The following is a 283,053-nucleotide window of genomic DNA, read 5'->3' on the forward strand; positions in this document are numbered from 1 at the left end:
GTGGCTGCTATCTCACTGCAAGTCCTCTCTTTAAAAAAAAGTACCTTACATAGCATAGTTTCTATTTTAACATGATGTTATAACCTCAAACTATATTTATCACACTAATTAATAAAATGAATACAGCATAACTTTCTAACATAACACATATGATATTAATTTTAATATTTGCAAAAAGCCAATCATAAAATATGTATTTTTCACAAGCGACGTGTGTGGAAAGGAAGAAGGCAAAGGGCATCTTCTGCTCTTTCTTACTGGCACAAAAGCAATAAAAATTGCACAGGACTGCTGTCATCAGAGGTAAGGAGCACTCAGTAGAAACTCCTTCCTCTGCCGAGCTCACAGCTCCCAGTAACCAGGGCCTCAGGCCACACTCCTTGCTCTGATCCTGAAATCCCCTCCAGCTGCTCAAATCGCAGATAAACTCCCATCCCGGGAGAGCCGATTACCTGTACATCTCACCACTAAACCCAAATGTATAGTCTGATACCTCTAAACAAACAATGGATTAAAAAAATAAGCCAGTCAGGTAAGTAAAAGGAGAAATAGTTTACACTACGCTGAGAAATACAATGGGATTTAATATTTTAGAATGAATGAATTTGTTCAGTTCTCATTTATGTTAGTGCTTGACAAGATTAGAGGATTAAACCAATTGTATGCTAAATACTTTGTGCTGAAGAGAGTTTCTGCCAGGATTTACTGCATGTTGGCATGCACAGAAACCACAGCAGCATTACCCAGAGACCCTGGGACTCTCAGGAGGACCTGTTCAAACTTCAGAAATAAAAATCACAGCTTATCCAGATTTTCAATATGCACCCGGGTATGAGCTTCTATCCCACTCCAGTTTCACTCAAGCTTATTTATTAAGTACTCCTACCCAACAGGCAAGTCTTTGTATAAGCAGCACTTATCTTGGAGCACTGGCATCACAAGAGGATTACAGATGTGCTGTGGCTTTTTTGGATGTAAAATGTGCATACCCTCTCCCTGTGCCACACTGAAATGCACCCATCCTATCACTCTCATGTGATTTGATTACATAAATCACAGCCACCCCATAAACTCCTGCAAAATATAGCTTGTCAACAACACTTCATTTGCAGTTCAGAAATTACAGATACAGAAGGGGTCAGAGTTTTCCTGTAACTTAACTGCTTCTTCTGTTGGTGTGACAAAGGCATTTGTGATGTTTAATTCATTAATGCTGAAAAAATACAAGATCTTGGGAGGCACAGCCAAGGACACAGTAGATATTGAAAGAATTTTTAGCACCTAGCAAACACATTTCTCCCAGACATCTAAAGACTAACAGCAGTTTCAACAGTGTGAAATCCCTCACTTATGTGCCCCCAAATTACAAAGAGCCAGTCAGATATTGCCACCTTGACTCCCTGTAAGTGCCCTGTTCTGTGGTAAGGAACAACATGCACAACAAGGTTGTTTGTCAGTACAGCTAAAAACACTACACTACAGCCAGTGAGGGAAAATTGGACAGAGTATAAGTGACTTCAGCTCGTGTTTAGGGTTGTGGTTTGGGGGTTTTTCCTACCCCTGAGGATGAATTTGCCCTGCGCATTGCAGAAACTGAATCACAGTCATCACCACTGTGGGCACTTGGAGATTGGATAATGCTGATGCTTCTTCCCAAATGCCAGTCCAGTTCTCACACATTACACTGTTACACACTGCTCTGGGCCACTGGCCCCTTAGCTTTCCCCTTGTGCCTCGAGGTGAAAGGGACACAAACACAGATGGGTTGTTTCCCCTTAAATAATTTTCCTATTAGCCAAGCATTCTCTCTCTGCAGAGGAGTATCTTCCCCATGGGAATACTGCAGGTATTCACAGGGGCAGCAGGAAGAAAGGAAGAATGGATCTTTTATCATATTAAGCATTTCCATTCCATCTTTGTTGTCTTTTTCACTAGCTCAGTTCTGTTTTATTCCAGGCTTAGGGAATCAAGCTGTAAGACTCCAAGGGATAAAGAGACTACCTTGATGAGTCTAACCTCTAAAGATGCATCCAGGGTGATAAAAGAAGTGAAACATCTTCCTTCAATACAGTTGTTATGTTGCTAGGTTCCCATCTAGATACACAGTCTAAAAGAGCAATTAAAAGAAGCTGGTTCTGTGGATTCTATCTTTATCAACACTTCACGAGGTTACTGGTGAGAAAGAAGGAAAAATATTGTCCCCAAGCAAAGTTGTTCTGATGAGAACAGACAGCTAGTTTGAAAAGCTTACACAAATTTTCATGGGGAAATTGTTCTTCAAAGCCTGAGTTTCTAAGGCAGCAATTTTTATGTACATCAGGATGTGGCTTTTTAGAGCAAAAGGTCTGTGTGTTTATTTGTCATTTGAATTGCTCTTCCAAAGCACAAGTCCTCACCCCACTTAACGAGGACATGCACCAGCCTTGTTTTAAAGGAACTTATTTGTTTGTGTATTACATTAAACAGCAGCAGACTCTGCACAGCTGTCGAAACACTGTTCTAATAATTGCATAAATGAAGGTTGTTAAGCAGCATGCTGCTCTGCATGCTGTGCACAAAACAAAGGTGCAAGTGACACAGGATGCATCAACGAGGCAGCTGCAAGGTCCCACACATGCCTGAGGGACCGGCCACTTCCAGCTCACTCTGTCTGGCCTGGAATTTTTCAGTTACACTCAGCTCCCAGTCTCTCAAGTGCTCTGAAATACTTCTGCAGCAGCAAGCTCGTTTGGCTTGGTCATCACATCACCAGGGAAGAAACAGAAGAGATTCTTTCCTCCAGGACAGTGGCTGTTTTACTGGCACATCCTTGGAGACCACCTGAATGGCAAGAGCCATAAGGACCGAGCTAAGTTGGGACTGTTGCTAAGCAATGAAATGTCCTTATTAAGTGGTGCAGTGTTTATAGACAGGAAAAGTCCATTTCTGCGCAAGCTGGTATAAAACAGGAAGGTTACCTTACATGTACGAGTTACATGATGCTCTTCATATCTTTTAGACACACAGCAGATGTGGATCCTGCCTGGCTGGATCCTAACACCACTGAGCACGGCCAATACCCCCCTGACTCTGCTCCTCCTCAGGGAGGCCGGCCAAGCCTCGGTGGAGCCAGGGACACAAAGCTCCTCAGTTCTGGCACCCAACTTTTCCCCCAGGAGAACAGCCCTGCTGCAGGCGCAGCTCAATCAGCTCATTACAGAGGCAGCCTCCCGGGAAACGATCTCCCTGTGCATATTCATGAACCATCCACAGCTTCCAGGGACAGTTGGCTAAACACACAGCTGAGGGTTTTAGCTGCTGGATTCCCAGGGGGAAGAAAAAAGGGAAAGGGGAAGGGGAGTAAAAAAAAAAAAAAAAAAAAAAAAAAAGGAAAAAAAAAAAGAGGAAAAAAAAAGGTAAAAAGGCATGATTGCAAGCGGTTATCTCTAAGCATTGCGGGACACCCCAGGCCACCCCCCGGGCAGAACCGAACGCTGAGGGCCGCCGGCGGGGAGAGCAGCCCGACAGACGGCTGTGCTCGCAGGCTGCCAAGCCCTGGCGGAGCGCGGGGCCGCGGAACGCAGCACTCACCTGCTTGCGATGCCGCTCCGCCGAGCGCCGCGGCCGCCGTGGGCGGAAGGGCGAGCGGCAGCGCCCGGCGCTGTGCCGCGGAGCGGTGCGGAGCGGAGCGGTGCCGAGCGGATCAGTGTGGTGCCGTGCGGCGCGGAACAGATCCGTGCGGAGCCGTGCCGTGCCGTGCCGTACGGCGGGGCAGAGATCGGTGCGGTGCCGTGCCGTGCGGAGCGGATCGCTGCGGAGCCGTGCGGAGCGGAGCGGTGCGTGCGGAGCTGCGGGGCTGCCGCGCCCCGCCGGGCTGCGGGCGGCGCTGTGGCCGCGCTACAGACCGCGGACACGAACCGAGAAACCGAGAAACCCAGACAGCGTGCCCCGTGCGCCGCCCCGCTGCGGTGCAGCCGGACGGACAGCAAGGCAGGAAGGCAGCGATGCCCGAAGTGAGGAGCTGCGGGTGCCTGTGTCCCTCCTGCCCGCAGACAGCCCTTGGTTTACCGGCTGCTTTAGGGGGATGCTGATGCCTCCTGTGGCTGATCGCGGACCGGGGATGGGAGTCCGGCTCTGTTGGGTGGGCACTGCCACCACGCCGAGACCGGGCCCGTCTTGGGATGGAAACGACCCAGAAACTTTTGCAGCACCTGGCCGGTGCTGCAGGTCCAGCCCGTCTCAGAGCCAGAGCTTGGGGAAGGACTCATCATCAGCACTCGCTGGTGCCTCACTGCTAGATAAATGCTCTATACAGGAGATAGATATGTGTGTTAAGTGGCAGAAATAAGCAGCAACAATCCCCGAATTAAGCAGAAGTCATTAAATGTGAGCCAGCAAGTCTTGTTAATTAAGGTGGTAGAGAAAATATTTTATACACTCATACTTGCCTCTCATGGAGCCAGGCTTTCTGCACAGCTGGTCATCCAGCTTGCTCTGCCCTTGCCTTGGCTTTCAGGAGATGGACTCCATTGGGATAGATGAGTAATGCAATGATTAACTCTCATAATTAACAGACAAATATAATCTATATAAATTAAGAAAAGTTTTATAGACTTATAGTTATGCTGGGGTTGGAACATCTGGGAGGGCTGGCTGTCACTGTGGTGACATCTGGTGACACTGGGCTGTCACTGTGGTGACATCTGACCTCCAACCAGGATTTGAGGAAGAGATCTCCACCAGTCGTCAGCAAAGAAGGAGTCGATGAACAGAACTCTGGGAGGGGTTAAAGGGTTAAAAGGCAAAACCTCGATTGTGTGAGTGAGCCCATGGTGTCGAAAATCCTTTGCTCCTGGTGCTATAACCTTTTTCCCTATTCAGTCTTCTGCTGTATTTTTGATAAGGTTTAATAAACCTTTCTAAAATGATAAAAAGGAAGTAGCTATTTCTCACACCATCTATGATAAAGACATCTTTGAGTACAGGGGCTTTGCGTAACATTGATGGACAGTCTCTAACCACTGTGCTGGATACAGTGGTTTTGCATTTATTTATTTTGTGCTCTTCTGGCTTTGGAGGCAGAGAGAACATCCGTCCCCCCATCCTTGTCCTGTTTACCAGAGTGACCTGTTACTGTAGTGTGGACTCCTGCAAGAGCAGGATTATGTTAGTAAATTGCTGAACAACTACCAAGAGTAATGGCCCTTAATGATTACCCCTGTAATGTAGCCTAAGCTTGTTTTGCCCTGTATTCTCACTTATTTGAGTATTGATGGTGCTTAGGGAAAATATCTATTTTCAGACAGATTTGTTAAGTCAATAAGAAATAGAAAGCAGCACAATAAAACAAACCCATCACCTGAGTCTGTGTCCAAGCAGGCTGTGTCAAAAGCTCTTTCTGGTGCACCACCCGAAGTGAACAGGAAGTGAGGCAGGCAAACCCAGACCATCATCTTCCTTGTGGGGCTCCAAGGAACGTAAATTTAATGAGGCTTCTAAAGTAAAAATGCATTCCACCAGCTTTGTACACTTCTGCCAGTGATAAAGATGTCTGCAGAGAAGGTGACAGTGTGGGGTTAGCAATTTTCTTGAAAACTGCAAGTGTACAATAAAGGGGAAATTTGGTTTTTCTGCCTTTGCTGGTGTTGCAAGTGCAGCCCACGCTGATGTGAGGGACAGTGCTCAGTCAATCACCCAGCAGAGCCCAGCAGACTGCAGGAGTTATCAGCCAGCACTGCTTCTGAGCACTCAGTGTGAAAAACACCAATCACTTGTTTTTAAAACTTTAAAAGTTTATTAGTAACAAAATGGTTATAAAAAGAGTAATATAACTAGAGTAATAAAAATTTGGACAATTAGGATTAGGACAATACAAGACAATAAAAACAAAGAGTTAGGGACACTCTGGGTACCTCTTTGTGGGCAAAATAAGTCCGAAAAAGGAGCCATGTTAAAAGAGGGTTAACCCATAAAAGCAACAGCCTGTTGCATATTTATACAGCTCATCCATGATGCATAAATTCTATTCAAACACAGGATTCTGTCTGGTCACTGTCAACTTCTTCCTCTGAATCCTAACAGCATCTCCAGGGTTGAGTGAGGTGGGAAGAAGTTAGTTTCTTCTGATAATGGAGCAATAAATTCTTTTTCTCTGAAAGATTTAGGTGTCCTGTGGCTGCTATCTGTTGCAAGTACCTAATTCCTCTCTTTAAAAAAATATCCCACATACTTAGTTTCTATTTTAACATTGTTATAACCTAAAACTATAATTAACACATGACTTAAGAAAAGGAATACAGCATAACTTTCTAACATAACACATATAATATTCACATTAATATTTGTGAAAAGCCAATCATAAAATATGCATTTTTCACACTGCACAAATCGACTGCTTCAGCTTTTAAAACTTGTACATGGTTTTCTGCGATCGTGGAACCATGACACCTTCCTTCACATGCACACCACAGAGCTACACTAGCCTTAGCTGAACTAGACTTTTTCTTGCTGTGCTAGCACCTATAGTATGTACATGAAGAATATGCCTTTCCATGTCAATATAGAGACACTCCAACTGCCACATTCAACATTAAGTATTATTCACATTAATGTTTGTGAAAAGCAAATCATAAAATATGCATTTTTCACACTGCACAAATCAACTTGACTGCTTCAGCTTTTAAAACTTGTACATGGTTTTCTGCGATCGTGAAACCATGACACCTTCCTTCACATGCACACCACAGAGCTACACGAGCCTTAGCTGAACTAGACTTTTTCTTGCTGTGCTAGCACCTATAGTATGTACATGAAGAATATGCCTTTCCATGTCAATATAGAGACACTCCAACTGCCACATTCAACATTAAGTATCACTATACGAACAACTGTGGCATTCACATTCTCTGGAAAAATCCCTTTGCCCAGGATTTTTCTCTTGGAAAACTGAGAAGCCTCTGAGAAAAGGAAAACAATTCTCATCTCATTTGCTTCTCCTGTGTTGTGCTCATGTGGAATGTGTTTGGAGATTGTTCACCCACAGGTGATTGTTTCATTGGACTTTGCTGTGAGTTGTTTTGGCTCTTTGGCCAATCAGGGCCAAGCTGTGTCAGACTGGAAAGAGTCACGAGTTTTCACTATTATCTTTTCAGCATTGAGTGAGTATCCTTTCTGTATTCTTTAGTACAGTATAATATTCTTTACTATAATATAGTATTATAAAATAATAAATTGGCCTTCTGAGAACATGGAGTCAGATGCATCATTCCTGCCTTCGTTGGGGCATTTCCCTGCAATACAGTAGAACTCCAGTGCACAGCACTCAAAAAGCCCTGTCTGTAATGGAATGCTCAGCTGGGCTGAAGGACTGACAGTCCTGCACTATGGCAACTTCTATGATTTCAATCTCTTCTCATTCTGCATTGGAAAGAAATAAAACATTTCAAATATTTTGGGGTGAAAGAGCCAATACCATGCCCAGGAGAAATCTTCATGCCTGGTTTAACACTTCCTTCCATGTCCCTCTGTGTTCATAGAGGTTTTTTTTCATCAGCTGCCAGCCAAGTGTCCCAGGAGAATCCACAGGTGCATCCAACAGCCCCACCTGTCCCCTCAGCTCCTCGGGGCAATCCCTGAAGGATGCTGAGCTGCAGATAAAGTATTTTTTCCTATTAAAAAATGGAGAGTGGGGAAAAATGCTCTTTTTAGAAACTTCTCTCAGCTGTTTTTTCCTATGTCTTCCTTTCATAGAACTGAGACCTTTTCTTCTTGTCTTTCCTAACCCAAACATCCTGCTAGACAGAGCATCAAGGAAAGGGACATTTTCTATCTGTCCATAAAAATAGCAAAGCCACATTACTATATATTCCTAAGTTGTGTATTTTTATAAACCTCAGCCCTGACGTGACCAAGCAAAATATCTTCTAGTTACACTGATCCAGCCCTGAATTCTAATTGCCAGCCTATTATTTCTTACTCAAGCAACATTAGTACTCAAAGATTCCGTTAAACATTTCCCAGATGCAGGAACAATCACTTCCCCAAAGAGCAGAGGTGAAGGCACATAGCCAGCCGGCCCCCTCATTTATTGGATAACATTTCTCATATATTTAGTGAGAGCCAGATGGCACCATGTGAACAGCAGTGAGCTCAGGAGCCTCCAGCCACATCAGGAGAAGGGAAGCACATCCCAGCCCTGCAAGCAGCTGCAGCCCACGCTGCTGCAGGAAGCTGCCTCTGCTCTTGAATGCATGACAGCAGGGCTCTTTGGCACCAATTCACGTGTGGAAGATAAATCACCACTGCTGACAGGTAAAACACTACAATTTTGAGGGTGGGAAGAGTATCCCCAGTCCTGAAGCTTGCTGGGAAAGAGATCCTTCTGCAGATTCCCACAGAGAAAGAAACAGATGTAAAGAGCGACAGTGTGTCCTAAACCCCTGCTGTGTGTGGAGCTTTTTCCTTGCAATTAAGAGAAGCTAATGGTTTTATGGAAGTTATTTGCTGAAAAGGCCTTCAGTGCACTATTTAATGGAGTTTCACCAGTGTTCCCCAAAGGCTTCCAGACTGCATTAGTATTCCACAGCTCACACCCTAGCCAAACAAGCCTTCTCACTGTGATGCCTCTACCCTGTGTCTGTGGAGTGTAGGAGTATTGGGACAGTGGTGCCTCCTGTGCTCTCCTTCCCACTGGAGCCTTGAAGCCCCAGGATGTAATGAATATTCACAACACAAACATTAGCTATAAGTATTGTGCTATTAGGACAAAAAATATATTACAGGCAAAAAACCTGGGAGAGAAAATCTGAGAGATAATCTTTACTCCTGAGCTCCCAGAGCTACTGAATAGCATTTTCCTGAGCTGCAACTGGTGGTTTTTTTAAATGCAAATCAGTCTTGGGTTTTTGAGAGACATTGTAAAAAACCCCCCAAAACCAAACCCGTGGAGCACAGCTTGATTGTTTTGTAATGAATGTGAGATTTGCAGAGCTGCCTCTATGCCAGTGATGTACAGTGGATGCAGGCCAGGGACTTGGGAAGCTCTTGTCCCCAGCTGGCTGCTGCCACTGACTCATTGTGTGACCTTGAACAAGACATCCCTTCCTCTGTGGCAGTGTGGCCCTCAGAGGACATTGGGGTATCTTGTATTTGCGGGGTTCCCAGACAAAGGAAGGAAATGAGAATCTGACTCCGTGTTCTCAGAAGGCTAATTTATTATTTTATGATTGTGTGATATATATTACATTAAATACTAAGTTACTACACTATACTAAAGAATACAGAAAGGATACTTACTGAATGCTAAAAAGATAATAATGAAAACTTGTGACTCTTTCCAGAGTCTGACACAGCTTGGCCCTGACTGGCCACAGAGTGAAAACAATTCACATGAAACCAATGAAATAATCACCTGTGGGTAAACAATGTTCAAACCACATTCCAAACCAGCAAAACACAGGAGAATCAAATCAGATAATTATTTTTTCATTTTTCTCCGAGGCTTCTCAGCTTCCCAGGAGAAAATCCTGGCAAAGTGATTTTTCCAGAAAATATGACAGTGACAGGGGAAGGGGGAGAGATGAGGCATTTCTGCACCTCCTGGTAAGGTTATCCACCACAGGCCACTGTGAGGTAGAAGACAGCAGAACTAATATAGCAACTGCAGGGCTCCACAGGGTAGTGTTGCCTTGTTCTTCATGGTCTTTCTGTGGCAGACAGTGCTCAACCTTTCTTACTCTTCTTCCTAGCCCTATTCCATAGTTTATCTTTGGACCTGTGTCTCCCTTGTGTCTTTCTACAGAGCTGGTTCCCTCCTGGAGCCCCAGCATCTGTAGAAACCCCTCTGTAATCAATCATTCAACTGTTCTTCATGTCCACCTGTAGAGCACCTAACTCCATTTTTCCTGCCCTCCAGTTAAAGAGCTGTCCCTAAACAGAATTTACCAAACAGATCATAGCAGAGTTGAACATAGAAGGGGAGACATAATAAGTGAAGTGTTGATATAGATAGATTTACTTCAAATTATTAATGGTATAAAAATAAATAATAAGCATCTATAGAGGGGGGACAGTCTGAGGCACATCACAGTCTGGTGGATACCTCTGTTCTTCTGTTCCTGGACCTCCAGGATCCACTTTGGGTTCTTGAATACGTTACTCTGGTTATTTCCACCTCCAGCCTTCTCCTTCCTTCAGCTGGGTACAGCTGGTGGTGGGAGGCATTTGAGGTGCCATTTATTTGTTCATTGTTGCCTCTTCTTATCATCTGCTTTACCACACTCAGCCCGCAGTGTTAGTGAGCTCAGAAGGGTTAATTGGTGATTTCTAAACTTGATCCTTCAAGGATCTATTCTGCTACTCACAGCCTGCACATCCCTCCTCCCACATCCAGCCACCCTTGCTCCCAAGTATTGCACTGAAGGAAGGCTGCTAATCTGCCATTTAGAAACTAAGTTCACTCCATAAGGTCACATCAAGGAGGCCAAAAATCACAGCCAGCCAGAACTGACCTTCACTTACTGCTCACCAGAGGCAATACTGACTGGTGGAGCAGAGGCAAAGAGTGCCATATTCCCTTACCTGAGCTCCCAGGAACACCATGGAGTGAGAGCTGTTAACTGAGCTCCTTGACTGTGTTGTCATGAGCAGAAATGCCCCAGCAGCTACCAACCTTCGTGCAGAAGTCTCAGGTCCCCTCAGCTGGTGTGTGTCACAGATAGAAATCACTCAGAGTCTTCTGATACATTTCAGAAGTTATTTCTCTGAAATGACTTGATGAATACAAAATTCTCTGAAATAACTTGATGTTATTACTTGATGTAATTCTCTGAAATAACTTGATGAATACAAGATGCTAAAGGGGGAACACATCTTGAAGCAGTCACACTGGGGAAAAGTCAGGGCAATCCAACATAAAAAACCCAAAAAGCTTATTTCCTAAAGCCAGAAGGTAGGTTTTAAAATCAATATTTAAACCTCTAAGCATCAACGTGAATTTGGTCATTTATTTCCAGATATGAAAATATTCCTATTTACATCAAAACTTCTCTGAAAATGTTGCACATTACCAGCAAAATATTTCAGCTCTTCACTGGAAACACACATTTTTAAAAAGCACTGATTGGAACAAAAACATATTAGTTTAAACAGAAATATTTAGAGCTTAGATATTCCTTTTTGAAGCAATTAAAATGTACTTAAGCAAAGCATCATTTTTGGGTCCTTCTCCACCAGACATGCAGTGCAGACAATCAGAAGATTTTGCATATTGGTATTAGCAGCAGTAACAAAGTGCTTCTGAAAATCAGGTGGGAGAAATGCCTGCTGCAGGAAGGCAGAGCAGAATAAGGAAAATAAGGAGGAGGACAGGAACTCAAAGTAACCTATTCACACAGTGAAGGGTGAGCACATACCCACTGCCACTTTGCAAACGTTACCAATCTTTTGAACTGTTGCAGAACCAAATCAGGAGAGCTTGCAGAAGTGATCTAAGGTCAGAAAATTACCATAAAGTAAACAATTTCTATAAAAAACCAAAATTCCTAAGAAAGTTCTAAGCCAGAAAGTGCTTACAAGCAAAATAATTCCTCAAAATCAAACCTTTAACTCCACTGGTGTAGATTGCCCTGAAAAATTTGTGGGAAATGTTCCAGTGTGCACATAGCAGACACAGGGCACATAACAGCCTAATGATTAATGCAAAAGAAGTTGCCTTTCAAATGCCACACATTTATATCAGGTATTTTTCCTGTTGATGTTATCTCTGTGGACAAAAAATTAACTGTGGGGAGAAATTATCTTTGCCTTTTTCACAGCCTGGAAATGAAAATCAAGATAATTTTAGTAAGGAGGTAACACAAGAGCAGATCTTTATTTGAAAGCCTTCAGGGGCAGTTATGGAAAGATGTCCACAAAAGCCCACACCCACAGGGGTGAATACATTTTATAGGTTTTAGAAAATTAGCATACTTGATAAAAAGCACCAATGAGGAGGACAAGGGGTGATGCAGTTCCCCCCAGGTCAAGCCCCCTCTCTGGAGTCCCCCCTTCAGCACCAGCTGTACTTTGTCCATTAAATGTGTCTTGAAGAATTGCTCTTGGCCTGGGTTCCCAGGAAGAACCAAGACAGCACAGGGGCTGTGTACCCCCAGGAGCTCTGGAATTTGTTTTGTCTTTCTGCCTAGGGAAAGGACATGGAAAAGTACTGGGAAAACTGGCTACTAATACAACAGGCTACAAAGCTACAAATATATGTGTGAAGAATACAGAGAACATAGAAAAAGGCAAAAACGAAATGGCATCATTATAAGCAAATTTTGTAGCTCTTGCAAATCAATCCTGTTCCATTTTGGCCTCAGAAAGGTTGGCCTGTTCCTAGCAATGGAGCATGACTCATTACCTGTCTGTTCAAACACAGGAAGGTCTATATGGTACATACTTGGAAAATTAGTCTTCTGTCCCTCCACACCCAGAGCTATCTCCAAACAGCTATGGGGAAGCTAAGCAGATAAATATTCCTTAATCTCCAGGTCCTTCCACTGAGACAAGAAATGCATTCTGCCTTAGATGATGAAACAGAATAAAAGCTATTTTCACACCCCAAGCAAATGGAGCACAATTGAAACCCTCCATCTATTCTCAGGCTTTGTGTTTTCCCTGGTGCAGGCTTTTTCACCTGAACATCAACCTGCTTGAACTGCTGCTGTGGGAGAAAGGCTGGTTTCCTCACCTGTGTGTGAGGAAGCCATCAAAAGGTGTGATTCTTTCTGAGGGAGCAATATCAAGGGCCATGTGTGTGCCTGAGCAGCCCAGGCAGGCACGAGGTGTAGTTGCCTTTTGACAAAGCCAGTGGCTTCATGCTCTGACAGTGTTAAAAAATAGGTTAGAAACTGTTGTCAAATAGTTGATAGATCGTTAAGCATGTGCTGTTAGTTAGGTTGTTATATTGTAAAATGGGTTAAAAGGGTAGTTATAAGAAATAAGGTATTCAAGGTATTACACCTGAACAAGTGCACCAGGAGCCAGCCTGGGCAGAATTGTAATGGCCAATCAAGTGCCTAAAACCTTCATGCAATGAAGGATCCAAAAAGAAACCAATCCAGAAGGACAAAAAACAGGATAAAAAGAGGCTTCTGAGCCAGTGAATTTCTGCTTCTCCACCTGGAACCTCGGGCACATCTCTGCTGAAGCAGCCCCAGTGCAGCGCTGCAGCATCCTCAATGGGATCACTCCTGCTCAGCCCCCCAGGCCCCCTTGCTTTTTAGGCCTTTCATTTTCTTATAATAAATGTTGAAATCGCTTTTAGTACCGGGAGTCTGGTCCTGTTTTTAACAAGAGGGCAGCTCTCCCTGATGTGGCTCTGCTACTTCAGCAGAGCCCTTCATGCCAGTCATGGTTTGTGTTCCTGTGGGAAGCTGCAGACTGCAGCCACTGCAGGCAGTCCCAGCCAGGCTGCTGATAGTAAAAGATTTTAAAATCATAGAAAATATGGGGAGTTAGAAGGCAAGCTAGGCTTAGTAGGCCCTGGGAAAATGTTAAAAGTAGGCCCTGGGAAGTGTTAGGCCTTGAGTTTGGTGAATAATGTGAAACTGCACCTGTGCAACCAGTGTATGATAAATGATATAACTGTTAGATGTGATGATTGTTTAGAAATTAAATATAATTATTGTTTAATCGTAAGAAAGAATAATGAGAAACTATGTTCAAGCTATGTTCATCACCAGAAACCCATGCTTGGATGAAATCAATGCATACAATAGAACAATGTAAGTTTAATAATTAATATGTAAGTTATATAACGATAGAATATAAAACATGTCCAGCTCAAAACCATGGCAGAGTCAGATCTGGATCTGTACCCCTGACGCCCAGAGCTCTCCAATAAAAGCACCTGCATATAATTCTGTGATTATGTGTTCCTGAATGCTAACACTGCCTCCAGTGTGGAAGTGGGGACAGTACAGGCTGTGGGTGAGAATTAAAAACATATCTCTAAAAGAGCCCCTGGTGCCTCAGGATGGGTAAAAGTGTCCCCTGAGAGATGGGGCTGGAGAAATACTTTTGCAGTTGCTTTTGGAGGTGTGCCCTTATTTACCAACACAGTGTTATTAGAATAAAGGCAAAATGAGAAGTATAAGCAGGGAAGCAGACAGAAAATACACGGCCAGGAAAAAGCTAAACAGTACATAAAGCTAGACTGGCAGATTGATAAAATATTCTTAGGTAAGAAACAGTCTGAAAGACAGGAAGATGGGGAGAGAGACATTAAGAGCTGAACATAATACTTCTGTGATTTATTTGCATTAAGCTCAAGCAGCGTGTGGCTTGGGGTTTGCTTGTTTGTTTTTCTTCCCTGACTGCCTCAGGTGCTGGCAGAGAATTGTTTTGCTGAAGTTGTAGTCAATGGGATGTTTTGTAAATTCGTTGTCCCTGGGAAAAAATTAGGACCATTTCACAAAATTCTGGAAAACTTCTTCAAGTTCTGAAACTCCAAAGAAAATGAGTTACATGGGAATTGGTCTGGCCTCTTCCCTGTAGTGAAAGTCCAGATTTGTCTCCTCAAAGCCTCAGATAAGATGAGAGACTACCAGCAGCTTTCCCACTGTGCTTCTCATGAGGAAATCGTGCAAATTATGGAAATTTTGTTCATCCAGCCATCCTGCAACAGATGGCAAAGCAGCGAGAATGGCCAGAGCTGGTGGGTGGCATGGATGTGTTTACTCTAATATGCCCTAAGATTAAAGTGCCCATCAGCAGTCTGCTACATTCATTTATTTATAATTATTTCCTGGTTTTCCCTGCAGTTATATTTTAGAATTGCTGTTATTTAGATATCTGTAAGAACACAGTATACCTCACATGACCCTGACTCAAAGTAGGGCATTCAAGATTCCTTCCAGGATTCCCCTCGTAATCCAAGCCCAAGGTTCTGGGACATTGAACCCCTTGCAGCCAGAGGCAGAATTTTGGTATTGCAGAACCTCTTCTGCCATGATCAGGGTGTCCAAAAGAACAGGTAGGAAAGTGAGAAAGCAAGGAAATATGTGGTTATAGGAAGGAGAATACTCAGAAGAGAATAAGTGTGAAGGAGACTGTGTGTGTATGTGTGTTGGGACTGTCAGCTGACAATTCTCTTACAGTTCCATCCAGGCTGGCTCCTTTTTGCTTGGGGAGGTGCACTTTACTGAAGTGTAATACAGTAAGTTAAATACCGTATTTCTTATAACTACCCTTTAACCCCTTTTAAATGATTTTTTAAACCTCTAAGCATCAACGTGAAGCTCCCATTACATATAACATAATTTGTGAGTACTCAAGGCTTTTAAAATTTGGTCATTTATTTCCAGATATGAAAATATTCTTATTTACATCAAAACTTCTCTGAAAATGTTGCACATTACCAGCAAAATATTTCAGCTCTTCACTGGAAACACACATTTTTAAAAAGCACTGATTGGAACAAAAACATATTAGTTTAAACAGAAATATTTAGAGCTTAGATATTCCTTTTTGAAGCAATTAAAATGTACTTAAGCAAAGCATCATTTTTGGGTCCTTCTCCACCAGACATGCAGTGCAGACAATCAGAAGATTTTGCATATTGGTATTAGCAGCAGTAACAAAGTGCTTCTGAAAATCAGGTGGGAGAAATGCCTGCTGCAGGAAGGCAGAGCAGAATAAGGAAAATAAGGAGGAGGACAGGAACTCAAAGTAACCTATTCACACAGTGAAGGGTGAGCACATACCCACTGCCACTTTGCAAATGTTACCAACCTCTTTTACAACTCCTTTTACAATATAATAACCAAACCTTTCAACAGTATATGATTAACAATTATTAACTATTTTACAACAGTTTCTAACCTATTTTTGACAGAAGTTTTAGGAAACCAGTTCCACAGCATAGGACTGGTACCTATAATCTCTGCTACAGAACTTCTGCAAGACGGATAGAAAAGTTGCAGAGAAGGAACTTCCCTACATTTAATGTTAAATACCAGGAAAAGTATTAATAGAAAGAAAAAGGAGAAAGTTAAAATAGTAAAAGAAAACAGTCCCTGAAGTTGTTCAGTTACAACCCCTGCAAGCCCAAGTACCTGAGTGCTGGAGGAAGGGGAAGGGACATGTAGCTAATAGAGGAGCTTGTTGGAACTCCATAAAAAAATCAGTTGCTTCTAGATGTAATGTGATCCATGCTGCCTTCAAAATCTTGGCTTGGAGCACCATCCATTTTTTGGGTGCTCAAGTACCAGGGAGCTGTACTCTCTCAGGTGCTGTTCCCTTCTGATGGATGCTGCTGTGACAAGTGCATTAAACCCAGCAAAAGTGAGCTGCATTAGGCTCTGAAAACCAGGATCCATCACTTCTCAGAATACTTATGAAACACTCTGGCTCGAGAGAGATTCCCACATTCCCAGCATGCAGCTCATGGCTGATGGCAGCACAAACTCTGTCCCTATCTATCAAGGCCCTGCAGCACAGAGCAAAGTGGGCAGCTGCCACATCCCCTCCTGAAAGTGTTTCCTCTCAAGGAGACTTGTGGTTAGTGGCAGGTTATCATGAAAGCCTCAGATGGGATTCAGGAAGTCGCATCTCTAGTTATCCAGTTTGCAGAATGTATCTGTGGATGGGACACAAATTATGGTTTTGACTTATGGGATTCATGTTATCACAAAGAAAAATCTATATGTAAGCTGGGTCACAGGACAAAGATGTGGTTTGTTGGGTGTCGTTCTGTTCCTCTAAGCCTTCTGATGGTTACATTCTTGTAATGAACTTTTTCATGCACTTTTATGTAAATAATTATTGTCTTACATTCTTCTCTGGAGGAGGAGAAATTTGATGGACTGTTCTCTTGTCCAGTGTCATTGGAGAGGTGGCACTTTCATCTCCTAATCCACTGTCACTTTTGAAAGTCTATAAATGTTGGAGTTGGAAAATAAACTTCCCTTCTTTTTACCTTGGAGGTTCCAGCATGTGTGTTGTTTTATTTCATGTCCTACACTGACAGTTAGGCTTTACTAAACCCACAGACTCACTACCCAGCTCCTGCTTCCAGGGAGGAGCAAGTGGGTGAGGGCTCTGCCTGAAGTGACTCCAGACCTCAGCCAAAGGCTGACAGACTGTCTCTGTCTCCTGCTGTGCCCTCTGAGCCAACAGCAGTGCCAGCCCAGCTGGGACCTTCTCTGCCCTAAGCCTGGATCCCCCAGCACTCCCTATCTGCAAGCAGCTTTAGCAGAGAATCTCACTCTCTGGTCCTGTAATGAGCTGCCCAGCTCGATAAGGAATTAGCAGAATCTGAGTTATTAATTGTCTACAACAATTAGCTGGGACACCTGGGTCTTCTGGCAGCTTGGTTACTCTGTGGGAGCCAATTACAGTCTCGTACATATTCATGCCATTTCACCCACAAGCCATAAAAGCTGCTTTCCCAGCTCTCTTCCCATCTCCTTTGCTCTGATGCACATCCAGTCCACTCTGAGACAAGGAGAAGTAGTTTCCTTTCTTTTCACGTTTCTGTGAAATCAAATATTTGCAATTTACATAATTGATGTAATGGAAATGCAGAAATAGCACATTTGACAAGGAAGAACAGAAAAGGCCTTCCCAAAGCTCGCTCATGCCTTAAAATAAAAGATGCAGAGATCTTGCTGGACTTCTTCCCCTGCAGCCACTTGCTCAGTCAACAGACCCCATGATCCAGATGAGCTAAATGAAAGATATTTCTCAGGGTCTACTATGGCAGTCATATTTTCTGGAAAAATCCCCTCTCCCAGGATTCTGCTGGGAAGCTGAGAAGCCTCAGACAAAAAGGAAAACAATATTATCTCATTTGCTTCTCCTGTGTTTTGCTGCTTTGGAATGTGTTGGGAGATTATTTATCCAATAGGTGGTTGTTTCATTGGTTTAATGTGAATTGTTTTGACTTAATGGCCAATCAGGGTCAAGCTGTGTCGAGGCTCTGGAAAGAGTCACGAGTTTTTCATTATTTTTTTTTAGCCTTCTGTCTGTATCCATATAATGCAATGTAATAATATAGTGTAATGTAATGTAATGTAATGTAATATAATATAATATAATATAATATAATATAATATATAATTAATATGCCTTCTAAGAACATGAAGTCAGATTCCTCATTCCTTTCTTCATCTGGGAACCCTGCAAATACAAGAGTCTACAACTCCCCAACTCCATCTGAGACCAGCTCTCGTGGTGTAGATCAGTCCCTGTAGTGGGAGTGAATCTGATGGATTTGGACCAGTTTATCCCCACTAAGGACCTTGACAGTAAGTGCTGAGTGAGACACTGGGCTGCGCCAGGTTTGTCACTTAATGCCCATGTGTGTGGTGATCCTTCACTGCTTCCCAAGGTTTCACTGAGGTTACCCTACCAATATCCACGTGCTATGCTCTAGGAAAATAGCAGCCCTGTGAGTACATCACTGAAACCATGCTGCTGTCCCAACAGGAGCTGGAGCTGGTGCTGGCATGAGTGCAGGCAGCTGCATGAAGTGTTCTGAGCGCCTTCAGCACAGCAGGCTCAGAGCCCAGCCAAGCAGGGACCTGCATGTCACTCTGTTTTTCTAAGTTCTTCTGAGCTTTCTGATGTTTGCATTTTTGTAATGGAGTTTCTCACCCACTTTTCATGTAAATAATGATTGGTTTGCATTCCTTTCTGGAGGAAGAGAGAATTGATGGACTGTTGGTTTGACCAGTATGGTTAAAGAGGTGGCAATTTCATCCTCCAATCCATGGTCACCTTTAGAATTCTATAGATATCAAAGTTGGGAAATAAACACACTCTTTTTTGCCTTGAACATCTCAATGTGTGTTGTTCATTTTGTGTCATATTGTGACTCCTGCATTTCTCAGGAATCCACTGATGGTTTAATATCTCTCCCACAGCAGCTATCTGGGATCTAAAATGTTAAATCCATAACCTGCTCTCTAAATTTATTGTCCTGCAGGCTGTTAAGATTTCTGTGAACTTTGGAATGCAAAACTATGTTAGAAACTCACATTATTTATCTGACACACTAGAGTGGCTCCTCCTCAGCCACCACTGCTGAGGAAATAAATCCCTGTTCTGTGTTCAGGAAACAAAACTATTTCTGTCACACAGAAGACCATCTGAAGCTTTTGAAAGAATCTGGTTTTAATATTACTAATCTTTGCTTTTTGTTTTTGTACATCAATCAGGCCCCTTCACAAACAACTTTTTGAAGGGGCCTGATTGATTTTGTCTTTCCAGTCATTTTTAATCATCATCTTTGCAGGCTGGTAAGAAGCTGGTCACAATTTTCATTAGTGATTTGTGATTTGGGTTGTTCCATTTCTGTTATGAACACCACCTCAGTAAAAATCAATAACAAATTAAATCACAGTGTGCAGTGTGACCAGTGAAGAGTGGCCCTATGCTGTCAGAAGGAAAAGGGTTTGTATTTTTTAAAATTAGAGAGAAATTGAAAAGAGATAACTTTGTGGCTTCATCAGAAGTAGCCATGCTAGAAAGGTACTGGTTAGACACCGACTGTACTTTAGATCCTACATCATATTAACTCATGACTAGAACGTGGTTTTGGCCACTGCTGGGAAGCGTTTCCTGTGTAGTGAACTACATAGCCTGGCTCTCCCCATTACTCCTGGTTTATTCCATCCAACACCATTAACTTGAAGCAGGTTCCTTCTGACTTAATACCAGTATGAGACCAAAACAAGATTCCTCATTCTGAAGCACTGAAAAAGAGAGTGTAATGCATTCTTCTACTCAAATATTTTCCAATTCTCCTGAGTTCTTGTGAAGAATGAACCTTTCTGCTTTAAATTCACAACCCAGGGCAGTGGGAGAGACACCATAAACACCATAAACTGTGGCATTCACATTCTCTGAAAAAATCCCTTCGCCCAGGGCTTTTCTCCTGGGAAGCTGAGAGGCCTCAGAGAAAAGGAAAACAATTCTGATCTCATTTGCTTCTCCTGTGTTGTGCTCATGTGGAATGTGTTTGGGGATTGTTTACCCACAGGTGATTGTTTCATTGCATTCTGCTGTGAGTTGTTTTCACTCTTTGGCCAATCAGGGCCAAGCTGTGTCAGGACTCTGGAAAGAGTCAGGAGTTTTCATTATTATCTTTTTAGCATTCAGTATCTTTTCTGTATTCTTTAGTATAGCATAGTATTCTTTAATATAACATAGTATAACAAAGTAATAAATTAGCCTTCTGAGAACATGGAGTCAGATGCATCATTCCTGCCTTGTCGGAGCATCCCTGCAAATACAATAATAAACAGATTTTAGGTCTCCCCCATGTGCTTTTCAGTGTCTGTTTTGTTTTTCTATATCACTACAACTTCCTTGAAAAGCAGCACTGTGACTGAATTGCTCACTCTAAGTCACAGACTTGCTAGTCTCAGGATCTCACCTTACTGCCTGGTTTTACACCAAAGCTCCTGGGCATGTGGCGACCTGGTTCTGGTAAGTGCAAACATTTTCTCTCTGAACAACTTCATTTAACATCTCAGTGATCTGTTGCTTCTTTTTTCTCTTTTTTCTGTTTCATAGTTTATATTTTTTCTTTGTAGTGGGGATTTTGCCCATTAGAGGAACATTACAGAAAGGAAAATAAACAGAGCAGTATTTCATGTTATGCTTTCTATTTAGAAGTTTCTCTTTCTTTATATCAATATTACCATGTTGATCCACAAGAAAAATAAAGTATAAAAATATACTCTTTTTTTCATTTTGAATAATAAAACTTGAAGTTATAGTTCCCACAGCAACAGTAACTCAACCTTAATATGCACATAAATTAGAGGCAGGGAAATTAACACCTAACACAGCAATAGAATATGTGAGGGAATTATGCTACTGGTTGAAATCCCGTAGATGTGAAACATTCCATGTCTGTCTGTGACAAGATGTCACCAAAGAAAAAGAAGCTGTCTCAAAGATCTCAATCTTTCTGAACATAAATGGAATTCAACCCCCAATGTGCAGAATGACTTCACTGAGGTGGTGTTACCTTTATTGTTGAACTCCACTCATTTAAAGATGTCAAGGCTCAAGAGAGCTCAGGAGAGTGCCCTGAGCTCACGTGTGTGAGCTTCTCTGTTGTGCAGAGAGCTGGGGTGACCCAGAACCACACGGGAAGGGTCTGACATGTCCCCAGACCAGGGCATGCACCATGTACCAGACCACCAAGCTGGAAGAATCATTAGAGATCTACTGCACTCATGTACTGTCATCCATCCATATGTCATCCATCTCACCTCTTCCAGGCCTGTATGTCACTCCTCTTTTCAGGGGATCTCTGGAAGAGATACAGTTCTGAAACACAGGAAAGGATTAGAGGGTTTGGATTAGAAAGGATTGGAGTCCACAGGGATACAGATGAAAGGCTGGAAGTGTCCAGAGGCAAGAGGTCTCAGCCCCTCCAGCTGTTCTATATTGGCTGCCAGTCACTGCAGGAAAGTGTTTCTAACACAAACTGCATCCCAGGGGACTTTGGCTCAGTTATTCTAATTATTTGTACAATAGGATGAAAGAGTAATATGTTCCCATTTCATAAGAGCTTCAGCAAATAGAGTCTACCAGGTGCTGATGCTCCTTTATGAGGCCTGAGAGCTGAGAACTAATTAGTCTCAAATTATACCCCTGACAAAGACACAGGAAGGAGGCAGGAAAGACATTCACATGCCAAACCACTACAAAATGCACTTTCAAATGGCAGATCAAATAGGGATCACCACTTCAGAGGGCCAAGGATGCCTCCAGCAACCTCATGTGTTTACCTTAAACAGCAAGGAGAAAGGCAGAGGAGGAGAGGGAAACATTAAAGGGCTGGCAAACCTGGCTCTCCTGAATCCTCTCCATGCTGTTCCCATGGGAAAGGGGTTTCCCTTAAACTGAGACCTTTGGGACCTGCACAATTGTTTTCAGCACATTTGCTGTCAGTTTCTACTGGATGTACTTTTGAACAGGTTTCACAGACCACTCTTTTAAATAACTATGAAGGCAGTAACTCATGAGAATACTGCTGGAGTTTGAAGTCATGCTGTTTGTTGTATTACATGATGCAAGTTCTGTGCGATCCTACAATTAAAGGCTCATCACAGTCCAGCCCACAAGGGTTAACACAACTTTTCCTTTCATGTTTTCTGCCTGTGCAAGGTAGTGCTGGGTACTCCTTTCAGTCCTGCACAGCCTTTTTAAAATCTCTCACCAGTATTTGCAGAGAAGACTCTCACCCCCTTCCAAACCTTCAAAATTAAATAACCCTACCAATAACCTGCTGTAGGGCAGAGATGCATCTGTGCCTCTTTATCAGCCAGGTAATGGCATGCACAGAGACAATGCCAGCCTAGGGAATGCCTGAGAGGAGACACAGGCATTAGTCAAAGCAATTTCACACTGAGAGTGTTCTGCAAACAGTCCTCAGCATTCTACTGCCATGCTTCATGTGATGAATGCTGTGTGGTGTACACTTTTTGTTTCCCATTATCTTTGTCCTTTTCTAGAGGAACCATCCTGGACTAGACAAACCATCAGCCTGTTACATCCTGGTATTCCCACAGCTCATCTCAGACCCCTTAGTGCACATTCAGACCAACTGCTCTGCTTGGATTGGAGTGGTTCTAATTCAGGAATGATGTGCACAATGCCACCTTCAGCCACAAAGTCCTAAAGCTTATCCTAGAGCATAAGGCCTCAAAATGAACACAATGAACCCTTAGTCCATTAATTCCACTCTGAAAAATGGCATTTCATAAGGGAGATCAAAGCTGTGTTAGAGCTCAGCCCATTTCTGGCCTGGGGAATCCCACAGAAATCCCTGGGGAGCACCCAGCTGTCCAGGGGAAGCAGAGTTGAGGCCAGGAATCAGCCAAACACCCAATATGCTCCTTCACACCAGCTCCTCTCTCCTTCCTTCGGATTTCATTAATGATGGAACATTGGTAGCAGCTCTCTGGCCGCAGAGAGCAGGAGACAACTTTCCCAGGCCTTTATGGGAAAAGTCTGTGAGAAGATCAGAGAAAATAATGAGAAACAATTCTTCTCTTAACTTGCTGCACCTGTTGTTGTGAACATGTGAAATGTGTTATGGAACTTTGTTTACTACAGGGTGGTTTCTTAATTGACCAGTGGTGAATGGGTTTTAATTAAAGGACCATTCAAGTCCAACTGTATCATAACTATCTATAAAAACAATTACTTTCTTAATAATAATAATATAATAAATAGATTAATCAACCTTCTACAAATGATAGAGTCAATACTAATTATTACCCAGCTGGGGGTCTGTTACAATGACATGGCATGATCTGCTGATCACATCTGGACCATTCTCTGCTAAGAGGGAAGTTTTAAGTGCCAGGGCACCATTAATACCATCCAGGACTCTGTTCACCCTCCCAAAGCTGTCTGAGGGAATGTACATCCTGTGTTTTTCACTTGGAGCAATAAGGTGGTGTTCAGTGCAGGCAGATACGTGGTACCAGCACTCAGGCAGCACCACAGGCTCCTGCATTCACCTGCCAGAACTAAAATACATGCCAGAGTTATGGGGGCTGTTGGCTCCTAATGATGCAGGCACTCAGGCAGGAAGACCCCAAAAGCATCCAAAGAGCTCAGCAACCATTCCTATTCACAGTCAAACACCCAAACTGCTTGGGTGCTTTGAACTTCTTGCTGGATGTGTTTCTCTTCCTACAGATACCTCCATACCTTTGAACATTTCTTCCAAAGCAGAGCTAGTGAGGAATGCTAGAGGCTTTCTCACTGGAGGGTAGTTATTAAGTTAATAATATATTAATAACCTGTGAGATGTTAGATTGAAACAAGCCCAGCACCTTTACTGGCCCTTCCCTTTGAGATTTAACTCACCCATCTTGGCACAGCTCTGTTCTCCTTCCTGACCAGCACCTCATCCCTGGGGAAAAACAGGTCAAGCACAAGTTGCTAAATCCCCTGAACTGGGCTGCCTTGCCCTTTGCCATTCCCCTGATGTAAAGAAGAGCTTCAAAGGCTGAATGCCCTTGTGCCATGAATTGTTTACCATAATACAAAACAAAGAAAGAAGAGAACAAAGGAAAACGGAAAGAGAAGAAAAAACAATAAAGGGAAAGACAAACAGAAGAGTGAAAGGGAGGGATATAGATAGACCCATTAATTTCCCTCTGTTTGTTCTGGGGTTTAAACAACAAGCCTGTGTGTCTCTGGTTTATCTTGGTTCCTCAGCTGTGAAACGTGCTGTGCTCCAGTGTTTTCTGAGCTTTAGAGATTTGCTGGGGAGCTGGGGATGAAGCAAGAGGCTCAGCAAACAGAGATAGCAGAGGCAGCCTCATACATCACACCCAGAGGAAATTCATTCCTCTCAGCACTGCCCATGGGTGAAATTACATTATATTCTGTTTGGATAATTGGATGTCACATACCACCCAACCTGTTATGGGATGGCATTCCCTTCCATAATGATGCTGTTAGCTGCACCCCAGAACACAGAGCACGAGCATGGGTTCCATGAAGTGCAGAGGAAAAAGTAAGGACACAGAGGAGCTGTGGAGGAAGATCCAAGAAGTTCTCCCTTCAAACTGGACCTCTCAGGGTCAGGTTCATAAGGAGAGGGTGAAAGACAGAGCATACAGGACAAGAATGAGATGAAGAAATGAAAGGGAAAGAAGCAAATCTTACAGGAGAGAAATGGAGGAGAAGAAGGGAAAGCTGATTAATTTGGGGATATTTTTTTTTTTCCCAGCAAACACAAAGCAATTTATTCCTAAATTGTAAGATGGGCTGCACAGGTCTTTTAGCTAGAAATTCACTGTGGGGACAAGCCTGTCCCACTGGGCAGGGGCAGGTCACATAACATCTGCCTGGGAATCCTGCAAGAATACAGCATTTTTCTTTGATCTCAGTCCCTGAGGATCACAGAGGTACCCCAAGACTCCCAGCCATGCCTTGCTACCCTTTATATTCACCATTTACCTACATTTTGTCTAAAACATCCTCAAGTCCCCCTCATTGTGTCCTTTTTTGTCCATCACCTCACTCCAGCTTATTGATGGCTTTTTAATAGCACAGTTAGAGCTGTCACACAAGTCAGAGGACAATTTCATGTGTCACATTGTCTCTGTGCATCCTGGGAACTCCATCTGGCTCAAGCAAACTTATTTTATTGAAATAATCTCTCCTCCCTGCTAGTTATTGAACTGTCTTGGCTCAATGACCTCGCTCAATATCAATTTTTCATGCTTAATAATTAGTGCAAAGAATAGAGTTTCATTGAATAAGTGTTTAATGTCACACATGATTAGGAGACACAAAGATGACCTAACTAGGAATTCAATTTGGAGCCTACAAAAAGATGTCAGCCTTTATTTTTCCACCTAAGGTGTGCTGCTCCCCTCTGCAATGAACTTCTTCAGAAACCTATGCTACTATTAGTTGATTGCAACAATTGCTGCAATTCTCCTCTTGAGAAGAGTCGCCCAGTTTGGAAGGAAGCACAAACAGGCAAATACCCAGTTTCATTGCTGCCTTTAAATCTCAGTCAGTGTGATGATGTCTTGGTCCCAAACCACAGGCTCATTTCCCAAAGAGAGCAAAAATCAAGAAATTGCTTGCCAGGGTGAGTCTCAGATAAGCTATAGAAGCAAACCAGGCAGCAGAGAGTCATTTGTTTGCCTGGCCGCTTGTCTCTATTTGTCTCCCCATGTAGTTAATTCTACCTACTCACCTATTTGTGCACCCAGTGCTCTCAGCCCTTCCTATCAGGGTGTTTGTGGACTTGGTGGATGCCTGACAGATTTAGTCTCCAAAGGCTCTCTGCTAATACCCCCTTTTAAATGTATGGGAAATGAAATTTATATTAAAAAGTCAAGCCAACAAATATATTTAGGAATGAAGATGAGAGACAGCACCTAACTGTTCTGGAGGTCTTCTAAGTGATTTTTCCATGGCATGTTAAATTGAGGGCTTCCAGTTCTGGGATTACCATCCTGACCAACTTTCCTTCCTCTGCATATTTAACTGGTTACAAGTGCTCTGCAAATGGTTGTGCTCTTCATGTTCACAGTGACTGGAATCTTGTCTTAAAATATTTCCTACAAAAGTGATTCTTCCCACTTAAAATTCACTAAAGCACCAGTCTGTGGCATCTTCATATATATCACACACTGCTCTGAGGAGTGATAATAAGAAAATCTGCTCAATGAAACCTACTTTCCTCCCTTCCTCTGGTTCCCTCATCCCTTTTTGGACAGAGCATTTCTCAGAAACTCTTCCTTTAATAGGATTTGGAGAACATTTGATAGCAGCTGTCAGCCCCTTACACCTGTACACAGTCCACACTGCTCTTCCCCATAAACCTGCACACCAATCTATCCTCTCAAGATGTATTTAATTCTCCAGGAACTTCTGAGCAGCCAGCTTGTCCCAGAAAAAAGAGTGACTAGATGAGAAATATGTTTCCTGTTCATAGTGATATTTTATGTGCAAGAAATTGATTTGCTATGATGGCCACTGTCTTGGTTTGAAAAGAAAGGTGTCTGCTAAGGAAGGCACACACTAAAATGGAAAATGTAAACCTCCTCCCTCTGAATTGTTATACATTTTCAATTAAGGGGCTGTCAGGCAAGAAAATATGGGAGCAGGAATTACAATTCTTTAATAGGGAAGAAAATAAAAGATAAAATAAACAATGCAGTAAACTAAAACAACACTGACAGAGTCAGAACACAGCCTGGCACCCTGTGGGTCAGGGTGTTGGTAGCAGTCCCATTGGAATTGTGGCTCAGCCCTCCTGCAGTGTCAGGTGTGGTTCTGCTGGAGCAGGGATCCTGTAGAAGGGTGCAGTCTTCCTCTTTAGGTCCAGTGGAAGAGGCAGCTGCTCCCCTGGGAATCCAGTGGAAAGGCTGTGCTGGTGTTCCAGAATCTCAGATTATATCCAGGTAGGAATGCTTGGCTCCTCCCTCTGGGCTCACATCTCCCAGTGGATGCTGTAGTTCTTATCAGCCTTGCAGGGACATTCCATGGCCTGTTATCAGCAGATGTCTCCCCAGAGGGAGGAGTGGGTGTGGAAGAGATAAGGAAAACTGTCCACTGAACAGGAGACAGCTGCCATACAGATGGCAAATAGAATACAATTTGCTTGGCAATCCAGGACAGCCACCAACTTCCATATCTGGAAACCTGGCAGAGCCTTGAACAGCCTCATATACCGACTCAAAAGATGCCTGTAAATACAGAGCACTGTTCCTCAGCCTGGGGAATAAAGCAGCAGAAACCTCAGCTCACCTCTGTGCCTGTTAGCTGTGTATGTGGGTGTTTCTGTCAGTGAGCTAGAGGAGATCTAGACACTCAGCACCTTCCTCCAGGCCACAAAATACTAAATTTTTAATAAAACAACTGGGACCCTTTTTATTTTGACAATTTCTTCTCAGCTCCTATGCTGCTGCATCAGCAGGAGGGAAGTAAGGGGTAGCAGAACACATCAGGGCTAGCCCAGATTATCAAAGTGAGATTCAGCTTCAGAAGAAACCCAGGCAGTAGAGAAGTCTGTAGGAAAAAAGAAACCTTCATTTCTCAGCTGCTTTAGGGTCCCTGGCCAGAACTTCAGCTAATAGCAGTCTGCATCCTGAACAGGATCATTTCAGAAGGCTTTTGTCAGCTGTTTCTTCTCCACTTCCTTTCTGTACTCTGTGTTATTCCTGCTGGGATATCTACAGAACAGCAAGATGGCTTCTTCCTTTCTAACCTGAGAGATGCAGTGAGGAACTATGCATGCAGGCACTAAAAAGAAAAATCACTTGGATGAATTAGGGACTTTATTTCATTATTTATTTGTGGGAGTGAGAAACTTACTGCAAACGTATTTCATGGTAATGAAACACAATTACCTATCCTTCTCCATCTCAGATGAGAACAAAGAAGCCTGAAAGTCTTTGGAAGGTGAAGGTGAATTAAAATCAGATTCAAATAAAAAGGAGGAAAAGAGCTTTGAAAATTGTGGAGGGACTGTAAGCTTGTTTTTGATTTCTCTATTAAAACCAGACATTATTTCAGAGGCTTCCAGCCCTAGCAGATAATTAATGAAATTAGGGTGAGGACTTGGTGCTCAATATTTGCTCATGCTACAAGGGAAAGAAGCAGTGCCAAAACCACCTGGAATTTTATGGGCAAATAAATCAGGAAAGAGAGGTGTCTCAATTACTCAGACTACAGAGGGGAAATGAACCTCTCTTTACAACAGAGGCTTCTCAGTAAAGGTAAAAAATCATTGGTTTTCAAAGCCACCCACTGCCAGTGCCCAGCTTTGCAGTGGTTAAAATACTGGGAAAGTCTTTAAAGCACACTGGGACTGCAGATAACATAATCAGGGTATAGCCAAAAGGCTGACATTTTCAGAGCTGCAAGTGGATTTGTATGCTGCAGCTGGGAAGAAAATGGGAACCTTAAACAACCTCTCTCCAAATCTCACAGAGGTATGAGAGGCAGGTGGAGGATTGTGGCAATGGATTGCAGGCAGGATTCTCTCAGCCTCTCCCTCATGCCATGACTAGGGGTGTGCAAGGCATGGAGCTCCCACACTCTGCTGAGCTCCTGGGCAATTTATTTCTCTGATAATTAGATTAATTTCAACTTTTACAAAAGACACAGATTTTCCAGTTTTGACAGTTTCTAAAACCAAAATTAATAAGTCAGTCCAAACTGAGGGTGCAGGAGGCCTGGCTTGGAGCCTTGACCTTGGGTAAGGAAGAAAGTCAGAGTGGGTGATCAAAATGGTGTTTCCAGCTTTAATGTTCATATCTGTGTGCTTCACTGTGCTTTTGGGGGTCAGTAATCACTGAAGCAAAGCTGTGCAGAGCCATAAAAGTGTATCAGCCTTGCCCACCAACATAGACATCTACAAAACTAGTGACACCAACCACTCTGGATCCACAGGGTGCTTACAAGTAACCTTAGCCTTTAGAAAGGACTTGAATCCAATACTATAGGAGGGTTGAGCTTATCCCTTTTTTTTAGAGAGAGTCAGGCCAGCCTTCAGGTTCTTTGACACTTCATTCCAACAGGGAAATGCTCTAAGCTGTTTGCACAGTGACCAACTATAAAACCTCCTTCTGCCCTGGGGAATAGCCTAACTGAGATTATCCCAGGGCCTGAGGCAGCTTTGAGCTGGAAATGGAAATGCCAGGAATGGCAAGTGCAGTTAAACCAATCATCAACGGGGATCTGGGAGGGTCTGGATTCCTCAGGCCATCCTTTACCATGCCACAGGATTTCCAGCACAGGTATGGTGTAGTATTCACATTTTCTGAAAAAATGTTTTTGCTCAGGATTTTTCTCCTAAGAAGCTGAGAAGCTTCAGAGAAAAGGGAAAAAATTCTTATTTTATTTGTTTTTCTTGTGTTGTGCTTACATGTAAAATGTGTTTAGAAATTGTTTACCCACAGGTGATTGTTTAGTTGGATTCTGGTGTAAGTTGTTTTGGCTCTTTGGCCAATCAGAGCCAAACTGTGTCGGGACTCTGGAAGGAGTCAAGAGTCAAGAGTTTTCATCATTATCTTTTTAGCATTGAGTAAGTATCCTTTCTATATTATTTAGTATAGTTTAGTATAGTATTCTTTAATAAAATATGGTATAGTAAAGTAATAAATTAACCTTCTGAAAACATAGAATCAAATTCATTATTCCTACCTTCACTGGGCAGTTCCCAACAAATGCAATAGTATGGTACATTTTTGTGATGCACATAGGCTGTGAGAGGGCAAGAAGACAAAGCAGGATTCCAGTCTAGTCTTCCATGGCAACCCCCAGGTATGTGGAGATGAATAACATCCAGTAATAGCAGGTCATTACATCTGCACTGACAGTGATAAAATAGGGGGTCAGCAGAGAATCCAGAGGTTTTCCAGGGATCTTGCACTCAGCAAGCAATTGCAGGTTAGTGTGTGATAGACTGAGAGGCCACGTTGAGGAGACAGTTAATAAAAGCAGGACTGGAAGAATCAATGTATTCTGACACACCAGTGACAGATTGGAGAGAGGGACAGATTTAATATCCCAGAGTTATCCTTTCCCAGCCTAAGGGCCCTGCAATTGATTGAATAAATTAAAGCATTGCTGTGGATGACACTTGAGGTAAGGTCATATCAGAACTTCCATCTTAACTCCCCATTTCCTTCCCTCTGAGGTTTTCTTTTTCAAGTCTTTGCACAGAGAGCTTACTGCTGGGCTAAAATTTGGCAAAAAAGATCTCAGCTCCCATTCAATTTTGCTATTACAATTTTCAAGAAAAGGGGAAAAAACAAGAAAAGGAGGGAATTACAGGAGGATGAGATAGATCTGTCTGGTGTGCTTTTGAAATGAAAGGATAAACAGGCCATATCAGGCTACTCATAAAACTACCATGCTTATTCTATGTCATGGTCAATGTCTCTTTGCAAATAGTGAGCAGAAAAATAGACTTTGAAAAGAAAAATGTACAGAGGACTGACAAAAAAATATAGCTGTAGGCCAAATTGATCTCTGTGTAGCTCCTCTGCCATGCAAAATTTATTCTTTTGTTACAAAAAGCATCTAATGTAATTGCAGATGAATGCTCTTTTATTCTTTATTATCTCGACAAGTGTCTCTCAGAATCATCAATAGGATTTTATGTCACAACAAATCTAACTGTTCAAATAGAGTCAGCTGCTATGACAGAATTGGGACCTTCGTGGAGCTGGTCTGATCATCAGGACACCTCTCACCCACATACAGAAATAAGTCCTGGAAAATGCTCAGTATTTTCTTTAAAGCACTAGGCACCCTCATGCGAGGGAAAAATCTAACCTCTCCCCCTCAGAAATGTGCCATGTCTCTTACAAATCAAGCTTTAAAATCATTCTGTATAATTTTAATTTTTATAGGCTGTGCCATTGTTGAGACTCCTGCACCAGCCACCATTGGGTCAGTACCATCCCAAATATTACCAAAATGCTACCCAGACATCTGTTGACTACCAGTTGGTTAGCAAATAATGGGCCAGTAGACCATGCTCAGAAAGTTGTGTGTCACAGATAATAAAGATTGTGCAGGGCAAGTTGCCTCTGCTGTGTGGTTCTTTGCACTAGTTCTTGGCATCACCCTCTACAACCACACCAGCTCCAGCAACAACAGCAACAGGACCTCACTTTCTCTCACTTTTTAATTTCATCCCACTCACTATGCATAAAGCTCCACCACTAAAAAGTATATTTCTCATTTTAGCAACTGCCCATCTGACCCCAACTCCTTCCTTATCTTTTTGGCAGCATTGATAGGGCACCAGGGAGCAGCTTCAACCTTCTCCCTGTGTGAAGAAGCAGATGCTCAACAATTCATAGAAAACATTTCACCAGACAAAGCAACAGGAAAACTCACCACTCTTCCCTGATTGGCAAAAGCCAAAAAGCAGAATGGTTCCTGGTAGCTGCATCCCAGGGTGCTTCAGGATTGATGTGCACACAAGAACGTAGCATGAGTGCTGTTGTCTTCAATGGGAGTCACATGGCTACAGCCCCAAAGATCTACTTAGAAAATTGTGAGGCTTGGTGTTTTAAAATGAGAAAAACAATGAACAGAATGGTTCGGAGCAGTATTCAGCTGAGACACAAGGCAAAGCCAGTTGGACATCCAGCACAGACACAGCAGTGTGCACCTCACCTCTCCACCAGCTGCATGGGCTAAAGTCAAAGTAACAGAGTCACCCCTATATAAAGTGCATTTAAACCATAAATTTATGGGATAAACACACCAATGATTCAGGCTCTTGGTGTCAGCCTCTGTGGGGACTTCAGTGACTCTGTCAGCATGGATGAGTCCACAGGCTGTTTGCCTGTGAATGTAAATACAGATTGAACATCAGTGCTTTCCACAAATCAAGGTTCTCATTTAAAACATTGGACTCGCATGTTAAGTAGAGAGCAGTTTGACACTCAAAGGGAGGACAAATCTAATTTGACTAGAAGGATATTCTGAAATCAGTGCATTGCTGTGGCAGTATGGAGGACCTTTGACCTCTGCTCCTGCTTCTGGTACTCACTTGTGTGAGCCTTTAAATCCTCCCAGTTTCACTGCTCCTTGGGTCATCATTTACACCAATATGCAAATAGCCACTAGTGCTCCAGCATCCTACACACATCACATTTGTGCAGGCTGACACAGACCTCACATCTACTGTGCTTATATTTTTTTTGTTTTTTAAATCATCTGTCAGAGCAGTCAGAGTGAGCTTAGCAGTCGTGCTTCCTGAGCAGTGTAAATGATGGATTTAATCTACTATACCACAGCCATCACCCCTGGAAAAACCACACACCTTTTTGTGAATAATGGGAACCTTCCCATGGATTTTTCTAAATGAAATGAGCGTAGCTGGCTAAAGCAATCTCTAGAGGCTACTCTTTAAACATCCTTGGGCAGTGAAAGTTCATTAATCTCCCTCTGAAGTTAATGCACTCATTAGTTTTAGGCTGAGGGAGCTGATGGCAGCAGACTTGCCCTTCCTTGAGCACAAGTGGTAGAGCTTGCACCACCCTTTGTTAAAGGCTCTGAGACATTAAAGAAATTAGGAATTAATCTAAAGATGCATGTCAAAACATTTCTTCCCTTCCATGAAGTCTGGGATTCCCACCACATATGACATCATTACTAAGTAGACAGCAAAGCACAGAAATTGAGAAAAAGGGGGAGGGAGGCAGAAGGAAAAACAGAATTCACCTTTCTGGCTCTGATTTTTATCTGAACAATTCAAAATGTCACTAATGACATCTTGAAATATGAATTCACATACTTAGAGCATCAGATTTGAAATTCACCCCAGGCTGAGCTAGAGGCTTGAAAAGATTTGTAAAATTGTGTAGTAAGCTTGGGTCCAGTGCAACATTGTCCAAGGTTCTGCCACCAAACAGAAGGTGTCAAATTTAAACCTGGCTTCAGTTCTCATCAGACCTTTGTAAATCCATTATTTCTTTTCAGAAGTTTTATGTTGATAAGTCCACGTGTTCTGTAGGGTCAGTAGTTGGAGACGGGGACAACACACACACACCCCAAAGCTCCATGTGACAAACAGAGTGTTTAATTGTTGAGAGCCTTCTTTTAGAGGGAGTTCAAAACTCCTGGGTTTCAACTGCTGATTGATCTGATCTCCACAGAGCCCAGCTCCTGACCAGCAAGGTCTCTGCAGCCCAGGATGGAACATGACAGGTGAAGATCCCTGTCTGTCAACCCAGGGACTCCAATGCCACACAGAAGACTGGAAGAAAGACATTTTGCAGCTGTTGTTAAACCAGGTGGAATTGGTGATTTTTGCTGATTAGCTGTTTCCATTCAAAAATTGGGAGATCCTCAGCAAAGTGTGGCTGGAGGAAAACTGAAGCAGAGTCACCCCTGTACACATGGCCTGATCCTGATACACTCCAGCTGTGAACCAGTATAACCATAATGAACCAGTATAACCACAATGAACCAGTATAAGCATAGCACCCCCTTGTTTGAGTTCATGTCCCTGTGATGAGCCTGGCAACAGCAGCCTGGCTCCTCCACAAGAGTTGGCATCCACTGCTGGGTGGCTTCTGCCAGGGATTCCTGTCATTGTAGGGACACGCAAAGGATTCCTCCTCCCTGCTCCAGCTCACTGTTCTCTCTCCCAGGGTGCAGCTGCTGCCCTCAGAGAGGAGGGTAATTGAACAGACTGGGGTTTTTGACTGAGGATCAGACCCAGTGGTGTTTAGCTAAACTCCCTTCACATCTCAGTTTCTTGATGCTTCTGGAGTTACACCAGCAGAAAAGCTAACTTTATTATTAGTGCTTCTGTAACAGATTTTTCTATTGTGTTGCACACAACAAAGTGTGTTTCAGAATGTCACAAAACATCTGAAATGCCTGGCTAGCTCTTCATATCCTGGAAGCATCACTGCACTTGCACAAATTGATTTGAAAATGTGTGATCCCAGGGTTCTTTCTCATAAAAGGCCTATAAAGAGGTTAGTTTGGAGAAATAGCCTGAAGAATATTTCAGCAGCAGACTTGCAGCATTAGAGATACTTGCCACTCCCACCACCTCAGACTAAGGAGCCCTGACACTCCCTCAGGTCAGGCCTTAGAACATCGCTGTGTCTCCATCTGTACAACAGGTAACAACAGCTCAGTTTTGCAAAGTTATTCTTTGGCTAAACTAACTGAATACTGAGATGTCTGTATAATTGTAATTGCAAATAAATCTCAGTGGCTATTTAAAATTAGAATTAAAAAACTCAGTGGATTTTAGTAGCAGTATTAGTGTTACCACTATAGCCAAGGCCCTTTGCACAGTCTGTGCCCAAATCCTGTAGCTCTAATAATCAAGGGAATGTTTAGTCTTTGAGCTGTAATATTTCTTGCCTTTTAGGATTCATCTCTGACAATAATTAAGTCTCATAAGGATGAAACTGAAATGAGCAGTAGCCTTTGGGGATGGTATTAGTGTGCTAACTGTTTGTGGTTTAAATATTAATGTCAAAGTGTAATTACCATCCGCTGCATTTCAGGCTTGTGTTTGAAAACACATTGAGCTAAGCAGGAAGAATGAGCTGTACCAGTTGGAAGCTTTAGAGCTGGAATAATTCTCAACCAGCAAAGAGCAGAAGAAGACACACTTACTGGGTATTCTGGGAGACACCCTTAGTGGGTATTCTTGCTACAATCCCAATGTGCTGGCTTCCCACTGCTGGCTGACTCCAGGCAGAGCTCCTACCTCCTTCACCAGCAGAAGCCTCAACAGCAGCAACACTCTAATTAATCTCCTCTTAGGGGAGGTCAGAGATGCTGTGTGTCTACTTTACCATTGCAATGCAAGCTACAGCTGCGTCCCAGGGTGTGGCATTCATATTTTCTGAAAAATCCCTTTGCCCAGGATTTTTCTCCTAGGAAGCTGAGAAGCCTCAGAGAAAAGGAAAACAGTTCTTATCTCATTTGTTTCTCCTGTGTTTTGCTGCTTTGGAATGTGTTTGGAGATTGTTTACCAATAGGTGGTTATTTCATTGGTTTCATGTGAATTGTTTTCCTCATTGGCCAATCAGTGCCAGGCTGTGTCAGGACTCTGGAAAGAGTCACGAGTTTTCATTATTATCTTTTTAGCCTTCTGTAAGTATCCTTTCAGTATTCTTTAGTATAGTATAGTATAGTATTCTTCAATATAATATAGTATCATAAAATAATAAATTAGCCTTCTGAGAACATGGAGTCAGATTCATCATTCCTTCCTGCCACAAGGGTCCCTGCAAATACAATACCAGGGGGAAAAGCCTCATCAAATTGAATGCCACTGTCCTTTTCTCTTTGTAACCTATTTTCTGATTCCCTGGAGGCTGAGCAAGGATCCTGCTAGGTTCCCAAGATCCCTCTGGGTATGAGTGAGACAGCATATAACTGTTAGTTCACTTATCACATTTGGGCTCCCTGTGTGAAGTCTTGCACACTGCTGGAATTCTCAGGGAACATTCAACATCTGGCAGATTGGAGCTTGTAGAAGAAGAGTGTACAAAGTGTAGGGATAGTGAGAACAGGAAAGCTGGGTGGTGGTGAATGCCTGCTAGGTTTGGAATGGGAGAGAAGGATTCTGGACATGTTTGCACTTGAAAGGGAAAGGCTGCACAGCAGTGGGTCACAAATTGTAAGCACAACACAATAACTCTACTCCCCCTCTGGATCTTGAGCTTGAAACAGAAAGAGGCTGTAAGTCACTCCCACTTCACATCTGTTCATTTCAGACCAACAGAACAGAAAAGTCAAGGCACAGAAAGTGAAAAGAGGGCATGAAACAGAGCTGACTTCATAAGGCTGGTTTAGCTTGGCCACTTGTTATAAGTATTAATAACATATAAACTATTCCCACCACTCCCAAACTTTTGTGTGATGTCAAAAGTATGGAAAGGAGGAGAAAAAACAAAGTAATTCAAACAATTCTCACTGAGTGTGATCTAGACTTAATTCCTTTTTCCTATATACAGCTACCCTGATCCTCTAGGGAAGACCTCTCTCCAAAGAAGGCTGTCCCTGTTCAAGGCCTCTTTTCATTAGAAATTGTCCTTGTGCCCTGGGTAGGATCAGGTGATCCCTACACCTTCTCAGACCTCTGCACAATAGATGACAGATTAAAGATTATTCTTCTGATGCTGCCCTTTGCCTCTGGGGAAAGCAGAGCTCTGAATGGCCATGGAGGCCTGTGGGCCACAGATAAATCTTTCATTCAACATCTGTTGTAAATCCCAAGGAATCTAAAGGGATTTGGCAATTTATTCTAACCAAGGCTTAGATGATCAGAAGAATTTCCTCAAGTCAGCAGCACTTCAGATGAAAACTAGCCAAAATCTCTAAATATAGTCCCTATAGCAAGATGAAGCCATTATTCTTTCTTTTTGAGTTTTTATGTCTTTATTTCTATAATCTCTCTGAGAGAAGGGAGAGGACAGAAACAAAAGTTTAAGAGCATTGGCTAAGTTTTGCCTTGCTCAGTTTCTGCCCTGAGACACACCTATCTCCAACCTCCTAGTGACATCACCCTTCAGGGACTGATCAATTGCTGGAAAATACTCATTGCCAGTGCCCTAATGACCAAAAACCTGCCAGAGAAAGTGCAAAATTAACTCTGGTTCTAAATAACTAAGGATTAGGTGAATATTTTCTTCCATGAACTATTTCAGCTGGCACTCCAGCTGCAGGTTTCTCTCTGCCTTCAGTGGAGGGATCACACCTTCAGCTGCTTTGGGGTGGGACACTGCACCCATGTTCAGGCAATTTAGTCTTCATTTCTGGCTTTCTTCAGGTAACATTTAGGATCTCACAGAAACCTGGTGCATGTTTTAGGAGGAAACACATTATTCCAAAATGTTCATTTGGAATACAAAGTCTTCCTCTCTTCCTGTCTCTGTTTCCTCTTCCGTAAAATGGCTTTCTGCTCTTTGGAGATATGAAGGGATTTTTGCTGATGTTTGGTAAGAGGTCATGGAACAGGACTGATAAATATTGATAAATCTAGTGATAAATAGAATTCCTGTCTGTCTGCAGGTCCTGACTCTTCACAAACCTTGAGCTGCGCCCTTACACCAACAGTCAGGTCCAGCATGGTAATGAGCATTTCTGGCCTCCATCCTAGTTCTGTCTGTAACTGTGGAGTGAAAATAATAAATACTGCTGTCACTCAGAGCAGCTGTTGCTTCTTAAAGAGAACTCAGTAAAGTACAGGATTAAGTCCTGCTTACTTTTTTGTCTTTAGTTCTTTCTGCCATTTTTTAACTTAGTCTCCTTCTCCCTTTCCAGGTGTCTTCTGCAATGTCCCTTCTGTTCAAATTCTGTGTTATCCCAGCTGGGAGGACAATCCTGGAAAAAACATCCCGAGGAATGTGTACACTATCTATCCACCCTGCTCTGACTTTATGGATCTGGTATTGCTTGTCCTCCCCTGGCCAGTGTGTAAGCTGCCATAAAAGTGTAAACTGGCTTAAAGTCTGAGCTTCAGGCATTGGCTAATCCAACTGAAATGCAGCTATCTATAACAGAGAGCAAAAATCAAATTTGTCCTGCCAGAAGGATGTACTGATCTTTTACAATGCTTTTGGAATGACAGCTGCAGATAGTACCTCGAGATGCTTGCTAAATGGGGAATGGGCCAGGTATAAATCCTAAATCCTGCTACAGAACATCTTTCCAGGACAGAGCCAAAACCTAGAGGAGATGCTATCTATTGTAAATTGACTCTGCAGGTCTGCTGAAATATTTGCTGGTACTTCTTGAGGGCTAAATTAATACACGAAAAGAAACATACTAGAACAACTGAGTGAACTTAGAATAATGAAACAAGAATGAAATGTGGCTCCAATCCCTTCCTAACTGGGACAGAACTAAAATCACCAGGCCCTCCCTTGCTATAATTTCTCTGGCAAGGAAAAAAGACACAAGATCAACATGACACTGATTTCCCTATGATCTGCTGGGGACAGGAGGTGTCTCACTGCCTGGCCTGAGTGGCAATGGCAGAGACCTTCCCAAGGCTCTTTGCTCATGCCTGTCAGGCATGTTTTGGCAGGGAGATTTTTTTTAATTCTTGTGCAAACTGAATGGTTTAACAAAGCAGAGGTATAGATAATGTGTTCTAGATTAGTGATCAGCCTTGCAGTTAAACCTCTCCTCAACTCCACAGAGAAGAAAGAACAAAAGAGAGAAGAAAAATTAATGCGTTCTCCAAACTGCTATGTTACTCTAACTTAAGGCTGCATGAGTGCTATACCCAGGTTCTGTGAGCACTCCCTGGTCCTGCATGCATTTGTGCCTACAGAATTCTTCCAACTCCAGTCAGAGAGGAGCAGCTGCAGTGAGAGCAGTGGAGTTAGTGCCAAATTGTGCTTCTGATGAGATGCAAGAGGAATTTCAATTTCAGTGGAAACTGCTAACAGCATCTAACAGAGACCTGAATGTTGACCAGCTCTCTCTGACTCTGGAAAACAGGAAAAAAGCAGCACACCATTAAAACAAAATCTCACATAATAAGCAGAGCTCATTTGGGTGTCAGTGCAGGTATCAATCTATCAGCTGTCACCTATTTTGACAAGTGTCACCTGGGACTGACACACTGAGAGAGCACAGTGCTTTCTGTGCTTCTCTCTCTTGTTCTGCTCTCCCATGCCCATGTCCTAGTCCCACAGTTTAAAGCCTTTTTCCACCTCCTATGTGCATTTGATATTCACATCTATTGATTTAGGTCTTTTGACATTATCCTACAACGTGCCTTTTGCTGACAGTATTCACTTGAGAATGATTAGCCAGACATATTTTTAATGCAACAGCCCCTGAGGTGGGAGTTCTGGGACAGGGCCTTTTCTGATGTGATTTGGATGGAACGCCCACCTGTATAAATCTGTATAATTCTGTATAAATCACTTAATGTCCCATCCTGCCACTTCAATTTTTCATTGCATTTCTCTGCTGTCCTTCTTTCTGCTTCTTCCATACAACTTCCAACCCTCTCTCCACACTTTTACTTGATTATTCATTTTATAACATCTTTCTTTCAAATACAAGTGGCTAAATACTACTGACCCCAGCAGGAAATAAGGATATGAGGTCAGGTATAAAAGAAGTTGACTCCAGTACTTGTGGTGAAGTTGCTCCTGTACTCCTACCACAGAACATGAAATCAAGAATTCCAATCAGGAAAGTGGACACCATCTCTTATGGGAAGGAGAGAGTGTTTATCATTGGGCCAAGAAATGAAATCTCCAAACCTTGTTCTAAAGAAAAGAGGAGCATCTTTAAGCCTGCAAAAATTGAAGCTGCAATACAGGGCTGTTTCAGTCACTACAGTAAAGAAGGTTCTTGATATAAATCAGATGTATTTTGTTTTCTTTGATACTGGTACAAATCCAGGATAAATACCACAATTTCACTAGAATTACTTCACATTCATGCTGATGCAAATATTATTAAAATGCCATTTCTCACCATTAAGATGAGAATCCTGCAGCAGAACATCCACCATGCACCTGCTGCTGCTGCAGTTCCTCATTAGAAATAGGCTTATTGAACAAAGATCAGTACAGCATTTTAGCAATTCGTTTTCTTGTTCTCTCTGTCTCTATCTCCAGATCTCATTTATAGCCAAAGGAAGGGGAAAGAAACAGCATCAGTAATTTCTGTCTACAATGAAATACAATCTCTTCTTCCCGAGATTCCTTGTGGAATCAGCCCTGGCTAACTGGCTGCTTTCTCCTTTTTTTATGAGAGTGACAAAACTCCAGGAATGGGAAATGCATCAGAGAAAATGCTGCTGAAGTTGATGAGCTGGTGTATTATTTTGGTGCTCCCAGAGCACAGTGGCTTGTGACTGTGACAGAATCCCTGGTCCTACTGGGGACTCTGGAGAGAGTCCAGAATTATCTTTGCACTGCAGAACATTCCAGCTTCCTGCTGAAATAAATGTGTTTGCTGCATTCTGCAGGTACTTTCTGTATAAATCACAGAGTAAAATCCAGAGTCCCAAGCCTTTCAGTACAAAAATACAGCATCTGCAGCTAATGCTTAAGCAAAATTCCTTGAGACACTGCCATAGTAATTCCTTAATCTTGCCTAATTTGGTAGGAACAGATGGATGGAAGTGTAGACACGTACATATTGCTTTTCAGGTTTCTGCTTGTGACTCCCAAGCATCCCTATTGCTATAGCAGATGTATCACAGGGAAGACCAAGATTTTCCTTATAAGTTTCATATTATAACCATTTTCTCCTGTTTTAGATGATTTGACACTCCTTCCTACTCTGTAGGATTCCCTGATAGAATCTTCTAAGTACAAGTAGCTACAGCTGCAATGTTAATTGGAATTTACTGCAAATGCTACCTAACTATGTGGTCTTTTGCAAGTTCCCTTACATCAGTCATTAATGATATTTAACACTGTCAACTAACTACATCAAATTCAGAGTGTTTGGGTCCCCTGACAAAAAAGTAACCCAGAAAACTGAAATAGTCCTGCCTATGCCTTGGCATTATTCCCACAGGATGTGATCACTGCAGGATTCCAGATTCCCTTATCCTATAAAAGTTAGTACTAGCAACTGACTTATCCCTTACCTTCACCTGCCATGCAGCTGGAGTCTGCCTGTAGTATGAGTACCTCAGCCAGCTTCAAACAACCTCAGAGTCACAACAGAGGCACAGACTTTAGTCTGGGCTGCACGAGCTTCCCAGGTGTCCCAGGGCCTTACATCCATCCCACTGCACTTCCCTGTGGCTGCACCCCCATTGCCTCCCACCTGCTGCTGTTACCCAGGAAAGCTCAATGAAAGATGCAAGTGCCAAGTTCACTGTGACATAATGGCAATCCAAGACTTCAGATTTGACAAGCCCTTTATCCTGCCCAAAGTCCTTTGTATGAAGAGCCCTTTCATCAACATGATTCTCCTTTGTTCTGTTTAAATTTTTATGGAACTGGACTTCACAAATTGTTTCAATGGTAGAAAGGAGAACTGATGGGTTTCAGGCCCAGTCCCTGCCACAGACAGAAGCACATTACTTCTTCAGCTCCTTGCATGCAATATACTTGGCTACCAGGATGTTCTTGACAGGATTATCTAGTGACCTCCTATTGTATTTGCAGGGAATGCCCGGGAGGAATGATGCATCTGACTCCATGTTGTCAGAAGGCTATTTATGACTTTATTATACTATATTATATTAAAGAATACTATACTAAAGAATGCAGAAACGACACTTACAGAAGGCTAAAAAGATAATAATGAAAACTCGTGACTCTTTCCAGAGCCCTGACACAGCTTGGCCCTGATTGGCCAAAGAGTGAAAACAACTCACAGCAGAATGCAATGAAACAATCACCTGTGGGTGAACAATCTCCAAACACATTCCACATGAGCACAACACAGGAGAAGCAAATGAGATAAGAATTGTTTTCCTTTTCACTGAGGCCTCTCAGCTTCCCAGGAGAAAAGCCCTGGGCAAAGGGATTTTTTCAGAGAATGTGAATGCCACAACCTCCCTAATTGTGTCTTTGGAATATCTTTTAAAGATGCTTCTAGAAGATGCAGCAGTTGAGGATGGCAGTATTGCATCTTCCCCACCAGCTCACCATATTTGTCTGCACTGTGAAAACACACGAGTACACCCCTCACCTGGTCATGCTGTGCCTGCTACCATCACTTTGGGGACAATGAGAATAGTACATCCCCAGCCTGAAAAGTGCATATTACATGGCTCTATGCAGATATTTTCCATATGTATTATGTTGTATTATTGGTAGTGCTGTATTATCATCTTAATAGTATGGTAAATGTAGTTTTGTAGGTAAAAATGTAACTTTTGTAGTTAAAATAGAAACTATGTATGTGAGATATTTTTTTAAAGAAAGGAATGAGGTACTTGCACCAGATAGCAGCCACAGGACACCTAAATCTTTCAGAGAAAAAGAATTTATTGCTCCATTATCAGAAGAAACAAACTTCTTCTCACCTCGCTCAGCCCCGAAGATGCTGTTAGGATTCAGAGAAAGAAGTTGACACTGACCAGACAGAATCCTTTCTTTGAATGGAATTTATGTATCATGGGTGAGCTGTATGAATATGCAACAGGCTATTGCTTTTATGGGTTAATCCTCTGTTAACATGGGTCCTTTTTCGGGCTTATTTTGCCCACAAAGAGGTACCCAGAGTGTCCCTAACTCTTTGTTTTTATTGTCTCATATTGTTCTAATCCTAATTGTCCAATTTTTTTTTATTCTAATTATATTACTATTTTTATAACTATTTTATTACTATAAACTTTTAAAATTTTAAAAACAAGTGATTGGTGTTTTTCACACCCAGGGATATGGGAAAAGCAAAACTTTATTAGGACTCAGCAGAATGTGTTTTCTGTTGTTGCTTCTGACTCTTCTGCATTTCTGAATTAGGAAAATGTATTCATGGAGTCTTTTATCCATTTTTCAGTCCTGCAGTGAATTTTTACATTCCCACCAGAGACTCACATGCCATTGTCAGTAACCAAGGGACACAGCTTAATACCGCAGAGATCTCAGTGTGGCACATGGAACCACTCTGGCTGTTGGCCACAGCTCTGGAAGAATAATAATGGAAAAAAATGTGCTTGCTACAGGACTGTAGACCTAAGAGAGTCAAAATTCTATTGATCCCAGCCCATCTTGTTCTCATTACAATCTGCTCTGCTGCTAGCATCAGGAGTTTTGACAAGATCCATTGATATTAGTGGGGTAAATACATCCTTAGGTGGCATAAATCAGCAGCACTTGCTATGCCAATTTATAGCAACTGCAAATATAGACCATTCTGATATGTGTTATGTGCAGAGAAATAGTATGCAGGGTCAATATGGAAAGCTCCAGAACAGCTGAGTCTTGAAGAGCATTTGTTTAACTAATCAGCTACACTATGCAATCAGTGTCTATTTTTCCTCTCATAAATAGGCATGCATGAGGGAAGAAATGATTGTTAAATACTCACACAGCAGGTTTTAACAATTGCAGATTTGAGACCAAAAAAACCAAAAAACCTCAAGCACAAATAAAGCTTCCCAGCTGCTTTTTTTTTCCCCTTACAGTTGAATAAATAATTGCCTTTGGCTCATAGAATAAATATAAAACTCCTCAGAAATGGCTACTCAACAAAGGACCAAAGAAGCCTTGCATTTTCAGAAGGAATTCCTCAAGAAACAGCATATGTAGGAGACAATGAATTATATATTTTTCTCATTTTCTCTGTGTTAGAGACAACTAAAAATCTGGAATAGCAAAGTAAAGAAAGAAATATTTAATTAATAAACTGAATGAAGAGACCAGAGCATGGTAGAAGAAATAGCAGATTCTTCACTCTGGAGTGCTGAATAAAAGATAAAATACAGCAAGACATTTCCCAATCATCTCCACTGTACTTCAACTCCTAAAACAAGTCTGCATGCTACAGCTTTACTGAGTGCACTGAATAAAACACCACAAACACTTGAGAGAAGGGATTACCATGAGAGAAGGAAGTAAAAAGCAATATGACAGTGTCACACAGAAAAATAAAAACACAGACACTGCGTGGTTGGAAGCTGAGCTGGTGCAAGCGTTGGTGCCAACTTCACCATGAAAGCACAGGTAGCTCTAATACCTGAGTTACCTGTGTTGCTCAGGAACACCAAGCTTAAACCATTGCCAGACTGGGAGTTGAGCTTATGACTCAAAGAAAGAATATGACTGTATAATCTTTTTCAACCCATCTTCTTGTAAGCTGGTTTTTATTCATTTAACATCCTTTCATGGGATGCCTTTACTAGCAAACAAAGTGTGAGGTATTTCACACGATCTGTGTGAATTTTTATGAAGGAGGAGAAGAGAGTCATAAGATGGATGTGTCAGCTGGGAGGTCTGGGAGATTGGCTGTAAAAATTTTAAGGAGATAATTTAAATAAAACAGTAATCAAAGGAAGTTGAAAGAGTGAAAGAATGTCACAAAAGGAAACAAGCTGCTTTTCTCAGCTGAAGGAACTGGGGTGATATGATTCTCTGAGCCCAGACTGGCTGCACCGATTATAAACTTTATTCTATAAGCTCCCACGAAGCTGCATTTTTAGAGATTATGATTTACTCCAGATTAAGTAGCCCCATAAATCCTGCCAGCTGGAAAATGGTTTGATTGTTTTAAGAGAAAATTATGTAATCAAGAAAATCCAATCTTTTCCTTTCACCCTTTTTTCTCCCAGTTAAAACATTTTAACAGCAAAGCTGAGTTTTACAAGAAGTGTAACAGGCCAAAATTAGTAACATTAAAGCTGTAAAGGGATCAAATGATCCCCAAAGAACCACTTCTCCATTACAGTAAAATCCAGCCTTCTCTATATCAACCATCCCAGGATAGCAGAGCATTAGATAACACCTGGCACTCACATGAGCTCTCAGAATGTTTGTGTTCATGGCAAGGTTTGTTTGTGTCATAGCTCCTGTGCACTCATTATTTGACTCCTGTGCAGGCACCAAATCCCACAGTTATTGTGGTGTTAGTAGCTCAAACTGATTAACAGAGAAAATAGGCACAGCTTGTATTACATAAAGGTAAGAAAGTTGAACAGTGTAATTCAGTTCTGTTGACCTCCCTGGAAAAGGAGGGAAATTGTGAGGGTTTTTTCGTAAAAAAATGAGGCTCTCAACATGTTCTGCCATCCAGCCACATCAAGATGTAAAATAGACAGGGACAGTGAGAGAGGGAAGAAAATCATGGGGTCCAGCTCATGTGGCAATGAGATTCACACTGCACATTCAAATTGACTGGCACAGATACTTGCAATAATAAGGTGGCATTTTCATAAATAGGAAGAAAGTATGGACTGGGCTGTTTTGACATTCTGTCAGATCTAAAATCCTGAAATAATCTAACATGAGTAGGGCAGTGTGCAGCATTTCAGCATTCATATCCTCTGAAAAAATTCCTTCACCTGGGGTTTTTCTCCTGGGAAGCTGAAAGGCAGCTAGAGAGGCCTCAGAGAAAAGGAAAACAATTCTCCTCTCATTTGCTTCTCCTGTGTTGTGCTCATGTGGAATGTGTTTGGAGATTGTTTACCCACAGGTAATTTTTTCATTGGATGCTGGTGTGAGTTGTTTTCACTCTTTGGCCAATCAGGGCCAAGCTGTGTTGGGTTTTCATTATCATCTTTTTAGCATTCAGTAAGTATCTTTTCTGTATTCTTTAGTATAGTATAGTATTCTTTAATATAATATAGTAAATAAAGTAATAAATTAGCCTTCTGAGAACATGGAGTCAGATGCATCATTCTCTCCCCATGTTGGTGAACCTACATTTACAACATTGTCCCTTCTAACACCCTTCTAAAATTTTGGCTCAAAAGAAGGGAGACAGAGATGTGTGGTACTCCAGGAGCACTGGAGAGTACGTGTCACTCTCTCAAGGCAGGTAGCTGCAGTGGCACCTGATCAAAGGCTACACACACACACAGAATCTGGCAATCAAACTAAGTCAGCAATTGCTGACTTAACCAAATTAATATTGTGAGGCTGAATTAGCCACATGCTGGCACTGTAATTCTAATTGTTTTCAAATACACAGTGTAATAAAAGTCTAATTAGCACACATCTCCAAATGGAGCTGATGGTACCTAGGGTGGTTTTGCATTGGTGACAAGTAATGAAGGATTATACACATTCACTTGCTGCCTCTGGGATGCTTTTCTTCTCATCTTTTTTGGGGGTTTTGTGGTAGAGGTTTTAAATAAACACAGGAGAACAAGAAGGAAAGATCAGGCTGACAAACTGCATGAGATAAAATACATAGATCAGAACTTCAGGAATGCTGTTCAGCAGAGAACATTTAAATAACCTGACTACAGAGATCTGAATCTAATGCCCATGTGCTGAGCAGGGTGGCTGAATGACCAGCTGGCATGCAGGTAGGCACACAGGTCTCTATGCAAGCACATCAAGACACACACTCACTGAATGTGAACCCAACACCTCCCAAGTCCTGCAGGCAGTGATCCAACAGCACACAGCCCCAAACCCCAGCACACACCTTCAACAAAGACACATTTGCTGTACCACTGCATCAGGTGTCACATCCACACTTCAGCTGCACGAGGCAGTGGTGAGGAGTGTGACTGGCACCACTGAACACCTCTGGAAAGGCTGCAGGGAACACCAGCCTTCTCCCAGCACAGGAAACGCTGCCCAAAGGGAGGCAGAGCAGCAGCATGATGAGGGATGCCTGGAATCATGGATGTGTTGCTTTTCCTTCCAGTCCCGCTCAGTACAAAGCACAGCAAGCCCTGAACTCTTGAGCTGGTGTGATGACCTGTAGAGTTTGCAGCAGCCACTGCATGCATTAATAATGGCACTGTCAGTGCCAAGGGCTGACCCTGCTCCCAGCCAGGGTCAAGCTCCATTGACTACATGCTCTGGAATAGTCCAAACTGCATGAACACAGAACCAGAACAGCTTGCCATTGGGCCAGTGATCAGAAGATGGAGTAACTTATGGAAACACGAGCATATTGTACCCTCATGCTGCACAGCACATGAATAAATGGTGAAGCATTTTCCAGCCCAGCTGTCTCCGTCTCACCCTGGCAGGTGACATTATCCTGAAGGCAAACAGAAGCACAGGCTATGAAAGGGAATGCAGTCCCTTCCCAAACCTACCTGCCATTCCATTGCCACATTTTTCTGAGACAGACAGGCCTAGGTAAACAGAAGGGAGCCAATTAGGTGCTGATCTGAGTGGTTCCATGGAAAGTTATTACTTAAAAGCTAATTAAAATAATTAGGGGACATTTTAATTAAAACATCAACTTAAAATGAATGCAGTAGATATCAAGCCCAGCAGGATGCACAGCTAGCAGATTCCCCTTGGAGGCTGCTAATTAGTGTTTGAAGTGACTGCTAACAATAAATAAAATAATAATATTCCTTTAGGCCTTAGAAACTTTAAGAATCTGGTTCCTTTTTGTCCAATGCATGCCCAAGGCTCAATCCCCACTGCATGCCCAAATAGTTTGAAACAATATTTCAGGCTATTAGAAGATTAGAAAGCTGTAGTAACTTAGACTAAATCTTTTTAATGTCACTGTATTCCTTTAATCTAACAGTCCCTTGCAGCAGAGAGAAAACCACTGGAATTCCCAGGAACCACACCACCCACTGGGCCACACTGCAGGGCTGCTGTTTTATGTGGCTCATCTGTTCTCAGGTCAGGACCACTTCCATGAGCAGGTTGTTTATGATGAAAAATTGAAGGGAAAGCTTATTTTTCCTTACTCTGATACCAGAAGTGTTACAGCCTGGAAAAAGTTGTTCCTGGGTGCACATCTGAAGAGTCCTGATGGTCCACTAAAAGATACAGAAACCCACACAGAGCTCAAGCCCACCTCTGATACTGTGCCTCCCTCTCCAAAGGGGGACACACCAGCCTTTGTTACCTTTGAAAGTTCTGCAAAGCATTTGCTGTAACACTGCAAAGGATCTAATTCTGATCTCAGTGGCACTGGTGGTGATCTGAAGCATCTCTTGTTCAAGAAGATTACTGGCCAAGCCAGAGAGAAATTCAAGTGTCTCAAGTCTTGCTTTGATGCCCCAGATGACAGCAGGTGAAGACCAGCTCATTCACTGCTGTCCAGCTGGAACTGATCACTGCATATCAATGTTACAGGGCAATTCAGGACAACTGTGACTTAGATGTTGTCTATCTCTGATGTCTTAGATGTCTCTAATCTCTGTTATCTAATTCAATATCCTATTCCACAGTGCAACTGAACAGGACAATAACACTTTCCGACTGATGGTAAAGCCAGTTGCTGACATTTCTAGTTCACTTCCATCCATCCATCCATCCATCCATCCATCCATCCATCCATCCATCCATCCATCCATCCAGGCTCCCAGCCAGGCAGGGACAGCTGCAGTCAAGGACAGAGTTACACAGATCAGCTGTGCCTTTAGTCCAGGGACGTGCTGCAGCAGCACCCAGTCAGCATGAAGATGGACTGGGACAAAGGCTGGGAATGGCTTTGGGCAAAGACAGAAGACACAGTGCTGGTGGCAAGAAGTGAATAGAAAGGGCTGGCCTTGATCTCTGTGCTCTCTGAAGTGCTCCTGGAGGAAAGCTCCAGAATTAGAGGGCAATAAAAGTGCTTGTGCCTTTTGGCCACCAGCTGCTGCCTGAATTGATCCAGCTCTGCCCAGGGTGACTTGCTGTGCAGGCTCAAGGCACATGTGAAACATCAGTTCAACACTGCCCTAGAGGACAACACATCAATAATTGTACCCAGTGACAGCCACAGCAGCAGCTCTTGCTCTAGAGGAGCAATGGCTGAAGGGGAAGCAAAGAACTCATCACTGCAGATCTAAACAAATCTGGATTGCATTTGCATTTCATTCCAATTTAATAAGATAGTTATTGTTTGTTAAGTATGTGCCAATTGATTACTGCAGCAACATATTTATTAAAGAGGAATAATTCAGCTGAAGATGCATATTCTATTCATCTAAATTGAATCAAGCAGATTGAAAGCAATGAAGTGTCATCGAGCATTCATCCCCAGTTTACATGCACTTTGGAAAAAATTCTACAATCTGGAAGACAAGCTGCTGTGTTCCACAGCAACCTGTGACTAGGAGGAAGTATCATCCATGAAGGACTTGAGTGTAAGATGCTGGAAGCCAATTATGAGCCTGCAGACCCTGAAAGCCACAAAACCTTGCCCTGCCAGGAGTCCTTGTAGTGCTGTACAGAAGCTTCTGCCAAGAAGAGCTGTACTCACAGAGTAAACATAGAAATAAATGAAAAGACACAAAAAACTCCCTCCCAAAACTGGAAGCAGAAATGACAAGAGCCATTGCTCCCATCCATCTTTCCAGTAAAAAGCAAGTTCTTGTTTCCACTAAACTCCACAGAGAGCTGAAAAATCAGGAGGTGTGGCAAAGACCACCCCTACAAAAGGTGAAGAAAAGGCAGAGTTCAGAGCTTGTGCCAGTTCTGGGAAGGAGATGTGGGGTATGTGGGGATGGGGGAAAATTAAATCCCATTTGATGAATATGAAAAACTAATGATCCTCTTCATGGTGGTCTCTGCACACGAGCAGCTGCAAATTAGAAGACTGCTCCAGCCAGGAAATGTCAATTGTGTGGAAATGTCATCTTCATTGCAGAGCTCTCCTGGGGATGCTGGAAACTGCAACTCAACTGCATTAATTTCCATCCCTCTTTCTCTGTCTCATTTTCTTTTATTTTTCAATCTTTTAACCTTTATTAAATTTTTTTTAAACAACCACCTTTTCTGCATTCAGTAAAAATTTGTATCTATAACTGTGCAGAAAGGTTAAAGATTTCAATTAGAAAGGTCACTCCAGGGTGATTGTGCAGCTGGATTCATATGCTGCCTGCTCTTTGGAAAGTTGAAGATAGCACTGAGTAGCTTCCTGTGCCAGGGCTGACATCTCCAGCTTTTTTAGTCCCAACAAAAATAAACTTTCAGACCTTACTCTTCAAATAGTGCAAAGTTTTACAGATCTCAGGAGGCTTACAACAGAGGAAACTGAAATTTGAGTTCAAATTGAAGGCCAGATTGAGAGGAAAACAAGATGTATACAGTCAGATGATTCCCAGTGGGAGCCCACTACGCTCTCAGAGGTGAGTGTCTCTAACTGAGGACACGGGCTCTTGACATCTCCAAAGCACCCTCAGCATGAGACAAAGCTCACTGGTAGGCATATATAGCATTGCTGTCTAAACTCCCACTTCCCATATTCCACAATTCTTTCCCCTACCCTAAACTACACCTTGCTTAATAGAAAAAATAGATGAATGTATTCCCTGGTGTTGAAATAAGGGAGAAACAACAAAGTGCACTGGAGTGACAAGCATATGGCTGGTCAGGAGAGAGGGATTAGGTGAATTACAATTGATTTTCCACTGTTAATAAACCATGAAGTGCTTGTGATTGCATCTTGAGGAGATTTATAATTATTCACTGAATCTCAGAAGATAATTAAACTTCATTAAACACAGACATGACAAGCTTGCATAGTAAAGAATAAACCCCAGAGCAGGTTCCTTATCAGAGAGAGAGATACCATGTGGGAAATGACAAGGAGAACCAGGGGAAATAAAAGGATTTTTAACTAAAACCAGTTTTGGGCCAAACAAGAAAATACTGCCCTCAATGTGGCCTTTTCACCTCTTTTCCTTTGTTTTTAAGGGTTCTTTGCTTTGTCTTTCCCACACTGCCTTTGACTGGCAGTGAATGCTTTATGTGAATGCCACTTCCCTGTTCTGCAGCAGTTGCTGCATTAAAATGTTAGGAATGTTTTAGAGCCAATGGGGACTGGTCTTGTTGCATGTTTACCAAAGACTCTGTGATCTCCAAAGCACAGACTGAGGAAGGAAGCAAGGGGACACGGTAGTGGGGAGATGCAGTTCATCACCACATGGATCAGAATTCCCAAACAGCAGCATTTGTGGTACCAAGGGAGTGCATATCTCTTTCAAATAGTTTGCTCTTAGCTTGTGACCATGTGCAAATTTAGCCCATATAGTCCATATTCTAGAAATTTATTAGGACATAATGGGATATGTACAGGCTGTATGGTATGTTCAATACTGATATAAATAATGACCTAGTTAGATACAAAACATTTGACACTGGATAAGCAGAATCTAAGAGTATTTCATTAAAATAAGGTATTCATCAAAGAAGGAACCCACTGGAAAAAGAAAAAGCTAACAATAATGTGCACTACTGAGGAGCAAAGGAATCTTGGCCAGCTAGTGTTGGTAACCAAAGCCCCTAACCCTGAATAACAATTGTAAAAATTTGATTATTTTGCTATTAGAAGTTGTCAGTGATTACAGTGCCCCAAACCAAGTAAACATCTTCATCTACTAATACAGGCAAAGGAGCCACTCACTGGAATGTCCTCTCCTGCTCATACAAGGTAAGCCAAGGTAAATGTCTTAGGTTGGAAATGGGGTGTATATTCTATTCCTGTCTGTTGGAGGTGTGGCAGTTATCTTCTGTTCATTGGGCAGTCTACTTTATCTCTCCCACAGCCAATCCTCCCTCCAGGAGATCTCTGCTGTTAATTGGCTAATGAATGTCTCTGCATGGCTGACAAGAACTACAGCATCACGCTGGGAGATGCTCTGCCCAGGGGGAGGAGCCAAGCATTCCCACCTGGATACAATCTGAGATTTGGAACAGCACAGCAGCCTTTGCCCACTGCATTCCCAGAGGAAAACCAGGCCTATCTACACCACCACTGGATCTTCAGAGGAAGACTGTGCCCTGTTCTACAGGATCCCTGCTCCAGCAAAACCACACCTGGCACTCCAGGAGGGCTGAGCCACAATTCCAATGGGACTGCTACCAGCAGCCTGACCCACAGCGTGTCAGGCTGTGTTCTGGCTCTGTCAGTGTTGTTTTATATTACTGCATTGTCTATTTTATTTTTTATTTTCTTCTCTAATAAAGAATTGTTATTCCTGCTCCCATATCTTTGCCTGAGAGCCCCCCCTTAATTTCAAAATTATAGCAATTTGGAGAGAGGGTGTTTACATTTTTCATTTCAGGGGAGGATCCTGCCTTCCTTAGCAGACACCTTTTCAAACCAAGACAGTAAGATAAAAGCCTTTTACACTGAATTTCCTGAAACAGAGAGAATGAAGAGTTTTCAGTCCTGACGCAATCTTATTTTATTACGAAATCTGATTTTATTAAGAATTCCAAATGTTGACATGAAAGATGTTGATGAATAACGTCAACATTAAAAGATGCTTCCCCCAGTGGACTGACACGATTTTGCTAAGCACATATGCTCTGTGAGCACACCACACAGGGGAGGAGAAATGCACTTTGCACTTTGTGTTTCTGGTATGAACACCTTTTCACCCACCTCTGACACCCAGGGGAATGACTGGCTCTGTCAGTGTTGTTTTATATTACTGCATTGTCTATTTTATTTTTTATTTTCTTCTCTAATAAAGAATTGTTATTCCTGCTCCCATATCTTTGCCTGAGAGCCCCCCCTTAATTTCAAAATTATAGCAATTTGGAGAGAGGGTGTTTACATTTTTCATTTCAGGGGAGGATCCTGCCTTCCTTAGCAGACACCTGTCTTTTCAAACCAAGACAGTAAGATAAAATCCGCCCTGTCTTGGCCTAAGGTGATCTCACTGCCTTTTACACTGAATTTCCTGAAACAGAGAGAATGAAGAGTTTTCAGTCCTGACGCAATCTTATTTTATTACGAAATCTGATTTTATTAAGAATTCCAAATGTTGACATGAAAGATGTTGATGAATAACGTTAACATTAAAAGATGCTTCCCCCAGTGGACTGACACAATTTGGCTAAGCACATATGCTCTGTGAGCACACCACACAGGGGAGGAGAAATGCACTTTGCACTTTGTGTTTCTGGTATGAACACCTTTTCACCCACCTCTGACACCCAGGGGAATGACTGAGCCCTACATCTCTCCTTCATTTTCTATTCCTGCTTGACACAACACCTCCTCTTTCCCTTTTCTAAAATAGATTTTGGAAATACAGGTCTTCCCTAGCAGAGTGTAAATTAAATCAAAATCTTGTAGCTAGCTTTTCACTATGGTAACATTGCCAGAGATGCACAGTGTACACAGACCAGAAAATTATTGGTATAGACAAACAGAAGGATAAACAGGCAGGCACATAAGGGGCAAATGATCATCTGAGAGCTGTTACTTGTTTTCTCCCTTAGACAATCTGTGTACAAAGCCCAGAGTCTCTGGCACAAAGAGGATTCAGGTTTATCAGGCCTGATTTCTAATTGGTGCAATTGAAATAGTGAAAAGTCCTTCACCAGGTTAAACATTCGGTGAGACAATTAACCTAAATTAATTTAATAAAGGAGCAAACCAGTCTTGCTGTATGTACCCATAGTACTTGCTCCAATTCAGTTGAATGAATTTAAAATCAGTGTCAGAAAATCTTTGCAAATCTTGTACAGGGATTTCCAGTTCTTTCAGAGATGAGAAAGGCTGAAGGGACACTGTCTACACCCAAGGTCCTTTCTCTCTTATTTTGCAATGACTCACACATCCCAGCTTTGCAATGAAGATTTCTAAAGGCAGCCTTTACTCTGGTTCCCACCCCCATCCTGTAGCACCATGTGTTTTACAGCATTGTCAAACGTAATGATTCTTACCCTGGAGAGAAATTGGGTCCCATTTTATGTTTTACTACCCAAGAAAGGAGATTTTTTACTTTCTACAGTACACAGTTGGCAGCAACAGCCCCATAAATCTTGTCAAATGCTTTTTGTTGAAATATTGTCCAGCAAGATATCTGTGAGGCTGGGCCCTGCATAGAGTAATGTGAAAAATGCATATTTTATGATTGGCTTTTCGCAAATATTAAAATTAATATCATATGTGTTATGTTGGAAAGTTATGCTGTGTTAATTTTCTTAAGTAGCGTGTAAATATAGTTTCAGGTTATAACATAATGTTAAAATAGAAACTATGCTACGTAAGTTGTTTTTTTTTTAAGAGAGGAATGAGGTACTCCCACAGAGATAGCAGCCACAGGACACCTACATCTTCAGAGAAAAAAAATTTACTGCTCCCTTAACAGAACAAATTAATTTCTTCTGAAAAATGCATATTTTATGATTGGCTTTTCGCAAATATTAAAATTAATATCATATGTGTTATGTTAGAAAGTTATGCTGTGTTAATTTTCTTAAGTAGCGTGTAAATATAGTTTCAGGTTACAACATAATGTTAAAATAGAAACTATGCTACATAAGTTGTTTTTTTTTTAAAGAGAGGAATGAGGTACTCCCACAGAGATAGCAGCCACAGGACACCTACATCTTCAGAGAAAAAAAATTTACTGCTCCCTTAACAGAACAAATTAATTTCTTCCCACCTTGCTCAGTCCTGAAGATGCTGTCAGGATTCAGAGGAAGAAGTTGACACTGACCAGACAGAATCCTTTCTTTGAATGGAGTTTATGCATCATGGGTGAGCTGTATGAATATGCAACAGGCTATTGCTTTTATGGGTTAATCCTCTGTTAACATGTGTCCTTTTTTGGGCTTATTTTGCCCACAAAGAGGTACCTGGACTGTCCCCAACTCTTTGTATTTATTGTCTCATATTGTCCTAAATCCTAATTATCCAAATTTTTATTGCTGTAATTATATTATTATGTTTTGTAACAATTTTATAACTATTAAACTTTTAAAATTTTAAAAACAAGGGATTGGTGTTTTTCACAGTAAACAAGTTAATGGCTTCCTGATCCCTGTCCAAGAAGGAAGGACAGCAGCGATAAAGAGTGCTGCAAAGTCCAGCAGCTGGTGGGTGAGCTGAGAGACCACTGGGAGTTTGTTTCCCATGTTTCATCCAGAATAACATGTAAGCTGCAAAGTTTCCTGGCTCCCAAGAAAGAGATCTTATCCAAGAAATGTCACCCAGCCCTGGTGTCAGCACACTCTGTAATACTCGTGTTGCTGCAAGGGCCTGGTTCTTGCCAGAAACCATGATGGGGGAAACCTTCAGGAACCACAGTGTGTGCCAGCAGAACTCATGGAAACCAGGAAAAAGGATAATTGGAAGGAAGGGAAAGGCAAGAACCTGCTTGTGAATGCTTGTGCATAAAAGCAGATCACACAGCTGAGGGGACAGAAGGCACTGGAAGGCATAGTGTCAGCACAGAGGAATGCACAGGGGAGACACTGCTCTCTGTCCATAGGAGCAACTGCTGTGCCTGCTTTCTGCCAGGAGGGTGGCATTGCCAGATGTAACTGAGCTGGATGTGGCTGCAAACAGTGCCTGCAGAGCAGGTGAACTGGTCTGCAGATACAGAGCATGTTTTGGTGTATGTGTTTCTAACTTTAAGTGATGGAAGGAAAGATGATTGTTCTTGCACTGTGGGAGCATTCAAGATGTGCACTGCATATGTGTTAGTTGGTGCAGGTCTGTGTCCTTTTTGGGTGCTGACAGAGCCTCTCCTAAGAGAAAGAGATAATCAGCTTAATTCCTTTGGGCAGTTAATGAGCCATTTCCCTCCTCTCTGTCTTTCTCCTGTGCTCCTCCCCACCCAACAACAGCACTTTGTAGGTAATGAAGAGATAATGTCATAATGACTCAGGATGTTATGCTCAGCCCTGTTGGGATGCCTTGGGACAACTAAGTGCCCCTGTGAGAGCTCTGTCAACTCAGCTGGTGGTGGTCATGGTCCCCATCTGCCTCTCTGGGCTCAGGGATGTTTCAATGAACCTTCATCCTGCAAAACCAAACAAAACCTTGCAAGGCCAGATGTCCACAACTTTACTGCCCCGCACTTTTCCTGCAACCACGTGGCAGGAATGCAGTCCTACACACGCAGCCCTTACCAGTTACTGTCTTATGAGTTGGAAATTCTCCGGAGGCCTCAAAAATAAAAATACTGCTAATCTTGGCTGGAAGCATAAGGAACAGGAAGAAAGATTGATTGCTGGATAATTAAGTGAGAGCTTTGATAGCCTCATAAGCTGTAAGAGCCAAACTGGAGTCATGTGGAATTACAGTGGCACGGACTCCCTCCCTGCATCCTGCCACCCTCTCCTTTTAGGAACAGCACCTTATGATTCTGAGCACGCAGCTGTCCTGCTTCAGCCTTTATAGGCTACAAGTCATTTTAAGGGGAAATGGAAGAAATGAGCTTTCCACAGATGAGTGTGATAGGAGACTCAGGGGCTGACTACAGTGGGAGGGAGCAGGAATTGGCAAGCTGCCTCCCACCTGTGCCTCCCCTCCCACTCTCTGCCTCACCTGTTTATAAGGTGTCTCCCCACACTGAGCATCATTCATTTATACTCTGTGAAACATGTCTCATGCACAGGGCAGGAGGGCATGGGGAGAGCAGACAGAAAAAGGAGGGAATAATTAGCCACCAAGGACTTGAATCCAATGAGATTTACACCCTTCCTCAGCCATAAACATCTCTGTGAGCTCTGTAGATAAACACACTTGCTCAGCAGAAGCAAATGCTGCCTGCCAGCCTCCAGCTGCTCAGCCTCCCTGCACTCACAGAGGATAACCCAATTATCCCAGGGGATGCAGCTTTCTCCACCCCACTCCTCTCCCATTTGCACACAGCAGTGGTATCTTCATTACATATCTCATTCACAGTATGTGTGGTGTCCCAAGAAGGACAAAGATAGATTTTCCTCTTAGTTGGGGCTCATGGTCTGCCTGCCAGTCTTTCTTTTTGCAGCACACCAGTATATTCCCACACAATGGAAAACCATCACACCATCCCTCTCCCTCAGCTCCTCCTCCCAGTCCAGCTTGCCACGGGTAGTGCTTGTGCTGGAGTGGCTTCTGTGACAACACAAAGGCTGCTCACATACATGACAAAAGCAGACATTTCCATGTAGCTGCATATCAGCTGTGTATAGTGCACATACACTGCCATGACACACGTGTGCATGCATGTGGGGCACCAGGTCTATGGATGCACATGGGATACTCACCAGAGCGTTGTAGATACATATTATAATATTGGCTTTTCACAAATATTAAAATGAATTTATATGTGTAGTGTGAAAGTAACTTTGATGTCGTTTTTATTTCTGATGTTAATTAAGCTTAGACATAGTAGTAAAACAGCTGATATAAGTATGCTTGTGTTAAAATGCCTGGGATAACACCCAGTGAACACAGGATGAAGACACCTTTACAGATCTGCCAGCTAGCAGCACTCACCATCTGAAGACAGTGTGGACCAAGGCCCAAAAACTGAAGGTGATAAAAAAGGACTAAAACCACAACCAAGGAATCTGCTTGCTCTAAAAAGGCAGACCCAAGAAGGAGCCAGGGTAAACAGTTTTTGGAATATGCAACCTAGTTTGGAAAAAAAGTTTTCTGTGCATAAGGGTCCATGAATATGCAACAGGCTGATGTAAGGAAAAAGTTATTTAAGTTATTCAAGGGGTATCCCTGGAGGTAACAGTGTGGTCTTGGCTGAGTGCCAAGATGCACCTGGCATAATAACCTTTTACTCCATGGTCTTTGTCTCCTATTTTTCTTTAATAACTTTTTAAATGTTCACAGGAGAGTGAACGTGTTTTTCACAAGAGCATAGACACAATGCTTGGGGAAGGAGATTACAGTGCAGTCACCCATCAGAAGGTTTTGTCAAGTCTGATTTCCTATGCTGTTTCCCCCATGAAATTACTTTGCATGTCCAAGCTCATGTTCCCAATTGCATTGACCCTTTTGCCTCTTATGAAACATCAGATATTTAGGTGAGGCTGCTGCTGTAGGAGCCTGGTAATGACCACCACGAGCTTCCTGAGCTTTTAAAGTCCCAGACACCTTGACGAGCCAAACAAAGGCCACGTGTCCAGAGCTGTTTAAAGAGGTAGGGGATATGGAAGAAAAGCTCTGGCAAGCAATTCTTTGTGACATTATCCTACATTCAGCCCTCTGGGAGTGGCTAGTTGTTCAAGAAGCTGTGATAATAAGCTCTCTAAAGATGCTGGCTTTGTGATGTCCAAAGCACAGACACATGACAGCACTGCAACCACTGCTTAATTGCACTGTCAATACCACCCTGACCAACAGGGGCCAGGCTGTACTCTGACTTTGTGGTTTTAAACTAGTTTTTTTCAGTATTGTTGCCTTTACTATAATCTCTCTAATTGATTGTAACTCCAGCTGGAAATTTCTTGAAAGGTATTTGTGTGGGGTTATTTTCTCCCACTGGTTTACTTTCAAACCAGCACAATATGTTTCTTTATATTTTTTTGTAAACTAATTTCTTTTATGACAGCATAAATTCTAAATGTAAAAAGAAAATGTATTTTTAACAATTTATAACGTTATTTATTAAGAAATCCTATTTACTCATTTTACTGCAAATCAGGGCTCCTTTTCTGCACATTAACACACTGCTACAGGAAGGGACCTGGAGATTCAAACCTCCATGCAATCCCTCCTGCAGTTCTCAGAGGATGTGAATCTGCCCAGATGCTTTGCAGGCAGGGCACAATCTCACCCTTCCCACAAAGAGTGCCCCAGCTCACAGTCTGGGCTGAGCTCCACAAAGGGCTCTGCAGTCTTTCCCAGCACTGCAGATAAACTCACACAAGCAGCTTCTCTGTCCTGACCTTCCTGCTAATATCCCAAACTCCAATCCAAACACCTGCTCCTCAATGAAATTGAATCACGATTGCCATGAACTCATCTCCAGCCTCATTTTCCTTTTCCTCTGCCTGATTGTGAGCCTTGCCTCTATGACAGCTTCATTACAGGCGACCTTCAGCACTGGCTTTTGTGGGGAAGTGATTTAGAACCAAATTACTGATCTATTTCTTTCATCTCCTCCCTCTTACTGAAAGAGGCAGAAGCAGCCCTGGAGAGGCTGCCTGAGACAGCATACTTTTAACACATTACAGAAGGGGAGAAAGAGAGCAGAAAGCCATCCCCCATCACAGGCCAACATGAAGGGGCTAAACTGTTCTTGGAGAAGAGCCAAAACAATTGTACAATTTATTCTAGGAGTACAGAAGTGTCTGGTTTAGACCAGCCAGGAGACAACTCTTGAGGAATTGGGGACTCTACTGAGAACAGGCAGAGGCAGCTGGAAAAAACAGGGGCCAGGTGGAAGACAGGATCCCTGTGGCACATGGGCAAAGCAGAAGGGAGATGGCAATATGGGCTTCATTGTTGTGGGCTGGTTTAAATCTCACTGGAAGCAGTGGGAAGAGCAGCTGTCTCTGAGTCAGGCTGAATCAAGGAACACTTAAACGTGTCTTTGTTTGGTACAAACAAAGCAATGTAGGCTGCTCGAATTACAAGACAAGGGTTGATTTGCATTGAGCTTTATTGTATTTGAAAACAGCTTTACTGTAGACCAATGGCTGTGTGTCTGTGAAAGAGAAGAGGTGGAATAAAAGGAATTAAAAAATAACCACAGCTAGAGCAGATTATCAAGAACAGTCAGAATAAGCAGGGGAAACTTGAAAAAATGTCAGAGAGATGGTAATGGAGAATAGAGTTGTTAAAGAGACCTCTGCCTCATACAGGGCAGTGACAGCCAGGGGGACTTAAAAGCAGAGGATGTGGGGAAGCAGGGGTGGGGAGGGAGCCCCTGCTCCCACTGACTGAAGTGTTTTCCACCATTACAGCCTAACAGGTAACAGAATGCACCAGCAGATTCTTCAGTGTCCAGATCATAGACTTGAAAACCTTGATCCACCCATGAGGCACTCATTCTTCTTTTCAGCAGCAGCATCCCCAGCTAGCCAACAGCTCCTGAGCAAGACTGCTGAATGGTGAACCACATAAAAGAGAATGTCTGTGATTCTTCACTCATGTGGGCTCAGGAACAGAGGGCAGAGACACACTGAACCATTCATGGAACAAAACCAGTAGCAGACTGTTTCAGCACAACCATTTCAGTAGAGTGACTGACCAGATGAGAAGAGCTTAATTTACAAAGAGAAAACATAAAAGTCAAGATTGCAAGCAAAGCAAAAACAGAACAGCCAGCAATGAGAGGTTCACACAAGAGGAGATTGGCTGATCTATGTGGTAAAGAGCAGCACACAGGGACATAGCAGGAGGAGATTAACTGCTAACACTGAAGTGCTATTTCCACCTGACATTTATTTCTGCCTTGAAATTCCCAGTTGGAGAAGTGAATACAAACAGAAGAAATTTACACTGGCCCCTTTATGCAAATCTAACCTTTCTGCACCTGCCAGGTAGGGAGCATTTATTTACATTCTGGCTGCCTGGCTACACTGGGAGAGGGAATGAATCCAAACAGAACACTGAGAAGACAAAAAAGAATATGGCCCATGGCTGTAATTTCAGGACTTATTACAGGCATTACAATTTTAATGTGGCAGTTGAGAGATATACACCCCAGGCAAATGGACTGGCAGAAGACCTGTGCATGTGCCAGTGCATTGCTCCACGTGAGAATTTCATTGCTCCCTGACAGGCAGATTCAGAGATGTTAATCAATGACACAGTCTGTACCTGTGCCTTGCTCATAAAGGACCTCAGCAAATTCCTTTAGCATTATGTATGAAGAGAGATGAATTCTACACCAGACACATCTGAGTCAAATCTCCTTTGCCACAATGATTTTTTAAGATGGAAAGATGTTGAGCAGTAACTGTCAGATGTCTGGGGGTGAATTTGTCACAATTTAAAATAGAGAGATAGCACTCATAAACACTATCAAATTAACAAGTTCATATTGCACTTTTAACAAGTGAAAATAAACTACCATCACCCTAGACATAAAACTGCCTTCTTTTTGGCATGTCAAATATCTCCCTGCAAAATAAATTCATTTTAAGCTTTTTACATTAAAAAGTCTCTTTTTGTCCATGTAAACACAATGCAGCTGTCTCTTCAGCAGAAAATAGCACAAGAGCCCTTTGTACAAAAGACCAGGAAAAGTAAATGTCATCACAGAGATGGACAAAGACACCTGTTTCTTGGTGCCCCATGCTGAATCTTTATTGCACAGTTGTGTGGTTATCAAAAGGCACCGTGTTTAATTCCAACTGGTCAGCAATTTATTGTAACTCTGTTCACTGGTTGGTAATGACTAGTGTCCATCACTTTTCTCTCTAATGATGTTTACGTATTTGTCTCCTAGGTAAAAAACAATTTCTCATGGGTAAGAGTCTTTCTCCTCACAGCAGCAATCAGTTCCGTAGGAATAAATTGATATGCAAGCTCATTCTCACTGTTACCATTCTTTTCTCACAGGAACTTATCAGGCTAGCTGTTAGCTATACTTAGCCAAAATAACAAGACCTGAACCATGATTTTACAAGGCCTTTCTTTTGTAAGGTTTTACCTATATGTGACAAGTAAACACCCACATATTCAGCTAAAAGGAGAAAATTTCAGAAAGAGTGCTAGTGCCTTCACACCATACTGAACTGTGGTCACAACACAAGAAATTAAAAACAGTGCCCTAAAAGTAAAAATGCCCTGAGATGTCTGGCTGGCAATGTCAAAAATGAAGTTGCACAGCCCTGCTAGGTGTGCTCCAGCTGCATATTCCAGGAGGCTGCCAGGGCACTGCTTCAGTCAGGCCCAACTGATTATTCACATTTTCCAGCTCATGAAGCATCCTCCAAAATACTACTGACACTAGCACTTGTACAGTCAGTAGAAACCCTGATCTTTCAAACGTGTTCAGCAGTTCAGGATCCTACTGACAAATGCCCTGGAGGGATTCATTTCTAGAAAGTCCTCAGATCTCCCTGTCTCTGTGGTATCAGTGTCTGGGCACCAAGGTCACTCAATACATACAGGCACGGGGAATGTTGGCAGCCAAGTTTTTTTAGAACTGCTTTAAGTGTCTTGAATTCAACTCTCAGTCAAACACTTTATAACTCATGAAATTGGCTTAGAAAACAAGAAACGTTTTACCTGCTTTAAATGTCAAATGTTCAAGCTTTTCACTGCAACTGTGAGACTGGAATTGACTTCTCAGCACAGCAAAATATCTTGTGGCTTGTTGTTCCTCTAGGGTCTCCAGAAGATGAAATCATGCAAAGTTTGCAGTGGATACTGTAGAAAAGGGCAACCTTTGAGCAAAATCACTGGTTCCTCAGCTGATCTCCCATACCTCATGGCAACAAAGGACCAAGCTAATTGGTGTCACGCTTAAGAGCCTTGTGCACACAAAGCTCCCAGGTTTCCAACATTGCCTCCTGTAAAATCAGGTTTCTTTCAGCATCTACCATCCAGCCCAATTTTGCTTAGTACACAAGAACTGACAGCAGCTTGAGGTGATGGGGCTGCAGGACACTGAACCAGGGACAGCCTCACCTTACCCCTGCCCTGCATCTCTGCCTGTCTGGTTTTGTGCAAGAAGGAGGAAAAAAGGATTTATGAAGGGTCAGAGAAAAAAGGCAGAGAAAGAGAATTCTCATGGAATAAAAGAGATGAGAAATTCAAGGTAGTTTTAAAGCAGTTAGTGAAGTCAAGAGACCAAGCTGACCTGAAGTCAGGGCAGTGAGAAAGTAATTGGATGTTTAAAGGCTTAGACTGAGGTTTTCAAAGCCTTTTCAACAACTTGAATGTTCATTTTCATTTTACTGGATTGTAGCCAAGAAAATCCTGTGGGCTGCTCAGATACTGGAGGTCTGAATTTGGAAAAAAGAAGCTAGACTTTGCTTTATTTTTCATCTTTATATATATATAGAGATTATTATAAAGAATCAGCAAAATGAGCCAATAATTTCCTCATCAGAGCACCTGAAGGAAGGGTCAGGAATTGCAGGCTACAGACTTCTCCCATTCCAGTTCAAGATATTAGAAAAAGCCCACCCTTATGAGCCATGGGGTTGTCTTTCCAGTAGGAAACAGCAGTAGTGGAAATTACTTTTTCTGTTTTCCAGCTCTCATGAGCTCTAGGTTGAGAAGACTTGGGGTTTCAGTTCTGTCAGACCATCAACTGCCCAGCAGTTAAAGAAGACAGTAAGCAAAAAGAAACTGAGAGCAGCAGGTAGCTCAAATAAGTTTCTGAATCAATACCATTTATAGCAGACACAGCTCCTAACACTGAAGCAGAGAAACCCAGCTTAATATGTTTCCAATATTTCTCACTTTGCTCATTTTCCCTTCCCTACTTCTTTCAGCCATGATTTTTTAAGAAGTAATTTCTCCATGGACGTAAGAGGTTCATGTTTCATTCACCATTTCCTTACAAACTCTTCATAAATTGAACTACCTGTGGCAAAGGGGATCTGCCCTAGTTCTGCGGGCTCCTGAGTGGAACTCAGACACGAGGCCTTTCTCTTAGCAGAAAGAAATTATTTTTCCTATTATTGGATTTAAAGGGGAGATAAATGAGTGGAAAGCAGACAAAAAATAGCCACTCCCCAAAAAGAATGAACAGCACAAGCCAAACCATGATGAAATCCCAGAAACACCTGGGCTCTGTGCTGTATCTCCTGCCTGAAAGCCACTGAATATATGGAGATTCTTTTTCTCTTCCTGATCCAAGTAATAATGATACAGAATCTTTCTCCTTCCCAGCAGCTTCTGGTTCCTAATATAATTCCTCTGGAAAAAGATGCATATCAAATCAGTTACATGGAGAATGTGGATTTCTCTCTCTACAAGGAGCATTTTTCTTCTTCCTTGCTAGCTGAGAAAGTAAAATGAAAAATCGAATCTACAGTTCTTTCAAAAGTTTGCACAGAATCACAATCAATATTTTTCAATACACAAACAAGCAAAACCATGTTTTACTCTGACAAGTTCTGTTTTGGTAAATATAAAAAGCTGGTTATTACTCCAAACAACCAGATGGAGAATCATGAAAAGTCCGTATTTGTCAATTATCAACATTTTTTAGCAAGTTTTTAACTAAAAGGCATTTTCCGGTGGGTAAAAAACTCCATACTTTTCATCAAAATGCTGAAAATATTGAGAAAGAGTCTAGGGTAAAATTTTTGGCAAGGCAAGTAAACCTCAGTAGAAAAACTGGTCCATGGGAGATGTATGGTTCCTCTCCAGAAACTTAGCAGCATCAGACATGCTTCCAAGCTGCTAGCTGTTCTTCCAGGGATATTTTAGAAACCTTTCCTTCTTCAAGAAACCTTTTACCATATAAGATGATTTAGGGATAAAATAGCCAAAGCTTTGGTTGGTTCCAACTGAGGAGCCCAAAACAAGGGCATTAAAATTCAAGGTATCAGAAACTATCCCTGGTCCTCATATACAAAATAGGAAGCAGCTAGAAGACAATCCCTGAAAAGCCATACTCCCTGCAGTACAGAGGCACAGCCATGGTTAAACAATTGCTCCTGAGGCTCTCTTGTGGTTTGACACTGACCAAACACCCACAACAGCCACTCACCCTCCCCTGCCACAGCTGAGCAGAGGAGAGAAAAATTAAACAAAGTGTTCATGAGTTAAGGACCAGGAGAAAACACTCCAAGGGCAAAACAGGCCCAGCTCAGAGATACAGACTGAGCTTGCCACTAACAAAAACAGAGGAGGATAATGGGAAGGAAAATAAGCCCTTAAAAATATGTTTTCTTCCTCCAGCCCCTCCCTCCTTCCCACAGGGAGACAGGGCAGGGGGGTCTTGGTCAGTTCATCACCAGAGGTTTTCTCTGGTTGGTCAGGGAGAGAGGCTGTACCCTTGTGAGACCCTGGGGTCCCTTCCTGCCAGCACAACAGGCCCCCAGCCGGGAATTAAGTGACACAGACTGCATGCATCACAGAAGGCTAATAATAATCATTATTAAGAAACCCATACTTTTATACCCTAATTTGCTGCAGGTGGACATAATTGGTCCTTCAAACAAAACACCATCACCAGTGGCTAATTAAGAAACCACTCTTTGGTAATCTGCATCCCTTGAGGAGTCCCACGGGCTGTGGGTGAATCTCTGCATCCCCCAGGGATCCCCATGGGCTGGATCTCTGCATTTCCTGAGAAATCCCACGGGCTGTGGGTGGATCTCTGGATCCCTCAGGGATCCCACAGGCTGGGGGTGGATCTCTGGATCCCCCAGGGATCCCACAGGCTGGGGGTAGATCTCTGCATGCCCCAGGGATCCCATGGCTGCAGGGGCACAGCTGCTTCACCATGGGCATCACCATGGCCTGCAGAGGAACCTTGGCACTGGCACCTGGAGCACCTCCTCCCCCTCCTTCTCCACTCACCTTGGTGTCTCCATGTTGTTTCCCTCACGTGTTCTCACCTCCTCCTCTTCTCTGGCTAGAATTAAAACTGTGCCACTACTTTTGATTTTCTTCTTAAATCTGTTATCACAGAGGCATTCCCATCATCTCTAACTGGCTCAGCCTTGGCCAGCAGCCTGTCCCTCTTCAGAGCCAACAAGGACTGGCTCTGCTGGACATGGTGGAAGCTTCCAGCAGCTTCTCACAGAAGCCACCTCTGTGGCCCTCCACTACCAAAAAACAGGCCATGCAAAACCAAAACAGGCTACCTCAGGCTACCTTTCCAGTCTTTTTCCTCAGAGAACCGTGGCTTTCTTGAGCTACTGTAGGAAGTTTTCTTTGTGGAGGGGACAGTTTTCATGGGACAGGTCTTCCCATGGAGATAATCAACGAGGACCCTAAACCTCCTTCTCCACTCACCTTGGTGTCTCCATGTTGTTTCCCTCACGTGTTCTCACCTCCTCCTCTTCTCTGGCTAGAATTAAAACTGTGCCACTACTTTTGATTTTCTTCTTAAATCTGTTATCACAGAGGCATTCCCATCATCTCTAACTGGCTCAGCCTTGGCCAGCAGCCTGTCCCTCTTCAGAGCCAACAAGGACTGGCTCTGCTGGACAGGGTGGAAGCTTCCAGCAGCTTCTCACAGAAGCCACCTCTGTGGCCCTCCACTACCAAAAAACAGGCCATGCAAAACCAAAACAGGCTACCTCAGGCTACCTTTCCAGTCTTTTTCCTCAGAGAACCGTGGCTTTCTTGAGCTACTGTAGGAAGTTTTCTTTGTGGAGGGGACAGTTTTCATGGGACAGGTCTTCCCATGGAGATAATCAACAAGGACCCTAAAGAGGAGAGAAAATTCTCCCATGTGCAATGATCCAGACCAGATGTTCTCCAAGCCCCCTGAACAAGCCCTCAGGAGGATGCTGAGAAACATTTAAATCTGTTCCCAAACCCCAAGCAGGGGGATTCACCTTTGTCCCAGGGAACAGTGGAGAAGTGCTGTGTCAGCCATCAGAGAGCTGCAGAAGGTCCTGGGACCTGGGGAAACTCTCCATACCCCATGCTGAGCATCAGACTCCTCACCCAAAGCCCAACTGCAGCAATGCCAGGAAAAGATACTGCGAGAGGGGGATGGTTTCCCTCTCTTTTAAGGACATTTTGAGGGAATGAATAATTCATCCTGAATTACTTTCAGCTGAGGCAACGCTCCATGTTACCACCTGATTATATGTCCCATAAAAAGAGATGACAGGAATTTATCTCTTTTTTTTGCTGGGTGGGCTGGTGGGGGGATAAATATGCTGCCACCAAATGAGAGTGATGAATCATCCCTCAGTGATTTGGCAGCTCGTCCTTCCTAGTGGGAGCAATAGGAAGAAGGACTTCAGCATAAACCTTCAGGAAAGGGGAGAAGAACATCAGGAATGCAGGGATCAGTTCTCTTCATTCCCATAGGATTGGGGAGTACCCAGTAAAGGTGTCTGGGCAGAAGAACCTTTCTTCTGAGAGCAGTGGAGTCTGCAAAGATCAGGTGCTCATGTTGCTGCCTGGTGATAAGGAAATTATTGTTATTCTGCTTTATTATTGACTGAACAGTGGGGCTGGGCTGGAGAAGAGGAGCTCCAATGTACATAACCCAGAATCATGCTTCTTTCTGGTATAACAAGCTGTGCAGCACATGCCCATTGTCCTTCTGGAAAATGGGAGTGAGAGATTTGTCCTCGGAATTAAAGCACAGCTTTACTTAAATAAGACAAGTGTGCAAGTGGGTGCTGCTCTGGCTAGAGGGATGTCCTGTCCTTTACCCATTCCCACTTAGGACAACACGAGCCTTTCCCAAGAGGAGATCATTGGCTCTGCCAACATGGAGCTTTTGGGATGATTTGAAACCATTGAGCATGGATCAGTTAGGGCCTAGTCCAAGAAATGAGGGCTTCCTTTCCTTAAAGCACTTGATATGCTGCTAGTGCTAGCAGTCCGATTTGAGATATTGTCAGAGATCAGACAGCTACAGAAGCTGGGCTGAGCAGCACTGCAGACCTTTTGGCCCTGGCAGAGTGAAAGCTGAGGGAGAAAGAAACTCAAGGCAAGAACAGAAGTGAAGGCACCGTGTCTTGTCACTCTGACCCTCTGACACTGATTGCTCTGACGAGGGGAGATGCAACAAGGACTTTACTGGTGAAAGAGGTAACAAAGGACATTACTGGCATAAGAAGAACAATCAGAAGATTGTGTTTCTAATGAGACTGCGACAAAGGGTTGGAGTGGAAAATTTGTTACAGATGTAGTACAAATACAGGTAAACTGTGTAATAAACTGGCTTGGCTTTGCTGGCATAAACAGAGTCCATGTCAGTCAGTCCTCACAGATATCCCATAGGTTTATGGCCATGCAACCAAGCTACACCAAGCCAAAGGCAGCCAGATGCTTGATCTGCTTCCCCACGAGCAACATGTCCTGGATGAAAGTTTTCTCCCTCTGCACATGCTCCCACCTTTGCCCTTAAAACCAGTTATGTTTCATGCTCTACCATAAATTCTCTGCAGCCAGGGGCACCCACAAGCACTGGAGCAAAGGAAACATTTCCTTGTACACATTGACACCTCCAGTGCCTTCACCTGCACACTTTGTTCTGCTGCCTCTCTCCTCCCAGCTGTGCCCAGCCTGCAAGGGGCTGAAGGAGCATGTAAATCTGCTAGAAAGACACGTCCTTCCCACCCCCATGCTGGATAAGGGGAACATAAAACACAGTGGAGACTGCTGCTTCTCTATTATTTATGAAGCTTTGGTTATTTCATATATAAATAATCCATTACTGCAAAATGTTGCTGGCACTGTAATTGAATATTCATGAGGTATTTTTGTGGAGAATTTTCACCATCATTTCAAATCCAGCCATAAAAATAAAAAATTCAGCTGTTATTTCACAGTTTCAAGTCCTGAGAAACTAAATCTCCCTCCTGCCCTGAGGGCTTTCTGTGCAGGGTGGAACAAAGTAAGGTTAATGTGGAAGGCAAGTTCATGCTGCATTGGAAAGAAGTGGGAACATCCTTCATTGTAGCTCTGTCTGCTGTCTTTTAACGCTGCCAGGATGCTTCATCTGGGGATGCATGCTGCCTGCATGGAGTATGTGCAAATTCCTTCTCTCCCTTCTAGAAACATTTCTCTTTTCAGGTTTAATCCCAGCCAGCACCTTGAAAGCGAAGCACCCGAGTGGGATCCCTCAGCATGGAAACTGAAAGCATGCTACTGCCACCCTGTGGAAAATGGTCCTGAATTGTTGGGGACCACTCCAGATGTTCACAGGACCACAGGTGGTTAAAGAGGTATATGAGGTTCATCAGCCTGATGAGACCCAGAGGTAGAGAAACCAGGGATTTTCCATTAAAATAACTCCAGGATTTGGAAGAAAGATGTTTGGATGCTTTATAGGAACAATTGGTGGTATCTGTGTCATCCCCATGGGGTACCAGGAGGATTAAGTACCTCTGCTGCAGATGCTTTCAAGCACATCCTTGGCAAATTCCTGGCACTGGCAATGATCGAGCATCTCTTGCATTCTGGGATAGTCAAATGTGCAGCTTCACCTGCCTGCCTTGCTAGGATTCCCTTGTTCTTTCCCCCAAGGGTCCTTCTTATTATGCTTTTCAGCTCCTTGCATTCCACACACACCCAAAAAAAAAAAAAAAAAAAAAAAAAAAAAAAAAAAAAAAAAGGAGGACTAAGAAAAAGGTAGCAGCACTATCCAAATTCTTCTCTTTCCCTGCTTTCCATCCACATCTTCTGTGAAAAGGTTCCACAGCTTCCTGCATGACACATAAGCCACTGGCCCAATTCTCCTCTACAATTTCTTCAGATCACAGTTCCTTCTTTTCAGTTCTATGCACAGAAAGGAAACAGCAGAAGGAGAAACAGCAAGTTCCCTTCTAACCCAGCCTCTCAAAAGCAAACTGGGGCATATGGGAGCCTGGCAGCCAGATCTGAGATCCACACAGATCCTCTACTGTCCATGTGCCAGGGGTATATGTGAGTCTGTGTCACCTGAGCATATCCCAAACAGGGCCAGAGCTCTCGGAGCCTCTCCTTCCAAGAATGATTTATGGACCCTGTCAGTCCAGCAGACTGAACTGCAGAGACAACTGGAGCATGCAGCAAAGAGCACAGCAATCCATCAGCACCAGCTGAGAATCACTCAGGAATCCATCAAGAGCTTCATCATGGTGACATCTTTGCAGAGGCAGAAGGAGAAACAAAGGGAAAAGATGGAGGCAGAGTGAGCAGGGAGTGGACAATCCACACAGGATTTCTCAGAGTTTCAAAGCCATGGAAGTAAGGCAAGATGACAGACATTTTTTGGGTCTTCAGTGATTGAGGTGGTCCTGTTTCAAAGCCACAGATTGCAATGCCTCACACAGCTGAGCAGCACTTTTCAGTGCCAGCAGTATTCAGGAATTGCTTTCCCTTTGGCTAGCTTTGTGATAGGTGTCACTCACTTCCAGGTAGGAAAACTGCGTGGTTTTGAAGGCAAGAATATTGTAGTGTTCAGAAGCTGCCGCTGGCAGAAGGAATCAAGCCTAGCTCCACTACAGAGGAAAAAGGTGATGCCCTGTAGTTCAAGAAATATAAAACAAGCTGCAGCATGTCACTATACAGCACTGGAGTTTGTACTCTGACCTAAAGCTGACACCTCAGCAAGAGCCAAACTGAGCCATTTTTCACTGAAAAAATGCAGGCACATAGATACAAGTACCCCAGACCAACAAGGACACAAGGACAACTCCTAATTGTGTCACCTGTTAAAACCAGGTGAGGCAGCTTTACCTCTTCCACAAACCAATCCTCTCCCAGAAAATATCTTCTGTTAATGGGCCATTGAATGTCACTGCATGACTGATAAAATTCCATCATCCCATTGGGAGATGCTCCGCCCCAGAGGAGGAGTCAAGCATTCCTACCTGGATATAATCTGAAATTTGGAACACCATGGTCAGCCTTTTCCTACTGGATTCTCTGAAGAAGACCAGGCCCTCTACACCACCACTGGACCTTCAGATGAAAACTCTACCATTCTACAAGATCACAGCTTTAACAGAACCACATTTGTCACTCCAGGAGGACTGTAGCCACCATTTAATCAGACTTCTACTAACACCCTGACCAAGGGGGTGTCAGGTCATATTCTGACTCTTTCAGTGTTGTTTTGTATTACTGCGTTCTTATGTTTTCTTTTAATTCCTTTTTTTCTTCATAAAGAACTGTTATTCCTACTCCCATATCTTTACATGAGAGCCCCTTAATTTCAAAATTATAACAATTCAGAGGGAGGGGGTTTGCATTTTCTGTTTCAAGGGATGCTCCTGCGTTCCTTAGTGGACACCTGTCTGTTCAAACCAAGACACCAGAGTAACAGGAACTGTTTTCACAGCACAAGACAGGCTGAGCTATATCCAGTTAGTGCCAGCACATTCTCTGGTGCCATCTGAGTCACACAGACTATCTGGAGCCATTTCCATTTATGATCCTTTTATCTGTCTAACCAAGGGATCATACACTGCTTGTCCCAAGAAGAATAATGAAGACTCATACATTACACATCCCCCCAAGGGATTTAATGTCCCTTAACCTAAGGGGAGGATTTGCCTTCAGTCTCCAGCCTTTTTATTATCCAATTTTTGCTCCATCTACAGCACAGATCACAAAGAAAATCTTTAAGTCAACCTTTGCTTGGGCATCATTAAGGCCTTACACAGAGTCCCATGCTGCTCACAGCTTAGAGAAATAGAATGAGACAGTGGCACTGAAGGCTGCATGGCCTTGTTCTGCCTCTTAACAGTGCACTGCAAGGACAAGGGGATGTCTGGCTCATAACCACAAAGATTAAATGATGGGTCAAGAGAAATGAAGCACTGACACTTACCCTTCCCTTAGACCCAAGCTTGCTTTAAAATAGGCTGTTCAGACAAACAATAACAGCTCTGGCTTGGTGAAATACTGCTATTCACACAGTGGGAGCAGCAGCAGCATTAACAGCAAGCCAAGACTCCTCTGGGCTACACAAGCTGCAAAGATACACCAAGACAATTGCCCCATCACAGAGAACATATCCAGTGTTCTCAGCTGTTCTAAACATGCACATGCAGGTGAGCTGGGGCTACTGAATTCTGCTGCTGGCTCTTCCAGTGATCCACAAATTATTTCTTCATATTTCATATATGAGGATATTTCTTCAACTGTCTTTGCTTCTCTTCCCATGTCTGCAAACTGGAGTCTTACAGTTGAATAAAGTAGATTATTTTTAAGAGTCTGGATGTCAGAGTGGTACAACTCAGCATGTAAGAGAGGCTCTGCAGGGTTAAACAAGGCACCCCATTCTCTGTTTTAACAGCTTTCTGTTCTGGCTGACTCTAATGATGGCTGCCTGGGGCTGCTGAGCACCCTCCCACACACAGCACCCTAATTTACCTACCAGTCTGCAGCATGGCCTACTGAAAACAAACAGCTCTCCTACACACAAAATTTAAACACAAGGAAACAATAAAATAAAAAGTGGCCTTACTGTGCATTATAAAATAATGAAACTGGTTTTTTTTCAATTTGTTTCTACCTCAGATAGTGGCAGTGATCAGCACTTTACAAAATATGCTTCTTCCACATCCTGGCATATGTTATTACTGTTATTAATAGCCAGCTATTCCCGAGGGCAGCACGATGTACAAGTACATTTATTTCCTTGCCAGCCCTGTCACCCCCTTGCTGGTGCTCCAGCTCCCTAGAGCACATGGCACTATGAGGCAAGGGAGGCAAATGGAAAGTTAGGTACCATTCTGCCACACTCCAGGCACAGTTGAGCCTCATTCTGTCAATCAGGATGTGCTTCTTGTTAGTTTTATATCATCATAATGGCATTACCTGTGTCTCACACTACTGTTATTTCCTGCTCCTTCCTCCTAAATCAAAACTGGCCACATGTCTTGGAATGAAAAGACAGGTGTGTGTTAAGGAAGGCAGGAGCCTCCCCTGAAATGGAAAAATATAACCCCCCTCCCTCCAAATTGTTATAAATTTGAAATTATGGGGCTCTCAGAGAAAGATATGGAAGCAGGAATAACAGTTCTTTATTGGGGAAGAAAATAAAAATAAAAGAAACAATGCAGTAATATAAAACAACACTGACAGAGTCAGAACACAACCTGCCACGCTGTGGGTCAGGCTGTTGGTAGCAGTCCCATTGGAATTGTGGCTGCACTCCTCCTGCAGTGTCGGGGTGGTTCTGCTGGAGCAGGGATCCTGTAGAAGGGTGCAGTCTTCCTCTGAAGATCCAGTGGAAGAGGCAGCTTCTCCTCTGGGAATGCAGTGGAAAGGCTGTGCTGGTGTCCCAAAAATCTCAGATTCTATCCAGGTAGGAATGCTTGGCTCCTCCCCCTTCATGGAGCATCACACAATGGGATTATGTAATTTTTATCAGCCATGCAGGGACATTCAATGGCCCATTAACAGCAGATGTCACCTGGAGGGAGATTGGCTGTGGAAGAGATAAAGAAAATTGCCCAATGAACAGAAGACAACTGCCCCATCTCTAACAGATGGCAAATAGCCATCTCTAATAGATGGCAAATAGAATACACATTGTCTTGCAATCTAAGACACCATAGAAGAGGGAAATACTTGAACACTGCCTCCTTCCCTCAGAGCCACCAGGAATGGGAATTATCAAAAATCTGCTACTCAGTAACAAGGCCAACTCTGTTTATTTTTCTGTTTCCAAGTGCTGATTCATACCTTTTGCCCCTGAGCAGGATCTGACACGTCCCTTTCATGGCTAGTTCTCCTCAGGAGGGCTGCAATAATCAGGTATGTGCTTGGATGTTACCATGAGCACCTCATCAGCCTCAGGTTCCCAGTCACTGCCTCGCAGCACGCCCTGGCGTTCAGACATGCAATGAATTGCAGCTTAAGAGTACAACATGCAACAGCTGAGCTGGAATGACCACCCTCCAGCCACCCAGGGTGAGATAAAATGGACAAACAAGTCGGTGTGCAGCTTTGTTTCTCCACCTCTCTGTGGATGTGACAGCCTGCTCAGAGAGAGACAAAGCTAGATAAGTTTTCCCAGACTGGTCTGGGAAGCTTGAAGGGAGCTGGAGATAAACAATGATAGCCAATTATTAAAAACAAATTGCAGGTGTTGTTTATTATCTGTTTGCCTGTTATTCTCATAACATTGTTTACAAATGGGGGTCTTGTTAATTAGCCAGTAAGGTGAAATGCACTGATTAAATGACCAGTCAGGTCTGCCTGTATTGGACCAGTGGAAGAAAGAAGCAGTTTCAGAAAAGTCAGGGTGCTTATGCCACTGAGCCTTCTGGCTGACTCTGTGTCATTTCTGACTCAGTGCTGACACTCCTCTGCTGTCCATTTTCCCTACCTGAACCACACACTCTGGGAAGCAAGTCTCTTAGTGTCCAACAGAGCAGGAACCTGGCCTGAGCAAGGGGAGCATCTCCAGAGAAATTCACCACCTCAGGGAGTTCTTAGGCTGGATTCAAAGCACACAGAATACATTATCTCTAAGGCAGATGTGGTGAGCTCCTTCCTTTGCCTAGTTAGAAGCAACCTTTGCAGTCACATTTGCTTTCCCTGGATGAGATGAGGCTCTGGGCAGCCACTAAAGTGCTAAACCAACACCCTGTCAGCAATGCAATCCAGATTTGTGAGCAGGGAAGAAATCAATACCACTGGGAAGTTTAGCTCTTCTTTGTCCAGTGATCTTGTTCATCACCAGCACAAGGTAACAATCTAGAGTTGTTTAATAACACAGCTCATTAGGCTTCTGACAACAGGAGATGCAATTAAGGCCTCAAACATACAGCCTTGTGATTTTATTTGCATATGCAGTTTTAGGTTGGGTATGCTATACTTCCCAGCATGTGAGGAACACAGGTCTGGCATAAGATTCAGAGGGAAATTTCCTATGACAATCATGTAGGAATCCCCCTGAGGGAGCAAGAGAGAATGCTCAGAAACCTGGAAAATAGTTTACATTACAGCTATTCAGTTTCCAGGCACTGGATCTCGCTGTGGCCATTGTCTGCTAGATTAATGAGTTTTTTATTATCAGAAATCTTTTCCTTGTACTTACAGACTGTGATCAAGTCACCTCTGTAGCTTTCTTTGTATAAACCAGATGCAATTTCTTGGCACTGCCACATTTCACAGAGTTGTATAAGAATAAATATACACAAGTTTAGACCCTACCATGATGGAAAACAGAGTTTCCAGAAATAGAGTAATTATTCAGAGCTGTTTACTGAGTTTATCTGTACTGGACATAAAATTTTGATAAAAATTCACAGGCTTGAGCAGTTATTACTTTGCTGTTGGCCACATAAGTCAAATAGAACAGTTTCAATTGAAGGGCACAGAAGTGTGTAGCTATTCATGTTGACTCCTCTGAGTGCTTGTGCATGAAGCTTCAAATTACTCCAAGAAACCTCTGAATCAGCAAAATGCACCTACTTAAATATTTGTGAGAAGAAGTATCGGGGCAAACTGAGAGTCAGGTTTTCCCTAACATTCTTCTGCTTCTAACAGAAGGGGAAGTATGATTTTGGCAGAACATGCAAACAGACTCAGTGCCCACAACAAGCTTCAGATTCTGAACACAGCTCAGAATCCAGCCAAGTGGATTCTTTTCTTTGGAAAGCCATACCTTAGCAAGTTAGCTGAAATCATGCAGTTCAATCACAGTGGCTGGTTTATAATATGCAGCTTGCTATGCTATCCTCATTCCAGCTCTTTGGCTATTGTTCAGTTTTTATTCCACTCTTCTCGTTATGTCCCCTGACATCCTTTAGGAAAGTTGAGTCTTATTTCTCTTTCCCCTCCACCACATGAGAGCTCATAAAGTAGCAATGGGCAAAAATCTGAAATACTTTAACAAAGCAATGTAGCCAAACCAGAAGAACCAGAATTAACTCAGTTCACTTCTTATCTGGTCAGTCCTGGCTTTCTTATTCTCTAAACAAACATATTTCTCTCAGCTTGAAATCAGCATTCCTTTTAAATGTTTTCACGCTCTAAAATTGTTTCTAAATTTACATATTAGCTAGTGAAAGAACTTAGTTAATCTACACAAGGTAACATTTCATCTCAGCAAAAGCCTATTATTCTTTATTTGCCTTTGCCTTCATTTCTCAGGATCGTAATACTCAGAAACACTAATGAAACCTGCATACTGACTCTTCACCTGAACTAGAGAGAGTAGCGTGCCAAGACCAGAAAAAAACATACATTTTAGTTTTATAAGCACATTCATACAAAAGACATTTGTGCAGTTCAGCAAAGATGGAGAGACATGGCTTCCATACAGCTTTCCACATCAAACAATGTTTGGAGGGAGAACTGTGAAAACAACAGTTGCTTGATCTGAAAAACCAAGATGAAAAAAAATGGTGGTTTGGGGAGTTTTTAAATGTAACTGCACCCCAAAAAGGCCAAGGCTGTTATGTTCTTGCCTCCCTCAAGGATCAGTCTGAGATTCTAACACACCTTGCTGTCAGCCATAGGGTTTAATAGGACAGCACCCTGTGTGTCCAGGACACTTCTGATGGTGACACAGCAGGTCACTGTCCATGTGCAAGGAAGACAACAGTGCTCCAATCTTTGCCAAAGCTCTTGGAAGGTACAGTGCTTCTCTGACAATTAGGAGGAATTCAGTGCTGCCACAGTTAAACCATCTGCAAAAGCCACACAAGCTGCACTAGCAAAAGACCTTGTTGCAGGTGTCAGGAGTGTCTGTACAAAAGAAAATCCCAGGACTTCTCTGTGATTTTTCCCCCCTCTTGCTGGTAAGGCTATCTGGTAGGCACTTTAGATATGGGCAGAATACAAAGTGACTTTTAACTGCATATCTGTCAAGGATACAGAACTATGATAGACAGGAGTTTGAAAGCACTCAGCTGCAAAATGGGAATGGAGGTGATTCTTGGCATTAGTTTAATCCATATCTGAGACAGAATTGGGTCACACTCCTGGGAAGATGCACATAAAGCATTGGCCAGGGAGGAGAGAGACAGGAGCCCTTGTCTTGCCCATTTTCCAACATACTTACAACAGTGAAAGGACTTGCTCAAGCTATGTAATGTGTAAAGTCCCATCAGGAGATTTCTGGCAGATTTAAATAAGTTCTTGCATTGTTCCTGGGTTGTAACCTCTAAGCAAGGAATAAAGAGATTTTGGCAATTTACTTTGGGCAGAGAAGGGAGAGGGCAAGTTTCAGAAGTGTTTGGACAGCTGAGAGGTATGTAGGTGTGCTTGGGACACTTTTGGGATGCTATGGATTGGGTTGGGGAATGTGCCAGGCTGCATGTGCACATATTTGGGACTGGCAAGTGCTGCTGGGATGCTGCCTTTGTGGGGACAACGAGACAGTCTGCATAGTGGAGGAGCCCAGTCTCCATCAGAGAGGGGAGCACAAGATGCTCCCTGTGGGACAGACAGCTCTAGAACTGTGTGGATCCTACTCAAATCATTGCTGCACCCCACAGGAGATAAGTGTTTTGGGGAAAGCTTCAGTCCATGCTTCTGCAGTGCAGGACATTTGCAAAGCCCCAGCATCTGGCAGAAGGGGAAGGGAAGAATGTGTCTAGCATCACTCCAGTCCCATCCAGCTTCCCCAAAACCACAGCTCAGAAATCCAGTCTAGCTTGCAAGTCTCTCCCTTCTTCCTCTCCTCTTTCTACCTACATGTTTGCTAGTGATGGTGTAACAGGGACAGAGAGTAAATCAAGTGGTATATCAGAGTGTTCTATCCCTGACTGTGTAAAGAGCTGCTATTGTGACTTCCTGATATGATTTACCATACAGTGACAACGTTTAATGTCCACTGGTGTTATTATCTACTTTATCTTAACACAATCTTCCCCTGCTGAACCCTCCAGAGTCTTAACATCTATTTTCATGGAGTTTTTTTTTATTTTTATGACTTGATACTGTGATTACTGTTGCACTCCTGCTCTTTGTTGAAGGAGAAATTAATAAGTTTTTTTCTTAAGCACTTTGCACCAGAACAGAATACCAATCAGCCTTCAAGCTGGGTTCCTGCCCCTTCTGGATTCATTTATGAGCCTTTGCTGTAACTTTCCAAGACACAGCACTTTTCAGATCAATAGCAAGTCAGCACATAAGGCCTTGTTCCCTTTCCATGGGCTCTCATTGTGGGAAGGGAAGGAGGCAGCCACTGAGGGAGGGAATATATGACTTTTCATAGTTATTTCCACAGATGTGTTCCTGTATCAGGGCATCAGCCTCATCACACCTTGGAGAGGAGAGTTAAATCACTGCCATTTCTATGAATTATCCTCTTCCTTTGTCATCCTTGCTTGGTCTCCCCACCTCCTTTCAGAGGTCACTGCATCTTCCTTTCTCTCCAGGAAATCATTGTTATTACGCTGTACCACATCTCTCTGCTCAAACAGTGATGGCACTGTGCTCTCCTGTAATGAACACATTCCAGCTGAGGGTCAGGCTGCACAATCCAAGACCTGCCAGTTAAACTCTAACACAGATGGAAGAGGTTCTGTTTCTGCACAAAGTTGTTGATTTCTGCCATAGAAACCACTTAGTTCAATGTCTAGTCCTTCCTTTCCCTTTCTGCACTCACTAGAAAGGAGTCAGAACCTTCTGCTGTCCCTAACCTCCTGAACAGTCCAGTCTCCACAACCCAGCAGTCACCCACTCTGGGTAAGAACAAGCCATGAAGGGAGTGCACACACACCAGATGCCACCTCTACCAGGATGATGTCTGTCTCTTCCACTCCTAAGGATGCATTTGGTCTGCCATTGAAGTATTTCACAGCTAAAGAGGGATGGCTGGCACAAATCCCCAGCAATGCACTGCAAGGATTGAAAATAGAGTGGCATTGTGTCCATGCCTTGGATCAGGCTGTTCCCACTTGGCACCTTATTGCTACTACAATACAAAAACCTTCCCTTCTGCTGGGCAGCGTTTCACACCTGATTTGGACAAGTATAATTGAGCATGTGAAGCTGAGGAGATGAAGGGGAATACACTTGGGCTCTCATTTTTCAGGGTTTTTTTCTAAACATAGACCTGAAAGGCAGGAGCTGGGTGAGGGGACCTGGCCTCCTCTAATGGGGGACACACATGAAACAGGTTCACATGAAACACCCAAGAGGCTACACTGAATAGATACCCACAGATATCAATAAACACAACCAGACAAAGGCACCTCCCAGCTCCCTGTGGTACAAAAGACTAGATTCCATGAGCTGTAAAATCCTACAGGAGGAGATCAGGGCACAGTCTGGGAATTCATTGCCTGTGCCTAGGCTCTTGGGGATGATCTATAGCATTTACCTCTCCTGCTCCTGTTTTTTCAGGATGATCAAACCCTCATCATCTCCCAAATAGCTGACTGCTAAGACAGCAGGATATACTGGCTGCATGAGCAGCCAGGCTTGGAGCCCAGTCTGCAGAGACAGTGCCAGTATTGATTAGGAAACCTGTAAAAAATAAACAAACTCTCTGTAATTACTCAGCCTGATGGATGCCAGTAGGTTTGTTTGCTTCCTGCAAAGGTGCCAATAGCCTAACGGAGCAAATATCACCATTATGTAATAAAAGAATGCAGGTAATTAAAAACATCCTGGCAGGACTATAAACATGAGCATTATCTATTAACTCTTTCAGTGGAACATGAGGGAAAGGATGAAGATTCTGCTTCATTTGAGGGGAGACAGATTCAATGGATACTTGAATACGGGCTGAGCCAGTAGGCAATCACATAGAGTTCAACATTGCCCTCTTTTCTGCCACGAAATATCCCCTTGAATATTACAGCATTCTTAAAGATCTCAAATTAAACAAGGACCCTGCTGCACTGTGTTTCTTCTGTATCAAAACCTCAGAGACCTTAAACCAAAGGAAAAAAATGTAGAGGTGCCCTCCAGAGGACATCAGGCACCTGACACACAGCGTTCACCTCAACAAGCCTCTGGTACTGGTCCATCAATGGGCAGGAAGCAGGGAGAAATGTAACCTATTTAAATTAAATTAAACCTCTCACTGTGAGATCTCATCCTCCTGGGGTTCCTTACAGAAGCTTTTACAGAAGGTTTTGACCTCAAACCATGGCAGGCAGAGCACTGAGGGGAGGGGACACTAGACCTGGCCACAGTGGGAACCATGGGGACAGGGAATTAGCAGTGTGCTAATAGAACATTCCTGTGTTTGGTCAAGTTTCCAGTTTCCCTTCACCATTGGTCAAGGCCTTTTTCTTATAAGGTCATAACTGAGTTCACCTTTTGGATATTGTTGTGTTATACCTGGCTGTGTTGGCCCCACCCAAAGGGTCTTTGGTTCTAGCCTCAGTACTCTGCAGTTTCCACATTTGCTATTTTCATTATTAAAGTTTTTATTTTCTGGGCTAGACCATCGTTTTCTCTTCCTCTTATTTAGCCAGCTCCTCCCAGCCAAGCTATACAGGGGAGTGCAGTGGGCTCCTAAGCTCATACCACAACACAGCTGGCAGCATAACCACTTCATACAACTCCTGTTGAAGCCAGAAAAATCTAAATATAGGCTTCAGTTAGACTTGAGCTTCACTGGAAACTCAGAGATTTCTGACAACTCCTTGCTGAATATTTTAAATAACTCTGTTTTCCTTCCTCAAGCGTACCTGAAAAATATCATCTTCCTATCAAGGACCATGATCAAGCAACTGTGACCTTCATGTGCACTAGTATTAAACAGCAACGGCTCTGGACAGCAGTTCATGAGGAGATTTTGGAAGAAAGGTCAAACACCTATGTCATGTGCAGCACAGATTAGACAAGGTTTAAGCTAGAAAGCTGCATTCAATGCCTAAAGGGGCCATGCTGCTATTCCTGCAAACAATCAGCTGGGAAGCTTTGAATAACATTTCCCTGCCTTAATTTCCCCTCAGTCACAGAACAGTTAATTTGTTGGTGCTTCAGCATCATTAAGGCTTAACAGACAGTGCTGTGGACATGTGAGCTAGTTCTTTGCCAGACCTTGATGCAAAGTACTGACATGAGCATAGATCACAAAATGTGATCCTGGAGAAGCAGAGATACACAGATTAAGCTGTGTTCACTTGTACTCCCTAGATCACAACAGTCCCTAGGTACAGCTTATTTATAACTGCTCTGAGCACAGAGTCCCTGGATCTCAGAATGACAGCTGGGAAAGGAAATGTAGATTTTTTTTTAATTATTATTTTACCTCTTGAATGTTGACTGGTTTTTTGCTCACAAGAAGACATAATTAAATCAACAAAGACATAAAGATTCCTGAACCACAGACAATGCTCATTGTATCTGACCTCTTCTGCCTTGCTTACTGAGCAAAGACCTGATCTTGCTGATCTAAGAAACTTAACTGGTGCATGGAAATCACAGCCAGCCAAATCTAGGTAGTGAGAAGAAACTGGAAAAGCAGCCAGGTTGTCTTAGAGAAATGTGAGGTGTACAGGGACTATACCACCTTTGAGATAGCTCAACTGGAGCCCAAACCATCTTTGAAGACTTTGAGACTGCAAGAAATTGTAATGTTTTTTTTTTCAAACTGCCTATCAACAGGGATAGCATGAAACTGTGCTGATGTAATAATTCCTTCCAATATTGCTCCTTCAAGCTTAGGAGACAGACAGATCTGCATTATGCAGTGCCAGGCAGCCTGGGAGCCAGCATTGCAGGGCCTGTCCAGACTCAAATGAACCAATACCATTCATATTCTATACCACCAAGAGCTGTCTCTCACCTACCACTACAAAAAAACTCCAGCAGACTCCTTTACTTCCACACAACCTATAATAAATATTTCTTACTGTTTCTAAAAGCATAATTAGAGAAAAATCTAAGCACAGTGAAGAAAAAGTAAGGCAGGATTTTCCTAAAAGATTTTTAATGGCAAAACAGATTTATCAGTGGAAAGGAAAATTCCCAAGGTAGCTTATATTCTAAAACATATGGGAAATAAAATCTCTGAATTACTTTTGCCTAGTACAAAAGGGTTTATAACAACAGTTCTGACCAGGATCTGAAGCTGGAACTCCAGATTTTCAGCTTTGACAATGGAATTATTGCACATTATTCTTTCTAAGTAAATTAAACCCATTAATCATCATAATTAGTAACACTCTATGTCAGTGTTATGGTAACAGAGCTAGTGATTATATTCTGCTAAAGAAACTAAAGAATGATTCTACAGCCACTACATGCTGCTCGCTGTCACTGTCTGGCTGTGAAGGAGGATGTTAATGCCCAAGGCTTAAGAAAGATGCCAACTTCAAAGAGATATGAGGGAAGCAAGAGATACCATCTCTCCCATGTTGGCTTTAAAGCCCCAGGAATGCTGAGAGTTAGCAGAAAAGAACAAATTCATCCTTCATATGATTCTGCCAAGCAGGACTAACCACACAGAGCTTCACAACTATATAAGGAGAAGAGCACTCAATAAAAGTTGGCTGTTGTGACATGAATCTTGGTGTGTTCTGTCGCGTGCCTGCCTCCAACATCAGGGACACCAGTCTGTTGAAATGCTGAACCCATCAGGCCTCACCTAGAGAAACAATGCCCTGGAAAGAAACTTCAGTTCTCTTCCCCTGGGGCAAAAGTGAACAAACCTGGCTAAAATTATATTTAAAAAATTTAAATTCGTGTGTTTTCTAACAGGACCTGTAGACTATTGAGGTAGCTATATAGAAGCAGTCCAGGCAGCTGAGAAACCTGCAGAGTTCAGCTCTGGGGGCATTTGAGGTCTGGCTTATTCCTCTGACTCTAAACCTTGTAATTATCCACCTGTCAGAAGGAGAAACTTTTAAACATGCTCTTCCAAAACTTTCCAACACAACTAAAACCTAGACATGTTGAGATGGAAAGAAAAGAACCTGCACTAAATCTTTAGAGATCTCTTCCAAAACTTTCCAACACAAGTAAAACCTAGACATGTTGAGATGGAAAGACATGTTGAGATGGAAAGAAAAGAACCTGCACCAAATCTTTAGAGAGAAAACACTAAACAAATTTAGTGTCACTATCTATACAGCATCTCCTTTTACTCCATTTCTGACAGCCCTGGGAGCTTCTGGGATTTTAAGCACTCAGCATACTTCAGTGTAGATTGGAGAATGGGAGGGTATATGAAGTACACCAGCAAGGACGGGGAGGTTGACCAGAAAAGCAAAGAGGCATGCAGGTGCTCTGAGTACACAAGGTTTATGGATGACTTATCCAGTAGCACACCATCAATTACACTGCTGCTGTCCCAGCTGGATGAACTCCTGGCAGGCAGGAGGCAGCTGTGGAGATGGATCCGCTTTTCTGTCATGATCAGGCGATGTCATGATCAGTCATGATCAGACCAGCACGCCCCTCTCATCCAAGTAGGTACACGTGAGCTCAGTTCTGCAGAGGAGTTACTGAGAGCACCACAAATTGCTCCTGAGGTCCACTGGCCATCTGCTGCTTCCCCACCTGGCTGGTTTGGAAGGTCAGTGCAGGGAAGCTGGCACCGCTGGCTCACCCTCTGTGCCATAACACTGTTGCTGGTCTGGCACAAACTTCATGCTCAGTGGGCCCAGAGGAAGATGGGGACTAAAACCTTTGAAGTATTTTCAGCAGCTTTCTAGAAAACCCTGCACTGTGAGCAGCCTCCCTGCTGCAGGGAAGGATTCCCATAGGACACAGTGTTTATCAGTAGCACAGCCCCACTCACAATATGAATCATCACACACCAAAGCCACAGCCCCTACAACACCTTCCTAAATGCACAGTACAAGCAGCAAAAGATGATGTCTCTGTTTTCTCTTCAGCTCTCTTAGGTGGTCTGTCTTCACTTGCTGGCTGTTGGTGAAAGGAGTTTTTGTGCTTGTGGATTTCTGTTCCTGCCTCTAGATCTACTATAATGCCACAATTGTGATGCCAAGCAGTGCCTGAAGACCATTTCATCACAGGCTGTATAATGTGCACTTTCTCATTAATTCTCCATCCCAGTGACAAGCCAGAAATTAACACAATTGATTTTCCCTGCTCATTATCAATCATCCAAGAACTTCCTCACATCTCATCTGTCCCACCTGGCTCTCAGCATATATTTGCCAACTTCACCATATATTAAACTAATAAAAAACAACAGTCATGGCAACACCTGGACTCAAACCCCAAACCAGTGTAAGTTCCTAACTCCTTTGGTGGTAAATTTCCCACTATGTACCGGTATCCCACAGAGAACCAGTACTGCCCAAATCAAGGAACAACTGATTATGTACTGCCTGTTGTGTTAATATTTCCTGTCTTTTAAACAAAAAAACAAAACAAAAAACCCACACCTCTGTGTTGCTTAAAAAACTTAATTCATAGGGTGTTTGCTTCCTGGAAGAAGCAAATTCAGGCATCTGAAATGCAGTTAGTCCCACAAGCTCTCTGTGTCACCCTGGAGAACCTGTAAAAAAGTGTAATCTTTTTAAATTGTCACTTCTCTTTGGCTCATCTGGAACCAGAAAGTTCTCAAAAGAGACTTAGAGATAGAATTATCACTAGATAATAATAACCTGCATGGAAGCTGTGTAAGGGTAATTCCAACCTTTTTTATTAGGTGACTTTTGAAATTTCCAGTACAGATTTGGAAAACTAAGCAATAAGAGGTTAGAAGGGCATTTCAATCTGGAACTGTTTCTCCAGATAATTGGATTCCTAATCCCTGAAAGGTCATGATCTCAGTTTACTGTGCTGGGAAGAAGGTGCCCAATTAGTCTTTTATTACATAATCCAGCACAGGCATTGCCTGCAAGGTAACAACTTTTAAATCATCACAGGGAAAAAAATAAAGATTTTGCTGGTACAAGGAAGTCAGGCTCTGATAGACCAGCTCTGTCTTGTGTTCCCACTGGAATAAGAGAGGGATAAACCTTTCTCCCAGACACTGTAAAACAACAGCTCACAACATCCACAAGCATAAAGGACAACAAAGTCAATTTTCCAAAGGGTGCTGGTAGGCTAGCTCGTATGGAAGAGCCTGCTCCTGTCTAAGCAGGGCTGGATACAAACTTCTGTAGCCAGAGCTGGCAGCCCACCTTGGCTGGGTACTATTGCTCTGTGCTGGCAGCTTTTCCTCAGGTTATGGCAGTAAGAGACAGTAGCATTAGCAGAAAAGCATGGAGGAATGGGAGGTGTTCTCTTCTTTATAGAGAACCCATATTAAATAAAAAAATAATCTCTCAAGGACTGTGAAGTGTTTGACGACAGCACAGAGGAGCTCATAAATACAGTGGAACCAACTTCTTGTAAAATGTCTTCACAAATGCAGAACAAAACACGAAGTCAAACACACTGTCCCCATCTCTGTAGGGTGTTTACAGGAACTACCAATGGGCTTAAATCTAGTCCTAAACAACACCACCACCCAAAAAGAAACCAAACCAAAAAATCAGGAGCTAAGATCAGCAATGGTGTGCAAGCATCACCTCACAGAAGCTCATGAAGGTCATACTCCACATCATACCTGGTGTGTTCATAGTACTATTAGTGCTAACAACACCCACTGAATGTTTCATGCAAAGACTCTACCAATGATAAGGACAAGGAATGTGTCTCTGAAAAAGAAAGCATGCTCAAGGAACTGCTCCTTTCTCAATGAGACACTAGACAAAGTCTGGGGCCAAGACAGGAATAAAGATCACTGACAATCAGACAAAATGATGTCACCTTCCAGGTACCTAAAGTGGCTGTGTCAGCAGATGGAGCATTGCAGAAAGAAAATTCAGCCCTTGTAGTTTCAGGAGATAAATCAAACCTATTAATTTGTTAATATGGATAAGACTTATTGTAACCAGATGATTTTTTAATTTCTTAATTAGACCTCTTGAGCAGCCAAATATCTCATCTAAATCCTCTCCATACTAGTGCTGTCTCAGGGATGACATTTTGTTGTATTTTTTTTTTCACTGCAGACCACAGAGGTGTGCACTTTTTCCTAAATATGCTGACAGCTTGTAAAAGGAAATTGTGGAAATTTTTAAGGCTATACTGGGAACTAAAACATATCAAAAAAACTGTCAGAAACCAAGACTTTCTCCTTCTTCAAGGGCTGAGCTTAATTCCCTATGCAGCCTGGTAAATACATCCATTCGTGTGTAACAAGTTTTATGGCAGAATTCAGACTTGAACAGATTTTTACAGCCCAAGCACAAACTCCCAATCGGTGAGGCAATAAGTCAACCTGCAACATCTCTACAGACAAAGGACAAAGCTCAGAGCCACCAGAGATGCTGAGAGGTACCAGGGATCAGAGGTGAGCACAGCAGGCTGCTGACAGCCAGCCCCCTCTTCAGCAGGACTCCAACACATCCCAGCCAGTGCTTGGCAGCTCTGCCAGACTGCACAGAGCTCTGCCAGATCCCCTCAGCCATATTCCACGTCCAGTCTTGGTTCCTCACATACAGCTCTTCCAGCTCATTTCAGTCCTGCCTTGTATCCACATGCCCAGGCTGTTCTGCCCATGCAGGATGGGTGTGACTGGTAAGCACTGACTGAAACTATATTCACCAGCTGGGCATCAAGCCTGGGGACTCTCTTCACTGTCACTCACTTGGCAGTGACTGAACAATTTACAGCAAATTGAAGGGTAAGGACTTGATAATGAAACTATTTAATTTCCACCTCTGATTCAGCTGCCACCTGTAAAACTGCAGACAAGGAATGGGCTCTGGAAATGCACTGAAAGACCATGAGATTTTCTGCCTTCATCTTTATGCCTGTGCCCACCCTCATCAGCTTTGTTAAATGACTCCTCCCGATTCATTACCACAAGAGCACAGCTGCTTGCATCCTTTAGAGACAGGTACCACATGCAGAGCCCAAAGCTCCCAGCAGTCAAATGTCCTTTTCTGTCCAAGTGGGCTGTCACCTCAGGAAAGGGGAAGCAGTGCCTGCTGAAACTCTGGAACACTGTAGTCTCTTTGGACAACTGCCTCGTGTCAAGGACAAAAAATGGAGCACAGGCTATGCTTGGCTGCTGACATTTTACAAATGCTTGTGCTAGTATTATGAACAGCCTCCCTGCCACAGAAGCCAGTTTCTGACATTCAGACCTAGATTGGCACCATTTGATCACCCTTTGCATTTTCCATCAATGTCAGCCCCAGCCCCAAGGTGTTTCATGACAATTATTTCAGACAAACCGCTAAAAGCTACACAAGTTCCAAATGCCACATTTCGGTATGCACCTCCTTAGCCTGGGAGAGTGGGTCAATTTTACTGTTAAAGCTCTTGTTTGGCAGATGAAAATTGAAGTCTATTTCCACTATTCCCATTGCAGCACAGACATTTCCACTGCAATACCTCCCTGTGGCTCAAACTGTTCCTGTCCCTTCCCCCATACACAGACAGGGGTTCACAGGATTTCAGTTTTCCCCCCCAAAGAAGTGTCAGCAGGAGAATGGTGACGAGGATGGTGAGATGTTGAGTAAGAAAAAGAATCTACATCAAATCCCATTTTCCCTAGAAAGTACAAAGCCTTACTTTAGTAAATGAGGAAAACATTTCTTCCCTTAAACTCTTCCTCCAGAAGATGCTTTTTAGACAAGTCAGAATGCAGCACATATTCTCTCACATGCAAAACCATACAGACTTCTAGAAAACAACCATTTTTTCCCCTTCTGTGAGTTAGCCTGCTAGAGAGATTGATATTCTTCTTTTTATGTCTCAATTCTCAGGAGACATGCAGGGCTTCTAAATTACTTGGATTTGTTTCTTCACCATCTGGAGATGAGTTAACTCTTAGTAGGTGTATGCATCAGTCATGTATGTACTTGCACTCAACCCTTCCTAGCCCAGCACTCTTCTGTGATAAAAATTTAGGGCATGGCTGTTTCTAACCACGTACATTCTTCTCTTAACATACACATCCCTTAATTGTGAGAGCCACCCATCACATTGCCCATCTATAACAAAATAAAAATAATCTACCCATGACCAGACACAGCAAAGTGTGAGGGGAAAGGCCCAGTTGTTAAGATTTCAGACTGGAAAGCAGAACTGTCAAGCGCTCTCCTCCAAGGAGCATCACCTCGAGTAAGCAGCAGTGATTCAGTCTACTCACCCAAGTGACAGGGAGAATAGAGTCCAAGCTACTAAAAACACTATAAAAGTATTAAGATTTTTCACTGGGGATTCAAGATGTGTTAAAAGCAATTGACTGAACAGAAGTACATCTCATAGAGTGTGCAAACATAGCATTCTTTGCCCCACAAGTATACTGTGCCTCACGCATAGCTTACCCACACTCTTTTGAAAACCCTCAGCATCTGACCAGAAAGAGCTTGTTAAGCCATCAGCAAAGGCTTTAAAATTTAAGAGCTGACTGGCTTTCTTCAAATGCCCATTTCTGCCAGTACCTGCCTAGGCCAGGAGCATCTGTTCAGTCATAATCTGCACAATAGAAATTCATCTGCAGCCACTTATCTTTCAAGTTCCCCTACACCAGAGGAAATCCGATGAGATTCAACCAAACACTAAAAAAATCCTTTGCAAACACAGCTCATGGGTTCCTGTAGAGAAAAGCCACTGCAGCAGCAATGGAAGAGCAACACTGCCATCTGCTGCCACTCAGAACTGAAGCTTCCTTTTTTGGAAAGATCAGCCATCTATTGATGTCATGCTATCCTGCATTTTATCCTTTATATCTCTAAATGTGTTTGTGAAGCACACTGTGCCACTGTCCAAGGCAGGAAAATTTCAAACCATGCTTTAGGCTCATTGATGGCACACATGGGGGAGGCATTATGCTGTCACAGTCGAATGGAGCAGTGACCATAGCACTGGAAAACTGGCAGAACATAGTGGTGAGGATGAAAAAGTTCATCTTTATTAAAGGTATTAAAGTTCAGCTGAAACCTCCTTACAAATACTGAACAGTACACGGCACAGAAAACTGCAGCAGAGAAAATTCTGCACATTGATTAATATACCAGAACTATTCTAAGCCTGCCATTAGTAGGAAATGACTGCTACAGAACTGTTTGCCTTGTCATAGGGGAGGACAGGACTTTGTGATTCATAAAAGGACTTTTACACCAAAAAAAAGTATGATTTTTCAGGCACTTACACTATAAACATGGCAGATTGTCCTAGATTGCAAGGCAATGTGTATTCTATTTGCCATCTGTTAGAGATGGGGCAGTTATCTTCTGTTAATTGGGCAGTTTTTTTATCTCTTCCACAAACCAATCCTCCCTGCAAGAAATACCTTCTGTTCGTGGGCCATTTGAGCGTCCCTGCATGGCTGATAAAATTCCATCTTCCCACTGGGGGATGCTCACCCAGAGGGAGGAGCCAAGCATTCCTACCTGGATAGAATCTGAGATTTTTGGGACACCAGCACAGCCTTTCCACTGGATTCCCAGGGGAGCAGCTGCCTCTTCCACTGATCTTCAGAGGAGGACTGCACCCTTCTACAGGATCCCTGCTCCAACAGAACCACACCTGGCAGTGCAGGAGGGCTGAGCCACAATTCCAATTGGACTGGTACCAACAGCCTGACCCACAGGGTGTCAGGCTGTGTTCTGACACTGTCAGTTTTATTTTGTATTACAGCATTGTTTCTTTTATTTTTATTTTCTTCCCTAGTAAAAACTGTTATTCCTGCTTCCATATCTTTGCCTGAGAGCCCCCCTTAATTTCAAATTTATAACAATTTGGAGGGAGGGTGTTTACATTTGCCATTTCAGGAGAGGCTCCAGCCTTCCTTAGCAGACACCCGTCTTTTCAAACCAAGACACAGATGAAGACCTTCTTTTTTTATTTCATGACCATGTTTTAATCCATGTGCAAAAATACAACTTGAGTAATATAAAAGAATCAAACATAGCATAATTAACTGAGTAACATTCAGACAGTTTATTGGGTTTGAAGAAAGGCCAGGAGGTGCTTTAGAACACATTAACAGATGGGCTACAGATCAGTTCATCTACCAGTGCACATTCATCACACTGCAATACAGCTCATCAGGAGTGACCTGAAAGAAGTTTCTAAAGTTTCTAGTCAGAGTAAGTAGCATGAGACAGGGAAAAGTGGGGTAGGGGAAGAGACCCATCATCTTCATCACAAAGCAAACCAATAAATGAATCTCTCTTACCACTCACTGATTATATGTAAAGATTATTTTGGCCTAATTACATTGGTTAAGTCACCCTTTATGACAGTTTGTATCTAAAATGTTTTCTAGCACTAACAAGCTTTTTGGAAAGCACACAGATAAAGCACTTTTTACTTTCAAAGCTCTTTATGACAATGATGTCAGCTCAGCAACCCTATAAGGTAGGCAAAAATTAGCTGTTTTCTGAGACACAGAGAAGTCAAATGACTTCCTCAAAACCATGGTGAAGAATGTGTTAGTTATTACTAATATCCTTAAGAACCTGGAATGATACTGTTTTTCAAAGAGAGGGAATTCACGGCAACCAGCATTTGCTAGTAAGAAATTACCAAATTTTCATCTCAGTTTTACTATTACAATACTTTTAATTCCCCCTACCTCAGAAAGTGTTCCACACATATATTTTTGTAATAATGAGCTGTTTCATCTTAGTAACAAAAAGCACTGGTCCTTTCCAGCCCTAAGTAGACATCCTACCCAAGAAAAGGTAGTCAAGATACAGAAAGAGTTACAAACTCCACGGCACCAATGATCTTCCCATTATTACAATTACAGTTATCAAAGATACAAGCCCAGTTACTTGAAGGAATTTAGCTGGAGTGCTCTAGTTTTTGTAAAAAAAGTAGAGACAAGATAACTAACCATTTCTTTGAAATGGATAGCTGTTAAAAACCAAGCTATCCTAAAGTGAAGCACACAGCTGCTACAAAGGGCAGGATTAACCCAAGAAACTTGCATATCCCCAGTTGCAAGGTTAATAGATCTGTCAGCTCAGCCCTTACTTATCCCTACAAAAGCTTTTGGTATACAGAAACGTGAAATGGATATTTGAGCTAGGCTCTTCTTCATTCTCTAGGCCCACAAAGAAGCAACAGTAGAAATTCTGTTTTGTACATCTGCACTGAATAGTTTCCAAAACCTTCTGGATATCCCCCTCCATCCAAGCTGAACTCTTGCATTTTCTCCTTGTGTTTTTAATCCTAACAAGTATTTTGCTGTAGAAAGCAGCTGCTTAAGTCCATCTCTTCTTGTTCCGTGCCTAGCCAGATTAGAGAGATCATTTGCCCATTTTAATAAATAAAATATTAAACTGTGGCTCATTAAATAGGCCTGCAAAGACTCCTCCCCATTAACTTCAGCTCAGCTAGAACTGCTGGATAACATGAATAAAACCAGTCTCTAAACAGCTGCACCATGTAATCTGGTACCATCAACTCAGCTTCACTGCTATCACTAGAACCCACTAATGGGACACGGCTCTTTCAGATTTACACCATGAGGGCATAACTTACCTGTGACAGCTGCAGGGTAACACCACTGAGTTTATTGCTACTTTATTGCTCGTGTAAAAGCCTGACCCAATGGTTCACACACACACAAACTTGTTCAAGGCTGTGATCTGGCACCAGGAGCTCCAGTTCAACACCTGTGTCAACTCCTCTGAGCTTATCACAGCTCCTGCACAGGAGCTTTTCAGGAAAACTGACAGACACTAACTAACACAGAAGAGAATTCAGTTGCCACTAAGTAATATCTTATGGATCAAATCCATCTTTTCACTGGAAGGCACAAATTTTCCCCATTTTGTTTGGCATGTTTTTCACACAGCTACACAGCTGCTGAAACAATCAGCTCTCCAAAGGGCCACGTGAACAGCAAGTGGCAAGAGCTGCAGGAGAAAACAAAGCAATGCTGTAAGGTGTAGAGTGGGGAACTTCCTTCAGGGGTCACTTAATTGTGATTCAGTAACACAAACTCTGGACTCCATTGGGAAAAATCTTGTTAAAAAATTGGTTTCTTCCAATTTCCAGTCCCAATTTTTATGCAGAGCCAATGCAATAATCTAGATTTGTTTTTTTCTAACATTCTATCTTTCATCTTTGGTGGACTGGGCTTCTTATAATAAGGCATTTCACTATAATACTCTGAATAACACAATAACACTCTAAATAAACAGAGAAAAACAAATTCAAAAAAAAGCTTTTTTAAAATCAAGAATTTGTTTTCCACCTGTGTATCCATTAATCCATAGCTATTCAGAGAAATGTGGCCCTCTGTCAGCTCCCCCTAAATCAAAAACTGTCATTTCAGAGAGTAAATTCTAAGCAAATACAAAAATGGAAACCATTTGTTTTTCTACCCATTAAGGGCTTTCCAGTTGCATGGTTTGCATTTACAGCTTCACTTTCTGTAACAGATTACAGATTTACTGGTTTTGGCCTAAAGTTTGTGCAGGGAGCTATTCATGCTCCATTTTAGCACTACAACCCACAGAGATTTATAACTTTGAAATGTCTAGACTATCTGGGCCAAGCAGAAGCAATAGTTAATGAATCAGTATCTAGTGCATTTCAGGGGGCTTGGAAATAAAAGCTCAAAATTTGGCTAGGAAAAACAAAACAAAAATTAAAACATACTACAGTGAAGATGAAATACAAGAGAGTGAATTAATGGCACCTACATTGTGATACTAAACGTTTGGCAGTGTTTTCTGATTCCCACGTGGGAGCCACTGGACTCCTTCACCACTCTAAGAAAAGAAGTGATAAGGGAAATCATTGTGCTTGTGAAGTGAATGGAGAGTGTGATTTGAGGCTCTATCTTTCATTGAACCGAGTTCACTCACTTTCACTGAGTGAAAAAATTAGGTGGCAGAAGGATGAAGCTCTTTAAACATTTCTATGACCTTATGTCACCTTGCTGCTCAAAGCAAAGCCACATAGTCCTCCCCTTCTGAAGAACTGATAAATCACTTTTTGAGAGTATAAACTGTATTGTATAATCTATCCAAGACCAGAAATCACAACATTCATTATCAACAGAGCAAGGTAGTCTTCCCATTCTTCTCACTGTCCATAATGGGCCATTTATTCATAACATCCACTGTTAATTAACATGAATAGTGAATTATGAGCAGCTCTTCTCACAGCTTGGGCAGAGCACCAGCTGGTGCCAATGTAATGCCACAAACATAGAAAAGGCCCAGCAGCAGATTGAGCTTGGCTGTCCGCTGAGGAATTTTGTGGAAGTTCTGGCAGCGGAACTGCCTTTCCAGTGAAAATGCCATGGGGATGGTGAGCAGTGGCAGCGCCATGCTGATGGTGTAGCGTGTGGCCAGCACACAGAAAATCAGGTAGGGCAAGAAGAGCAGCACAGTGTAGAGGATGTAGGAGAAGGTGGGGCCGATGAGGATGGCCAGGGTGACAATTCCCGCCTGCCGGTCCGACTCCATGTCCCGCGTGTTGTTGCTGTGCAGGATGGCCTCAGTGCTCAGGGCCAGAGGGACGGCGTAGAGCAGGGGTGACAGGGACAGGTACCCAACCTGCACTGCGTGGGCAAACATGACAGCCAGGGGCCCAAAGGTGATCAGGATCACCACGTCGCCGAGCGCGACGTATTTAAATCCAATCCCTGTGGCAAGACACAAGAAGAAAATCAAGCATCGTTAAACAACTCAAATGTCAGAAAAGAGTGGAGACATAACAGTTCAGCCTTTCCCACAGGAATATTACAGAACAACCAAAGCCTTTCCCATAGGAATATTGCAAAACAACCAAAGCACATGCAGCTCTGGACAAGAAACGTGTTATTTCTTTCTTCTTTTTTGAGATAAGAATTTCTCCAGACAAACCATGTAACAAAAACTAAGAGCCAGGTTTTAATACCCATCTAGAAGTACCTGTCTCTGCAGAAACCCACAGAAATAAGGTAGTTTTCAGTGTGATCATGCATACTAGAACCTAATCCTCAAGAAATACAGAAAATGCTCAGAAAGAAATGCAAAACTGACAAGATGCTTTCAGGGAAACCCACATAACTGGAAGTCTGACAGTTAGAAACTAAGTTGTTTTTATTTTTTCTACTAATGATGTTTGTATCTGTCCAACACAGGAAGACACTAAAATATCCTTGTCTTATTAAGAAGAATACAAAGCAAGTTGGTTTTTCTTCTCCTACAATGATGTTTGTATCTATCCAACACAGGAAGACACTAAAATATCCTTGTCTTATTAAAGAAGAATACAAAGTGTACAGCATGGACAGCGAAGCTCCATGTAAAGAATAACAACAAAACATTCCAAAACAAAGTAACATTCCCACCAAAGGAAAGCAAATATGCCATTAGATACTCTGCTAAAGGATGTGAGATAAACTTCACAAAAAGATTCAGCAGCAGTTCTGATAAGCATTTAAAGCCATCTGTGTAAACAATAATGCCTCAACACCACTATCCAACTGAAGATCTTAGTGTGCCTCTTCCCACAACATTCACCTGCAAAGAATACAAGTTTACGTACCAATACTTCAGGAAATACCACAAATATTTTATTGCAGTGCACGCATGCCTTCTAGGAACCTCTTGACAATTCAGCTGATTCTGTCACTTCTACATTCAGATTCACAAGAAACGGGGTGCAGCACTTACCTCCGGTATAAAGGAAGGAGCTGGAAAGTCCTCCAAAGTAAATCAGGGCCAGGTGCTCCAGCTTGAGGGTGGAGACAGCGTAGAGCCCGGCAGCACAGATACAGCCCACCGTGTAGAGAAAGACTCCAAACCGTACCACATCCTGCGGCTCCAAAATCTGGTCCACCAACGTCCTGTCATCACTCTTCTTGTGATCGATGCCTTTGGAAAAGTCATAGTAGGTGTTCACCAGGTTGCCGGCCCCGTGCACAGCCAGCACGGTCACGGCGCTCCCCACCAGCAGCCCCGGGTCCAGCGCTCCCTCGGCCCGGTAGGCCAGCGCGCTGCCCAGCGCCACGGGGGTCAGCGAGGCGCTGAAGCTCCAGGGCCGGAGCGCCAGCACATAGGCCGCGCACTTGTGTCTCCAGCTGCCGGGGGCGGCCCCCTCAACGCCCGCCAACGCCGCGCCGCTGCTCTCGCTGCCGCTCCCGCGGGGGCTCTCGGCGCTGATGCTGATCTTCTGCACCACGTCCGCCGGTGCCATGCTCGCCCCGGCAGCAGCAGCACCTAGAAGGGGAAGGGCCGCGCGTTAGCGGGGCCCGGGGGGAGCGAGGGGCGCCGCGGCGCCTGCGGGAGAGGCCGGAGCGCCGCCATTACCCGCCCTGCCGGGACCGCCCCCCGCCCGGCCTCGCCGCCCCCGCGGCCGCGCGCGAAGAGTTCCGCACCTGCCGGCACCTCCCGGCGTGCAACTCAAAAGGAAAATGGAGCGGCCCACGGCGTTACGCGCGGCGGCGAGCGGGCCACCCCGCAGCACGCGCCAGCGCCGCGACTCATGTCACGGCCGGCACGGAGCGGCCGGAGCCCGGCGCAGACACCGCCGCTGCCACGGGCAGCCGGACACATTTCAGCGGAGCACGGCTGCGCTCACGCATGCGCACTCAGCGCTCAGCCCGCAGCATGGCGGGCGCTGCGGACAGCTTAAAGCTCGCTCCTTTCAGCCCCTGCCGTGGCAGCGGCACCTTCCACCGTCCCACATTGCTCCAGGCCCCATCCGACACGGCCTTGGGCACTCCCATGGATGCGGCAGCCACAGCTTCTCTGGGCAACCCCTGGCAGGACCTCCCCAAACATTTTCCTAACATCTGAGCTAAATTTCTTCTCTTTCAGTCAGCCCATTCCCCCTTGTTCCTGGTTGAGTCCCTCCTGGTATGCCCCTCCAGATATGAAAGGCTGCTCTGAGATGTCTACACGACCTTCTGTCCTTCCACGACAGCACCACACAGCTCGGTGTCACTCGCTGAAGGTGCTTCAATGCCATTGTCGCCGACAAAACTGATGGATGTTATCAGCGCCAGTACCCGCCCTGAGGGACACCGCTCGTCCCTGGGGTCCATGTGGGCAATGCGCCGCTGACCGCAACTCTTTACGTGCGGCTATCCAGCTAGTTCTTCATCCAACGAGTGGTCTATCCATCAGATCCATGTCTCTCCAGTTCAGAGCCCAGGATGCCATGCGGAACAGCGCCAAACGCTTCACACAGGCTCAAGCAGATGACGCCGGTTGCTCTACCCGATCTCCCCAGGCTGCAGCCCGGCCATAGCCGGCGCCTCACGGAAGGGCGGAAGCCGGCATCGGGAAGGCGGGACTCCTGAGTAATCCCAGCCATTCTATTGGTTAGATCTGCTGCCACTCACTCACTATTGCCTTGGTGATTGGTCGAAAGGCGACTGTCCTTGCGGTTCCTTGGGGAAGGGGTGGGGCTTTGTGCGCTTCTTCCCCCTTTCCCTTTTCCTATTGGCCAGACGTGATGCCGATCACGGCGTTCCTGGGCGCCTATTGGCCAGCAGCGGCTCGCCGGCGCTGCGGGCGCGGCGGCGGGGCAGGCACGGGGCCCGGGGCCCGGAGCAGGGCAGGCGGCGGCGGGTGAGTGAGGGCGGCGGTGCCTCTCATCATCATCGGCTCCCCTTCCCCTCAGCGGCCCCGCCGGCCGTGCCCCGCCTCAGCCCTCGCTGCCGGCCTGCGGGGCTGCCCCGGCTCGGGGCTGCCGGGTCCGCGGCCCTGAGGGAGTCCCAGGAGCTGCCGCCGGGCTGGGTGGATGGGCAGCAGCAGCCCCGCCGCTGTTCTTTGATGCGGGGAACCTCTCCTGGGCTCCTGCCAGCCGCCGCCTCGCCTGTGGTCCCGCTGCATGTCTGCGTGGAATATTTGGGGAGAAGCAGTTGAAGTTCTGGTGTTAGTGCTTGGTTTGGTCTTACAGAATCTGAATATCGGGGCGGCTGGGGGGGCGTCAAGCATCTGGAATGTTTTTGACATGAAGAAAGGCTCCTGAGAAAGTTTGTTTGTGTGTTATGCTGGGAAACCCCGTGTTGCAATGACTGGCGTTGCTATAACTGGACTGCCCATCTCTAAATATCTGCTGGAGGATGTCACACTTGCCAGTGTTGTGTCTTCCTTGTGTTGGTGTAACGCTGAGGTTTCTGTGGAGAAACTTGGATGAAAGTGTTCAGGGAGGGCATATGATAGTGATACAATCCTGGGAATGGTTGTGCTTACTTATTATAAGAAATTGCAAACCCTAGCTTCACCCTGCTGGTTTTCAACTGCTGCATTACCCTTGATTTAGGATTAAATCCCCCTAGGGGACCTGGCCTACTGTAATGTATTCTGGTGTTTGAGGAACTGGAGAGCAAATAGGCTGGGGGTCATGGTGTGTGGTGATACAGTTTTGTCCTGGAGTGCAATGCCTGAGGAATATAGTCATTACCTGTCATTTTATGGTTTACCAACACAGCATCTTTATGGGCATTTTGGGAACAGTCAGGAGGGGCAGCCTTAAGAAAGAAGCTCGGAGATTTCAATTCAAGCAGTAAGAAGTGTGTCTCTCTGAAGAACTTACAGGACTTGATGCCCCTGAGGCCCAGCACACTGGCACCATGTCGGGCACTGTGTCCATCCTGCAGCAGTTTGCCAACGGCTTGAAGAGTCGCAGCGAGGAGACGAGGGCCAAGGCTGCCAAGGACCTGCAGCATTATGTCACCATGGAGCTGCGTGAGGTGAGTGCTGCCAGTGGGGGCATTTATCCTGTGTGCCTTGGGAGTGTGGAGTCATGACCTGGGTGCCTTGGCAGTGGAGATTTTTGGAAAATGGAGATGAGGCACAGCAGAGAGTTTATCTTTGCCCCCTGGCATGTAGGAGAGGTGAGCAAGTTGGTGGCACAAGGGGGTAGGCAAGTACCAGAATAAGTAAACTTGCTGCATATTGGTCACAAATAAAGGAAACTGTTTTGAGCTTGTAATGTATGGTTGATTTAATTTCTTTCTGTTTAAGTGGCATAAGAAGCATTGTCTTTATGGAGGTTTTGGAGCAGGAGGGAGAGAGAGAACTCAGCTGGAAGGTGATTTGAGCTTTTTGCTTTTTTTTTACAGATGAGTCAGGAAGAATCTACCAGGTTTTATGATCAGCTGAACCATCACATATTTGAGCTGGTCTCTAGCTCTGATGCAAATGAAAGGAAGGGTGGAATTCTGGCTATAGGTAAGTGAAAGTGCATAATGCTTCTGCTGAGTTTTCTCTTCATGCAACTGTCTTTAGGGACAGCTTTTCAAAAGGAATGAGCTTTTATAGTTGGGGCCTGATGGCTGACTGCTCAGGATACTGGGTGTGTTCTAGTTGCTGGCTCTGGAAATCTGTGTGAAGTGTCAGCATGAGAGCTACTGAGAGTGGCTGAAAACCTGGTACTTCATGGGCCCTGAGCTCTTCTGGGAGTTGAGTATCAAATGTGAATGCTGAGCACATGCCAATTCTGTTCTGGAGCTCAGCTGAGAGCACTTTGTGCTGCCCCTTTATATGTTTCATGGTAGGCTGACTTTCTCAACTCTCTTCCATCTGGAGAGATTGATTTGTGTTATTTAAATTTACCTGGCTCCATAACAGCAGCTTCCATCCCCAAGAGGGGCTCACAGAGCTTCTGCTTTGATTCTGTTCAGCCTCTCCATTAGTGGCTGTGTGCTCTCTGAGATTACAGAGCTGCCTGTTTCCCCACTCTTGGGGAAGTCAGCTTGTGTAAATACTTTGCCTTCCAGGCAAGTAGGCTGTACTGTAGCAGTTACTTCTTAAATAGCCAGAGATGTGTATGGTTTAGGCTCATAGACATAATCATCCAGAGCCAATGTGTTTGTTTTTGAAGGCAGTGTAAATCCCTTAGAGAAATCTTTATTGATAATATCAGGTCTTATGCTGACAGTATCACATTCAAGTTCTTTTGTGAATTTAGTGATGTTGAAAAGTGCCAGCTTGACAGCCCTGGACACTTATGGCCTCTTTATCTACAAAACAAGTACAACCCAGCACTGGCAACAAAAGCTTCTGCCATGCTGGTGTCTGATGAATTGCCTCCACCCTTTGCAGGAAAGACTGTCTCTAGGCCTGAAGAGGAGAACATTTCCTTGTCTGTTTAGTCTTTGACATGTGAGGTGGACTAGCTACAGCAGTTACATGCAGATGGATGTCTTTCTGTTAGAAATGGGTCTGTGATCCCAGGGTGAATTATTTTTTTTCCTCTTCTAAAATTAAAATGGGGAAAATTTAGGAGGCTACCAGATGCATTTTTCTACTCACTTAAAAAGTTCAGGCTCAAAAGAATGGTGGCCCTTTACTGTGCTTGATTTTTTCTTTTTCCTCTGTGGATTTGTAGAGGGGCTTTTTAGGGGGGCTTAATGGAAATCTTTAAGGAATGTGAAGGGAATACTAGCTGTCACCCAGGGATTACCTACTGTCTGCCTCACTGACTCTGGGGAGAACTGCAGCACATGAAAACTGCAGCCTTGCTCCCTTTCTCTGCAGCAAGTCTTATCGGTGTTGAAGGAGGTAATGCCACCCGTATCGGCAGGTTTGCCAACTACCTGAGGAACCTCTTGCCATCCAATGACCCTGTGGTAATGGAGATGGCTTCCAAGGCCATCGGGCGGCTTGCAATGGCTGGTGACACTTTCACAGCTGAGTATGTGGAGTTTGAGGTGAAACGAGCTCTGGAGTGGCTGGGAGCTGACAGGAATGAAGGTCGTAGACATGCAGCTGTAAGTGATGTCTTTTTTGTTGTCATGAAATAGTTGGGATTAGTGAACAGTGGTAGGAAATGTGCACAGAAATCTGCAGAAAAGCTTTGGTCAGGATGGGAATGGTTGCCAGTCCATCTCTGAGAATCTGTAATGCTCTCATGGCAGACAGCGTGCTGCTTCATTGCTTCTCCATTAGCCCAGTGACTAATGAAGACCAAGACACTGTTATGCTAGGAATTGTCAGATTGTGGGGATGGAAACAGCTCACAGACATCGACAGTCTAAACAAATGATACTACACTGTAAAAGTTATGAGGTTTGTCTCTGTGTGCTCATCTTTCACATTGTTACTGTTTCCCTCCCCACGTCCAGGTTCTTGTCCTGCGTGAGCTGGCCATCAGCGTGCCTACCTTCTTCTTCCAACAAGTGCAGCCATTCTTTGACAATATATTTGTGGCTGTGTGGGATCCCAAACAGGCCATCCGAGAGGGAGCTGTCTCTGCCTTAAGAGCCTGCCTTATCCTTACCACGCAGCGGGAGCCAAAAGAGATGCAGAAGCCCCAGTGGTACAGAGTAAGAAAATAACTTTGTTTTGAAGCAGCCCCTTTATAATGCATACACATGTTGAAGTGCCAGTTTTCAGAAGTGCTGGCTAAGCTAAGAACCTGTCACTTTTGTCAGTAAAAAACTGCCTCTCCTTGAAAGGGTTGAAAATATAATGGCTTCCAAAGTGAGTAGCTCCTTTAGCCTACTGCTGCAAAAGTAAGCAAGATTGAACTCCTTCAAGATTACATTGTTCTATCTGCACCTCATCTTCAGCTGTTGAACCTGACCTAGTTTTATAGCCATGCAATTAATCTAGTGTCATCTCTTAGTAGTAGAGGGTTTTATTAGTGTAGATAAAATATATGTGTGAAAGGTAAGAATTCTTTTGTATGAACCTTTGCTTTGCTGCCATTGTCATGTGAATTCAAGCTTGGTGATATCAAGTAAGTTTTGAACAGTGCAGTCAAATGTTATGAATTTGGATTTCTTGTAATAAAGTAAATGCTGCAGGTAGCAATGAAGCTGGTACCATGCTGTTTGATTAGTGCTGCTGAAAATGCTCTGCAGCAGAGTCCACAGCTTCTGGGTGAATCAGAATTTTATGGTGTTATACTTCTTTTATTACTCTGTTGAGGTTTGTGGCAACTCTTGGAAAATTCAGAATGTCAGTAACTGTTGACTGGCAGTGCTACTTCATTTCCACAGACTTTGTTTCTGCATTGTCACTGAGATTTTTTTCTTTTCCCCCAAGCATACATATGAAGAGGCTGAGAAGGGCTTTGATGAGACTTTGGCCAAAGAGAAAGGAATGAATCGTGATGACCGAATCCACGGTGCCTTACTGATCCTCAATGAGCTAGTGAGGATCAGCAGCATGGAGGGAGAGGTGAGCAAAGGAGCAGGGTGGTGATCGTGGGGATTGATTGAGAGTGTATAGCAACTCTGCAGTCTGTGGAGATACCCCATGGTGTTGCAATGGAGTTGTTGGGTGAAAAACTCATCTGAACATGGAATCAAGCATTAATGTGTGTTAGAGAAACAAAAGGGACAGGTTTGGGCTGAGGAGGTCATAAGCTCCAACAGAAAGTCTATTAACTGGATTAAATACCATGAAAAATATTTTTTCTATGGAATGAGGGCTCTCTTGCATGTTAGATACTCAAATATTTTTGCTGGATTTTACTCTCTTGATGTTTTAGAGCTATTTGAATATTGATTATACAGGATGCTATTCAGGAGATTTGGGTAATACTGTACTGAGAGTATCTTACTTTTTATTTTTTTAATGTTTCTCTACTTTGTCCAGCGCCTTAGAGAGGAGATGGAAGAGATCACTCAGCAGCAGCTTGTGCATGACAAGTACTGCAAAGACCTGATGGGCTTCAGTACCAAGCCTCGCCACATCACTCCCTTCACAAGCTTTCAGTCTCTTCAGCCCTCTCAGTCAAATGCTTTGGCTGGTCTCCTGGGGTACAGTGCTCACCAAGGAATTATGGGTTTCGCAACCTCACCTGTCCCAGTAAAATCTACCTTGGTAGAAAGTCGATGCTGCAGGGATCTGATGGAAGAGAAATTTGATCAGGTGTGTATTTGTTCTTCAACTTGTCTGCCACATTCTTAACATCTGTCCTTGCAGAGGAATGGTACTCAGTGTTTTTGCTTAGCAGGCAATATCAGCTAGTATTGAACTGAGCCTTCAAAACTCATTATTTACATGTATTGTGGCTTTGTTATTGTCTGTCTTGGGGCAAATGATTTATTTCCTTTAGAAGCAGTCTTGATTATCCTTTTCTTTGAAGCACTCTGAAGCCAAATGTTAGTAGAATGCCTAAAAGCACACAGGTAATAGACATTTGTGTGTTACTGCCAATGGTCATCCTTTAAAGACTAATCTGTTTCCTTCCAGGTCTGCCAGTGGGTTCTCAAGTGCAGAACCAGCAAAAATTCTTTGATCCAGATGACAGTTCTCAATCTGCTACCACGACTGGCCGCTTTCCGCCCTTCAGCGTTCACAGGTGACAAGATGAATGGTTGGATGTTAGAAATATTGCTGAATTTGGGCTGGAAGTTCTCCAGATCTCTTTGGCCCAGATGAACTTGTGCAGCACACCAGACATGGTGCTTGTCTGATGAGCACATTCCTCTGTGGGAATGTCTTTTTCTGAATAGGTGTGACTTGATGGCTGATGCCAAAGTGTTGCTCTGATGAATAAAATAAATAGAAATCTATTGTCAGAATTTGGTGATCAATACCGTAAGACATAAAAACCTCCTTTTTCTGTTTTCTCCTCAATATGTCATACTTATGGTAGAATTCTCTCATGCTCTGACTCAGTATATGCCAAATATTATTAGAGTTCTCTTCCTTTTTCTCTGTTGCATGTGCTAGGAAATACCCACCAGCTTTAAAACAGTTTAGTTGATTTATCAAACAAGTTTAGGAGAGTATCAGAGTTGAAGGCAAGTCACCAAGCTGCTCTTAGTGGTTTGGAACAATTTTTATGTTAATTATTCCAAATTTCCAATCAATCACTATGAAACCAAGATGCTTGGATCTTATATATGTATAAAACCTGTTGCAGTGTGGGTGTTTTATAGCTTTTTTGTTCTGGTGATTTTTCTTTTTTAAAACAAAGCCTTCTGTAGTTTGAAATGTTTATTATATGGTGACATGTTTGCCACTGATCATGTCAGCAAATTTAATGTCACTATGTCTGTTTTCTAGTTTTACACTTATAAAGATTTAGTTGGAAATGTTATGCAGCTGTATAAACCTAAATGAATTCTAATATATGTATTGTTTCCTCTTGTGGGCAGCTGACCAGTATCTTCCAGACACCATGAATCATGTTCTCAGTTGTGTGAAGAAGGAGAAGGAGCGAACAGCAGCCTTCCAGGCCTTGGGTTTGCTTTCTGTGGCAGTGAGGTCTGAGTTTCAAGCTTACCTCCCAAAAGTCCTTGAAATCATAAAAGCAGCTCTTCCCCCAAAGGACTTTGCCCACAAGTAAGTATGTGGAAGTTGGAGGAGAAATGGAAACACTTGCTCTTTATATAACTTTTGTAATGTGGGATCAAATTCTTGTATTAATGTCAGAAGTGTTTCTGTAAGACTGATAACACAGAAGGAGAATGAGGAAAGATGTTTGAAAAATTGCAGGTCCTTGTAATTTTCTGGTCCTTTTCCAGGAGACAGAAGTCTGTGCAGGTTGATGCCACAGTCTTCACCTGCATTAGCATGCTGGCACGAGCCATGGGACCCAGTATCCAGCAGGACATCAAAGAGCTTTTGGAACCTATGCTGGCTGTAGGCCTGAGGTAAGCATAAATCTGTTCTGCTGTTAGCTGCAGAATGGCATTGTCAGCCGTACAGAGTGAGATCTTCAAAGTTTTCAGATTGATAAGGATGATTATTGCTTTTAAGTTAACATAAGTGAGCTTTCAGAAGATCACTATAGCTGTTTAAAAAGACTGGTTATGTTTTAACTGTTAATGTACCTGCTATTTAATAGAATTCATATCTCAGTAAAGAAATCTTGTTATAGAACAGCTAGTCCAAAAGTAGTCTCCTTTATTTTCCACTATTTAAACACATTTGGCAGCCACCTGTGAAATTCTTGAGAGCATCTGATAGCCAGCAGACTTGTGGCACATCATACTGGCAGAGAAGGAGTGCTGAAGTGCTGAATATTTGTTCCTGGCTTCTTTCACCTTTGTGGCTGACAGTTCTTATTGGAGGAATTAAGTTGTTAGTATGGAAAGGTGTGGAGAAAGTTTTCAGGTAGCACAAGGCTGTTTAAATTATATTGTCATGTAGAAGTGAATTTTTGTTTAAAAAACATAAGCGTAAGGAGTCATTTAGATTTGTAACAGTATTACAGCAGCACTGGCTCATGTAGTGATGTGTGCAGCAGTCCTGGGACTTTGCTCACCCAGTTTATACAGGAAGGTCACTTCATGCCTCAGCTCACACAAGGACCTTGTGCTCTGCTTGCAGGTGTTGCTCTCCTGTATGAGTGCCCACAATTATATTGTGATTGGCAAAGGCATAAATAAATAAAAAGGTGAAATATGCACGTCATTGTTTCTTTTCTAATGACTTTTGCTTGCTTCTTGCCCCCAGCCCTGCTCTAACAGCTGTGCTGTACGACTTGAGCCGTCAGATCCCGCAGCTGAAGAAGGATATCCAGGATGGGCTGCTGAAAATGCTCTCTCTCGTTCTGATGCACAAACCTCTGCGACATCCAGGCATGCCAAAGGGCCTTGCCCACCAGCTGGCCTCCCCCAGTCTCACCAACATCCCAGAGGCCAGTGATGTGGGGAGCATCACCCTTGCCCTGCGTACACTCGGCAGCTTTGAGTTTGAAGGTGAGATGAAGTAAGGCAGCAGGGGGCAAGGCCATATGGGATAGAAACAACTGGGGCATTGGGGTAGAGTACAAGTAGCAGAAAAAATCAGAAAGCATGTTCTTTAAACTCCTGTTCTCTGGCAAAACTGGTAATCGAGGTGTAAGCCTGTGTTTAACCACTCACGTTCCTCTCTTCAGGCCACTCCCTGACTCAGTTCGTCCGGCACTGCGCGGATCACTTCCTGAACAGCGAGCACAAGGAGATCCGCATGGAAGCAGCCCGCACCTGCTCCCGCCTGCTCACGCCCTCCATCCACCTCATCAGTGGCCATGCCCACGTGGTCAGCCAGACAGCAGTGCAGGTCGTGGCTGATGTCCTCAGCAAACTGCTTGTGGTTGGAATAACTGACCCAGGTTAGTGTGGGATTCAGAGAAAAGGGTTCTCCTACCACATGTTGATTTTATCATGCGAGCAGGTGATGATGATACCAATAGAAATAGAATTTGTGATAGAATTTGAACATATTTGCCACTAAACTTAATCTGTCACTCTTGGTAAAATCAAAAAAAAAAAGGTCTCCCAATTTCTTTTTCCGAACTTAATCTGTCACTCTTGGTAAATCAAAAAAAAAGGTCTCCCAATTTCTTTTTCCACATCTTGATTTTTGAGGTATTAATAGAACACTAGTGAAAAGTGTTCCAGATGTGCCCTTGGTAATCTTTTGAACTAGGCAGACCACTGAGACTCCTTTTGCTGCTGTTCTGGGTCACAGCCTTAAATTTTGTAGTTTGGGAAGGAATTGGTCCTTCTTGTTGAAACTTTGTACTTGATTTTTTTATTCTTTCAGTTGACCTTATCTCAGGTTGCCACACAGCATCAGAAGTGACACTTGCAGGTGCAAGAGATTGGCACTGTACTAACTTGGTTATTAAGGCATGTTGAGCAGCACAAAGATTTCTGGGCTGACCTGTCGTGTTTTTTGTGTGTGAAACTCTGATATAGTGTCTTGCCCTGGGGAAGCTCTTGTGAAGAATTTTTGAGGTTGTTTTGTGAACAAAGGCAAAACAAGTGACAGGAATTTAGTGCATTTAAAGAGAACTAAATGTGTTCTTGCAGACCCTGATATACGTTTCTGTGTGTTGGCTTCTCTGGATGAGCGGTTTGATGCTCACCTTGCCCAGGCTGAAAACTTGCAAGCTCTTTTTGTGGCCCTGAATGATCAAGTGTTTGAAATCAGAGAGCTGGCCATCTGCACTGTGGGGCGCCTGAGCAGCATGAACCCTGCCTTTGTCATGCCTTTCCTTCGAAAGATGCTAATCCAGGTAAGGAGGAGGGATTCCTGCAGGGAAAACTAATTGATACTGTGACTAAGGTGGTGTTAAAGAACTGGGCTATCTAGCTGTCAATGCATGGAGAACAGGGAATCTATCTCTTTTGGAAAAGTGTTATTGCCCAGCTTAGTGGGTTTCAGCAGATCTTTCTCATGATCAGTGGTTGGACTGAAGCTCTGTGGGTGTATTAAAAAGGAAAGGAAGGATAGCAGTTGTTATTTCACTCCAAGTCATCATGCCAGAGTGCTTTCCATCTCTGTTGAGGAAAAATGTTGTGTGGTGCTTCCAGGTGAATGTGTGGTACCTCTTTGTAAACACAGATTTTTAGAGCCATTGCTTTTATGCTAATTATTTTTAGCTTAATTAGGATAAATGATAACAGTGAAATGTAGAACAGCTTTTACAAGTACTGAGTTGTGACAGAAGGAAATGCAAAGAATTTTTACCTACCTTTATTGTTCCGGATTGCTTCCTTCCATTGTGTCTTGTGCAGATTCTAACAGAGCTGGAGCACAGTGGTGTGGGCAGAATCAAAGAGCAGAGTGCCAGGATGTTGGGTCACCTGGTTTCCAATGCTCCACGCCTCATCCGTCCCTATATGGAGCCTATCCTGAAGGTAGGGTCTCTCTTTCCTGGTGACTTTGGAATGAAGTGACACAGCAAGTGACCCTCAGGAGCTACAGTTCTTTGCTTCATCATAACAGGAAAGAAAACAAATTGGTGTAGATGTTACTCACAGGAATGCACATGAGTGACAGTTTAGCCCAATTTAAGTCCAGGTTTGCATAATGTTTATGACACCCAAGTTTCTTTTACTGTTGAAATTCTTACTGTGATTGTGGGGTCAGGTATAACAAAAGGAAAGATAATTTTGAGTACTCTTTAAACACATCCTAATTTGTCCCACTGTCATCCACCAGGCACTGATTGTGAAACTGAAAGATCCTGATCCAGATCCCAATCCAGGTGTGATTAACAATGTCCTGGCTACAATAGGGGAGCTTGCACAGGTAGGGATATACTGCAGATACCTCTTTGCCGTGCTTGTTAAGGTTTTGGGAATGCTAGATAAAGGATGAATTTTTGTCTTTCAATAGGTCAGTGGGCTGGAGATGAGGAAATGGGTGGATGAGCTCTTCATTATAATTATGGACATGCTACAGGACTCCTCTCTGCTGGCTAAAAGACAAGTAAGTGTTTACAACTGTGCTAAACTTGACAGCTGCTGTGACCATAGCTGTAACAAAATATCCACCCATCCCATCATAGCTGCTAAAATGAAACTTTAAATCATTCAAGTCTCTGGTGGAGTTACATTCACAGTACACAGGTGAGGGTTTACAGTGTCTGTTGTGACATAGTTCAGAGCTATTAGAGGAAAAACAAGAAGGAAAAGAAAGCTTGGAGGCTTGGACTCACTGAATTGAATGTTTATTTGAATTGTACCACTGAGTGAGGACAATTGTGACAGCCTGAGATATTGTTGATTATTACTTCCTTTACTATTGCTTATAGAAAAATGTACTTTGTAGAGGCTTTCCAACCATGGACTGTGATTTGCAGTGTGATCCTTAAATGCTCAAAGAAACATTACAGAAGTTGAATGACTGATGTATCAGAAGGCATGATAAATTCCCTGGTAAAAACTAATCTTCTTTGGGCTTCTTCTTTGTAGGTGGCTCTTTGGACACTGGGGCAGCTTGTGGCTAGCACTGGTTATGTGGTAGAACCATACAGGAAGTACCCAACGTTGCTGGAGGTGCTTCTGAACTTCCTGAAGACTGAGCAAAACCAGGGCACCCGCAGAGAGGTACGAACATGAAACTGTCACACAACCACTTAGCAAAGCTGTTGGGGAAGAGAGAGGTGCCAAATAAATGTGCCTGCATACACTTGAGGCAGGGAGGGATAGAACATTGTTGTGACTGAGCAAAATGCAATAACCAGAAGTAAGAGAGTGCATGTGTTGGGTCAATGAAGTGGCTTCCAGAAGCTGGATGGAAAGGACTGTTTTTTCCAGGTAGTCACTTCTATTCCAGATCTTCCCTCTTAAATCATCAGGATCTTTTCAAGTATGGGGGTTTGAGTGTTGTCTTTGGCCTTAGTGATGAAGTTCTGATGAATATTTTTGTGTCTTTTCAGGCTATTCGTGTGTTAGGGCTGCTGGGTGCTTTGGACCCTTACAAACACAAAGTGAACATTGGCATGATCGATCAGTCACGGGATGCTTCAGCTGTTAGCCTCTCGGAGTCCAAATCCAGCCAGGATTCTTGTAAGCATCTCTGTTTCTTTCAGATAGATAGCTTTATGATTTATAAACACATCTTGACTGTTTTGTTGCCAGTTTGTCTCTTCTTCTTAAAGAATTGTTAGTGTCCATGTTTTCAACTTACACTTTCTGAACCCATATTCAGGATCCTTTAACACCTAGCTCATGACACTGCCTTCTTTCTCCTAGCTGACTACAGCACCAGTGAGATGTTGGTGAACATGGGCAACCTCCCTCTGGATGAGTTCTATCCAGCTGTCTCTATGGTGATCTCTTCTTAAAGAATTGTTAGTGTACATGTTTTCAACTTACACTGAGGTGTTCCTGAATCCATATTCAAGATCTTTTAATACCTAGCTCATGACACTGCCTTCTTTCTCCTAGCTGACTACAGCACCAGTGAGATGTTGGTGAACATGGGCAACCTCCCTCTGGATGAGTTCTATCCAGCTGTCTCTATGGTGGCACTGATGAGAATTTTCCGTGACCAATCCTTGTCCCAACACCACACTATGGTAGTTCAGGCCATCACCTTTATTTTCAAATCCCTTGGACTGAAGTGTGTGCAGTTCCTGCCCCAGGTCATGCCAACATTCCTCAATGTAATACGGGTGTGTGACGGTGCCATCCGCGAGGTGAGTGTGCCAGGGACCACTCCTTCCTGGTCCACTCTGTGAAATTAAGAATCCATTTCCTCCAAGAGACTGTGACTGGCTTTGGGCATTGCTGTGCTATGTGTTGATGCCAAGCACACTGCAGAAGTGAGGTTCAGCTTTGCTTTTTCCCTTCTGTGAGCAATTACTGGAATGCCCAGTGCAAACAATTTTTCTGCTTTTCATTGAAATGGCTGCTTCTGAGCATAATCCTTGGAAGGCCAGTATTTGATTCTGTGTTTTCACCAAGCTGTTCTTGTTCAGGAAAAAATCTGTGCAGCTTCCAGATCTTTCAGTGATCTCTGTGTTAATACTCTGTGGCAAACAGTATTATTAAATAATAGGGGTAGATTCTTCAAATTTCTGGTGCAATCATTTGCTTCGGCTCATCTCTGAGAAGGAAAAATCAATTTGATACAGTCTGCTAACATTTAGAGCAACATGGGTGGTGATTCCACAGCAGTGCTTTCTCTTCCTTCCCACTTAATTTACAGTTATAGAAGGAAATGAGAATTGTGTGAAGATGGTGATGGGCTTAAGGTTCATCTCACCAGAGATGCTGCTGTTTGCCAAGGCTCTTCTTCAGGCAGCCAAACGCTCTGGGGTGTGAAGGGCAGTTTGTACTCCTTATTGCTGCTGTGTTTTATAGGTGCTCCCTTAGCAGAATCCCAGCTCTGCTATAGACCTGCTGTTTTCTCCCAGCCTGAACTACTACTGAGATTGTAAGGAAAACATCTCATGTCTGGGTTGTCTGAGGTTCTAGACCTGACTGATCTAACTTGCTTGAAAGCTATGCACTTGTGCACACTCTGTTTAAAAATTTTCAGGTAAAAGAAGATGGTGAAAGTGTACTGGGGAGAAGAGCTGAGGTGGGTATGCGTGACATAAAGCCTAAAAGAGGAAGGTCCTTGTCCTGTATGTAAGCATCCTCTCACTACGCCAAAAAACAGGCACAGTACAGGAGCTCAGAGTTCATCTTTGGTAAATGTATGTGTACTGTTCTCACTAAACAACTGAGACTATTTCTTATTTAGTTCTCATGAAAGTGTTATCTCTTTTTATGAGCTCCATGTTGTATTTTGTGACTGTAGTCTTCAAAACCTGCATGAAGAAATGAAATTTAGTAGACAATAACTTACATTTTCCTATTTTTGGTAGAGAAAATAGACTCTCTACATCGAAGCAATTTAGCTCACGTGATTTTATACCAATTTAAAGAATAAATTCATTGTCACAATTGGATGTTTAAGATTGTATTGTGGTGGAAGGAATTACAAAACTCTCATAGTGTATCCAAATAAAATTGGCTAAGTCAAAATTCTTCTTGGTGGTGAAGAATGATGGTAATGAAAAAATGGTGTAATCAACCATCTTTTAAAAAAGTGCAGTGTTTCTGGCAAGGACCTAACTGCATTCCCCAGTAACTTTTCACCAATATATCTGGTGGGAGATGGGAAAAAGTACAGAAGGAGTATCTTAAAATGTGTGTCAGTTTGGTTTTCAGGCAGGGGGAAAAGACAAGGGGCTAAATTTTTGGAAGCATCCTTCAAATTGAATTACAATACACTGTAATTGAGGTGTCTGTGCTTGCAAGTCTGTTCTGACACTATAGATTTGCTGGGACTTTATAAAGCCCTGTTTGTGTGCTTGAGTGTCTTTGAGCTCACAATGGTTTTTTTTATGAAAGCTGGGGGGAAACCCAACCAATAAACCCAAAAACACTTTTCTTCCCCACTGCCCTCTTAAAAACCAACCACAATAAAAATTAACCAAAACCCCAAAACCCATAAAAGCCCACAAAACCCAAACTGCTGAGCTGAAGCTGCCAAGAATTTAGCCCCAGATTTTGAGCAAATGGGAGCTATGCATGCTATTTGTTTGATAAATGAGCTTGCAATTGCCTGTGAAACTCTTTACCCAGTGGCTTTGATATTTGGGTAAGCTACACTGATTATGACACATTTATGCCTTCCAGTTCCTGTTCCAGCAGCTGGGAATGTTGGTGTCCTTTGTGAGAAGTCATATTCGGCCCTATATGGATGAAATTGTCACCCTGATGAGAGTGAGTGCAATCTTTATGCCAGTACTTCACTGTCACAGAATGGTGGACAGTCTTTTTCAAATAACTTATCAAAAGTATCAACAAATTCAGAAGTTCCTATGAAGAGCAGAGCTGCATATATTTGAAGTAATAATTGTATTTTGAAATACCATTTATTTGAAGTTACAATATACATTATTGGTAGTAACTGAGGTAAGTGTAGCTTCAGGTTCTGATAGTGACTGAGTTCTTTTCAGTAGCTGTATTTTGTGCACTTACTACTTTCAGAAACATAGTTTTAGCAAGAGATACCTGGAGTTCATAAATAGGTGTCATTTCACATAATTTTCACTAAATGTTTGCAAGCTTGTAAAAGGATTAGGAAAAAATCTGTTCTCCAGAGGTTGTTTTCAACAACTGTAAATGTACTGGAAGTGCAGAGTGTTTTAAAACCAGAAAGTATGGTCCTTTCTTGCAATCTTGAATTTATCTACAGGCTGTCTCCTACAGTTTACTTTTCCTGTAATTGGTACAGCTCAGCTGAAGAACTTCTGGATTTTTTTCCCCCCCTTTTTTTTTTTCTTTCTTCTGTAGGACTTCTGGGTTATGAACAACTCCATACAGAGCACAATTATCCTACTTATTGAGCAGATTGTGGTAGCTCTAGGAGGTGAATTCAAGCTCTACCTGCCTCAGCTCATTCCTCACATGTTACGGGTCTTCATGCATGACAACAGTCAGGGCCGCATTGTTTCTGTGAAGGTGAGTGGGGCTGCAGCACTGCTGGGCTTTGGGCACTGCCAGGCAGGTGTGTTCCCAGCTCAGCAGGGCTCCTTGCTTGTGTCTTGCACAATCAAATGGACAGGTGCAGTTTGGCACTGGCTTGGTGTGAAATGATGCAGACAGTTGTTTAAAGTGGTTGAAATTTTTCACTGGATACTGACTTTTTTAGAATGGATCTCATTCATGACTTTGAGTCACACTGGGTCCTTTTGGTTGAAGGATTTGATTCTCCCCCTCTATTCTACTCTTGTGAGACCCCACTTGGAGCATTATTTACAGTTCTGGTGTCAATGTAAGAAGGACATGAAACCATTGGAGCAGGTCCAGAGGAAGCCACAAAGTTGATAAGAGAGCTAGAGCACCTCCCCTATGAAGGCAGGCTGGGAACATTGGGGCTCTTCAGCCTGGAGAGGAAAAGGTTGTATGGAGACCCACTGTATGAAAGGAGCTATAGGGCAGCCAGAGAGAGACACTTTGTCAGGAACTGCAGTGGCAGGAAAAGGAGTAACAGGTGCAAACTGAAAGGGGAAATTTAGGTTAGATATTAAGAAGACATTCCTTACTGCATGGGTGGTGAGACACGGGAACAGGTTGTGTGTGGAAGCTGGGGATGGCCCAGCAGTGGCAGGGTTCAGAGTCAGGTTGGATATGGCCTTGAGCAACCTCATCTAGTAGAAGGTGTCCCTGCCCATGGCGGGGAGGTTGTGACTAGATGATCTTTAGGATCTGTTCAACCCCTGGACATTGTAGTCTTCTGTGGTTTTTCTCTGCAGCTCCTCAATGCGATCCAGCTCTTTGGAGCTAACCTGGATGACTACCTTCATTTGTTACTACCTCCCATTGTAAAGCTGTTTGATGCCCCAGATGTCCCTGTGGTGGCTCGCAAGTAAGTCCTGGTGGCTTTGCAGTCTCTCTCTTTGTAGTTTTACCTTTGATATCCAAATTCTGCAGTGACTGAACGTTTACAATTAAATACCATTTAGTCTCTTCCTCAGCTTTTCTGTGTTAAATCATTGTGAAAGGTTATTACTGTTTGGACAGTGTTACTAATTTTTTGGGTTTGTTGGTGGGTTTTGATTGTTGTTGGTTGGTTTGGGTTTCTTTGTTGTTGTTGTTGTTAGGGGTTTTTTAAATTTTCTGATTCTCACCTGCTAGTATTTTAGTTACTTGCAAACTGTCCTGCAAGTACTAGCTGCTTTAACAGAGTTCTGATGGCCTGCTTTTCCTATTGTTACTAATCCTAGGAGGACTGAGCACTTCAATAATTTTTCTTATTTCTTCTTTCTTAACACACTGAGAGATAAATTCTTCCCTCTTTTTGTGTGACTTAAGAGCTGCTCTGGAAACAGTGGACCGCTTGACAGAGTCCCTGGATTTCACGGATTACGCGTCACGGATTATCCATCCCATCGTACGAACACTGGATCAGAGCCCTGAGCTACGAACAACTGCAATGGACACCCTCTCCTCTCTGGTGTTCCAGCTGGGAAAGAAGGTGATATTATTCTTTGGCTTGAAAGCTCACAGAAGGTGTGATTGTCCCAGAGATCAAGGCTTTAAACTTGAAATTTTGTAATGTGCTCACGGATTTCCAAGAGAACTGATTTTTCTTCTCTTAGTTGTTTTTGGAATTGGGAATCACTGAAATCAAATTGTTTGTTGATAAGAAACCAATTCTGACAATGTGATGGAATTTTACTGCTCTTGGTGCCACTGAGTAACAAGTTTATGATGCATTCCCTTTTACAGTACCAAATTTTTATCCCAATGGTGAACAAAGTCCTGGTGCGACACAGAATTAACCATCAACGCTATGATGTTCTCATCTGCAGAATTGTAAAGGTAAGCTGACAAGTGTGTTTGCACTTTTGGGATATTGTCATGTTGAAACAGATGTTTCATTTGGATTTACTCATAAAATGAGGAGTGGCTGTTGCTCTGTTTCTGTGTTAAGTGCAGCTTTTTAATGCAACTTTGAGGTTGCAATGGGAAAATTTTTGTCTATTGAGATTAAGTATTGCCTACAGAAAAATCATGGCAAGTTCTAGGGAAGATCTTAGACTTGTAGCCAGTGTCATTACCATTCTTTTTCTTGGTAGTTCTTAAATGTGGATTTATCCTCTTTTTCCCATGGTTTCAGGACTTGAGGAGACCTTGTTATCTCAGTATTTTCTGTGGAATGTCTTAGATTTTAAAAATTTAGTAACTGCTTTACAATTTGTGTGGAATAAGGAACTAGCAAGTCAAATAGGCAATAGTGCTTGTTTCAATGTGCATTATTTTGGATTTTTATACTAGGAGCTAAGCGTTCTTGACAGTTACCTTGAGTAGCAGAGGGATATCATTTAGAGTTCTCTGGCTTATAAGGTGTAATCTTTATAATGAAACATGGTTATTTCCTTCACAGATTTTGCTGTAAGATTTTGCTGCAAGTGCTCTTTTTTTTTTTTGGCTTGTCAAGAATTGCTTCTTTATGTGTGGTTGTGATCTTCACTGTAAACCAATTATTGTAGGGTTACACTCTTGCTGATGAAGAGGAGGATCCCCTGATTTATCAGCATCGAATGTTGAGAAGCAACCAGGGAGAAGCTTCAGCCACTGGTCCTGTGGAAACAGGTCCCATGAAGAAATTGCATGTGAGCACCATCAACCTGCAGAAGGTAAGACTGGAGCCTTCATAGCATGAATTTGCTACTGAAGGGAGCTAATGTGTCACACTGAAGGAGTTTTGTCTGATGCATCTGAACTGCATTTGTTTATATTGCTTTTATGTTGCTTTTCTATTGTGTACAAACTGAGGTCAAAGTAGTGTCTGAGACTCTATAAAATTAGAAGGTGCTGAGCAACTTTTAAGATAGGAGTGAATGGCTGCGAAGTAACCTTTACAATTGCTTGTTAAGTGTGAACAAGACTTTCTAGATCACAATGAATAATGTCTCACCAAAAGAGACATCTTTTTCAGAGCCTCTGGCATTTTTTTATTTTTGCTTTTGCTCCTCTTACATCCTAGTTTTATATTTTCTTGAAGGTAGAACTTAATAGCAAAGCACCGGTTAGTTTGAACAGTACGTGCATGCAGCATACAGTTCAGTAATGGGATGGATTGATTTGAAAATGCTGGACTTAAAAATATAATTCTAAATGCATTAAGTATTTTTAAGCTGATGTTTCAACAGTGTCTTCAGCTCAACATGTATTTTTGTAGGGAAAGGATTGTTCATGTTAAATACTTGCCATATCATGGCAGGAATACTTTTAGGGAAGATTTCTTAGGCATGAGACTTAAGTACTGCAGATTATCTGGTAAAGGTAATGGATTTCAGGAAATTGAAAAGGAATTCTCCGCATGTGGTTTGGAGCTGTAAAGAAGTCATGCTGCCTGCTGATGGATTTCTTGTGCTCTTGGAGAGTGCTTTGTTTGGTAAGTGAATTGTCTTCCTTTGCACTGCAGGCCTGGGGAGCAGCAAGAAGAGTTTCCAAGGATGACTGGTTGGAATGGTTAAGGAGACTGAGTTTGGAGCTGCTGAAAGATTCTTCCTCACCATCCCTGCGCTCATGTTGGGCCCTGGCTCAGGCCTATAATCCCATGGCTCGGTACAGTATTGCTGGATTTTTATAACTTGAAATGGCAGATGGCAACCAGATATTATAAGGGAAAAGTAAGGTTATTTAGAAGGTCTTAGGTTTCATAAATAGAGACAGTTCCTGCTTTGGCATAAATCAAAGAGCCAACAGCTTGATTTCATTTCCACCCTTCCTAGTTGGCTGCTCCATGATGTGCACAAAATCTTTCATTGAAATTCTGTATGTTAGTCCAGAAATTAGGTAATGCACATAAGTGAAGCTGGAAAAACAGCAGAGTATGAAATATTTGTATTGAGTATTTACTGTGGTGAATAAAAATGCATCTGAGTGGAATAAACTGCAGTGGTTTTTTACAACCAGCATGTTTGGAGAAACTTTGATAGCATATGATAGCACAACATTTCTATTATTGTAGTATACCAGCCTATTCTGTATTTTTTAAATGAAGGTTTCACAGAAGTTACCTTTATCAACAATAATCACTGTTTATTGCAGGCAGGCATGTAAGTGTATTTTTTAGCTGTCTTTCTCTGGTTAAGAAGGTGAGCCCACTATCAAACAGACTTTTTCTCATGAATCCCCACCTCACATTGTCTTTTGTGTTCCTCCCCAGAGACCTCTTCAATGCTGCTTTTGTTTCCTGCTGGTCTGAGCTGAACGAGGACCAGCAGGATGAGCTGATCCGGAGCATTGAGTTGGCCTTGACCTCTCAGGATATTGCAGAAGTCACTCAGACCCTGCTGAACTTGGCAGAATTCATGGAGCACAGTGACAAGGTAGAGATGCTGTTGGGCAGCTCCTTCTAGTGCTGTTGTGCTGGCTATTGTCTGTGGAGTTCATGAATACTCATCCTGTTTTTGATGTGTGTGCTCCTTCCCAGGGCCCACTGCCTTTGAGAGATGACAATGGCATTGTCCTTCTGGGGGAAAGAGCTGCCAAATGTCGAGCATACGCTAAGGCCCTTCACTACAAAGAGCTGGAATTTCAAAAGGGTCCCACCCCAGCTATTCTAGAGTCTCTCATCAGGTAGGACCACAACTGGTGAGATTTCTGCTCTTCAAGTAGCTACAATTTAAGATACCTTTAGGATTAATCTAGGCAGTTCTTAGGACTCTGTCATAAGATGTTAAACTACTTGCAAATGTGCAATTTTAGCTGCTGAGTTCTGTCCTTGTACTGTGTGGTTAAAACTATGATAGAAGCCCAGGGAAGTTTTGCAGGGAATTTTTGCAGGAAGGAGTGCAGGAAAAAGTTCTGATTCCCCTCTCTCACCCTTCCAGTTCACTATGGAATGTCATGAAATGGCTGTAGGTTAAATGAGACAGATTTCTATACCTGCATATAAATAAGTCAGAAAAGTTGAAGTTCTTAATTAAAATTTCTCATCACATTCTGCTGATTTTGCTCTTTTGTCAAATAGAAGGTATTATAAATTATGTGTTGTCACTGACCAAGCTCAGAAACACAGATGTTAGCCTGAAATGACCTGCACAGGATTTGATGCTAAACTACATGTTTTAAAATGTGAATCTCTATTCCATATCACAGAAATGTTAGCTCAGCTATTTGATATTAACAAATTGATTTTGGTTGAGCAAAAACTTAATTTTGTCTTTATGTAGTGAATTTTTCAACCCTCCTACTTCCTTGGAATTGTGTTTTCAATTTTTTTTTTCCTCTATTATTTTTTCACCATTCTGCCTCATGTTACTGAGAAAAATACAGAATTCAGTGTATTTTTTTCCTGGTCTCAGTTGCTTTTGCAGTTGGGTTTTTTTTTGTGTATCAAAAAGCAAGTTAAGAGCAAAGAATTGACATAAAGCACACTTAAAAATGAAACAATTTATTAGAAATGAAAAAGTTTTAGAAACCTTTAAAAATCCATTATAGACCACAGTTAAAATAGTTCCAACTATAGTTCCACACAGTTGAAAATTGCATTATGAATATTTGAACATGTGTAAATTCCCAAGACACCTTTATCTTCCATTTCACACAGGACTGAACAACCTAATCTAGATTCAAACTCTCTTCAAGGTGAATAAAATTAGATATATTAATTATAATGATCATTTTCCAACATATTCAAACAATGGTAGGGCTATAGGAGGAGTCTCATTCTTTTTTAACTGTTATCTTTAACACTGTGTTATGTGAGGGAGAAGTTTATTTCTGACAGAATATCTCTAGGTATCTTCCAACTGGGGTAGTTTTCAAAACAGATTTTGATACTCCTCAGTCTGCTGTGTTGGCAAATATTCCCTTAGGTGAAGTAACTTTTGGCACTTAGGGATTCTCTGGTGTGTACTGGTGTACTGCACATGAACACAGTGGTTTTAAGTGTTGGAGTTGAGTTCTTTGGCTGCATCTGGACTTTTTTTTGCTGACCTGCTGCTCACTCTCAGCCTTACTGACATACAGCATGTTTGTATTCTAACCTGAATACAGTTTGAGAACAGCCCAGAAAGTTGTTTTTCTAGTTTATCAGCATTTAGTGATCTGTGTGGATAGAAATAAACATTGGAGGGCCCATGGGACAAACCCTCCTGCAGTGTTACTATTTGTTAGGGCATCCTTCAGTGGGGATTGTTTGAGGCAGCAGCAGGAGGTGGCAGTAAAAGGTCAGGGGAGAATCTGGACAATGCTAATTAATGCAACATTTTGAGCTTTGTTCTTTTGTGGGAAAGTAAGCCACTTACTGTGCACTAAAGAAAGGTGCATTGGGGACACTTCTGATTGATTCCTCTGGCTTAAATGAGTCTATAACTTTTGTGGTTTGAGAGCTTCTTGAAAGAAGTTGCTTAGCAGTGCTTGCTCCAGACACTGAAGGAAAGGAAGCCAAGAGGCTTTTGCTTTTCAGTCCCGGCCTATCTGGTTAATAGTACTAAGGCAACCCAGTAATCACACTGCTAGTGAAAACACACCCATAGGTTTTCTGAAGGTGCTATAAGTGCATTCAGTTCTAAGCTATTCTAACACAATATTTTTCCCTTTGCAAAGAGCCTGAAGAGGAGGAAACAAGCCTGAGTCCTGATAGTGCTGGTGGCTGTGGCTGGTGTCACAGTGTTTGTGTACATCACCAGTACATAGCTGTTGCATCTATTGGATGAAATGAAACCTTTTTTGGCTGTTTATTGCCCACCTTTTGCATGGTGAAGTCATGTAGCTGTACAATCAAACGTTGATTTCTTCTATGGTTTGAAATCCTCTGGCCGGATCTTCATCTCCACTCTCTTGAGGGAGTAGGTGGATCCGTGCCAGCCGTACCAGGTGATGCCATCCATGTTCTTGGTGTGCTCTCCTTTGCGGTAGTAGACCCCATTCAGGTTGGAATCTGTGCAGCAGTTGTACCAATATCCACCTTGTCAGGAAACATAATAGATTCCTGACATTAATTATATATATATCATTAATTTATATTAATGATTACTGCTTGTTCCAGACAACAGTGAGCACAATGCAGCATTTAATGCCTGGAGGCTGTAGCTCTGATAGTTGAGATTGCAGGTAAATTGAAAACTTAACATAGATATTTAGGAACTTAAAGGCATTACAGATCTATAGTCAAATAAGTCTAGTGGCTTTTAATTGAGTTGCTCATTTCTCTTAGAATATTCCCTTGATGTGTTTGTGACTCGGTGAATTAGCATAGCAAATGAATCTGGGTAATTCGCTAGAGCATCTTAAGGTGTTTAAAAAGTTTCTGAACCCTCTGAGTATTTACTGAGACTGAGATCAATAGTTTTATTTGCATGTTGTGTGTGACATAATGTGGAAAAAAAGAGCAAGACATAATGAAGATAATTATCTTTGACAGAACTCAAAGATACTAAATTAAGAGAGTAACCTCTGAAATTAGAGGCTTGTAATAGGGTTGTAATAAAGATGACAAGTCAAGCTGAATGTGGAGGGGAACTCTATAATCAAATTAGTCTAGTAGATTGTAATTTAGTTGCTCATTCCTCTTAGAATATTTCCTTGATGTGTTTCTACTCGGTGAATTAGCATAGCAAATGAATCTGGGTAATTCGCTAGAGCATCTTAAGGTGTTTAAAAAGTTTCTGAACCCTCTGAGTATTTACTGAGACTGAGATCAATAGTTTTATTTGCATGTTGTGTGTGACATAATGTGGAAAAAAAGAGCAAGACATAATGAAGATAATTATCTTTGACAGAACTCAAAGATACTAAATTAAGAGAGTAACCTCTGAAATTAGAGGCTTGTAATAGGGTTGTAATAAAGATGACAAGTCAAGCTGAATGTGGAGGGGAATACAGGAGAAGAATTACAGTTGCCTAATACTAGGATTTGAAAACTTACCAAAATAAAAGAAAAAATAAGAACCTGAATGATATTAAGGAATAACTTCCTGTCTCACTGTGTTTTATCAGCATGTGGGATAGTCTGGCAGATACTATAATGGACTGGGTAACTGTGTGTAGGAGAGAGCACACAGATATTTTGATGTCTGTAATGCACAGTCTGGCTCTGTAAATCAGCTTTAACTAAACATAAGTTTATTTTCCAGAACTGTTCACCTCTCCCTTGATTTGCCATTCAGATATTAGTGGTTGCATGGACAGAGGGAGCGTTGGGCTCTACAGCAGCTCTCTGGGGCAGGAGGGGCTGTGTGTGTGTTTTACCTTTACGGAACTGGGCGCAGTCATCCACACACTTGTCGTTGTCCTTGTCCTTTGTGCTGAAGGCCGTGTTGTTGTGGTAGCGCAGGGAATCCCGCGCGGTGTTGCCGCTGTAGTTGCCCAGGAACAGGCGGTAGCTGTTGATCTCATTGCTCAGGGTGAACTGCTGGTACTGGGCATAGCGCGTGTCACCCTCCCAGTCCTGCACAAAACAGGGAGGAGAAATCAGTCCTGTTAGAGCATTTACCAAAAAGACTCCAGCATCCATGATTGTATACCTATATTTTTACTGTCTCAGACTGCAGAAACTGCTCTGTTAAGGCAAAGGAACTTTACAGAGCAAAGCATGAAACTTCCAAGTTTTATCTGCACTGGTGTTGTACAATCTGTAGGAAGCCTGATGTGCAGCTCTTGCATTCAATATCCTTGTATCAGCATGCTGCCTCAAGTAATTCTTTTCTTCTCTGAAACATTGACTTTTAGGTATTAAGCCTTTCAGTTTATACATATCCCATCCCTCAATGCAATTATATCAACTATAAACCAGTCTAAGTCAAATCCAAGCCTCTAACAGACTGGAGAAATTGAGGGTAACACAATGCAAACTCTTGTACCCAGGCTGGAAGGAAGTGCTGCAAAATGAAAAGGCTCAGAGGCTTGGAAACTTAATGGGACATCTGTTTTTGAATTTGTAAATCTGAGATAATCAGCAGTTTGATCTCTGTCTGCAGTGGCTTCTGCAAAGAACCCCAGACATTCTGAAGACACAGTGAGTGTGCAGACAGAAGGTTGTGCCACTGGCTTTGCACAGGGGAGAACATACTTCTGTCTTGTGTTTGAATGTATTCCTAGGTTGATCCTACTTCCTTCTCCTGTAATTAAAGCATGAAAATTCTTTGGGCCTCCTAAAAAGATAGGAGCTGGTATCTGGTACTGGGGAATGAAAAAGCCTTTTGCTGCTGAAATTAAGAGCTTATTAATTACCTCCAACTCTACCCTCAGAACAGTGGGGCGTCTTGAAAGTCGGTAGATATTTTCATTTCCCAGCCAAAAATCTCCCCTAATATTGCCAAATCCATCCCTGTATTGTTTCCAGTCCCTGTTGAACGATGTCAAACCAACTTTGCGTCTTTGGATGACAGTCCAGCCACCCCCGTCTGTCTCCATGTCACAGAACACCTGGAATAGGAAAAAAATGCACTAGTTACTTGTCAGTAAACTTGGGAAGGTTCAGTTCTCTTAACACAGCACATTGTTCCAGATTTCACAACCTGAAGAAACTTCTATGGCAAAAAATTATTAGATAAACCCTTTTTCTGTTTTTTCTCTTAAATGTACATACAGTTTTTCCATCCTTTTAAGTTTGCTTACATAAAGATGGTGATGGCAAGCACAGGGTACCAAAACTTAGAGTGTGCTTTTTTCACCTCTGTAGAGAGGTATTTCTTGATTATATTTTAAAAGACGTGTAATATACATTGTGTACTGAATAGCCTTACCTCCAGATCTGGAATTCCCAAAAATTCATCAGGAGGTAACCTGTAGACACCAGAAATTCGGTAGTTCCTCTGGTAAAGTGATGAGCAGTCATAAACAGCATCTACTTGAATCAGAACCAGAAAGTGAGAATCTGAGCAGCAAGAACTCCTCTTCTGTAAAGGTGCTTTCTGCAAAGTTTAGTTTGTAGTAGAAGGAGTAAGGAAGAAGGCTTTCCACAGGTTTAATATTTTCCTGAAATGAGCAGTGTATGCATTGGCAAAAGGCATTGTAACACTGGGATTTTGTGATTTTTTATTAATTTATTTATTTTGATATTTTTAACCTCTGCTATGCAAAAAGACATCTCTGCTTTCTGATCACATTGCCACTGTGTGTCTGTGCTGGAAAGTCTATTTGCTGACCCCCAACTAAGTAATAAAGACACATCCAGTGAAATGGCCAAGCCTGCTGCGAGGTGTCTGCCTTGAGTGTGTGAAGAGGTTGGCCAAGTTTGTGGGTGAGGGATATTTGTTCAGCCCTGTCTGCATTGGCATCTGTGACAGAGAAAGTGCCTTTTAACTGCAGCCTGTCAGTCTGGGAAAGGCTCTTTTCTTCCTGGTGCAGGAGCTGACTTGAAGATGGTAAAATGCATAGCTATTTTGAGGAGGATAAATGAGCTGAAGCAAGGCTTTATAATGTCTGACAGTTTTCAAAAATGTCTCTTACCTAGTGAGGTGAGACACATCTGTCTTAAATACCTTCTGGGCCACTTTCTGCTGCATGTAACTGTTTTTTCTTCAGCTTCAAGAGACTTGTTATGGTGTAACATTTTTTAAGGCCTACTGTAAATAGTGATGTGTCAAAACTAACCAGATGGGACTATTTTAGAGGAAGAATTAAAGAAATAGATTTGGAAGTTCTTTCTTAATGTTAAAAAAAATCCAAATTAAGTCTTTTGGCAAACCCAGTTGAGACTGAGACAGTTTAAGCTTTGAAATGAATTTCATTCAAAGAGAAAAGTCAGCAGAGAGGATGCTTTCTTCTAGAAGTGCCTTTACAGGTAACTGACCTAAAAATGCACCTGCATTCCACACTGAGTACAGGCCTGTGCAATCACTGTGTGCAGTGACATTTTCCCTCAGGGAAGAGAATTTTGAAGAATTTAACTGTGGTCTGGCTAGGTATAAATCACAGTTTGTATTCTATATCACAGTTTGTATTTAATCTACAGCCTTTAACTTTTAAGAATTATCATTCAAAAATAAAGGATCACTCTTTTTTTTACTCTGGTTCATAAACAGTCATAAAGATAAAATTACAAATCTTTAGTAATTCCTGGAGAGCATTTCTAATTGTTTTAACAATTTCTAGTCTCCTGTCAGCACTATGAGCTCAGAGGTTATTACTGTCAGAGCCATTCCCTTACCAAGCCAGCTCCTGTTCTTTTAGAATTGATAGTGTAGTGCTCAGAAAATGAAATATTAGACTCAATTCCTCACTGTAGAAATGCAATACCTGTTCAATTTCTGCACCCCTTAAGAACAGACATAGATATAAAAATACAGATGAAGAAATTCAAACTAGTTTTCTCATGGTCACTGCCTGAGCAGCAGTTTTCAGTGTGCATGCTCATGTTAACAGGACATGCTAGCAGAAGGAACTAGTCATTAATTGTGCATGGAGAGGTGTATCTGGGAGCTTGGTGACCCCCTCCTTACCAGCTGACGTTTGTGTGACCATCTGAGCTGCCTGCAGCTGCATGATGTCTATCTGGTTGTTCATCTCGGAGTACTTGCTCTCGGCGTCGACGAGGCGCGACTCCATCTGCTTGGTGCTCCCTTCCAGCTCCATCACCTGCATCACCACGTTCACCCAGTCCCCTTCCTGCTTCTTGCTCAGCTCCTGCAGCATCCTGCTCAGGTTGGCTACCTGCAGCCTGAGCTCCTTGATCTCCTCGCAGCAGCCTGGCACCCTCAGCTGCGCGCTCCCGCTGACCGTTCTCCTCTTGGGAGGTTTCTGCAGCAGTGCTGGGTAGATCACCACAGCCACAGTGACAGTGCAGAGCCATGCCAGCTGAACCGTGGCTCTTGCTGGCATTTTTGCTTACAGCAACAGAAGCCTTCCAGCTGACTGCAGTAGTCTGAGTGCAGCTGGGATAGGTATAAAATTTCCTGCAGCAGCCTGGTACCTTCCTTGCTTCCAATGAAGTGAGTCTCTGAAGGTGGAGCCTGAGGAAGTGGCTTTTTTTCAGACACCTCCTGTCAGAGTCTAGGCACTTTGGAAGTCTGTCTCAAAGCATCTTATATACTATTTTTCTGTTTACCTCCACCCCCCTGAAACTATGAAGAGCTTGCTGGCCCCTCCCAGTTCATCTGTTCATATCAGGTATTTACAGGGTGAAATTGGAGCAGGTTTCAGCCAGGAAAGGTTGGGGGGAGAGCAGGAGAGACTTCCCTCAGTTCTGTCTTGAAGGGGTGTAGGAGAGGGCTAGGAAATGAGAAGAATTTCCAGCAATTATTGCCTGTTGGATTGGAGCCCTCTTGGTGACTAGTTCTGGCACTTAAATAACATGAGAGCATTAGAGATCCAGAATGTGAAAAGGCTGTTCAAAATGGGTGAGTTTATAGAAGTTCAAGGAAGGTAACTCCCTAGAAGGTAGCCCTGGCTGCTGCAAGTCCTACTACAACCCAGAAGTTGTTTGGGGTAACTCTATGATTGCATTATTTCTTAATTTAGACAGTGTTTTAGCAAATGAATTAGTTAAGCATCTGATCCTCTTCTCTCTGGATACTGGGTTCTCTGCACTATTAATGTTGTAAAATCCACTGCTGTTCTTTTAGAAATGGGATATCTGAGGGTGGGATGAAATGAAATCTGCAGAATGTGTAAGTAAAAACTCACTCCTCTGTTTTTTCATAGTGGGCAAGTGAAAGGACATTAAGTAATGGTGAGAGTCTGTGTAAAATTGACACAGGGTGGTTGTTTTCACAGGCAATGGAATCTAACACCAGTGTTAGGGAGGCCAGTTTGTTACTAGGATTTTGAGAGGCAAGTCTATGGTTAATTAAAATATCCATAGTTACATAAACAGTAGATTTTAGAGTAAACCTTAAATTTTTAGACGTTCAGAGTATTAGTCCAGTCTCAGCTGGCTGAGATGCCAACTTCCCCTCCTCTTTTATATCTTTTAACAGTTCAGAATATTAGTATAGCAGTTTGATGTCCAAATAAAATCATTTCAGCAAAGGTGCAGCCTTTTCCAGAAGGTCTGCAGGCTTACTTCTAGATCCTTCTGGATAAGTTTTTGCTCCTCAGGCCAGCTGCTCTGTAATTGCCTAACACGTGGGTTCTTGCACCTTCCTGCAAAATTTCTGATTATGACAATGGGCAGAAATTAGATGAAATAAAGGATTAAATGCCTCATGTACCTGCTCCTTGCATAAACGCTGTGAAAGCTTCTTGATGTCCAAGGAAACAAAAGAAAGCTAATCTTGCACTTCTCACAAAAGCCATTAGGACAAACCCAACTGACACACTCCATCCCATCTTGGCTTCTTTTGCTGATCCAACGTGGCTGCAGGATTTCTGCTTGATTAGGAATCATTAGAAGAGCCTTGCTGACCTGACATTTGCTTTTAAAGAAATAGAAAGCACAATTGCTTGTTGATGCAGTTTCTCTCCCTCCTCAGCCCTGATACACTTGTTGCTTGATGCTTTGTTACTGCCTCTGATTTTCACTGGGGCTGGCTAATAGTTTTTCTCCAAAACAGACCCACAAGAGTGTGAAGGTGTTGGGAGATGAAGTCATCAAAGCACTGCAGGAGTGGAATATTAATACAGGTGTCATTAAAATCTGGATTTTTATAGAGAAGGAAGAGGGAATCTTTACAAGGAGGTCAGAATTAGAGCTCTCCAAACAAGCAGCTGTCTTGTGGGTGACTGACTGCCTGTGTGCTGTGCTCAAGAGAAAACAACTGAGTCTGTTGTGTCAGCTAGTGAGGCCACTGTGTGGGATTGATGAGCTGAGATATTGCCAGAGATATGCAAGTACAATTTGTTTAAAGCACAGAGGTTACCTCCATAACAGACCATAGGCTTCAGTCCATTTTTGTCGTGGGCATTCCAGAAACCTTCCATAGCAAAATTGCTTTTTATACTTCAGACCAGAAAGTGCCACTGCACACAGATGAAAGCCTGACCTTTTTGTTCTGCCTCTAATCCTGTCTGAGCCCTCTTCCAGCTGGAGCTTCTGTGATTCCCAGGGGCAAATTCTTCACTGGCTTCCTGAGATGAGAAACATGTTTTTGTCAAAGTTGGAACAGAAAATAGGACAGGCCAGACTCTGCTTCTCTGCCCCAAAAGGCCACCCTGCTACCATCCCCATTGTGTTACACAGGACTTCAATCCATTCTGCTGCTCCCACTCACCATAACTCTCCTGACTTGGACAGGTGTGGAAGAGGGGAGCCACTTGTAGGTCCATGCATTCCCTCTTTATACAAATTTTGAAAGGATCCAAGATTCAATTGAACACGTATGTTACAAAACACCATAAAAAGGCCTCCAAATCCCTTCTCTAAACTGGAATATTTAGTTGGAAATAAGACAGCCAGGGTTTTATTTTGGATTCAGCTACTAATTTGTATATCCAAATGCAAACCATCTTTCTGCAGGGTACTTTGATTTACCTGTTGTAAAAGAGAATACTTTGTGCTGTGTAAGAGGGTGACAACAGACATATTGTGCTGGAATGGAAAAGCACAAATCTTCCCATCTGTCATTATTTTAGAGAAAACATTAGGAGATATTTGGGCAGAGACATCCCTTGGCAGAGATACCAGCCTTAGTGGAATTTGACTTCTTTATGAATATTTGAAAGCTGGGTCTTTCCCAGTTTCATGGAGAACTGAATATGGTCACTGAGGTGGCAATAGCTACAGATGGTAGTCATTGCCAGGTTAGGTCAGTAGCTGGAGCTGACAAAAGCTGTTCTGCTGTTCTGTACTGTTCTACTTACGATTTGAGTTCAGGATCCTGGGACATTTTGTAAAGAGGTAAAGTTTGAGACGTACCTGGGGAGAAATTAGTTCCATGATTACTGAGTGGGTCCTGTTCTTTCCTTTCCCCAATACTGATGGAGAAATTGAGCATCATTTGGTCTGAAATCCATCAGCTTAGTTTTCCTCCATTATATTTTGTATGTGGAAGTACTGTGGTACATGATAGCTAAAAAAGACAAGATCATCAAGTCAAGAAGATGAGACAAATCCTTTTTGACTTTATTCATGATGCAGTTCTGAAGTGGTTGGGAGAACTGAGGCTAATCATCGTTTCAATCTTCATGTGCCATATGTTTATAATGTTGATTGATGTTACTAAATTCAAATATATCATTATTACTTGATTAGAACCAGTTATCTCCTGTCCCTGGAGGGCCAGATTAAATCAGAGGTGAGTTTAAATGATTGCCTTCTCTGGGAAGCTGTTCTGGCAGGTGTATGCAAAGCTGAGACAAGAAGAAAAGCTCAGTGCCCTGTGGCTGTTTATTTGGTAGCCATTCGTTGCAAACCCCTTAATATGCATCTGGCAAATGCTGAGAATCTGGAATTCCTGCTGCTTGCTGAGGTGGCAAAGGCTCTCATCAGCTCTCAGCTGGCCCACACTGTGGTGGAGCTCTGAAATACTGCTTTTCCTCCCAGGAAATGTGACACTGTTCACCTCTGGCTTTGGAGATGCTCATAAATGCTCCAACATTTACTCTACTACAGCTTCATGGCCAGGATTGTGCTGTAAATCTCTGACATTATGTGGGACAGGTGGAACAGGAGAGAGGGCTTGATAAGAAACAAAACGCTGCTACTTCCTGCTTTCTTTTGTGATTTCTTTTTTTATTTAAGGCATCCCCTCTTTGCATAACCAATACACAAAGACTGGCTCTGTGTTTGACCTTTTTTTTGCTAAATATCCTGCTTAGCAATTTCTTTTCTTCCCTGCTTTCTGACTAATAAAAAATAGGTGATACAGAACCTTTTGCAGCCTAAGCAGCAGGGTTAGCTAAGAAATTTACTGTAACATTTTTCACTGATTTTTTTTTTTTCTTTCAAAACTGAGGAATGTTTTTATTTTATTTACAAGCATTTAGATCAAGATTGGGAACTTGGCCAGTTTGGATGCCTGTGAGCAATGTGGTGTCTCCTTGCTGGAAGCCAAAGGGGCTGCTCTGGCCTGGAAGCACTCAATCATCACAACTCTTGATTGAAAACAGTTCTTTCCTGGTATCAGTTTCTCAAACATATTTGTTCCCAGAATGATAATACTTTTTAGTGGCATGATGGACATTTCTGAGATTTCTTGAGTCAGGGACTGGGGGATGCCTCAAGACAAATAAATCATAGAACTGGGGAAAATGGCCATCAAAGCCAATTCCTTTTGCCAGAGGATTATCTGTTCCCCCAAGTCTCCACAAAGTAGCAGTGCCTTCCAATCCTAGAAGCAGCTCTCAGTACTTCTGCAGGAGGAAAAACAAGCTTGGCTGAGGCTGGTAAAGTCTGTCATACAGAGAATCTTTCTAAGCAAACTTGAGGAGACTGAAAAAAGTACAAAGTTATCTTCTTGTCTAGATTCTGCACACAAGCTGCTTTATTGCAAAAATAAAGTTTCTTTATTATGTTTGGGATACATTCTGGCAATAGGAAATGTTTGTGCTCCCTCATGGATAACTTTGGGACCGCTTGAAAAGGCTCTGTTAAAATAAAGGGTTTCTTCTTCTGATTTTTATGAGAAGATGAGGAAGTCTGGTTGCTTGTGAGTTCTTGTAAATTTAATATATTTTGAGTGACAGAGAATATTGTCAATGTCAAAGATAATGGAAGACTGGAAAGCTCCCAGGACTGTATAAAAGAGAACATTTCTAGTAAATACTACACATTTATGCCTTGGGTTTGTAGGGGAGAAAAGCTCATCATTTGCATTCTCTTCCCACTGAACACAGTAAAGTTGGTGTAGTGGTTTTGGTTTGCCAATTTAAGATTTCTCCAATTTTAAGATTTCCCAACCAATGCTGATGAGTGTGGCAGGTTTGGTGCTGGTTAATCACCAGTGCAGTCACTTCTGGCTGTGAGGGGATTTTGATTCTCAGTTCATGTCTGGTTTCTGTTTAAATAACCTTTAAAATATACAAGCAATAGGAATATATTTCTCTTAAATATTGTTCTTTTTTGTGATTCTACCTCTGTGTACATGTAAAACCTACAATTTTGATATCTTAATAATCAAGCAGTAGGTTTATATAGCTTTTCACTACTAATAAAATTTGAAGATTTAAGATTTTTGACCAAGATTTTTATATTAGGAAGTTTGTCAAGGGTAGTCACTTTTTGTAGGGATAGACTGACATAGCAACTGGGAAATGTTTTTCATCAGAAGGCTTGTTTACATTTTAATATCCCACTCATCATGATCAAGTGCTCCAAATAGGTCAGGGTTGGACATGATTCTGATTACAGTACAGATACTGTTTATTAAACAGGGGTGGAAATTTAAATTATATTGTTCTGTGTAAAGTAATTATGCAGTGAGCCCACGTGAGCTGAACTCATACCAAACTTTATTGATAAGAATTAGTTTTGCAACTGATTTATGCTCATTTAGAGGGAAAGTATAAGGCTCTTCTGTTGTTTTGGTGGTTTTGCTATTCACTTTGTTTATTGAATAAAATGTGAAATTGTGGATATTAAGCACTGAAATTAGTGCATTAGTTCAAATTAAAAGTCTAGTTAATCTGACTTAGGAAGTCTTGTTATTTCTGTGGTCTCCCACTTGCAAGCATGGGACAGCTCTGTCTTGAAATAGTTTCAGTATATTTTAGTAATTATGTTAGCATTGAAAACACATAATTTTAAAGCCTTTCCTGAGAGATGTTACCAGTGACCTACCAAACCTATACCTAAGAACTTCTAAAATGTTCTAAATGCCCTAAAAATGTTCTTTTAGGCTCTCCTGCCAAGCCTTCAAGTAGGAGATGGTGGTGGAGTTTTTTCTAGATTTTTAACAAAAATGAACTGATGAATATGTTCTTCCCTCAGTGGATATGGAGAACAACTGATCTTTTCCTTTAATATTAAACTTAACATTATTCTGAGCTAGGAATAATTGCAAGGACATCTCCAGGTAAACAAAGACTTAAGTTACTGTCCAGAAGCTTAGCCAACAGCATTGGCTCTCATATCTTGAGAGATATTTTCCCACCTTCTCCCTTCATCCAGAGAGATTTTGCAATTATCTTTTTTCAGCTAGAAGGAGAAATCCATCCCCTTGACTCTAATCCAGTAAACTGCCCTGATTTCCAGCAGCAACACTGGCTAAAAACCCCTGGCAGCTCTGCCTGGCTGGAATATTAGCCCTCAGGGCCTTTTCTGAATGCCTGGATGCTTTTCTGCAGTGTTTTTATTTCTGTTCAGTCTCCAGCATGGTGGCTAGAAAACAGCTCTGTGGTGCTTTTAAGAGTGTTACAACATTCAGGAAGATTCTGTCTGAGCACAGACTGCTCAGCTCTGCAGGGAGAGGAGCTGTGCCTTCATGGAAGGAAGGTGGAAGAGAAGGAAAGCACAGAATGTTGTATTTGCTTAATGTGTGTTTTGAATGTACCAGGTTAAAATAGTGTGTATTCAAAATAGGCTGGAAGAGGGGAGTCACAGCATTTATTGCTTTTGCAGAAATGGTCCTAAGCACAAGGAAAAGCAGCTGCAGGGAGAGGCTTATCCCAGTCAGAGGCTTATCCTAGCCCACCAAATTACCTGTCACTGCTCACTGTGTTGTAGATAATTTGTTACAAGAGAGTAATTTATTATTATTAACAACTACTGCTGTGTATTCTTGTAAATCAAAGTATTTCTCCTTTCCCTCTCCATCTTTTCCTTCCCTTTGCTTAAACCTAACCATAAATAGATTTGAGAGTTAATTCTGCTTTGGACAGTCAAGAAAGTAAGAAACAAAAGGAGTAATTGAGTGCACCAGGAAGTGGCAGAAGAGCATTGCTAATTGTGAAACAATAAAAGAAAATGGTCAATTTTGTCAGAAGTGTTGTCAAGAAAGATAACTTGGAAGTAATTAACTGTCTGACATGCTGGAATGTGTCTGCCAATGGCTCTTTAAGTCATCAGGTCATGAAGTGTGTCAGCCATTTATCACTTCTGTGAGGCTGCTGCCAAGCTTTCCCTTGGGAAACCAGCTGGAGTTAGTGTGCTCTTTGACTACTTTGTTAAAAAAAATTAAAGAGGTCTGTTTTAAGTGCTTCCTACTGTTGGTACCAGTCATCTTGAACTGTGATTATGGTCTGGCTAAATCTGATTTTAGTTCAACCAGTCCAAAGGCCCAATATCCAGGAGTATTTTACTTAACCTTCACAGGTATCCAGAGTATGTCTGGGAGCTGGATTCTTTACTTGTCAGGAAAGGCTTCCAGAGACAGAAGAAATGTAGCATACATTTGAAAAATGTCTCCTTTTTTGGTCTGTGTATTAATCCCTTCAGTTCTTTAGATTTGCTTCTCTTTACAGATCCCCTGCCCTCGCCTAAGGGGGAAGTCATGTAGCCATTCTGATGATGGCAGGCAAGAAAGAGCATTTCTGAGAGCTCCTGTGTCTGTGGTCCTATCCAAAGACCATTGAAAGTCTCTTTGCACTGCTCTCTGTTGCCATGTTTTGTTTTGTTAATTATGCTATTTCCTTTCCAGACATTAACTGATGTTAATATTGGGCTGTAGGATGTGTGGTAGGTGCTCAGGTGTTGTGATGTTGCTTTGAATAATTTGCACTGCTGGTTCTCTAGAGTCAGTAGGGAAGGAGGGGGGCAAGGAACCAGAGGCTGTTCATAAACAAGCTTTATAAAATAGCAGAAGCTTAATAAAAAGTTAATTTCTTCCTTAAATTGGGGTGTAGGAGTAGTGTTACTCACTGAGTACCCCATTTCTGATAGTAAAATAAGGAAACAAATGTGAAATAGGAATTATTTCAGAGGAGAGCTGTAGCTCATGAACTAGAGAATCAGGTTCAAGAGTAGCCTGTTTGCTTGTGCTTCATAAAATTCAGCAGGCCTTGCAAAACAAGTGCCTCCCTGGTACAGACTGAGGATTGGTTGTGATGGCAGCAGTTTCTGGCATGTTCTTGAAAACCAGCAAAAGAAAAGTGCCAGTGTTGGTTAGTACCAATACAGAGGCTTTGTATGAATTGTGAAACTGAAATTAGGGTTGCACACTTTTTATGTAATTTCCTGGTGACATTTGTCAGCTGTTTTATTGATATAGACTGTTTCCTGCATCATTAAATTCTCTGCTTTGATTTTTAGAGGAGTTGATGGTTTGTTTAAGAGAATGGGGAGGAAAACAGTACTGTAAAACTCTTTAAGTACAGCTGTTTGAAAAATCATGCCTTTAAAATGATTGGCAACTATTCTTCTCACTATGCAGGCTGTTGCATAGAATTGATAATCAAATACCATCTCTGTTTTGTGTAACAAGTCTTCAGACTGTGTGCAGAGAATGTGTGCACCTGTTGTTTTGAAAATATATGATCATTGTGTGCCTTATTGAGGTTTAATTGTTCATGTGGAAGTCTAAACAAAAAGAGTGTTCTATTGGTAATTCTAAATGATGAACCGTGGTATTATCAAGTAGAAGCTTCTACCAATTGTGTTAAATCATCTTTCTTTTCCTCCCTTTGCAGCATTAACAATAAACTCCAACAGCCAGAAGCAGCTGCTGGTGTGCTGGAATATGCCATGAAGCACTTTGGGGAGCTGGTGAGTCCTGCTGGATAATTGCTTCTTCATGTCTTAGGTTTTTATGGTTTCTGTACTTAGTTTTTGGTGGGTGGTGGTGTGTTCTCTCAATCAGTCACATCGAGGTTCTATCCCTGCTTATAATATTTCATTGTTGATAAAGAAAGGCCTTGCTGCTTACAGGGATGTTCAGTGGGCACTTTGCAGCAAATGCTGGGTACAGGAACTGCAAGAAGCTGATTTGGAGGAGAATTTTGCAGCTGCTGTTGATACTAAATGCAGCTGTGAGCAACCTGAAGACAGAAGTCCTTTTATGTAGGATAAGCTGGGAAGGGAGGGAGTTCTTGTTCTAAGCTTAAGGGATTTGAGAAACTGCATCAACACCCTCAAGATCAGGATTTAATGGAAGTTAACCTCTAGTCTCTCTCAAAAGTGTTCACAGGTATTATTTAGAATAGCAAGTTAACCAGTCCCTTACAATTTAGACTGCTCACCAAAATCAAATAACCCCATTATGTATTTGTTGTGTCTTTCTCAGAATGATGTACCTTTTATTATTCCTTCTCATTTTATGAGTCATTTAATTTGAGTTCAAAGACCAAACCACCTATGGTCTCCTGATAGTTCTGCTGGTAAATAAGGTGGTTTTCCAGTGGTAATTGTTACAGTGTTTTAGGATAATTAGGAAAAGGAAGGCAGCCATGGAAGCACAGTAGACCAGCCTCTCTAAGTAGTAACCACTAGAAAGTGGGAACCAGGTATGAGCACAAAATGGTGGAAATCCTCGGTGTAGGATTATGTGTGGTTTTCACCTAGACTGGAAAATAAGTCCTTCTGGGAGAAGTAGAGACTTCAAAACATCTTTGCAGCTTCTTATAATTCCTTGGGTGGATTGAGCAAAGTTCTGCATTACCTAATTCTGACTTCACTCTTTAGCAGCAACATAGTCTAGCAGTAAATGTAGTTCAAAGCACAGAGCTTGCCAAAATTGAAATTAAATGAAAAGAAATGAAGAGGAGCTGTGAGCTCTACTTTCAGGGAGCTAATTGAAATATGACTTAGCTGAGAAGTTAAAGGGCTAAGTGGAAGACCTGGCATGCAAATCGTGGTTTATAGTGACCCTGCCCACAGGTCTGGAAAATAATCTGCTCTGCAGCCTGTGTCAAGGCATGAGCTGCCAAAGACTGAGCAGAAAAACACCACCAGAGAAAAGCATGGAAATGTATTAAGGCATTTTATTTCTTGAAAATGAAAAACAAAATATAGAAAGAAGTACTGAAGAAAAGGGTTTAACTGATACAGATCACTGCCTGGCTAACTTGTAATGGCTTTGTTACAAACCATTGCCCTCCCTTGTGAAGGGTGTGATTGGGCCCCAACTTCATACTGCCTGCTGTATTAAGTAATTGCCTAGCAGTAGCCAGATGCAAAGTTTAGCCTTTTTTTCTAGTTAGTCATTCCATTCCTGAATGCCAGGCTGTTTTTCTTGTTTGAATGCAGGTATGTGCAACGACGGGAAGTGGAATATGTTACAGATTTACCCTTTCTCCTGTTCCACTCACTCTGCCTCTCCAAAAAGAAAAGCACCAGCTGCTGATCTGGTATTTCAGTGGCACTGAGTAAGGGGGTGATGTTGGATTCATCCCTCCGGTAAACCTGAGTTAATTTCTGGGCAGGTGGAGCAGTGCCAGAATTCCAGTTTTCACATTAGCTCAAGGTTCTTCTCTGTGTCACAGGTCTGTGAGGTTATTTAGAATGATAAAAGGGTGAAGTGACCCACATAGACACAGAATTTTCTAGGAAAAGCTGTGGTAGTTAATACAGAATGATCAACATTAATCCTGCTGTTTATTTTTACTTTTTTTTCCCCTCCCTTAGGAAATTCAAGCTACCTGGTATGAAAAGCTTCATGAATGGGAAGATGCTCTGGTGGCCTATGACAAGAAGATGGACACAAACAAAGATGATCCTGAGCTGATGCTGGGACGGATGCGTTGCTTGGAAGCACTTGGTGAATGGTAAGAGGGGAATGCCTGAAGAATAAAGAAAAATGGTGTCTTTGTGTTCTCTGGATGCTGTCATTCAGGTGCAAATTTTTTGCCTGAATTTCTATTTACTCCCACTTACTTTGAGTATTTGTGTGGCATCTCACTTTGTTCATTAAAGTCAGAATCAGTAATGGCATCTCTAAGCCTTTTGGGACTGGCCATGTGGTGAGTTAAGGTCTCTCTGGAAGAGAATCTGAAATCTTATAATCAGGCCAACTCCATTTATAACAGAGAAAGACACTGTAGATAGAGGAAACATTAACTGAGCAGAGCTTGTCAGAAAGAGTCATAAAAGGAGCTCATTGTGACCCTCCTTTTTAAACTGATTAAAACATGAGAGATTTCTGTGTTTATTCAGTGTCAGACCCATGCCTTGTAGAAGGATCAGGTTTTCCTTACTAGTCTTTTTCAGCATTTCTTAAGCCTTGTCTTTGTGGACATTTAATATTTCAAGTTTTGTGTCAAACATCTGTCATCGACACATAACTGATTGGAATCAGTGTTTGTGACAGGGTGAGCTGCTGGTGACTTACAGCTTGCTACTTAACTGGGGGCTTCTGTTTTTTCTGTCTGTTCAAGTCCAAGAAGATAATTGGAGAAGGCACCCTGTTCAGTGTGGCGTGCAGTTCTACCCAGGGGCAGGTGTGGGTTCGTCCAGGTTCCACCTCTTTTCTGAGCTTTGCATATGACAAGCTCTCTCCTGATGGGTCCTGACATGAACCCAGGGGATGGGAACACAGTAAGGAGATTCCTCTTCACTAAAGTCATTTTACTGCTAGGAACAGAACTGCTGGAGAAACTTCATTCTGGCATCATTTTCTGCTCTTTTTGTTTCTAAACAAGGGTGAGACATACAGGGTGTAGCTTTTCTGGTAGGGAAAATAGGTCCTCCTACTGGGCATTCCTAAACCAGCTTTTGTACAAGTAGGCTGTTCTCACCAGGGATTTGAAGAATTTTTCCCCCCTGCAGGATGTGTATTTGTGTTAAGTGTCCTTTCTGAACCTCCTACTTATTCATGTATCAGCACCAGATCTATGGAACAGAAGGACAATTTTCCTCTGTTGGAGCTAGATATCATGAATATATTGGTAGTCTGTAGTGACCAGAGCAATCAGAGTCTCTGAGTTCTCTTGTGGGACTGGAGTCCAGCTCTGTGCAGGTGTTTTTACAATTCAGAAGTGCTTTGGCAAAGTGCAGTCTGCTGCCCTGCAGCTGACTCTGGAGATGTCATCCTGAGGCTGAGGATTCCATGGTTTGGCTGCTGAAACTCTTCAGTAGCCTTCAACTTGACTGACTGTGCTGCTGGAGTCTGCCTCACGGGATAAGGCAGATAATCTAGAATGATGTTGTGCAGCATCACTATTTCAGTATTCTGCTGTAATATTTTTAGAGTGCAGCCAAAACATTCTTAGCCATTCATCTCCCTCATATAGTTATTCCTGTAGGAGCCATAGTGTTTTATCAGCATCTATGAGGTCCTGATTTACTGCTGTTGCTAGGTTTGGCTTGGTTTTACATTTGCTTTGGGGATTTTTTCCCCTCCTGGGCCATTAAGCTGTCAGAATTACTGTCTTGCCTGTGGCAGCCCATTGGTTCTGTTTGACTAACTCATCTTTCCTTTTGGGAGGGGAGAGGATAACACTAGGGCAGTCAAGTTGTTCTCCCTCACAGTTGGCAGCTGTTTCACTGCTACAGAGTATCCAGCCTGAGAAATCCTGGAACTGCAACACCCAGGGTAATTGCTTCTATTAGTGCAGCATTCACAGTTGATTTGAAAGAAATAATATAAAAAATCCTGGTGCTTCCTCTCCACTGGAGATGAAAGATTCAAATGCCCTCTGAGATCCTGCCGTGACAAGTCTCCATATGAGGTTACAGCAACATTCATTCTTCAGTCTTTGTCTTCAGACCTGATGTGTTAATTCAAATTGTTGGCTAGTAGGAGCCATGCCCAAGCTATCCAGATCATGACACTTGCAAAAATTTTAAGCATCCTTTTTTTGGTGATGGTTTATTCGTTTTCTTGAGTATTTCTTTTCCTGTATTTATAAACTGGCATTATCTGTCCAATTTTAAACTAGGCGTTAACAGTTACTGAGGAACAAATGCAAACTTCTTTGGATGTGTATTTTTAAAACATAGTATACATTAAAATTATTTTCTGATGAATAGGATATTTATCATCAGACTAGCATGGTTGAGTTGGCCAGAGGAGTCAAATCCAATTCTCCACTCAGTATAAAAAGAACAGTGGGGCTGGTTGTTGTCTTATCAGTGGGAAGTGGTTGTTTAATGAGGCATAATTCTTGGAAGAGGCTTTTTGCTGATCAGATATTGTGGATTCTTCTTAGGGGGCAACTCCACCAGCAGTGCTGTGAAAAGTGGACCCAGGTGAATGATGAAACTCAAGCTAAGATGGCCAGGATGGCTGCTGCTGCTGCTTGGGGCCTAGGTAATGTATCCTCCTGTGCTGGTGTGCAGCAGCCCATGAGGTGCAAGCACAGATAGTTTTAACTGACTTCAGAGCTACAGAATACAGGAAACAGCAACATCAAGTAACCACATTATTTACACTGGGGAATGAAGTGAGTGTCATTCCATATTGAAGTCCTTTGGAAAACCTGCATTTACATCAAGTGTCCCAGTGTGGACTCCAGTAACAGAGTGGTCTGAGCAGATGATTGGTTACTTAAATGCTCACTTTTGCTTGGCTTTACACTGAACAGAGCTCAGGCTGGAAATAAGATAAAAAGACTTTCTCAGATTTATGGCAGACTCTTGTTTAGAACAAGAACAGTGTCTGCTGAACATTTTAGAGGTATATCTGCAGAGTAGACAATCTTAAGTGAATAAATCTATAGTAGTCCAAATGTCCATTTGTGTTGTTAGCAAGATACTTACTGGAGAGGCTGATGAATCACTTGCTGTCTGCCAGCCTTTGCTGAGAAAAATTCATCTTCTGCTTTGTAGGGCATTCGTTCATTCCAATGTTCTGGAAGTGTCAGAATTTTAATTGTTTCATTGTAAAGAATGAAAGAACCTTTTCCACAAGGATAACAATTTGTCTGGAAGAAAACTGCCTTTGTTTTTCTTGTCTGTAGCTTTGTGAATGTTTATGAATTTAATAGTGTCCCTACCAAAGACAAGCTGTTGGAGAGCTGACTTAAATGCAAAATTACCACGCAGCACTCAGGCCTAGGCACTGATGTCTAAGCACTAAGTCATAGTTCTGTTCTGTTCCCACTTGGCAGGGAAGGCTGTTGTGTTACTGAGGATCTCTGTGTCTCTGCAGGTCAGTGGGACAGCATGGAAGAATACACCTGCATGATCCCCAGGGACACCCACGATGGTGCTTTCTACAGGGCTGTACTGGCACTGCATCAAGACCTTTTCTCACTGGCTCAGCAAGTAATTATCCTCCTTGTTGGTGTCCCAAAATTTGGTTTAAGATGTTCTAGGCTACAGAGTTTCCTGGAAAAACAGGCTGTAGTAAAGCAGTTGGCTATGACCTATGAATTGCCCAATAATGTGTTTTCCATGGATATATTAGACCTGGGTGATAGCACTTACCTTGTATTTCCAGAAACATAGCAGTGAATGTATTGACAGATAGTGCTGTAGAACAATAGAATGCCTTTGTCATTTTTTGGCTTCTTTTACTTCTGTGCCTCTTTTGTAGACAGGCAGGGCACAAGGATTATCTCAGCAGAGGTTCTGTTCTACAAGGCACTGATTGTAGATTTCCAGGAATGCCTGAGACACCTGTAAGATTCCTAATGGATTTTTTGTGCACTTCTGTCTCTTACAGCTTTTTCAGTGAAGTGCTCACATATATCATGTACAATAATCTTAATTTTTCTGGTAGCACTGATAAATCTGATAAAGGAATAAGTCTGATAAAGGAATGAGTCTATTAAACAGAGCTTGTAATTTGTATTTGTAATGCTTCTTTGTCACAGAGGAGATTTGCAGAGTGACTCTGTAGATGTGAAACGTGTTGTTTACTTTCCAAGGAAGCTCAAGTCCCATGTCTCAGAATTCTGTGCTGGCTTGCCAGCTTAGGTAAAGGAGTAATTCAATCTGTGCTGTCAAACCCCATAAATAGATTTTTGGATGATGTGCACAGTAAAATTAACCAGGCATTCAAAAAGGTAAAGTTTGTGATTAACCTTTAACATTTTGAACAGGAAAAGCTATAGGTGAGAGATTATATAATGACTAGAACTAGAGCAGGACTTATTTCATGCTTGAAGAGCCTGTCTTAGTTTAAGGATGAGAAATGAAATTTGCTGTCCTGTAAAATTCATAAAATCCTGTTGGGTTATGTAAAAGAGTGAAAGCTATTTTCTTGCATTGTGTGGTAGCAAGAGACATTTCTTTAGGCTCTTTTTTGTAACCAACTCTTTTGCAGTAAAATGTGAACTTTTCCTCTACAAATGTTGTTAATTATGATCTCTACAATCACAGTAGGATTAGAAATACTGCAGACTTTGATTTTCTAGGAAGACAAACTTCAAATTGTGCAGGTGATGACTGAAGGTCCCTTGACTTCCCTTATACATGCCCTGGCCACTGTTTTCCTGTCAAACGTTTCTATTTATAGGATCCTTTCCCAGAGAGAGGAAAGTGAGAACAATGCCAGCTTTGTTCATGAGATGGAACAGCTGAACAGCAGCTCCAACAGCTGACTCTAGATAAAGCACACTACCTTTGCCCCAATATCTTCTATTTCAGTGCATTGACAAAGCCAGAGACCTGCTGGATGCTGAGCTGACTGCCATGGCAGGAGAGAGTTACAGTCGAGCCTATGGGGTAAGTGTAGCTCTCAGCCTTCACTCCCTTCCTTCACTGCAGCTTCAGAATATCTCTAAAAGTTGCATAAAACTTCAGAGAGGTGCTTGTCTTGAACATAAAACCTATGTAGGCCACAAGCTAAATGGCTTTTGTCAGATAAAAATACAACTTTGCAGGAGCAGCTTTAGGACAAACTAAAAGTGAGTGAAGTGAGGTCCACCCCCTCAAAAGAAATAAGAGTTGACATTTAGGAAGTTTGAGTTTGAATCAGCAGGTCATCTAGGTACCAGCATATAGCAGTTGGTCCTTTATCTGTTGGGCAGCCTATGTACTTAAGATTTCAATGCCAAAATACTGTTCCTTAATTATAGATTTGTTCTGTAGTGATTGGGATGGAATGTGATTTTTTCCTTCAGGCCATGGTATCCTGCCAGATGCTGTCAGAGCTGGAAGAGGTTATCCAGTACAAACTTGTACCGGAGCGCCGTGAGATCATCCGCCAGATCTGGTGGGAAAGACTGCAGGTACAGCCATGGAGGGTCAGGGATGGAGATGCTGATGGGCTGCCATGAGCAGCTTCCTTTTGGGTCACTGTGGTGGCTCAGCAAATCTTTCCGTGTGTCTTTCCATCCATGCTCACGTGGCTGTGTGTTCCATCTCCTTTCTGCTTGTCCTGCTTGCTGGGGTTTTTGTTTGGGCTTCTTTTTTTTTTTTTCTTTCCAAATTTATGTTCCTGAGGTCTCAGCTCATATGACACTTTAGAACTAAGCCTTGAAATAGATGTGTACAGAAGAGAGACACTAGTAACATCCCCAAGGCTGCTTATCTCAGTATTGGATTATATCTGGAAATACTGATTTAGATCAAGCTAGTTTGAACTTTTTGCCTGGCTGGCTGGATTTTAAGAAGTGAATTCTCTCCAAATGTTGGAAAACTGGTCATAGAATTCACATGCTTGTAAAATAAAAGATTATCCTGTTCCTTTTGGACCTCTTACAAGAACATTTCCAGCTGATTGGTAACATTTAGGGACATTACTTAGTGGTGGAATTGCAGTGTTAGGTTTATGGTTGGACTTGATAATCATAAAGGTCTTTTCCAACTTAAATGATGTTATGATTAACTTTGACCTTTCAGAAGAGACCTTTAGCAATGTTCATTTTCCAGTATTGAAAGAGAAGTTTGTGCTTTTCTTATGCTAAACATCAAAAATCCAAAGCACCTCTGAAAATTTAAATCAGACAAATATTTGACACTATTTCCTTACAAGAGGCTACAGTGAAAGTGAATACCCTCAGATGCAGTAGTACATACAAGAATCCTGTTTAAATAGAGGTGGGTGATTCCTGCAAGAGAAGGGGGTAAAAGAAAAAAAGGGCATAACTAAGGTGAAATGCTGCCTGGAGGAAGAACTTGTCCCTGTGCAGAGTTCTTCACTGGCAATGCTATAATCTGCCACCTTATGAAAGCCTGCTGTATATTTTTTAGCTGTTTGGGAAACTGTGACAAAGCTTTTAGTCTCCCATCTGCATTCCTGGCTGGAAAAGCTCAGGACCATTCAACTGGGGTAGAGAAACTGAAGTGGCAGGAAATGTAATGTCTGAATGCAGCTTTTTATAGTCCTGAAAGCAGTACAAGCAGTTCTTGAATATTTTATAGGTGTTTTTAATAGTTTTTAAATGCCTATTGGAAGAAGTTTATCTGGGCATTAGGGAACAAGCTTTGCCTAACTTCCCAGTCCTCAACTTGGGAGAAAAGAAAAAGGGAAAGAATGACTTCTTTGGTGCTAAGGTCCTTGCTGTCATTGGAAAATCTTTTGTTTACCTCAAAATCAAGTAGGTTCTGGCTGAATAGAGGATCACTGTTACCTTGCACTTGGCCACCATATCAAGCACCATGGATTTAGTTGTTATGGTCCCTTCCACAGTTCTACTTCTCTGTAGTACCCTTGAATGTTTGAAATACACTCATCCTGCTCTGACAGTGTTGTGCCTCTCCCATCAGACAGACAAGAACCAGACAATGCTTGCACAAGCAGCACAGCAGCTGGAGCTGCAGTTTCTGGCAGAAAACCAGCTTAGAGGTGCCAGCCTCCAAAAGGAATACATGCAAGGCAAAGAAAAAGAGCAATGACAAAAATATCTTTGCAACCATTTGGTTTTCTACCATCTCCATGTTGAGATTTAAACCAAAAATAGGTGGAGAAGGCACTTTGGAAGGCACTTTGATTCACTTTGGAATTATATGAAGAGTTTTTCTGATTCTTGGATGTGTTTCAGCTTTAGGAGCTTTTCTCCTCTTTCCATTAGAGGATATCATTAGACTGCAAGCACTGAGCTGCCTGCAGATTGAGGGTCAGGGACTGAACCTTCTTCACACACTGCAGTGTTAAAGAAATAGTTCCTAATGTCAGTCTGCTGTGAATTATGGGCACAGAAGTCTCTATTTTGATGGGAGTCCCTTCAGATTCTGAATCAAGGTTTTGTGCAGTACACTGGAGACCAAACACTGACAAGTTCTCTTTTTCCTCTCAGGGCTGTCAGCGGATCGTGGAAGACTGGCAGAGGATATTGATGGTCCGATCTCTTGTTGTGAATCCTCACGAGGACATGAGAACTTGGCTCAAGTATGCCAGCTTGTGTGGCAAGAGTGGGAGGCTGGTGAGCATTGTCAGGCTCTGTCCTCTTCAGCAGGTTTTGGATGATTGGCTTTTACTGTGCTGCTTCAGCCTTGAGCATTCCTAAATGCTTTCATTGCCTGAGTGGGATGGGCTCTCCTCTCAGGAAGAAACTAGTCAGAAATTGTTGAAATGCTAAAATTGTAACCAGCATAAAGTTCATGCTTGTAGACAAGGTTATTTTTGTGGGACTGATATTATACCTGAGAGCCCCTGGGCCAATTTTTCATTGCATGCTGTAACTGGAAGTTATTATGCACTACTGGAGTTTATCAATAATAGCTCTCTCTGCTAGGGCAGAGAGTCAAATCTAGAATGTGATGTTACTGTTGAACATTACAGTCCTATTTTAACATTCATCACAAAATTTATCACCAAATACTTGCAATAGAGACTTTACACTTTCTACTGGCTTCTGAAATGAGAATCTAATGCCCTGATCCAAAGGAAGACATATGGTTTGTCATGTGGTATGCTTATGAGTCCAGGGAGTCTGCTGGGTCTGTGTTGTAACTGGAGGGTTGTAGCCATGATATTTTCTGAAAAATTCTTTTTGCCAGGATTTTTCTCCTGAGGAGCCTCAGGAAAGAAATGTAAACAATAATTATCTGCTGCTGTGGAATGCAACAGGTGCATCTGTGATTGGTGCATGTTGATTGTTTCTAATTAATGGCCAATCACAGTCAGCTGGCTCAGACTCTCTGGGAGTCAGGAGCTTTTGCTATCATTCCTCTTTTGTTCTTTCTAGCCTTCTGATGAATCTTTTCTTTCTATTCTTTTAGTATAGTTTTTAGTATATCATTTTAATGTAATATATATCATAATATAATAAATCAACTTTCTGAAACATGGAGTCAAGAGTCTCATCTCTTCACTCATCCTGGCACCCTCAAACACAACCACAGAGGGTCAGATGTGCTTTTTTAGTCTTGGACAATTCTGAAGCAATATAAGCCGGAGGTAACAATGACAACTATGTTTTAACCTGCTTTTTGTCTTTTCCACTTCTCCAGGCTTTGGCCCATAAGACCCTTGTCCTGCTGTTGGGAGTAGATCCATCTCGCCAGCTGGATCACCCTCTGCCAACAGTCCATCCCCAAGTGACCTATGCATACATGAAGCACATGTGGAAGAGTGCCCGTAAGGTACAGGAGAGCACACTGCTTTGTTTCACTGCTCAGCTTTTGTGCAATGCCATACATGTCAGCTCTTCATGTTCCCAACAGAACAAAGGCAAAGATGGATGTTTTACTTTTGTTCCTCTAAAAGAGAATAACTTCATTCCTTTCCTCATTGTTATTCAGATAATAAGCTTTTTATTTCCTTTAAAACTCTGTAATGCAGAGAAAACCTGGCCCTAATTTTATTTCATATATGGAAAGATTATTTTTGCTAAACCAGTAGCTGGTACCCAAAGGATGCAGCCAGAATTAATGGTCAGTAGTTGCTCTTTTGTCCTGTGTAGGTTTGCTGCTTGACTTTTCATCCACTGTTTTGATTGCCAGGTCTCTACACTGTACCTCTGGTCAGGGTCACATGAAGAAAGAGGAAAGTTAAGAGGGGGTTTATTACCAGTTTTAGAAGTGTCCTGAACAGTTTGCACTTAGTTGCTGAGCAGAACTGATGTTTACTGAAGAGATTATCAGAAATTTCTAACTGAAAGACAGCTGAAAAGTACAGGGTTTTGTCATGGGAACAGTTTGGCACCAGAGAGCCCAGGGTGAATGTTTTTGACATTGCAACACAGGGAGAATTTACGTAATCAAATCCAATAAGCTTCAGACTGGATAAGTTATCTTTTTTTTTAATATACATTAAAGCCTCCATTTATCCTCATATTCTGCCACATCTTTATTTTTTCTGCCTTGGGATTGCCAGCACTGGAGCAGAGCCATTGCTGTGGGAACATTGCCACAACTAACTATTCTTTATTTGAATTAAAAAGGCAGAAGGAGCTGTTGCTGAGACCCTGTTCTGTTGGCTCTGTAAAACAGTGAAATTGCTTCTTACAGTCTTCAGTAAATGACCCCAGAAGTGTGTGGGGTCTCTGCCTGTCTCTGTGAGAGAAACTGTGTTTTGTGGTGTTTGATTTGTGGTCAGGAAGTAGATGGGCATGGTGCAGGACACTGGGGCAGTGGTGGAAAGCAGAATGAGAGAAGGCACAAAGATTAAGGGGGTAGGAGAACACGTCTCAAATTAACTGATGAAGAATAAATGGTCTCCTTGAAGATGGGGGAAAACTGATACCACAATAGATAAAAAATACATAGTTATACCTGGTGATGTGTGTAGTTTTATGTAACTGTGTGTGTTCATTTGATTTGGTATCCTACGTAATAACCTGCTGATGTAGGCTGGTATGGTGGGAAATGACCATTTTTTTCTAGCTCAGCAGTTCAGGGTTCATTTCTTGACCTAAAATGGCAGTTTTTCAGTACTGCCATTTTGGCATTTGTCAAATCCAGCAGGAAAAAAGCTGGCATCCAGAAGGAAACCAGCCATATGGCACTTGCAGAGCTCCACAACAGTCTTCTTAAACAACAGATTAAAATTGATATGTAAACCCTATTAGATTTCTTCTAACAAAGACCTTTGCCAGCAGCTGCATTCTAAGCCATATCCCATAGAAAGGATGCATACAAACTTAGGAATTCAGTTGTTCTACAAAAATTGCTGCTTTCAGTCTTAAATGCTCCTTCTGTTAGTTTATGTCCATCAGTTTTCAATATTAATGGAAACTGAAGACCAGATTGTTGGGTGTATCTAGTATGAGAGGGGCACATAGGAAGATTCTGTAGTAATTTTGTTTGGCAATATATTTTGCCTATTTTTAATGGATGTCTAGCATAGCTATTTATAAGACTGTTATTTACACCCCCCCAGTCCCTTCTGTCTAGGTTACCAGCTATGGAATGCACCATATTAATGTTATGAGAATAATCAATTCTTTTATTTCACCCTGGGCTAATACCCTTTTTCCTCACCTCTGAGTTGTGCATGCTGGTATTTGAACAGGATAGATGAGACATTTGAGCTCAAGTGATTTTTGTCTCTAACATAGCTCATTCCTATAGATACACAGAAGTAAATTAGGCTTCTAACTGCATATTCTGCAGTTCCTAACCTGAAATGACCTTGCAGATTGCAGGAGCTTTATTCTTAATTCTTTCCAGTGAAGCGTGCATATGTTTTTCTGAAATCTTTATTCATGGATTCTCCTACCCCAGAATACAGTACAAGGAATTTTAAAAATATATTTTCCCTCAGAATTTGATAGTGAAAGTTGCTTTAGCACTACTGCCCTGTATAATATTCTGGCAAAGGAGTAATGCACATTTGAACTTCTTCAATAACTATAGGAGAAATCTAGACTTTAATTTGTTGAAACAACTCATGGTGTGTACTTCAAGCCTAGACAAATCTGAAAGGTTAGGAGAGAAGATCAGAAAGCTGCAAGTTTTCCTTCAGGCATTATTTTCTCAAATTGTCATGGGTTTGGGTTTTTGTTTGTGGTTTTTTTTTGGTTTGGGGTTTTTTTTTTGTTTTGTTTTGGTGTTTTGTTTGTGGGTTTTTTTGGTTTGGGGTTGTTTTTTTTTGTTTTGGTTGGGTTTTTTGGGGTTTTTTTTTTTGGTTGGTTGGGGTTTTTTTGTAGGTTTGGGGGGGTTTTTTTTGCTGTTGTTGTTTTGGGGTTTTTTTAATGTCTGCCCATAGCATATTATAGGTAGGCTTCTCTGGATTTGTGATCCTGGCTGTTCAGTTTTGTCCTGGTCAGATACAGTTTGTAAGCTGTAAACATTTGATTGTTGCAATTGCCAGGCTAAGCTCATGCTCAGCAGAAAATGAGATCTCTCTGTATCTCACACTGTGTGGGCAATAACAGGACATCTCTGCTGTTGAAGCTTTCCCCCTGTGCAGGTGACCTTGTTGCTTTGGCAGAGTGGAGTTCTTGCACATCAGAGCACGGTGTTAACTTGAGTTATGGTCAGTCACACCTCTGGCTCTCTGTCTGACAGTGAAGGTGTGGCTGACATCAGAAGGATGCAGTTGTTTGTTCCTCAGTTTAGCAACTTCAGGGACAATAAGAATCTCTAACCTCTTCATTTACTTAGACATATTTAAAGTGTAAAGTGACTTTAGAGGGATGTTAGTAGCTGAAAAGCTTTGAAAGAAAACAAAACTGTATTTTTATTTCTGTGAAAATCATTTCTACATTGTCTTTCTCCCTTGAGAAATGCTGTTTAAGGCCTGTGGTGCTCACTGCTCCATCATCCCGTTGCAGATCGATGCGTTCCAGCACATGCAGCACTTTGTGCAGACCATGCAGCAGCAGGCCCAGCATGCCATCGCCACTGAGGACCAGCAGCACAAACAGGAGCTCCACAAGCTCATGGCACGGTCAGCACGGGGCACCCCTTAGCTCTAGGCTGAAACTGAGGGCTTTCCTGAGGTGCAGGATCCCTGGAGGTGACACATTTCAGACAGAGCTCATGCTTTGATTAAAAGAAAGGGATTTCTCATTTAGCTGCTTTGGTATTACATTCTCATCTGCCATGTAATGCTCAGTAAATGTTACTGGGACACATCAGCCCAAACAAGCTTATATTAGCTGCTGGTGCCTGGTTGTATTTTTCCAGCACTGTGGCTCGTTGGCAGGAGGCAGAGCTCTCAGCATGTCTGTTTCTTTGCTTTTCAGGAGACTCGGTCACAGGGAAAGAAACACTTCCCACACGCCTGGCATATCTGTATTAAGAGCACAGGCTGCCAAGCACAACAGCAGTGCTTTGGGCAGTAGGTGCCTAGCATGTGATGGTCTCTTACAATACTGTTGCATAAAAAACTTTTCTCCATTTTTCTCTGTGGACCTGTATGTGCCAGATCTGGTTATTTCAGTTTAAATTGAAAATTACATAGTGCTTTCTATTGAAGGTTTGCTTTTTTTGAAGGGTGTGCACTCAATTTGCTTTTATGAGGATGGGAACCTTTGGTAAAAGGTTCCCATTTTTTCAGTGACTATAATGGAAAACAAATTTGTAATTATTTGCATACAGTATTTGTCTTGCACAATGCTTCCTGGAAAACTCAAAATACAGAAAGGACAGCCATGTCCTAACTGTGGCATTTAAAGCCTGCTGAGGGAGCAGCTTTGTGCTTTTTAAGTATTAAGTTTTGCACAAACCTTGACAACCCCACCCTGCTGCAATAAAAATATGTTGTTTTTCCTTTCCTCTAGGAGGGAATGACTTAATGGGGTTCTGGCTGGGGGAAGAACAGTTCCTCTGTGTTTGTTTCATTGTTTGTCAGTGTTCTCCCCAGAAGGCTCATTCATATGGTCTCAGTACAGCTCAGCAGCACGTGTGTGCAATTTATCAGCACAGACTGATGAAGTCTTTCAATATTGTTGTTACCTACTTCTTACATTTATTTTATAACTTATACAGATGAGGAAAAAAAGTTTGATCCCCACCTTTCCTCTTAAATTAAACCTTCAACTAGTTAGTTCCACACTTCAAGCAAGATGGAGATATTTGGGATATTGCATCCAGCCTGTAGGAGAGGCTACCTGACTGGATTCAGGACATGGAATGTCTTTTAGACTCCAGACAGCAAGTTTGCCTTTTAATCCAGAGGCTTTGTTTTCATTTTAGGTTTTGAATCAATAATCCCTTTGCTTAACTAGGTGTTTCCTGAAGCTGGGTGAGTGGCAGCTGAACCTGCAAGGCATCAATGAGAGCACCATCCCCAAAGTCTTGCAATACTACAGTGCTGCAACGGAGCATGATCGCAACTGGTACAAGGTCATTACACAAAAGTGTCCAGATCAATTTTATCAAATCCCAGAGTACAGGAAAGGAAGGTGTTCATTGGAAGACCTCCTGTAACTGTCTGCCTTGTTACTGCCAGTAGGATTTAAAAAAAACCAAAACAGAACCAAAAACACAGAGAAAGTGGCCCAAAGCAACCATGAGATTGTTGTTTAGAGTTCTATCTGGTTGGTAAAACTAGGCCACAATTCAGTTTCTGTTCATGCTTTTGAGACTCTCTCCTGTTGTCAGTTAGCAATGAAGGAGAAAGAAAATGGAAAAATTTAGCTTGTTCTCAGTCAGTATACTTGAGTGAGGAAAGTAGCCCTGTTGTTAATTCTCCAAAGAGCCTTTGATTTCTTGGTTGTGATATTTCAATTAATATTTGGTGCCAGATCTTCTCTGGGGCAGTCATCTCCTTTATTTTTTCCCATTACACATCCCGAGTCCTAACATACTAATTGTCATTTTAGCCTTTGAAAAATTAAGCTATATGCAAATATAATTTCGTTTTTGGTACAGAGCTCATTTGCTTTAATATTCAACAGGGAGTTCCAGGCCAAGAACTCAAAATGATATTATTTAAGATAATAAGACAGTTCAAATTACAAGCAATTAGAGAAATCAAAGCACTGTGTTGTCTGTAGGAGATTACTTAATGCTGTTGTTTGCAGACACAGAAAGGTTGGATTGTATCTAACAATTAGGAAGTGCCAGTTGCAGCAAGGAGTCTGACTTCTGTTCTGTCCTGTTGCAGGCCTGGCACGCCTGGGCAGTGATGAACTTTGAAGCAGTGCTTCACTACAAACACCAAAACCAGGCCAGAGACGAGAAGAAGAAACTCCGTCATGCGAGCGGAGCCAGCATCACCAGCGCTAACACCGAGGGCAGCAACAGTGAGAGTGATGCAGAGAGCACTGAGAACAGCCCCATCCCATCCCCAGTGCAGAAAAAAGTCACTGAGGTACCCTCCTTCCTCCCTCTTCTTGTTGAGAGATTGGTACTTACTGCTTAGACCCTGGAAAAAAATTGTGGGCTAAATTAACTCAAATGATTATTAGCTGTGACATAAAGGGGCTGTCGTAGGAAATGCAGTGCATTAACAAATTCTGCTGGTTAGGCCCTTCATGGAAGACTCTGAGGAATCTCTTTCATTCACCAGTTATAGTAGGGTGGTAGTTTTCAGGCTGTTGTCCATGGCTTTGCAAACAAACTGAAGTATAAAACCATTTCACAGCATTTTCCCTGCCAGGCTGAAAGACCTTTGTGTAGTTAAGCAAAACACAAAATTCTAGGAGCAACATGTCCTGTGAAGAGTAGGAGCAGAAGTCAGCTACAATGGGGATTAGATCTCTATTTCCACATATTTTTCCTCTTTCCCCTTCTTGAGTTTAGGGTTCATGTGGGCTGATGTGTTTGCATAGAACTAATGCAGCAATTTCCTTCCAAAAGGATTTATCCAAGACCCTCTTGATGTACACAGTCCCTGCTGTCCAGGGTTTCTTCAGATCCATTTCTCTGTCTCGAGGAAACAACCTACAGGACACTCTAAGGTACGTAATAAAGCACTTACATTTCATAGTAAATGAAATCCAGCTGATAAGAACACATGGTTTCAGATTAGGTAGAACACATTTCTGCTCTTTTTTCTAGTGGTTGAATTAAGTTAATACTTTGGTCTAGGCTAATTTTTGTTGGATGGATTATCCCTGCTTTCTGAGGGTTCTGGGAAGAAAAGTTGCTTGTAAATAGGTGTTGGGTTGAGGGTTTTTTGGGGTTTTTTTGTGGGGGTTTTTGTGCTGGGGTTTTATTTGTTGGTTGGTTGGTGTGTTTTGTTTTGGTTGTGTCTTCGTAATAACAAAAGTATTTCTCTTTTTCAGAGTCCTTACTCTGTGGTTTGACTATGGTCATTGGCCTGATGTGAATGAGGCTTTGGTAGAAGGAGTCAAGGCAATCCAAATAGACACTTGGCTGCAGGTAACTAACACAAAGAGAAATCACAGTTCTGGGGGTAGTTTGGGGATTTGCTGCATGATATCTGTTATGATCCCTTGCTAAACAATCCTCCATGGGTGAGCGCTGAGAGCAGTGTGCAGTGCAGTCTGTAACTGATTTAACAAGGATCTTGAACAGAAGAATGAGAAATGTTTCTGTATTTATATGCAGATTAGTGCATATTAATGAGAAAGAAAATTCTTAAATGAAAGATGACATGCATTCAGTGGTGATCAAGTATAAAACACCACTGTCATGCTTTGATGTAGTTCACAGTCTATTTCAGGATTGCCTTGTAGAATGATTCTTGTAATTAAATTTTAAAATACTTTATTTCCTATTTAAGCATTATACTTCAAGAAGCATCTTCCCTTAGCAGGATCCTGTAGCAGTTTTGCACAGAACAGTTGTGATCTCATTGAGCTGTTGTACATTTCTGTTTGGAACCTTGTGTTACCTTCTGACCAACTCAAAAATGAGTGGTGGGCTTCCCTCTCTCCTTTAGACACTGTGAGGTCCCAGGAGAGGGCAGAACAAGTGGTGCACTGAACATATGAGATGACAGGAGTGTTTCTTTTCCTTATCCTTCCTACTAGGTTATCCCTCAGCTCATTGCCAGAATTGACACCCCTCGGCCGCTGGTGGGACGTCTCATCCACCAGCTGCTCACGGACATCGGTCGGTACCACCCGCAGGTAAGCGTGAGCTCAGAGCAGGAACCTTCTCAGCTGTGCACTGCCTGCACAGCAAGTCACAGCCAGGGATGGCAGTGAGGATGGGGACAGTTTCTGTTGCTGCTGCTGCTGCTTTCACCTCAGCACTTCACATAAGAATGGAAGGAGATGAATGAGCCGTGCAGCCTGGGAAGAGCTCTTTGTCTAATGTAATTTAATGTCTGCTGGGCAGTGCAAATCACCTTAAATGTCTATACATGACTACTAAGAACCTACCTCACGGGTTATATCTAAATTGCTTTCCACAGTGTGGAATATCACAAAATCCTATTTTTCTTCTTCCAGAGGCTCTCAATGTTGTTCTGCTGTTCAGTGAATTAAAGTCTTGACAGCCTGTTGTTGGATCAGGAGACTTTCAGTAGTAAATTCCAATCACTACTTTTGGAAGCAAGCTTGCTTCCTCCTGTTGATTCCTAAGGCTTCTGTTTGTTAATGCTTTGTTAATTATTTAAGTTTATGTAGCTCTTCTGTGGGGTTCTAAAGTATTATTGGTTGCTGTCCCTTGCAGGCTTTGATCTATCCTTTGACTGTGGCTTCTAAATCTACGACCACTGCTCGGCACAATGCTGCAAATAAGATCTTGAAAAACATGTGTGAGCACAGCAACACTCTGGTGCAGCAAGCAATGATGGTGAGTGCTCAGTGTAGCATTAAGTGTGTTATGTTGGGTGGATGTATTTCAGTTATAGCAACAAAAAAGACTATTCATTGTTGATTCTGTTCAATTATAATTAATTTGGGGTATTTGCAGCTGGTAGAAGTTACAGTATTAGTGTGATTTCCAGAGAATGCTTCCATTTTACAATAATTCACACACTGAGTTTTTGAGTTTCCTTATAAATAAATTTAGAGAAGAAATACATGAAAAACCTTTGTTCCATAAAGAGGTGGTTTTGCTTAATGGGAAGAAGAAACAAAACTTACTGAGCATAGCATAGAAAGAGTAATGTAATTAATTTGATAATGATTTTTATGAATAAATGAAAAATAATGCTTTCGGGTCAAGCTGCACAAGCATGTAGAAAATTTCAAAGGTAACAAGGTGAGAAAAGCCTGGTTAGCTTCTTACAGAAAAAATGTGCCATCACTATGGTAGTTCTTGTGGCTCCCTCTGGCTTCCAGGAACAAATATTTCATAACATTAGAGAAGAAAGGTGTTTTGCAATTTTAAGTCAGGACCCAGTCCCAGGGATTTCTTTAGACATTTAATCTTTTTTTTCTGTCCTAAAACAGGTGAGTGAAGAGCTAATTCGTGTGGCCATCCTATGGCATGAGATGTGGCATGAAGGGTTGGAAGAAGCATCTCGTCTGTATTTTGGAGAACGAAATGTAAAGGGAATGTTTGAGGTGCTGGAACCACTTCATGCAATGATGGAGCGAGGGCCTCAGACTTTAAAGGAGACATCCTTCAATCAGGTATCAGCAAATGTCCAAGAGGCTGTTCTTCAGGAAGAGGCTGTTCTTCAGGACAGCCACCTGCCCCAGATGTGTTACAAGAACCTTTGCCATTTAAGACAAAAAGTTAATCTTTTAGGACTCATTATGTTAGTAGCAGATTTCAATATTGACATTTATCTTCAGATTTATGTCATTTTTGGTGACTATAAGAGGCCATGGTAGTCCAAATTGTCAGTGACTGCTCTGCTGTTAATTACTCTGCTTTGTTCACAGTAAGCACTAGCACAGATAACAGAGAATTCACTGAGCTTGTAAGCCTACTCTTAAAGGGTGATTCTAAGCATTCAGTTCCTCCTATAATGAAGTCTACTTGTGAGCAGTGTTGTTTGATAAATTCAATGCAGATCTTGGATCCAGGAGTTTCTGGATCTGCTATAAAAATGTGAGGTCAAGTATTTGTGGTGCAATTTGAAGAGACTCTGATGCTCTTTGTAGGTGTTAAGTGGTCTCCACCTGCTACACTACAGTCTGTTGAAATTCATTTTTCTGTTGTTTTAACCCCTAGGCCTATGGCAGAGATCTCATGGAAGCTCAAGAGTGGTGCAGGAAGTATATGAAATCAGGAAATGTCAAAGACCTAACTCAGGCTTGGGATCTCTATTACCACGTGTTCCGACGTATCTCAAAGCAGCTGCCGCAGGTGAGGAGGGAGATTCAGATCTTTTGTGGGCCTTACAGTACAAGTTGTCAATACCAACCTTTGCTTTATGTTTTCTGGTTATTCAAAATGTACTAATTAGATATTCTGGAAATAACTGCATAGGGTTTGCTGCAAATTTGGTGTTTGTGCAGCACTTCCTGCAAGTACCTGAAGTATTGGTCATGGCCTGAACTGGTTTAGGTCCCTTGACAGCATGAACTCTTCAGATGCTGCTGTGAGATTGAACTGAAATTCTAAGGGGTTGTATTTCTTTTGGTTTTGTTAGCTCACTTCTTTGGAGCTACAGTACGTGTCACCAAAACTCCTAATGTGCCGGGATCTGGAATTGGCAGTGCCAGGAACGTACGATCCCAACCAGCCCATCATACGCATTCAGTCCATCGCACCCTCGCTGCAGGTCATCACCTCCAAGCAGCGACCCAGGAAGCTGACATTAATGGGTAAGAGAGAGCAGTTTCCACCTTGCTATTCCAGTATTTCAGCAGTTGTTGCTCTTGGTCCAACTATTTATTTACCTGGTAAAACCTCTACAACCTTTCTTTTCAGGTGAAGTTTTTCTTAATCAGTCTGCCACGCTTTCCAGTTTTGTGTACATGTGTGTTTACTCTTGTCTGTTTATGCAATGAGAATAAACTTTTGTGCGCTAATTCTTTTGCAGGAAGCAATGGGCATGAGTTTGTGTTCCTTCTGAAAGGTCACGAAGACCTTCGCCAAGATGAAAGAGTGATGCAGCTTTTTGGGTTGGTCAACACTCTGTTAGCAAATGACCCAACTTCTCTTCGTAAAAACCTCAGGTGTGTGCTCTGCATAATCACTGAAAATGCTTGTGCATATGTGACTCCTTACACAGGTGCAGCTTTGCAAACCTTGGCACAAGCAGTGGTTTTGGGAAGAAATGGCAAATCTTGGAACTAAGTAAATTAAAAAGAAAACCAGCGTTCATAGAATTCAAACATGGAGGAAATGTATCAGAGGGGATTATTAATTTTATTTAATTGAAGTCCTATCTTGTAAATTGTTATGGTCTTTGAAGCACTGCCTATTTCAATTTACTTTGAGCACTGCCTTAGAAGCCTGAGAATGGGTTTTTGCCAAAGATTTTTATTATAGTCACTAAATAGCTTGGTGAAGAATCACTGAGTGCAATTCTGCAGTGTCTTTCAAGCAAGAACACATCAAATATCATATGCAAATAACAGATCATTGTGGGTGACATAACATGTACCTTCTGAAAGCAGCCTTTCAGTGAAAACCACATAAACTTTGAGCTTGTCTGTAGATTACCTGGCAACAATCTGTGCAAAATGGCTGTTTAAAGTCTGTTTGGAAAGACAAGCAGAGCAACTGTTGACAATTTGGACAGAATCAGATTGAACAGTAGTTGTTTTAAGCATCTCAAATATTAAGTTACAATGTACAACAATTTGAGCTGTGATTCTCCGTTTTTCCCATAGCATCCAGAGATATGCTGTTATCCCACTGTCTACAAATTCAGGCTTAATTGGCTGGGTGCCCCACTGTGACACACTGCACGCCCTCATCCGAGACTACCGAGAGAAGAAAAAGATCCTGCTCAACATTGAGCATCGCATCATGCTGAGGGTAAGGGCCCAAGCTGGCAGAGGTTTTGGTACATTCTTTAGGACACCAGTGTCTTAGTGAAGGAAAATGGTGCAAGGCGTCTTCCTCTGCCTCTTTTCTGGTTGTTACAATGAATAAAAAATATTAGATAAGAGTTAGTGACCACAAGTTGTTGCCATTTGGTAAGTGATATGTGTTTGGAATTTTGCATGAGTGTGATGTGTCTCATACAAGGTGCTGTGCTGCTGGCATTATAGACACTGTGTCTGAGCAGCAGGACCAAAATTGGACAGATTGGAGAAACTGAACACTACTAGAAAATTTGAAATTTCCTGCCAAAAAGAGGGCGTTTGCCTGCCCAGAAGACTTATTTGGATAATGGTTTTTGATAAATACTTACCTGTGCAGTTTTTTAGTTAAACAGGGCTGTGGGCTACTGACTTTGTGGATACTAAATCATTGCCATCCCATTTAAAAACAATTCTTCACTGTTGTGTGATTCTCATTGTGTTTGAAATATGATGGTCAGTCTACAAATAATTCTAGTATAAACTTGATATGAAATTATTTATTTTTACTGTGTTTCTCACAGTACAACCAGAAGCTACTGGAGGTGGCTTTTTAATTTGCTGCATGTCACTTCTGAATTCCAGATGGCTCCAGACTATGACCACCTGACTCTGATGCAGAAAGTAGAAGTATTTGAACATGCTGTCAATAACACAGCTGGGGATGACCTTGCCAAACTGCTGTGGTTGAAAAGTCCCAGCTCGGAGGTGAGTGCAACACAAGTACTGGCAAACAGCAGAGTCTGTAATTATCTCCTCTGCAGAATGAGTGAGAGATGGAGATTATTTATTCTAAACCCCAGCTGAATCACTGCAGAACATGTATCCTCACATGAGGGGCCTTATAAGGCTCAGAGCACAAGTGAAGTGTACAAGATTATGTGGAGATTTTAGTCTCCATATACTCTGCAGGGGAGAGAAAAGCAGAAGCCCCAGAATATATTCTCTTAATGACTTAGACATCTAATTCAAGGGCACAGGGTGTTTGAACCCCCTGAAACTTACAGAGTACTGAATCTAAGCATATCACTTCTTTGTGCAAAATGCAAATAGTTAATTGCTCAATTGCAATACAAACTGAAACATGTAACATACCTGCCTGGCTTTTTCTCTTTTGTCTCCACTTGTAGGTGTGGTTTGACAGGAGAACAAACTACACCCGTTCACTAGCTGTGATGTCAATGGTTGGGTACATTTTGGGCCTTGGGGACAGGTAAGTAAAGCTGTAAAGGTTTCTTATTTAAAAGCACAAATTGTGAAGGCCTATCAGGTCATTCCTGAATCTGTTCTTGTGATAACATCTTCCATTGTGGTCACTGCTGAGTTGTAGTGATACCATCTTTCAGGTCTTAATTACGCTGTTATTTTCAGCACTGCAGGTATGAGATGCAGTTTGTGTGTCTTGAGTACAAGTAAGACCTTCTTCCTTTTTGAAATGAATACACATGGAACTAACTTAAGGACCACAGGTTCTAATTTTGCCCTTTCACAGAATAGGAAATATTTCTCCATCTATTTTATTAACAGTATAGCTTCCAAAATACTTTTAAATACAATGTATATTGGATTTAAAATCTGTATTGCAAAAAACAGCTAAACCCTGAAATGTTTTAATAACAAAAGCTCTTATTTCTGGACTTTAAAGTCTCTAACATGAAGCTATAAGCCTTTGAAAATTGAATTAAAACAAAATTGGAAGATGTAAGCATGAATACAGCACTGTAGTTTTGCTAGTGTGAATTGATTTTCTTCTCTATTGGTGATAAAACAATTTGTGTTATTTCAAGTGCAGCATAATGCATTACATGTTCCTACACTAAAAAAAAAGAAAAAGCATAAAACAGGTGGAAAAATTTATCCTAATTGAAAAATGAATATTCATAAACATTCATATCCAAGAAATGTACTGATCATTCTTGTCCAGGAGGTTATTTATCTTCCAAGATGAGAAGATCTCTTACTTGTGAGAAGTAATTACAAAACATGCTGTCAGGAAGGTTTCTTGTTCATCCTGAGATTGAAGATCTCAGACAAGCAAGCTACCACTGGCTGTTCTTGTTCATGAAGATAAATATATTTTCAGAGTGGAGCTGCTGTGATCTACTTTGGGTTTTTGCAATGGTCTCTCACCAATGGTCTGTTTTTTCTCCCACTCCTTCACCAAAGACACCCTTCCAATCTGATGTTAGACAGACTGAGTGGAAAGATCCTGCATATCGACTTTGGGGACTGTTTTGAGGTAAGTCTTTGTATTTGGACATGACATTTTCAGTAATATTTCACATTTTCTGGTGAACAGGAATTAATCTATAAGCCAGGACAAACTGACCTTGGAGTCTGATCCTGGGCAAACCCTTTGGCTCTCTTTTGAGCCACCCTTTATCCATCTACAGGCAGGATGAAAATAAATAATCCCCACAACATGCTTATCTCAGAAGCATGTTGTGGGGATTAGCTGACCACTGGAACAAACAAAGAAGTGTTAACATCACTTCCATGAAATTTCTTGGAGCAATTTAAGCTGCTGATAGGCAGTCTGTGTCGTTGGGCCCATGGTTGAGTTTTCCCTTTGTTATCAAGTTTATCATCAAGCTTCTCCGAGTAATTTGTGAAACTGAGGAACATAAAGCTGTGACTTTATTTCCAATTTGGAATAAAATCTTCAAGATTGTAGCAAAAAAGATACTTAATAACTTTTAAAAAGTAAGTTAGCTATTAATTTACTTGTTCTCCATCATCATTTGTTTAGGTTGCAATGACAAGAGAAAAGTTCCCTGAGAAGATTCCATTTAGATTAACAAGGATGCTGACAAATGCTATGGAGGTAAGAATTCCTTCTGATTTGGAGGGGACTGTTCCTAGGGAAAATGGCAACCATTTCTCAGTTTCTCTTGTTGTGGCTAAACTTCATCACTCCTTAAGAACCCGAGGTGTTAATATTTCAGCTTCATTTTCTGTGAGTTAAAACATCTCCTGTGATATCTGTGATACATTACAGTGGAAAGCAATTTTTTAGTTAGAAAATAAACTTACCCTGAAATTTCTCGAATTTCTTAGGCCTTCCTTAGTTTCCCCATTTCAAATAACTGTTTTTATCAACCAGACAGAGTCAGTTGCATGGTATTTTACAAAGATCATCCTCATGGAGAAGAGAGCTTCTTAGTTTGTAATTAATGCATGTCTTGTTCTCTTAATGAACAAAGCATAGAGAACTCCAGTTCAAAGCTACTTCCTCCTCCCTGAGTGTTGGGGCTGTACTTGCAGAGTGAACAAAGCAGTTGATTCACTTCTTTTTCTTCCAAAGGTGACAGGCCTGGATGGGAACTACAGAATCACGTGTCATACAGTGATGGAAGTGCTGCGTGAACACAAGGACAGTGTCATGGCTGTGCTGGAAGCCTTTGTGTATGATCCCCTATTGAATTGGAGACTGATGGACAGTAAGTGATTCTGATAAAATAGTGACAGCAAGAGAATATGCATACAAGAAATCCAGAAGCCTGAAATCCAGTGTCTTTTCAAACAATCTGATCAAACTGTTAGTTTGCATGTGCTATTTCTGTGCACACAGTTTTAGGGATTTTAATATGAAATTACAGCAGTGATCAGGAGATGGAAATTATTTTCAGGTGACATCAAATCTGGAGAAGGAGAAAGGCAACCAAATCTGTATTGTTTGTGGACAAATTTGCTCTGAAACACTGAAACTCCAGTTCATCCTTTCCAACTCCTTGTTTTCTTGCAGCAAATACAAAGGGCAATAAGCGCTCACGAACAAGAACAGACTCCTACTCAACCAGTCAGTCAGTAGGTGAGTAGAAAAGATGATAGATGTCACAAATATGCTTTTCAAAGTAGCTGATTAGCAGTCTTGCTAATGTTTCCAGAAGAATATTTCAGCTGCTTTTCAGCTTCACATTTATGCTTTTGTGTTTTCATGTTGTTTTCAATAGAAATGTTGGACAGTGTGGAATTGGGTGAGACGTCCCATAAAAAAACTGGAACCACAGTGCCTGAATCCATCCATTCCTTCAGTGAGTTTCATTATTGTTTCTATACTGATCCAGAAACTGTTCTTAGATCAGAAAATTTCATCATGATCCAAATGCAATTATATGAGATGGGACAGATACAGTCTCTTGTCAGCATAAAAGTGATCAGTGTTGTCAACTCCCACAAAGAGTTGCATCTGTAGAAAATGCATCTAGGTTTGCTCTCAAAATAGTATTTGGAAAGGACACATCTAACAAATGCTTTTATTGTTCAGATGAAGTGCTTATTGTGTGTCCTACTTCTCTCTTTTAGTAGGGGATGGTCTGGTGAAGCCAGAAGCTCTAAATAAGAAGGCAATTCAGATCATCAACAGGGTTCGAGATAAGCTCACCGGTGAGTGTTTAGTTGTGTTTATACAAAAGAAACTTAAAAGCTGATGGATCAGCACTGTCCTTAGTGTTTGTATTTTGTATTAAACCTTTAATTTAACATATTCTGATTAATTGGATGATGCCATTTTCCTGGTTTTGTCCATAACCTAAGTACTTTGCCTGTATTTAGATACAAATAAGTCTGATTTGAAAAGTACAGAGGTGTTTGTAACTACAGATTTCATATTTTGCTTGTGTTAGCTTGTTAGTAGAAGTTGAATTTCTACTGTCCTGGCTTCATAGTTTGCAGCATTTAGTTGCAAAATTTTACACTTTTAAAGTTTATAAGAAACTACTCCCCACCTGCCAGATAATGTACTTGAAGGGATTAGGACCAGGATTTGTGACTCCTTTTGTGGTTTTTTTCATCCTTTAATTTCAAAGGTCGAGACTTCTCTCATGATGAAACTCTTGATGTACCCACACAAGTAGAACTGCTCATTAAACAAGCAACTTCCCATGAGAACCTGTGCCAGTGCTACATTGGATGGTGAGTTTGTCACTCGGCTAACCTGGTAAAATTCTTCTGGAATATTCTGGGCAGGGAACTGCTAAAGAGAACCTCACTTGGAGCAGTTTATTGTAGGAGCCATACCACATACTGCATCTGATCTGGTAGATTCTGCAAGCTCATGGCAATGCCACAGACAGTCTCTAGGAAATTTGCTGTTATAAGTAGTGACAAGGATTTTACATTTTAAATGTTTGAAATAAAGAATGTGGTGGTCAGTGCTTTCAGCTACACTGAAGGATAAAACAAAGATGCTTTAGTGTCATTTTGAGACTTAGATAACTTAGAACTATGCTTAAGGAAATAGATCTCTTTCCTGTTAATGTTTAAAAGTGATAAAGATCACCTGGCAACTTTACGGGAGCTCAAGTGGTGCCTAGTCTGTGTGGAATCTCAGTCCTTCTCAGTGTTGTCTTTGTGAAACTACATGCAAGTCAACATTATTCCAATATCTTTATTTTCTTTAGGTGTCCTTTCTGGTAACAGGAGATTCCAGAGTATGCACAGCCTTTTATTCTGGAGGCTTTTCACTCCGAACTTGCTCTTCTACAAACACAAACGTTGGACTGAAATACAGCCTTTGTCAAATATTTTTAAATGTAAATGAAAAGAGTTATTGTATATTAAAAGTTGGTGTAAGCCAATGTATAGCTGCTGTTGGAAAAACAAGCTGTCTGAAACAAAACACTTGATTTGGGTTTCCAGGACAGTGAAGACTGATTGTACCACAGATGTCTATGGTTCCACTTTGTCTTTGGGGAACTGGAGATCCATTGAAAATAACTATACGGGTTTTCACTCACTTTGCAATGTAACTAAGTAACTTGCAGATTAATTATTGCCCTGGTCATTCCTGTTGATGTGGGTGCAGTGAGCTAAATGTGCAGGAGGCTTCATCTAGGTTTGGGGGGAGCTGCATAACTGGAAAGAAAAAGCAGAATTTTACCATTGTTTCCTCCTGTACCTTGTTTTCAAACTTGATTCTTGCCCCAAAATTGGAAATTTATCTATCTGCTCATTACACTAGTTCAGGATTTGTGTTTCTGACTAGATCAGGGTTTTGAGCACATCCAAGATTTGAAAACCTTGAGCCTGAGCAAAGTCAGGGTGCCTCTGTGCAGAGTGATTGGTGGCAAACTGGATACAGGGTACAAATAAATACCACTTAGGAGCCTCCTGCAGTGGCTGGGTTAAACAGCAGTGTTGGGAAATAACTAGGGAAAGTTAGGGTTTGGCACAGGAGGCAGATGAGGGGGGAGAGCTGGTTGTAACTTGAAACAGAAAATAATGGTTATTAAACATGAGGTTGAAGGTGAAGTTATGATTTATGAATTAAAAATGTTAAAAACAATGCACAAAATACAACAGAGTAGCCATGTTTAGATGCCATGTTGTATTTGCATATTTTTGTGCCAATAAATTACATCGAAATGTAAACACTTTGGCTGTGTTATTGTTTATTCCTAAGTCTTTCTTAGGCAGGGACAGGGAAGCAGATTACAATTTTTTTTAAGGTTCCTATTGCCATTGGTTTGTCTTTTTGTGCATCAGTTCGGGTCATTGGCTTTATTTCCCTTCTGACAGCAGCTGAATGAAGTCTGCCAGTTGTGTACACAAACTGTGACCATGCAACCCCTAAATTTTTGTTTTCTAGAAGATGTGATGCCATCTGTGTGATAAGAACATCAGCTTCCTTGGGCTCAGGGTCAGGGCCACAGTTCCAGGCACAGCATGGAGCCTTGGACAGGATTCCCTGGGCTTCCCCAGCTGCTTGTGCAAATGCTGCACTCCAAAAATGGGAAATGGGGAGGTGGCAGTCACAAGTTTGGGTGTTGGCCCTTGCCCTTTTCTGGGCATTGGTGTGGCTATCAAGGGGACTGGGCACCACGATATAAGATTATTAAGCCCCTAGAGTGTAGAAAGAAGGGAAACAAAGATGGGGAAGAGGAGCCACTGAGGGTGCTTGGTCTGTTCAGCCTGGAGGAGACTGAGGGGAAACTGATGGCAGTCTGTGCCTCCCACTTGAGGGGAAGAGCATGGGCACGCATTGATCTTTGCTCTGTGGTGAGCAGGGACAGGACCCAGGGGAGGCTGGAGCTGTGTCAGGGGAGTTTTAGGCTGGGTATCAGGAACGGCTCCCCTCACGGCTCCCTCACGGCCGCCCTCACGGCTCCCTCACGGCCCCTTCACGGCTCCCTCACGGCCGCCTTCACGGCTCCCTCACGGCCGCCCTCACGGCCCCTTCACGGCCGCCTCACGGCTTCCCTCACGCCTCCCTCACGGCTCCCTCCCCACACAGCGCCTATCCTGCCCCGCGCTGCCGCTGGGGGCGCCCCGCTGTGCTCCTCTCCCCGTTCCGGCCGGCAGCGCCCGATTCTCGCGATAGCACCGCGTGTCAACATGGCGGCGGCCGGCCGTGAGGGGAGCCCGGTGGGGCAGGCGGGCAGCTCCGGCGCGCCCGCCGACACCGAGGGAACTAGCGCCATGTCGGCCTTGCCCGGGTTCGACAGCCCCGATGCCTTCGTCAAGGTGCGGTCGGAGAGGGGCAGGGAGGGCGGGCGGGGCACTACCGCTCCCGGCGTGCCGTGTGCGCTCGGGCCATGCCGGGAGCTGTAGTTCTGTCCCGTGGGGGCCGCGTGGGGATCCCAGCCGGAGCGGGTGGCACTTGTAGGGTGTCCCCAGTGCGAGAAGGAGGGTGTGGGTCCGACCGGCGGGTGCGGGGGCCACAGAGACCTGTTACCGGCCTGGGTCGGGCCCTGGCCGTGTCAGCCCCCGGGGATTCCTGGAAATGCCGAGGAATCGGGACCCTCGTGAGGGCTTGTCGCCATGAGAATTGCCCCTGACCTTATAAATCGTCAGCCCCCGTGTGTTTTACCTATGCACGATGCTGATTCCGGAGAGGGAATGGCTGCCAGATCTCAAATAGGAAGTGTTGCAGGGATTTGGGGTGTTTTGTTAGAGTAGTAAAGTAGTTGCCTGCGTTCCTGCTGGTTTAGAACTGATGAATATTCTGAGTGGGAAGGCTCCCACAAGGATCATCCAGGAGTCCAGCTCCCTGCACAGACACCCCTACAGCCCCACCTTGTGCCTGAGAGGATTGTCCTGGTGCTCCTGGAGCTCTGGCAGCCTTGGGGCCGTGACCATTCCCTGGGGAGCCTGGTCAGTGCCTGATCACTGGCTTTTAGACTTCCATTATTTAAAGCTGTCTAAATAACTCTGTGAAGTTACTCCTGGTGAAAAGCCCCACAATACACACATTAGAACCACGCAGTTCCAACCAGCCAGGCAAAGTGCGTTTCTATCAAAGAATACCCTGAGAGTAAACAGAAACAAAATGCTGCCAGAATGCTGATAACGTGTTGCTCTTGCACAGTACGCTCTGGGCACAGTGGTGGCTGCAACAAAGGCATCCAACGGGCTCCCCCAGCCTGGAGACGAGTACGATTTCTACTGCAGCTTCCCGGGGTTCCGTGCCTACTGCAGCACGCAGAGCGACCGCCTGCTCCGCTGGTAAGGGCCCTCTGCAGCTCTGGGCTGCTGCTCGTGCCTGTCAGTCCAGCATCTAGCCCCTTCTGTCTCAAACTTGCCGTGGTGAAAAGGTGGTTTGTTTCACGCATCTGCTCCTCTAGCCCTTGGCAGCTGAAGTGGCAAGCTTAAAGAGGGCATTTCCTTACAATTGCCATGAAGAGCTGTGCAGAGAGGAGCAGCTGATGCTGAACACAGGCTGTCCATTTTAAAACCCATGTTTGTGAGAAAATAATTCTAACACTTTAATACTGTATAGGTGCTTTTTCTATTTACTGCTCATGGGACATCTATAATTTGATTTCTTTTCAGACTTTGAAGTGTAGGAAGTGTAAAAGAATTGGGTGTTTTAGTGTTTAGGTAGCCTGCTTTCAGATTGCTGACAGCTGTGCTGTTCTCTTGCAAGCATGAGCCAGGTGATGCAGTACCATGGCTGCCGGAGCCTCATGAAAGATTCCAGCAAAGTGACAGGGCTGGAAGACAAATTTGACATGCTGGTTGACTCCAATGATGTCATTCTTGAAAGAGTGGTAAGCAAATTATTTCTGGATGTGGTTCTTAAAAAGTGTTCTCTTGCCACAAGTTTTCTTTTTTTTGTTGCAAGAACTTTAGTGGCACAGCTTCCACAGTTTGTCACTATTTCCTCAATTTTGTGTATTCCCTTTTTATTTTAAAAACCCTTCCAAATGCTAGGCCAGAGATCACATCAGCTAAGGTAGGTGGGCCAAGGGGTGGGGAGGTAATATGGGATGTGTGAGGAAACTAAATGCAGTTTGACATAAAATCCTCACAGCCTGAGAACATGTCTGTACATTTGAGAGTGTTCTGAAGAAACTCCTCCCACCCCTGATCTTCAACATATTCCTCCCATGTTTCTCTGTCTTGAGTTGCACAGAATTTGGGGGAGATGGCTGTGGAGGTACCTACCTACACGATTTTCTTTACTCAGTCTGACTAGAGTGTCTGAGGGTGGTGATTTAACAGGTGCTTCACACTGTTTTTCTGGATTTTAGAGTATTTTGTTGGATGAAGCAGCAGGAGTGAATAGAAACCAGCAGCCAGTCCTGCCAGCTGGGTTGCAGCCCCCACAGATGATTGTTTCCAGCTGGAACCGTAAGGTGAGGCCCCCATGCTCAGTTTGGCTGTTAGCTCAGCTGTTCTCCCAGCCATTGCACTACCAGTTCTCCAGTGCAGCTGAGTTGTTAAATGTTCCTTCATGTTTTTTTTCACATTCTAAGTACCTCTCTTTTTCTCCTATTCATTCAAACCTGGTTCTGAAATCTTTGTGCTTTCAATTGCCATTTCAGTTTCACATGCTCAACAGCCTTTCCTGTGCTTATAAATTCAGATCTTGAGTCCCAGCTTCTTTTCCTTATTGAAAAAAGTTACTCAATTTTAAATGTGGGGTATAACTCCTCTGAATGTTGGACCAGACTGAGGAAAAGAATGTCTGGTAAGTCATGTTGGTTTTACCTCTGTTTTTGTTTTTTTTTTTAATAGGCAGGAGAATTCCACAAAAGAACTCAGTCTGAAACATTCCGACTGCTTCATGCCAAGAATATTTCTCGACCACAGCTTAAGTTTCGTGAAAAGATTGACAATTCCAACACTCCCTTTGTACCTAAAATTTTTATCAAACCAAATGCTTTGAAGCCTTTGCCTGAAGGTAAGGGGTTTATTTTTTGGGAGGGTAGTTTGTTGCAAGTATTTGACACAAACCTGTCCTCACTGTGTGGAGGAGAAATCACAGACTATAAAAACAAATTGCAGGAGATGTTGAACGTTTGGGTGTAGTGATCTTGGTGACACTGGTTGTTTCCATATCTGCAGTGTCAGGGTAGGTCAGCAAACAGCATCTTCTTGCTGTTATACAGCAAATAATCTGTTCCAAACAGATAATCTGCTGCTGCTTTTTACCACCTGGAACATACATGAGAGTCACTTTTGCATGAGAAGTCTTGACTAGTCTAGTTGGCTTTACAGATGTTCTTTCAGATGAGTGAGCTGCAGTAGGTGTGTGTACCTTTGGTTTTGGTGCTTTATCAAAGCTGCTGGTAACACCCTGTCTCAGTAACACATTCTGCTGCTGGCAGTTCATCTGTATTCTGCACTGATGCAGTTGTACTTTCAGTAACCGGGAATGATTGACAAGTTTTTCTGAAGATTTTTCAATTTCCATCCCAGCTTTTGAGCCAAAACCACCTTGTGTCTTCCTAAAACCAGCCAAGTAACTGAGTTGTTATTTCAGGTACAAAATGCCAGCAAAAGCAGCAGCACTAAATTGTTAAGATTTTTGATACTTTGTAAACTCTTGTGGTGGGTGGAGGGGGAGAAAGCAGTAGGCTGAGAACATGTTTTGTGGGGGACCTAGTCCAGTTATTCCATATTGGTTGTTCAGCCCTCACAAAAAGTGGACGGCAGAGAAAGGAGCGCCCTGAGGACTTGGATGTGCCAGCTGCTTTGGCAGACTTCATACATCAGCAGAGGACGCAGAAAACTGAGCAAGACATGTAAGAAACTAACCTGACAGCAAGGTGCTTGGAGTCCCCTGAGTGAACCTGTGTCACATTGTGCTGATGCTCATCATGTGTAACAGTTCTGCATGTGTTTGTGTCCACACTACATTGTATGTGATTTGCTTTAGACCTCTGCAGTTACATTAAACATCTGCTTAAAAAGAGACAGAATATGGGAACTACCATAGCTCTCAAAGCCTCTGTACTCTGTCCTCATAAAGAGGACTGGAATTTAGTCTGTGCTTGTGTCTTCCTAATTTCCACAGGTTTGCTCACCCTTACCAGTATGAACTGGAGCATTTTTCTCCACCAGATGAAGTTCTCAAGAAACCTGAACTCCAGGTTGGTGCCCACTTTAATTTTAAACTACAGATGCAGTACATTTAAAGCCATACATGACACATTTCAGGTTTGAGGGTGGAGGTTGGGACTGGGAGTTGACAGTGAACATACCATGCCTAACTCATTTGCTCTGCCAGATGTACAGGCCCATTGAGGAAACACCCTGCCATTTTATCACCACACTGGATGAGTTGGTAGAACTAAATGAAAAGCTTATGACTTGCAAAGAATTTGCCTTGGACTTAGAGGTAACCCATTTGTGTTTTATATTTAGAAGTTACACATATACTTTTTAGGAGCTAGGAGACCATTATATTCTTCTAATGGGGGTGGAGGGGTGATTTTCTCTTGGTTTTTGTACTCCCCCAACATGAAAACACAGTTCCTGACCCCTGATCTGATATTATCTATAAGGTTGAATTAAACTGTGTCAGTACTAGAAGTTTTCCAATGGCAGGGCTGGCTGTGCACATCTTAGTGAATTTGATCTTCTTTCAATTAATCCTGATTTTTTTAATGTCATCTTAGTCACTGCAAAGAGAAAGTTTGCTCATCCAGTGTCTTTTTTTCCTCAAAGAATCCTTGTTGCTCTTTCTTCCCTCATTTAGAATGCCATTTGTTTTATAGTATTGTTTCTGTAATGAATCCTAGCTTACATCCTTGAATCCTTTCCTCTCTTCCCTGTTTTCAGCACCACTCCTACAGGAGCTTCCTCGGCTTCACATGTCTGATGCAGATTTCCACCCGAACAGAAGACTTCATTATTGATACATTGGAACTGCGCAGTGACATGAACATCCTCAATGAGACCTTCACTGACCCTGCAATTGTGAAGGTCAGCTGCAAAATTCACCAGATTTTTAAAAAATTACTGTTGTTTTAGTTTACACTTTCTTATAGTCAAAATCACACTGTGTGCTCGGTCTTGATCACTTGATTCTCCTTTCACTATCATTTGTTCAGGAGCCTGTTTCCTTGATGTTAGTAGTGAATTGCTTGCCAGATGCACTTATTTAGCAGTTCTATACTTAACAGTAAAAAACAGAGAAAAGAAGTCTAGACACATGAGTATGAAAGCACAGCACTACCAGCCTGGAGTAGAAATGTTCTTTGTATTATTCCCAAATTTTTGTGCTCTTCAAGGTCCTTCATGGTGCTGATTCAGACGTGGAGTGGCTGCAAAGAGACTTCGGTCTGTACTTGGTGAATGTGTTTGATACTCACCAAGCTGCTCGTCTCCTCAATCTTGGCAGACATTCTTTGGATCACTTGCTAAAGCTGTACTGCAATGTAGATGCTGACAAGAAGTACCAGCTGGCTGACTGGAGAATACGGTAAAAACTGACCCTTAAAGGGGCTGGAGCTCAAGGTTGCACTTCTTGTTTCATTGCTAGAGCTTCTACTTGCAGGACTCACAGTTATGGGTTAGTCTCAAAGTGAATGAGCACAGCATTTACCTGGCCGTGCCCAAAGCTTTTGAGTGTTACATTTTCCCAGGTTTTCTTAGAAAATGAGTGCTTTTTGGAAATATGTGCAAAGATGAAGTAATGAAAATCTGGAAGCCCACTTCTTAGGAACAGTTCTTAATAACTACAGTGTTACAGAAGACAGTATTTGCTCCTCTAGTGCCCCCACAAAAACATGTAATTACCTGTGCAAGGCAGAGCAGATGGTGTTGGAGCAGTGATCTTGACTATGCAGGTGCACCCTGCACACCACAGAGATCACAAGTCTACTTTTGTAGGTTCTGCAGAGAGAAGACATGTGACAAATACCATAGGAAGCAGTTCTGCCGTGTGACTTAGCTACACAGCAGTCCTGCTCTCCAGCACATGAACAAGAATGTGAATTGGAGAGTGCACAGCATTTTGCTGCTGTTCCCTAACCAATCCTTCACTATGAAAGCAGATTTTCCAAGCTAGTTCTTGGCATGTCTCATATTCATTTTGCCTTAATATGCCTCTAAGAGAAAAGTAACAGTTTGGCATGACAGCTGAAATATGTTGGTGTAATTCTGGCTCTTTTTCTAGCCCTTTGCCAGAAGAAATGATCCGGTATGCCCGTGATGACACTCACTACTTGCTCTACATCTATGATAAAGTGAGGGAGTTGCTGTGGGAGAGAGGGAAGGAGCAGCCCACACAGCTGCAGGTTGTGTGGCAGCGCAGCAGGGACATCTGCCTGAAGGTAAAGCTTCACCTGCTTTGATTACCTGGATCAGAGTATGGGATTAGGAGAAAAGGTCCTTTGCCTATTCTATGTCTTTTTGTGTGTCTGAAAACATCTGTATATACTCTGACTCAATCACGTGCAGTCACTTCCACTAGCTATGGTCCTTGGATTCAGATTCCTTCCTGCTCTTTTTTGAATGCTAGTATTCCTTGGCCTCACAATACACTCAGGTGTGTCTTTTCTAAGAGAGATGTTACGTTTCTGGTTCTGCTGGGTATTCCTAGAAGTTCAAAGCCTCACTGGAGCTGCATTCATAGACAACTATATTGTGCCTGTGGAAAATACTGTCTGTGAAAGTAGGCTTTGTGTGATGTAGTAAAGCTTGATGATAGTAAAGCTATCTAAACTTCTGGATTTGATGAGGGTGGATTTCCCCTAACAATGGATGAGATGTGTGTTTTTCAGGAGCAGGCTCCTACCAATAATTTAGGACAAAAAGCTCAAATACTCATTGTACCAGAGTGAATTTAGTCCCCTGATGTCTGTATGAGATTCTGTGTCTGAGGGAGGCAAAACAGAAAGCTCATAAGTGCTTCTTTTTTTCCTATCCAGAAATACATCAAGCCCCTCTTTACAGATGAGTCCTACCTTGATCTCTACAGGAGGCAGAAAAAACACCTTGATACCCAGCAGCTGGCAGCATTTAGGCTGCTGTTTGCATGGAGAGACAAAATAGCACGTCAAGAGGATGAGAGCACGGGGTAGGAAGTCCTTTGTTATGGACACTGACTTAATGCTTTAGTAAATCTCTTGGATTATACATACCCCTTCCACCCCTGAGATGGGACTACTCTGTTACCTCTAGAAATTACTGTACTACATCAGGCTGCTTGTTACACAGAAGTTCTGTTATGTTTATTTTCTTTTTAAAGTGTTTCATTGTCTCAGACCTTGTAATGGGGGCAGAGTTGTGTCCTTTGTAGGTGTTGTTAATAGTTTTTAACATTCTGTTACATTCATACCACCTCTTTGTGTTGTAGGTATGTGCTACCAAATCATATGCTGTTGAAGATCGCAGAGGAGCTGCCCAAGTAAGTTTTGTTCACACTCAAGGAGTCTTACTTGATCTTAATATCCAGCAAGTCGCTTCCAAGTGTGTAATTACTTCTGCAGTTGTTCCCTTCCTTCCAGCTGTCAGTACTGCTTTTCTCTATAGTTGTTCAGTTTGGAAGAGAAATAAATAGCAGTACTCCTTTAGAAGGCTCGCGAGGTCTGGGATACATCACTTGGATTGTGTTGCACTAATAAGCCACATTCCTTTGCATTGCTCTGTGTTACACATTCCTTCTGAGATTCTTTCACTTTTACAGAGCAAGAGAGGGGTGAGTGCCCCCAAAACTTACTTGGATTTTTATTACAGTTCCTAAGGGAGTGGGGAGGGCAAGGGACAGATCCCTTAAAACACCAAATTTATATAATATTTTCCTCAGCATTTGGCACTCATCACCTAAGAACCATACTTGAGAGTAAAAAAATTATGTCTTTAAATGCAGGTGTGCTGCCTGGCTCAGCTTTCATAGGTGAATACTGAATGAAATGATGATGAGGACAGACCACATAAGTGAAAGGAGAGCTGACTTGGTGGCTTCTCATCTGCACAAGCCTGGTGCAGAATTTAATCACAGAGATTAATCTGACTTGTCTTGCTCTGTCAGTCAGGATAGTGGTTATATCCTTTGAATGCAAATGCCCAACATACCAGCCATAAATACAGCACACTGAATTTTGCTCCTCTCTCTCCAGAGAATCCCAGGGTATCATGGCTTGCTGTAACCCTGTCCCACCACTTGTTCGCCAGCAGATTAATGAGTTGCATCTGCTCATTCAGCAGGCCCGAGAGATGCCTCTTCTCAAGGTAGGATGGCTTGTACCACACAGGACACTAATCACTGGCATTCCCTAAGCCAGGCCTGGAGCTGATGGTGACCTGTGATGATGTGTATGCTGAAGTGTGCTTTTTGAACACTGAATTTTGTAGTAGAGCAGAAAGATGCGTTGTAACTTCTTGCCTGTCTGCTGTGTAGTGGCTTACACACGGTGTAGTTTCCTGGAAAACTGGAGCAGTAAACAAACAGACACTCCTTGAACAGAATGCAGTTTATACTGTACATCACATTTGCCTGTGTGAGGAATTTGTGCACCTTGTGGAATTTGCTGGCCATGTAAATGGACTCATAAATATTTTACAGCTATGGTGAGGCAAAAGAACCAACCTAGGTGTAAGAAGTTAATTAGTTAAAATATATCAGCAGCATGTTGATATTAATGCAGCTTTCATCTGTAGTAAAAAAAACATATGTGAGCAAGAATGTGCCCTCTCTGTGTGAGGTGTTTGAATGTATAGCCAAGTGCAAACACTGCAGGAGGAGAAGAAAGTAATTTTATTAACCTAACTTTTAATAAATGTGATAAAAACATTGATAAGGTGGCCAGCCTAGAAGAAACAGGGCTTTTAAGTGACTTAACCTTTCTCTCCCATTCTAGTCAGAGATTACTTCAGCAGTCAGGAAGAGAGCACCTCTACCCAGCCCTGAGGTATTTGCATTGTATTTTTACCTAGAGTCTTAAGCCTTAAACTTGGAAACAAATGTATCAAAATTCTACCTGCTAGTAAATTGCTTCTCTTATTCATTTTACAAGTTTTTCTGCTTTAGCTTAATGGTATTATCTGTGCCAGATTCAAAATATTACCTGTTGTTAACTGATATTTTGCAAACCACCATAAAGCAGCACTTAAGGTTTCAGCAGCAAACACTGTGGCTGCTGGACAGTTTCATGTATGTTGGAATATATTGACTGAGCTGTAAGAAGAGAGGTTTCAGATAAGTTTCTTAGGCTGACTCGTTCTCTCTTGTCATGTGCATGAAGAGCAGCATCTCATTAGCTCATGGATGTTTGCACAGGGAGCCTTTTGATGCCACATGCAATGTGCTCTGGCACATGAGCTACACTAAGAATATTCCATCTCTGAATTTCATCCCTTTTTTTTTGAATTTTCATTAAAGTGTCTCTGCAGTATGTGAAAATAATAGATTCTTAGTGCATCAATGGTGTTTATAATTTGAATCTCTCTGCAGAAGCTGGAGAATGCCCTGTTTGGACCACATGACAGTTCACGGATTCCTATGGATGGTTTTCAGAATAACTCTGCCTTGGGTAATTTAGAGATAACCTAAAAGCCATGCTAATAATGCAGTGATGGAGCTTTGACATGGGGAGAATAAGCAGTCCTGAAAAAACTTTCAGGGCAACCTCATGACACAAAAGAGCACTAAAATACACAAGACTCTTAATAAAAATTTTGTCTCCTTTTCATGCAGACCCTGCACTGGTTTTGGAAGATGTTTGCCTCTTTTCAGACAGTGACAGGACAATGGATATTCAAGATAGTCAGCCAGAGTCAACGTGTCTTGTTGCTACTACCACTGTCAGCATATTCAGTGTAAGCAGTATGTTTGTGACAGTGTCAATATTGAAATACTAGAAAACAGACTTAATGATCTGATAAAACTGTGTGGAAATGTTGAAAGAAATAAGGTGGGAATGCATGACAACAGTACTGACTTTTGACAGGCATGAAGCCTAACCAAGACAACTGGGTTAGGGAGCCAGCAAGGTTACCTCCATGTCTCTGGAGGGTCACTGCTCTCAGGAGGATTTCAGAGTGAGAAGCAGCATGGCATGAAATGGCAGTAGCCAAACAAAAAGAATATTCGTGTTAATATGTCTTCCTTTTTTTCTTTTCTTTTAAGGAATGTGATGAAAATGAAGGAAATAAGAGGACTTTAACCACTGCACAGCGGAAAGCTCAGCTAATAATGGAGTCCTTTGAAAATCCATTTAAAATGGTAAAAGCTCCCAACAGTGGGATTCAAATTACCCAGTGCAGAGGATGCCCTGAGCTGGGCATCCAGGCATATCAGAAAGGCTTGACAGAGCATCAGCTGCTGCTCTCTGACTGGAATCAAGGGATTGTCCTTGCAAAGAATCATGTGTGGACTTGTTTTCAAAACACATTTAAATACCTCTTGGATACAAGTCTTTCTGCATAGTAAACAGACCATTCACCATGAGTTTTTAATCTAGTTTTCGGTTTTTCAGGTTTTTCATCTGTCCTTTGTGGCTAGGATTAGTAAGTTGTTTCTACTCTTGTAATTAATCAGAAGAGCAATAGAATGCTGTTACACGTTTGGAGTGGTAAATTACCAGAAAGTAATACCTGAATTTTTTCTGGTGTGCAGTTGATGGTTGGTCTGTTGGGGGTGTTTTGGTTATGTGGAGAGGGGCTTTTAGTTTTTTTTTTTCTTTAGTATTTCTCCTGGTAGTAGCTGTGGTGACTTCTTTTTTTCCACAAGGTTGTGTTGTATCTTAGAATATTTCTTCAAATTAACTCACTGATTTACAACAAGTAGCATTTTAGCAATGAGCTGAATGTCACATGCTGTTTAAAGCAAATTTTTTTTCCTCTCTACAGTATCTACCTCCAGAGGAGAATTCTGCCTATGTCTCACAATCTGCAAAGTTTGACCCATCATCAAAAATTTATGAAGTAAGACTGGTGCTAAAATTTCCTGCCAAGTAGTACAAAAGAAAGAAATAAGTAGTTTATTTTCCATTGGGAGCCTCAGCAATATAGATTTTTTTTTTCTCTCCCTGGATACTTCTTGGGAAACTTAACATGTTTCTGTGATATTTGTACCATTTGAAGAACCAGGGATTGGAGACCTTCTGCTGTGTAGTCCCTGTCTGTCAAAGCTGAAAACTCTACTGAAAGTGTGTGCATTTGTTTTTGAGGCTTGTTTGTAGCTTTGAACTTTTAAAGCATTTGGTTTTTTTCACATGGTGCAGCAGATCTTAATCTCTTTTACAGTTGAATTTATCTTTTGTACTCTTAATGAACACCAGCATGTGTTAGCAAGTTTATAAACAACTTCATAAAACTTTAAAGAAAGTGTTTCCAGGTAATATTTTTTCATTGCAGATCAGCAATCGATGGAAGTTGATGAGTCAGGCACCAGTGCAGAAGAAGTCCAAGAATGAAACCAATAAGAAAGCAGCCCAGCAGTCAGGTACAGCCATTCTTCCCTTCCTTGCCGTCTCTTCAGACTTGATACAAGCTGCTTTGCTTGCTTTTTCTAAGCCCCTGGCTAACTTACTCCTGCTTTTTACAGTAATGCTTGTTTGTCTCCATAGCTGCCCATGTCCAGACACAACAGTTGCATAAAAAGGCAGCAGAAAACGTTGTATCTATTCGTCAGCAAGCCACGGTATGTCACAGAATTTCTCCTTCCAGCCATTGCTCATCTTGACTGATATAATTCAGAATGAAACTCTGAGCCCTGTAACTGAAATACCTGAATGAGAGTGTTTTGATGATAGTGTTTCTGGTGCTGCCCCAGTGTAACAGCAGGCTCCTGCTAATTGTGCTGTGCACATCATCACATCCCTGCATGTGTCCAGCAGGGGATGTTTTCTGCTGATGCACTGCTACTCCTCCCTTCCTTTAAGGCTCCTCAGTTGTTCTGCATAGGTTCCCCCAAATATGCCAGTGGGGCCAAAGCAGATCTCAGCTTCCCATATCCTGTGAAATGACAATTTAGCTTTTTATAGAAGTTCCTACTGTGAGGTTAAAAAAAAAATTAAATAGCAGTTTAGGCCCCAGGAAGAGTACAGAGATTTCTCCCCATGCTATTATTGCCAAAGGCAAGAGCAGTCACTGAAGCCTGGCTCCATGGGGCAGTTAATTTGCCCAATTAGATGTTTCATTCTCCTTTCTTCAACTTATTCTTTTTTTTTTGTGTTATTCTGTGGGTTGCTTTCATAGCAGGAGCAAGCTAATAGGAAGAAGGAGAGAGCCACAAGTGAAGCAGGAGCAGAAACAGAAGCAGAGTTGCCAACACAGGAAAAGAAACGGCAGAAGAAAACCCAGCAACCAGAGGAGCTGGAAGCACTAAGGCAGTTTACCCCCTTTGATTACAGCAATTCCAGCTTCAAAGTGTTTGCAGGTAAGATCTGATCCCTTGCTAGAGTGCTGCATGCTGTGGAAAATGTTACCAGCTGAGCCTTGAGAAGGCTGTGTGAGTGTGGGTGCCAGTGCAGTACAGATTGTTACAACGTGCTTACCTTATAGTGGGGAAATAGTTCAAGAAATTGACTTGAGGAATGTACACTTGAGTATTCCTTTTCTCATTTGGAAACAAAATCCTGAAACAATTGGCCAAGTGGGTTGTAGGTTTGGATTTTGTTTCTTTTCTCTTATCTGTTTAATTGGAGCCAGGAACTAAGAGGCAAAGGAGGTTTGATTCCTTTGTAAAAAAGCAGCTATTCAAAAACATCTCCTGCCCTTAAAAGATTGTTCTGGATTTTACTGTGTGGGAGACTGTAGTGAAACCTCCATATCATCAGAGGAACACTGTGGAATGCATTGTTCTTTATAGCAAATTTTAGTAACAGCTTCTCTCCTTTCTCTTAGGAGGCAGCAAATCAAAACAGTCACCACAATTTGATCCTGCCAAGCAAGCTTACACAGGCAAGGTATGGACCTGTCATGAAAGGAGGAACAGAAGTGTGGGCAGCTGTATGTACCCAGCCAGGGGCTCTCTGGGGGGGCACATGATATTTTGTGCATCTGCAGAATGTTCCCTAACAGCTGCTGAGATGCAGCTTCCAATCCCAAGTTCATGCTTTGTATATTATTTCTTCCCATTCAGGAGGAGCTTCCTTGGAGTCCCTCAGACTCTCTTGTTGTTTCCCACCTATTCATACGTTGCTCACACCTGTGCCTCTATACATCACAAGCATGTCATTTGGACCACAGCAAACCACCACAAATTCCAGTTCCAAGTTAAATTCTCAAAAATCCCAGGCATTCCAGTGGTTCCAGGACATGTCAGCTTTGTGTGTTGCTCATGTACTTCTCCAAGTACTGTTATTAGGAACAGTCTCACCTCAGAGATTTTTTACTTAACTTATTGCTAATTGAGATTGAAAAGAAGAAAAAAACCATAAACAATCAAACCATGGCTGCCTGATGAGCAGACACAATGTTTTGTGCTGCCTTTTTATGCATATTTAGGGAAGTCTGTGACCAGCACAGCGAAGTCAATGAGCAGAGTTCTGTGAAATTAGAAAGATCTGGCAGCACATGAATGTCATGGAATATACTTGGGAAGAGCCTCACTATGATGGTGTTTATTTGTTTGTTTGTTTCTGTGTGCAGAAATTTGCTGGAGCTAACAAACTTCAACAGTCTGGAAACCGGAGCATGTCCTACCTGATGGGGAAAGCTGAAAGGTGTGGTTTTAGCCTGCTCTCATCCAGTGGAGTGTTTGCACACCCTGCCCCAGAACCATGGGCAGACCATAGCTGTTGTCCTCTACTGCTGGGGAGCTTTAGCATGTGTTTAATGGAAGAGGTTGCATCACACCCTGACGGCAGCTTAAAGGACAAAAAAAAAGGAAAAAATCCCCAATAATTTAGGATTAATGCAAAGACAAGTCTGGGTGGAAGGTTTGAAATGCTGAGGTAAAAGTTTGTGTTAAAGGGTGTGGGAGTTGCTTTCTTTGATCAGAGATAGGTGGAAGTGGAGAACATCTGCCTAGCTTGGGAGGAATAAGAGCACTGCCAAGTGTGAACATTCTTGTTCTGATAGATACTTAGTGTTCAGCTTCCAGGGTCTGAGAATTGTGTGTTACTTAGTCATAAAATAGCAACACTACCTAAGGGCAGCGTTGGAGGGAGAAGGGTGCTCTCTGCCTCAGGACCCTCTCTTGATAGAATCATTGTAACATGGTTAGGTTTCAATCTTGAGTGAATTTGGCAAGAATTAAAGTGTTTGTTAAATTCTTTTGCAGGGGTTCGACACACCACTGGCCAAAGAGATAATCTTTGTTACAGGACCTGTGGGAGTTGCTGCTGAATGAAACTAGTTAGAAGTGTTGCCACCATGAGAAAGCAAATGCCAGTCATTGATCAGTTTTTGTACAGGAAAGTTTTTAAAATCATTAAATCCTTTTTTTCCAAAAGGAAAAACATCTTAAATTATCTCACTTTTGTTATATTCGCATTGCCTTTTTTTTTCTAATTATACTCACAGTGTTGCTTTGTTTATAATTTTGAAAGTTTATCCTGTGTCCTCAAACACAATTAGGCTAAACTTGTCACTTCTTGGGGCTGCCTGACATGCAGAACCAGCATGTCTTTGGAGTACAGGAGGAATCTCTTGGCATCTCTGTAGGTAGCACAGAAATTCTAGAGATGCAGTGGATGTAACTCAAACCCCAGCAGTTCAGAGAAGGAAATGAGGCCAGTGTCTTTCATGATAGACCTTGCTTACAAATTGAACTGCACAGCTCATCTCTTACAAGGTAATACAGAAAAACAGCATCTTTACCTCACAGTGTTGGTGTATTTTAATGGAAAGATTGTATTTTAAGGTAAAAAAAAGTATAGTAGACCAGTGGTTTCACCATAAAGTTCCAGAATGAAAGTAAGGGAAAAGAGCATTAGGCAGAAGGGAAGAACATGGATTGGCAGTGTTGTGGTGGGAAAAAGGTGGAGGGTTCTGTGCTGCAGCTGAATCTCTACAGCTAACTAACATGTCCAAGTTTTAAATACCCACAGTGAGTTATCTTTAAGTCTTTGTAGAAAGAGTATCAGAAACAGTATCATCAGTACTGGATGGGTCAGTGACAGAGAGTATTCTAATGAAGACCTCTGACAGCTGTAATACTGCTGTGGAGAGGCAGGGAACATGACATTCTAACAGGGCTTTATTTTACAAAGACTGAGGAGGCTTGAGATTTAGTTTGTTTTCAATCTTTTTCCCTGTTTCTGGGAAATAGGGAGTGGAAGGAACAGAGGAGGGGTTTTCCTCCTTAGGTGCTTTAGTGTGAACAGTGCTGACTAAGCATTGTAATGGTAGAACAGAGTCTCTTTCTTATAAAATCTGCTTGTATGGCTGAATATTGGAGAATGTTTTTGTAAAGAGGCAGTTAAATAGCAATTGTCTCCAAGTGCATTTGCAGGGGCTGCCAATTCCATCCTTGTCAGCTTTACCAGTTTTTGTTATTTCTTTGACTTGAAGAACAAGTAAGTGTTAGCAAAAGCCCCATTGGCCCAGGGGATATGAAAATCTCTGTTGTTTAAATCCTCTACTTTAAATTCCAAGGAAAGTGACATTTCAAGGATGATCCTAATTTTAGTCTTTTCCTGTTCTCCCTTTATGAATTGCAAAAGGTTTTAAAGTGGAAGTGACTAGCAACTACATACAGGCTTTATTCACCGGGTTGTGCCTGTGAAGTTGCAGCACTGGAGTCCCCTGCTGTGAGGTTGTTTTACTCTTGTGCAGCAGTTGTTGGAAGCCTTTGTGTAACCTGGCTGGAGAACCTTGGTGCATTTCTCCCAAAGTCTGCTTCTCTCAGAACACACCACATTCTGCAAGGCCACCAGCACCAGAACTGAATCTGCTCCTGCACTATCCACAGAATCACAGGATGGGTGAAGTTGGTGGGCACCACTGCAAGCCATCTGGTCCAACTCCCTGCTCAAGCAGGGTCAGCCTAGAGCATGTGCCACAGATGGAAGGCCATCTGGTCCAACTCCCTGCTCAGCCTAGAGCATGTGCCACAGATGGAATATGTCTAGTGAAAAAGTCTCCACCCTCTATGGGCAATCCATTCCTCTCCTGGGTCACCCACATAGGAAAGTTCTTCCTAATGTCCAGCTGGGACTCCATGTGCATCAGTTTCTGCTGTTCCCTTGTGTCCCAGTGGCTGGCACCACTAAGCAGAGCCGCAGTTCCCTCTTCTTGCCCTTTTCCCTTTAGACATTTACACATTAATGAGTGCTCTCTTCTCGAGGCTAAACCCCCCCAGCTGCCTCAGCCTTTCTTCTTGAGAGATGCTCTCACCGACCGTCCTCGTGAAATCCAGCACCCTGCCTGCTCGTTTCCTGCAGCCCTTAGAGCAGCCCTTTCCTCTCCCCGCAAGCGGCTCGCTGGCGGTTCCGCGGGCGGGGCCGCGCCGGCCCGGGCGCGCCCTTTCCGCCCGCGCGTGCGGTCAGGCGGCCGCGCAGCCGAGCGCAGGTGGCGCGGCCCGGCGGCGGCTGCTCCGCTCCGCTCCGCTCCGGGATGGAGCTGATCCGCGAGGGCTGGTTCCGCGAGACGTGCCGGCTGTGGCCCGGCCAGGCCATGTCGCTGCAGGTGGAGGAGCTCCTGCACCACCAGCGCTCCCGCTACCAGGAGATCCTCGTCTTCCGCAGGTGCGGGAGGGCCGCCCGGGGCGGTGGGTGGATGGCGGGGCCGGTCCGCGCCGTGCGGTGGGGCCCGGCGGCGCGGAGAGGGGGCGGGGGAGCGCGGCCCCGGCCGGCTCCAACCCCGCTTCCCCGCTCTGCCCAGCACCACCTACGGCAACGTGCTGGTCCTGGACGGCGTGATCCAGTGCACGGAGCGCGACGAGTTCTCCTACCAGGAAATGATCGCCAACCTGCCCCTGTGCAGCCACCCCGACCCGCGCAAGGTGAGTGCTGCCCGCGGTGCCCGCAGCCCCCGCAGGGCTGTGGGCCTGTCCCGGGCCGTGTCCGGGCGGCTCGGGCCCGACCCGCGCCGTTCGCTCCCGGGCTGACAGCCCGTGTCTGCGCTCCTCCCCGCCAGGTGCTGATCATCGGCGGCGGCGACGGCGGCGTGCTGCGGGAGGTGGTCAAGCACCCGACCGTGGAGTCCGTGGTGCAGTGCGAGATCGATGAGGTGCGTCGGGCCGCGGGGCGGGCGGGCTGCCCGGCACGGCGAGCCCGGGGCTGCCGGTGTGCTGCTGGGGGCTGCCGGGGCTCCTGGTGCTGCCGGGGCTGCCGGCGTGACAATGACAGCGCCACCTCTCTTCGCCTTGCGAGCCATCTACGTGGCAGCTGGCTGCCTCTTCTCTGATGTCTTTCACACACACACGCGATCGAGGCCCTTCCAGGCAGACGAGGGCCAAGCACGGGATCTGGAGGAGTGCCCTGGCTTTGTGGAGGTGCTGCTTTTCCCTGTGCTCCGGGCAGAGCAGGGTGGTTGCTTTGCTGAGCGCTCTCTTGCAACCAAAATCGGGAAATAAGCAGCGGGGATTTGCTTCTCTGGTAGATGGGTCAGTTGCTTTAGAAATGGTCATGGTTTTCTGTCTAGCACGACAGAGTTAGGAGGGAGGAAGTCACTACCAATTAGAGCATGTTGAGACTTTGGGTTGTTGATGGTGACTGTTATAAAGTGGGCACCTGCTCAGAACAGCCTGTGGCTGGTGACCTGTCTGCTCACAGAGGCCTCCGAGTGACAGTCACTGTTGGGACGTGGGCTGGGAGCTCTGTCAGACCACTGAAGTTTGCCCTTTTCCCAGTCCTCCTCTCAGCCAGTTTTGTTTTACTTCACTCTGCTTTACTCAGCCTGATATTTTACTTTCTCAGAAAGTTTTGCTCGGAGTAAAGCTATATTTAGAACAGGAAACTGCTGGATGAGGTTGTGTGCTCTGTCTGCCAGCTAAGTAGGCAAATGTCCCTGGTTTTAACAAGTGCTGCTTGACACTAGCATATTTTTTTGGTTTTGCCAGCTGTGAGAAGCTGCTAGTGTTGAGTACAATTGCTGGGCCCAGGGCAGTGGCTGCCTAACAATTTTAGAGAGCAAACTTTATCTTACAGGGGGATTGATATCATGGCTGTAGTGCAGGGATGGGGATATTTCTCATCTTGCATTCAGCAACCTGCTGGCATGGTTTTACTTAAGAAGAAAAATAAATTGATTTAGCTGACATCACCTATGCAAGCGATGTTCTGTAGGAAAAAGGAGCAGAGAGCAGTCTGACCTGTAATTGTATTTGCTCAGTTCCTCAGGGAGCTTTTGAAGCTCCAGGTTTGTGTTGAGTTTGGCATTGACAGAACAGCAGTGTCACTGAGCCCTGAGGCTGTAGGAAAAGGCTGAGAGTGGCATGCTGGCAGCTCCTGTGGATTTCACTGGCGAGTCAGACTGGAGCTGAAGGTGCTGAAGGAAATGAGTCACTGTGCTCTTCTCCCATCACAGCTGCACAGCAGTCTGAGGAGCAGCTTCTTGTAAGCTCTGACCCCCGTGTGCTCTCTGTGTTGCAGGATGTGATCCAGGTATCTAAAAAATACCTCCCAGGGATGGCAGTGGGGTATTCCAGTGCCAAGCTGACATTGCACGTGGGAGATGGTTTTGAGTTCATGAAACAAAATCAAGAAGCCTTTGATGTGATTATCACGGACTCGTCTGACCCCATGGGTAAGAATTCTGGCCATAAAAGGGCACTGTTTTCCACCTTCATACCTCCTTCATTTTTTTTATTCTGCCTACCTCTTGGAAGTTATGCGAGCCCACTGAGGATCCTTTCAAGTGAAGAGACTGTTGCTGATTTGTAGGGAAAAGGAAGGATGGAAACCATGAAATTGTATCAGCAGGCCTTCAAGGCAGCTGTTACATTTATCTCCTCAAAATTCAGCTCCAGCAGCTATTTCTTGTGGCAGAGTTGTTCCCTGAGCCCAGGGGGATGGGGGATGCAGCACCATGCTGGCAAGGGCAGCTTTGCACACAAGCCTGCTGATGAAGCAGTGGCTCACACACTGTTAGTGCAGCCCCTACCCTGAGGATAGCTCTGCTGAGGCTGCTGTATTTCTGAAGGGGAAAACTGAGGTAGAAAAGGACCAAATGTAGATATGGCACCTCATTTTAGGAACCTATCAACAAGTCTGAGTCACCTTCAGTCTTACCCTAATCAACACAGAGAAAGGCATCTCTGAAAGGCAGTTTGGAGCAGGAGTTCTGCTTCAAAAATGCTCGGTGGAGCAAGAGGCAGCTGCTAAGACTCTCTTTAATGGGGGACCTGGGCTTGCTATTTAGCAAAGTTAAAGTCCTGGCTGTTTTGCCCTGCTAGGTGCAGTCTGGGGTTCACCTAGGCTCAAAACTTTTCTTTATTCACCTTTCTCCCAGGTCCTGCAGAAAGTTTGTTCAAAGAATCTTATTACCAGCTGATGAAGACAGCCCTGCGAGAAGATGGGATTCTCTGCTGCCAAGGTGAGGATGCTGTGCCTGGCAGAGGCTGATGCCAGACCTTTACATACCAAGTGTGAGGCACAGAGGGGACTCTTCCTGGGGAGATGTGATGCAGGAGGTGACCCATGTCATCTCCCACGTAAAGCAGTGGTTTTGATCTGTGTCAGCTCATTAATTATTGGACTGGGCTTAGCAAAACTGGCAGAAGGGTCTTGTCTTTGAAACCACACGAGCTGTACAGGTTGAGACTTGGAAGCACTGTTACCTGGCACAGTGCAGAGAAGAGGGGCAGCCCTCAGCTTCCTTACTGACTTTTCCCTGCAGGAGAGTGCCAGTGGCTGCACCTGGATCTCATTAAGGAGATGCGTCAGTTCTGCAAGTCTCTGTTCCCCGTGGTGGAGTACGCCTACTGCACCATCCCCACGTACCCCAGCGGGCAGATCGGCTTCATGCTCTGCAGCAAGAACCCCGTGAGTTCCAGCCACCTCACCTGCCCCTTTCCATTCCCTCCAAGCCTGCCTCGGGCTGTCCCTTGCAGAACTTGGGCTCTGGCACTGAACTCTCCCAGCTGTGGGGCCTCAGGATTCCTGATGGGGCCTGGCTCTGCCAGCCCAGAGCTCCAGAGCTGCAGTGCAGCATTCTGCTCAGTGCTGAATGAAGGGCAGAACTGACTAGTTGCTTTAAAAATTATCATAATTTTCTGTCTAATACAACAGACTTGGAAGGGAGGAAGTCACTACCAATTTCCAGAGCATGTTAAGGTTTTGGCTTATTTGATGGTGACTGTTATAAAGTAGAATCAGCCTGTGACAGGTAATCTGCTCACAGAGGCCTCCAGGTGAGAGTTGGTGTTAGGATGTGGGCTGGTAACTCTGTCAGACCACTGAAGTTTACTCCTTTCCTAGTCTGCTTCAATGTGACTGTCAGATGGGTTTGGGGTGCCAGCATTGCTGCTGCTGCACATGGTTAACCTGGGATGCTGGCAGCATGCCCTGTGCCAAACAGGGATTCTCCTTTGAAGAGCAAAGCCTTGTTTCTTGGATGCTTCATCTGGCACATGGCTCGTGCAGTCTGACCTCATGCACTGACATCTGTGCATGAGTGCTGGTCACAGGAGTTCCAGAGCAGAAACCCCAGCCCTTGGTGCTGGGGCTGTGCAGAGCCTTTGGCCTCACACTAGAACAGAAAGTTATTTGTTTTCCTGTGAGTCATCTCAGCTCTCTGCCATGCATCAGGATGCCTGTCACACAGCCTTTGGCTCCTTGTTCAGATAGTCAAAGCTCCTGACTTTGTTTCTGCAGAACACGAATTTCCGGGAGCCTGTGCAGCAGCTCTCTCAGCAGCAAGTGGAGGAGAGGAGTCTGAAGTACTACAACTCTGACATTCACCGGGCAGCGTTCATTCTGCCAGAGTTTGCACGGAAGGTGAGCCAGGCTGTGCCACAGCACTCCCTCAGGGATCAGATAGGAGGGGGAGTAGGCAGGACTGAGGGTTTCTTGCAGTCCCAAAGGCTTCTGTGGGCAAGTCAGAGCAGGACAGCATTTTGTGTGGCAGAGCAGAGTGTGAGTCAGGGAAGACTGGAGTTCATTTAGGAGCAGTTCTTTGGGCTGGTGTGCTGTGCCTTGATGACAGATCACTCCTACTTCACCTACCAAAGCCAGGTCCAAGAGCCTGCAGAACTGGTGTTTCCCACTGGAAAGCTCCAGAAGTCTCAGATAAAATGTGCTTGATTTCTGGCACAAACAAGAGGGTAAAGAAGGGATGCTCCAGCATAGATCAGTCTTGCTTCTTGAAGGATAGTCTGTATTTCCACATTAGTCCATCATATGCCCACTGGCCTGCACCTGCAGGTTCCAGAAAAAAAATTCCTTAGAGTGTCACAGGGATGAAGGCAAATACCACAAGTGTATTGCAGAGGTGGTGATTGATATTTCTGCTGCAGACTGGGGGAGCTGTGGCAGCTCCATGCTGACAGTTTGTCTGTGGCTCTCTGCAGGCCCTGAGTGATGTGTGAGACCAAGACGCTGCTTCCTTCCTTCAAGCTGGACTCTGAGATCATCAGTGATGTGGCTGGGATCTTCTCAGCAGACTGCAGATTTACTCTCCACTGTGTGGGATTGTTTAACCCTTGGCCAGCCAACATTCCCTCTGATGTGTTAAGGATGATGGGGCACAAGCCAGATAAGACTATTGAAAAGGCCCAGTGACTTTTTGCGTGAGGTCAAAACTGTTCCTTGCAGTGCTGGAAGTGTAAGATGTCTTTTTCCTTTCTCTCTCCCCTGCACCCATTCTAAATTCTCCCATCCCAACCACACCCCACATGCCCCAGCTGATGTGATGTATTTATAACTGACACATATTTCTGTCTGGTGGTCTGGGAACAGCCCAAAGGGTCCCTGACTCAGCCTTAAGCACAGAGAGAGAGAAAGAGAGAGAGAGCTTTGTGCACAGTTAGCTCACTCTCTCCTCGTGGGAGCTCCCTGCTGCTGACACATTTTGACTGGTACCAGGTCTGAGCCTTTGCATCCCACTGCCCTCCTGTGACTCCTGCCCTGCTCTGCAGCACAGCTGGAGAAGTCACAGTGCAAACTGTTGCCATTCACAATAGGTCTCCCTCCAACCCTGATGGAGTAGCAGTATTAAACACCAGCCAGGCATGCTGGCAGCAGTCTTGTGGCTGTTTTTGTTAAGGTTGTTAATTTTTTTTTAATTGGTTAGAAACAGAAGTGCTGAGGTGCCAACAGGCTGCCTGCTGTTCTTACCTCTGCCCTCAGAGAGGTTCCAAAGAATGTTTATCAGTATGGTGATAGGTAATATATATATATGTGTGTGTATATATATGTGTACATATATATACATATATATATATAAAAAGCAAACCTTAGCTCCATTGCCTGATGTTCAGTACTGATGTTGGGGAGTTGGTTGTGCTGACAAACCTCTCATCTCAGTCATGCTGAGATGCCTCAGGCCTGGGTGTTTGCAAGTCCTTAGGAGGCATCATTATTTCCAATGTGCCCCCAGATGCATAAGTTGTTTTTCATTGTACGCTCTAAGATGGATCTGCCTTCACTTCTTTACTTCTGTTCTGAAGATTCTGTACCCCAGCACTGTGGGAATCACCCTCCCAGCACAACCACTGTGCCATTGTCACTCCCTTGCACTCAATTAAACACTTGGCTCTGGTTAAGGTGACATCAGTGTGGGTCAGTGTTCTTTGGAGAGAGAGTGGGGGGAGAACAGAGATCCTGAAGGTTTGCTCTGCTCCAGGTTCTAGTTGGTCTGGCTTCCTCTCTCACTTATCTTTAGGGATGATAAATTATCAACATTAAGCACTAAAGATCCCATTACATATTTTGTAATGTAGTGTAGCTGCCCAATAGCTCCTCCAGCTTCTGTCATCCTCTGTGCTGCAGGCTCAGTCCCTGCTATCCAACTATTCTGCAGTCCAACTGCTGCCTCTGTTGGAGTTTTCCAAGTGGTTTTCCAGCTGCCCATCTCCCTGCTGCTATCAGGTAGCTCCTGTCAGTCCTGGCCCCACTGAGCTGCACCCTCTATTCCTCTGCAGGAATTGGAGGTGGCTCTGAGGGCTGAGCCACTGAGCTCCAGCTGAGCAGGCTGGGCACTAGGTGGCATCAGGAGAAGACAAAAATGCTCCTGAGAGACTTTTCAGCTTGGTAAGAGAACTGGAAGAAGCAGACTTCAGCAAGATTGGGATTGAGCTTTGCCATAATAGTGACCCTACAAACAGGGTAGGTGGTCCAGCCACTATGTGCCCACAGCAAAGGGTTTGTGGGGTCAGGACTCTCCTGCTTTCTTCTGTGATGAGACTTAGCAGCACTTCCTTCCCAGTGTCTCCTTCTGTCACCAGCACTGGTGCAGTTTCTTTGTGGTCAAAGGGTTTGCAAAGCATTGCTGGGTGCAGAGCTGAGTCTAGGTCTCTGTATTCTTGTGTTGAGAAAATAACACCTATTTTTCTCTTAATTGTCTGGGTGACTGTCTTCTTTATCACACAAATAGTTTTGGTTAATGAGGAATTTTCAGTGCTCAACTCCTGTGTTTTTATAAGGAACAGACCAGTAACAGAGCCTGGTTCTAGCTCCTGCTGTTTAAATTCCTGTGGGACCTGAACCCCACTTAGCCCTTCATCCCTGACAGAAATTAGCTCTGGCACTTCCCCTAAAATGGCAATCAGGACCAGGACTATAGTCCAGGAAGGCCTCAGAGCAGCAGCCAACTAATAACAAGTTCAAGCCTTTCACCCACCCTTGGTGAGTACAACAATGCCCAGGAGGGAAAGAGCTTCCTCAAACCTGTTGTTGGACTCCTCACAGCTAATTATTCCTGCTGGTTCTTTGAGCTTTCTCCAGATAGGTGAGTTCAGTGAGTGGCCAGTGATGAGAACAGAAGACAAGACTGTTTCCCATCCAAAGTCACACATACTCTGTCCACAAGGCCCTAGATAGATAGATATATATATAGTTTCTGTCCACAAGGCCCTATAATGTATATATATAGATATGTAGTGTCTGTCCACAAGGCATATATATATATTTATGGTTTCTGGGTGATTCCAAGTGACTGTACCCCACAGACAGCTCCAAACACTTCGGTGTTTCCAGAGATCAATGCCTGAGTCAAGCACTCGAATACAGCAGGAGAGGGAGCAGGGGCTTGTGCAGCTGCAGCTGATTCCACCCGAGCAGCTCTGAGACTCAGGACTTAAAAACCATCCCTGTGCTGGGCACTGCCACAGGTCCGTGTGCCCTCGGAGCTGCTGGGGTGGTGTTTGGCACCTGCAGGGCAGTTGTGTCTGCAGATGGGCCATCCCTCCCACAAATTCGTGTCTGGGCTGTGATGCTGCAGGATGTGGTGGCCAAGGGATGCTGGGGCTTGAAGAAATTTGGAAATTTGGGTGATGATCAACAGGGGGAAACTGTGGGGTCTCGTGCAGAGCGCTGACCACTCTTGCAGTGTCTCTGGGTGGGCAGCTAAAAGACTAAACTTTTTCAGAGTTTCAGCTGCCTTTTGCCTAAGGCCAGTTAAGCAAGACTGTTCATCAGCAAAGAGTCACAAAGGTGGTGTTTGCCTAGACATGCTGCAGGAGTACAGGAACAGGGATAGGCTTTGTCCCAGGCAACATAAAATGTAAAGTCAGTCAGAGCAGGTGGAGACAAGCAAGGGAAGGGAGCCTTTAGCACATCACAGCCCATGGGATGGGCTTCAGCACATCAGTGCTTGAGTGGGTTGGCACCTTCTGCACTGTGTCAAACTGCTCTGAGCTTTACTCATTGAACTAACTCAATTTTTAGAAGCTTGGAAGAGTTTCAAAAAATTGAGAGAAACCTCTTGCCTGTATCTCTTGAGCCCCTTCAGTCAGTTGAGTGTCATATTCACCCAGAGCTGATGTTGTTGAGGCCTGGCTGAGTTATTGATGGAGCTTGGCTGGAGCAAGAGGCTGCTGAAGAATGACATTCATCAGAACAGCAGTCTCAGTAAGCAAGCAGCCAAAAAAGTATTAAAAAGTGCCACCAGGTTCAGGTAGAGGAAAGTTCCCTTGTTAAAATGGTGGGGGAAGAAGAGGGAAAAGTGTGGACAACATGAAACAACAGCTCAGGTCTAGCAGAAGAGCCAGACAAAATACTGCTAAAAAGTAAGATGAGAAATCACACCAAGTTAAATACCAAGAAGTCTGGGGAATGCCCTTTCCTAGTCATGTGTTGGATGGAGTTTTCTGCTTTTAAAATATGCAAAAGATGGGGATCAGGAGCCAGGGAATTGCAGTTACAGTACAGTGATGTGTGAAGCAGATAAAGATGGAAGTATTATCACAAATGTCTGTCAGCTCAGGCCTTTCAAGGACACCAGCTCCATGGCTAATGAGGCTTGGAGTGCTAAAGGCTGCTGAAAAAAGCTCTACAAGGAGCCTCTCCATGGTACTTAAGGGCTGCTGCAGCAACCCACAGCCAGGCATCTCCAGCAAGGAGTTTACTAAGCAAAGTTAATTGTGTGTTAAGAAGAGGATGATGTTTATGATGCCCCTGCATGTGTTTGCCTCCTCAAGCTACAGGAGAGGAATAACCAGGACCCCACACTGTCTGCAGTTCCTGATTAAGGCTCTCCCAGCCAAGCAGTGCCTCCTCTAGTGCTCACAGGCCCATGGTAACACCCTTGTGAGGTCTCGGAATTCCCAAAAGGTGTAATGCAGAAGCAATTCCTCAGGTAATCCAAATGGTAAAGGAATGTTTTATCCAACTCCTGTCCAGCCAATCTTGCCACCAATGGGATAAATGTGGTGTAACAGGTCATGAGTGCAGGCAGTAGGCAACAACCCCATGTGCACAGCCTGAAATGCCTCCTGCTTGGAGCCAGGAAAATGTTTCAGTGGAAAACACCTATTTTTATACAGAAATGTTTCACTGGGAGTGGTTATTTTTGAGGAAGATTTTTGTTGGAATAATTGAAACATTTTACTGCATGCAGTCAAATAACAGAAGGCTTTGAGCATAGAAGGGAAGCTTTTTGCTTGCCCTCCCCTCATCCTCCTGCAGTCCCTTTGGGGCTGTGACAGGCTTGTAGTCATGCATGCTGAGAGAGCAGCATCCCTATGGGCCTTCCTCCCCTCCTCAAACCCAGACATCCTCATCCTCCTCCTCCTCCTGGCCTGTTGAATGACCTGCAGTTTCCAGCCTGTGAATGCATTGGTTTCCCTTTCTGGGAAGCAGCATGACTATGGGCCTTCCTCCCCTCCTCAAACCGAGACATCCTCCTCCTCCTCCTCCTCCTCCTGGCCTGTTGAATGACCTGCAGTTTCCAGCCTGTGAATGCATTGGTTTCCCTTTCTGGGAAGCTCACAACTATCAGCTAACTGTTGTTTTATTTATTGCATTCACCTTTGTAACCTGAGGGCAGAGAGCAAGGGCTCCGTGACAGGAAGGTATTTTAACTCTTCCTTTTGGGAACCAGAAACTTCTGGAGGCCTGGTGTGGTTCTGCTGCGTGCTTCAAAACGTGGTGACCTGAACCCAGACCAGGCAACAGACAGGGAAAAGACAGCAAATATCCAGGCCAGGGGAGAGGAATTGAGAAATTCTGTCATTCCTTAATGTGGCATTTGGTGCCACAGTGGTTGCTCTTGTGTTCCTGCAGTGCCCAGACTTTGCTGCTGCACAGACACACTGAGGAGAGGTCAGAGGCCTCTTCTTGACAAAACCTCTGCACTGCATGCTGTATGTGCAGTCTTCATCACAAAGAGATGCAGTGCAAGTGTGTTCTGCTGTACTTCTGAGCCCACTCTGCATCTCTGCTGGAGCCCTGCTAACTGTGAGACAAAACCCTTGGAGAGGCAAGCTTGTCTAGTTCCTGAATACAGAAATTCCCTCTGGAGCACGCCCACCTCAGGTCCCAGGCTGTGTTCACAGGTGCACTGGCTTCAGAGACATCTGCCCTTGCTGTGAAGTGCCAGAATCCCACTCAGGCCATGTGCAGCTGAGGGCAGGAGAGCATCAAGGAACCTGATTTACAAAGGGGGAGTCACATAGCAGAGAAAGTGGTTAGAGGAAAGAATAACTAGAAAGGTTTATTGTTCCAAGGGAAGAGCTTTACCCTTTCCTGTACAGGGTCATAAGCATTTAAGGGTTAGCAAAAAAAATTTAAAAAATTAAAAATTAAGGCCTTCTTAAAGGTCAGACAACTAATGCACATGGAATAGGAACAATAGCAATGAAGAATAATCCTGGTGCTATACATTCAGTTCTATCTGGTTACAAAAAAGAGCAAGTTTTATCACCAGAGAGTTATTTTATTCCTTTGGAGAAGGAGATTGTGCTGTATCTTGTGGTGGGGAGGTGATCAGCAGCATCTCCAAAGGGGCTGGAGGACACACTAACATGGGGGGAGCAGCAGAGTGAATGTGAGGAAAGGGAAGTGCACTAGAGAATGTGGAGGAATCTGGAAAAGAGGTGCCTGATATTTACAGAAGCTGTAGCAGAACTCATGGGGAGCTGGTTTGAGTTTAGAGACCCTTTCCTACTGTGGGCACTGCAGTGTAAGTGCTTTGCTGTGACCCTGTTCACCCCCTCCCAGCTGGGAAGAGACTCAGCCCTGCCCAGCCCAGATGTGCAGGTTTTGGCTGTGCTGTGCTCTCAGCAGGGCCACGGGCTCCACGTTGGTGTGTCTGAGCAGAATCTCTGCAGAGCTACCCCTGCTCACAAGGTACAGTTATTTTGTTCCAGGACACATTCACAGCAGCCTGGCCCCCATTTACATCTCTGTGGATCTCTCTAAAAGCTGATCTCTGCCTCATCCCCTCCTCTCCTTTTTGGTAGGAGCATCATCACACTTGTGACACTGCTGGCTCAGTGGAGCAGGATAGAAACCAACCCATTCTGACAAGTGGCAAACAAAGCTGTGTTTGCTGGAATGAGCAGCTTGGGGTGGAGCAGGTGGCCCCAGCATGGAGAGCTGCCTGTGCTGCTCCAGCTGCCTGCCTGGCTTTGGGGGCCGTGCCCTGAGGCTCTGTCCTGCACTGTGGGACTCTCAGCCCACCAGTCCGAGCCCATCTCACTCCCTCCATTCCTGTCCAGCAGCCAGGGGACTTGCTCCATTTGGTTTTCTCCCACTTTTACCCTCCTGCAGCCACTTGGCTGTGAGTTATTTAGTACCTCCCTATGGTTTGTCTGCTCTTTCTCAGCCCCAGACTGGGGAGTGTTTGACAGAATCCATCACACGGGGCAGGCACAGCAGTTCTGATAAACTGGCACAATCAGTTTAAAAGGAAACAGATCATGTTTTATCTGGATATGGTGCGTGGAATCCAGCCCTCACAAGGAGGTTTGCAAAGTTTTCTGAGGTAAATTCATATCTGGAAATTGCTAGAATGTTATTTGTCCCTACAAGACTGACTCAGAAAAGTTTTTTTTCTATCTTCCAATGACAGATTGTAGCATTTCTTTTACAGTATGCATGGAAGTGATAGCATCTTTCCCTGAAGAGCATCCTGGGTGCTATAACTGGCAATAGGAGCTGGGTTATTTGCAGGCAAATTTCCATTATGCTGCTTCCAGGAACTGTAATGCTGGTAAGAGGTAGAACTGACAAACAGGTTTTTCTGCCCCCTGTACTTAGTTCTGCCACAGCATCCCCTGGCCAAGTCACCTCTCTGTAGGGTTTTTTTGTGCTAAATTAGGATAACAATTTACCTTTTGGCTGTCATTTGTTGTTAGGGTCAGGGAAGGACTTGCTGTGGGGTGAGTGCTTCTGGAGAAAGGGCTGGTGATGAGAGGGGACCCCAGCTCAGCCTCTGCATCTCACAGGCAGGTGACAGTGGATGCTGTCCTGGCATCCCAGTTTTGGCTGTGGGCATCTGGACAAGAGGAATGGCTCTTTTCCACAGGAAATTATTCCTGACACCACGGCCATGGAGGCAGCTCCCAGGAGGCCAAGGCCAGCCAGACCTGTCAAATTGGACAGCTTTTCCACTGGGAGCAGTCCTCAGATGTTTGCAGTTTTAGGAGGCAGAATCCCACTTTGGGCCACACAGGACAGTTCTTTCCCACAGGAAGGAAAGCTTGGCATTTCAGTGGATGTGAGAGGCAATCCCTGGGAGGCCAAGACCAGCCAGACCCATGGTAGCCTTCTTCTGGGAGCAATCCTCTGATGTGCACAATTTTAGGAGGCAGAATCTCACTTCCCTCCAGAGGTGGGTGCTGTGAAGGATGGTGTTTATCCACGGGAAGGGAAGCTTGGTGCTCCAGTGTCCCAGGAGCAGATAAGAGCTGCTCCCTGGGAAGCCAAGGCCAAGCTGACCTCTTGGTCCTGGCAGCTTCCTTTTGGGAGCAGTTTGAGAAGGCAGCATCCCACTTGCAGCCCTGGGCTCCTGGCCATGGAGGACAGTTCTTTTATGCAAAAAAGAACATCTGACACTTCAGCATCAGCTGAGAGGCAATGCCCAGGAGGGCAAGGCCAGCCAGGCCCACCAGCCCTGCCTTAGCCTTAGATTTCAGCAAGTCTGCACTTCAGAAATCACTCTGGCCTGCAAGTTTTAAGGGTGGTTGTGGTCTTCAGACAGAGGAGGAAGGAATGAATCTGACTCCATGTTCTTAGAAGGCTAATTTATTATTTTATTATATATATTGTATTAAAGAATACTATACTAAAGAATACAGAAAGGTTACAGACAGAGGGTTACAAAGAGTGATAATAAAAACTTGTGACTCCTTCCAGAGTCCTGACACAGCCTGACCCTGATTAGTCAATAAGTCAAAACAATTCACATGAAACCAATCAAACATGCACCTGTTGGTAAACAAGGTCTAAATCACATTCCAAAGCAGCAAAACACAGGAGAAGCAAATCAGATAATTCATGTTTTCATGTCTCTCTGAGACTTCTCAGCTTCCCAGGAGAAGAATCCTGGGCAAAGAGATTTTCCAGAATATAAATGGTGACAGATGGCAGATCAGATCTACCTCTAAAATTAACTATTTATTAAACAGATAACAGATGAGGGATCTTAATCAGAGCTACTTACTACCCAATACAATTTTTTTAAAAAACCTAGTACATTACAGCTTAACATAAAACAGTACACAATATCAAGGTACCTGTATTAAAGCTAGCAAAATAAATAGTATTGATTAAAAATCAAATGTAACCTACCTCCAAAATGATGATAAAGTATGTAGTTTTAACCTCAGAGGGAGTAATCACCAAACTGGTATCCCTGCTCACAGGAGAGACTCCTCACATTGCCAGGGAAACCAGTGAGCCAAACCTCTTTTCCATTCATTTGCCAATCTCATGCTTCCCACTGGCACCACTCTGTGCCACCAGGGTGGATAAGAATTAAAATACAACATCCTTGCTTCCTGCTTTACTGCCAGCACACAGCTTGCAGCTCTCCCACCCTTCCTATTCCTTCTTCTGCTACTTCCACTCTTATTTCAGTTTTAAGAGTGAAAGATAGTTGCTGGGTTCTCATTATATGTGACTAAATCTGTAATTAACTAACAAAATGTTTTAAAAATCTTTTGCCCTATGGCATAAGCGTAAAGGGAGCAAGGTTGAAAAACAGGATGTGTAGATTATGTTTTACTAGGAACTAAAAAAACATTCAGGAAAAATGTAACCAAATAGGTGATGTCTTTTTAAGTAGAGAGGATAAGTATTGCTTAAAATAACTAAGCATCCAATCAACAACCAACCTGAGAATAATCCAGCTAGGATGATGAGGAAATAACACCAGAAAGAACCAATTGTGTGGTGTGAAAGGAAGAAACATGCACCAATTCAGAAAGTTCAGTGAAAGGACAAATGATGAACACCATGGAATGATCACCAGGCCACAAGAGGGACTGTGTTCTTACACAAGGATAGTAGGTGGCAGCAAAGACCGTGAAATAGTTAACTCATGTCCATATAATAATTTTTTAAAAACTGGTTGTTTTATGTTACTGATTTCTTTCTCTGGGTAATGAATGTGTAACAACCTTGTAAATATAAACTGTGTTAATTCATCCAGTGGTTGGGAGCACTCATGGTGTGGCCTCAGCCCTGTAAATAAAGAATGCCTACTTAACAGTGATATTCATTGCTGTTGAGTGAATTCCTTACCTGCACCTCCAGCACTGGGGCTGCATGCTTTCCCTCCCATGAAAAATCATTGCCATTCCCATTCAGCAACCTTCCAGAGGAAAGTTGGATACCACCTCCAATATCAAATACATCCAAATCTTGCTCCTCAGAGTACCTGGTCTACCAGCACTGTACTGTGACCTTTGCTTCCAAGGGAAGCTACTCAGAGTCCCTTGGCCTTGCCTTGCCTTCAGTCCTACTGCCCATCTTTACCTACCCTAGCCTTGGGCTGCTTTTCCTTGCCTACATCTCCCTTGCCTTGTCCTGCCCACAGCTTCCTTGCCTTGCTCTGCCTTGCCCACCACTTCCCTGCTTTGCTTTTCTTTGCTTTCCGTGCAGGCAAGGCTGTGCAAGCAGAGTGTAAGAACTCAAGACAAGTCAGGCAAGGCAAGAGCAGAAAGCAAAGCAAGGCAGTGGGGAGGTGAGAGCTGCAGGCAAGGCAGAGGAAGGTAAATCCAGGGTGGGTGAGCCAGGCAGAGACAGGAGGGCAAGGCAAGGCCAGAGAGGGGCAGGCAAGTCAAGACAGGGCATGGGAATAAAAGACAAGGGAAGGGACAGGAATCAAGGCAAGGCAAGGACAGAGAACAAACATGTTGGAAGATGTGATGGGTTTAGGTTTCTCGGAGAGTTTCTTCCCACTGGAAGAGGGAGAGAATGTTCTTTTGGCTGAATAGTCTAGTGATCAAGACACAAATGAAAGTGGCTGATGGCTCTGGCATTCCAATGGAGTAAATTTGGGAAGTTTGGGCTGAGGGGTGGGCTTTCCTACCTGGGTTTTGGTTTGTAATTATAGCATAATGCCACTAGAGGTGACCCAAAACTCGGCTTGGTGTGGGCAGTCTGTGCGGGGAGCAGGGTCAGCTCATCTTGCAGCTTTGTCCTAAACTTCCCTGCCTGTGCCTGCTGCTTGCAGGAGAGAGGGTCCCAACTCCCCCCTCAATGACTGAGACTTTGGCAGCTGCCAGACCCGAGGAACCAGTGACTCCTGATGAGCTGCAGGGAAATCACCCCCTTGTCCCTCTTGCCCAAGGCTGCAGGGAGGCTCCAAGCTCTCCTTGCAGTGCCCACTGCCACCTGCAAGGAAGCAGCTGCAGCCTCTGCCCCGCCAGAGCCACCAGTGCTCTTTGCCTGCTGTGGGTGAGGCAGTGCAGCCTTCACCTGGAGCCACCAGCACCCCCTGGTTTTGGGCACAGCTGCACAAAAGGGGGGGAAAAGTGCTTAGAGGATAGGAAACTTGTGTTATTGTGTTGTTGTTTGTCCTGTTATATATATTTATATTTATATTTATTTTTATTTTTATTTTTATTTTATTTTTATTTTTATTTTTATTTTATTTTTATTTTTATTTTTATTTTATTTTTATTTTTATTTTTATTTTATTTTTATTTTTATTTTTATTTTATTTTTATTTTTATTTTTATTTTATTTTTATTTTTATTTTTATTTTATTTTTATTTTTATTTTTATTTTATTTTTATTTTTATTTTTATTTTATTTTTATTTTTATTTTTATTTTATTTTTATTTTTATTTTTATTTTATTTTTATTTTTATTTTTATTTTATTTTTATTTTTATTTTTATTTTATTTTTATTTTTATTTTTATTTTATTTTTATTTTTATTTTTATTTTATTTTTATTTTTATTTTTATATTTTATTTTTATTTTTATTTATTTATTTATATATGTATTAAATATTCTAATAAATATATATTTGTTTATATGTGTTTTTATATAAATATATAAATGTTCTAGTAAATAACTTTTTCTTTTATTTTCCTACATTTTTTTCCTGGAAGCCCTGTAATTTTCAAAGTTACAATAATTTGGAGGGATGGGTCTTTTTTTCCCATTCCAGGAAGGTTTACGCCTTGTCTTTTAAACCAAGATAGCAGGCCAAAGTGGAGGATGAGGAGTAAGTCAGTGCAGGGAAAGGGAAAGGCAGGCCTTAGGGAGTTTTGGCTGGCAATGACAAGGTTTTGGTCACATCTGCAGGGTGCATGAGACGTCCAGAGTTAGCTCAGAAGACTCCCAGTCTGCTTTGCTCCTGGAATGCAGCAGGAAGAGAATTCTCCGTGTGATGTTCTGTGAATTCCCCGCTCTCTGGGATCAGTTATCTCTGCTGCTGATTTATCAGGGTTCAGACCTTCCACCCTCCCCAAAAACCATCTGTTCAGCAGCTGGATTGCTGGAGTGGCACCTTGGTTATTCCTGCAAGTTCCGTGCTGCTCTCTGTGCCTTTGTGTACTCGCTCAGCCACATCTGCCAGCTCCATTCAGAGCCATCACGAGAGCTCTGCTGAGCCCTGGAAGTCCCTCAGAGTCTGAGTCTACAACAGATCAAAGATGCAGCTTTAGTGCACAAAAATCCAAATAATAACAAGGGGAATTTAGCTGAATGATCAGGCAGAGGGTTCAGAATAATCATAAATATTTATTTTTCACCAACAAATATGCACCACACTTGGTACAAGCTTCCAAAATAATAAAAAAATAGGTTTTCTAGAGCTATCAAAAGCCAGTGTGGCTCATGAGCAAACTGAGACATGGATCCTTGGCAGTGTCACAGAAGTGTCACTGGATGTGCCTCTCTGAAGGATCTGGAAATAAGAAACCCTCCCATGATTAACCTGTTTCTCACAATCGCCCCCTGCACCCTTTTCCTCTCCTTGTTCCCAGAATAAAGAAGTCCATCTCCCCCCCACCCTGAGGTGCCACAGACCCCTCACCACCTTGGCCACCTTGCAGAGGATTTTCCAGTTTTTTCACAGGTATGTCCCAGGAGAGAGGGTGGACATCTACCAGGAGATGTCAAAAAGTCAGAGATGTCTGGGACAACTGGCAATTCCCAGCTGGGAGACACCAAACTGTGGGGATTTGCTGTTTAAAGCAGCTGAATGCTAACAGGGATGTTGGCATTCACTGTGTCACCTCACAGCAGAGCAGAACATTTACTGATCTGGTCAAAAAGTGTCTCACCATGACAGGAATGAAAACAACAATAAAATACTTTTATCAGCAGTGCTGGTTCCAGCACCTGATAGTGCAAATATCCCAGGCAGAGGAGAACATGGGATTTGTCTTGCAGATTATTGGAAAGAAAAAGAGCAAGCTAAGCTCCTGGAAAGATTTAAGAGTGTTTCTATCTCCACACTGATATTTTTTATCAGAACATGCAAAATATTTAATGTAAATTCTCCTTGGGTGTGCCATTGCTTTTATGGACTTTTTATTGCTTATAAACCAAATCACGTCATCGCTGGTACTTTCTCTGACCCTTTGGTTAAAATGTTACCCCAAGGACAATCACCTCTTTGTGTGCTCAGTGTTTGCTGAGCACTCCAGGATCCCTGGATCTGTGTGGGGTGGGAGCAGAGCCCCACCCAGGGGTAACACCAGCCCCATCAACACTTCCTGCAACCATTCTGCATTTCTTCCAGGAAAAGTATTGAAATTTTCTCAAAAAAGAGCTCCATTTGAAATTAGCAAAAGCTTCTGTTCTTCTGTTTCCTAGGCGGGGGCGGGTAAGAATTTCACTGATATTGAACAAAAAGACAAAAAGAAGGGTGAGAACTGAAATGGGCTGCTCAGAGAGGTGGTGGAGTCTCCATCCTTGGAGACATCCAAAAGTGATCTGGGAACAGTCCTGGGCACTCAGGTCCCAGGGAGGTGGGGCTGGATCACCCCAGTGTCCCTTCCAACCTCAGCCACTCCAGGATTCTGTGAATAAACGGGTTTGAGCCTCCATATTTTTGTAGATTTGAAAGGAAGAAAGTTTTTTTTTGCTGTTAAATCAACTTCTTTTCCTGCTTGCCTCAAATGCTGTCTGGATTTATCCCTTTACAGAAAATTAAAATAAATAAATAAATAAATAAAAGGGGGGGAAAGGAAAGAAGAGAGGGTTAACAAACATTCTGACATACAGGAAGAATATGGGCAAACTAGGACATGATAATTGCCAGGTGGTTGGGAAGCCAGTGGTTAAAGGGAATAGAAGCAGATAAACACAACATTTCTGGATAGAAAAAATTCCTACAGGGTAGGAATTTGAAAGAGGTGATGGGATTAGTATTTTAATAGGATCTAAAGCTGGCTGTCTGAGAACACTGGTGGCTAGAACCAGAGAAGAGAGTAAAACTGTCAGAAATACATAGAAATTATATATTTTAAACTAAGAAAAATATGATCAGTCCAGGGAATTTTGAGCTCCAGCAGAACAGAGGGAGAAATGGGCAGGGAAATCCCACAAGGACCAAGAGAGTCATAGGGGAGGAATGGAAGGGGAGGAATAAGGAAAGCTGGATAAGGAGCCACGTTGTAGAATCAAGGAGAAAAAAACCCACCCATACGCCAAAAATTAGAGATAAGAGACTAGGGATGGTGACAGCAGGAAGGACCAGAACAAGCAGCCAATAAATAGAATAAATTGATGTATCAGCCAAGACCTGGACTGCATGGAAATGTGGAAGAGCCAAGCAAAGTGAGGAGAAAGGTAAGAGAAATCTGGGGGGAAATGTGAGGCAAATTTAAGGGAGAACAGGCACAAAAGTCTGTGCATCCAATAATGGTGAGAAAGGGGAAAATCCCACTTTGCTGATGACTGTGGACATCAAAACACAGAATTACACAGTGACAAAGGGATGAGGGGAACCAGGGGCTGGGAGTGGCAGGTGCTGGACACGGGGCAGAGCTGCCAGGCTCTGGATTAACCAGCACTCCAAGGAGCTCTTGGAATTACAGAACTGATGGAATTTGTCATCTCAGTGCTCAACAGCTGTGAAACAGCTCCACTGTTGGGAGGTGGCAATAAAGGAGTGTTAAGGTGAGTGAAATCTCATATGAGGAGAGGAGAAAGATATCAGCACCAGGCTGACGTCTGTCCTGTCATTAGTGATTAAACATTAATAGCAAATCAGAGAATCCATCATATCAGAGGATCCCAGGCTGGTCTGGGCTGGCAGGGATCTTGAAGCCCATCCCTGCCATGGGACAATTTCCACTCCAACAGGTTGATCCAAGCTCCATCCAACTGATCTTTGCTCCCCACCCCCACAAAGCACTGGGAACACAAGTGGAGAATCACTTATGGAGCACAAGTGGAGAAAAGGAAAGAACTTTTTAATAAGTGGAATGGGGAAAATAATGGATTTAGAAATAAGAAGGGTGTGTGAGGTAACACAAGCCTGATGGTTTGGTGAAAAATAAGGGACTCAACATGAACTTTTCTCATAGTACAAACTACCCAATTGAATCGCCAGTGAGACAATCCATTGTAGCTCATTTTTCAGGAGCTGAGGTGTTGAACAAGCACAGAACCACAGACTGGTTTGTGTTGGAAGGGACCCCAAAGATCATTCAGTTTCAGCCCTGGCAGGGACAGGCAGTTCTGTGTCCCATGATCCACATCAGCCTGGTGCCCCTGCACAGGATGGAGCCTGCAGGGCTGGGTGCTGCTGGCCCTGGCACTGTTGGGTTGATGGCTGCACTCCACGATCCCAAAGGGCTTTTCCAGCCCTAACAATCCCCTGATTCTGTGGTTCCCACAGGCTGTGCTGAGCTGGTAACCAGCCTGATGAAATCCCTGCTGTGCTCTGAGCCACAGCTCCAGCTCCCAGAGAGATTTGGCAAACACAGCCCTCAGTGTCTGGGCTCTGGAGAGGCTCTCTAAGGCTGCTGCAAAATTAGATCTCCACTCCTGGCTCGTGGCTTCCTTTATTTGCCATCCTTTCCACATTATCTTTATCCAGCCCAGGCCATTCTGTTTGTTTATTTTCATGTGTGCCCCCCACCCCTTCTTCCCCAGGGACACAACCTCCTGCTGTCAAACCAACCCCAGAAATCACAAATCTCAGCCAGCAGGGAAAAGATTAAGATTTTGTGCCCTAATTTATCCCCTCTTTTCCCTCTGCAGTGCTCTACACACCAGGCTAAACAAGTCTGGGGTGTCCCTGGGGATGGCCCTGGATCCAAAGGGCAGAAGATCTGTGGGAAGGTCTCCAGTCCTGCCCCCACCTGAGCCCTGGAAGTGTTTCAGGATCTTGGTTCTAATCCTGTTTGCAACAATCCTCCCTTGCAAAATCCATAACCTCCTTCTCTACAGGAGCTGGTCCAAGCTGCTGTGCTGGGGCCTGAGGATTTGTCACATCAGTTTTAAAGGAAAATAGGAAGTCCCTTCTCCATTTGGAGAAATAACTTCAGGTTTAAAAAGAAGCCCCTGCAGTGTTTGAGTCAGGAAATCCCATTTCCTGACCTCAAGGCAGCAGGAAGAGCCTTAGTGAGGAACTCTGTCCCTGGAATTTGCTCTGGATGCATTTTGTCCTGAGGTAGTCAAAGCAGTGGATGTGAGCAATCCTCTTCTACACCCTCAGTTTTCCTGTCAAATGAAGTAAGAATTTATGCACCTCATGATAATTTTATAACATCAATTCTGGATTTAGGCTCCAAATTCCAGGGCTGAGGATACAGATTTGGTGCACTGAGAGTCTTGGTGGAACTTGCTGAGTTGAGGGCTCCATTTATAAAAACGGAGAAAATAGTTAAACAGTTACAAATAGGAGGGAAAATGTAAAATCTCTGATAAGGACTTGCATGAGCATGAGAGACCTGGGGGCTCAGCCTGGGGAAAAGGAGGCTCAGGGGGGATCTCCTGCCTCTGCACAGCTCCTGACAGGAGGGGACAGCCATGAGAGACCTGGGGGCTCAGCCTGGAGAAAAGGAGGCTCAGGGGGGATCTCCTGCCTCTGCACAGCTCCTGACAGGAGGGGACAGCCAGGGGGTTGGGCTGTGCTCCAGGGAACAGGGACAGGAGCAGAGGGAACGGCCTCAAATTGTGCCAGGGAAGGGTTAATTGGACATCCAGGGAAATTTCTCCATGGGAAGCGTGGTCAGGAATAGGAAGGGGCTGCCCAGGGCAGTGGTGGGGTCCCCATCCCTGGAGGTGTCCAAGGAAGGGCTGGGCATGACTCTGCTCTGGGCTGGGTGACAAGGCAGGGGACAGGCCCAGGGTGGACTCGGTGAACCTGGAGGGCTTTTCCAACCCAAATAGTTCTGTTTCTCTAACTACAAACTATTTTTAAGTTCAGGACATTGTTAAAAGACATCTTTTATTCAGGGAAGCTGCAGACCTGAAATGCCTTATATGGGGAAAAAGCAAGGAGGCAAGAAGAGTATCCTAAAAAAATCCACCCCAAAACCCAGCAATAACAAACAAAACAACAAATAAACAAAAAAAAATCCAAATTATTACTAGTTTTTTATTGACTATACAGCATATAAACATGGACAGAGAATTTCTTCACAATCTTGCCACCAATAAATAAAACAACAGGCAATGCTTTCATTTCAGTGTGATTCTAGCACTGCACTCTAGAATTCCTTTCTCTCAAAGAAAGTTTAAAGATCCTTGATACCCAGCCAGTGAAGAAGAGTTCCTGTGCTCCTCTACACCCATTCCCCAAATCAACAGCAATCAGTACAAGGAACAGGCTGATTTCTGGCTGTCAGTGCTCCTGAACACCAGGAATTCAGCTCGAGTTACTCGTTGCAGTTCTGCTACAAACTCAGAGGTGTCACCTGCAGACAGGTGGAAAGGAAAGGGATCCAACACACTGGGAGTGAGGGACTGGGAAAGGGAATAACCCAGTGATGTTGTGTGTAGGGGAGGCTAAATCACAGGCAGATAAAAATCATTAAATACTACTTATTGGACATTAAATATTAGATACTAAATATTAGCAATGAAAAGGCTGCAGGGGATGCTGAGTTTCACAGAGCTTGTTCAAATCCAGGCAAAATAGTGGGAAATGAAACCCAGGGCATTTCCATTCCAGTGCCACCCAACTCCTGCAGCACTGGAGCCTCTCAGAGGAGTCACAGCCTCCTTGCTGGCAGCTCTGCTCTGCTGGTGGCACCTGATCCAGGGGCTGCAGGACTGCAGGGATCCCCTGAGATGGCAGCTGCAGTTTGGCTGCAGTGGGAGATAAAGCCCAGGAATATTGATTGGTGAAAGTACATGATCTTGCCACAGGAATGCACAAACTTCAGCTGGACATGTCTTTTGTGGGTGTTTGCACCTTCTCAGAAGCAGCCAGCACAGGCAGCATTGGCACAGATCTCACAGAGGTCGTCCTCAGCAGCCAGGCCTGTCCAGGAGAAAGGAGGGATTCAGTCAGGTGCCAGGAGGGCAGAGCCACCTGCCAAAGCATTTGGAGACTCCTTTGCATCCCTGCTTTATCATTTGAGAGATCCTTGTAGGTAGAACTGCTCTAAGTAAAATTAGCTGATGCTAAAATCTGGCTGAAGGAATGAAATCAAACCTGGATTCCTTGGGAAGCCATGGAATGTGTGGAAGCAAGGGGACAAGAGGATATGGCAGCATTTTATCCCAAAGTGTCCCTTGTGCTGGACAGTAGATAACTACAATAGAATAACTTTAAAAAGCAAACACTGCAGCAGCATCTCATGGCAGAGGGACTTTGGACAAGGAGGAATGGCTTAAGCTAGAGAATGGTAGATTTAGATGAGATACTGGGAGGAGAATCCTCCCTGTGGAAGTGGTGATGCCTCGGCACAGGTGCCCAGAGCAGCTGTGGCTGCCCCTGGATCCCTGGCAGTGTCCCAGGCCAGGCTGGACAGGGCTTGGAGCAGCCTGGGACAGTGGAAGTTGTCCCTGTCATGGCAGGGGATGGGATGAAATGGGATTTAAGGTCCCCCCAACCAAACTATTCAGTGATTCCATTATTCTGCTTTGGCTGAACTTTTCCCTGCTCACAGCAGTGGGATGTGCCCAGGGAGCAGCTCGGCTCAGCACTGCAGGGATTTTCCTTAGGTGGTTCCTGGAGCCCAACCTTTTCAGGAGAAAGGGCAGCACAAAGGCAGCACAAACCCTCCCAGCTGCCCTAGAAGGGACACAGAAGTCATCCCACGGCTTTGCCTCCTGCTGTTTGAATGTTTAAGGTTGAAAACTGTGGTGAAAATGAGAACTACGAAATATGAACTACATACTCAGCCTCTTAAAAATCATGGGTGCATCTTCCCTCTTGCACACAGGCCGGAATTCCTCAGGGAGGTGTTTTTCTTGGCATGGGGAATAGCTGGCCATGGGAACCACCATGCGAGGGTTGGTGCGCCTGTTGGCATCCATGAGCTCCTTCAGCTTCTTCACAGACTCCAGGGGGAATTTCAAGTCTCCATCCTGTGAAGAACCAGAAAAAAAGAAGTGTCAGGAAGCCAGGCCTTTTGCAAATCCATTCCTTTTCGACCAAGAGCTCTCCCAAAAAATATAGCAGAGGGAAAAGGTGGCGTTGAAAGAAAGCCAAGATAAAATCTCTGCTGAATGAAGGCAGTGGACAGAGGGAGAATTTAGTCCTGGCTCATCCCCGTGAGACAGACCCACAAAATCTGGGATAGGAAGATCCAGGCTGGGAATCTTCAGCCTAAAAAGAGAGAACTGGGAAATATCACAGAATCCTGGAATGGGTTGGGTTGGAAGGGACCTTAAAGCTCTTCTCATTCCACCCCCTGCCACGGGCAGGGACACCTTCCACTAGGCCAGGCTGCTGCAAGCTCCATCCAGCACTTCCAGGGGTATGTGGTGGAGATCTACAAAATCATGACTGGAATGGGGATAAATGGGAATTTTTTTGGTTCACCGTTTCTCCTAACACAGCAGTGGAAGTGTTGAATGTTGGCTGTGACCTGCCAGGGTCAAAAGCAGCTCTTCTTTCACACCACACACTGCTGAGGGCTTAAACCCTTCACCACAAGACATTGTGGAACGTTTCCATTAATTTAGAATCACAGGATCTCTTGTGTTGGAAGGGACCCACGGGGATCATTGACTCCAGCTCCTGGCCCTGCACAGATGCCCAACAATCCCACCCTGTGCCCAGTTAAAACTTGCTCACACAGTCCATGAAAAACAAGTTTTTGGAAGCATAAATATGACAGTTCTGACTCAAAGTTCACACCAGAAACTTGAGGAAGCTGGGACAGGACTCTGAGAAATATTACTCTCTGTTTTAGTTGATTCTCCCTGTTCATCAGTTAAGGGTCATTCCCTCAGTTTCAAGAGGTTTCCCCTTTTTCAGGTCATAAATTTAAGTTGCAGGTGTTGCAGCTGTTTAACCAAGTGCACAAAGTCTCTACCCATCTGCAGATAATCAGAGTTTGGCCTAGAAAGCAAATAAGCATTTTCAAACTGATTTATATCTGCTTTTTTAGCATGGTTTCATGGCCAACATGCAGTCAGTAAGGTGAGGTGGGAGGCTCCAACCCCATGGCATGGTTTGGAATGAGATGAACTTTAATGTCCCTTCCAGCCCAAACCATCCTGGGACTCTGGAATCAAGTAACAGCTCCTCATCCAAAGAAATAAAATGCAGTGACTCTGATACAGCACAAGACAAATATTAGCATTTGTTTCACATCCCCAAGAGTCCAGTGGGGAATGGTGTGAGATAAGTGGTGGGGGATTTGATTCTGGCTGGGGTTTTGGAGGGTTTTTTACAGCATCAGATTATTTTGGTGTTAAGGGTTTAAAAACCCCAGTCAGATAGACTTTGGATATGTATTTGCCAAGTCAAAATCTTTTCTCTTGCAATCAGTTTATCATCTTACGCAGGTTAATTTATCAGCTGAACTCAATGACCTTAGAGATCTTTTCTGAATTTAATGATCTATAAAAGTTAATCAGGTGCTGGCATCAGCAGCCCATGGGAGTGATGGAGTCACCATCCCTGGAGGTGTTCCAAAAAACACGTGGATGTGGCACCAAGGGACAAGGTGGATGTCTCTGTGCTGGAGGAACAGTTGGATTTGATAATCTTAAAGGGGTTTGCCAACCTAAACAACTTTCTGATTCTGTGATCAGCCCTGGCTGCCTATGAAAAATTCACTTTTCCTATATTCAGCTGTTGGTCACACAAATGAGAAGCAAAACCCATAGAACTAAAAAAAGGGTGGATTCCCACAGGCACAATTTCAGAGAAACCAGGAACTGAGAAGAAACCCTGAGATCTGCATGTCCTGGGGGCAAGAAAGAACAAAGGAACAGCAAAATAGAGACAAAACCCCACCACCTCAAGTAAGAAATATGTGATAGAGAGAGCTAAATTTGACATACTGTGGGACAAGGAAGGGAAGTCTCGGGAACAATTTCAGAGAAGAAGGGTGCAAGCCATCTTTGTGCAGTGAAGAATCAAAGAAACAGTCAGACCTCAAAGACTTCAAATGAAAGGAGTGCAACACACTCAGAGTTCACTGCAAGTACAGCGGGGAAAACATAGATTTAATGATTAATGACAGAAGAATTCCAGCTCAAACTCCAGAGATGCACTTCCTACTCTTTTACGCAACCTAGAAGCAGCCATTCTTGTTTATTAATATTTTGTTATGGCTACAAATGGAAAATGGGGATGTTTTTTGCTGGGTAGGAAGCTGTTTGCTCCACTGGAGACTGCAAATGCTGAAGAATGGTTTGAGAGAATGGAATAGCTTAAACCTGCTGCCTCTGGATATCTCTGTCATCCAAAGGACATAAAAGAGGACAGTACAGGACACAAAGATGCCTTAACCCTGGAAACCTGCTGCACACACAGAGTCAATAACTGTTTAACAATATTAGTTTTGCTGGTCCCAGGGAAGGTGTTCACATTGCAGTCAGACTGAAATCCCCCACACTGTCTCTCAGGAGGAGTGCAGAGAGATCCAAAGATTTCCCAATAACAGACCAGGGCCCTGAAGAACCTCCTTAACCCCTTCCACACTGCATGAAGTACCAGCCAAAGGTGCTGTGTACTTGGAAAATTTCACAGAGGCTCTTTTAATCACTTCTCTGCCTATTCATATTTAATTGGATCTAGCTAAGCTCTTCTTTGCCCTTTTTTTTTTTACAGGCTCCATCCCATAAACTCACAGATCATTTCTACAAAGAACTTCCTGCCTTGAACCAGGTAACACAAGACAATTTCTCCTTTGTCACACCTTGTTTGCATCACTCTCTAAAGTCAGCACCTTCACTGCATGTGGCTTTAGGTCTAAGAGAAAATTCCAGGCACGAAACACCTCAATTCCTAAGGGATTTCAGAGCAGAGATGTGGCTGAGAAGGTAAATAAACAGCAGCAGCATTTAGTAATACCTGAAGGGTTCTACAGAAGGAAAACCCAGAGCACAGGGAGATACAGGTGGAAATCAAGGCAGAGCAAAGCAAAAATTCAGGTCTATTAATTTAGTTCAAGATTCCTGTTGCAACTAGAAGTTTTAAAAATACCAGCACGTTGTTGAATTTGTAATGACAAATGAAAGAGAAAAAACTCACCTGAACATAGACTGCCTGGGAAATGTGCACCAGGACAAGGACTGCCAGGACTGCCCAGGAAAGAAAGCTTTTCATAGTGCCTGCACAGCCAAGCCTCTCCTGAACTGGACAGATTTTATTTCCTCTGCCTTTGGCTCTTCTCTGCCTTTTTTGTGTCTCTCAGACTTTCCCTCTTCTCCTGAGCTCTCAGACTGCCCAGCAGTCAGAGCTTTATAAAGACTCCATACAGCATGATGCTGGTAATCCATTAATCCAGACTTTCTATTGACATACCATAAACCCTGAGGGGACTGACAGTTATCTGCTCAGTGGTACAGCTGCCCAGTCACACCCAGGCAGATCCTGGCCTTTATGAGTCGCTCCCACTTTGAGACACCGGCCGTGATACAGGCAGGCAAAACATTTCAAACTGTAATAAATAAATTGGAGATTGAGCTCGAGCAACACCTGAAAGTCCCCATAATTCTGGCCACTTTCTGCAGAGCTGGGAGTGAAAAAATAAGTTTGGAAGAAGATAGAAAAAACCAGTTCCAGTCAGTTGTCTGTTCTGGGAGTCCCAGGAGCTAGGAGTGTAATCACATAATCCTGGAATTGTTAAAGTTGGAGAAGCCCTCTGAGATCACTGAGTCCAACCATCAGCCCAGGATCTGGTGGTAGGTTGTTCACCATTCACCTTGTCCCCAATGCCACACCAAAAAATGCCTTTTCTGAACGTTTCCAGGGATGGTGACTTCACCACTGGCCTGGGCAGCCCCTTTCAGTGCCTGGCCATCCCCTTTCAGTGCCTGGCCATCCCTTCCAGGGAGAGATTTTCCCAACATCCAACCTAAAACTCCCCTGGCACAACTTGAGGCCATTTCCCCTGGTCCTGTCCTTTGTGCCCCCTCTCCTGTCAGGGCTTTGGAGAGAGCTGAGGACCAAGGCTGTGCCTGCACATGCCCAGCTATAAAATGTCCCCTCTGCTCTTTGCAGCCCCTAATTAAAAGGCATGTGTTAAAAGGCACGGGGGGTGTCATTAAGGGCAAAGGCTGCCAGGAATCAAATCCATTTCTCTGTGACTTCCATGCTTACATGGAACACAGGAAGGAGATGGAGATGGAGAAGGACCAACAGCCTCAGCTCAGTTCTGACACCAAGCTCGGGTCCTCAAATCTGTAAATGATTTCTGGAATTTTGTGGGTTTGGGTTAACACAGACAGCAGGAGAACAATGTTCCTGATCCCAGCAGAACAGGAGAGGGCAACAGTCACCACTAAGCACCTTCCTCAAATCTCAGCAGTGTTTTATGCCCCAAAGGTCCCAGTTCCTGCTGTAACCCAATTTATTGTTCAAGTTACAGTGAAAATCATGTTTGTGCTTGGAGTAAAATTCCAGAATCCAAAGCAGCCAGGTCCCCAGTCAGGGGGCTTGGAGGGAGGGAATGGGACTTTTGTTATTCAGTATAACCCAAAAATTACTGCAGAGCTGAAGCTGAGCTGACAATGCAGAGTGTGAGCTGACAGACTTTGCTTCTCTCCTCTCCACCAGCCTACCTACACAAAATTTGAGCCCCTGGAATGATCTTTATTGTAACAAAACAAGCCAGTTTCCTCTCCTGTAATGATTTCTCTGCTTTCTGCTGCCCTTGCCAGAAGCCAACAGCATTTGCAACCCCACAGCAGCTCAGGCCTCTGCCCTTAATTACTTTAATGTGGGTCAAGGGTGGAACAGCAAAGGGCAGAGCAAAAATCTCCTCTGAGAACATTTCATTTCCCACATGCTTGGGAATTTTTACAACCACTTTCTTCTCCTAAACCTGGTTTATCCTCAGTCTGTTAAGTCTGAGTACAACTTGGTGGAAACTAAACAACAGATTAAGGAGGCATTGAGGGAACCAGAGAATTGTTAAGATTGAAAATAAGCAAGATTATCAAATCCAGCCTTGGAGAGAACCCAGAGAGACAGACAGGCAATTTTGGAGGGGTGTCACTGAACCAACAGAGGCAGACAGAGCTGTAGTCTGTGGTTCTGTGTCCAGTGGGGTGGTGCACCCCAGGGCTCTGCCTTGGGGCACTGCTCTTTGGTACCTCAGCAAGGACACAGAGGTGGAGCACACCCTCACCCTGCTGGCAGGTGACAGGAAGCTGAGCAGCACTGGTTATGTCAGGGTCTCCTCGAGCCAGCTCTCATGAGCTCTTGGAGATTTACATCACACCCAAGATAGGTCAGCTACCTTAGAAGGCACAAAATCAGCAGGATGCCTTCTGTGGCAGTGTTGGAAATGGAAAATTTTTAATAAAAGGGAAAATAACAAAACTCTTTACAGAGAAAAACTGAGCCAGGTGCAAGAGGTTCTTGCTCCTGGTAAAACACCTCACAAAAACCATTAGTTTCTTTGTTTTTCTAGTAAATTGCTTAGGCAATTTTTAATTTTTGGCTTCTGTCCAATTGGCTATCCTTAAGTTTGAGGTGAAGTCCCCAAGGTCCTATGAGGTGTCTTTTTACCTAATGGAGGAATAGAAACTTCTGGGCTTTTTTTTTCTTTTTGAGGAGACAAAGGAGAATTTTGTCACTCCCTCAGCAGAGGCACATTCCTACAGACTGGTGACACACCCAAAGGATGGGGCCATCCTGGAGGACCTGGCCAAGCTTGAGAAGTGGGTTAATGGGAATCTCATGGTCCTACACAAGTTGGGATAACCCCCAGACTCAATACAGGCTGGGAATGAAGGGTAGCAAGGCTGGGGGTAGCAGAAAGACAAGAGCAGGACAAGCTCACTTCTGGACTGATGCTGAAATTACCACAACCATGTTCAGGACCTTGTGTCTGGCCCCTTTGGTCCTGCTGAGGTTCCCATGGGAACTTGTGCAGGTACCCCTGAGTTCACCCTGTCTCCCAGGAGTGTCACACTTGCCCTGCTCAGCTCAGGATCATCTGAGGATGCCCTCGACCCCACTGTCTGTGTTGTTGACAGAGACATTAAAAGCACTGGTCCCAGTATAGATACCCCTTTGTCTCTGAGCTCCATCCAAGCCTGAATGCTGCCATCCACCCCACTCCTAATCCAGTGAGCAATCCGTCCATGCAATGTGAATTATTCCAGTCTAGAGAGAAGGCTGTTGTGGCTTTGCTGTGCCCCTTTGCTCCTCAGTGTCACGGTGCAGGTCTGGCTGGGGCCACTGCCCCACACCACATCCACGTCCCAGTTCCACTTCCCTCTGGGGTCGTGGAGCTCCAGCTGCCCCACAGAGCTCAGGGGGACCAGGAGATGTTCAGATGGAGGCACAGGGAGGAGGGCAGAGACCTTCTGCTCACCAGGTCTGCTCCTGGGGGTTCTGTGGTCTCCCAGACACCCCTGCCCTGCAGACCCAGCCCTGCCAGCACAAGACCTGGGAGAGGCCAGGGCCAACACCAGAGGAACCCACCCGTGTCCCCGTCTGCCCCATCCTGCCTGAGGCCATCCTGGGGCTGCAGGGTGGCTCTGGTTGTCCCAGTCCCAGGCTCATTCCCTGCTGGGCAGAGCCAGTTCCTACCCCAAGGGGAGAGACCTCTATATCTTCATTCCAGTCTGTGCACAGCAGGACCTGGGTGGTTCCCGGGGATGTTGGCTCCCTGTTCAGCAAAGCTTTATATTATTTATACATTTTAGCAAACAAAGGCCTCAATACTCATTGGCTGCATGTTACATTAATCTCTAATTAATATTCTATCTTCTCTTGGTTAAATGGCTGTCTCCCTTCTCACAGTAATTAGTCCACCAGTCTTGTCCAGCTTTGGAGTCGGTGGGATTCTGGAGTCAGTGACCCTGAGTTGGTTGTCATCATCCCCTCCTGCCAAAATCACCTTTCACAGAGTGAACACCTCGGACTGATGACCTGGCCCTGTTTGTCCCTCCTTAGGCCCAGCTCAACAGCCCCGAGGGCTGTGCAGCCCTCAGAGGGACCTGAAAGGGCCGGGGAGATGGGCAGGGAAGAACCTTCCAGAGTTCAACAAGGGAAATGCAGGTCCTGCCTCTGTGGAGGAACAACCCCAGGCACCAGCACAGGGTGAGGGTGACCTGCTGGAGGAGCTCTGCAGAGAAGGATCTGAGGGTCCAGGAGACAATGAGCTGTCCCTGAGCCAGCAGAGTGTCCTGGGGGTCCAAGGAGATTAATGGGATCCAGGGGGCATCAGGAAGAGCATTGCCAGCAGGTCAGGGAGTGCTCTGGTCAGCCCTGGGAGGCACATCTGGAGTGCTGTGCCCAGCTCTGGACTCCTCAGGACAGAATGGAGCTCCTGGAGTGGGGCCAGGGAAGGCTGTGGAGATGATGAGGGGCCTGCACCTCCCTGCCGAGGAAAGGCTGAGGGAGCTGGGGCTGTCCAGCCTCAAGAGGAGACACAGATGAGGGGCCCTCATCCCTGTGTGTCCCTGTGTGCAGGGAGGGCTCAGAGCAGGGACCAGGCTCTGCTCCAGGAGGCCCAGCAGTGGGACAAAGGGAAGGGGCAGGAACTGATGCCCAGGGAGCTCCAGCTGAACATGAGGCAGAACTTCTTTGCTGTGCAGTGATCGAGCCCAGAGCAGATGTCCAGAGAGGGGATGGAGTCTCCCTCACTGGGATATTTCAGACCCATCCAGACACAATCCTGTACCATGTGCTCTGGGATGGCCCTGCCAGAGCAGGAAGGTGGGACCAGATGAGCCATTGGTCCCTTCCAGCCTTACCCGTCCTGGGGTTCTGTGACTGGAGTTGTCCATGTCCACCAGTCCCATCTGGATCACCAAACACTGTTGTCCCGACCAGGGGCTCAATCCCTGGTGTGGAGCAGCAATTTACATAGCAAGGTGATGGATTTCTAGGTCTTTATTCCTTTTCTCATGGTGCCATGTAGCTGCCCCGATGCTCCAGTTCTGCTGTTGTCTCCTCGTGGACCTCCAGCTTCTTCAGCAAGCTCAGCTTAGATCCAGGAGCTGTTCAGGATTCAGCGGCACGGGGAGGAGGGCAGAGACCTGCTCACCAGGTCTGCTCCTGGAGGTTCTGTGCTCTCCCAGACCCCCTGCCCTGCAGACCCAGCCCCGCCAGCCCAAGCCCTGGGAGAGGCCAGGCCAGAGAGCAGAGGGACCCACCCGTGTCCCTCGTCCTGCCTGAGGCTGTCACCTGGGGCTGGAAGGCAGGCCTGGCTCAGGGACAGCTCCAGGACCCCCTCACCCAGCTGGTAGCACAGACAGTGCTTGCCAGGGCTGCTGCCAGGCAGGAATTGCTGCACAGGAAATGCAGCCGTTCCTGGAGGTGGGTGCATCCACCGCTTACCGAGGGAGCCGGCGTTGGACCATTTCCGCAGCTTGTTGATCTGCAAGGCCTTCATGCACTGCTCCCGGGCAGCTTTGTAAGGCTGCAGATTTAGCAGCACCTGCTTGGCTCGTGGGGACCTGCGAGGCAGGCACAGATTCCCCTCTCACTCCTGGCTGGAATCCTGGCCCAGCTCCTGCTGCTCTGGTGTCCACACTCCCTTTGGCCCCACCACCCCCAGCAGCAGGGGCACACGGGACACCAGCATCAGGGGCTACCCCAGGGCATGCCTCTTGTTTCGGCTGAGACCCCTTGTGTGAGGACACAGGGTTTGACTCCATTTTCATCAGAAGGCTGATTTATTATGTTATATATTATATTAAAATAATACATTAAAACTATACTAAAAAGAACAGAGAGAAGAAGATCAGAAGGCTACGAAGACAAGAATAGAATAGGAATGAATAACAAAAATCCTCTGACTGCTCACAGCCTTGGCACAGGTGGCTGTGATTGGTCACTAATTGAAAACAATCTACATGGATCAATGGAAGATGCACCTGTGGCCTTCCACAGCAGCAGATAGTTATTGTTTACATTTCTTTCCTGAGGCTCTCAGCTCCTCAGGACAGGAAAAATCCCAGCAGAGGACTTTTCACTAAAATATCATAGCTACACATGCCCATGTCAGGGGATGTCCAAGGGACCATCTCCAGCCCAGAGCTCAGGGCTCCACTTCCTTGATCCTAAAGGGGGCCCTCCAACCTGCTCATACTCATACCTTGGCTCTGGTGTTCTTCTACGAGGGGACGGTGTCTTCTTCTCCTTTCTCCCTTCTGGGGACAAAGCAGCAGCCACTCCTGCCACAGCAGCCACTCTCTCCTTCCTTAGCCTTTCAAATCTTCCAGGAGAGACTGCAGCAGCCTTCTTCAGACTCCTCTGCTCTGCCCGGGGTGGAAGCTGCTACGTGATGCAAAGGGAAGGCAGCTCAGACATTTTGGCAACAATAAGAGTCCCATCCTGCAGCCCATGGCCCAAGGGACAGTTTGGATCCCTCCTCTCTCCCCCAGAGCTCTTGGCAGTGATCCTTGGCTTCCTGAAGGAGTCTGGACACCACAGAGGTTCTGTTCAGAGAACGGTTCCAGCAACACGATGCAGATTGATGAAGTTGTTCCCAGGACTGAATGGAGGACCCGAAAGACATCCCAGAATGGACAGATCCAAAGGGATCCTCTCAACAGCCTCCGTGCAGTGATGCAGGACATGATCCTCCATCCACACAACATACCTGGACAGGTTTTCCCTGAATGGTGGAAGCTGCCAGCCTAGCTTTGGGTTCTTCCATCCCCTTGGAGGCTCTGCCCTTCTTCACAGAGTTCTCAACAGGAGGCAGCAAACTGCAAAGACGCCACACCAGCGTTTTGTCTGAGAGCAGTGAGAGCATCTTCTCTGGTGTTTTTTCCAGGCCTCTCCAAAACACTGCTGCCCACTTCCCATGCCACAGAAAAGGGCCAAGGCCTTGGGCAGGTGCCCATATCTGCTCTCCACAAGTACAGGCAGCATGGCCAAAGGTGTCAGCTCCTCACACCTGTCCAGGCGTGTGGGATCACCTAAAGCCAGCTCTCCCAGACTCTCACCTCCCTCTCTGCACTCCACTATCAGCCCTTTTCTTTTCTCTTCCCTTCGCTTTCACATCATATATCCGACTTGGAGAAAGATGTGGACGAAGAAGGAGGTGTGGGCTGGGAAGGTTCCCTGAAGAAGAAAAAGTGGAAGTTCCTCTCAACTGCATCTCCAGAATGCTTTGGGCACGAGGGATCTCCCAGCCTTCCTGTCCCAGCCCAGTTCCCTTCCCTGAGGGCTGTCCTGCTCCATGGTCCTGTCCCACTGCTTCCTTGGGTCCCCATTCAGAAAAAGAGGGACCTGCTGGGACAATTTTCTGGCAGGAGACAGGATTCCCTTTGGCGTGGATGACATCAGTTCCTAGGAGGGAACGTACCCAGTGTTTGGCGCTTGGTGTTGGTTTTCCTTGTTGTGCCAGTGTCTTGTAGGAAAGCACTTACAGGATGTGGCTGGGACTTCCCATCTGCCTGCACAAAGCTGCAAAGAAGGTGGTGACACCAGTTTGAATAATCTTGTCTGCTCTTGTTTATGGTTAAATCTACTCCTTGGTCTTGTGCTCACTTACAGGTGGCATCTCTGCTCTGATGACTTGAGGCATCATGGGTTTATCGAGCTAGGAATAACTCTTTTTTGTGCTTTTAATCTACGTTTATTGTGGACATTTTTATCTTTGAAGCCTGGTCTACTTGTTCATTGTTTTTGTGTTTTTTATTAGCTTTACTCTTGGGGATATGGGTGTCTACGTAGCGGATTTTTACAGGTAGCTTTTCTACCCTGGTAGTAATGTCTTTTTACTCTTCAACAGCTTAAATTTGGGTTTTTTTCTATGCTGTCAGTTAGCTTTTTTCTATTTCTTTAGCTATTTTCACAGAGTGTTGGTTATTATTTATGAATCAGTGTAGAGGTAGAGCTTTGGCTCCTTCTCTTTCAGCAATGTTTAAGGTCAGTTGAATAGATTTGAGTTCAGTAAGTTGGCTTGATTTTTTTTTTTTTTAGTGGTTTCTGCGATTTGTCATGTGGGGTTCTATATGGCTGCTTTTCACTTCTGATTTATTCTTATTATGTGACAGGAACTATCAGTAAAAAGAGCATATTGTGTTTCTTCTGCTGGCAGTTGGTTATATGGTGGAGTTTCTTCAGCACGTGTCACTTCTTGTTTTTGTTTATCAGTGAGACTAAAGTTTTCACCTTCCAGCCAGTTTGTAATTATTTCTAGAATTTCAGGGCTATTCAGTTTTCTTTTCTAATAGGGGCGTGTTGTGTTGTGAGAGTAATTTACTTGTTTTATGTAGCTCTGGGGGCATGGTGGGTAGAGGGAACTTTTGTTTTGAACATCTACTTTAGTACAGGTAATCGGGGTGCTAGGAGGAGTTGTGTTTCAGTGTCTATTGTCTTTGAGGCCGCTTATGGCGAGTCCATGGCACCTCTGGGAATTAGCTGTTCCCAGTTTTCCAAAGGAAACATAACACAAGCATGGGCAGAAGAGTCTCCCTCCACAGGGCTCCTCTCAGCCAGGTATGGGATCCTGCTTGTCAGAGATGCTTTCCAGAGAAAACAAACCCGCCGTGACTGAGGACATCCCAGGCTCTGGGGCCTGCTGGTTCTCAGTCTTTCTCGCAGGAAAAGGAAGGAGCTGGTGAAGCTGTCTGCTCCACGGCCCCCAGCTGTGCCTCCAGGTCTTTCCCACTGAGGTGGGAAGGTAAAGCAGGCTCTCTTCCCAGGGAATCCACCTGAAGACGCTCCCCAAAGAAGCCAGAATGGCCATGGACCTTGCACAGTTTCAATTCCACCTCCAAAACTAAATACACCCAAGGATTCCTCCCACATGGAAGAAGCCAGGACCAAGAGGTGTTGCAGTTTATCACCCCGGCATGTACAGAAACCATTGCACTCACTGCGGCAGCACAAAGACACCTCCAGGAGGAATCTGGGAAATGTCCTTTTCCGTGTGGGCTATGAATAACGGCTTCAGATTTGGTGACTGCAACAGGGACAGAGACACGGCAGGATCCTCAGGGAATTTACCTGCTGTTCACAAGGCACAAAACCCCTCTTCCACTCCCAGCCCCAGCTCTCTCCCCACCACCCAGCGCCCCTACATCATCCCAAATCCATGAGCATCTCCACCACCTCAGTATTTTGGGACAACAATGCCATGCCAGCAGCATTTCCACAGGAGTCAAAGCCCAGGGTTAATTCCCTGGGAGCAGGAGAGCAGGCTCAGCTACCAGGAGCATGGAAAGCTGCCCGAGGCCATGGCTGTGTCCCAGGAGTTTGAGGGTGCATGGCATACATGCCAGACTCACCTGGAGCAAACCATCTGCCAGGTGCTGCGACTGAGCCACGTCTCGGACCAAGCCCTCAAAGAACCTCATGGACACGTGGCGTCCCCGGCAGACCAGGACACCGATGTCCCTGAACACAAAGTCGAAGTTTTGGCCACTGGACAATGCCCACTCGCAGATCCTGAGTGTGGCCTTGATGCACATGACGATGGTGGCCTTGGGCTTGTGCAGGCGCAAGGCCACCTCAGCACAGACCAGCTCGTCAGCTTTGGAGAGCCCTGTGGAGAAACCACCCAACACAAAGTCACTCACTCAGCCCTTCTGTGCCCCCTGAGAGCCCACCAACCCCCTGCCACCACGGTGACTCTTCACCCAGCAGCAAATGCCCTGCTTTTGTGCCATGAGCCCCAGTCCCTGCACTGCCGGCTCAACCACCATGCTCCAGCTCCACAGAACCTCTCAGGCTGCAGGAGCCAGCAGGAATGCTGGTTCCTGCCTTCCCAAGGTGGAAGATCCTCAGTCCCTTCAGTGCCAGGAGATTCTCAGAAACACCTCCAGGAGCTCTCCAGCAGCAGCCAGCACACCGTGGGCACCCAGAGAGCCCTGGAGGGGCTGCTGGAGGGACCCATCTGTGTCCAAAGGGAGCACAGGGATGAAGGGCCCATCTTACCAGGCACGGGGCTTTTCCCATGGACGAGCTTCTTCCCCACCAGAAGTGGATTGTTCAGATCAAACTCCGGACTGTCGGCCATGAAACCTTCCCCTTCTCCATGCCAGATGGGTCTTTTCATAATGTGGATGGTACCCAGGCCCATCAGCCCAACTCTCTGGAAGAAAAAGCAGGAAATCAGAGGGCAAACAGGAGGGAAGGCAAAGGGTGATCTGTGGCCTTTCCATCCCTGCAGCTCCAAGGCCTGAGATGGAGCCCCCAGGAAAGATTTTGGAAGAATCTTTCACTCCAATGGTTCCTCACTCCCTCCTTTCCAGGATCTGCAGGGTGCAAGACATGTGGGAGAAACTCCTGGAGCCTGGGAAGGCCCAAGGAGTGCAGAAAGGCTCAGGATGGCTGGAAAGGTGGGTGTCCCTCCTTTCCAGATATCCTGGGAAGACTCCAAAGAGGAAATCCAATGTTTTTCTACTCAAGCGCCGCTTGACTTCTTGCCTGCTCTCACAACAGGTCTCTGACTAAAATGCAGGGTCTGCCTGGGACACTTGTTCTGTCCCCTAGGCTGGTGAGGGCCAGACAGGGTGGGGAAGGATCAGCAAACCCCCATGGTCTGAGGGAGGACCATGAGGAAACCAGCCCCACCTTCTTCAGCAGCAGGTCTTGGCGATAGCACTCAGACACACAGTCCCAAACTTTGATTATTTCTGTCAGAAGAAGAGAAAGAGCCGTGCTGAAGTTATGAAGTTCATCATCCTCCCTTCACTTTCCTAACGCCAGATCCCCTTCTCCAAAGGCACCCTCTCCCTGGGCAAAGCCACCAACACGTTCCCACCCCCAGGGGCAGGAGGAGGCCAGGACCTCAGCTTTACCATCCTTGTGGAAGTACACAAGATCCGGAGACAGTGCAAGGAAGAAGCCAGAGAAAAGCTCTGTCGTGGCTGCTCCTCCTGCCCGGCCTCTTTCTCTCCTGCCATCCATCCCACCATGGCCTTAGGAGGGGAGCCCTGGTGGGACAGAGGGGCACCACGGCTGGGCTGGTCTCTGCCTCTCAGGGAAATGGGTGTAGTGGTGCCATGGAGGCAGAATGTCCCCTTGTGACCTCACATGTGTCATCACGGGGCTGCAGAGCCCCACACAGACACCCCCAGGCTTCACCCTGCAGGGGAGGGAGGCTGCACCCCTCATTTTGAGGGGCTGCCCCTTCCGAGGAGTCTCCCACAGCCACTGCTGAGGCTGCTGGAAAATAGGATGGAAATTGATTTACACAGGTGCTGTTACACTGGTAACTGCTGTGTTACCAGTTGGGAATCTGGCACAAAACAAACCTGGTGTCCCAGCTCGTCCTGAGGGATCAGCAGGGCTGGGAGCAGCAGGGCTGAATTCCTGACAGGAGCCAGCTCCACTTGGCAGGTCTGGTCACATCCAGAGGGAACTTTCACAAACAGAAATTCACCAGCAGTGCAGTTTATTGGAGCAGCAGGTTACAGACTCTTGTTAGACTGAGAGTGATAAATGCACTGGACCCACAAAAGCTGCACAGGACAAATGTTCCCAGGAATTCTCTGATGCATCTGGAGGCACAAATCTTCACTAAGGGGTGTCCATGCTTTGGGGAGGAGGGAGAAGCATCCATTTTATCGGGAATTTAGGGATATCAAGAGTCATAACGAGAGAGATTACAGAGGCTCTGGGTCTTGGCAAGGGCAGAACAGAACATGGCACCTGAGCAGCTTCAGTCATCAGTAAGTTTCCATCCTGGCCAGAATCCAAGTTATCAGAAACATTTGGAAATAGTTTTCAAAACTCCAGCAACATCGGTGCCGTTGCACTCAGGCTCTGACTCAGGCAGGGAGTGTTCCAAGGCTGTCAGGGGATGACTGATCATCCTTTGTTCCTCACCTTGGACAGGCAGCTGCTGCTCCTGCTGTACTCAGGAGTTCCTGGCAGGGTCAGAGCACACTTCACTTTACCCAGGGCTCATCAGGAGCTCCTGCAGAGCAGGAGGAGGTTATAACCTCTCCCCCTCTCACCAAAGAGGTTATTGCAGACAGCCACAGGGCTGGTGCTGGATGCAGAGAGTCCATGAAGTGTAGCTCTGGTGGGGCTCACCCAGAGCAGGGTCTAACTGATCCCAGTTCCCTGGATCTGTTGTTACCAACTGCAGGGATCCAGTCACCCCACACCAGATCCATTCCCATGCTGGGCATAAGGAAAACAAAGCTGCAGCACAGCCCAGAGAGCCCCAGCCATGCCATACAACCACAGATTCACTTCCTGTGTCAAACCACTCAACACGGCCTCACCCAGGCATTTACCCAGGGACATCCCTTCAGGGCAGGATGGAGGGGATGGAGGGGACAACCCCATCAACCTGTCCCTCCAAATTCCTCTCATCCCCTGGGTAAGTACAAAATTGGGGTACATTTATTAACCACGACTGTGCAAAGTGCTGGGGTAGGATAGTGGTCACACCTCCTGTTCTCTGTGGTCCCAGTGTGCAGAGCATTCCTTGGCAGCAGTTGTTGAGCATCAAGCAGAACAATGTTCTCCATGTTCCTCTCAATGCCACATCAACACAAACCACAGGGCTTCCCTCTGGTTCTGTACCTGCACCATGGGCCTGTCACAGCTGGAGCTCTGCATTTTCCTCCCTGGTTTATGCTTCCAGCACTGGGGAGGTCCCACCTCAAGTTCTGTGGTTGTTTTGGGCCCCTTGCTACAGGACAGACCTCGAGGCACTGCAGGGCTGTGGGACACTGTCCATCTTGCTGTGTGGGCACAGAGCTGCTGTGAGGGAGGGAGAACTGATGGAGCTGCTCCAAGGCATCTCTGAGGTGGGAAAACCCAGGCTCTGGGGTTAATGCATCCCTTGGAATGGATGAAAGGACATTGAATGATTGGTGTTTACACATACACATACATACATATGTATTTTATATATACGTCACATTTATTTTAACACTTTGGTTGCAATGGAAGTCACCTATGTAGCCATTTTGATTATTTTCTTTAGAAATATACCAATATAAAAGTATAAAAATAACACTTTAGAAAATACACGAGGAAAAGAAAGAAAAAAACAGAGAGGATCAGAGTAGAGAGTGGAGAGGAAAGGTCTCACCACCCATGGATGCAGTGACAAGACTTGGGTATTGCAATTTCAGTGTCCACAGTCAAAGTGATGGTCACAGTCTGGATCCATCAGGGGTGGAAGCTCCACAAATACAAAGTTCAGGGGGTTAATACAGGCTCAGGCTCAGTGGGAGCAGCCAGGTACCTTCCCTGGGGTCAGGAGCTTTACACTGTCCAGACCTCTGGTGGAAGGCCCATAAGTGGGTCTGTGCTCCCTTCAGGGTCTCTGATGGTTTGTGCCCCTTCTAAGACCTCCCTGAGTGTGGCTGAGCCAGTTCTGCCCCACCAGCAGGGATGAAGCCCTCAGCCCCTCCGTGGTGGGGCTCCTGCCACCTCCCTGGGGTCTGGGGTGGCCCAAGGCTCAGGGGGGCTCTGGGGCAGCCCAGGGCACAGCCAGGGGGATGAGGGTGCACAACTGCCCCAGGCAGTGCTCACACACACTGCGGGGTGCAGGGGAGCCCCCAGGCACAGCCAGGGCTCTGTGACACAGAAAATCCCATGGAGAGGTTCTGTGCACCCCAAAGGGCTCCTGGAGGGCTCTGGGGAGCCCAGACAGGCACAGCCAGGGGTTGGGGGCACCCAAAGGCAGCACTGGGGGCTGGGCATGGCACAAAACAGAGCAAGGGGTGGGGACACCCCCCAAAATGGACACCAGAGCTTGGGATACCCTCTAAGGGACAGCCAGGGGGTAGAGGTGGCACACTGAGGGGTCCAGAGCTCCCTCAAACACACAGGGAGCACAGAAAGGCCCATGAGAGGCACAGCCACGCTCTGTTCCCACCTGATCTGCAGTTCTGACCCTGCTGCCTTGGCATCCTCAGACTCCCTCCACTCCCTGTTGTGCATGGCCTGACCCTGTCACTCTCACCCAAGCATCCTCAGAGACCATCTATTCCAAATGTATCTCCTTTCCTTCCCTGGATGCTCATTTCCCTCCTCTCTTCTGCCCCTATTCCATTTCCCTTTCCTTCCATCTCCATCTCATTTCTGACCCCTCTGCCCATCACATCCTGCCCCCAGAGCTTCTCTTTCCTCCCACCTTCCTTCCCTACACACTCCCACCCTCTCCCCAGTGCTCAAATATCCTGTTCAGCTCTGCACAGAGCAAAGGGAATGCTGAGAGCGTGGAAAAGGAGCAATGACAATGTGTGGGCATGGGACAAAAGGGAACTTCTGTAAGTTTTATTTATAAAATTGATAGATTTGGACTGGACAGGGGATTAGGGCTGAGGGAAGACACCCTTCACCCCACCCCTCTACCACAGGACTGATTTTATCTACAGATTCCAGATTCCAGCCTCCAGTGGCTCTGGGATCACATACACATTTACAGGTGGGCAAGTGAAAAAAAAAAAAAAAAAAAAACCAACCCCACCAAGCTGTGGAATCATTTAGTGGGAATATCTCCCAGCAATCACGGGGTCAGTCCATCTGAGTCCATTTGGCAATTCTCTTTGCAGGCTCTGCTGCCCCATGGCCCAGGAGCTGCAGCTGAGGTCAGGCTCATTCCCAGCTCAGCTCTGCGAGCCCAGGCTGTGGCTCTGCTCGTGCACAGGTGAGGCAGAGGGGGCTGTGCTGTCCCCAGGAGAGGCCACGTTCAGGTAGCCGATCTCTGAAGGCTGTGAGGGGGACAGGCACAAGGAAGGATCCTGGCTCTCAGCCTCTCCCTCAGGCTTGGTGCTCTGCAGGGCCTTCAGGGCCTCTGGGAGATCTCGGGGTGGGAAGCTGGAAATAAATTTCCATTTTCTGTCATCCTGTGGAGTCTGAGTGACCCTTACCCAACACCTCTGAGCAGCACAGAACGATGCTGATGCTCTTCTCTTGGACCAAGGCTCCTCCTCCCAGGGACACCCTGAGCCAGCCCAGAGCCTGCTTGGACCATCCTCCACCCCAGCAGTGCCTGGGGCTGTGACCAAAGCCCCAGAGCTGCATCTCCAGGGCTGCAGGGTCCCTCTGCCTCCCCCTCATCTGGTTTGGCACGGATTGGAACAGAGCAACACATCCCAGAGTGACGTGGGACACAGCTCTGGCCATACCAGCACTCCAAGTCTCTTGTATAAAGACTCCTTCCTGAGCACCAAGATTCTTCAATCCCACAGTGCTCCCCAAAATATTCTGAAAACTGGACTTCTCCATCCCATCAGCTGACAGGCTTCAATACCATTTTCATGCCATTTTAATACTATTTTCCCTAAAATTTGATCAAAAGCTAACAAAAAAAAAGGCCTTTGGGAGGTGAAAGCTCAGGGTGGAGCAGCCAAAATGCTCAGGGGCTCCTCCCTGGCTCCCCCCACCCCACGGTACCTGGCACGAGGAGGTGGCAACCCCCTACTCTGTGGTGGGCGTTCAGAGCCAGGAACCATCTTGGAGTCCTGCAAGGAGGAACAGAGACTTTGAAAGGAGGAGGTACAGGTCACACCCTGAATTCCAACAATTCCTGGTCTTCCAAGCTCTCCCCCAGCCTCACTGAGAGTCCAGCTGCAGCTAAGCAGAGATTTGGTTGTCCTTTGGCTGTAAATTTATGCTAAAAAATCCAAACCAAGCCCCATCAAGGCCAGGTGAGCCCCAACCAGCCCTTCCCCCCTCAGCAGCTCATTTCCAACCTACCTGGGTTCTCTCGAAATTACAAGTCCCAATAAACTCCCAAATCCACCTGGGTGATTTGAAAACACTCTGATTTCCTGGATTTTCTCCATTTCTCCTGCCAAAGTTCTTCATTACCACGGCCAGCTTTCACTCAGCTCAGGAATTATCACCCAGCTTGGCCTGAGGAGGGAACATTCCTCCTGGCAGGAGGAGCATTCCCAGTCTCACACACAGGGCTGGATCTCCTTTCCTAGAGCCAGCTTTACAACTGAGGCCTTTGAACAGCTCTAAAAGTGAGATTCCTGTCCATGGAAGGGGATCCCACGGGCAGCAGCTCAGGGATGAGCAGGGGCTGAGTTCACAGAGCCTTCAGCTCCTCACAAAGCCCCTCCTCACCACATCTGTCCCCACCTCCTACATGGGAGCCCCTTCCATCTCAAGGGATGGATGCAGCTCCTCCTCAGCCCCTCAGACACCAGGTTCTGTGACTCCTGCTGGGCTCTCACCTCTGTGCTGGGAGTGGGGCTGCTCCTGGCAAGGCGCTGGGAGGAGCCCACGTGGCTGGAGAGCTGCAGCTTGTCCTGCAGCCGGGCACTCTCCTCCTCCAGGATCCTCCCTCTGCACGTGGCACAAAGCACAAGTTATTTTCCTTCCAGCCATGCTCCATTTTCAAGTGGGAATTTTCTTTTCCAACCTCAGAGCTGTTGCTCTGCACAGCCTGCAGCTCAGTGGTGAGGTCTTGGATGGGAAAAGGGGATAATTACATCCCTAACTGCAGCCATGAAAGCCACTGCACCAGTGGCTGGGCCACAGTCCAGACTTTCCTCTGGAATTCTTAAGAGAAAGAGGCACAAAAGCAGGAAAAGGGAGAATCCCAGGGGATGGACATCAGCAGGGGCCTACCTGCTCTGCAGGGAGGGAATCCCAGACCGGAGGCTCCAAGGGGACTCCTCCTGGTCTGATATTTTTTGGAGGAGCCGTCGCCTCTCCTGGAGTAATTTCTCATTCTCAGCAGTGATCTGGGCAATCAGCACCTTCCCCTTAGGGTGGTGGAGAAGGAAAGAACAATCACCAGTTACTCTTGACTATTCCGTGTCATCACGATATTTTTATGAAAATCCTTTGCTAGGATTTTTCTCCTATTCTAGCTGAGAAGCCTCAGAAAAGAAATGTAAACAATAACAATCTGATGGCTGTGGAATGTGGTCTGGAGGTTGTTTACCAACAGGTGCATCTTTGATTGGTCCATGTGAGTTGTTTCCACATGACCAGTCATGGTCCAGCTGTGTTGGACTTTCTGAGAGTCACGGGTTTTTGTTATTCATTCCATTCTTTCCAGATTTCTGATGGATCCTTTCTTTCTGTTCTTTTTAATATAGTTTTAGTATAGCATTTTTAATGTAATATAATATCATAATATAATAAATCAGCCTTCTGAAACATGAAGTCAAGACTCTCATGTCTCCCTCGTCCTGGGACCCTCAAACACAACCACACTTCCCTGTCCTCTGCAAACCTCGGCGCTTTCCCAAGGGACCACCACCAAGGGTGCCAGCTCCTAAAAGCTTGGAGTCACCAGCCTGCAAGTGCTCAAGAGCCACGTGGATGTGGCACCTGGGGACATGGTTTAGTGGTGGTGGGGGATGGCTGCACTTGCTGAAGAGCCTCACCTTAAAGTTCTTCTCCAACCTCAATGACTCTGCAATGCAATTCCCTGTTTGATGTAAAATACCCCAAAAAGAGGCTCTGGGGTCACTTCCCAGCAGGAATTGCTGAGGCAAAGGAACATGGAGCCCAGCCAGTGTCAATCCTGAGCCAGGAATTTCCTTTTGGCAGTTTGTTAGGACAGGTTGGTGCCCCTGGTCCCTTCCTGCCAGGAGGGACTTTGGACAAGGGCCTGGAGTGCCAGAACAAGGGGGATGGCTTCTCCCTGCCAGGGGCAGCATTAGATGGGATATTGGGAAGGAATTGTTCCCTGGGAGGGTGGGCAGGCCCTGGCACAGGATGCCCAGAGCAGCTGTGGCTGCCCCTGGATCCCTGGGAGTGCCCAAGGCCAGGCTGGGCAGGGCTTGGAGCAGCCTGGGACAGTGAAAGGTGTCCCTGCCCATGACAGGGGTGGGATGAGATGAGCTTTAATGTTCTTTCCAACTTACACCATTCCCTGAATCCATGATCACTTTCACAGAATCACCAAATCACAGAATCATCAGGTTAGAAGAGACCTTAAAATCATCAAGTCCAGCCCAGCCCCAACACCTCACCTAAACCCTGGCACCCAGTGCCACATCCAGGCTTTGTTAAACCTTCAGGGATGGTGACTGCACCACCTCCCTGGGCAGCCATGCCAGTACTTTATCACTCTTTCTGTAAAAAGCTTTGCCTAATATCCAATCTAAATTTCCCTTGGTGCAGCTTAAGGCTGTGTCCTGTGGTTCTGTCAGTGCTGCCTGGAGAAAGAGCCCAGCCCCAGCTGAGCACAGGCACCTTTCAGGAGCTGTGCAGAGTGATGAGGGCACCCCTGAGTCTCCTTTTCTCCAGGCTGAGCACCCCCAGCTCCCTCAGGTGTTCCTCACAAGGTTTGTGTTCCCAGCCCCTCTCCAGCCTTGTTGCTCCCTCTGGACATGCTCAAGCATCTCAATGTCCTTCCCAAACTGAGGGGCCACAACTGGACACAGCACTCAAGGTGCCCAGCACAGGGCAGAATGCCCTCCCTGCTCCTGCTGGCCACACTGTTCCTGACACAGGCCAGGACCCCACTGGCCTTCCTGGCCTCCAGGGAACACTTTGGGAGCAGTGAAGCCCCTGCAGCCTCCCCTTGCAGGACAAGCCCTGCATGTGTCCTCTCACCTTTTCCACCTGGAGTTTCGACTCGCTGAGCTCATTCTCCAGCTGTTTGATCCTGCTGTCCCTCTGTTTCACCTCGTGGATGAAAGTCTCCTTGGCCCTGCGGATCTTGTCCTTGTGCCTGAGCTGCATCTCGTTGTATTTCCTGGGAAACAGGGACAGCCAGCAGGCTGTGAAAGGCACCTTTGCTCGGGCTCACCACCCAGGCAAGAATGTCCTGGGTTTATTCAGGCTCCTCAAAGCCCAAACTCGGAGCCTCAGCCATCCCCCGGCTTCTCCTCCTGCCCAGAATGAGCACATGGACTGGCTGGATGCTTTCACTGATCACTTTGGGGGGTTTGTGTTGGAAAATTTAAGTGTCAACCAAATGGAAGTTGATACAGGAAAAGAACCCAAAGCATTTCCAAAAGTGACTCCCAGCTTTACAAATCCTTGTGCTCCTCCCTCCCAGCTCTTTAAAACAAACAGGATTATAAGGGCATCAAAACTGAAGTTCCAAGGCAAAAATAAGTTGGTTTTGTTGGTGGGGATGTGGATGGTTAAGGGAATGACTTTTGAATGGGAAGAAAATTTAGGAAAATCCTCTAAGATCACCAAGTCCCACCATTCCTCCAGCACAGCCAGGGCTACCCACTAACCATGTCCCCAAGTGCCACATCCACACATTGGTTGGAAAATTAAGAATTCAAAACAGCAGTGGACAGGTCAAGAGGAGCAAGAAGAGACACTTCAGTAGGAGTTTCTTTGAGTTAGGACACTGGGGACAAATATTTTTCCCTCCTGACACTTCTGTTTTTTGCTCTTCCCCTCTTGTCAATTTGGGCAAAGTTCTTGTTTATTTTTATCCAGTTGGGATAGAAGGGAAAATAATACCAAAAAAAGAAGAGAAATTTCTATCATATAAGGGATATTTGCCCATATTTGCTCAAAATTAATAATAAAAAAGCTACTCTGCTTCAAATTAACCAAAAGGGCTCTGGGGAGAAAGAAGCAGCTCCAGGGAGAGTCTTTGCTGACACCAGACCCAAACCAACACCCAAACCACCCTCCTGTGCTGCCTGCAGCCACCAAGCAGAGCAGGAGGGCTGGCAGAGCTGGGAGTGCTCACCTGGAGAAGAGAAGGCTCCAGGGAGACCTCAGAGCCCTTTCCAGGGCCTAAAGGGACCCCAGAAGAGCTGGGGAGGGACTGGGGACAAGGACCTGGAGTACCAGGACAAAGAGAAATGGCTTCTCCCTGCCAGAGGGCAGGGTCAGATGGGACACTGGAAAGAAATCCTTCCCTGTGAGGGTGAGCAGCCCTGGCACAGAGGCCCAGAGCAGCTGTGGCTCCCCCTGGATCCCTGGGAGTGTCCCAGGCCAGGCTTGGAGCAGCCTGGGACAGTGGAAGGTGTCCCTGCCCATGGCACGGGGTGGAACAGGATGGGCTGTAAGGTCCCTTCCACTCAAACATGTCTGGAATTCCCTGACAGCAGACATGGGGAGTGAGCTCCCTGCACACAGGGTCAGTAGATTTAGTGCTAAAAGCCTGAATATTGGACAGGAAAACCCACACCACAGCCAAATCCAATAGCAAACCCAGGCAGGTTTTTGGGCATTACCTGACATAGAGATCCTTCTGGTTCAGGAGTCGAACTCCTTCCTCATACAGGGCCTTGTTCTCCTCCTTCAGCAGTGCCAGCTGCTCCGAGAGCTTCTCATTCTCCTTCTGGCACTGCACATGCTGGAAAAGGGCTGCTTTTACCTTGTGTGTGTGTGGCCCCAGCTGGAGAGGCCCCTCTGCCTCCCATCTGCCTGGTCTCCAAAGCTTCTCTCTCACCAATCCCAGTGGTTCCCACTACAGCCAATATCCAGCCAGACCTCTCCCTTCTCCCCCTAGCAAGCAGTGGGATTTTATTGCAGAGAGAGGCAATGAACCCAACCAGACAATGGACTTGGACAAAATTTCCAAGCAAAAACTCCAAGTTCTGCGAGATAAATGGAAGGAAGAAACCACCTGTGCCCTCAGAGGTGCATCCCAGGAAAGCAGCTGGCAATGGGACACTGCTTTTCCTCCAGCTCCTGTGAAATCAGTGAGATCTGCAGGGGCTCAGCCCCTGATCAGATGTTCCCCATGCCAGCAGCTCCAGGAGCAGATCCCAGCTCCTGAAGGTGCTGTTGCCCCTTGTATGATGAGGAACCCCCTGACTGTCACTCACCTCACCAGCATCCAGCTTCTTGTCGTCCTGCAGGACGTGCAGGCTCCTGGCCTGCAGCTCCACGTGCATCCTGGCCAGCGACGCCTCCGCCTCCCGGGAATGCCGGAGCTGCTGCCTCAGCTCCTCCACCTGCTGCTCCAGGAGCCTCCTGGAACACCACAGCTCACTGTGAGAGCTGGACGTGCCTCCTGCCCCCGGGTGTCTGTCTGTCACCCCAAACACCCCCTTGCTGCTCTTGCCCTGGCTGACATGGAGGGGACAGAGGAATCAGCACGTCCCGGGTGTGCCACGTCCCAGTGACACAGAAAGGGGGGATGACACACTGGGATCATTCCCAGCTGCACAGGGAAGGGGCTGCTGGCATCACTGCACTGACAGGAGAGGCCACGGCCCTTCCAAGGCAGATGAAGCTTCTAATAATCTTTTTAAATCTCAGGAAGGGGGAACCCCTGGAGAACTCCAGGGATAAGGCAGGTCCAAAGGGAAGACAGGAGGTCAAAGCAGTGGTTTGGGTCTCCCTGAACCCTCCCAGGGCAGACAGGAGCTGCTGGAGGGCTGGCACAGCCCCTGCACAGCACAGAGACCTTTTCAGCTGCTCCTCATGAAGTTCCTGCTGCACTCGAGCTTCATTTTCCCGAGCCTCCTTCAGCTCCTCCTCCAGGAGCTTCTTATCAGAAACACGGGCCTCTGCCAGCAGCAGCTGGTGCTGGGAATCCTTCAGCTTTTGCTGGAGCTTTGAGACCTTGGATTAAAATGGACATAGATTACATTTTCTGAATGTACAGACCAGTGTCTGAATCAGATCCCTCTGATTCCCCAGTGTCTGAGGCATGGGAAGGAAAGATTTCCTTGTTTTGGCTCTAAGTCCATTAAAAGCAAAAGCTCTGGACTGGCTGCCAGATTTTGGACCAAACACTATGTCATGAAATCCCAACAATCTTTTTTCAACCCAATCTGATCCTGCTCACATCAAAGAGATTCCAATCATTGGAGAAATCCAATGATTTCTGCAGGAGCATGGCAGAATCAGTGCCATGGAAAACACAAGGTTTTGGAATTTTCCAGCCAGTAAATAGTAGGAAATCTTCTCAGCAAGAAAAAGATTGTTCCTGTGCCTGTCAGCCCCACTATCAGTATTTCAGAAATATTGGGTTATCAGACATGGCTTCTATTGCCTTGATTATGCTCCTGCTAATTACAGGCTTTTTATCCTACAATATTAAGCCAAAGGATCACAAAAAGGAATTTGGGGAAGCAAACCTGCTTGCTTTCTGCACTAGAGCTGCACAGAACTGTCAAACACATCCCAGCTTACACTCACCTTCTTTTGTGCTTCTCCTGCTCTGGATTTCTCCTGGGCCAGCCTCTCCTGGAGGCTGCTCCTGAGCTTATCAGCCTGGGAGCACTTGGAGAGCTCCAGCTCCAGCTCCTTGACCCTCTGCTGGCTCCTGTCCCACTGTGCTGAGAGGGAGGAACACGTTTCTGTGGTGTCCGAGAGCTTGGCCCGGGCCTGCTTCAGCTCAGCTTTGACCTGAGATCCCAGAGGAGAAATCAGATTTATACTTCAGCACAAATCAGCTGGAATGGCTTGGCTAGGGAAGGGGGACAGGATTTTAGAAAGAGGAACCACAGAGGAAGTAAAGCATGTTTTGTTTGGATGCAGTGAAATTTGTCACAGAATCCCAGAGCACTTTTGGTAGGAAGGGGCCTTAAGGATCACTTGGTTCCAAACCCCCATCATGGGCAGGGACACCTTCCACTATCCCACGTTGCTCCAAGCCCCATCCAGCCTGGCCAGGAACATTTCTGAGGCAGCTACAGCTGCTCTGGGCACCCTATGCCAAGGCCTGCCCACCCTCACAGGGAAGGATTTCCTCCCAATAGTGTAACGCTGCCCTCTGGCAGTGGGAAGCCATTTCCCCTTCTCCTGTCCCTCCATCCTTGTCCAAAATCCTCTCCAGCTCTCCTGGAGCCCTTTAGGCCCTGCAAGGGGCTCTGAGGTCTCTCTGGAGCCTTCTCTTCTCCAGGTGAGCACTCCCAGCTCTGCCAGCCTGGGGGAGATGGGCTCCAGCCCTCATGGCCACAACCCCCATGGAGCTGAGGCAGAGCACACTGGGCAGCCTGGCTCTGTCCCTACCTTGGTGCATTCCTGCTGGAGCAGCAGATTTTGCCTCTGCAGGTCGGCGTTCTTCTCCCTCTCATACCTGAGCTCCCTCTCAGCAGAGCTGCACAGGTTCTGCACCCGCCGCAGGTCCTGGCGCAGCTGCTGCAGCTTCTCCTCCTGCTGCTGGAACCTCTCCTCTGACAGACCCTGCAGAACAGCACAGGTGACACAGAAATTAACTTTAAGGCAGGATAAAGGTGATTAAGGAAGGCAGAAGGCAGTAGGATTTAAGGGCATTGTGCAGGAAGATGCATAAAGCCTGGCATTTCTCTGTCCCCACACCATGTCCTCGCATTTCTGTCCCCACACCATGTCCTGGCATTTCTCTGTCCCCACACCATGTCCTGGCCCCTTCTCTGTCCCTGCAGGGCTTTAAGAGCCTTGTGGATGTGGCACCTGGGGACATGGTTTGTTGTGAGCATGCATTGCTGGGTTAATAGCTGGATTTGATGATCTCAGAGGCCTTTTCCAAGCTCACTGATTCAATGATTCTCTCCATCACCTCAGAGAAGCCAACACAGCTCCTGAGGCTGAGGGGGAAGAGGTGAGAACCTGGATGAGGGAACAAATCCCTGTTGAAACAAGTCTGTCCAATCAAAGCAAAGCCACTTTGCATTCTTGCACCAGAGTCTCACTCAGGCAGGAGTGACACAGCCAGCCCAGCTCCCAGAGGGATCAGGAGCAGGAGAAAGTTGAGTCCTGGCAGCAGGACAGGAGCACAGCAGGACACAGCCTGGACACTGGGAGGTGTCACTGACAGTCTGCAGTGGCTCTTGGGAGGTAACTGATCTCCTCAGCTCACTCACCTTCCCAGCACACACACCAAAGCCTGGGCTGCACCAAAGCCTTTCCTTCCAGCATCACTGTCAGCCATCTCATGATCTGCATTCCCACTTTGCATCTTCCCCCTCTGCTCTTGGAACCAGATGGAATTCACTGAACACCAAATCTGCCTTCTCAGATAATCCCCAGGTACCTTTCCCAAGCTGGGAAAAGCCTTGATCCAGCACTGTGGGATCTGGCAGTGTCAGTCATCCTGGAGGTCCATTGGCTCCATTGGTTTTGTGGGGTTTTCCCCTCCTGCTTCTATCAGGATCCCTTCCCACATCCACTGCACTCCCTGTGTCCTGCTCTGCTCCACCTGGATGATCTGCTGCTTCTTGGATACAACTGGACTCCAACCCTCTGCTTCTCATACAGACCACCCTGTCCTCTTTTCTTTCCCAAATCTTTGCACAGAAGCTGAGCTCCTCCTCAGTCTCCCCATCCCGAGTTCTTCCATCATTTCCTCCCTGTTTCGCAGGGACACCTGCACCTCCCTTTCTCTTTCAGCTCGCAAGGTGAGAAAGATTAACAAATTCCATTTAAATAACTTATTTCTGCCATGTGCAATCAGTTCAGTTTATCCAAATCCCCACCACATCCAAAAGCACAACTCAAGGAAATGAACACATCCCTAATTTCCAACCACCACTCGCACCACAGGGCTGACTTCCAGCCCACTTCAATTACATTTAGCCACTCAATTAATGACAAAAAGCAGGATGCAGATGGCAAAGCTGCCCATACCTGTTTGAGGCTCCCCTCTAAACTGCCTGCCGAGCTCTGCCACGGGAGAAACCTGTTCTCCCTCTGCTCCAAGCCTGGGGTCATCCTCCTGGTGTCTCCACTGGGGCCCTGCTCCCAGGCACTCCGGATGTCACACCTGAGCTGGGCAATTTCTTCAAGCAACAGACGTTTCTCTTCACTGCTCTCCTTGAGCTGCTTCTCCAGCTCCTCCTTCTTCTTGTTGCTCTCTAGCAATTCAGAGCTTGAAGGAGAAATAGTAAAGGAGAGAGATAACTACACAAATCCAGGGAAAACGCCCTTAAAGGGGAAAAACTTGGGAGATTATAGTCCAGTGAAACACTCAAGCGCTTCAGGAGGCTCCAAAGGGGATTCAACCCTGCGTGCAGCAGTTCTGGGCAAGGGTCAGTCTCCCTGGGACACTTCCCACAAAAGCACGTGTGTCCAAAGGCTCAGCTCCCCCAGGAAGAGGTTACAGGCTGGCTAAAGAGCCCTCACAAAGGCACAGGAGCTGCTCTGGACTCAAAGTCACAGGGAAGCACTGGAACAGGGGCTTAGGTGTCCCAGTCCAGCTGCCTGACTGATCTTCACCCAAACTCCATCTCCATTTTCTCCATCCAAGATCAAAGCTGTGGCTCCTCCACCCCTGGAAGTGTCCAAGGGCAGGTGGGATGGGGCTTGGAGCAACCTGGGATAGTGGAAGCTGTCCCTGCCCATGATGAACTTGGAGATCCCTTCCTCCCCAGAACAGTCTGAAATTCTGTGAGTCTATGTCCTGGATGTCCAGGCACTGGCACAGGTGTCCAGGCTGGAATCACCATCCCTGGAAGTGTTCAAAACACCTGTGGATGTGGCACTTGGGGACACGTGTTAAGAGTGAACATGGCAGTGTTGGGGAACAGTTGGACTCAATGATCTGGAGGGATTTTTCCAGCCTGAATGATTCCATGATTCCTTAGCAGCTCCCTACTGCCTTCTCCTGGTTGTACTTTATGCCAGGACCAGTAACACAGGTCACTGCAACCATACTGGATTTAATCCAAGCTTTTAGTTACTAAGGACAGGTGAGCACCTGAGCCCAGATGCTCCAGCTCCAAATTTGTCCTGCTCTACTCGAAAGGGCAACACCTGCTGACCCCTCCCCTCCAAAGACACCCAAATTCCAAGGACTACCCATATCTGCAGTGGGATTAGGACTACCAGCTGCTGCCAGCAGTGAGCCCTGGGGAGCCCAAACCCACAACAGGAGATTTTTGAGACCCCCTTAGTCCAACTTCAAGGGAAGAATCCTCCTCCCTAAGGACAGTTCCCATTTAGGCTGCTCAGAATCTGGAAGAGCTGCAGAAAAAATCTTTAATCCTGGCTGATCCTGACTAAGGAAAGTCACCAAAATCAGAGATGCTGACCCAAGGACAACATGAAGATGCCAGGCCCTTTTTTGCCAGAAGCAGCCCCGTGGGAAGTTGGAAAAGGCTCAAAACTTAATTCAGCAAAGACAAGGAGCAGAAAATACCACAGGCTTTGTTAAGGTTTACCAGAGGCGTTCTTGTTCTTCCCTCAGGTTTTTGATCTGTTCTTCCAAAAACACTACTTTAGCCATCTGTTCCTCATAGGTCTTTGCCTCTGCACAGGGATCTTCCTGTTTCTGCTCCACTTTGGGTCTCTGTTCTCTGTCTTGCAGGACTTCAGAGGCCTGTAAGGTCAGAAAACACCACGACTTGGATTTCCTTTGCCCTGATGGAAACCTTTGGAGCCAAACAGGGCAATCTGGGGTCTCCAGCAAGACATGGCTTGTGATTCTGTGGCTAAATCATTGCAGTTCTTCCCCCTCAAAGACACATGTGAGTCCTTTTTCCTGCATGGAAAGTAGCTGTGTCTCAACTACCACCAAGCCACGGTTCTTTATTTGATTTCATCAAATCACAACTGCAGCTCCCAGGGATTTACAGCACATGCCAAAGCTCTTCACAAAAGCAGCAGCTCCTGGCAAACCAGGAGGGGCACAAAGTGTGAGTTCAGGTGGCTCTCACAGAGGAGCTCCAACTCTACCCCAAACACCTCCCTAGGGATGGCTTCCCACTCACCTCACCCTGTAACACCAGGTAACAGCACACCCTGAACGTGAGACTTGAGGAGAAGATGCCAAGAAAATAAAAGGGGCAGGAAAGGAGGAATGCATCAGGACAGAGGAACTCGCAGCTGAATCACAGCTGGAGTCTGCCCAGTGTCAGATCTGCTGCTCACCTGTGATGGGCCCAAATCCTTCAGACACAAACACCATGATCCTCACTAAACACCAATTTTGATTGCTAAAGCTTTTTAATCAACAGCTCTTCCCGAGCTTTCAGTCCCAGGTATTTCCAGGTATTTCAATTGTAAGGCATCTTATCTACACCAGGACAAATTTGCTCATCTTAGAGCAAGACACCCCAGCAGCTCCTGCCTCCATCAGGTACCACAAAAGCTGGGAATTCTTTCCATGTCTCACCTCTGGATCTAGCACAGCACTGTCTTTGTGCAGCTTCTCATGGGACACATCCCCAAGATCCCTGCTGGCTGATGTTCTCTGGAGACTTGGGAAGGTGTTTATGTGGCTTGTGAGCTCTGAGTGGGAGTCAGGCAAACCCTGGAGAGGTAACAACAGAGTCAGTGGATGGAACACACCCCAAAGGACAAGCTCAGGAAAGATTTCTCCTCTTAATTGTCCAAAAATCTCTTAAAAACAAGGAGAGATTTCCAGGTGACAGAACCCAATGATTTCATGCAAATCTTGTTTCCAGCACTGCTGGGAAATGATTCATTGCAGAACAGCTGCTGCATCCAAAGGGAATGAGCCCATGTGGGAAGGCAGGAATTCACCAAATACATGCAAAGGTCTCTATGCTAAAGGCTGTTCCAGTCTAACACAAGGCTCAGGATTCCATCTCCTCCTGATCCCTTTGATGAGAAAACAGTCCCTCCTTCAGGGAGACCACAGGCCAGTGGGTGGCTGAATTCCAGCCAGACCTTCAGGGATGGATGATTTGGATTCAAAGATCCCTGGATCATGAGTAGGCTGAACTACTGGGAGGCAAGGGCTCAAAAAGGACTCTTCCCATTTTGCCCACCATTCCCCAGATCAGACAATCCCTTTCCACGTGTGTATGGACAGACTGACCCAGCCTCTTCCCCCCAGCCAGGCTGTTTTCACCCCGAGCTTTGATCCCGAGTTTCAGTGTGGATTTGTTGCAGCCCTGGCCTCTAGATGCCACTGTTCCTCCAGCAGCGCCTGAGTCTGTGGAGTTCTGCCAACAGCTCAGGACTTCCATGGATTTTCACTTGGATTCAAGGAAGTGACAGCACTCACAAACTGATCTAAGGCCTCTCAGAGTGATAAAAAATGGGATTTGTCGTGGCTGTGCCCCCCATTGCCAGGTCCCTTTGTCCACAGATCTGTCAAACTCCTAAATTTTTACTTAATTTTCAGTGCTTGTCCTGGCAGCCCTTGGACAATTTTGCTGGCACCACTCACTGTCTCTCCTCTGTGGCTCAGCTGGAATACAGGAGTTCCAGCAACATTCCCAGCAGGGAAACCCCCAGAAGCTGATTTAGCATCTAAATTGGCTCAAGCCAAGTGTGCCAAGGCCCTTGGGGAAATCCCCATCTTTGGAAGTGTTCAAGCCAGGGTGGATGGGGGTCTGAGCAACCTGATCTAGTGGAAGGTGTCCCTGACTAGAGCAGGGGTTTGGAACTAAGTGATCTTTAGTGTCCCTTCCAACACAAACAATTCTATGATTCTATGATATTTTTATCTGAATATATATAAATACATACACTTTGAAAAATTTTTAAATGTGTTTTCTGGTATCTCTTACTAGATCCTTACTTTAAGGAAGAGTTGCTAGTACTTTGCTTTTTTTTTTTGATGTTTTAATAATTTATTGTGCTGGGATCCCAGCAGGATGTTCATTTTCCTCTGGGGTGTTCGAGTCCTGAAATTAATGCCTGAGTCTGAAAACTCCCACTGCCCTCTGGAGAATCAGGGTTTGACTACAAAATTGGAATTACTTGAGGATTTGTAGTTGGATTCAATCCAATTCAATCCAATCAAAGTTGGATTTGGTATTAGATTCACTGAAAGGAAAGTAAGTTCTGGAGTTAGAGATGATGCCATGAGAGCAGCTGGATTGAAAACCCTCCCCCAAAGGTTTGAAAGTGGCTGGGCTGCAGAAATGCATCAAGAGATGCCAGGCAATGAGTTTGGGGAGCACCTGGGGATGCTTCATGGGGCACCCAAAGGCAGCTGGCTCCTGCAGTGAGTCCCAGCAGGGGCTGGACATACCTGGCTGCCCAGAACCACCTTCTCAGCCTTCAGATCTTCCCGCAGCAGCTCCAGCTCAGAGGCCAGCTGCTTTCTCCGTTCTCTCCTCTCTCCCAGCTGACTTCCCAACTTGTCTATCGTTTCCTGACAGCTTTCCAGCATCTGGAACAAGAAAAGTTCAGAGTCACCCCCTCAATATTGTTTTCTCTACTCACAGAGAAGCAGATTGCAGGATATGTGTCTTCTAGGAAACAAGGAGAGGAGAAAAACGGCTCTCAAATGTTTCCAGTGGAACTCCTGCACCTCTTATCCAGGGCTCACAGAGCCTCCACTGACCCAAAACACCTTGGGAAGCTCCTCTCCCATCTCTGGCTGCCTGACACACCAGGCAGGTGCAATTGTTGGGCTGGCAAGGAACAAATGGACAGGAAAGTTAACCCAGAACCTGATGGGAATCAGCTTTAAGTGTACCTACACGTCCCCTGGTTTCACTAAACCCTAAATAAGAATTGAGCACCTTCACACAGACAGAAACTTCACACTCATGGGGAGAGAACAAACTCCTCAGCTGGCAGAGCTGAAGGCAAGACAGCTTCCTAAGGGGAGAGTTTTCATGGAGATCATGTGGGCTGATTTCCCCCAATGATCCATCCATCTGCACGAGCTGAGGAGCTACAAATCCTCAGGAGAGGGAGATAAAGAATCCCCAGGAAAGGGACACTTCAGATGCTCATTTAAGATGCTCATTTAAAACATTTCTAAACAGAACAGTTCATTTCCCAAGGAAAAGCTCTCACCTCCTGCATCTCCTGAGTTCCAGATGTCACCAGCTCGTTCCCATTCATCTCGCTTTTGCTCTTCTGCACCTCAAACAACTCTGTTTCCAAACTGGTGATCTGAACATGGACAAATCCCAAGTTAAAACCAAACCAGGACTCACAACTAAATGCACAGCTACTCCCAGAGTGCTCCTTGTGCTGCTGTTTGGGATAAGGCCCATGCTGGAAGCAAGGAGCAGGAGGGGATGGCATGGCCAGCTCCAGCTCATCTCTCATCCTGCTACTTCCAAGGAGGAAGGAACCATCTGGTCTCAAGCCAGAAAAAGATGGAATTCTGCTCCACAAAAGGAATGGAACAACCCAGGCACATGGTGAAAACTCAAAGCTTCTACACATTGTGCTGCTCCCCCAGCATGGGGGACCCCAAGACACCCCAGTTTAGGTGCTGGGTCATCCTTGTTCCCTGTGCTCAGAGTGCTGATCTTATGCAAGTAGATGTTCAGCCTGGTCCATCAGGACTCATCCTGGTCCCTTCACTGCTCACAGGAAGTTTTCAGTCATTCCTGAAGGGCTCCAAGGTCTTGGGATTTGGGACAGCAAAGCACTGATCTCTGTAACCACTGACTTTTGCTCCTCCTGGCACCTCTGGGCAGGTGGGAGTTTGGGCAAGGTCTCACTCTGTGTTTGGAGCACAAAGTTATTGGTCCTGAAGTTATAAAGGTCTCAAAGGAGCTCTGAGCAGCCCAGATAAGGATCATGCCAGAGGAGCAGCTCAGCTTCTCTTCCCCATTAGGAAGGGTCCCCACAGACCCCTTTCCAAAATCCAAGTCTTGGCACTGGCAGCCCCCCTGCTCCACTGCCAGCTTTCCTTTCCTCAAGCTTGAAATCCAGTTTGGGCTTATTTCTAAAATCCCTGGCTGGACTGTCCAACTGCCTGAGCCTGGCTCTCCTGAAATGAGCTGGGACACTAGAGGGAGATGAAATCCAGCTCCACAGAACCCCAGACTGGTTCTGGAGGTCCCAGAATCCCAGAATGGTTTGGGTTGGAAGGACCTTAAAGCCCATCCTGTTCCACCCCTGCCATGGCAGGGACACCTTCCTCTATCCCAGGTTGTTCCAAGCCCTGCTCAGCCTGGCCCTGGACACTTCCAGAGGTGGGGCAGCCACAGATTCTCTGGACAACCTGTCCAAGGCCTCACCACCCTCACAGACAAGAAATTCTTCCTCAGATGTAACCCCAAAGCCAATGGAGTACCAAGTCCCTGCCAATCCCAGTCCAAAGCAGCACCTCAAAGCCCCTGAGCTCTCCCTGAGGAGTTCCTGGCACCAGCTGGGTCTGCTGGAGCTCCCAGAAGGGAATGGTCTCCAACACCCAGGAAAGCTGCTGCAACACTGCTTTTTAAATCAAAGGTATGAGCTCACTAATGTGTGAAAAGGTATTAAAAGTGGGGTGAAACACCCAGCCCCACACAGAAGAGCAAAAGGACAACAAACCCCTCTCCTTCTGCATGACTGGATGGTAATGTGGGGGTCAGCAAGGCTTTGGAGCTCCAAAAGGATCTCAAATGCAAAACACACCTCCCCTCCTCACCCCCAGTCAGCCTTTGGTCAGAAGCTGATATCCAGCAATGCATTTCTTTAGTCTCCATCCAAACCATTAACTTTTAAGTGCTTCATTTGTGCTCCCAAATCCCATGCCAGCAGCAGAACAATCCTCACTCTGTATCCCACTGTCCTGATCCTGAGTCACAGTCTGACCAGCCAAGGCCTCTGCAGCTGTGCCAGGAGCAGCAAAAACCCTCCCAGGCCCTTCCCAGCCAGGGCAGGCCTGGAAAACACCCAGCAGCCCTGCCTTGCCCAGGCTCCAGCCCCCTCCCTCCTCATCTCCAGGGCTCTTAAAGCCCCCTGGGAATGCAGGACACAGCAACCTCCAGCTATGCACAGATTAAAACCCACCTCCTCATCCATCCCACCTCTGCTCCGTGGCCCTGCACCCCTCAAAATGGTTCTTGAGAGCTGCCAAGCCTGTGCAGACAAAATGCCTCACCTCTCCCTGGCTCCCAAGCATGGCATTCCCAGGGATCCGTGTGACACCCCACAAAGCAGAGCAGGGATTTGTCCAAACTGAAACACACTGTTGGATTTGTGGAGGGCTGTGTTCACTCTGGTCCAAGGGGGAAGAGTTTTGTGTGAGCTGAACAAGCCCAGGTTAAACCAAAGCACTGCCATGGGGGACAAACAGACAGACAGACAGACAGACAGACCCCTGTTCATCCCATCCCAGAGCTGGCCCGTGGCTCCTCCAAGACAGGAGACAGACATGGTGCCACTGGTACCCTCATAAAGGTATTTGAACTTGCCTTTGGCCAGTTTTTAGGGGCTTTTCCAGAGGCTGCTGACTGGGAATTCTGCATCTCTTCCTCTAACAATCCAGCTTGGAGCTGTGTATCCATGTGGGATACCTGGCACCACCTCCAACACCATGTTTGAACCCAACACCAGGTGTTAGGACACATCATTCCTCACTGAAAACTGAGGTGGGGGTGCTAAAACCTCACCTCAGAAATCCCCTAGGGACACTCTGCACTGGTGCAGCTGCCAGTCAGGAAAGATGGATCCATCCAGGCACACTGCAGAGAGAATTTCCAGCACAGACAGAGGGCAAGAGCCCCAGCAGGGAAGAGCTCCTGGCCAGGCAGCAGAGCCTCAGTCCAAGGGAAGGACTCCTCAGCCAGCCTTTGTGGGGACAATCCCACCTGCCCACCTGGCCAGACCAAAGTGTTTTCCTCTGCTCTCTCTGGCTGTAAATCCTCCAGCTGCTCCCTCTGTAAGGGATCAGGTGCCCTGGCAGTGATGCTCCACACAGAATTTCCCCTGGGGAGGCAGTGCCAGCCCAGCCTTAGTGCCAGTGCTCCTCACATTTGAGCAGGAATAGATCCAGGAAACCCTGGGATGAGGGCACCAAAATCAAGCAGGACCCAGGTTAGGAAGATGCTGCTGAGGTCACATCTTGATCAAGACTGAGCAGAGCTTCTCAGGATGGATCTCAGAGCTCTTCCAAGAGAGGTGACCAGCCCCACTCACAGCAGCTGCTGCACCACAAGAGAGGAATAACTCCCTGTCCCTCAAGTTGTGTGTTCAGAGGGATGCTCCCAGGCACTGCAGATCCTGGGCCTTCACACCCAGCACCGTGTGACACATCTCCAAGATCCTGTCCCTGGGGAAAAGCCAAGATGCAATTTTCTGCCACCAGGACATTTAACTGCTGATATTTCCTGGGATCAAGGAGCATCAGTGCCCCAGACAGTAGGGTCAGATGGGATATTGGGAAGGAATTGTTCCCTGGGAGGGTGGGCAAGCCCTGGCACAGGTGCCCAGAGCAGCTGTGGCTGCCCCTGGATCCCTGGCAGTGCCCAAGGCCAGGCTGGACAGGGCTTGGAGCAGCCTGGGACAGTGGAAGGTGTCCCTGCCATGGCAGGGGTGGGACTCCATGGGCTTTAAGTTCCCTTCCCAGTCAAACCAGGCTGGGATTCTGTGAGGGAGACCAGGAGATGGAAAACACAACACTGCCATAACAGGAACCTGCACTTCCAACCAAGAGTCATTTACTCCCTGCTGGTACTTTTTCCTTCCCCCTCTCTCCCAAACCAGCAGATTTTTCTGGCTGTTTTTCTTGTCAAACCAAACACAGCAGTGTGCAGGGCTAGGTCACACATCATTCTGTTTTTCCAGTCAGAGAGAAAAGTAGATGGAATGAAAGAAACCCAGACCTTGTCTCTCCTGTTCCTTACTCACTTTCTGGTGCAGCCCCTCCACCTTGCTCTCCAGCTGCTGCTTCTCTGGCTTGGTTTGGATCTGTGTCTCTCCCAGGATTGACTCCAGCTCCTCGTTGTGCTCAACCAGCCCCTCCCGTTCCTGCTCCAGCTTCTGCAGCTTGTGAAGGAGCTGGGAATTCCTGCCCTCGACGCTCTCCACGGCTTCCCGGCACCTGCACACCAAAACCCAGCATCACCAAGGCTGCACCTGCATCCCAAGGTTGTTCTCACACTGTCCTGCTGATTTCCAGTCTCACGTGCAGCATGGCCTGTGCCTGTCCTTGTTTAGGTGGGATCTACACAAGGGATGAGGAAGGTCTGGCAGGAAACAGGCCAGGCACGAGGCTGCCAACAGCACAGAGACAACAGCAAACTCAGCTGCCTGAGGTGGAGAACAGGCTTGGGAGTCTGAAGGGAAAAGGGTCAGAGGGCTTTTTGAAGAGGATCAGCTCCCCTTTCCTCCCTGAACCTGCCAGATGAGGTGCAGCACCTCCTGAGCAGGCACTGGGAGAACAAAGCTTTGAATTCCCTTAGAAATCCCTGTTTACATATTTATGGTTGAAAGGCAGGTGTTTTGGTGCACTCCTGGAGAGCAACCAAATCCAAAGAAAACTTCCCAGCACTAAAACAGTTAAATAATTTAAAATTATTTTTAAACAACAGTTTTCTTTTTGTCTGTGGAGAGCTCCAAAAGCCCAACTCTCTTCTTTTAGGAAAGCAACAAACTGGAGGAAGTATCAGCATTTAACTGGAGGAAGTGATTCCTCAGGACTGCATCTCCTCCAAATCTTCCCATTTGGGAGCAGAAGAACAAAGTCTAAAGAGTATTTAAAACAGTTCAATAATCAAATAATCCTGCAAGAGAGAGCACCAGATTCACAGCACCAGGAACCAGTGGAAGTACAAGGGGTGAAGGATTTCTACACCTGTCACCTTTTGTGGAGAGTTTCAGCACCCTGATCTCCATGTTCCTGATATGGGGCAGCTCTGCTGGCACCAGGGTCTCCATCAGCTCCTGCTTCTTCCTGTGTGCCCTGTGCCTGAGAGAAAATCAACATTAGCACACAACTAGGATTGACATCAAAGAATCTCAGGATGGATTGGGCTGGAGGGACCTTAAAGCTCATCCTGTTCCATGGGCAGGGACACCTTCCTCTATCCCAGGTTGCTCCAGCCTGGCCTTGGGCACTTCCAGGGATCCAGGGGCAGCCACAGCTGCTCTGGGCACCCTTACCACCCCCACAGCAGGAATTCCTTCCCCACATCCCATCTGACCCTGCCCTCTGGCAGTGGAAAGCCATTCCCCCTTGTCCTGGCACTCCAGGCTTTGTCCCAAGTCCTTCTCCAGCTCTCCTGGAGCCCCTTCAGGCACTGCAAGGGGCTCTGAGCTCTCCCTGGAGCCTTCTCCAGGTGAAACCCCCAGCTCTCCCAGCCTGGCTCCAGAGCAGAGGGGCTCCAGCCCTCGGAGCATCTCCCTGGCCTCCTCATTCAGCTCCAAGAGCTCCCATCTTTCCCATGTGAGCACAGAGTGACTCCAAGGCCACGCGCGTCTCTCAGAAATAAAACACACGAGCCACACCAGCTCCATCTCCTGGCCCTAGGAGCCCCCAGAACATCCATGTTCTTACAGCCAGCTAGGGTCTGGGATGCAGAGGGGACCATGTTTTTCTGGAATGACAAAGAAAGAGCCCTTGGAAACACCTGCAGTGAGGCCATTCCAAGTCCCTCTGCCGCCGGAGGCTCTGGCCTCTCGCTCCGCTGGTACTCACAGATCTCCTCCTTCAGCTGCTCCACCTGCAACACACAACACCTGCTCTGAGGTCTGCTGAACATCCATTTTCATGTTTGTTGTTCATGTATTACTGTTCCTTATCCTGAGGGATTGGCTGAGATCCTGTGGATGCTCCAGCTGCTCTTCTATCCCTTCCCTGTTGGCAACCTCATTAAGGAATTATCTGGTTGATAGTTCCTTAATTGCTCCTTAATTCTAGGTGGCATTTAGAGAATCCCAGCTGTTTAACACCAAGCATTTAACTAATAGTAATGTAATAGTAATGTCAGTCATTTCACTAAGGGGACCCACAGAAAATAAGCAAATCAATCAATGTGGCTCAGTTAAAACCAAAGGGGCTGAGAGGAATCAAAAATGAGCATAAATTTCAAATGCATTTCTAACCAGCTGGTGGGGGTTTTAGGCTAAACTTAGGTAAACTGAACTCTTGAATCCAGTCCAGGGCAAGGCACACACGTTCCTTACTCTATTTACACACTTGAGTTGGTAAACCCTGATCAGCAGGGAGCTGATCCCTCTCCATGGGCACAGGAAAATGTGTCCCAAAGTCTTCAAGCCACCACTCAGTTGGAGTCCTTCAAACTCCTCCTGCACTGAAGGAAGCTCCCAGTGTTGCATTCTGCCCATTTCCCAAATTTTCCTGTTCCACAAACCCTGACACAGCCAAACTGCAGCTCTGGAAAGACTGGGCACAGAACAGGGAGGGGAAAGGGGAAGGCAGGGCAGGTTTGGGAGCAGAGATGGCTTCCAGGAGCCAGCCCAGGGCTGCTGGCTTGGCTGGGTGGATCCTCACCAGCTCCAGGAAGGCTTTCCTCTCCAGGTCGAGCGTCTGGACCCGTGCCCGCAGCGCCAGGATCTCCTTGTCCAGCCGGCTGCTGTGCTCCATGGCCCTCTGCAGCTCACTCCTGTCTGCACACACAGCACCAGCAAGCGTGGGCAGCCAGGCCCTGCCTGCCCACGCTCCAAGCACGGATTCCAGGCTGATCCCACACGTGGGAAAGGTGGGAGGCAGCATGGACATGTCCCACATCCACTGGGAGCACATCCCACATCCCACTGGGAATACATGGGAATACATCCCACATCCACTGGGAACACATCCCACATCCACTGGGAACACATCCCACATCCACTGGGAATACATCCCACATCCACTGGGAACACATCCCATATCCACTGGGAATACATGGGAATGCATCTTGCACACACTGGGAATATATCCTGCATCCACATGGAAGCACATCCCACATCCACTGCGACCACATCCTGTATCCCCTGGAAACACATCCTGCATCCACTGGGAATACATGGGAATACATCCTGCATCCACATGGGAACACATCCCACATTCACTGGGAACACATCCCACACCCACTGGGAACACATCCACTGGGAACACACCCCATATCCAAGGGAATACACGGGAATACACCTTACATCCACTGGGAACACATCCCACATCTACTGAGAATACATAGAAATACATCCTGCATCCACTAGGAACACATCCCATATCCACTGGGAATACATGGGAATGCATCTTGCACACACTGGGAATATATCCTGCATCCACCTGGAAGCACATCCCACATCCACTGCGACCACATCCTGTATCCCCTGGAAACACATCCTGCATCCACTGGGAATACATGGGAATACATCCTGCATCCACATGGGAACACATCCCACATTCACTGGGAACACATCCCACACCCACTGGGAACACATCCACTGGGAACACACCCCATATCCAAGGGAATACACGGGAATACACCTTACATCCACTGGGAACACATCCCACATCTACTGAGAATACATAGAAATACATCCTGCATCCACTAGGAACACATCCCATATCCACTGGGAATACATTCCACATTCACTGGGAATACATGGGAATCCATCCTGCATCCACATGGGAACACATCCCACATCCCCTGGGAACACATCCCACATCCCCTGGGAACACATCCCACATCCCCTGGGAACACATCCCACATCCCCTGGGAACACATCCCACATCCCCTGGGAACACATCCCACATCCCCTGGGAACACATCCCACATCCCCTGGGAACACATCCCACATCCCCTGGGAACACATCCCACATCCCCTGGGAACACATCCCACATCCCCTGGGAACACATCCCACATCCCCTGGGAACACATCCCACATCTACTGAGAATACATAGAAATACATCCTGCATCCACCTGGAAGCACATCCCACATCCACTGGGAATACAGGGGAACACAGCCTACATCTTCTGGGAATACATCCTGCATCCACATGGGAACACATCCCACATTCACTGAGAATACATCCCACATCCACTGGGATGTGGGATTCCATATCCCCTGGAAACACATCCCACATCCACTGGGATGTGGGATTCCATATCCACTGGGAGCACATCCCGCATCCACGTGGTAACACATCCCACATCCCCTGGAAACACATCCCACATCCCCTGGGAACACATCCCACATCCCCTGGGAGCACGTAGCAATACATCCTGCATCCACTAGGAACACATCCCATATCCACTGGGAATACATTCCACATTCACTGGGAATACATGGGAATACATCCTGCATCCACATGGGAACACATCCTACATCCATTAGGAATACATGGGAATATATCTTACACCCACTGGGAATATATCCTGCATCCACATGGAAGCACATCCCACATCCACTGGGAATACAGGGGAACACAGCCTACATCTACTGGGAATACATCCTGCATCCACATGGGAACACATCCCACATTCACTGGGAACACATCCCACACCCACTGGGAACACATCCACTGGGAACACACCCCATATCCAAGGGAATACACGGGAATACACCTTACATCCACTGGGAACACATCCCACATCCACTGCGAACACATCCCATATCCACTGGGAATACATGGGAATGCATCTTGCACACACTGGGAATATATCCTGCATCCACATGGAAGCACATCCCTCATCCACTGCGGCCACAGCCTGTATCCCCTGGAAACACATCCTGCATCCAGGGAGCACATCCCACAATCCCACATCCACGTGGTAACACATCTTCATGGAACACATCCCCATGGGACACATCCATGTGGGAACACATCCCACATCCAGGCCCTCTCCCTCCCACAGCAGAGGTTGATATCCCTGGGGATCCAGGTTCAACAGCAGTCTCTCCAGCATTATTCCAGGGATTCAGTTTACCTCTGGATCATGGAGGTAAACCTCATGTAAATCACTCACCTCATCTAATATGGGTTTCACTTTCTCTTTGGAAAACCTCAACATTCTCACCACAAAATCCATCACTGCCACAAGCAGGAACACAATCCCAGCCAATGTATTGATGCTGTCTGCACATTAAAATTTAATGGAATGGCTACAGCTGGAAAAACTGCACACCAATTTTTCTATGGATCAATGGATCAATGAATAAATTAATCCCAACACCAATGAATGCACATTCCCAATACTTCCAGGGCAGAAATAGGAAGAGGTGTTTGCATTAGGAGCACATGCTGAGGACACACTGGTACCCGAGACAATTTTCCTTAGAGAAAAGGGAAGAAATATTATTCTCTTTTCAGCTTAACACTGGGCACAGGAAATTTAAGTTTAAATTGACTTCTGTTCAGGCAAAAAAAAATCTACTTTTTTGGTTCCACCTTGGAAAAAGCAACAGTTTCCTTTTTCAAACAAGGATTTTCAGTTGTGTCATTTAAAATAAAAAGCAAAGAATATCTCCACAGAATGACAGAATGGGCTAGGTTGGAAGGGGACCTTGAAGATCATCTCATTCCAACCCACATATTCCACCAGAACGGAAATTTTACTGAAAAGCCTGTTGACCACTACACAAATTTATTATAAAATTATAATAAAATGATGATTTAAAGGTTGATGAAAGGACAATAAAATTCCACCTCTTTTCCTCTTTCAAAAATCCGGACCACGCCGTTTTCCCTCTCAGGGTCAGCCTTCAGGGCTGACCACAGGGATGATTCCACAAGGACAACAATGTTTGGATGTGGCAGCTGAGTTCTGCTTTGGAAAAACCCCACAACATTCCTTATGCACTTTGTTAAATACCATTTAAAGCCTTTCCTCACCAAAATCCCACTAACTGGGCTCAAACTGGTCAGGAATGCACACAAGTTATCACTGAACCAAAAAATGCTGTTTAAGGGAGTTTTACTAAAGATGAGTGACCCCAGTCTAGATTTTTAGTAGCAAATCAATTAATTCCCAGAGCAGCTGGCTCAGAGCTCACCAGGAGGAGAAGCCACACAGAGATACAGAACCAGGGAAGCCACTGGGACATTGCCACCCTCATTTTGCACACACAGAGGCAAACCCCAGAGACAAAACAAGCATTAAACCCCTACTCACATTTTGCAAAGCCTTGCATTCATCCAGCACCTCACACAGCACAGATTTCCCTGCGCAGGCTGCGATCCATGGGAGCCCCAGGCTGGAGCCTGCCCGAGCTCCAGAGCCAGCACTGGAGCTGCCACAGCACTCAGCCCATCCCTGGGGACTGTGGATCAATCCCCACCCAGAACAGGGATGGAAAGGCTGGGAATGATGGGACTGGAGGCTGGAGAGGAGCTGCTGGGGCTGGAGAGGAGCTGATGGGGCTGGAGAGGAGCTGATGGGAATGGAAATGAGCTGCTGGGGCTGGAGAGGAGCTTCTAGAGCTGGAAATGAGCTGCTAGGGCTGGAGAGAAACTGATGGGGCTGGAGAGAAACTCTCAGGTCCTTGTGCTGTGTGTGAGCACCAAGGGGAGCCCCAGGACCTGCACTTCTGCTCCCAACCTGCCCCAGATAGTGCCAGTCTCCTCAAGGTGGTTGGTCCCTGCAAAGGCACATGGGGCTGGGGTGAGTCACCTGGAATAATGGAATTCTGCATCACAGATTTGGGGACAATGCAAGGAGTCCCCCAAAAGAGCATCCAGACAACTGTGTGTCATTAAGGACGTTTTCCATGGGCATTTCACTCCAAGAGCAGCTTTACCACATCTCCCTCCAGAAAGCTGGTTATTTCTACAGCCAGAATTTATTAAAAAATCCTACTAATAAATAACACTTCAGGGCTGGTCAAGGGTTATTTCAAGAAGGAGGTAAAGGGAATATTCTCAGCAAGGACAATGTACCCAGTCACTTCCCCACTGCTGCACTTGCTAAGTAAGGATCCTATAGAGGCAACATCCCAAACTGCATCTGGAGAACTCTGGGATAAGAGGTCCAGCTCTGCTGACCCTGTGCACATGGCAATTCAGCTACTCTGCTTCTAGACAAAGTCATCATTCCCTCTCCATCCCCTCCCAGGGCAGAAAGCTCTCCCTGGAAAGGAGACAGGAAATTCCCAGGGATAGGAAATTCACCCAGACTGTGCAGCTGCACCACAGATCAGAGAAGCCCAGTCTCAGAATTCGTGGATTTGTGACTGTTAAGGACTGCATTCCCACCTCCTACGGAGCAGGCTGACTCCTGGCACTGATTTTCCCACATTCCAAGGAGAGGACAGACTGCCTCCGCCTCCCCAGGGCTAAGAGCAGGCCAGGAGGGGCCACCAGAGCAGCACTTACCTGCTCCACTCTGCTCTTTGCTTTGTGTCTCCAGCCCTTCTGCCACGCTCTGGATTTCTTCCTGGGACACCACCAGCCTCTGTGGGGCCTCATCCAGGTCTCCCACAAGCCCTGCAGGTGATGCTCGTTCCCCCTCCAGCTCCTCCCTGCAGAACTGAAGCACAAGGGTTAATGTGCCAATGGAAATGAGGAGCCCTGTGGTGATGAGACCAAGGCAGAGCTGTTTGTCACCCTCTCCACACTGGTCCCATTGGAAAATGTGGATTTCCTCATCTCCAGTTCTGGGACAAAGCAAAGGCAGGAGATGCCCACCAGGCAGCCCTGCCTGAAATGTGAGGTGTTCCCTGTGACACTGTTTGGGCTCTGGTTTTTTACTCTAAACCCAGTAAAAGCCCTTCCAATCTGTTTAAGGACAAACCTGAAATGAGGGAGAGCAGAAGTGTGATGAGGAGCAGCTGAGGGAGCTGGGGGGGCTCAGCCTGGAGAAAAGGAGGCTCAGGGGGGCCCTTCTGGCTCTGCACAGCTCCTGACAGGAGGGGACAGCTGGGGTGGGTCAGGCTCTGCTCCCAGGGAACAGGGACAAAACAAGTGGGAATGGTGTCAAGCTATGCCAGGGGAGGTTTAGATTGGATATTAGGGAAAATTTCTTCATGGAAAGGGTGGTCAGACTTTGGAATGGGCTGCCCAGGGCAGTGGTGGAGTCACCATCCCTTGGAAGTGTTCTCAAACCCTGTGGATGTGGATGTGGGGACGTGGGTTAGTGGTGGCCCTAGCAGTGCTGGGGGAATGGTTGAACTCAGTGATCTTGGAGGGCTTTGGCAATCACCTTGGTGATTCTATGAAATCCCAACTATGAGCCAGCAGGAAAATGTGCATTTCCTTATTTCTGTCTCCCCAGGAAGCTGTGTGCATTCCTGCTGCTGTGGGAATTCAGCTCCCAGTGCCTGAGAGGTGTGAGCAGAGCCAGCCTTGCACACAGAGATGCTCCTGAATGACAGCACAGGGCCATGTGTCCCTCAGCACTGCCACATGTCCCTCAGGATCATGAGGGGGATTTTCACTTCCAACATATCTTGGCTTAGAAGGGCTAGGGTTACCATGTCTTATACTTGACAGGAATGTTTCCACCAGAGCTATCCCAAGCCCTTGGGAAAATCCCTCAGTTTCCCAGCTCCTCCTGGGAGCTCTGTGGGTTCATTATTTTTTTAAGATCTCTGATTTCCTGCCCATGAGAGCTGGAGGGCTCAGCTTCACCCACAGAGCTGTCACTGAGTGTGAGTGGCTCACTTAGAGTAACACTGGGAGACTCACAACCATGGGATCTCAGAAAGGCTTGGAATGGAAGGGACTTTAAAGCCCATCCTATTCCACCGTGTCCCACCATGGGCAGGGACACCTTCCACTGTCCCAGGCTGCTCCCGGCCCTGTCAAGCCTGGCCAGGGACACTGCCAGGGATCCAGGGGCAGCCACAGCTGCTCTGGGCACCTGTGCCAGGGCCTGCCCACCCTCACAGCCAGGAATTCCTCCCCCATTCCCCCTTGTCCTGGCACTCCAGACCCTTGTCCAAAGTCCCTCTCCAGCTCTCCTGGAGCCCCTTCAGGCACTGGAAGGAGCTTTAAGGTCTCTCCAGAGCCTTCTCCAGGTGGACACCTCCATCTCTCCTAGCTTGGCTCCCAAGGGGCTCCAGCCCTCAGAGCATCTCGTGGCTTTGCTCCAACAGGTCCTTGCTGTGCTGGGGATCCTGGAGCTGGAGCAGCAGTGCTGGGGGAGTCTCTTCAGAGAGGAGCAGAGTCATGATGTTGTTTGGGCTCTGGGGTGCAAACACACACTCCTGGCTCATGTCCAACTTTCAACCCACAAGAACTCCCAAACCCATCCCACAGGGCTGCTCTCCATGAATTCCTCCAGCCTGTGCTCATTCTCAGACTGCCCCAACCCAGGCACTGGGACTTGAACTGCAGGAGCTCCCCTGGAGCACTGCTCCATGTCCCTCTTTTTTATGGAGTTACACATTGCTGCTCCATTGCATCTGCACTGAAGGGGCCCTAAGGCTCAGCAGTTGGTTGCAATTGATATTTGGCACTTCAGAGGGTGAGCTAGCACATGCCATGAATCCAGAAGGCATTTCACATGGATTTCTCAGAGCTGACCACACAGAGAGGCAGGTTTGTATCCCGCCTTTTCTGGGGATGCAATAAAACAATCAATTCTGCTTGAGCAGTCTGGCTAAAAGCTGAATTCATCCCTGTCCAGCCCTTGATTCCAAGAGTGGAACGGGCCAGCTGGGAACAAGCAAGGCCACATATTCCAGTAAACAGAGTAAAAGGAGCAATTAACACCTTAACCTGTAACACTAATGGTTCTGCAAAACAAGTGGGATGCTCCCGGGAACAATGGAGTGTTTAATCAACAGCTTCTGCTCCGAAGGCACAGACAGGAATGACATCACTGGGAGAGTAATCAGTTCTGTCAGGGAGACAGTTTTCTGGGAAAACACATCCCCAGTGTGTCTTTCACCTGATTAAACAGAAAGGAACAAGAGAAGGGGCCCTGACCCCGATTTGAGGTCTTGCTCCCTCCTCACAGCTTGGGACCTCAGGGACAAACAGCAGCTCCTGGAACCCCAGAGCACTCCTGGACTCCAGTTCCACAGAGACATGGCCGTAAGTCATGAGTAGGTGGAAAGTGATGGCCTTGGAACCATAGAATCAGAATATCCTGAGCTGAAAGAGACCACAAGGATCATCCAGTCCAATCCCCAGCCCTGCACAAACACCCCAACAATCCCAGCCTGTCCAAACCCTCCTGGAGCTCTGGCAGTGCTGGGGCCAGGACCATTCCCTGGGGAGCCTGGGCAGTGCCAGCACCCTCTGGGGTAAGAACCTGATATCCAACCTAAACCCCCCTGTTACTATCATATTTTCTGGAAAATCTCTCTGCCCAGGACTCCTCTCCAGGGAAGCTGAGAAACCTCAGAGAAAAATGAAAAAAATAATTATCTGATTTGCTTCTCCTGTGTTTTGCTGCTTTGGAATGTGATTTAGACATTATTTACCAACAGGTGCATGTTTCATTAGTTGCATGTAAATTGTTCTTACTTACTGGCCAATTACAGCCAGCTGTGTTGACGCTCTGGAAGAGAGAGTCACAAGCTTTTAATTATTTTATATTAATTATAATTATATAATTAATTATATAATATTATTTTTAATTATAATATTATAATTATTTTAATTATCATTCTTTGTAGCTTTCTTTATCCTTTCTCTATTCTTTAGTATAGTTTTAGTATAACATTATTTAATATAATATCATAAAATAATAAATTATTATTATTAAAAAATTATAAAAACATGGAGTCAGATTCATCACTTTTCTTCATAGGGGGACCCTGAAAATACCACAACCCCTGGCACAGCTCCAGCTGCTCCCTCAGGTCCTGGCCCTGCTCACAAAGAGCAGAGACTGGAGGTGCCCCTCAGGAGAAGCTGCAGCCCCCAGTGAGATCTGCCCTGAGCCTCCTCTGCTCCAGCTGAACCCAGAGAAAGTCATTCTTACCCAGTGAAGATCCTTACACCAAACACATCACAAACTCCTCAGCACAGGATTACAAATAACCCATTTCACTATCCCTGTGCAGATGTGGGAGTAAATCAAGTGCAAAGGGTGAGAATTAAGAAAGGCAGTGACTTAGAACCCTGGAATCCCAGACTGGTTTGGGGCTGGAAGTGATCTTAAAGCTCATCCCATTCCATACCCTATCATGAGCAGGGACACCTTCCACTATCCCAGGTTGCTCCAAACCAAACCCGGCCTCAGATGCTTCCAGGGATAGGGCAGCCACAGCTTCTCTGGGCAACCTGAGAAGCTCACCACCCTCACAGCCAGGAATTCCTTCCCAATACCAAATCTAGACATATTCTGTCAGTTTGAAACCATTCCCCCTTGTCCTGACTCTCACAAATACTCTCACTCCACCTTTCTTGTAATTCTTTCAAGTATTTCAGACCCAAGACTCCACAGTGGCCTCAGAGACAGGCAATATCACACAAATATTCCTTTCCCACAGCTCGCAGGCAGGCAAAGCCAGGGAGCAGGAGGTACCTGGAGCCCCTCAATCCTGCTGTGGGATCCCAGGTGCCGGGCTGCCACCTCCAGCTTTCCCAGCAGCGCCGCCCGCTCCACCAGGAAATACGCGACCTGCTCGCTGGCAGCACTGCAGGAGATCTGGGACAGACCTTCCTGCTCCAGCATCTCCTCCACCTCCTTCAGCTGCATTTCTGCAAGGCAAGGCAAGGCTTGGTGTCAGCAGAGGAGAAACAAAGGGTTTCCTGGAGATCTATCCCAGTTCCTCTAAACATTTATCACTGCAACAGCCCCGTTTCTCCTGGAGCCCAACAGCTCCTCAAGTCTCTCCTGCTTCCCACTTCCCTCACTGCCTCCCATTCCTTGCTATCCATTATCTCAGCCCTCTTCCCTCTGTCCCAAGGTTTCTCTTCACATACCCTTCCCTGCCTGCCAAGCATGTGATGGGACCTGCTCCCCCCAGGCAGAGTTCTCCCAAGCTGGTTTATCCTCAGCCCCTTCAACCCCAAGTACAGCTTGGTAGAAACTAAACACCAGATTGAACAGATACTGAGAGAACCAGAGAATCATTAAGGCTGAAAAGACTTCCAAGATCATCAGTTTCCAAGATCATCAGTTCCCACCTTCAGATCATCAAGTCCAACCTTGGAGAGAAAGCAAACAGATGGACACAGAGTCACAGGTGTTTTCTTTGGCAGGAGGCACACAAAATACCAGATCACTCCTAGAGAGCACCACTATTTTGGAGAGTCCCAAGGAATGTCTAGGAAGGAGGCAGATCTGAACCCCTTTAAGAATTAAACTGCCAGTGCTTCAATGTTTATCTAAAAATTATAGCCAGGAAGACTCTGTACTGGGAAAATCTTCCAGATTCAAGGGTCCCTAAGGCAGAAAGGTGGCAACAAGACTTGCAGGAGTCAGTTTATAGCTGGGCACCATTGTGTTTGTGCAACCAACAGTTGTTAAAAAGACCCTCTGGTTGGTGTGGCTGGAATTTACCTGCCAGGAGAAAATGAGGAACCTTTGGTGTCTGGCATGATGAGGGCAGCAGCTCCTAAGCTTGTGGAGCTAGGGGAGGGCTTTTCAAACACTCCCTGTGTAATTCGTATTAAAACCAAAACCAACAGACCAAATTTCTAGCCCAAACCACATTATAAAGTGGTTTATTCCAAGCGTTGTAGGATGGGAAGTGCAGGGAGCTGTGGAGAGGTAGGATGGACAGTCATGGTAGATGGTAGATGGTAGATGGTAGATGGACTCTTTCCCTGCTCAGGGATCTAGAGCTGCACAGCAGAGCAAATATTCCTCAGGCACAGGACACACAGAGCCCTGGACAAGCCTGTCCCTCTCTCTCATGGCCGAACACAGGAGGCAGCAGAGCACGCCCCGAGGCTCTGATCGATGCCATGTTTCCACTCCGCAGCCCGTGGATGGAAAACACCCTGCGGTGCCCCGGGATCCTCCCAGGGAGACAGCACAGCCTGCTCAGCACAGGGTCAGACTGGGCTGCCCTGCACCTCCTGCTGCAGCACAGCAAGCAGGGCAGCTTGCAGGATCAACACTGCTCTGCGTGCCTCGGGAAGAGCCCATGGATCACACTAAACTGAAGCCAAACTGCCTGGCAGCTGCCTCCCACGGTTTTGCCAAATCCCTGCTAAAAATGAACAGAAACTGCTCTGCTTTATGCCCAGGATGGGACCCCCTGAGCCACCTTCACCTGTCAGTCCCCAGCCTGCAATGCAGGGTGAAGTGGCATCGTTTTAGATCCCACACATATTCCAGAGGCTGGAGAGGAAGAAGGATTTGTGAGGATGAGGGGGGGTCTGCCCACACAGCACAGGTTACCTGTGAGTAAACCCCACTGACTCCTTACAAACCCCTTCCCTTCCCAATCCAGTGTTTGGGAAAAGCCAACCCCTGCCCCAGGCACTGTCACACAACAGCTCCACTGGCATCTCCCACCTCTGTCCACGCTTGTTTGGAAGCAAATTTTATATTAATATTTGTATTTTCCTACCCTAGGAATACTCTGAGGAACAGCAGCCACTTCACCCCACCACAGCCCACACCTGCTGGGTATGTTTTACCAGCCCAGCTGTTACAACAAACAAACAAGCTCAGACCATGACTGTGTCTTCTTTTTATTCCACCTTTTAAACAAATCCAGGCAGCTCCCCCAGTGCCGTGTTTCCCTGCCATTCCAGTTGTTTTTCAGGAAGGCTTTTGGGAGCGCCATCGATTTGCCCTCCAACAACACCCAGTGCATTCAGCGAGAGCATCAGAAACGGATCAGGAACTGCCTGGAGGGAAGGAAAAATGTCACTGGGCAGAGGTATCAGATGAGGTGACAGCTCAGCTCAGCTCAGCTCGATGGCCCAGCATCAACCAGCCTTGGCTGCTCCCTGCAGGAACCTGTGAGCCCGGGATGGGCAGGAAGCAAATGTATGAGCAGAGATTCACTTTTTATCTTCAAAAGCTGCTCAGTGTCAGTCACCAGCACCAACTATCCTCAGGGCCTAAGGGAGGCTGGAGAGAGACTTTGGACAAGGGCCTGGAGTGCCAGGACAAGGGGGAATGGCTTCCCACTGACTTAGAGTAGGGTTAGATGGGATATGGGAAGAATTTCTTGGCTGTGAGGGTGGGCAGGCCCTGGCACAGGGTGTCCAGAGCAGCTGTGGCTGCCCCTGCATCCCTGGGAGTGTCAAGGCCAGGCTGGATGGGGCTTGGAGCAGCCTGGGATACTGAAAGCTGTCCCTGCCCATGGTAGGATGTGGAATGGGATGAGCTTAAGATCCCTTCCAACCCAACCCATTCCATAATTCCATGATTTTATGAAACAGCTTTTAGCAGATCAAGTTGCTCTAAGTGATCCCAGACCAAGCAGAGTTTCTGATTTGTTTGCCTGCTGTTGGAAGAGGAAGTGTGCTCAGACCTGAGAGCCCACGTGGGGCTCCCTTCCCCAGCTCTCAGCTCAGGTGTGTCAGCACAGATCCTGTCCTTCACCCTGCACCATTCACAGCTCAGCCTCCCGCTTTGTATCACCGGCCTGAACAGCCACTGGCCCCAACTGCCCCTTCCCATTCTCCTTTCAGTGCTTCCAAAGCCACCAGCCAACACCCTGTCCTCTTGGCTTGCCCACATTTTTAACACCCCCAGCAGATCACAGTCTGTCTTTCCACAAGCCCCTTCTCCAGCCACTGGATCATCCTCTGCCTGCTGAGACACCTGGCTGTCCTGCAAAAATAACAGGGGGAACAAGACCTGGAGCACAAACCCTGGGGAGCAGCTGAGGGAGCTGGAGGAGCTGTCAGGAAAAGGTTCCCTCCCTCATGTCCTTTCCCTGGTCCCAGAGAGCAGAAATAAAATCCTGCTCCAGAGGAGCTGCAGCCCGGGATGAGCTCTGCCCTCAGCTCACCCTCAGCCTCCTCTGCTCCAGCTGAACAAACCTGGATAAAAGGACCAGTCACTCAATAAAGCTCTACAAGGACCCCAAAACATCTCAGTGCTGGCACCTCTCCCTGCAGGTGACAGCCCAGAGGGAGCAGGGCTTCCAGATTCTTAAATCATCCACACACATCCCAGGATAGCAGCCAATGCCAGCAGAGAGTCAACAACAAGTCCTGAACCTCAAAACCTGAGTGATATCCCAAAAAAATCCCTCCAGAAACACTCTACAGCACCAAAGCCACACACCCCCTCGGGGACAACACTGGGCAGCAACCAGCAATCCCTCCCAGACACCCCGAGATCCATGGACAAGGATTCAGCTTCCATTCCAGGGGTGCTCAGCAGCCCCAGGAGCCCCTCAGGAACGGAGAAAGTCCAGAGCAGCAGAGCTACCAGGAGGAAATCGGCGCGTTCCAGCTTTGGGGACATTCTGCCTCTCTCCTGACACCTTGTGGAAAGGGACAGAGCCAGGAACGGAGTTTTCTGCCACAGCCAGACTCCCAAGAGCTCTTTATTCATTTCAGCCTTTGTAAGCAGCCTTTTCACCACAAACCACGGCTTTAAGTACTCAGACATCACATTTTTAGGTAAATCCATCTTTGGAAAGTCACACCACCAGATGTGCTCCCTGAAAACCCAACCCATGCTCAGAATTCCCCCCAAACTCCTGTATTTGCTGTCCCAAAGCCTGAATCACAAAGAAACTCTTAAAGTTGTGTCATCACCCTAAATTTTATCTTAGGACCAGGACAATACAGCTCATTAAAGGAGTTAATGACATGGGCTATGAGCACCACTGAAAGTGCAACAAACTCTTAAAGTTGTGCCATCACCCAAAATTTTAACTTGGGACCAGGACAATACAGCTCACTAAAAGAGTTAATGGTGACATGGGCTATGAGCACCACTGAAAGTGCAACAGAAGACTGAAGAAAATCAAGAATTAAACCTAGCAAAAGTGACCCTAGAGATTGAAAATAAATCATTTCAAGTCAAATAAGTGAAGTAATTTGTTTAAACAAAATTACTGAAGCTCTGAGGGGCCCTGAGCAACTTGGTCTAATGGAAGGTCTCCCTGTCCATGGCTGGGGGTGGAATTGGATGAGCTTCAAGGTCTCTTCCAACCAAAACCATCCTGGAATTCTGTGACAATGAACACCCAAGTTTTGAATCATCAGAACAAACAATTCCTGTTGCCCCCACTGTTTTAAAAAACGTGGGGTTTGTGTAAACCAAAGTAAAGAGAAAATTCACTGACTTGAAGGGAGTGACAGATAATTCAGAGCTGGGAACCAAAGAGCACCATCAGTTCTGGTCTTCAAACAGCCTCTGGAAGATGCTTTGTGCAACAGAGCTACATGGAGAAGCTGCCAAACTCCCTGAGTAAAGGCAGTAAAAGCAGGCAAGAACCTCTAAATCAATTACAAATCTGTTTGAACAGCTCACTAACACTTTAAGAAACTTCTCAAGCAACCACTGAGAACTCCCAGAAAAAAGCTGCTGAGCTCTCCAAGAAGCTTTCCAGACCCAAACACCTGCCAGAGCACTCCCAGGGCACACAGCTGGAGGGAAGGGGTTACCCTGCTGCTGCTGCAGCTGTGCCAGCTCCAGCCTGAGCTGCTCATTCTCCCTCTCATACTCGGAGGCGATGGCATCCCGCTCTTCTGTCAGGGCACGGACATGGCCCACGTAGCTCTCCACCTGGAACAGAGAAAACCTGCTATTCCCATGTCTGCTGGTGAGCCAGCAGCACAAAATGTTCTCCACCCCTTCGTGTTTCCAGGATAACCTCAGATATCTGCAGGACAATATGTCTCATGCCTTTGGAACAGCTGGCCTGGACTGGGAGACCAGGAGGTCATGCAGCTGTGGGGTGCTGGGATGTGGGGAGCTCTGGGGGAGCTGCTGGGAGCACCAAGTGCTTTTTGATGCCCAGTATGAGGAATGGGAACATGAACCCCAAGTTCCCAAGGGCAGCAGCAAGGCAATGACACACCTGAACCTGCTGCTGCACAGAGGGGGGGCAGGGGACACAGGCCTGGGTGGGTTAACCCTGGGGGTATTCCAGAACCACTGAGGCTGGAAAAGGCTCCCAGGTGTCCAATAAAACTCTATCTTGACACCAGACCAGAGCACTGAGTGACACATCCAGCTGGTCTTTGGATGCTGTGGTGCACCAGTTTAGATGTTCTCGTGCACTGGGTGACTGGGAATTTGCACAGAACAGTTTTGTATTGCACTGTACAGCTTATGTTACATCATGTGCTGTGTTACCCCTTTCCCCCATCACTTGGCCTTTCCCTCACCTGTCCTGGTACCCCCTGGTGGTCTCTCCCCTGGGTTACCCCTCCCCTCACACTCCTCACTGGTGTCCCACTGGCTGTGCACCTCTCCCTCTGTCCCCATCCCGGGGTATAAAAGCTCCCTGCCACCAGGGAACACCCTCTTTCTCCCATGGGTTTGTCTGCCTGGTGTGTGTCTTGGAATAAAGGACATTTCCCACGTGGAGGAGAGCGCTTCTCAATCTTTGACCTTTGTCTATGAAGTGTGGTGTGGGCAAGGGTCTGTAGCTAGCCGGAGTGACCCCAACAGCCCAGGAAACACGATCCTTCAGATGGTGCCTTGGACACCTCCAGGGATGGGGACACCACCATGCCCTGGGCAGCCCCTGCCAATGCCCGACAACTTTTTCAGTGAAGAAATTCCTCCTGGTGTCCACCCTGAGCCTGCCCTGGCCCAGCCTGAGGCCGTTCCCTCTGCTCCTGTCCCTGTTCCCTGGAGCACAGCCCGACCCCCCGGCTGTCCCCTCCTGTGCAGAGCCAGAAGGGCCCCTCTGAGCCTCCTTTTCTCCAGCTGAGCCCGTCCCCAGCTGCCTCAGCCCCTCCTGGTGCTGCAGCCCTGCCCAGCTCGGTTCCCCGCTCCCGGCCCTTACGTCTCTCATGTCCTGGGCCCGCCGCCGCTCCAGCTCGCCCAGCCGGGTCTCCGCTCGCCGCAGCAGCCGCCAGGCCAGGCCCAGCTGCTCCTGGGCCGGGGCGGCGGGGTCGGCGCCCTCGGCCCGCAGCCAGCGCCGGATGGTGTCCGCCGGCACCGGGGGAGCACCCACCGGGCCCCGAGCACCCACCGGGCCGGCGGCGGCCGCGTCCATGCGGCGGGACGGCCCGCGGCGCCATGGCAACAGGCCACGCCCCCACAGCAATGCCGTAAATGGGCCCCTCGAGGCCCCGCCTCCCACACGCCCCGCCCCCCTTAGCAGTGCCGTGAATGGGCCCCGCGAGGCCACGCCCCCGCCACGCCCCCTCCCCGCTCGGTGGCGCCCCCTGGCGGCGGACAGCGGCCATTCCCGGGCCACCCGAAGATTCCCTGATTTTCTTCTAAACCCCAAGCGAAGCTGCTGGAGCTGAAGGGGAAGAGGGAAAGTACATGGAACCAAGCCTAGAGAAGAGAAGGGAGACCTTTAGAGACAATGCCAGTTCCTACAAGGGACTCCAAGAGAGCTGGAGACGGAGTTTGGACGAGGACATGGATGGGACAGTTTCCCACTGCCAGAGGACAGGCTTAGATGGGATCCTGGGAAGAAATTCTTCCCTGGGAGGGCTGCCCAGAGAAGCTGTGGCTGCCCCATCCCTGGAAGTGTTCCAGGACAGATTGAACAGGGCTTGGAGCTACCTCAGCCAGTGGAAGGTGGAATGAGATGAGCTTTGAAGCCCACTGAAACCCAAAGATGACTCCATGAGATTGAGGAACTGAAGAGATAAGTATGCCCACCCTGCAGAAGCAACTCTGAAGACACTTCAGAGGGGATAGCAGAGAAAGGAGAAGAGGTACATGGCAGAGTCCAGGGAGGACCTTCTACTGAGCCCTCCGAGATCCTCACTAAGCAATGGACACATCCTGGACGTGCACTTCCAAATTAAATACCACAACCAGCATTCCCAGAGTGGCCAAACACCAGCCCAAACACTGCCGGGGTGGGAGCACTCCTGGGCTGGGTTTAACCCCCCAGAGGTGCATCCCTGGCACGGGATGGGGATGGCTGTGGCTCAGTCTGAGCCTAGGGAATCTCCCCAACCAGCACATCACAAATGCTGCAAGCCCACAGCGTGTTCTCAAGCCCAACAAAACCCCAGCATTCCCACTGTCCCAGTCTGCTCCACAAAAAGCTCAGATTCCTCACCTTCCCAACCAGCTCTGAGGATTCCAGGACACTCTGAAGACTGCTGGTGGCATTTCTCCCAGCACTCCTCCAAGGGCACGTTCAACTTACACAAGTATTTATATTCTCACCCCTGCTGGCCCATCCATGCTGTCCACAGAGGCTCCAAACTAACACAAGAGAAATCCCAGACTCGACATTCCCAGCAATTACCTACTGGGAGATGAAGACAGGCGATTCTGGGAGCTTATTCACCTTCTTTATCAGTCCTGGCCGCAGGTAAGTTGTGCATTCCTTCTCCTGACTCAGTTTCCAGCTGGATCTCTCTCCTCCTGACCAACCTGGACTTCTCCCATCACTGATGGCATCCACTGATCCCATCCTCGTGCTCTTTCCTTGCTCTTCTGGCTTCATTTTCCTTGTTTTTTGAGCACCCCTCACCTTCAGAGGATTGCTGTTATTAAAATGATTGCTGCCTCCTGAACACTCCGTGGCTTTACCCAGAGCACAGTCTTGCCTCTGGAAATGTTTCCAGCACTCCCATGTGCTGCTGTCCTTTCCAGGACCCCAGTGAATTTATCTGGAGGACAGCCCCTGAGCAGACACACAGGGGACAGCAGGAGAATTAAGTTTTTTTGCTGTTAAGTTTCTTGCAGGCATGAGGAACACATGCCTTGAAGTTGGTAACTATTCAAAGAGGGTTTAGATAAAAGCAGGAACATTCCAGTTCTAAATGAACACAGCCAAGAGGAAGCTTCCCCTTCCAGGGGCAATCCCTGCCAGCCCTTCTGCTGTCAGAGAATCATGGAATCACTAAGCTTGGAAAAGCCCTCCACGATCACTGAGTGCAACCATTCCCCCAGCACTGCCACATTCATCCTAAACTCTGCCCCAGGTGCCACATCCACACTTGTTTTTGGGATGGGGACTCCAGCACCATCCTGCAGCCTGTGCCAACACTTGAACACCTTTCCATGAACAATTTCCCAATATCCAGCCTTGACCCTCCCCTGGCACAGCCTGAGGCTGTTTCCTCATCCTCTCCCTTGCTCCCTGAGAGCAAACCCCAACCCCCCTGGCTGTCCCCTCCTGGCAGGAGCTGTGCAGAGCCACAGGGTCCCCCCTGAGCCTCCTTTTCTCCAGGCTGAGCCCCTTCCCAGCTCCCTCAGCTGCTCCTGGTGCTCCAGCTCCTTCCTTCCTTCCCCAGCTCCATTCCCTCCCCAGGACACCACCCCTGCCAGTGCCCTCTCCTCTGCTCCAACCTTGGCCTCAAGCTTGGATCCATCCTCTGTGGTCTGTGCCAAATGTGGCCTTGCCTTTGTTTACAGAGCTCTGCAGTGACACCTGAGCCTCGCTTGGTGAGAGCTGCCCAAACACTGCCTTGGAAAACTTTCTGGTGTAAATGGAATATGAAGCAAAGCAACCTTCAAATACCTGGAAGGAAAACCTTTGAAACAGATGCTTTAGGGACACTGCTGCAGCACCTGAAATGTAGGAACACGGGATCTCTCCCAGGATCTCCCCTGGCACAAGAGCTGCTTCCCCAAAGTTGCTGCCACCTCATTTTCCTTTTTGCTACCCTGGTTTCACCATCCATTCTCAGCACCAGAGATTCCCCACTCCAGTCATAAAACCAGCACGTCTTTCCTGCAAAGCCCCATTCCTCCCTCCTGCCATTCTAAAAGAAAATTCAAAGAAGGAGATTCAAAAAATTCTTTATATACAGAGACCTTCGCCACTTCTCGTCCTCCCAGCCCACGGGACAGAAACAAGCTTCTTTCCTCCTTCAGACACCAGGACAAATATCCTTTGGAATGGTTTCACTTCCATGTATTTCTCTTTTACAGAGCCACCACGGCCAGACTGTGTGGAAGTGACAGTGTTGGAGGGCCCTCTCGTGCCCTGTGGGACTGGTCTGTGCAGCTGCCCGGGCTCCAGTCCCGCTCCCCCTGCAGCACCACTCCCTTGTTTCCTCCCAGCTGCTCCTCAGCCTTTCCTCTCTATAAAGGCAGTGTGCTGGCCCTGCAGGTAGCTCACAATCTTCTCCTCTATCTCCACGCCCTGCGCTATCTCCTCGCTGGACAGGGTCAGGGGGGTCTGGGAGTCCCTGGTGACGATGATGACGGAGGTTCTCCGCGACTCCAGCACGTTGGCCACCACCACCTGGTGCCGGTATTTCTCCAGAGCCTGCCGAGATTTGTCCAGGAGGATCTGGGGATCCGTCTCCAGTTTGAAGGAAATCACAAAGGCCTCGGGGGCCCAGTCTCTGACCAGGGGTGACAGCATTTTTGGCACCATCTTCATTGTGATCTGCAGCGGGGAAAGATAAAAAGAAAAAAATCAGTAAAAACATTACAGGGAGTTTTAATCAGAGATGGGATGGGAAAGAGGGAAATTCCAGCTTTGTTTCATATTCCATCTGCACCAGGAAGTTTTTCAAGGCAGTGTTTGGGCAGCTCTCAGCAAACAAGGTTCAAATGACACTAAATTTAAATTCAATGCTCCATGTGGTGCTCACAGTCAGGGGGTTCTGAGGCTGGACCACAGGAGCCCCCACACTGGGGGAATTTAAACACGAGGAGAGAAGATTTAAAAAAGCATTGTAACTGCACAAATCAGAGTTTTCACCTCTCCAGAATTCGGGTAGTTTATCCCATCTTCACCTTCCTTCTATCAAGTCTTTAACACACGTGAGGAATAAAAGTGCTCAAGCAGGGAGAAAAACAGTAGGAGACTGTTCTGCAGCTTCCCAGCCTCTGGATCCATCACTGGGAATCAGGCCAGGTCTCATATTTCCAATGCTAATGTTAAAGAATGGAGGCCAGCAACTTCTTGGAAAGTAATTAATTAAATAAATTTGGTATTTGTTATGTAAAGAATTCCAGAGACACCTGCTCCATTGCTGAGAGGGACCTCGGTGCTGCAGGGCTGTTCTGTCATCTGTACAAGCAAGATGGACCCCAGAGTCAGGGAATGGTTTGGGGTTGGGAGCAACCTTAAATCCCATCTCATTCCACCCCCTGCCATGGCAAGGACACCTTCCATTATCCCATCCCAAGCCCTGTCCAGCCTGGCCTTGGACACCTCCAGGGATCCAGGGGCAGCCACAGCTGCTCTGGGCACCTGTGCCAGGGCCTGCCCACCCTCACAGGGAAGGATTTCTTCCCAATACCCAAACTAAATCCATTCTGTCCGTTTGAAACCATTCCCCCCTTGTCCTCGCACTCCAGGCCCTTCCCCAAAGCCTCTCTCCAGACAAAAGGCAGCAACTCAAGCACTCCAGGAGCTATTCCTGGAGCACTTCAGCTCTCTGAGAGACCCACCCTCTCCTCATCTCCATGGAAGCAGGGGCAGCTCTAAAGGACAAAGCCAGAAAAGCAGGAGGCACCTCGGGGGGCCCTCTTCATGTGCCACACCACAAGTGCACACATGCTGAAGCTGCTCCATATCAGACAGAGCAGATCACCCACAGGACCCCTCACCCCTAAACCTCACCCTAAAAATAAACCTGGATCAAAGGAGAGCAGGGCTGATCCTGCCCTGCCCTCTTATCTGGGCCCCTCAGTGCAAGATAAGAATAAAACAGTGAAACTCCAGGATTTCCAGAGGGATCTCACCCCCTCACAACACACACGAGCTGCTGCTCTGCTGCTTTCCCACTTTATCCACAGCCAGCTCTCGGGAGAAGGGCCCTGGAAGCAAGGAGGGGCTGGGGGCCATGCCGGGGGGGCCTCACCTGCAGGGGCCCCTCCGAGGACTGGATCTTGTGCTCGGGCATCTCGGAGAGCGGGATGTAGAAATCCGAGACGGCGGCGGCCAGGTAGAACATGACGCTGGAGCCTGTGGGAGGGAGCACGGCTGCTGCCCCTGCTGCCACGGCCTGTCCTGCCCCCCACCGGGCACCAGGCTCCCCCCGGGGACAGCCCTGAGCAGGGCGGGCCGACCCCAGCCCGGGCTCTGTGCTGTCCCCTCCTCCCAGCCACGACAGCCGCCGGGGACAGCCGGAGCCTCACAGGAGCCCTCCAAGCACAGGGGGCCTGGAACCCTCGGGCCAGAGCCCCACAGTCCTGGATCACCTCACACCCGGGCCTGGGGCCACCGTGAGGGGTTCTGTCCCCTGGGAGGGGTTCTGTCCCCTGGGAGGGGTTCTGTCCCCGTGAGGGGTTCTGTCCCCGTGAGGGGTTCTGTCCCCTGGGAGGAGTTCTGTCCTCTGTGAAGGGTTCCATCCTCTGTGAGGGGTTCTGTCCCCTGGGAGGGGTTCTGTCCCCTGGGAGGGGTTCTGTCCTCTGTGAGGGGTTCTGTCCCCTGGGAGGGGTTCTGTCCCCTGGGAGGGGTTCTGTCCCCTGTGAGGGGTTCTGTCCCTGCGAGGGGCTCTGTCCTCTGCGAGGGGTTCTGTCCCCTGCGAGGGGTTCTGTCTCTGCTCACCCCGGGGACCCCTCGATCTTTCTCCCACAACCACCACATCCCCTCGTTCCTGCTCCCCTCACGCTGGAGACCCCCAGAGATGCTCATCCCTCCTCACCCCGAACTTTAGCACGGGACCACCCTGTTCCCTCACACCGAGCCCGCCCGGGGGGCTCCGTCCCGCGCTGCCCCGTGCCCTACGAACCGCTTCCCCCCCGGTTCCCCCCGGTTGCCCCCCGCTCCCCCCCGGTTCCCCCGTACCGAGGGGCGCCAGGGCGCGGGCGGCGGCGCGCAGCAGCGCCAGGTACTCCACGAGCCCGGTGAACTCGATGGCGAGCAGCGCGCCCGCCTCGGTGGCGCGGCGGTACTCGCGGAGCGCGGGCAGCAGCGCGGGCAGCGCGGCGGGCGCGGCGGCGGCAGGGCGCGGGCCCAGGGGAAGGCGGAGCGGGCGCGGTGCAGGAAGCACACGGCGTAGCCCGCCCGCACCAGCCGCTCGGCCGAGGCGGCGCCGCGCCGGCCGCTGCTGAAGTTCTCCAGGAAGCGCACGGCCCGCGCCTCCAGCGGCACCTGCGTGCCGCCCGACGTCACCAGCGCCACGCGCCGCCCGCGCGCCGCCTGCGCCGCCGCCCAAGCCCGCACCCGGCCCTCGGTGGCCGCCGCATTGGCGTCGGTGTCGTCGTCCGCCTCCTTGTCCTTGTCCGTCTCCTCCGCCGCCGCCGCCGCCATGACCCGGACCGGCCCGCACGGCCCGCCGGAAGTCACGTGTGTCGCTTCCTCCTCTGCCGGAAGTGTTGTCCCGGCAACAGAACGCTATCGCCGGTCGGAAGTGACGCGTCTGGCCTCACCGGAAGTGTCACCCCGGCAACCGGGGACGCGGCGAGGGCTTGGGGCGGCCATGGCGGCGCTGCCGCGCTGCGAGCTGTGCGGGGCCCGGGCGGCCCCGCTGCGCTGCCCCGGCTGCCGCCTCACCTACTACTGGTGAGACAGCCCGGGGACAGGCCAGGGCCGGGGTTAGCGCCGGGGTGAGGCTGCAGGCACGGGCGGGGTGAGGCCGGGCGCTCGGGATGAGGCCCAGGGAGGAGCAGAGCTGGGACAGGACGAGAGGCAGCGCTTGTCCCACAAAAGGCTCAGGGCACCAGGCCTAGGATGAGGCCCAGGGCATGGGAAGAGGCCCAGGAAGCAGGAACCAGCCACAGGATGAGGCTCAGGACACGTGGAGATGAAACATAGGAGGCAGGAACAGGCCCGGAACAGGACAGAGAGACAGCGACACGGCCTGGGGTGTGGTCTGGGACAGAACCAAGAGGCAGGGGTTACCCCGGGGATGAGCCTCAGTGCACACAGACAAAGCCCAGGACACAGGGATGAGATCTGGGAGAAAGCTCGGCGGGCAGGACCAGCCCCAGGCCGGGCTCAGCGGGCAGGGACCAGCCCCAGGCTGGGCTCGGCAGGGAGGGACCAGCCCCAGGGTGGGCTCAGCGGGCAGGACCAGCCCCAGGCCGGGCTCAGCGGGCAGGGACCAGCCCCAGGCCGGGCTCAGCGGGCAGGGACCAGCCCCAGGGTGGGCTCAGCAGGGAGGGACCAGACCCAGGCTGGGCTCAGCGGGCAGGACCAGCCCCAGGATGGGCTCAGCAGAGGGCCCAGGCTGGAGCTCAGCCAGCAGGGCAGCAGGAGCTGGAGCAGGCACTCTCACCTGGAACGCTCCTGCTGCCTTCCAGCAGCTCCTGCCTCAGGGAGCTCTGCAGTGTCACACAAACACCCCTCACAGGCCCCCAGAGCAGTCGCTGGGTTCCAGAACATTCCCTGTTCCCACGGTGACCTGGTTGTGGTTTTTGGTTTGTGGTTTTCCAGTGCTGGAATCCAGGGGTTTGCTCAAGCTCAGCTGTCTCAGGAGTTCAGGGAGGGATTTAGATGAGGATTTTAGCACAGAGGGCCGTGGGGATGTGCTGGGAAATGGAGGCATTTGGGAATGTCATGGATTGGTGCCTGCAGGCAGCCCAGGGCTCTGGGTAGCTGCTGTGGAGAAAGTCCTGAAGGACAGCAGGGAACCATCTTCCCTTACACAACATCCCAGTAAACAGCAGTGTCTTTCTCCCCTCCTTTTGCCAGCGATGTCTCCCACCAGCAAACTGACTGGATCAGCATCCACAGCCACATCTGCCCCCTGCTCATCCCAGTCCTTGGGCCCCAGCCCTGCTTCCATTCCGACACAGCCAGGAAACTTGGCAAGGAGCAGCTGCTGAGGAGGCAGGTGGGTGCAGGAGGAGCCAGCACAGCCCAAAGTGCTTCCAGGGAGGAATTCCAGCTCCTCTCCTGCCCTGGCTGTGCACACCAGGGGCTCACTGGGCTCACCTGGAGTTTTCAGCCACACTGGAGTCCCCAAAGCAGCCTTGGCTCTCACTGCCCACTCGATACAAAATGGAAAGGAGTTTCTTGCCTAAAACCCAGCAAGGCTTTTGCCTTCACAGGATCCACCCCTTTAGAATTGCTCCCTCTGGATGCTCCCAAGGAAGAGGATGGCACCTCCTTGGCTGATTTGGGGCTTGGTTGCAGAGGTTTTGGGGTTGTTTTTTTAAACAAAACCTCAAAAATAAGGGGTGTGGGAGCATCCTCTCTGTCACCCCTGTGGCATTCACATTCTTTGGAAAAATCCCTTCCCAGGATTTTTCTCCTGGGAAGCTGAGAGGCCTCAGAGAAAAGGAAAACAATTCTGATCTCATTTGCTTCTCCTGTGTTGTGCTCATGTGGAATGTGTTTGGAGATTGTTCACCCACAGGTGATTGTTTCAGTGCATTCTGCTGTGAGTTGTTTTCACTCTTTGGCCAATCAGGGCCAAGCTGTGTCAGGACTCTGGAGAGAGTGATGAGTTTCATTATTATCTTTTTAGCATTCTGTCTGTATCCTTTCTGTATTCTTCAGCATAGTATTCTTTAATATAATACAGTATCATAAAGTAATAAATTAGCCTCCTGAGAACATGCAGTCAGACTCATCATTCCCTCTGCCACGAGGGTCCCTGCAAATACAATAATTCCTGAGCCTCCAGCCATTTCCACAGCGTTTACTTCGTGTCCTGAGCTTCCTCAGGCAGCAGCAATCCTGGATTTGCCAGCAGGTTGCTCCATCACCCAGGCTGCTCTGGGATCCAGCTGAGATTTGCTTCTTCCAGGCTCTTCGGTGGGAGGGCATCCCCTTTCCCAGAGCAAAGGGCAAAGAAACCAGGTCCCCTCCCTTTGTTTTCCTAGCCAGCTTGGAGCACCCTTTCCCACTAAGTGCAGCCTTTTTTCTCCATCAGGCCTCAGGGACATGCAGATGTGCAGCTCCTTTCCAGCCCCAGTGGTTTGCAACTCCTTCTCTTTCTGTTTATGGAGTGGCAGGAGCTGCTGTTCTACCTTGTTGCTAAAATAACCCACCCAGGTGCATCTGCTCCTGAAAATCCTCCCTGTGGAGATGAATTTTCCCTCTGGAAGAACTCCCAGACACAGAATAATAGTGCAGCACACAGTGGGTTTGGAGCAATCCAATGAGGAGAACATCCCTCATCTTTTGAATTTTACATGGATTATTATTTCTAAGGTGTTTCTGGCCCAATTCTGGGGCTTTGGGGACTAGTTCACTGCTGTCACCTTTCCTGGGAGCTTCCAGAAAAATGAAGTCCAAAGGCCAAAGTCCTGCTGGGTGAGAGCTCGTGACAGGCTTTAGGCAGCTGGCTCCTTTTGGTTTTACAGGAACTGGGCAATGACATCACAGGCTGGTTTGGAAACTCCTGTCTGGCTGAAAATCCCAGGTGAGACTGTTGAGCAAAGTCCACAGAAGGTGTGTCAGGCCAGTGTGTCCCAAAGGGAAAGAGCAAAACTTCCTTAATTCCAGGTTCTGTTTAAGTTGTTCTTTGTAAAACCTGCAAGGAAGGTTAGAATGGGTGTCATGGGGGTGTGGCAGGGTTGTGCATCCAGAAGTGCTTGAAGCTGTTCCAAGGAACTCCTCTGCTATTGAACACTGGTGTTGACATTGATTACATCACTGACTTTATTGCAACTAAAATTATCCCCACACATTCCAGCAGGCCACGTGGCTGCCAGCTGAGGGAAGTGCTCCTTCATTAGCTGGAAGTTAATCTGCTGGTTTAATTAGGTGAAGGGAAAGACAGCAGGAAGGCTGGTGGAGAGAAAGTCACTCTTGATTGGGGTTCACACTGGGTGAGCAAACAGCAGTATGGAGCTGGAGCCTGGGCTGGGAATGGCTCCATGGGCAAGGCAGGGAGAGAAGATTGGGGTTTTCTGAAGTGGTGATTTTTATAAGCTCCTTAACAACCCTTAACATCATCTGTTCTCTGACCTTTGTCTCCAGCCTATTTAAATAAAAATAGATTTTGAGAACTGTCTGTGCTGGGACACTTTGCTTTCCTTCTCTCCAAACAAAGGAGGGAGACAGTGGAAATCCCTCAGTTACCCACTGGCTTTCCCAGCAGGAGGGGAAGTTCCTTTGTGTCCAGCAGGATTTGGAGCAGCCAAGTTGGGCCTGGGCTGGCTCAGAGCTGTTGGGAGAGGGGGAGGTTATTTAGTGCCTTGATACTGGCTGCATCACCTTCCTATCCCAGATCAAATAAAAGTTCTTTAAAAATTCTTCCCTGTGAGGGTGGGCAGGCCCTGGCACAGGTGCCCAGAGCAGCTGTGGCTGTCCCTGGATCCCTGGAGGTGTCCAAGGCCAGGCTGGACAGGGCTTGGAGCAGCCTGGGACAGTGGAAGGTGTCCCTGCCATGGCAGGGGCAGAATGAGATGAGCCTTAGGCTTCCTTCAACCCAAACCAGTCTGGGATTCTGTGCAAAAAAGGCCTTTGAAGGAAAAGCTCTGCAGACTCATGATAACTAGAGAAAAAAACCTCCTGCCCAAAGCCTGCCTAGGGTTTGCTGCTTTTTGAACATTTCTGCTGTACTTCACCCACTCCTGCCCTGTGTTTGTTTAGAAAACACAGAGCTCCAGCCTCAGCCAGGACACAGGGAACCTGGGCACATCCAAATGCCCCGTGGCTCAAGGAGCAGGGAGCTGGGAGCCAGGAGGTTTTATGAGTTTCATTCCTTGTCTGTGCTCCAAAGCTTTGTTGATAGAAATCTGCTTCTGTCAACATAGCCAGGGGGGTGCCTGCAGACAGCACCTCCAAACCAACAGAACTCCAAGTTTCTGTTTGGAGGAGAGCCTCACCTGCCTGCCTGATGTCAGCTCCCCACAGCTCCTGGGCACGGGAAAAGATCCAGCCCCAGCTCTGGCTGCAGGTTCAGCTGCAGCTCGCTGGAGCCTTCCCTCTTCCTGAAACCCTCATTTCTTCAGACACACCACAGATTTTGGTGCCTGAGAGTGAGTAAAGGATGTGGCACCAAGCCCTGAGTGTGTTCCCAACCCCCTGCTCCCACCTGGAGCAGAGCTGAGGTCCTCAGCCCCCTCAAACCCCAAAAACTGTGTGGGGGCATCTTCAGAGAAACCTCAAATTGCAGCACACATGGAGAGAGCCCAAAGTAACAGGGCCAGGGGGGAGGGGGAAACCAGGGCAGGGCCAAGGGGAACCATTCCCCCAGGGCTCTCCAGGGCCCAAGGGAGCCATCCTGCAAGGCTTGGAACTGTGGTTGGAAATATTCACTGCTCCAGGGCTCCTCTTGCCTCCTGCCCTTCCTTCTCCTCCTGGAAGCTGTGCCAGAGTCCAACCCCCAGCTTTGTCCTCGCTGCAGATGTTCCAGGCCATGGGAAGCAGCGATGATGCCATTGACAAGGAGTAAAAAAAGAATGATCCCAATCTCCAGCACCTCCCAGATGCCAATCTGGGCCGTGCCCACGCACTGGGGCCTGCACTGGTTGCACCAGACTGGCACAGACAGAAAAAGCAGCCTGAGAAATACCAGCTTTTCCTGCTGCTGCCCCAAGCATGTGCTGGTGTTCTCCCGGGCACCACCTGCTCCCTGGACACAGTTTGTGTTTCACAGACTCCCAGACTGGTTTGGCATGGAACAGACCTTAAAGTCCATTTCATTCCACCCCTCGCCAAGGGCAGGGACACCTTCCACTATCCCAGGCTGCTCCAAGCCCCATCCAACCTGGCCTTAGACACTTCCAGGGGTGCTACAGCTTCTCTGGAAAACCTGCCTTTCCCCTCTCCATGTTCTGGTAGCTCAGGAATGGGTGCTGTGTTTTCTGGCTCTTGGCTCTCCTCACTGGAGCAGGGGCTGTTGCTCTGGGCTGTGTTCTTTGGTGATCTCATTTATCCTAAAAGGTGTCTCTTTACCTCAGCCAGGATTCCAGGATCCCTGGAGCTCTCTGTCCTGGAGGTGCTCCTTCACCCATGGCACAACTCTGCCTCACTCCAGGCAGTTCAAGCTCAGCAAAATGCCAAAGCCTGGCCTCCAGGAGCTGAGATTGGTGTCTCTGCCCACTCAGCCCCAGCTGGAGGCAGAGGGTGATGAAGAGGTGAATGGTGTTTCCTCAGTGTCTCACTGAGACAAGCACTGCTGCGCTCTCCAGCAGCACCACTGATTCCCAGGCAGCTTTCTGCTGCACCACTGCTAGGAAAAGTGATGGGGAAGTGTTAGTGGCTGGCTGGATGGGGCTCTGAGCAGCCTGGTCCAGTGGAATGTGTCCCTTCCCATGACAGGGGGTGGAAAAAATGAGCTTTAAGGCCCTTTGCAACCCCAACCTTTCTGGAATTCTGCTGTTCTACAAGGATCCTGGCGCTTTTTCCTTGGCATCCCTGTAAGGGCACAGCATGCACAGCTCCTGGCAGGGAGCAGGAATTGGGATGGAGATCTGTTTGTGGAGCTGGGGATTACATCAGCTGCTGCTAACGTTGGAGGCCAAATGGTGTGGACTGGTAGGAACAGCAAAAGGCAGGGAGCAGCTATATATGGATAAGTACAGGATAAGTTATGGGTTCTGACAGACCCAAACACTGCAGGAGCTGCTGCACCACCGACCCCGGCTGGGGATGGGTTTGCTGAGTGTAACACCTTCTGATTTTGACCAGTTTTCAGGCTCTGCACACAAAACCCAGTCCAGGACCAGCCAGGAGAGGGTGGGATGAAGCTGCAGTTCCCTGTGAGGAGCTCTCTCCTCACTCCCTGGCCATTTCTCCAGCAGCTGGAGCTGTGCCATGCTGGCACCACGGGGCTTGGCTGCCTCTGAGTCACGCCGGAGCCCCTGGCTCTAATCTCCTTTCTGGTCTTGTGATGATCATTTTCTGTGCTTCACAGCTTTTATTGCTGCAGCCTTATGAGACCTTGTCAGGAGGCGTAAAGGATTCTTCGTCTGGGAAGACACCACATGACCTGTGAGGATGTCCAAAGCTGTTCCTGCTCAGAGCAGGAATGGAGCCAGACTCTAATACCTTCTAATATGACAGCTTTAATGCCTGCCTATTAATTACAGCCACAAACTACATTACAATTGCTGCTTTGTAATTTGAAAACCTGATTTTAAAGAGCCTGTGCATCTGTAACCACCTGGTCTGGTGAAAAGTGTCCCATGGCAGGGGGTGTGATGAGATGGGCTTTAAGGCCTCTCCAACCCAAACCATTGTGGGGTCCTGTGATTTCTTTCTCCCTGTGTTTCCTCACTGTGCCCCTGCTCTGTTTCCCTGCAGGAGTCCCTCATTGCCGTGGCGCTGAGCACAGCCCAGGGGTTTGTGTGGGCAGGGAAGCCCCTGGAAGCAATTCCTGCAGCGCTGCAGGCGCTGCGCTTCAGCTCCCGAGCGTTCGGCTCCGGCTCCGCGCAGCTCGTGCCCATTTATCTGCTCCTGGCTGAGGCCTCCACGGGTGAGCATTGTCAACACGGGAATGCTGGCAAGGGCAAGGCCTCCCGGCTCAGGTTTCTGCCTTCCTTTTGCCATTTATCTGGAGAGGAGCAGTTGTGGGCCCTGCTGTGCCTCAAGGGCACTGCAGAGATTTGAGCTGTACAAACACACACCCCCCTCACACCCCTTTGCTGTGGCTCTGGGGAGAAGAATCTCTCAGCACTCAGGAGATCAGTGAAATCAAATTAAATGTTTTCTCCCTCTCCACCAGTTCCCACAGGAGAAGCTGTATGAAAGTTTGTTCTTCACCTCCATGGCCTCAGATGACTCCAAAGCATTAAATTCCAGAGGGTGACTAGTTGTGCTCTTATCTCAGGGAACCAGCAAACATTTCAGAGGCCATTGCACCCAAAGAACTTCCAGTTCATTCACAAATCTTGCTCTGCCTGAGCAGAGCTTTCTCTCATTGTGTGCTTTGGAAAACATGGCAAATGAGGGCATGGGAGCTGCTCTCCCTGCAAGAGGGATCCCTGTAAATCACTGCCATCCCAGGAGCACACAATGCTCTGCTGGCACAAGGGAGCTGGCTCAGGGCTTGTCGTAAATGGTGCGATGAGAGCAGGGAGGAAAAAACACTGTGAGTAATTCCAGTGTGATAAGGTGAGAGACATCAGTGCCTGCCTGGAGTGAACCTGTTTAGGCCACGTGTCCCAGAGAGGTTGTGAGCAATGTTTAGGGGCAATGAGCAATTGCTCAGCGTGAGCAATGTATCCTCTGCCATGGAGCCGGGCTGGGCGAGCTGGAACTGCTCACCTGAAGGAGAGGAGGCTCCAGGGAGACCTCAGAGCCCCTTTCAATGCCTAAAGGGACTCCAAGAGAGCTGGAGAGGGACACTGGACAAGGGTCTGGAGTGCCAGGACAAGGGGGAATGGCTTCCCACTCACTGCCAGAGGGCAGGGTCAGATGGGATATTGGGAGGAAACCCTTCCCTGCCGAGGGTGGCGAGGCCTGTCACAGTTTCCCCAGAGCAGCTGTGGCTGCCCCTGGATCCCTGGAAGTGTCCAAGGCCCAGCTGGATGGGGCTTGGAGCAACCTGGGATAGAGGAAGGTGTCCCTGCCCATGAGCTTGAAGGTCCCCTTCAATCCAAATCAGTCTGGAATTCTGTGGTTTCTGGCTCCTTTTGGAGCTCTCTACACATTCACCTGTCTGTAAATGAGTCTTTAGACACAGAAGCACTTGGGAAAGAAGTGGGGAATCCCCCAAATGCATCTCCATATCCAGCTAACCCAGGACAGCCAGTAGTATTCTCTGACTTTCCAGATTAAAAAATGCTCCTCATCTTCCCTATTTCCCTGATTGTCCCTGCATGTCATTCCAGGTGCTGGCCGTCCCCGACAGGCAGCCAAATATCTCTCCCAAGCCCAGTGGATCGTCCTGCAAACCCCAGACTGCAGTGCTGCTCTTCAGTCTAAGTTACACCGTGGCCTGGGGCTTTTCTCTGTTGCTGAAGGAAACCTGGACCAGGCTCTGTATCACCTGGCCAATGATGTAAGTCCCTTGGAACACAGGAACAAGGAACACTTCCATTTTAATTCCTTCTCTCCTCCCAGATCAATATGGAAATGCCAACAGGCAGATTTGGGGTCTTGAGAGGGTTCACATCACAGACACCCAAGCTGGATGGATCTGGGACACCTGTGGATCCAGGTGTGAGCTAAAGATGTGTTTTGCCAGTTATCCCTGTTCCTGTGAAGTGACAGAGAATCACGGAATCACTAAGGCTGGAAAAGCCTCCACCATGAGCAAGTCCAACCATTCCCCAGCACTGCCAGGCCCACCACTAACCCATGTCCCCAGGTGCCACAACCACACCTTTTTGGAACACCTCCAGGGATGGTCCACCTCCACCACTGTCCTGCACAGCCTGTTCCAATACTTGAACACCCTTCCATGACGGATTTTTCCCAATATCCAACCTAAATCTCCCCTGGCCCAGCCTGAGGCCGTTCCCTCTCCTCCTGTCCCTGTTCACTGGAGCACAGCCCGACCCCCCTGGCTGTCCCCTCCTGTCAGGAGCTGTGCAGAGCCACAAGGGCCCCCCTGAGCCTCCTTTTCTCCAGGCTGAGCCCCCTCAGACACTCCTCATATATTCCTCACATTCCTTGTCTTTATGGCTTCTTCCTATAAATGTCTCCATCAGCTTCATTTCAGTGCAGAGATGCCCAGACATTCCTGTCCCAGGCTGATGGAGTTGCCTTTATTCCACAGATAATTCAAATTTTGGCTGTTATTTCCCTCAGTACTTTCCCAGCTCTGTCACCCATTATTTAATTAATGCCTTATTTCCCTATTTCAGTATCTGGTTCAATGAAGTTTTCTCCAATTCCACCTCTTCAACCATGAAAACTCTTTGGAATTGGTCATTGCCACCTGTGTTCCTGTGGATGCTTTGTCTGTCATTTGATCCTCCAAAGCCAGATGAACTTCTCCACATCCTATTTCTGTCCCCTGTAGACTAAATTTATCCAGTGATCCAGTGCTGAGTGATGTATACCCACTCCTGTGGAATTTGATAGTGGCTTTGTGTGGGTGTAAATGATGACATAAAGAGAGAAGAGTTAGACCCTTTCTATTATAACACACAGCCAAGTCTCTGCTCAGTCTAGAAGCTCTTTGGGCATTTGAGAATCCCACAAAGGAATCTCCCAAAAGTCCTTGGAGATTTCCAGAATCTCCAAAATCCACCCCTTTTATTTATTTTTTTTTTTAATTCCCTAAATGTGATGCCTGAAAGGGCACCAGGTAAGGAGTTTTTAACTCTTAACAAGTTCAGGGCCTGCCTGGACCTTGGCTGCGTGTCTGGGATCTGCTGAGAGTCACACAGCAGCTCAGAATAGCTGGAATGCCACACTGCCTTGCCACTGCTGCTCCGGGGGAAGGGCAGGCTTGCCTGGGGCTGGGACAGCAGCAGGATGGGCTCTGGGAGAGCTGGGACAGGTGGGTGGCACAGGGAGAGGGGCAGAGGTGGGAAACCTGCCCTGGACTTTAGAGAATGGACCCAGCAGGTGCCTCTGCCCCAGCCAGGGGGGATTTAGGGTGTTGCATTCCCATGGATCAACCCCAAAATACAGTTTTTTAGTATGTTTCTATGAATAAACTCTGTGAGCTAGGTATATTCTTATGGATAACCCCCAAAATACAATTCTTTAGTACCTCGTTCCCATAGATAACAACAAAATATAGAGGTTTTTTACCTTATTCATTTACATAACTCCCAAAATACAACTTAATACCTCATTCCTATGGATAACCCCCAAAATACAGCTTGTTAGTGCCTCATTCCTATGGATAACCCCCAAATACAGTTTTTAGCACGTCATTCTTTTACATAACCCCCAAAAAACAGCTTTTAAGTACCACATTTTCCAATCACTGTCAGGCATCATTTACACATTAAAAATCCCCAATATTTGCAATATTAATCCACAATGAAAAGCTTGCCAGGTTTGACATGAATGTGAACCTTCCGGGGCTTATTTTTTATCTAATATTGATTTCAGGTTTACCTGGCGACTGCTGAGTTTGGACTAAATTCCATCAAGGTCTCTGGAGGGTACTTCCACATGGCCAATATTTTCTTCCACCAGAATAAAATGGATGTAGCAAATTCACTGTATACTGAGGTTGGTAGAACCTAAAATCACCCTCTGAGTTTTTCTCAGCTTTTTTTGATGCTCTTTCCAAAGTTTTTTCCATTTCTTTTCAATGGGATGATGACCATATCAAGTGTCAGTGTTGCCTTTTAGGCTCAGGCCCAGAAACCCTTTTTGTACATAAATAATTATCTGAGTTAAAATAATGAGATATTAATCCTGTAACCAGTTAAAAATTCTTAATAAACTATCTTCAGTTTGAGCAGCCAAACCTTGTTAAAAAACAGCTTTGCTGCCAAATTTCCTGTGCCAGGGGTCAGAGTCCCACCAGTACAGAGGGTCTCTGAGGAGTTCCTAAATCCAGGGAAGAGGGGGATACAAACAAGGCACCTAAAATTTACACTGGGAATCAGTAAAAAGTCACACCGATAAAAGATTTTCAGAATGGTTAGATCAAGCAAGGAAAGTAATAATTATCTAATTGATTTAATAACTCAACAAATGAACTTTTATTTGCTTAAGTCCATTTATGTGGAAATAAGGCGCTGGGAGCTGCAAAATCCACCACCATTCCTGTCCCAAACTTCAAGTCAGCCAGCTTTTGGTGAACATTTTGGTTAGATTTGTTCAAGCTGGGTGAAAATCCCATCAGACGGAGATGGGAGTGACTGCAGCTGGGGCTGTGTGGGACAGGAGCAGTGTGATCCCTCTGGGAACACCCGGCCTGGCTCGGTGATCCGCAGGCACGCGGAGGGGACAGGCCGCGCGGGGCCATTGTTTGGAGAGCAGCTGAATGCCAGGGGTTCACAGGAGTGCAATAATTCCCATGCTTCCTGCCAGGTGAGCAGCCTGTGGCACGCCTGGCTGCTGAGCTCCCTCCTCGAGCACCAGCGAGAGCTCCAGGCCCAGGCAGAGGCGTCGCCATTCTCCGAGGAGGAGGAGGGCCTCGAGGACGGGATGAGTAAGAGCTGCTGTTGCTCCAAAACCTTTGGGAAGTGGGCGGTTAAAGAGTCCCTGCACCCTAAAGATCATGTTGGCATGGTGTTTGGAGAGGTTGGGTTTAATGGCAATGCCAATTCTTCAGGAATGAGGGTGTTCCGTGGAAAGCCAGCTTTGCCCTTGCTGAGTGCATTCTCCCTCAGCACTGACTGGAACAAAGCAAAATTTGATTCATGGAGTGATGGAATCTAACTTTTTCTAACTTTGGGTTAGAAAGGACCTTTAAAATCATCAAATCCAGCTATTCCTCCAGCACTGTCCTGTTCACCACTAACCTACATCCCACAAGGCACATGCACGTGCTTTCTGAGCACTTGCAGGCAATGGGGACTCCACTGTCTCCCTAGGCAGCCTGTTCCAATGCTTTACATCCTTTCCATGAAAAAAAATTCTTCCTAATATTGCAAGCAAACCTACCCTGGTGCGATTTGATACTCAAACATTCTCATTTCTCTGCAGCTCCTTCGTCTCCTTTTAATAATGGATGTGACATCTCAGCTCACTTACGTGGGGGTACAGCTCCCTCCTGGAGCAGCTGGACATGATGGAATAGCCAATTACAGATAATTGGATGTATTAATCAGGAGAGCACTCTTGGGAGAAAGGCTGGGGAGTCTCTCACTGGCACATAAAGGTGCAGAAGGCATCGGTGTGCCCCTGGTACTACCTCACGCTTCCCTGAAACCAGACCAGACTCTGGTTCTTGGCTCCTTTCTGCCATCTGTGCTAATTCAGGAAAGGGAATAAAAATTTCTCTTCCTGAAATGTTCAAGGTCAGGTTAGACAGGCTTTGGAGCAGCCTTGTGTAGTGGAAGGTGTCCCTGCCCATGGCCAGGGATTGGAATGAGATGGTCTTTAAGATCCCTTCCAAACCAAAGCAGTCTGGAATTCTGTGATTTTAAGAGAAGCATTTCTGAAAATCCCATTTCCTGGCACTACCTCCATCAGGAGTTCCCAGAGTAGGAAGAACACTAAGGCAGGGCTACAGGAGACCATCTTTGCTGTGACAGGAGTAGAAAAAATGTTCTTTTCCTGCAGCAGAAGGAAGCCTCTCTGAAGAGTGCTCAACACAAGCACTGGCTGGATGAAAGGAGTCCTGTTCATGGGCACGGAATTTTCATGAAGCTGGGATCATAGACACCCAGACTGGTTTGGATGGAAAGGACCTTGAAGTCCACCTAATTCCACCACCTGCCATGGCAGGGACACCTTCCACTATCCCAGGCTGCTCCAAGCCCTGTCCAGCCTGGCCTTGGGCACTTCTAGGGGTGGGGCAGACACGGCTGCTCTGGGCACCCTGTGCCAGGGCCTGCCCACCCTCAGACCATGCTGACATTTATAGTAGAAATGCTTTGCTGTCTAGAAGAGCCAGCTGGGCAGTTTTGAACCTGTTCTCTTGCACAAATCCATCCATCAGGATCATTTCTTTCTCCACGCAGCCGAAGTGCAGCGCGAGGAAGGAAAGCGGGTGCTGAGCGCGGTGCTGGAGGTCAGGGAGCAGGGCCCGCTGCAGCATCCTGGGGAAACAGCCCGAGTCCTGCACGCCCTGGCCATGATCCACTACCTGGACCTGGATTTAGCCAAGGTAGGTTGTGTCTGAAAGATCCCCAGCTGCTCTGGGATCACCCTATCTCCTGGTCCTTTGTTCCCCAGCACCTCTCCTGAGCCACAGCGCTGGTCAAGTGCCTCACAGTGCTCACACCCAGGGCTTAGCTGGGATACTGGGAGGAAATCCTTCCCTGTAAGGGTGGGCAGGCCCTGGCACAGGGTGCCCAGAGCAGCTGTGGCTGTCCCTGGACCCCTGGAAGTGTCCAAGGCTCAGTTGGATGGGCTTGGAGCAGCCTGCTCTTGTAGAAGATGTCCCTGCCATGGGATATGAGATCAGCTTTAAAGCCCCTTGCTAGCCAAACTATTCCATAATTCTGTGACCTGCACTCTGTAAAGGCTGACAATCCTGGGGGATGAGTCTCTGCCAGGCCAGTGGATCCTGCAGTTACCCACATTTTCTGGGTTCTTCCTTCGTCTGGACTGTCTTGGCAGTGTAGCTGCCTTTAGACCTGAGTTCAGGGGTTACACAGAGCAACATGTGGGGCTCACAGACCTATCCTTGAGCCTGACTCCCCTGAGTTCAAGGTTCAGTCTACTGGGGTCTGTAATTCCAGTTTGGAATCTGCATTCCTGTGTCTTTATGGTTTAAAAATTCACATGACCAGTAACTTGTGTGCTTTACCAAGAATTGATTTTGAGGAAGTGCTGAGCAGATAGCATTTGGAAATCCAGCCCTTCTGTTTGGGATCAGAACTCAAAACCCTGAGTTTCTTCAGCCTGGGTTTTGAGGATTGGAAATGCAGGTGTTGAAAAATACTGTATTGAAATATTAGTGGTCTCTTCATTGTATTATAGAAAGCCACAAGTTGTGAGTGTTTGGGAGACAGAAACAAATTGGAATTTGTTTGAAAAAGAAAAAAGACAAAGCTTTGTAATTGTGAGAGTGTCTAATCCCTGGAAGAGCTACCAAGGGAAATTATTTTGTTCCTTATCAAGATAAATGAGGGATTTAATTCAGAGTCAGTACAGCTGGTTTTTTTTATCCTGACATGGCTTTGGGATTGTTCAGAGGAGCTGTGTTAGACAGGAGGTGATGTCCAGCACGGGGGACTGGGGTCAGTAATCTCCTGTCTGCACCACTGGATCCTAAATATGGGATCTGCTGGCAGCTTTAGGCTCTCCTGTAAAGCAGCTTGTACAGGTCACCTCGGAAAGAGAGCCTGGATCTGCTCCAGGCTGCTCCTGCACCGAGCCTCAGCAGGTATTTAACTATCCCATGAGAAAAGCCAGATTCCTGACAATCCCTGGGTGTTTCTTCTATCCCATTCCAGGCCCAGGAGGTGGGGATGAAAGCCTTCGACCTGACCAAGCAGCTGCCCCAGCAAGACTCTCTAGAAACCATCGGTCAGCTGCTGGAGCTGATTGATGCCCAGTTTTCCCACACCACATAAAAACTGGCTCTGCCAGACCCACTTTGTTTGGCCGGGTTCTCTCTTATCCAGGTTCCTGGACACCACGAGCGTCACAAGGCCTTGGTCTTTCCTGTTGCTGCCTCTTTCCAGCTGCGTCCGTGGCTGTCCCAAACTGTTTAGAAAATAAACATTTTGGTCTGAGTTAGTCTTCATGTGCTGCTCCACTTCTGTAACCTCTCGGAGAGTAACAGCACCAGGGTGAGAAACAAAAGCACCACGAGCACACTGAATAAATCATTTATTGGCCAGGTTGGGAATAAGCAAACAGCCTCTCACAGCCTCATGGTGCTTGTCCAGGAGCCAAGACGAGCTCAGGTGTGTTTCTTACTGGCTTCCTGGCTTTGCTTGCCAGTTTGGTGAAGGAGATCCTGTGGAGGGATAGGAGAGGGACACAGGGAAGGGCTAGGGTGGTGGACACCTGCTCCTGGGGACTTGGTTGGGCTTGACAAGGCATTGCAGCTCCCTGCAGAGCCCCTCCAGCTCCAAACCAATTTCCAGAAAATTCCATCCTGGTTTGGAAAACCAGCCTGGTTTAGAGCTCATCCCACTTCACCCTCTGCCGTGGGCAGGGACAACTTCCACTACGGCAGGTGCTCAGAATTTTCTCTTTCTGCAGAGCTTCTCATAGCTCTGGGCATTGAGAGACTCATTTGTTCCACAGGAAGAACTTCCATCCAGGAGGGACCACGGGAGGCATGAGGGACTCTAAGCAGTCTTGAGGGAAGGAATGAAAAGGCTCCACGTGGGGATTCTAACCTGGAGGAGATGCAGTTTCCTCCTGGCAGAGAGCTGACATCCCCCTGGGTCTGCACCCACCCTGGAGGTGCCACCCAAGGCCCATTCCCAGCTGGCTGCTGCCCCAGGGGACAGGGTGACCCTGCCGGAGGGAGGGACAGGGACACCAGAGCAGGCTCCAGAGGCCGTGGGCAGTGTGGGAAGCACGGTGCAGCCGCCGTGCTCAGGATCCCTCACAGCTGGGAAAGGGGAGAGGGGACCCTCGGCCTGCGCCGCGCTCAGCCCTCAGCTCCGATTAAGGCTCATTTACTGCAGGAGGATTTATGAGGGTGTTTAATTGCCTTGCCGAGCTGGGCTGGAGTCAAGCGCGCTTTGTAAACGCTTCATCAAGCTGGGGCCTGAGCAATTAGCAGGGATTGCTGCTGCTGGGGAAGGGAAAACCGCAGGTTCAGCCACGTTCCATTCCAGGGGGTGGGATAAGGCTGCTCGGGGTGCACGGGCAAGGGCTGGGGAAGGGCTAGCAGACCTCCCAACCCTCCTGTGGGAGATGCTGGCGGTCTCCCCACCTCATCAGGTGTGGAATAACCACCTCCATGGCGTGGGAGATGCTGGAAGGAGCTGGAATGATCACTGCCATGGGGTGGGAGATGTGGAGGGACCTGGAATGATCATCTCCGAGGGGTGGGGGATGCTGGAAGGGGCTGGAATGATCACTGCCATGGGGTGGAAGATGCTGGAAGGGACCTGGAATGATCACTGCCATGGGGTGGGAGATGGGGGGGGGCCTGGAATGATCATCTCCGAGGGGGGGGGGATGCTGGAAGGGGCTGGAATGATCACTGCCATGGGATGGAAGATGCTGGAAGGGGCTGGAATGATCATCTCTGAGGGGTGGGGGATGCTGGAACGATCACCACCATGGGGTGGGGGATGCTGGGGAACTGTGCCTGCTGGCACAGTGCCCCAGGGCACAAGGATTTGGGTCACCAGGGATTTGGAGCTTGGTCTTGGCTGTAATCCTTCCAGTGCTCCCAGGCTGAGCCTGCAGGGCCGTGTGGCTGCTCCGAATGTTCAACAAAACAAACCCAGCCTAGAAATGAAGGTTGTGCAGGGCTGAGCATCTCCTGGAGCCAGGAACAAAAGAGTAGAGGGAGGAGAGGAGCCCTGGGCACAGAAAGAACATTCTGGGGAGCTCTTAAGACACTACAAGAGTGATTCCTGCAACAGCCGTGCCCTGCAGGGCAAAGAGCTGCTTCAATAAATAGAAAAAAGCCTGAAGTGACCAAGATCAGCATTTCTTTGCCTGAAAGTGTTCAGGCTTGCAGTTCTTGGCACCTTCTCAGCTGGAAGGGAAAAAAACCAAATCTATGGAGCTGCAGCAACCTCCTCCCTCCCTCCCTCAGGTGCTCACGGCATGACCAGGGCTCTGTCCTGGGCAAGGGGAGCAGGTTTGGGATCCACGGGGCAGGACAGCCCCAGCCAGGTCCCCCCGTGCTCCCAGCCCAGGCTGCTCTAGGCAATTAAAAGCTGGTTGTACACCCAGAGCAGGTATTTTGCAAGCAGGTGAGTCGTTCCCGTGGTGGAAAAGCTTTGCAGGGACACGCACTCCCAGACACCCCCCCCACCCCTGCCCGGCCAGGGAAAGTTTGGCTCCGAGAAATAAAGGCACAGGACACCAGAGAGGGGTGGCTGCTCACATTCTCCTTTATTGTTCACACCACACACCTTCCCCTTGGCACTTCACTGCAGGGATTTGCTTAAAAAACCACACACACACCCCCACAGCTTGGTGAGGCTGTGCCACAACCAGCTGAGAACAGGCATTTTTAAAGAGATTTATTTTATTCCCCCCCCATTTTATTTTCTTTCACGTGTGGTCAAGTGTCATCACTTCCAAACCAAACAAATACATTTTAAAAAAGATACTATTAAAAAAAAAAAAAAAAAACAACAACAGAAAAACAACACAAACAAAAAAACAACCCTCCCTGTGGCTTTGGGAATGTGCCAGGAGCTCCCACACCAGCTGCACTCAGGGAAATGCTTTTTTTTTTTGTGTGTGTTTTCAGATTTGTTTGAAAAGGACAGTATTTCTCATGTGTATTTTTTTTAATATACTACAGCCTGAAATTCAGTGCAATAGATACAACTACAGTGCAGAACTATACAAAAGTAATCCTAACCATGTACAAGCTTTTTTTTTTCTTAGTTGCTATAGAAACTATAACCTTTTTCTGTACCTTTTGTATGCATTATACAGTGTGAATATACTCCAAGAATATTTACAGTACTTGGCTTGTCAAATCAGAAACGCTATAACTTAAATGTCTACTATTAACAACCATTGAACAAAAATATATATAATATAAATATCTTCCAGTCTATACACAGAGCAGGAAACGGCTGTATCCATGCGGTGCTGGATTTTGGTGAGTCCTGGGATGGGGGTGGTGATGGAGGGGGATGTTGTCGTGTGCGGCTGCCGCTGGCGCTTCACTGTCGGGCAAATATTGCCAAGATTAATCCCAAAATTCAACAAGAACACATCCCCCCTCTCCCGTTTTCCCCTCCCAGCTGGAATTCAGGCGAAAGGAGAGGAGCCTGTGACAACTGGATTGACCTTTCCAACCGATCCATCCGGACGGCTCCGTCCTCCGCGCTGCCCCGGGCGGGAGGTCCCCGTCCACGAACCCACCGCAGGGCTTGAAATCAAGGAGACTTTAAAAAAATGACTCATTTTCTCGGTAGTTTTTTTTAAAAAAATATTAGATTTAGTCAATTTACGTGATTTTTTTTTTTCCTCTATGATTAGAATGTTAAAAAATAAGTTTCCAGCTTTTTAAAAACTTCCTCTACATGATTTTCCTTTAAATAACTATCGCGTCGTCAATAAAAAACAGGGAATTGCCCTCCTGCTGGTGGGGGCTGCATGGCTGGGTTTTAAAACACCTATTGGCTTTGAAATCTTGGACGCGAAACCAACTAAAAAAATTAAATAAAATTCGTTCCTAGCAGAAAAAAAAAATAAAATAAAATAAAATAGGTCAGTCTGTCCCCAGTAAACCACTGGGGGAGGCTGGAGAGGGGGCACTGACGCCAGACCCCTCCCCACTCCCTCCTGCCTGGGGTCTGTACAAAGTGTTTAAAAAGTCCCCCCGGGTTCGGGGGGCGGTGGCGCCGGGGGTCCAGGTTACACCTGCGAGTCAGCGCCCAGGCTGTGGAACTCGTCCGGGGTCTTGTCGCTCTGGCCGCCCCCGCTCTGCCGGAAGCCCGAGGCAATCTCGTCGAAGGTCCGGCCTTTGGTCTCCGGCACCTTGAAGTAGGTGAAGACGAAGAAGAGCACGAGCAGCACCGTGAAGATGATGAAGACGTAGGAGCCACAGAGTTGCTGGGATTGAAGGGAAAGGGGGAGGTGAGCACGTGGATGGAGGTCACAGGATCACGGAGTTTTTGAGGTTGGAAAAGCCCACCAAGATTGAGTCCAACCACCCACTCAGCTGCCAGGTCCACCCTTAACCCACGCCCCCAGGTGCCACATCCACGTGGTTTTGAGCACTTCTAGGGATGGTGATTTCACCACCTCCCTGACCACCTTTTCCATGAAGAAATTTTCTCAATATCCAATCTAAACCTCCCCTGGCACAGCTTGGGGCTGGGTCCTCTCATCCTGTCCCTCTTCCCTGGGAGCAGAGCCCAACACCCCCCCCGGCTGTCCCCTGCTGTCAGGAGTTGTGCAGAGCCAGAAGAGCCCCCCTGAGCCTCCTTTTCTCCAGGCTGAGCCTCCCCAGCAGCTCCTGGTGCTCCAGACCCTCCCCCAGCTCCATTCCCATCTCTGGACACAGAGTGATGGGCCATGGTAAGAACCAGCTGGTACCACCCTGCCCACACCTTGCCACGGCCATCCAAAACCCAGGTCCTTCTTTCAAGGACCATCTCAAGTTCAATAAGAAACACTGAGTCAAGCTCCTGCTCCAGCCCCAAGTCCTTCTTCCCAAGGGATCTTAACCCAACCAAACCACCTGAGCCTAGGTTTTAGCGCTCAAGAACGTGGCCCTGGAATTCAACACTGGATCCAGTAGCAGGATTTGACACCGGGACTCCACACCAAAATCTGGCAATGAGATCCAGCACCAGGAACCAGCAACCAGACCCGGGATTTGGATTTGGCAGGAGGATCCAGCAATGGGATCCTGCACTGGAGTCTGGCACAGGGATCCAGCTGGACACTGTTTCCATCCCTGATCCCAAACTGGGATCTGGATCCACCCTGAACCAACACAGTCTGACAGGCTGGGACAGAGACTCCCCTGGACTGCTGGGATCCTCTGGGACTCCCAGATCCCCGTGTCCCCAGGGACATCCCCCCTCCCCCAGCACTGCAGCCATCATTACCGCAATGTACTGGAAGCCCATTCCCACGATGAAGTTGGAGGTCCAGTTGGAGAGCCCGGCCACGGCGAAAGCAGCGGGACGGGGGCCCTGGCTGAACAGCTCCGCCACGATGAACCACGGGATGGGGCCTGGGCCGATCTCAAAGAAGGCCACAAACCCAAAGATGGCCACAATGCTGAGGTAGGACATCCACGGCATTTGGTCCTAGAAAGGGAAAGGGAGAAGGAGAAGGTTGGTGCCATGAAGGGGACATGGCACCTGGACACCTCAGCTGGTGCTGGCACAGGGGCCGTGAGCTGGAAGCTGGAATTCTAGGAGCTCAGGAGAGATGTGATAATGGGGACTGAGTGCTCAGCCGTTGCTTCAAGGAGGAATAAGTCCTTCCTCCTCCTCCTCCCAGCCTCCCCAGCACTCACCAGCAGCGTGAGGGCGATGGTCATAAGAATGGCACACCCAGCCATGCCCGCCAGCCCAATGAGGTGCAGGGTCCTGCGTCCGGCTCTCTCCACCACGAAGAGCTGTGGGATGGACATGATCCGTCAGCACCTCCCCAGCCTGCAGGAAAGGCCCCTTCTCCCACCTCCCCTGGAGAGACGCTGAGACCAAAACTCACTGAGACCACTGTGAAGGCTGTGTTCACCACGCCAGAGCCAATGGTGGCATAGACAGGCTGCTCCACTCCCGACTTCTCAAAGATGCTGGTGGAGTAGTAGAAGACCTACAAAGGGCAGGGAGGTGCCACAAGTCAGGTCCTGGAGCTCTGGGTGAACCAAGCTGACCCCTGGCATTCAGACCCCACCCAGACTCACAGCGTTGATCCCTGAGAGCTGCTGGGAGAGCTGCAGGACAATGGCGATGAGGATGGGCTGGCGGTACATGGGCGAGCGGAACAGCTCCATGATGGTGACCTTCTTCTCCCTCATCATCTGCCGGCTCTCCTCCTTCATCTCCTGCAGGTCGCTGCTCACGTCCGTCGTGCCTCGCAGCTTCTTGAGGACTGAGAGGGAGAGGTGGGGTCAGGAGGTGTCGAGAACCCTCCCGAGTGCCAGGATGGGCCCTGCAGAGGGGTCACTCACCACTCTTGGCTTTGTTCTCCTCGTTGCGGTTGATGAGCAGGAACCGGGGGCTCTCGGGGGCAAAGGGCAGGATGATGCACTGCAGCAGGGCAGGAACGAAGATGAAGCCCAGCAGGAGTGGCCAGAGAGAGTCGTTTCCCATGATCACGTCCAAACCAAACACCTGAGGAGGAATAGAAGGATTGAGCCACCTATCCCAGCTGGAAAAGTCCTGGTTGGACACAACTCTGCAACTCATGGTGTGCTCCAAGCTGGAACGGCCATTGGAGGGACTCCTGAGCTGCTTCCAGATGGCCAAGAGATGTTAATATCCTGATGCTACCCATCCCAAACCTTCAGATTCCACAGCATCCCTGCTCCTGCTGAGCTCCAGCTTCACCCCTCCCACCGCAGCTCCACCTGAAAGGTTTTCAGATCCACAGCACCTCATCCTTGCAGGCCCTGAGGAGTGTCAGGACCAAAAAAAAGGGGGAACCCCCCCCAAAACATTCTCCAGTGCTCACCTGTGCGATGAGGATGCCCAGGACGATGCCAAGCTGGTGGAAGGTCCCCAGGGCCCCCCGCAGGGCAGTGGGGGACACCTCGCCCACGTACATGGGCACAAAACCCGTGGTGAGGCCAGAGTAGAGGCCGATGATGAAGCGGCCGAGGATGAGCATCTCAAAGGAGAAAGCCATCTTGGAGAAGCCCATGAGGACAGCCGACACGAAGGCAAGGATGTTGGACATCAGCATGGAATTGCGTCTGGAGAGGGACGGAGGAGAGAGGTGAGGGACACCAGGAGAACCCCAACATCAGCCCCTGCCAGCCCTGGAGCGCCAGGGTGGGGTGAGGCAGCACAGCCTCCCCACCGCAGCACCCACCAGGCTCAGAGCTCACCTTCCAAAGCGATTGACAAAGAGCCCCACGGAGAAGGAGCCGATCATGCCCCCGACAGAGAAGATGGCAACGGAGAGGGACCAGAGCGTGGTGAGGGTGGCGGGGCTGATGGGCTCCTCGTATCGGTACAGCCACGTGCGGTTGTAGAAGTCCTCAATCACCTGGAAGACGAGGAGGGAAACCAAAGCCCGCGTCAAGCCCGCGCCACCGGCGGGACGAGTCTCCGCGGCCACCGCGGCTCACAAGACAATGCGTCACCGAGCCGCTGGCCAAGGCTGGGCTCCAGCCCAAGGGAGGGAACCTGCCGGGATACGCGGGGGAAATGCAGCCCGACGGGTTCTGGGCTCGCCCTGCCCGCGGAGGGACGGCGGGAGAGACGCCAAACTCGCCGGGCAGGCGTGGGGAGGTCACGCTGCTCCCCGGGGCAGGGCAGGAGCCGGAGATGCACCGGCCCTGCGGAGGGAGGGGAGGAACACAGGGCAGCTCCCATCCCCTCGGATACTCGTGGAGTTGGATTTCCAGGTTTTTCCCCCAAGAAACACGTGATCTCTGCCATGGTCCTGCAGGACCTTGATGCCAACACCCAACCTTAATTTGAAACACCAGGAACAGCCTGGTTTGTGAATTTTAGGTGGTTTGATATAAGTTTTA

General features: G+C 45.8%; 10 protein-coding genes across 23 annotated transcripts in view; 4 read left to right on the forward strand and 6 right to left on the reverse strand.

The window, feature by feature from the left end:
* Positions 1 to 88,566: 88,566 nt before the first annotated feature.
* Positions 88,567 to 94,943, reverse strand: UBIAD1 (UbiA prenyltransferase domain containing 1). Of its 4 annotated transcripts, XM_039697504.1 has the most exons (4): positions 94,592 to 94,943; positions 93,755 to 93,905; positions 93,360 to 93,560; positions 88,567 to 92,344 (listed from the first exon to the last, which is right to left on the reverse strand). In XM_039697504.1, exons 1-4 carry the CDS (start codon positions 94,730 to 94,732, stop codon positions 91,857 to 91,859), a joined length of 981 nt encoding a protein of 326 aa, XP_039553438.1. In that variant the 5' UTR covers positions 94,733 to 94,943; the 3' UTR covers positions 88,567 to 91,856. The 4 variants fall into 4 exon arrangements, with proteins under 4 accessions (XP_039553438.1, XP_039553437.1, XP_039553436.1 ...); XM_039697503.1 differs by having other exon boundaries at positions 93,360 to 93,905; positions 94,592 to 94,725; XM_039697502.1 differs by lacking the exon at positions 94,592 to 94,943 and adding an exon at positions 94,064 to 94,204 and having other exon boundaries at positions 93,360 to 93,905.
* A 226-nt stretch (positions 94,944 to 95,169) lies between these two features.
* MTOR (mechanistic target of rapamycin kinase) lies at positions 95,170 to 159,033 on the forward strand. Of its 3 annotated transcripts, none has more exons than XM_039697444.1 (59): positions 95,170 to 95,261; positions 96,225 to 96,388; positions 96,761 to 96,869; positions 98,178 to 98,410; positions 98,765 to 98,965; positions 99,690 to 99,824; positions 100,245 to 100,520; positions 100,845 to 100,953; positions 101,756 to 101,942; positions 102,125 to 102,253; positions 103,059 to 103,303; positions 103,483 to 103,698; positions 104,402 to 104,607; positions 105,110 to 105,232; positions 105,537 to 105,626; positions 105,714 to 105,806; positions 106,292 to 106,426; positions 106,759 to 106,888; positions 107,270 to 107,520; positions 108,366 to 108,407; positions 109,514 to 109,600; positions 110,174 to 110,341; positions 111,136 to 111,248; positions 111,695 to 111,857; positions 112,112 to 112,204; positions 112,876 to 113,022; positions 113,814 to 113,956; positions 114,561 to 114,723; positions 114,828 to 114,973; positions 130,787 to 130,862; positions 132,720 to 132,859; positions 135,242 to 135,342; positions 136,183 to 136,298; positions 137,625 to 137,702; positions 138,101 to 138,208; positions 140,219 to 140,344; positions 141,375 to 141,506; positions 144,641 to 144,756; positions 146,039 to 146,156; positions 146,920 to 147,126; positions 147,615 to 147,715; positions 148,043 to 148,139; positions 148,754 to 148,852; positions 149,400 to 149,522; positions 150,125 to 150,307; positions 150,855 to 150,989; positions 151,276 to 151,450; positions 151,669 to 151,804; positions 152,465 to 152,612; positions 153,245 to 153,367; positions 153,790 to 153,872; positions 154,826 to 154,898; positions 155,409 to 155,483; positions 155,964 to 156,099; positions 156,405 to 156,470; positions 156,613 to 156,693; positions 156,965 to 157,045; positions 157,468 to 157,573; positions 158,062 to 159,033. In XM_039697444.1, exons 2-59 carry the CDS (start codon positions 96,269 to 96,271, stop codon positions 158,075 to 158,077), a joined length of 7,608 nt encoding a protein of 2,535 aa, XP_039553378.1. In that variant the 5' UTR covers positions 95,170 to 95,261; positions 96,225 to 96,268; the 3' UTR covers positions 158,078 to 159,033. The 3 variants fall into 3 exon arrangements, with proteins under 3 accessions (XP_039553378.1, XP_039553380.1, XP_039553379.1); XM_039697445.1 differs by lacking the exon at positions 95,170 to 95,261 and adding an exon at positions 95,319 to 95,567; XM_039697446.1 differs by lacking the exon at positions 108,366 to 108,407.
* On the reverse strand, positions 115,740 to 122,309 carry ANGPTL7 (angiopoietin like 7). 2 transcript variants are annotated; one of them, XM_039697449.1, is made up of 5 exons: positions 121,786 to 122,309; positions 120,088 to 120,188; positions 119,573 to 119,767; positions 118,592 to 118,790; positions 115,740 to 117,308 (listed from the first exon to the last, which is right to left on the reverse strand). In XM_039697449.1, the coding sequence occupies exons 1-5, from the start codon at positions 122,162 to 122,164 to the stop codon at positions 117,139 to 117,141; spliced, it is 1,044 nt and encodes a 347-aa protein (XP_039553383.1). In that variant the 5' UTR covers positions 122,165 to 122,309; the 3' UTR covers positions 115,740 to 117,138. The 2 variants fall into 2 exon arrangements, with proteins under 2 accessions (XP_039553383.1, XP_039553382.1); XM_039697448.1 differs by having other exon boundaries at positions 120,088 to 120,191.
* A 943-nt stretch (positions 159,034 to 159,976) lies between the features above and the next one.
* Positions 159,977 to 174,343, forward strand: EXOSC10 (exosome component 10). 4 transcript variants are annotated; one of them, XM_039697544.1, is made up of 25 exons: positions 159,977 to 160,123; positions 160,968 to 161,104; positions 161,526 to 161,649; positions 162,133 to 162,237; positions 162,620 to 162,785; positions 163,518 to 163,629; positions 163,902 to 163,977; positions 164,115 to 164,225; positions 164,669 to 164,812; positions 165,121 to 165,311; positions 166,008 to 166,164; positions 166,762 to 166,910; positions 167,190 to 167,240; positions 167,953 to 168,064; positions 168,694 to 168,744; positions 169,287 to 169,365; positions 169,530 to 169,651; positions 169,962 to 170,057; positions 170,684 to 170,758; positions 171,191 to 171,278; positions 171,403 to 171,476; positions 172,037 to 172,214; positions 172,682 to 172,743; positions 173,429 to 173,502; positions 174,063 to 174,343. In XM_039697544.1, the coding sequence occupies exons 1-25, from the start codon at positions 159,995 to 159,997 to the stop codon at positions 174,091 to 174,093; spliced, it is 2,694 nt and encodes an 897-aa protein (XP_039553478.1). In that variant the 5' UTR covers positions 159,977 to 159,994; the 3' UTR covers positions 174,094 to 174,343. The 4 variants fall into 4 exon arrangements, with proteins under 4 accessions (XP_039553478.1, XP_039553477.1, XP_039553480.1 ...); XM_039697543.1 differs by having other exon boundaries at positions 172,034 to 172,214; positions 174,063 to 174,306; XM_039697546.1 differs by lacking the exons at positions 172,682 to 172,743; positions 173,429 to 173,502; positions 174,063 to 174,343 and having other exon boundaries at positions 171,381 to 171,476; positions 172,037 to 172,174.
* A 1,902-nt stretch (positions 174,344 to 176,245) lies between these two features.
* Positions 176,246 to 182,434, forward strand: SRM (spermidine synthase). The gene is made up of 8 exons (XM_039697542.1): positions 176,246 to 176,469; positions 176,606 to 176,726; positions 176,861 to 176,953; positions 178,318 to 178,471; positions 179,177 to 179,260; positions 179,564 to 179,709; positions 180,541 to 180,663; positions 181,236 to 182,434. The coding sequence occupies exons 1-8, from the start codon at positions 176,339 to 176,341 to the stop codon at positions 181,251 to 181,253; spliced, it is 870 nt and encodes a 289-aa protein (XP_039553476.1). The 5' UTR covers positions 176,246 to 176,338; the 3' UTR covers positions 181,254 to 182,434.
* A 15,669-nt stretch (positions 182,435 to 198,103) lies between these two features.
* On the reverse strand, positions 198,104 to 203,371 carry LOC120496763 (guanylin-like). Its single transcript, XM_039697498.1, has 3 exons — positions 203,188 to 203,371; positions 199,874 to 200,063; positions 198,104 to 199,011 (listed from the first exon to the last, which is right to left on the reverse strand). The coding sequence occupies exons 1-3, from the start codon at positions 203,260 to 203,262 to the stop codon at positions 198,947 to 198,949; spliced, it is 330 nt and encodes a 109-aa protein (XP_039553432.1). The 5' UTR covers positions 203,263 to 203,371; the 3' UTR covers positions 198,104 to 198,946.
* Positions 203,372 to 217,308: 13,937 nt separating this feature from the next.
* CCDC30 (coiled-coil domain containing 30) lies at positions 217,309 to 254,465 on the reverse strand. Of its 4 annotated transcripts, XM_039697472.1 has the most exons (23): positions 254,253 to 254,465; positions 252,901 to 253,021; positions 247,892 to 248,067; positions 243,787 to 243,940; positions 238,976 to 239,091; positions 238,092 to 238,184; positions 237,324 to 237,430; positions 236,371 to 236,563; positions 232,594 to 232,692; positions 231,818 to 231,958; positions 229,985 to 230,122; positions 229,032 to 229,189; positions 227,500 to 227,740; positions 225,904 to 226,077; positions 225,088 to 225,297; positions 224,351 to 224,508; positions 223,767 to 223,914; positions 223,170 to 223,291; positions 221,575 to 221,716; positions 219,631 to 219,767; positions 219,234 to 219,345; positions 218,446 to 218,513; positions 217,309 to 217,866 (listed from the first exon to the last, which is right to left on the reverse strand). In XM_039697472.1, exons 1-23 carry the CDS (start codon positions 254,463 to 254,465, stop codon positions 217,656 to 217,658), a joined length of 3,432 nt encoding a protein of 1,143 aa, XP_039553406.1. In that variant the 3' UTR covers positions 217,309 to 217,655. The 4 variants fall into 4 exon arrangements, with proteins under 4 accessions (XP_039553406.1, XP_039553407.1, XP_039553408.1 ...); XM_039697473.1 differs by lacking the exon at positions 254,253 to 254,465 and having other exon boundaries at positions 247,892 to 248,517; positions 252,901 to 252,996; XM_039697474.1 differs by lacking the exons at positions 247,892 to 248,067; positions 254,253 to 254,465 and having other exon boundaries at positions 252,901 to 253,013.
* Positions 254,466 to 257,172: 2,707 nt separating this feature from the next.
* PPCS (phosphopantothenoylcysteine synthetase) lies at positions 257,173 to 260,644 on the reverse strand. The gene is given in 4 exon segments (XM_039697477.1): positions 257,173 to 257,783; positions 259,210 to 259,313; positions 260,139 to 260,285; positions 260,288 to 260,644. Coding segments are annotated over 4 exon segments (891 nt in total). The 5' UTR covers positions 260,604 to 260,644; the 3' UTR covers positions 257,173 to 257,459.
* Positions 260,645 to 260,746: 102 nt separating this feature from the next.
* Positions 260,747 to 275,454, forward strand: ZMYND12 (zinc finger MYND-type containing 12). The gene is made up of 8 exons (XM_039697501.1): positions 260,747 to 260,855; positions 261,987 to 262,128; positions 267,498 to 267,669; positions 269,027 to 269,196; positions 271,209 to 271,331; positions 272,142 to 272,262; positions 273,740 to 273,885; positions 275,180 to 275,454. The coding sequence occupies exons 1-8, from the start codon at positions 260,773 to 260,775 to the stop codon at positions 275,297 to 275,299; spliced, it is 1,077 nt and encodes a 358-aa protein (XP_039553435.1). The 5' UTR covers positions 260,747 to 260,772; the 3' UTR covers positions 275,300 to 275,454.
* A 2,285-nt stretch (positions 275,455 to 277,739) lies between these two features.
* Positions 277,740 to 283,053, reverse strand: part of SLC2A1 (solute carrier family 2 member 1) — an 8,526-nt gene continuing 3,212 nt past the window's right edge. The window contains exons 2-10 of one of the 2 annotated variants that reach the window (XM_039697527.1): positions 282,403 to 282,563; positions 282,027 to 282,267; positions 281,524 to 281,686; positions 281,257 to 281,444; positions 281,061 to 281,165; positions 280,864 to 280,965; positions 280,448 to 280,651; positions 279,252 to 279,443; positions 277,740 to 278,551 (exon numbers count right to left, since the gene is read on the reverse strand). In XM_039697527.1, coding sequence (XP_039553461.1) covers positions 278,549 to 278,551; positions 279,252 to 279,443; positions 280,448 to 280,651; positions 280,864 to 280,965; positions 281,061 to 281,165; positions 281,257 to 281,444; positions 281,524 to 281,686; positions 282,027 to 282,267; positions 282,403 to 282,563 — 1,359 coding nt within the window. In that variant the 3' untranslated portion in view covers positions 277,740 to 278,548. Of the gene's footprint in view, positions 279,444 to 280,447; positions 280,652 to 280,863; positions 280,966 to 281,060; positions 281,166 to 281,256; positions 281,445 to 281,523; positions 281,687 to 282,026; positions 282,268 to 282,402; positions 282,564 to 283,053 lie in introns of both variants that reach the window. The other variant, XM_039697525.1, reaches the window with a different exon arrangement.

This window comes from Passer montanus, unplaced genomic scaffold (genome assembly GCF_014805655.1).
Source record: "Passer montanus isolate IOZ18808 unplaced genomic scaffold, ASM1480565v1 scaffold118, whole genome shotgun sequence".
Lineage (NCBI taxonomy): Eukaryota > Metazoa > Chordata > Aves > Passeriformes > Passeridae > Passer > Passer montanus.

Bases quoted from the DNA above. Each gene is read 5' to 3' on its own strand.
- SRM (XM_039697542.1), top strand. From the start codon at position 176,339: ATGGAGCTGATCCGCGAGGGCTGGTTCCGCGAGACGTGCCGGCTGTGG. The intron at 176,470-176,605 runs GTGCGGGAGGGC...CGCTCTGCCCAG, and splicing joins GAGATCCTCGTCTTCCGCAG to CACCACCTACGGCAACGTGC. The intron at 179,710-180,540 runs GTGAGTTCCAGC...TTGTTTCTGCAG, and splicing joins TGCTCTGCAGCAAGAACCCC to AACACGAATTTCCGGGAGCC.
- ZMYND12 (XM_039697501.1), top strand. From the start codon at position 260,773: ATGGCGGCGCTGCCGCGCTGCGAGCTGTGCGGGGCCCGGGCGGCCCCG. The intron at 262,129-267,497 runs GTGGGTGCAGGA...GTTTCCCTGCAG, and splicing joins AGCAGCTGCTGAGGAGGCAG to GAGTCCCTCATTGCCGTGGC. The intron at 271,332-272,141 runs GTTGGTAGAACC...GCTTCCTGCCAG, and splicing joins CAAATTCACTGTATACTGAG to GTGAGCAGCCTGTGGCACGC.
- MTOR (XM_039697444.1), top strand. From the start codon at position 96,269: ATGTCGGGCACTGTGTCCATCCTGCAGCAGTTTGCCAACGGCTTGAAG. The intron at 105,627-105,713 runs GTAGGGATATAC...GTCTTTCAATAG, and splicing joins CAATAGGGGAGCTTGCACAG to GTCAGTGGGCTGGAGATGAG. The intron at 110,342-111,135 runs GTGAGTGGGGCT...TTTTCTCTGCAG, and splicing joins GCCGCATTGTTTCTGTGAAG to CTCCTCAATGCGATCCAGCT.
- ANGPTL7 (XM_039697448.1), bottom strand. From the start codon at position 122,164: ATGCCAGCAAGAGCCACGGTTCAGCTGGCATGGCTCTGCACTGTCACT. The intron at 118,791-119,572 runs GTAATTAATAAG...TGTTTTGTGCAG, and splicing joins TTCTGAGGGTAGAGTTGGAG to GACTGGGAGGGTGACACGCG. The intron at 117,309-118,591 runs GTAAAACACACA...TTTCCTGACAAG, and splicing joins CTGCGCCCAGTTCCGTAAAG to GTGGATATTGGTACAACTGC.
- CCDC30 (XM_039697472.1), bottom strand. From the start codon at position 254,465: ATGGACGCGGCCGCCGCCGGCCCGGTGGGTGCTCGGGGCCCGGTGGGT. The intron at 253,022-254,252 runs GTAAGGGCCGGG...TCTCTGTTCCAG, and splicing joins GGGCCCAGGACATGAGAGAC to GTGGAGAGCTACGTGGGCCA. The intron at 225,298-225,903 runs GTAGGGACAGAG...CTGGGATCTCAG, and splicing joins TCCAGCAGGAATGCACCAAG to GTCAAAGCTGAGCTGAAGCA.
- EXOSC10 (XM_039697543.1), top strand. From the start codon at position 159,995: ATGGCGGCGGCCGGCCGTGAGGGGAGCCCGGTGGGGCAGGCGGGCAGC. The intron at 163,978-164,114 runs GTTGGTGCCCAC...TTGCTCTGCCAG, and splicing joins TCAAGAAACCTGAACTCCAG to ATGTACAGGCCCATTGAGGA. The intron at 173,503-174,062 runs GTGTGGTTTTAG...ATTCTTTTGCAG, and splicing joins CTGATGGGGAAAGCTGAAAG to GGGTTCGACACACCACTGGC.
- LOC120496763 (XM_039697498.1), bottom strand. From the start codon at position 203,262: ATGAAAAGCTTTCTTTCCTGGGCAGTCCTGGCAGTCCTTGTCCTGGTG. The intron at 200,064-203,187 runs GTGAGTTTTTTC...GGTTCTTCACAG, and splicing joins CCCAGGCAGTCTATGTTCAG to GATGGAGACTTGAAATTCCC. The intron at 199,012-199,873 runs GTATGTAGTTCA...TCTCCTGGACAG, and splicing joins CATGATTTTTAAGAGGCTGA to GCCTGGCTGCTGAGGACGAC.
- UBIAD1 (XM_039697503.1), bottom strand. From the start codon at position 93,882: ATGGCACCGGCGGACGTGGTGCAGAAGATCAGCATCAGCGCCGAGAGC. The intron at 92,345-93,359 runs GTAAGTGCTGCA...GTCTTGCCACAG, and splicing joins CTCCTTCCTTTATACCGGAG to GGATTGGATTTAAATACGTC.